Raw genomic sequence first — 230,000 nt, 5'->3', positions numbered from 1 at the left:
AAAAACAAACTGAAAAGTTAGTTATAAGAAAATGTTAAACCACCATTTGAAATGTTTTTACGACTTCATTAATTTGAGTAGATAATAATTGCTGTTTGAATTAGCTCAAAAAGTAAGTGGTTCATGTTTTTATCCTCTTTTCGTTTATTACTGCTCAATGTGACGTAGTGCCAGCCTGTCCTTCAAATGCTACTAATTAGTAAATAGAACATACTCCTAATACCTTTCTATTCTAATTTCTTGCAATAAATATTTTTTCCCTTTCTCTTCCTATCAGTTTGTGAACAGACAGACCCACCAGATGTTCTCGCCAACAACATCTATCAACAGCTTATAGGCAGGTTTCATAGTGGGCTGGATTAGAAGAAAAACAATGGCAGGGCTATGTTGGTTGTGTACACAGGAGATTACCAATACTCCAAACACCTTTACACATCAATATGAACATGCTGCAATCTTATTAAACAGTCTATTTGTTGAGTATTCAGACACACCTGGAGAGTTTCATTGCACAAACCCATATGTTGTGAACAGAACAGCATCTTAAAGTGCGCTCAGACCAGAAAGGACAGGGTGAACTTTACTTGCAACTCCTTTGTGTCATTTTTGACCTTTTTATTTTAATAAGACATTTCTCCTGAGATCAAACCTTTTTTCCCCAAAGAAACTCATTATTATGGTTTGTGATTATTAACCAGCTCTAATATTAGCATTTCACAAATTCGCAGTTTAGACAAAACTCAAAATATCACCATCTATGGGACCATTCTCTGTCCATGTTCCGATTGAACAACATGTCAGAACAGAGAGAGAGAGAGGGAAAGAAATGTGACATGAAATCACACAGACATATTAAGTACATACAAATACAAATGAGCGATCTTTAGTTTATGTTTGACGCCCCTCACAGTTTAATACTAACTCAAACACATAAACACAAATATGTTTGACAGCCCTCACTGACGAGGTGAGTGGAAGCAGACTGTGGAGTCATCCAAAGGTCAGTGGAGAGATTGATTGTCTACTGGACAGAGGATTACAGTTTCCCGTGTTCAGCCTACCACAGTCCAACTGGGTCTGTTCTGCCATGGCTTGATTAAGGAGCTAAGTCTGAATCCATCATGTATCAAGACCTTGTGTTAAGAACAGCCAAATGACACCTCAGCACAAGATGTGAGTGGGTAAGCAGCATTTCATGCAACAACACCACATGTACACACACACACACACACACACACACACACACACACACACACACACACACACACACACATATGGCACAAAATCATAAGCAAGCACATCAACACTTTTTGTATGCACACATTCACAGAGCCTGTAAGCGGCTTAAGAAAAGGTGCATTGACAAAAGATTCTGTTTTACACATGCACACTTGCACAAACCCCAAGACTTTATTTCACACAGTAAAAGACATGTGAACATCCACATGTGAAAGCGCATCAAAACGATGGAGTGCATTTAATTTCCATATGCAAACGTTTTTGTTTTCTTTGGTAGCATTCCTGAAAATTAGTTAAAGTTATAACTAGTAAGTTTTAATTTGTCATTTTATATAACAACCATTCAGTTCACTGTTATGGCCAATCCATATTATAATAATAATACACCTGATTGGTATTTATTCCATTATATTGTATAACATGTGCATTTATTTATGAGTGATAAAAGCTATGTACAGAAGTTGTAGGGAAGTTAAAAAAACAACAACTAAAAAAACACATATATCATCAGATTGGTAAATATGGTAAAAATCTAAAAGCAGATTAAAAAAAACAGTGCCAGTATTTCATGTATGATTCTCTGGAGCTTCTCTGGCCTATAGGACGTATGAGCCGTGCTCCAAATTAGCAAATCTCCACAGAGCAGACCACACTTCAAAACAGCTGGGCACTTCTAAAACATGCTCTTAATTGCTCTGTCACATCAGATACAATGTCCCCCATGTACTTTATTGTCTGCTATTAAATGCTAATATCATTCCAAGAACTTTGCTATAATGTATTTCTCATTAGAGCTAAAACAGGCAAGAATAACAGAAACAATTAACTGAAATACACAATTGCCCTATAGATTTGAGGCCCCATGCCAAATGGTCTTATAGAGAGAAAAAAAGGGAAGTGTCATCAACCAATGTGTTTAAAAATACTATGTCCATTAATGGCTCAGAGACTAATTTGCATAATTTAATACTCCTTTCCCATTAGAAAGCATTATTTTCCCAGGATTTCTTTACCCCTCTGGGTTTTAATCAGGGCAAACTTTCTACATCTATGATAACTTTGACATCACTTTACAGACACTTAATAGCAAAAGGACTTTTAGCTTGGCAGCAGAAACAATTGTGTCTATTCACTTATGTTATTTATCATGTTTTTTTTTTTTTGCATTATATCCATTTATGACTTAAAGAAGCGTATGAAAACCACCCCAAAGGCCAAAGGAGAGGAGAGGAGAGTGGTTCTTCTGAAAAGTAACGTGGATCAATAACATTGTGTGATTGTTTCCACTGTTTGACTCCCCTTATTTACAACATCACTGACAGTTTCTCATCCCTCAGCTACAAGGAAACGTAGCATCTGATGAAAAACCAAACAGCAATTTAGTCGCTTTCTCACAATGAAAACTAATCGGCAATACATTTTTTATTTTTTTACTTTAATGCTGGCTGCAGATTTGATTTGATTATTGACTTAATTACTTTTCTACTAATTTGAATACACAGCACTGTCCTTGTGATGCGGTTTGATCTACCGATTAATACATTAGCTGAATCTCTAAATTGTACTCAATTTAGTAACTTAAGGGTTATTATATCTGGTGTCACATACAGTCATTCGTCAAAGAATCACCCCAGATGACACTAAATGCTAGTGCTAAAATGCTGCGTTCAAAACTTGTTGGAAATGTGCTGAGTCAATACTTCGAGAGTAAGAAAACACAGAAACAAAGCTTGTGTTCTTCAAGAGGCGGCTTAATATGGCTGCGTTAGATATTAAATGTGTGAGATAATCTCTTTTGAATCCCCAGATATCCTGATTTATAATCATATATTGCATTTCACAGCTGCTGTGAAGTGAAATTCTGTGAGGCGGATATAGTTTCAAAACCTGCTGATGAAGATACAAAAAAAATTAAAGTACCTTTTGAGCGCCAACAGCTATGGCACCACTACCCTCTGCCAAGTCTGCCTTCAGTATGTTAGAACTTTGCAGCTACCGTTATGCAGCGTCAAAGGGGGGTGAGGGAGTTGATTCCCTGGAGCATGAAACACAGGTTCTGATCTTTTTTTTTGTTTTATCTCTCCTGTAATTCTGTCTGCAGTAACTTACTATAATATGCCCCAGGGAGAATTACCATAGCATCCTAACAGACAGATTATTTAATAACAGCATCTATCTCTAGTCATTGGCCATGACATCATAGTGGCAATGAGGCCAGACAATGGACTGACTCATAACTCCACATGTGTGTTATTTGTCTGACTGCCTGAGGGGGGCAGACAAGACCTGTGGAAGCAAGCATAGTATAAAAGAATCAATTCAATATCAGAAGTTGAATTTATGGCACACTCTCATAATGTGTCATTTTATAGAACATGCAAATATTAGATGTTTAAAAGAATATTTTCATTGGCATGGCATAGCTTATTGATCTCTCTCTCTCTCTCTCTCTCTCCCTCTCACACACACACACATCACTCTGGCTCAATGTGGGATTTGTGCTCATTTGTCTGTCAGCACACACTAACGGCTCTCACTAATGCCCTGTAGTACAGTATATATTATTTTTCTCTTCTATTATTTAAAATGGAAGCCGTCTCCACTTTGTCAGCCATTGTGTCCCGATGACCTCATTCATCACCACACAAACACACATTTTTTTTCGTAGTACAGTATTTCTCTGCGGTCGTTGTGGACCTGCAAATCTTCTGATTTCAGTGTTTGTGCCACGTTGGATCATATACAAAATGTACACAGAAGCTGTGGTTTGTGCGCACACACACGTGTGTATGTGTATGTATGCACTTGGTCACACTGGGGGCAATGACATGCTTGTGTGTGTGTGTCACATGGCATCTATAGAGCACCCTCCTACTGAGTTGCAGAGCCTCAGCCTTAATTAAAGTTATCCGTATAACACAACATACAGGGAGACCCGCATGAGAACAACTTCAGGCCCTACGGTGATATAACTGTGTTATGCACAGAATATGCTGATAAAGTAAAGTTAAACTCTGATGTCTGTCTAGACATTAAATGCCAAATGCTGTATAGAAATATGGCATGTGGGATTCATGAAGTTTGCATGCACTGTGTGTGTTGATCATGGCATGTTCTATGTTTACTCTACATATAGGGATGTCTTGCACTGACAGAACCTGAAATTGTGCTTTTAGATAATCATTTAGACGATGATTGATGTTCATAATGCAGAACATTCATGCCTGAAGAGAATGGCATGAATCACAGCTTTGCATATTCTTGTCCATGGCTGCAGCAGAATTACACGCCTGCGTTCTGGACAGATTCTTCCATTTTTCAAAGATTTCCCTCTCGAGCCGTGTCGGATCATATGTTGAGAATTTGTCGACTGTTATCTTAAAGTCTCTTTTGTCGAGATCACCCGGCTACAAATTCAGGCACTCTCAGGATTTACTGAGTATTGTGCTTGAGTCACTATAGCATTGCCTGAGCCCTGTACTTTCCCTTTGTTGTTGTTATTTGTTTTTTTCAGCCTGATCTCTGGAGAAGCTCCCTGAAGATGATAATAGTGTTGGCTTTATTCATCATCCAGTCCGTCATTGACCAACCTCTCTGTCCTTGGTTCTACGTTGTACTCCCTTTACCATGATTTGCTCGCAGGTGACTGTAAACAGATTATGAGCAGTATATGTGAGCACAGCTTGGCATTAAGTCTAAATACTTGGGCACCAGGTTTAACAGGTTTAATGGGCCACTTCCCAAACTTTAGGAGCTGCTATGTGCCAATAATGTGCCACTACTACACATACATAACACATAACAACACACTATCCATGCCTATTGTGTTAACGGATACTTACATTATGCTTTTAAAGTCCCCTTCTGATGTAATGACACACTTTCAGTATCAAGAGCGGTCATCAGAGATAAAGCTTCAGGCAATTTGGGTTTTTTTCTGACACCTTTACATCGCTGATGGTACGCCATCTTTCCAACTGCACTTAAGCCACACATACACTAGTTAGGTTAGGCATTGCTACGTCGTAGGTGTGAGCAGTGTGGAGAAGATGAGCAGAGATGTCATAGTCAGGAGAAGGAAAGAAGAAAAAAAATGGAAGAGTTGCAAGTAACAAGGCCAGGCAGGTTGGAAGCTCCCAGGGAGAAGAGATTGAGTGAGAGGCTGTGATGAGCAGAATGTAGAAATGGAGCAGCTGTTGTGCACTCGCTTGTTTACGCACGAGTGCGTGTGAGGAACAGAACATATATGAGCGTCAAATGTAGATTGAAGTGCATACATTTGTGTGTTTAGGTAGTGTGTGTATATGTGTTTGTTTATTTGCAAGCAACAAATGCATTTTGATATTCCTATGTCTGTGTCTTCTGGCGCTAAATCAGTTGGGGGTTCAGACCAGTCTCGGACAGGGTCCCTCCAAGGCTCTTAAGCATTCATTTGCCTCTCCTCTCTTCTCCTCTCCTCTCCTCTTCTCTTCCCTTCTCTTCTCTTCTCTTCTCTTCTCTCCTCTCCTCTCTCTCCTCCTCTCCTCTCCTCTCTCTCTCCTCTCCTCTCCTCTCCTCTCTATTGCCAGTCCTGTCTCTTACTATCAACCCTCTTATGCTATGTCTGCCTGTCTGTTAACAAACCCCTCTCTCTCTCTCTCTCTCTCTCTCTCTCTCTCTCTCTCTCTCTCTCTCTCTCTCTGTATGTGTGCATGTGTCTATCTCCCCCTGCTCTCTATCACACTCTGCTCTACTCACCACATCCTTTCTTTTCATGTGTAGATGGTGGATACTCATGAATTTATGGATTTCTGCATGGGGGGCTGTCTTCCGAGGAAGACCAAAAATGATTTCACAGCCCGCTGTGTGGAATATGGGCTTGTGGGGGGATCAGGGTGGGAGCTCAAAGCACCAGACAACTGTTTTGTTCTGGTCCATTCTTTGCCACAGAGGGAGTGGCCCACCTGAAATGGAGCATAAAGTGGCATTTCTCATAGTAGAGGTGTGACGATGATAACAACAACCTCATTTTGAATTATGATTTCTGGGGCTGCATGCGGTACTTTTAATTGATTACATTTAGACTGTGTTATTTTTAAATTAACTACTGTTAATTATTATTGTATCACAGTTCATTTATATAACAGTGAGGCAGTTCAGTAAATACACATGATTAATATCAAAATGATGAAAAATGAGGCACAAATGAAATGTAAGACAAATATTGGTAATGTAATGTAAACACCCAAACAAACATACTTATTAAATTAATATACAGAGCTATACCATGAACACTGGCCACTTGGTGGCAGCAAAACAAGCTCTAAATACAACATTGAAAAAATACTTGAATTAATTTGGCAAACTTAAGCAGATGCATTTTAACTTTAACCAATTTCCGGTGAAAACATCTAGTTTCATGGTTTTGCTAGTTGAGCCAAACCTACCACCTGCTTTGTCCGGGACATAAATAAATGAATAATAATAATAATTATAATAATTATTATAATAATAATAATAATAATAATGCTTAAGGCTCCACAGATCTAAGAGCAGATATTGTCATTTGACGTATCACTACTAATAAAAACATGTTGAACAGGGCAGCACTAAGTCAAGAGATTCATAATTTCATGTTCGTTTTGACAACATCCAATGCATGGATGCTACTCTCATTTAATTTTCCTGTTTGTTTGACTGCTCGGAGCCCAATACACTTACAGGCATATTTGAAAGAAAATACACTTGAAGCATAAAAATGCACCCAGTCAAGTGTTATTCAGTCATGGTAAAGGATTGTGTTGTTATATGTGAAGCATATCTGATCCTTGAGACGAATGACTGAAAAAAAAAAAAAAAACCTAAGTGGAATATGCCCTGTGTTCGGGTCCAGTGGTGACGCCCATTTGACATCACTCTGCTGGGCCCTCGAGCAATACGCCCATAAATGCAACTTTCAATATATACACCTCATGTAGGGTGTTTTTGGAGATGGCCACAGATTATTACATGGATATTTTCACAAGGGCTAGAAAAAAAATTGAAACAAATTGACTCCATGTTTTCATCTAACAGTTTAATGAATAGAGAAACAGGGTGGGAGGGGAAAAAAAAGCCTGCAGCAAAGTTTCTTATTTTTAATCATGTAGCTATATAAAGATGGACCTACCAATGTAGCTACAAACCTACATTATAAAAACAATTACAGCAATGTCTATTATTTTTGCAGGTACAGTTATAACTGTGATGTATTATGTGATCATCCTTCCAAAGATAATGACATTAACAGCATGGAAGAACATGTAATTTGATTTGTTCTTGAAGCAACAGGGACTGAGAGCTGGAGGGAACGAGGGAACGAGAGAGAAAAGTGGAAAATAACATAAACAAGAAAGACATGGAAGTCTATACATTATTCAGTACTAATGTTACACTGTACTTTTCTGTAGTCATCGTTCGGAAATCGTGACTTGCATCTGCCTCACAAGTAGAGACAAACACATTGAGGTTAAGATAAAACAACTTTAGTATTTCACACATTGGAGTATGACTGAAAACAAACAGCAGCACCCGTAAAAAAAACTTTCAAAAGTGAATCATGCTGCTCAAAAAAACCCAGATTTTCAGCAGTTTGACAGGATAAATGCTTCTTGCTCCCATCTGCCCCTGTGCTGCAGCTGTTTGCACACATTTCTCCCTCAGTCAGGTCTGATAGTTATTCTTGGCAGAGCCCATTTGAAAGACGCAACATCATCAACAACAAAACCACCGAAAGTTACACACTGCACCTTTAAACATTCAGGATGTTTAGAGAAGATATTATCCACTGGACATAGTATCTGGTGAAACCTCCTTTTACATAGATAATACTATATAATAACAATATAATACTACTGTGTACTTGCTAGTATGGCCAATGGAAATTTGCATTTGATTTAAAAAAACTTGCCCAAACTGTATTATTAGCCTGATGATTTGAATTGAAAAAAAAAATATTATAATAAATATTATAAAAAAATAATATAATTTAATATTTTCTGAGACTCGTGCTCAAATACACATAAGATATACCATTCCTTGTTGGATTTGTCTTAATCCCTGCTTTAAGAGTCAGTACTTATCCACATTTTCCATGTCTCCTGTCCTCATTTTGTATCTTGTTACAACAGCATTGTGTAATTGATACACACTAAACCTGAACCCCATACCTTCACCACAAAACCACAAAATATATCATACAGCCAGGATTCTCATCTCTGCTATATTCCTAGTGATATATATATAGCTTGGATTGGCTGTTGGACTTGGACAGCGTTGTATAATAAAACCATTATGGCTGAGTTGACATATAGCCCTGCAATGCCTCCATGAATCCTATGTACCATCAGCGCTATGAGGATGTCAACTTGAGTGTCAGATTAGGACAAATTCTGGAAAAGAAACCATCGACTCAGCATTAAAGATAGAGAGCTGGACAGATCGGGGTTAAAGGTGAAGGGTGTGCGAGGAATAAAAACAAATCTCTGGCACATACAGATACTCACACTCATTAATATAAGCAAGTTCTAGTGTCAGAAACATGTATATGATAATTAACACTCTCAAAAAAACACAAACGTTTCAATACAGATTATGTAACAGTCAGTTGCATAATGCACATAATGTACAAGAGGAGTGCTGATATACAGCGGCCTGTGAAGCAGTGTGATACTACAGTTAACATTCCCAGTGCTATCAACCTGCACTGTTATGCTTGGTTCAAGGCAGATTTACTCTCACACACACACAGATGTGTGAACAGCAGCAGTCACAGTGTGATCCAGGCATTACAAACTATACTGCAAAGACATTTTTTTTTCCAGAAATAACATTTGAATTAAGCTATGACTGGTTGTCAGGACAGAACGAGGGGAAGAAGCAGGATACATCCGTATAAACCTCCCGGTGTGTTAATGTGACATCAGCATCATGGTGCCAGTGAGTGTGTACAGGTGGGATCAGGGGTGTCGAACTCTGTTTCAGAGGGGGCCAAAATAATTTCTGTATCCAAGTTGAGGACCACACCAGGTCCACTTGGTAGATGTCACAATGGTTCATATCCATATAATGTTATCTATAATTGCACTGCAGTGCAGACATAAAATGCAGATTGGAGAGGCAGACAATTGAGCTGTTCAGTAAACTAAAGTTAAGATTTTTTTTGTATTATTTGTTGTAATTAAACAGTTATATTTTTGGAGATGAAGGGGAAAAAAGGAAATTTGCTAAACATATTGACCAAAAAAAAAAATCTGCATCAATTATGGACCATTGACTTCCCAGATTTAAAAAAAATCATTATTGGCATCAGCCATACAAAAACCCTCTTACATGTATCCTCTGGGCTTGTGTTCCGTCAGTGTTCCATTTGTGTTGCCATTTTTCCATTTTCTGCTCTGGCTCAGATTTGCTGCCCACAAAGTGAATATTGGGCCGAAACAGTTACTGGATTAGTCGTTTATTAATTGATTACTCAATTAATCGTCAACTATTTTTCAGCTTCCTAAATGTGAATACTTTCTGGTTTCTAAAACTATGCATGTGAGAAACACTTATCAACATTTTGATCGATTACTTGATTAATCTAGAAAATAATCGATGGATTAATCGATTATGAAAATAATTGTAACAGCCGTAAAAGTGTCCATAACCTTGACGAACTCCAGGCTGCGTGCATGACATAGTGTGACCATAACAACAATTCTTAGATTTTTTTTTCATTATACACCCAGATTTGTATTTACCAAATAATCCATAATTTCTCCAATCCATGAATATTGAATAAGGTGTGCTATTTTTATTCCGACATGGTGATTCATGCATTTGAACATTCAGAAGCTGTCCACACTAGTCAGTTCTTCAGCTCTTTCATTATATCAAAAGCGTCAAAAGTGACTGAGAAAAGGAACGGATCAGTTACAGCTGAATAAATTCCTCCAAGATATACTTTTCTTATGTAACATTTTACTCTTGGCTGATGGACACAAATCCCTGTCAAGGATAAATAATCCATATATACCCTAAAGAGTCAAAAAGTTTCCTCTCTTTAACATAATCCTTCATTTCTTTCTGTCAGACACAAAGGAAAGTTTTCCTAAATTATTTGTCAAGGAAAATAAAGGAGAGGACCTCTTCAGAACCAAACCTCACGTCAGAAACACATTTTGTTGTGCATTGAAATCAGCTTTTTGTTTGATTTTATGAGCATAACTTGTACAATGAAGCTTGCGTGATCAAGTTAAAGGGCATCGTAAGCTCAGGCATGGTCACCATCATGAAGTGTCTTTCAACAATGCGCAAAAGTTTTGGTCAACATTCACCTCACAAAACGTTATTTTTAAAAGTCAAGAATACAAATGTGCCTCGTTCAATTCCTTCTTAGTCTTCATCACATGGATGTTTATCTAACTGGTTAGAGGAGAACAGGTTTTCATGTATTTCATGTCTTCCACGCTGACTCCTTACCTATCAACATGAAATAACATTTTATGACACTGCTTCATTTGCAAGACTAACTGGTGGGAAATGTCATCTATTTCAGGAGGAGTGTCTCTTCAATGCACGGCACCGGATTTACTGAAACTGCAGGACCTAATGCCAGTTTGAAGGTAAGACGGCTCACACTGTCGCTGTGTGCTCAAGGCTCACGTGTGGATATTCTGTGTTTGACACGTCTTTACTTTGCCAATCTGGCACAGCTGTTTTGTGCAGACTTTGGACACTGTGTCACGCCGCGGTGTGGAGGCGCACAGCTTATCTTTTTATGATCTGTTGTGGCTGGTCAATAACGCACTGTCGATTTGCGTATCTCCGGTAGGAGGTTTAGCATTGATTTAACATAGCTGACATGGTAAAAAAAAAAAAAATATTTGTATGCATGCAAATGAATGCAGTAAACACAGTGAGTGCACCGATGCTTTTGTGCAGAAGGATCATTTGGTTCATCAAGTGACATTGAATAGTCAGAAAGTTTGGTTGAAATATACATTTTTTTATTATTATTATCATTTGTGTTTTGTGCTAACCCAACACTGTAAACTTCTGATGAAAATTAAGATAAACAAAGTACCAACTTGACATAATTCAGCGTATCAAGTGTATACTACCTCTCTGTCTCAGACCTGGTTTGTAGCAGGGACTATAATCTGTAAAAATTGCACTGATAATCTATTTATTCTATTCCTTTTACCTTTAGCATAACTGTGCTGTTAGTGTAATTTCAGACTTTAAGATAGAACCTGCAACATTTTCTGGAAAACACAACTTCATGTTGGAAATCTGCAGGGATTATTGAGTAAATTAGCTGTATCTTCAAGTGATAGCTGACAAAGTGAAGTGCGGCACTTTGGATGCAGAGTCTGGTTGATTTAACAAGGCGATCCACAGTTCTGTCAATACTGCTCTTTCAATACGCATGATAAGCCCTCCTCTATGAAGGATCTAGAAATCTAATATACAGTGCTGGAAAAATATGAGAACATACAAGAGACAAACACACACATATAAAAAAGCTGGTTTGCAAGGGATTTGAGGAGCTGCTCTTAGACCTGATGCACCTCATCATGACCTTATTGGTAAATAGGCCCTTCCAGGACCATGAGCAAACTCAATAAAACTCGACTTCAACTCCAAACCCACTGCACTTGTGAGGTCCCTGAGGAGTGCCGAGACAGAAAAAAGTGGTGAAAGGCAGAGATGGAGGGAAAAGAGCAAGACACAGGCACTGAGAAACAAATGGCGAATCAGATGGGGGTATAACAAGATATTGAGATTGAGCGAGACAGGGAGGGAGAGAGTAAGACAAGAGAGAGAGAGAGATCAAAGACAAACAGCGAAGCAGCTGAGACAAGGAGAGAAACATTGAACGGGGGAGAGGGGAACCCGGTGGTGGAAATGTAATTCAGTGCTGCAGGGAGAACTTGGTTTCCGTTTCTGCTCTTGGCCTCACCAGCTGTAATGAGCTTCAGATTACAACTAGGCCCCGACCCTGACATGTGCAAAAGGCATCACTGCTTGAGCTGGCAAAGCTGAAGACTGTGCTCAGAAAATCAGCTCATCATTAAAACATATTGCCCTCAGCCAGAATAATTGAAAGTAGGAATAAATACTGTAATTCCTGATGAATGTTTTTTTTTTTCTTCATCATTATTATACACAAACATACAAAACAAAACAGTCAGATAGAGTTGGACAGTGAGGCAAGGGAGCCTGTGGAGATCTGTTTATATTTTTGGAATATCGACCGCTATTCACGGAAGATCAGTGGGCTAAAGGAAAACAAGGGAGAAAAAGAGCAATTTGTTTCTCACACTGACACAAAAGCAAGTGATATTTGACAATTTGTGCTAATTGGGTAATGTCATTAGAATAAACAAAAGGATGAGACCCAGGTGCAGAAGCAAACTGGTGGGAGGAGAGGAAGTTGAGGTCATTAAACGGCAATGAAACACAAAGTGGGGTCGAGGCAACACACAAACAACCTCAAACCGGGAAGAAACCAAGCACAACAAATAAGCCCACTGCCTTATATCTTGTACTGCTTTTACGGTGTTCCTGGGGAATTTGCCATGGTAAGACAGTGATCATCAAAACAAGACCATTCGAGACTGTCGTGACTGTTGTGACTGGTTAAAGGAAGTACAAAGAGATCAGTGTGTTTTCATCCACTGCAGGAGAATGGTAGGGTGGAGTCAGAGCATCAATGCCAAGAAGAGAAGGATCTGGAAAGTAAAGGCATCGAGACTTATTAAAATTGGTCGCCTGTGTACTTCTCGGGCCTTACTGAATTGAATTTGGTTGCGTTGTGTGTATTTGTTGCACACCTGCACACCTTTGTGGATATTATCTCTTAACACGGACCCACTAGCTTTAATACTTGGTGGTGGACAGTCTTGTCTGAGAGGTCAGTTTGGATTATGTAGTGTTTGAATTTAAAAACACTGATGGGATGTGATTGGCTATAGTGGCTTTTGTTGGAATATTTGCATAATGTGATGTGATGCATGCAGGGTGGCCTTTAATAGGAGGCCCAACAGCTGCATATTTTGGGTACAAAGTACAGCCAATGTCAGTTTGCCCATGCTCTCTGTCTATATTTCCTACCTGTGTCAAACAGAGACACAAACTGCCGCCAAAAACATTTAAAAACACCCATTCATAATATATGTGTGCAATATCACATTTAAAAGATCAAAACAATATCTCAGATCCAAGGAATTGATCATTGAAAGTACAGCGTCACACACACACACACACACACACACACACACACACACACACACACACCTACCTGCAATAGATGGTGAGAGTGCGTCAGCAGATGCACGTTCTCACCCAACAACTTGCATCCAGGCTGTCATTTGGCTCTGCTATTTCACTGTGCAATGAACCACCGATGCTATGCCATCAGGCCATCACACCACACTTCACCACCAGCGAGGATTTTCCTTCATACACACACACCAAGTAGAATTCTCAAACAAAAATGTGAAATGGAGCCGATACACAGGGGAAATATAACACAATCTCAACAAGCACTGTAGCAAGACATTTGTGGAGCAGACAGAATACCTAAAAATGCGGTCCTCTTTTTCTGTGAATGTAGAAATCACTTCATGCAAGTCAAATGATACAGTATGTTTATACTTCCTTGCAAAGGTGGTGAGAGTTTGCCTGTCAAATGAAGGGTGAATACAACCTGGGCACTGGTTCTGCACTGGTTCTCCACTGTCCCACTGCTGCCCTCCCTCCCCCGACATCATTTCATCCATCCACATTGTATTTTGCTGCTTCAGTGAACATCACTGAGTTGTATTTGTGCTCCGACTCTCATGCAAATTCACCGCAGAAGCCAAAATTGGCCAAACTTCATGTGGAAGTATTATCGCGCTGTGCAGTTCCATTTGAAAACACTAGATAAACGGCTGTTTTTCTTTAATTGGTGTGCATCTGAATATATGTTAGCTTATCACATGTTTTAGGACAAATAAATCATTATGTCAACCGGTTAGGGTTGTCCCTTTATTTGCCAAAAACACAAGTCTGTCACAAACCCAGGTCTTCTTGATTGATTTATATTATTGCCTGTTTGAGACTCACCACGTTTCCCTGAACTCAAATTACTCAAATTACTGTCCTTTCTCCATTTATTAATACAAAAAAACCAAAAAAAAATATTTATCTAGTATAAACCGGTCACAGTTTGAGACATGCCTCCATGGTGTTGTCCCTCCTTTGAAGTATACACTTGGACACTGCACAGCTGATGCTAGAGTGCTGAGTGGAAGGAGATAACAAAGTGGATTACTTTTTCCTACAATATGATTTCAATGACGTTTAAATAAGGTGGAGGCTGAGGGCATAGTCGTTGAAGCTATATGATGCTTGGCACAAACGAACAGAGTGCATCATACACATTATTTATTTATTGTGTAATTTGGGGTCACACAGGCTGTGCTCTGTACTTTTGCCACAAACGTGAAAATGAGCCTCTGTGATGTGCGCCAAAATCTCGCCTGGTAAATATTTGATCGAAGAGCTTCCTCAGCACACCACCAGCTATGCCACAAGTCAGAAAATCAAGGGAATCGCCCATGTGGTTTGATAAAAAACAAAAGTCTGAAAAATGTTGTAGCCAGAGGACACACGAACACACACACGCGCACACACACACACGCACACTCACTCTCTTCCATTCTGCTCTCATGCTTGTTAAGATCCTATCTGTCTTTTGAGAGCGAGTGAGAGCCCTTTAGCCATACTCCGAGGGCACATTTCCATTCCAGCACACATAAACACAAACACTCAAAACATACTCGCGTCTTGCTGCATGCAGCAACAAACAATGCATGCACACACACACGCACACACACACACACACACACACACACACTCACACTAGCACTAGAATTGGACAAGCACCTGTAGATTGTAATGAGATACTGAGTTCTCTTTGACCTTGGAAGCACCGAAAGTGCCGCTCGTCAACCTCCAGGAAATTCTTGCTTGAGAGACAAGTGTGTTTGTGTGTGTGTGTGTGTGTCCTGAGGTAATATGCTCGGCTTTATCCCCATGTTCCATTGTGTGTGTGTGTGTGTGTTTGTCTGCGACCAAGGCTGCATACTACATTGACCGAACACCTGCTGCTGTGGTAACTAGGATGTCGGTGTGCTGAGGAGAGCTTCATAAATATATATTAGAATCAGAGCTGATATTAAACCAGGAAATAAGCCAGGGAATGATCTCACTTGGTCAGTTTGATCTGCTTTCGACTGTCACCCCCCCCTTACTTTTCTTCCCTTTCCCCTCTCCTCGTCTTTTTGCTCTCATCTGCTTATCAGTCCCTCCATCTGTCCATCATCTGCCTCCTTTCCTCGTTCCTGTCTTTCTCCTTTCTACCCTCCCCTCATCGCGCTGAAGGAAGAGAAGTGTACGGGTGTTTGAACAAAATGTAATCCAGGATAGAGAGTTAACTTAAATGTAGATCAGGGTATGAAAAGCTTACTGAAGCGCACACCCCATGTCTATTTTGTGCTGCATTTTAGTCGCATGGAGATGAGCAGTGGAGTCGTAGGAAGTGACTCTACAGTGACGCTGTGTAATGTATTGTGCCGTTTTCAAAAATGCCACTGAATTGCATTCCGTATTCATTTCAGGAAAGACTTTTAATGTTTTGAAACTAAGTCATTGTCAGTGAACCTTTGCTTCATGAACTTTAATGGCTCCCTTTTCTTCTCCTGGCTTACAGTACCTTGAAATTACAGTATATCTCTCCTCAATTTCAAAAGATGTATTCCGGTGAAAGACATCCCACTTAAATGGTCTTTCACTCTCTGACATTTTATGGTACACTTCACACCTCTCAGCATTAATCTCTCTTATTTGATTTGTGACAGATTTTATTTGAGCGCACATTTGCTTCCTTAACTCATTCATTCAGGGTCTTTAAATCCCTCTGCTAAGCAGCGCCAGGATATTGTCAAATCACGACGCTGTGAAAAGAAGTATGTAAGCATGAAATGCACATGTGGTGGAACTCAAAAAAAAAAAAAGGTATTTTCACAGGCTTGCAACACTGAAATTGGAAAAAAATGCATTTCCTGCCTATAATTTCTACTTTACGCTGTGCGCTCTGTTGTCTAATCCTGCCCAATTAAACGGTTGTTTACATCACGTGTTATAAAAAAAAAGAAAAAAGAATCTTGCTGTCTGAATTGAAGGTGGTCGTATCAATAACATAAAATTATACTGTGCTATGTAATATATGTCATTAAAGTAAAAGTCAGCTTTTTTTTTTTAACCCTGAACCTTCATTTACAAGAAAACAACATAAAATGCTGAGTGCACTACGAGGCCAATAAACAAGAAATGCCTTGTTGAAATTCCTGAATGGCCTATAAATGAACAAAGTGATATTACAGAGTATCTGGGATGGATCAGTGCTACATTACCTCATGCTCAGGACACTATATGGACATGCAAAGCTGATATACTGTTGAACCCAGTGGGAATTCATCTTGCCTGACAGACAATAGAGCCGGTGGAAGACATAAAATCCTATCAGCCTCCACCATTCGCCTGTAATTAGAAAAAAATAATGTAAGAGGCAAATGTGCATAATATTGAGGGCAGGCAATGTGGATGGGGATCTAATTGATGTGAGTTCAATGCATTTAACATTGAAAAGGTGTATGTTTAAGAAAATAGTAATAATATGAGCTGGATCTTTGCAACTAGAAATGAATTGTTTTCACTTTAGCACGAGCAAAGAAAAAAGCAAGCAAATGTTTTTAATATAAATATAGATGCAGTTTTGACTAATACATACCACATATCAAATATGTGTACATATGTACATACTCCTGTAAAACTATATTATTTTGTTTGTGTACAAGAAAACTGTGTCTGTCCTTCTCTGTAATCGCATAATTTTCCTGCCTGGGAGATGAAAAGGTCAAGCTCAACAACGTGTATATCAGCTAAAGAGGATTTTTCAATCTTATTGCAAAATGTCTCAATTTTCAAAGGCCAGACCTTGAACTTGCAAGGTGACAAACAGTTCCAGGCTTCAACCCATCACCTTAATTCGACTGCTGTGTTAAATTTGACAATTTATCAGATGTATGTGTTATCAGAAATAACTTGCTCTTGGCAACTGTTGTGGAAAATTGAAGACTTCCTCAAAATTGGGTGGTCAGTTTATTGCTTCAGGTGAATAATTTCTTAATAAAGACTTCCTGGGGGACACCAGAAATATCAGATGTTGAGACCAAGTGGAAGCTGGCGCAAAAGCACCTCTTATCCGCTGATCTAGTGACTTTTATTTGGTAATAATTGTTGCCGTTCACTTACACTTTGACACATGCAACAGTGACAACTTTATGACGACGGTATTGTGCATATTTATTAGCGCTGCAACTGACGATTATTTTCATAATTGATTAACCTGTCGATTATGTTCCCGATTAATCGTTTGCTCCATAAAATATCAGAAAACCCCCAAAACATGTTCATCGGTGTTCGTCAAACCTGGAAAGGTCGTCTTGTTTTGTCTACAAACCAAAATGATTGACTTTTAATGATTTCTTTGTTATCCAGAGCAAAGAAATGAAGAAAATACTCAAGAAGCTTAAGAATCGATTATCAAAATAGTCGTCGATTTAGTTAGTAATGGATTAATAATCGATTAATCGATGAATTGTTTCAGCTCTAATACTAATCCGTTGTATTTGTGAGGGACAAAACACTGATTAAATGCAACAAAATAAGAGAAAAAGACGAGATGAGTAGTACAGAAATTTTTATTTGGTTCCACTGAAATCTGTCACATTTATGATGTGGTGGCACTTTGAAAAAACAAAACAAAAACAAAACAGGATTCTACTCCCATTTAGTGGATACAGCATAGGAAGATATTACAACGTCTCAATATTTCAACCCTAACACCTTGTGACATCAACACCCATACTGACCTCCAGCACAATCTCCAACAGTCCACATGACGTATGCCAAACTATTTTTTCACTTTGCTGTTTGAGGACATCTCAAAGTCAAACCTATAGTTCATTCCATGTGTGTGTGTCTACATCCATTTTCTCTCGACTTCCAATTTAGAGAGGTACAAAAAAAAGAAAAAAAAAAAAAGAAGGTAAACCCCATCGCAGTGACCTCTGCTGTAGGGGCCATGAATAATGGGGACTATTAGTTACTAGTGCATTTTCAGTCAGAGAAGTAGTCATTTTAGCTGCAGGGCTGTTTAATTCAGACCTGGAAAAAAAAAAGGAACATAAAGTAGTAACATGATGGCAAAGTGACCAGTAACTGGTTTCAAAGATGACTGATGTGACTTTACAGCTGTGACTGGATGAATAACAGTTGTGATCCATTGTTGAAGCCGGCAAACCATGACTTCACAAGGTCATTTCAAATATTCAAGATTCAAAGATGCGAATGTACAGGAAGAGCAGCAGTGAAATTGAAACTGTGACTGCATTGTTTTTACCAGGTTGTTATAGAACTGCAAACACTGTCTTAGGGGGGCGCGACGGTAGCTCAGTGGCAGAGCGAGTTGTCTTTCAGCTGGAAGGTTGTGGGTTTGACTCCTGGCTCTGTTAGTCTACTGCTGGCAGTTTGTGAATGGGTATGAGAGATGTGTGATGGAAAAATGCGCTGCACACCGATGCACTGTATGAAAGTGTGCGTTAATGGGCGAATGGCAAAACTTAACAAAAAACAACACTAAAAGCACAATATAACTACAGACCATTTGTGAGCTTGCTATTATATGTATCTTTAATATTTTTTTTATACCTTGTGTTCCTGGGGCGAGATGTAGATAAAGATGAGGAGCTGCAATGAATTGAGTTCAGAAGTCTTAACTTTTAAGCAAAATGTTTCTAGTTAGTAAGTATACATGTTTTAATATTTAATTGATTTCTTATGAAAAAATGACTCAAACTAATCATTTTGTTGCAAAGACAACTTGTTATTCTAATATAGATTCAATTGCATCCACTTGAAATGATGTCGGGTGCATTGAAAAAGAATAAAAGCTCAATTTGAAGCAAAACACAAATTAAGTGATATTTAAAATGCTCCAAAGTTGCTGATATGGAATCATTAGGAGTCACCTCAGCCATGTCTCTGTTTTTTTCCCCCCCTCCTCTGTGTCATTCTCTCTTCATCAGTGGGCTCTCACTCAGGGCAAACTTCACACTTCATTAATGAATTCATCACCTAAGAGCCAAGTATTGATTTTCAGTAATGGCTTTAAAAATCTGTCGGACACCTAGCTGCAGAAATAATTAAAAAGAATGCCTATTTGCAATAAATCATCTTTAAAAGGGTTAAAAGTCCCTTCGGATCATCAGGAAGGGAGGTTACAATATCAACAAACAGACTGCAATGAGGACACCAAAAGGACGGCTTTTATGATTGTTATTTTTGTTTATCATATAGTAAACACCATGTGAGCTTACAGGATGTCAAGTCATACAAAGAATGAAATGGAATCATCACACAATAGAAAAATAATATATATATATATATATTTTTTTGAGATTTAGTAATTAATTCAGTGCATAAAGCAAGTGACCAAAGGTTGAGGAGATAACATTTTAGTTAATGAAAGTGGGCGGTATTGATGCAAAGCATTTCTTTTCTAATTTATTAGACATTTGTTCTGTGGAAAACACCTGCAGTTTAACTCTATACTCGTATAAATAATGGCACTACTGGATAAAAAAAACAAAAATAAAACGTCTTACGTCAGATGCAGGGCCATAAACAATCCAGACAGTGCCATGGAATATGTACTGTATGGACATAGAGTCGGGAGGATGTTTGCCATTCCCTCAGATCGTCACCCAGCATGAAGAGAACAAGAGACAGTGTGCCAGCTTCGATGCCTCATACCTGGAGATGGAGCGTGTTAGCTGTAGCTTAGCGGAGACCTGGAAATTGCTGCTCCTGGTGTTAGGGCAAGGGTGAGTGAAGAGACACCTTCACAGGTCACTGAATGAGTCTGACCCTGAAACTCGAGTCACGTGACATCATATAGGGAGTTCAGCTGCATTAGTGTAGGTTACGACCGAAAGAGAGTGCCATGTTTTCACTGTTGTGCATGTGCTATGTGCTTTTTTTTTTCTCCCATAATTATCTTTTCATAACTGTTACCTTTTCCATTTGTTTAATAGAAATAAGCCAATAACACAATTGTGAATCCGCAGATTTTTCTTCAATAAGGAACATATATACAGTCAAAGCCGCTGTTCAACTAATATATCATATTTATATAGAAAATCAATACAGCTAAATGCCATTAGCAAAGTGACGTTACAGACCTGAGATCCCATGTGGTTTTCAAACGATTGCTGATGGGATTCGAAGTTAAAAAAAAGTGGTAATTTTTCCTATATTTGAAGGTGTTCATAAAAGGACTAAGATGAACAGTCTGATATAACTTGTTAAGGTCTGTAAGTCATCATATAGACGTGTCATTATGTCCAACGTTCTCCACCGTAAAAGCCAAAAGCTTTTGTTTCAGGGGAGGACAAAATGACAACAATGAAAACAGATGTAGTGTGTACAGTTCCTCGTAATACTTGAACTGCGACGGCTTTAGCCTCAACAAGGTGAATTTGTCATTGAGAACATGCAAATGAATTCAGCCAAGGCCTTATATCATAGTAATCACAGCCTAACTCCACTGGGGCAAGGGCTGTGATTTAAGACAGGAGACTGTTTTATAACACTCTTTAAATTTCTTGCTCTTGCTCACTCAGTGCCCCACTCCTTCCTCTCCATTCTCTGCGCTCTGTCTTGCTTTACCACCACACACACACACACACACACACATAGCAAAGGAGAACATAAATCTGGCTGGTGTGCCAGACTAGGCCATGGACACCATAATTACGGAACATCAAATGAAAGAATTAGTGTCCCTTTTATCATTGCCATGCAAGATTTGCAAGTCCTCTGCAATTTCTCAGCTTACCTATGCTTTCCATCTACCTACACTCCCTCTACACCCCTCCCCTCACAGAAAAAGTCTTCACCTCACATGCAATCGTTGTGTACTCCTTATAGTCTTTAAGAAATGATTTTGATGAAAAACATTGCACAGTGTGTGTTACTCAAACGGCTATGTCAAGACTTCGGCTCATTATGTCACAGAATGAGAAACAGTGCAAACATTATTTAGCGTTCACGAGCTGACCTGTAATTTGGTGAAAGCTCCATATGGACGTGGCATCGTCTCTTCCAGGTAAAACAAAGGTTAGTTTGACATTGAAACAACAAATAATGGCGTTCCATTGTCTTTTTGACATCCAAGTATTACGTAATGTCTTTTTGTGTGTCTTTAATTCCTAATAAATAAGACGACTGCTTTATCTTGTTTTCATAGTTGTGTGAAAATAAGTGGATCTCACTTATTCTTGCACCTAGTCCAATAAGTCTACAGCGGAGTAGATTTAAATCTTGGCGTTATTGTTCTTATATGAATTGTTAAGTTGGTAGCCTTATCCATTTTATTACATTCATTTTCCCTCGGCTGCTATTTCACAGAAATGAAAAGAGAAGCAGGAGAAGACAGTTTCTGGAAACTAAATATGCAGTGTCAACAAGTATAGTTTTAGTATAATCAGGGGTTGGCGTGCACTCACTACAAAACTAAATCTCTAACAAATTCTCCTGGATTATCTGCCTAAATAATTCAATAAGAGCAGTAATTGCTCTGCCTGTGCATTAAAATGTTGTTCTGTGAGGTAATTTGGCTGCACAATTAAATTCTTACGGCTGCATTGATCCTTGTTCAAGGAAGGTCAAGCATTAAAACATTGTGAAGCTAAAGTTTGGTCTTCACAGTCACATGCAGAAGCTTTTTCCATCCGTTGAAGCTCCAGTGTTCAGTCAGTGCCGTCATACAGAAGAGGAAAAATGTATACTGCACACAAAAAGCGACGCACGTGAAGCCGCTTCTGTGTCACTTGATATATTGTCCTTGTTAAACCAGTTTACATCCTTTTGTGTTTTCTGAACTGCTCGACTCAAAGCTCCACTATATACAGTAAAGATGCCGTGACAGACAGGCAATCCGTCCACGTGGCCTAAAATCTCCAATTCCTGGAACTGAGTTGCTCCAATCACAGACCCACTATGCAGACTCAGCAACAGGCGTGCAATCCCACACCTGTGACAGTAATAAAAGGCTCCCTCCCTTCCACTTTCCTCTCACCTACCTTTTCTGTCAATTACTGCTCCACAGATAGATGTAAAACTGCACATGTCAGCAGCTCCAGTGCCACCGCGACTCGAGCGCTTCCCAAGGTTTTGATTGCAAAATCATAGGAAAGGCTTGAGGTAGCGGCTTTTGAGGATGGTTCCCTGTGGGATGTAAGGGCATACAAACCGCTGCCTTTAAGTCCTAACTGAACATAACAAGGCCCTGAAGTTAGAAAAGCCCTGGGAGAGCTAGAGACAAGAAAAGGAAGGAAGGAAACACATTTATATTGGGGGGAAAAAACGAGGGCTTCAAATTGTATTTCACCAGCACAGTTTTTTTTTTTAATAAAAAGAGTATTTCACAATAACTGTGCCCAATGAAATCTGTTTTGTTTTTCTAAATTACATTTTTGTTTTTTACATTTCTTAAATTCTCTTTCACCAGCGAAGAGATAAATGTATTTATGCTACACAACATTGCACTATTTTATCGTGTTCTTTAAGTCTGAAATGCATCACTTCAGACAATTAACTAGCACTTAACAAACATGACACGCTTTTAACCCTTTAACACCGAGCGTATCATGACGACGTGTTTGCGTGAACGCACTTTGCAGTACCGTAATCGTGTGACGGTTTGTGCTTTCGGGAACATTTCAACGGTTATGGTAATTTCACTCGTGCTGTTGCAGGGAGTGGGTGTATCAGTGTCTTTTGCACTAGAGGAGAGAGATGGAATATGTTTTTATACCTGTATCTGACATAATAATATGATAATATGGCCATTTTCCCTCAACAAAGTTCACTGTGCTCTACTGTATATTATTGTAAGGAACCACAATTTCATTGAAAACATAACAATACATAACAATGCAGCATTGTTACAATGACTGTCAAAAAGGCTAACTTAATCTGAGTATTAATTAATGACTTTGCTTTTTTTTTTGAAAGAGGTTGGAGCCACTCCCACAATGCAGTCTCAGAATTCCCTCTGTATTTGACAATCAATTACAGCTTTATGAATAGACCTGTGTGGTGGGCATCCATCAGCACAATCCTCGATAACCACCAACCTCTGCCTCAATCCCATGAAATTCACTTCTGATTTAAAAATCCATGCGTAGCTAACCATGAAATCTCCACTTTGGTCATAACGACAATTCAGTTTAGCAGCTTATTTACACATTATGACTGCTTGTAGTGCACCGCTCTGGTTGGTTGGGGTTATGGATATCAAAGGAGCCATTGGGCCCAGTTTGAGAACATGTAAATGAATGTGAAGGGGTACGATTCTTTGAAGGAACGTTGTCATCCTTGTTTCCACGACTCTTATTTGTCAATAAATGCCGTTTTAGGTCAGATGATGTGTTTCCCCATGTGTTGCTGAAATGTCTTTCTCCATTCCGCCTTCGCTGTGTTGGTTTATGCGGGGAAGACGGCTGCAACTTTCACCTTGTGCATCACAAACCTCATCCATCAAATACAATGGGACATCCCATTATATCATTGATTATTCAAACACAGAATCCCACCTGGCAGATCCTTTGCCTTTTGTGGCAGAAGGGGTTGGAGCCGGACACAAATGAACTGTGGTGTGAGTGTACGAGTATCGCTTCACATATTTTTCTCACTAAGGGGATGACTGATGACTGTTTTTTCTGCCCGACTGCCACCGTGGGTTAGGACAAGGGGCTTTATGATGCATGGACATCCTCCGTTACTAATTAACCTTCATACCACACTAATTAATTAGATTCCAGCAAGGTCAAGCTTTCTAAATGGGACAATTAAGTGACTTCCTCATACAGTATTGCACAATAAAGAGCCTGACAAAGGAACTGGATAGATGTCTACACATCCCAGAGACAAAAAGTTTAATATTTTAAGTACAATACAAATACCTGTAACGTCAACACGTGAGAAACCCCGGCATATGTCTGCATTATAACATGTACTACGCTTTAGAGGGAACAAAATATTTAGTGAGCCAAATCCAAAGTGATAGCTTAGGTGAGTTGTAAAATAAAAACGTATTATTAATTCATGGTATCACTAAAACGTTCTATTCGTTGTTGACAGTGACCAGGGATGAATAGGGGTGAGAAGTTCAAAGAATGGCTAATGCAAGAACAGAAAAGACAACACAAAAGATGCTCTGTGCATAGTAGCAAAATATTCAAATGAAGCAAGGTAATAATGTGGTGATGTGAACAGGCTGTGGGCCCAAGAATGTTTTAACAACACATTAGAGAATTCACTAATGATAGTGGTAGTTGCAATGCAGTGAACATTAACACACATTTTCATTTTCCCTGAAATGCCGAACAGATCTATTACCAAAAAAAAAAGATGTCGAGAAAGAGGATGCGAAATTCAGGAAATTAAGTCTGCATGAGTACACACACACGCGTTCTCACTAGCAGGCGTAATGGACCAGTTGGACAGGACAGCTTGCTTATGTTCAGGAAAAACTTGTCACATAATGACACAGGCAAACGCAAGTATATGCACGCAAACACATGTCCACACACACAAACGGTCACACAATCCTTTACATACGTGTGCTTATTTCTGAATATGTACAGCGTATATACTGTAAGAGCTCTTACACATTAAACATCCACCGGAGCCCACAGACACAGGCAATGAGGTAGGCATCATTTAAAAGACTATTCCCACTGTACACTTGAGCCCATATCTGACTAACAGTCTGGAACCAGCCAAATGTAGCAGCCAACTGTTCTCTGTCCTCAGGCTATCTGTGGACTTGGCTTTAGTACAGCAAATTGTATCCTTGTAATGTGTGTGTGTGTGTGTGTGTGTGTGCGTGTGCGCCAGCTTCCTGTGTGTATATTGTGGACGCGGCTGCAGAAAAGACAGCATGGAAGAGTATAGAGTAATACTGCTGACTTGAGGTTGTGCAAGTAAGGTTCCTTCTCACTTTATGGGTTTACATCTGTGCTTTCCTGGATCAATGTATCCAGCACATGTCAAAGAGACTTTTCATCAGGTTTTACATTACATTATAGACACATGTGTTCTGCTACTTTAAATTGACCGTAGGTGTGAATGTGGTCTCGTTGCGGTGTACCCAGGCCTTTGCCGTGTCAGCCGGGGTTGGCTCCAGCAGCCCCGCGACCCTCGTATGGGAGATAAAGCAGTAGACTATGAATGTTTCCTGCAGGCCTATAGGGTCTAATATGTCATTCGATATAGCAAAACACATTCTTTTATCTGTTCAAATCGCATTTGGTCGTTAGTCAGGTTCGCGTCGGAAATGAATTTATGTCTCTGCAAACTTCTTTGTCAGTACAACACAGACGCAGTAAGAAATTGTGTCTGACCGAAGAGTTTGAATTAAAGATGATGCATAAACTCTTCTTGTACGCTCTTTGTTCTGAAGACCTGAAGCCCAACAATACACAGTGTAACACAGGTGTGTGTGTGTGTGTGTGTGTGTGCGCACGCTTCAGATGTCTAACTGTGCATTTGACAGTGATTAATAGGTGGTAACCCCATGTTGGTGCTACCGGGGGAATGTAGACCCTATATTTTGCTAAGTCTCACATAAATAAAGCCACATGGTGCCATTGGGTGACAGTAATCACCAATCAGAATTTATGAAGAAAGAAAGAGAGAGAAAGAAAGAAAGTAAGAAAGAGAGAGGTTTTTTTTTGAAAGAATGAAAGAGGGATAAATATTTTTTTGGAAAGAAAGAGAAAGAGAAGTTGTTTTTCCTCATTGCACTGGGGTCACTTTGAGAACCAAAATCTTCCAGATGGTGTTTGATGATTTTTTATTTATTTCTAGGGAGCGATGTGGTTAGATGACACGGCTGATGAGAATATTTCTGTGATGCGCCCTGGGACAAATGAAATGCTGTAAAGACTGCAAGGTTAAAGAGCCTATTACACAATCTGTTTAGATCACGGTTAGTACTGTGGGTTTTAACATAATGCCCTCCTCCGTGCCTGTTAAAGGGATTCTCATTTTGGGAAATAGAGTCGCTGTCTTACCGAGAGTTAGATGAGATCAATATCAATTTCTATCTTCACTGTGTTCAGTTGAGAGTCAGGTCCTCTAAGGCGGGTTTAGCCAGCTTATTGTAAAGACTGCAAATAGTGTCAAACCGTTTTATCATCCACCAAAGGTGCCTTTCAGCAACCTTAACAATCACTGTGTACTCGCCGACAATGACTAGAGCCAGTGGAGCAATACAAAAACTGGTTCTTGAAAGTTTTCTTTGCTTGTAAAAGGCAATAGTTTACATTTTGAACTTGGTTAAAGTGTTTTAAACCATAGACAATGTTACCTGTTATATAAATGTATAGTAACATTGAATAAAGAGAACTTTATTACAACTGAAAAAATGACAACAACTCCATTGTATACATTCTACGTCCAAAAGAGAATAAATAAGTGAGCGAGTCGTCTTACAACCTGAAGGTTGTGGATTCGATTCCCGGCTCTGCTGCATGCTACTTGCCAACGTGTCCTTGGGCAAGACACTTAACCCCATGTTGCTCCTGACAGCTGTGCCGGCAGCGTGTACATGTGCTGTACATAAATGTGCTCTATGAAAGTGTGAGTGAATGGCAAAACTGTAGTGTAAAGCAGCTTTGAGTGGTCATCAAGACGAGAAAAGTGATATTTAAATACAAACCATTTAACCCTTAACCTTTAAGCTGAATATTAATCAAAAATGTCAAGCGCCGCTTTGGTTACCATGTTAATATATATTCATATGCACTATTCATCTCCTACTCCTTTGAGTGATATTTGATGGTTTTATTTTTTCCCATTGTATATATCATATTATGTTATATTACGTTATATTATATTATAAATATATATATCTATATATCTACCGTATGAGACGTTTGCTCAACTGTACCTTTTTAACATTTTAGAGCCGCACTTTAATTATTATTTCCTGTAATATTTAGGTCATTTTATTCTCTTTCACATGGGTAACCAGGAGAAAACCTAGGAGAGGGACTAAGAGTGTGTGGGTGTTACCAATAGGGATGAAAAGGTAATTAGAAAACACACTTGTATTATATTCACTCATCCACTGGGGAAGTCCAGCAACACAATGCCCTGGCACATAGAGACAAAATGCCACATCTCCAGGTGTAATTTATTAGAGAGTGATGGTAGATAATATGGATGTACTGGTTCACACCGGAAACAATGTGTTATTCAGTTACCATTACACACAGCGAGCACCATAAAGGGCTGAGATTAATGATGCACCTGTTTGGTCTATATGGAGTACATGCTAAAAGCCAATTGCTTGCATGAATTAGAGCTTATTAAAACACAAGAGATGGTGAGACGGAAAGGTGGTTAGTGGGAAATAGAAATAAAAAGAGAGTATAAATTATGAGAAAGGAGAGACAATGAGAAAGTATAAAAAAAAAGAAAGTACTGGCAAGTAAGGTAAGAAGGCAGTATGGGGAGGAAGAAATAGATGGAAGACATTAAAAGGAAAGGACAGGGGAATACACTACGGTGCTCCCAGGAAGCACACTTACATGATCAGATACATGAACAGTACTGTTATTATCACAAAGACCATTGTGTTGGCTTTACTATAAATTAAAATCCATTACTGTGCAGAGTTCACAATAAAGACAATAAAGAAGCATAACCAGGGGACACATTCATCTCCCATAATGACAAAAGGACATTACAGCCGTAGAGCAAAAAAAGCAAAATGTTCCCTTTTAACAAGCTGCCATATTTATATTACATAAGAGGATACAAGGTGAGAGAAACACGGCGCTTCTTTGCAGCTTTTGGAATTAGGAGCTAGTTTAAAATGTGCAACACATACCCTTTGAAATGCAACAGCTGAAAAAATTCAATTATGCTGGAAATAAATAGAATTTGCCTATTTAATCACCAGTCGTTTACTCCTCACCTTTAGCCACAATTCATTAATTATTATGTATTTGTTTATTTAAAAAAAAAAAACCGAAGAATATTCAATATCAAATAATACAGATTAAAGTTCTCCTACCTCCTCCATGAAAAAACACACACACACAAACAAAAAAACAGATTTACTCCCACACTATTAGGACATGACTGATAGGAAGGAGTGACACTGATCCAGCCACTGTGACAACCTGCTATCATTACAGTATCAAATGACCCCCTGGGCTATATTAAAACCACCCAGTGTCACCAATTACTAAACAAAGATAAGTTGTAATATCACAAATGTGCATTTATACTGTCTGTTGTCAAATGTTAATGTTGCATAGAGGTCATTTGGGCACACTCCCGGTCTGTATTACAGCATGTGATGGACGGAAATACAGCAAATTGCACGCTGAATGAATGGCAGAGAGGTGCTGAAGCAAGACAAGTGGGACCATCATTATTAGTCATAAAACAGAAGTAAGAAGCTGAGATGAATCCTTTTGGGCCACGGCAACCACACGGCAATATGTCACCTTAAAGTGTGCTCTGTTACAAAACACAGTACAGCTCAGAGAAGACTGTGTGTGCAAGATGTGCACACAATTCATGATAAGAAAATTAATATTAAACTAATATATATATGTATGTATATATATATATATATATATATATTTTTTTTTAAGCTCCAATATATATATGTATAAATATATATTTTTTAAACTTCTTCAAATTTTCCACAATTTAATCATTCATTATTTTAATTTTGTTGACTTGTGCATTTTGCGTTTAACATTTCATGATGGAAGTCAATGAATGAGTGAACCTATGTCCCTCCGTAGTCCCCGGCGTCCCTTGTGGACCTGAAATGACAAATATACACTCTGGCTAATCGTCAGATATATACACACTGCACAGCCCCACAGGGACGATCGCAGAGAAAAGAATTGATAATTTGCTGATCTGGACATATTCTTTCTCTCCTTCTCTCTTGCTGTGTGTGTCTGTGCCTCAGTCTGTATGTGCGTGTGCGTGTGTGTGTGTGTGTGTGTGTGTGTAAGAGAGAGAGAGAGAGTGTACTCTGGTCTGGAAGTGAATATGTGCACATGTGCAGCAGAGGGAAAAAAAGAGAAAGAATAAATGAGTGTAATAAATGAAGATGAACATTGCAGTACCTTTGCTCTCTTCCTCTGTTTTTCTCAATTTTTCTTTCCCCCTCTGCCAAATGTGTATTGATTCCCACGCATATTTATAATCCGCACTGAACCGCTAGGTCTCCGGTGTTTTCAGAGGTGATGGGCCTACTCCGTGGAGCAGAATCAACAATATTGAACACACACTGAATCTCCAATCCCTCCTCTAAGCTCTGATGATAAAAAAGGATTCATTTCCAAACTCTGGTTTGTTCTGACATTGGTGCGGTAGACGGTTGGTTTAGGGTTGAATGTTGATGTTTTATCCTCCCAGGTTTATTCTTTAACTTTGTACCTAGTGGTGGTTGTACTTCCATACAATTCATATCACAATCATATTGCTTAATAGCTTATTGGATTATCTATTGGGCAGACATTAATTTTTTTATGCTTTCTTTACTAAATATGTCTTCATTTTTGCATTACTCTTAATGGCCAGTTTATATAGCACTTTGAAAGACACCTAATGTGATTCATCTCCACTAGTTCTTTGATTAATTGTTACTTTACACCATTATGTTCTACTTTTCTATGCTACCTTAACGCTTATTCCATTCATTTCTCTTCCATCTGACATTGTGAGTAAGTATGACTTCATCGTTTATTCCCTTATAAATAGGCTCTTTGAGCATAGCGCTCTCAAAGGGGGGGACACGGGATAAAGACAAGAGGCAGGTCTCCTAAGTGGCTCTTCATCTGCTTGCTGTCAGGCTTGACCTTGCTCTGATGGCTTTGTGGATGTATGTGTGTGCATTTCCCTGTGTATGTTCAAGGGAGAAAGTGCATTTTGTTTGGAGAGAAAATGCATTTGGAAGTTTGAATGCATGTCAGCTTAAACAAAAGTCTGTGTATTTACACAGAAAGGATGGAGACTGAATGTGTTAGGGGGGACGGATATGTGCAATGTCTACATTTAAGCTTTAGAGGCCATTTATCTCTGCTATATCCCTGCATCAACTTTTTTCTCTACCTTTCTCTAACCGTGTTTTTTTGACTCCCGGTTGGTTTTGCTTTTTCAAATTATGGCCCCAATAGTTAATGAATCCCAAACACACATAGTACACAAAGTCTGATTCCATATTTGCTGTCTTGCATGAGGTAAACAAGAGTCTTATGTTCAAACCTGATCAGCATTAATTTCACATGTGAGTGCTTTAACAAGTTGCTAGTAATTCTGTGTCTTATAAAGTAATGTTGCGGCATCCTCCCCCGTGTCTGATTGTGATACACGTTCGTGAAGCACGTCTTTTTTCTTCTCGTCCCTTTCTCGCTGATTGAAATGGCAGCATGGCTCGCTTAATCAGACGTGATGAATGCATCTCAGTTACAATCAATTTTGCAGGTATGTTGTAGTGTTATATAGACTGTTTCCACCTGTACAATTACACACTAGTGCTAATCGGCGAGTCTCAGTGTTCGGGTCCGGGTCTTCTCGGGTCTGCTTGGTTATTGCACATCATTTCAAACACATGAAAGACTTACAAGAAGGCAATTCAACCCAAAGTGGACCTATTGTATCTGACCCTGTATGCTGTGTGGTCATAGGTTTGCATATGGACTTTATCAGTGAACGCACCACAGCCGAGCAGAAATAAAGGGGGGGTACAGTGTCCCCACCAAACCAAACCAGACCAAACCAAGTGAAACCAAGCCAAACTTACTACTTTATGGGTCACAGGTTTGGTTCTTGGTTCTTAAAGTATTAAAATACTGAATACATGCCCTAAAAAAAAAATTTATTCTGTAGCCTATTCCACATTGTCTTGCATAGTCAGTTCATTGTTCAGTGGAAGCACTGCCATTACTTTAGACTATCCTGAATCCATCTATTATAATAATAATAATAATAATAATAATAATAAAAATAATTTTGTGTTCATTATTCATTCATTGTCTACCACTTTATCCTCCACATGAGGGTCAGAAACTGGAGCCAATCCAAGCTGGCATGGGGCAAAAAGTTGGGGTGACACTCTGGAAAGATGACATTGTGTCCAAAACATACAAGGAATTTTTTTTGAGTCAGAATCGTAATCTTAGATTACGTGAGCACAGGTGTGTATCAGTGGTGTAGTGTAGTCAGACATACGCACAAACATACGCGTTCACGGCCCACTGAAGACCTCTTATGTGGATATAAAGCAACTGATATCCAGCGGGGAATGTGCAATGTTGGATATAATTATGTCAGCACAAACAAACACAATATATACAGTAAAGTATCATTTTAAATGTCGCAGACGGCCATTCATCAGCATGCACAGCCAGAGATACGTACAAAATGAACATGTACTTTGTTGGTGTCCAATCTACCAAAGAGTGATTGAATGCTAGATGGAGCACAAAGCAGTAATGGTTAGACGGGAGATTTCCCCTGGTACCCCATCCTCTCACGCAATGGATCAAAAAAGAGACACGTGATGGAACGTTACATCAGCCCCAATGCTGTGTAACATGTCCTGAATACAGTAAAAGTCAGCCCACCACCTATGCACCACCTTGCACCAGGAGACACAGCCTTTATGTGGACGTGTTCCCCGACAAAGTACATGAAAGTTTTTTTCCATCTTGAAAGGGATTTAATTAAAATACAGTTTAATTAAAATACGGTAAAAAATGTTGAAGGTCCTCAAATGCAATAAACGAAAGAAAGCAGCTGACGGCATTTGTATAGAAAGTGTAAAAGATGTCTCAGAGAGCATCGTTGCGATGACAAAAAAATGCCTTAATACAACGTTTTTTTACGTTTAATTAAAATTCATGTTTGTGTATTTTGGCATACTCATTTGCACTGTAGTGTCAGTGAGGGCTCAGGTAAGCCCGTGCTTGCTCCTGGTTAACTAGATTGGCAGCGTAGGACAGGTTGAATTTGGAAAAGGGAAGCAGCGTCAAGAAAACAGGCATTGGCAGCAGAGGACACGAGAGCTGGTGTAACTGGTAAGTAAGGATGGCTGTAATTACTTAATGGACTTGTAATGACTTAATGTCCTAGGTGGACGTCGTGTATGCATGCTGCAATTGTGGTGATTTTTAACATTGAAGACGTTAAGGGAGGCACAGTAGTTCAGTGATTGGCTTTGATGTTCACAGGGAAAAAAAAATATATTGGAGGCAAGCGTGTTCTTTCTGTCTGGAGTCCCACAGTCCACAAACACCTGTAGGTGTGAATGCTGTGTGTTTTTTGCATAGTTTTCTGTGCTTTAATGAATGGCTCAGTCGGCATTTACTGCACTACTCTCCCAGTAACGAGTTCTGCAAATTGTGGTGGTTGTGAAAAGTGATGTGCGTTTATGCTGTGTGCAGGGAAGTAACATGGTATAAATGACTTTTTATTGATTTTCAATATGGTAAATGACTTGTCCACATGCTAAAGCTCTGAAGAAAAACAAGAACTTAAAGAACTTGCCTATCTTATTTGAGTTGTAACTAATAATAATACTACTACTAATAATAATAATAATGGTTTATTTTACATATGAATGTAGATGTTAAGTCGCTGTGTGTTTGAAGTTCATTGTCATTTCATTTTCATGACACATACACACGCTTGGAAATTCAAATCAAGTTCAGCACTGACACTTTAATGAGGTTATGACTGCCATTTTCTTTATTATTGAATTCTGACAACCATATTGAACCTGTGATCAATATCTTGAGGAAAATGAAAAAAAAAAAATGCAACAAAGAGGATGGGGAAGGCGGCGCGTATGTAATATAAATTACAACATTGGCCCATTTATACACTGTTGACAAATAACATGTTTAAAGACGAGGATCATTGGAAATACATTTTCAAAATGATCTATTATCCCTCATTAGAACAAAATACAACAGTTATGTAGTATACAAGGCCAATAAAAGTTATTCTTGACAACCGGATATATCGAAATGGATCATCCCAATTTGTTGTTGAATGAAAATACTTCGCAATGTAGCACAATGGACATGTACAGTGTTTGCTGTAACTTTTTATTAAGAAGTATTTCCACAGAGAAAAACATGGGTTGTGTGTGTGTAAGTTCTTGCATGTGGGCGTGTGTGCAAGAAAAGGGGTTGGAGACGCACACTCTACTGACCCCCCTCCGACTGTGTCCTAGTGATAGAGGGTCCATCTGTAAGGTATTGCCGCCTGTGCAACTGATGGATGAAGTGCTACATTTGATGGTAGAAATACCCAGAGAATAGATCAGAAAAATAGATGTGCTACAGCAATATAGCGGTTAAATTGGGCACTGAGAGGCAGTGACAGACAAACGACAGCACATCTAGAAAAACTCATGAGGGGGAGGAAAAAAAAGAAAAAGTGAACCTTGATGGTTGATTGATATTATGAGAACAAAAATTGGGACAAAAGTCTCTATGAGGCAAGTGAGTTACAAGATTTTTTTTGACAGTAGGTCCACTGTGGGTTAAGGTCTGCTGAAGTCAGGAGACGGGGAAATGAGGGGCTTTGCCAAGCAGTTTTTGACAGCTACTCTCCCAGTAAAGAGTTCTGCAAATTGTTGTGATCAGTCTTATGTTACGGACGAGGTAAAGGAAAGGGGTGATGTGTTTTTATGCTGTGTGCAGGGAAATAAAATGCAAGGCCTAAATGGCTTTGTATTGATTACATTTTCAATATGGTAAATAATTTGTTCACACGTAAAGGCTCGGAGGGAAAAAACAAGTGAAAACAAGAAAGAAAGAAACTGCCTCTCTTATTTGCTATGACAGCATCATAGCTTTAGGGAAGGTGTTACAACCTTGACTGGCCAATATCTGTTGTTGTTGTGTTGTAAACAAAATAAAAAAAATAAGTTTATGTTACATATGAATGTAAAATGTAAAGTCAAGAGTGGACTTTTCCTTATAGGCTTGGGTGTTATAAGTTTATAAATACAGAACAAGAACAACACCTACTAAATGTGACTATAAAATAGGAACTTGCTGCGTTCTTGGCCAGGAAGACAAGCATGTCAACGATGTCCTGCCACGAAAAAAGGAGCAGCGCGCATATCCTCCGTGAGAAGGCGTTCCATTGCTGGAACTTGCTCAATAATCCGATCAATCATCTTTTGTTTTCGAGCCCCAACGCGTGGGACAATGTTGTAAAACTGTATTAACAAGATAAATGTTTGGCTGTGAGACAATCAGCACCACTGTTTGTTGAAATATTTTAAAGCAAAACATTACATTAAAGACGTGGGTGCTGGATGTGTGGCCGCTTACGGTCACTGGAAAAACTTGTTTAAATATGTTGGCTCTCAAGTTTCACCAGCTTTAGAGCCAAAATACTGCCAAATTGCCGATTGTCCTTCTCACCACCGAAGTCTGGCATGTCTCGGCATGAAGAGTGCTTCAATTTCTTTCAAAACAAAAGTCTGTTCGATAATGAAATATCTCAAATTACGGCAAATATCGCAATATGCATAAGCATAATAATAAGTCTATAGTGCCCCCATCGAGCCAGTTTTCAAATTGTCTTTTCCTTGGCTACATACATTACCACAAAATTTGCTACAGACATTGATGGACCTCTTATAAATAAGACTATATTGCTGAAGTACTTACACTTAGAAGATTTCATATACCCTGAGAGAATCTGGGATCTGCATGTGTACAGAGAGAACATTATGTATGGTTTGTATTAGCCACAACTCAAATACTAGCTGTATGAAAAGAACTACTGTTCCTGTCAGTAACAGTTCTTTCATGAAATAAAATAAAATCCCCGCTTGCTCTCACCGTCACTATTCCAGAAATATACTACCTTCTGTAACTTGCAAAGAGTCAGACTGCTTGCTGTCGACACCAGAGCAGGTTGTCGTCTAACCACATGGTCGGGGGGTTCGATCCTCCAGCTCCTTGACTCTACCTGCTGATGTGTCCCTCACACCAAATTGCTCCTGGCGGCTGAGTTGGCAGCTTGTGTGATAGCCAAAGTGCTGCATCTCCCGAAAATGCTGTACAAAAGTGTGTGTGAATGGCAAAACTGTAGTGTTTGAGTGGTCATCAAGACTGGGGAAGCACTTTAAAAAAAGCACATTTGCCATGTGCATTCCCAGTGCTTGGTCACGTGACATGCATTTTCAGATTGCGCCTGTATGGACACATATTGCCTCAGATGAGGAGCTTAAGTTGCCCGTCTGAACAGAAATCATTTTATTTGGTGACATATATAACAGTTAACACTGTTTCAAACCACTACCACCTATGGATACAGCCCCAGTCTATATGAATTGGCCTATAAATTGTTTGCACTGGAACCAGCCATGCTATATTCCAACAGCTGCTGCTCAACCAGTATTAGCTGCCTGTTCACTGAATATTTGGGATGCTGTTTTTTTTTTCTATTTTCCCGCCCCCCCTCTTAGAGACATTAGTCCTCCTCTCTCTCTCTCTCGTTGCTTTTAAAGACGATGAGAGGGGCTCATGTGATTAGTCATTACTGAAGCTGGCCCCAAGTCCACCTGCTCATTCTCTATTCCTCCTAATAATAATGTATTTGGCCACTCTTTCACACTGCACCCAGCTGAGCCTGATTGCACCTGGACTTTAACAGCACATGTGGTCGGCGAAAATTCAAAACAATTGCTGGTCATGTATGATTGATGATTGCATGTGGACATTTAGTTTGGATTTGTGTCTGCAACCCGGATCGGGGGAAATAAGAATCTAATAATAACCCTCCTCCTGGTTTTACGTTGTCAATAATCTGTGTGTTCTTGTGTGTGTGTGTGTGTGTCTACTGGTATGTTCGCATGGGACAGACACATCCTCACTCTAACTGGAATTCAAAGTAGGTCAGACAGGCATTTCTACTAATGCGATGGTCTGCTGACCTGGCTTGCCTGTCTGTCTGATGAGTATGTGTTCATGCTTGTGCTGGTCTTTTTGTTTGCTCTGTGTTTAATTGTACTTTCCTGCCATTGAATATCTTTGTGAATCCCATCCTTTGCATACAGTAGGCCGCACGCATTCCTGTTCATATCATGAGCTTCTCCCCATGCTTTAGAAGAATAATAATGATAACCCCAGTACTTTAATGACACTTACCTTGCCGGAGAGCAGTCACATCAGCCCGACATATGCCACAAGGGACACACACACATCAGACCACTCTCTAATAGTTAACCTCTTGTTAGAGGAGGGGATGGTAATCGGCAAAAAAAGCTGTGTGATATGGTTAATGTATACACCATCTGGTTCCTGGTCAATAGTATTATTTGGAAACATTAAGAAACTAGCATGGATGTTTATATTTGGACATGTATTTATTAAAGGATAATGATTGTTGACCCGTCCGGAACACGGGCCTTCCTGCATGGAGTTTGCATGTTCTCCCTGTGTGTGTGGGTGGGTTTTCTTTGGGTTCTCGGGTTTCCTCCCACAGTCCAAAAACATGCCGATTTGGGGATGAGGCAAATTGGACACTCTAAATTGACCATAGGTGTGAGTGAATAGTTGTTTGTCTCTATGTGGCCCCGTGATGGACTGGCAACCTGGCCAGGGTGTACACCGCCATTTCGCCCTAGGTCAGCTGGGATCGGCTCCAGCAGCCCCCTGTGACCCTCATGTGGAGGATAAAGCAGTAGAAGATGGATGGATGTTGTATTTAATGTTGAGTAAGGCAAAACGTACGCAAAATGCAAAGTTTCATGGCGAGTTACAGAACAGATCAGTTGACTAAACAGGATTCTTATGACATAGTTAATAGCAATAAATTGTGACACAAAGAGCTGAGGTCATCTTTTTCATTCACTCTGTTCCACATTGCCATTCATGTGCAAAGCAGAGACGCGAGGTTCACACTCTTTCACCATGTTTCAACTCTGACTCAGCTGCTCAGCGTTGTTTACACACACACACACACACACACAAGGGAAATGTAATGATTTAATTTGTTGTGTTTATTCGCCGAGTTTACTTCACAGAACTTTTATTGTCAGATGAGATACAGTCTCCGCCTATTGAAACCATATTGCCGCTAAAATGCATTTATTAAATGGGAAGACGTCACATGTCTAACAGAAATAAGCGAACAAGAAAGAAATAAGGATAAAGAGAGGTGTTCGAGAGAATCACAGTGAAAGAGCAGAGTCCTCCGTCTCTCCAGGGAAGCACTCTCTGCTCAATCGCTTGCTCTTAGGTGCCGTCTAATGACATCTCCAGCATCATATTGCGTCCCCCGCTAGAGTACTTGTTTCAGTCTATTGTCCCAGTGAGATGTTCCTTAAATGGGGTGCTGAGCATGTGTAGGTGGGGGGTGGTCGTCTGTCAGACAATCAAATGATAGGATTTTCTCTTCCAATCATTTTTGATAGCATGTCTCTTTCCTCTCAGCTGGCTTTCCGTGTGACTACAAGAATCAAAAAGATAGAGATTAAAAAAATCTGATCATTTGTTGTCTTTTTGAAAAGTAATGTCCAAGTTGTTTTTTGACTTTTCCCCAGATCTACATACAACTGATTTTTGTTTCCTTTTATCTGTGACTGAAATCCTTCAGATTAGATTAGAGATCAGATTAGATTTGACTTTATTGATCCCACACTGAGAAAGTTCCACCTGTCTTTTACTGATAGGTGGTAGTTCAAATGTTACACACCTTAATTAACTCCTTAATTGCATGCTCACCTCACTGTGGAAGTGAGCAGAACAGGAGAAAATGCAGTGGCACACAATTATTAGCTGGGCTAGTTGTCCAAAAAACTGAATTGTGTGCAAATTAAAAGAGACTATTTTCAAAAATAATGTATGTTTCCCACTCCTGAGCATAGTTTCTTCCCCCTTGTTTCTAAGGACACAGTAAAATTGATGTTGCTGCAAAAACATGTAGCAGTGTGGATTAATATATCATTAATTATGAGTTGCTGTTTCAGGGGACGCAGCTGGACTCACAAAACACTGAATGGAGTTTAATTTCCTGTCTGGAATGCTTTCTTTAGAATATGTGAAAAGATTTAAACGATGGGAGAGGATAGGAGAGTGTGGTGAACTCAACTCTCCAGCTGTAACATTATTTATCAATGTATTTATGTATGTGTTTTATTTTATTTCCTGTGTAGCTTTCAAATAAAGCTGCGCATCTCGGTCGGTAAAGAGTCCCAGTTGATTCTGTATGTCAGGATTCATTTCCTTCATTTCCACTTGGTTGTGTCGCTCCATCATCCCAGCTGCTGTTCCACCTACACTAGCCTGGTGGCAGCAATCAGTCGTATAGGATTCGCTGCCATGAATTCCTCTGTGTTACTGTGTTGTTCCATTGACACGGGACAATAAATAATGCAAACAAACAAACAAACAAACAAACAAACAAACATCCTGAATACATCCCAATGTGTCCATTCTCTATCTGGAGGTGTCGAGCATCTACCAGGGACAAAATAATGAAACGGTTTTGACTGACTTACAACAACCGTATTTTCTGCAGCTGGTGTGTGCATGCTCACTGTGTTAATTGGACATCACATGCTAAATATTGCACCAGGCACTCATCTCACCACAAAAAACAAAAACAAACTCAGAACAATGACCTTTCCTTAATCCGTGCACTAGTTCAATCTGATCTACACAAGCTGTCTGTCCCTGATCTTTTGCTCTATTTCCTGTTTTCTTTCTGTCTATCCACTGCCAGTTCTGTTTTACCCCTTTATCCCTCACCTTTTCTCACCATCAGCTCGCCTCCAACACCCCCCCCTCCCACACACACACACACACACACACACACACACGCACACGCACACACTCTTTCTCCTCTATGTGTTTGTCTCCCTCTTCATCCCTCTCTTCAGGCCCCTTGATCCTTTTAGTCCTCCTGCAGTCTGCAGTTTGTCACCTTCACTCCTCTTGATGCTTACACCCATCCCTCCCTTCCCTCTGCTCACAGGAGGGTCAAGTGCACAGGCTTTTGTCTCAAAACATGTAGAGGGAATTAATTGGCTCCAGCATTTGGCTCTTTCCATCTGACTGCTTTTGTGTGGCTGTCACCTGGCTCTTGCCTCTCTCTCTCCCTCTCCCTGTCCCTCTTTCTGTTACCCCACCTCTCTTCATTTTTGCTCACTCCCCGTGCCCTGGCCCCCTTGTAAGATCAAGCCCTGTGCTGCAGCTGGAGGACTCTCACGTTGTGTCTAATGAGGAAAGAGGAAAGATAATGTGTGCTGTTGTCAGTGATGGATAGGAGACAGTATAGATGGACAGAAAATCAAAGAAAAAGAATGACAAAAAAAATGAGGTATGTGTGTGTTGTGTAGTCTGCACACAAACAGTGACTTGTTTCCAGGTTTAATTACCTACAAAATGTTGTGGATGGTGCAAGTCATATATTGAGAGATGCATTCTGATTTTCTCTCTCTTTCCTCCTGATCAACCGATTTTTGACTGAAGTGCTTTGTCCATTTGAGTCCAACCATTTCCGTGGCTCTACGTGTACTATTTTAACATGTGATTAAAAAGTCACATTTCATAGAAAGCTAACAGGATGGATGACAACACATCCCTCCTCTGTCAGTTGCAGTCGTTTCACCATCCGTACACCCATCCATCGACCCACCCTCCCTTGCATTGTCACAGCTGTCACAATTCCAAAATGAAAGGGAAAAAAAAAAACGTGTCGCGAGGAGCTAAGGATTGATTCACAGTCATCTCATTCCACTCCCTTATCCTATTTTATCCCAACCCATCAATCCATGGAACATCAGCCTCACATCCTGACACGATCACACCCCAAAATTTAGATGCATTAACACAACTGCTAATTTCATTTCCCCTACTGCTCCTCTTTTTCTTCGCCTAATTACCACCCCCACCACCACCACCAACAGCCCTCCAATCTACCCTCCCCACATCCCAGCCTAAGAAAGAGGGATAAATCAGGCCGCATATTAATTGTATTCAGGGAGGGGGGTCCATGTGTCTGGCGTACTACTTGTTTCCATGACAACTAGATCAGGAGCCATAAAGATTTCAGGGGTAAAGGGGGCTAAGAGGGTGGGGTCTGTAAGCAACTGTCCCAGTCAGAAAGCTGACTGTGTGCTTTGAATTTTTTGGTACCTTGTGAAACCTTACTATGCTGTGGTATGACATTAATGTACTATCTCTCTCTCTCTCTCTCTCTCTCTCTCTCTCCATATATTATATATATATGCTTTATACCTCCAAACAAAAATCCTTTTTTTCTTTTAATGGAATAGTTTTGCATATCACGTGCAACGCATGGCCCCCTGCCCTGCTTGCAATCATGAGAATCAGTTCGATAGTTAACTACATGAATGCATATGATGTATCCTCTCAATCCAAACCACAAACAAGAGTTGGAAGAGATGGTTTTGTATATATATATATATATATATATATATATATATATGTATTATTACCGATTAAACAGAGCATATGGTTTGTTGTGAGCACCCAGATACTTTTTTTTTTTTAAATATATGCATATTAAACAATTATTCATTCATTTGAAGACACGTCTGGCTGAGCCAGTGTCAACAGTTCCATATGAAATTTACAGTACAGAGCACAGACTGCAGACATGCTACACCCGTGGCTAAAAGCACCTTAACCCACTTTTTAATTCACTTTAAACTCAAGCTTAGCAGGTTATGTAACATTGCTGTTAATTAAAAATATGTCATTAGAAATTATTTTTTTTTATTCTATCAGCTAAGCTAAGGCACAAAGTCCACACACACACACACAACTGACACTCAGAAAACTGACATCTATTTATATTTCCTCACATTTCTTCTCTCTGTTTAATACTCCTGACAAAAGCTTTAGTTAATTCTTTTATTTTACTTTGACTTCAGCAGACAATCCTGGCTCCTTTTTTCCCCCATTGTTTTGCCTGGTTTCCTTTGTGCATGGCAAGTAAACCAAACATACTTGAATATGTCTGTGACTGATCTTGATCAGAAGATCTTGACAGTGACTACAGTGCATGTTTAGCATGCCCCATTTACACATTTTTGTTGATGCATGTCAGAGGTTATTCTCTGGGTACATTGACTTGGCTTGAAATTTGTTTCCCAATAATTTATCTGTTGATGTTCCTCTTGGAGAATTGTAAAATAGACATACCACCTTTTGTCTCAAGGATATAAAGCTGCAGACAGGCAGATATTACACACACACACACACACACACACATGGGCAGAGCAGGCCAGAGGCTTGATGTATTATGCATGAATTTGGTTTAATTGCAGGAATCCTATTTGCATAACCTCTCTAGTTTGATCTAATATGCTCATCTATATTGCAGCCCCCTGACCTTGGATGTGGGCAGGTTAGTTCTTGTGTATATGCATATACACACATATATATGTGTATATATATATATATCTGTAAATATCTATCATGGCAGTAACCCAATGCTTGTAAATAGACATGGCCATGATGACCTGCTGAAGTTCAAACGGTGCATCAGAAAAAAGAAAAGAAAAGGTGATTTATTGACTTTGAAATGGCATGGTTGTTGGTTGCCAGACAGGCTGTGTTTCAGAACACTGCTGATCTACTGGGATTTTCATGCACAACCATGGTTAGTTGAAAAAAAATAAATAAATACTAGACGCCAGAGTAGAATGGCCAGAGTGGTTTGAGATGATAGAATGACAACATTAACTTTAATAACCACTCATTACAACCATAGTATGCAGAATTTCTGAAGATGCACCGATGCATCAAACCTTAAGTCACACACTACAGCAGACAAAAAACCTGACTGCTGACTTGTTCATAATACCAAGAGAAGTGGCCAGTGAGTGTAGTATGTCGAGTCTTTATTGTCATTATATGTTTAAATACACATCCACATACAACACATGGGCAGTGTGTTTAAATCATAAAATAGGTACCTGTGTCTTTGTGTACACTTGGTTGTGGTTTTGCAACACTTACCTTGTCAGGGCCAGTTGTTGTACTCCCAGCCCCCCAACCAAGTTAAGTGTTTCAAACTGTCAACACACTGTCACATGTTCAAAAACGTTTGATTATTGGAACAATTTCAATTAAGAACAACACTAGAGCACATTGGTTGTCATGGGGACTGAGTGGAATATATTGGGTTCTGTTAAACACAATGTTAAATGAAGAGGTTCATCTTTCTCTGATCTAAGTGTCGGAAAAAGCAGATGTCTGCCCGAGAGAAAAAAAAGTAAGTAAAACTTGCTTTGTTTTAAGTTTTATGACAACATACATGAGTCTGGATTAAGGGGAAATGCAAGAAACTTTTGATTGAAGTCTGTCCGTCCGGGATCTACTTACTTCTTATTATTATTATGTCCAACCCTCACTTGGAGAACTCATCCATTGAACGCCAAAAAATACAGATTGCAGAAGTAACTCCAATGAGCCAGACATTTACTTCACAATGAATCTGAACACAGTTTACTCAGTGGGACACTCATATGGTGACACACAACCTTCACTAATGGGTTAATCAAGTACTTACAGTAATGTTGTTCTTATGTCCTGTATTAAAAAAAAAAACTAAACATGGAGCAAAGGAAAATGGTCAATATTTTTGTGCTGGATTCTTTCATGAACCCTCTGTATTATGCCGGTCTCCAGGTTGGAGCTGCTATCTCAGACCCTAATTCAAAAGTTTGATGGATGGATGAGCAGACAGATGGATGGGGGGGATTGATGGACCGATAAACGAATTGGCAGACAGATGGACGGATGAACAAATGGATGGTTGGATAAGTGGATGGGTGAATGGATGGATGGATAGGCATTTTTACACATGGCTGTCTGTCTGCATTCCTGTCATGTCCAAGGCTGATTTTTTTCACCCTGGATCTGTTTGTGTGTGTGTGTGTGTCTGCAAGTCTGCATGAATATATATAGGCAACAACTTTTGTTTTTAATGTGTGCGCTTGTGTGTATGTGTGTCAAGCAGCTGTGTTTAGCGGACAGGTTATCTTGGAGGGATGTGCCTCAGACAGCAAGATGAAATTTATTCAGTGGGGCAGATGTGATTTATTTTTTTTTTTCCCTTCTACTACCATTTCCTACCTGTAGGCTCCATGTTGGTCCACTGCATTCTGCAAATATGCGAGACAGCAGTGGCCTTTGGCCCCGGCCAGTTGGTACTGTGTGTGCAACTGCATATTTGAGGAGGGGAAATACAATATGAAAGCTTGTGTCAAATATGGTGAGTCTGTAACAGCATGTCGCCATTTTAGTGTCGGATTCAAATGATTTTACCAATATGTCAACCAATCTGTGGGTGTGAACGGAAAAGTCTGTGCTGGCACGCTGGTCAAGTTGTATCACAATAATAAAGAAAAAAAAAAGGAAAATCCTAAACGCTTGATGCATTCATCATTTAAAGAGTCATACATGTGTTTGAATGGATGAATACAAAGTGATACAAATATACTGCCACTGTAATGGCGACATGTCAATAGCAGTGGAAGCTGTCCCCGGAGCCTGTAAACCACAGAAACCACAGATGGTATAATTTTGTCTGCTTGGACACATCATTTCAGGAACGGTTTCAATTCATTTGTGTTGATTTAAAACGGGGTTTATTACACTGGATTGTCATTTGCAGTTGATATGCGACATTATGACAAGGGTAATTGCTGTGACAATCTGTAAATTGTGTGGTACATCTTTCATCGTGTCCATTTCATAAATATTTACGTTTAAAAGTTTGAATTCCTTCCAGAATGCATTATTGATCTTGTAAATCCAATTTACGGTTGTACTCACTAATTTTCCCCTTAGATTTTCATGCTGTAAATACCAATAATGTTAGCAGAAGAACAACCCTAGGAAGAGTCATCAATTATGAGACAATGGTTTGGCGAGGGGCCACTAAGTGCAATCTATGAATTAGGAGCTGGCCAGCAGTTCCATTTGCATAATACTGGGGGACTAAATTGCGATTCCAGTGATCTCTTGAGAAACAGTTGTGGGGCAAAGCTAATGCATCTAAGTCAAAGGAAGCTAGGCCCACATTCATAATAAATTATCCCTCATCTATGCAATCACTTGAAGAAATGATTGCTCTCTTCTCTCTCATTAGTGTTTCCTCTCTATTTCTTTCATTTCTGTCCTCTCTTTATTCTTTCGCTACTTCACTCTCACTGTCTGTATTCACATGCAACTGTGCAACGGCACAAAATGCATACAATTATCCAAGTGCACTCCATTGTCTAGTTCCACCTCTGAGCATGACTCATCCTCCCTGCCATTTAGGTAAATCTCTGTCCCTGTGCATTTAGCAAGGCTATGACAGGTGAGGCACGGTAATGACATCGATTACTGAAAGCTTTTTTTCCATAGAACACCTTAAAAGCACAACAAGAAGTAAAAGCACAACTGATGTTTGTATGAATAAGATGTTTTCGGGAGCGTTAATTGCTATTGTATTAACACAAGAATAGGGAAAATGCAATACATCTTGTTGCCTTGTGCTCACTTATGACAGATATGATTTTCAAACTCGTTCAAACTCAATTTCTAAGAACTGTTAGTGCTATTTTTTGTGCCAATAGAAACATAAAACATTGTAAATGAGAGCAACTTTATTGGGAACGCAACTGTATTGAGATGCATTCAAGAGACTAGTAGAGAAGCAAACATAAAGGCTCAAGACTTGAAAACTAGCCGAGTGGGCAGAAGGTAAAATATGACCTGATGACATCATAGATCTGCTGATTAGCATATAACACGTCTCATGTCTCAGCAGTCACACAAAAGCTTCCAGATACACTCTTAAACACACTGACCGTACAGTCACACATATGTTTGACCCATTATAAAATCACACCCTACATCTCATAATTGCTAATGCAGTAAGTAGGGTCAAGCCTTATATAATATACAGTGGGGGTATCGTATGATATAATGTACAATACAAGGAAGATCGTTTAATAATTTAAAATGAGCAAATTAAATAATACATTTTTATCATCATACAAACATTTTTCAACATACATTTCTCAAAATCAATGACTGGGCTGAAGCTCGAGGTTTATTTTTGCCTAACCTGTACAATTCATTGAACAACCCAGAATATCAGCCACACTTACAACACACTGTGTCAGATAACCAAGATTTCCTAGAGGTCGAAGTGTCAAAACAAAAGAAACAAACAAATACAGACAGAATGAGACACACAGAGGGAAAAGATAGCAGTAGAGTCACATGGTGTGTGCTATCCTGTTTCTGTAATTCCACTTCAGCTGGACCATCTGCAACAGTGTCAAGGTGGCTGTAATTAAAGGTTACGACAGCCAAGGCCACCCAGCAGGGGGTCTGCCTGCCTCGAACCGTGATGCACGTCAAACGCACCCCTTCACCCTCCGCTGTACCTCTGCATTGCCCCTAATCTCGCTTGACATTCGCTGGGAAACAATGCAGAAAAGGAGCTTTCCTTAGGAAACAATGTGCCAACAATGTTCCCATCCAATAACCGCCATTGGAGAGCATGGCAAGTGGGAAAGTCGGCGGCATATATATAGTAAAATTGGAATGCTCTGACCAATATTAGTTTAATGTGTGTCTATTTTTAGATTCATATTCTGGCATTTTAAATAATCATCTAGGGAAGACAAGATAAAGACAAGATTGCTTACCTCGCCAGATCTGAGGATACATGGTAACATGAGAGGTTAGCTTGGATGGATGGACTGTGTGTAGTAGCAAATCTGGGGGAAAACCAGGGTGGCGAGACGTAATTGCAAGTGATGAGGGACTTTCATGTCTCTCCTCGGGCAATGCATATGGGCTACTGCTGGTCTGTTTAGATTGAGGTGCCTTAGATGCCGAGAAGGTCTGGAGGATGCTAGACATCTATTTGATCTGACTTAGTGGTCCTGCATACATCACCATCTCTCCGCCACACAAGCACACAAATCACCCCCACCGCAGACAATCGCACACACGCACTCGTGCACTTTACGTAACGTTTATTAGATATCTGGGCTCACACTAGCAGGAGAAATACTGCTCTCCTGCTGAGCTGCCACAACAGTATATCCCTCTATCTACTATAGGATATCTATATTCTCGATCAGCATTTCATCCGGCACTGTTTGTAGCGGCCTCGTTTACGTTAACATGAAACAATTTGATTCTAGATTCACCATTTAAATATACGATATTACAAATTCCATGCACCTTTGTTCGTCAGCTTGTATTCATTCCGACCAAGCCAGCGCCTCTTTGACAAACGGAAACAAATAAATCTGACAAAAAGAACACGCGGCAAATGCAATGTTATGTTTAAAAGATGCAACTAATCCAACACACATTAAATATTAAACTGCATGCTGGAGGTGATGAACGGCGCGGTGCCAGATTCTCTTATTAGATCGGCAACAAGTACAGATATTAGTACTCCACTTGGACCATGTCCAGCCCCACACACACACACACACACACACACACACACACACACACACATCGCACCTACACACACGCTCGCACAGACGGAGTGTCTGCCCTTTGCAGGTGCTTGGCTTGCTAACAAGCATCCCCTCATTATTCTTTTGGAGAGCCAATTAACTACTGCGATCGTAACAGTCATGATCACTAATCAGCCAATGAATTCCACAACATCATAATTCAGGAACTTGTAAGCCTTGTTTGTCTTGATGGCATTTTGATGATAAAACTTTAATAGCTCATGTACTACTTGCTTTGGGTAATAAAACTTGTTTATTTCTCAGGCTAATGTTCACACTCACACACACACACACACACACTGCGCTTTCTAACTTAGTTTTATCCTGATAACGGCCAACAGAATAAAACTCAACGATGCTGTCGTCAGGACAGCTAAGACGTTTCAAAGTCACTGAAACAAAGATTTGAAATTCTGGGATGGAAAAAAAAAAAAAATGTTGGAAGTCCTGCAACAGTGAAGTGTGGACTTCTGTCTGTGTAGTACCCTGGGATTTACCCTTGGCTTATTGCTATGAACTAAGTAGGCAAGAGGAAATCAATATCTGGTGACAGCAAGTCAATCTTACACTCAATCCTGAAACTCCAGTCTGCTTAAAAGGACAGATCGTCCCCATACAAATTCAATCTCAACAAGGAAGCTGCGTAGCTCAAGTCGGCGAAAGCTCCATGTAAATTGAACCAAGTAGGAATAAATCGCCTGACAGCAGCACTAAATAACTTTAAGTCCAGCTGTCCCTGGCTGAATATGGGTTTATGTGGACTTGTACTGAGAGCATTTACATGTGGGTGAGTCTGTGGTGTTTTTACATGCCTGGACTCCAAATGAATAGAAATCCTGACACATCGAAAATCTGGCTGAAGCTTATAGGTCTTAAAAGAAGCCCTTCGGCATGTAACAGGAGTGTTGTCACACAGGAAAAAAAAAAAAAAAAGCAATTTCAGTCTTTCACGGTGCTTGGATAAATCAGATGATGTATTTCTGTGTGCATGCAGGAGTTGATTTATCAGGCAATATCAGTGGTGTTGCAAAAAATCCCCTATTAAGCTTAGGTGTCGGTTATCCTTTCGTCTGCTGCTTAGAAAAAAGAGAAAAAAAAAAAACTCTCAGTTTGTTTATATTCTTCTAAAACATTTCATATGTTGGAACTTTATGCAGATTTCATGCAAAACAATGTTTTAAAGGTGTTATGTATGTATATGTATGTATATTCAATTCAACAAATGTTTTTATTTCCCACTGCTCATATAACATGCAATGACATTTTTTTGTCCCCCTTTTAATGAGGTTTTGCTTTTATTGTACTGTAGTAAATAGTAATGTGACCTAGCCTTATTGATTTTAGTTTTGAACACTGGGCCATTAGAAGTAAGCAAAAGTCAGCAGCCAATGTCAAGTCAATACCTGCGTTCTTTTCTTAGTTACTTTAAACAGGCGTTTGGTCGGATATGTTCGTTATTTTTAAAGGTCTGTGTCAAAACATGCAACTCTTTGCCACCTATGTCACAGGATTGCGTCCACAAACTCCACTGGTTTTAGCCAGTGGTGTTAAAAAGTATATTATACACATTATTTACAGTGTTTTGTATGCAGGTACTTAAATCTCCGTGTTGAAAATAGAGTTAAAAAAAATCAGTGACCTTGAGAGAACAGTCTTGAGAACGTTCAGCTTCTCCTCCTCCTGCTGTTTTGACAAGTACAGCCCAATCAGACATGTTGGTTCAGGCTCCGTTTTCTTACTCTCTTGTGACTGTGAGGGGGTCAGAGGGTTTGTGCTTCTGTGTGTCTGTGTTTGTGTGTATGTGTGAGAGTGAGAACTAAAAAAAAAAAAAGAAAAGGGGGAGATGGGGGTGGGAAAGTGTGCATATTATGGTTATATGCTTATATAGTCGATGCGATTCATTTTCATCTTGATGTCTGTGGGCTTGTTTGCAGACACTCTGTTGGTGCGTCGCTGTATCTGAATGAGTTACTGTTGGTTGAGGACACCCCATTCACAGCTGATGAGAGTGGCAGGATGAGAGACAGCCAAGGGCCTGAGGACCCGAGGATACAAAGACTCCTGACACGTCTGCCTCCAGGTGAATGTGCCAGAGAGACACCAGCTCGTGCACACACACACACACACTCATGATGTCAGGTTAGTAGACTGCAATAGTAACTAGCACCAGAGGGAGACATTGGGCACCTTTTCCATCAGACTTCCATCAGCCTGTTGAAAGAAAGAGAGAGAGAAAGAAAGAGAGAAAGAAAGAAAGAAAGAGAGAAGAGGCTAGTTGAGCTGACAGATCACAGGAGCCTTGGAGCAGGGCCCAGTTGTCCTCTGCGTAAGGTTGGCTTGGGGGTAGGTGATGTCAACCCCTGACAGGTAATTTGGTCTGAGCTGGCTCCCTGGAGCCAATAACACATATGCGCTGGACCAACACACACTCATATATGAACTCACATGCTCATGTATTGTCTCCAATCTGGCTAAAGTCTCCTATACATTACTGTTAGGCTCATTACCCTAAATTAATAACAACAGATGTAGCTATATATACAGTATATAGAGATAGAAGATAGTTTTATGGAAAACCAATGAAGCACCTGTTGAGATTGTTCAGTTTGGACTAAATGGGTTGATTGACTGACTGTATAGCATTGCACACCCAACTTTTCAATTAATTTCTCTTTTGCATTTGTATAATTTACATTTGTTTAATTTATTTGCTATTGCTATCTAATCTCTATACATAAATCACTGACCCCCTTCATATTTCTCACTCACATTCATGTCACATGTCCTGGTGGAACATCTCTCTTTACAGCCTGTGGTTAAATTAAGAATAAGTCCATTATTGTTTAAGTTTTTTTTCTTCCCTATAATTAATCCAGTAATTTGACCAGCATTAGACCAATAACACTTCAAACACTGTATTGGCTATTCATCCTCTAAATGAACAGCTGGATTTTTTTTTCCCACTGCTCACTTCAGCTCGTATTCAGAGGATTCCGTGTATCTTCAAAGTTGACCGCGGTTCACAGAAATGCTGTATGATGAGGGACTTCTTCAACAATAGCAGTAGGCTACTCGGGTTGAAACTATGTTGGGCCGGTTCTGCCGTCTGTCTCTGCCTGTCGGCCAATTACTGTGTCTCTTTTTGAGCACTAGGCACAGAGGTTCCTACCCTGTCTGCCCCAGCTGTCCCAATGGAGCAACCAGTGTGTTGTGGATAGGAAGGCACGGTGAGGGTATGTCATCTGGCAAGCTGGCTTGGTCAGTTAGTGTTGCTTCAGCCAGGATGTTTGCTCAGTGGCTTTGGGCCACATAATCTAAATAAAGATATACTTAATGACTTTCATTAATCCTCTAGGTCACTGACTTTTTCAGTGTTGTTCTGTACTTGTTCAGTACTTTAACACACCGTATATTTCTCCTTTTTTGCTAAAACAGCAGTAAAAGATATTTTAGTGCACAGCACAGGAAATAAATTATTGCTGCCTTAGCAGAGCATTATTTTTTCTACTTTTTTCTTGCTATTTGCCTATGCTATATGCATTTATTTCCATGTTAGTGAGTGGTGTCTTTATTCTGGACCGTGTCTTAAACAATGTGGGCACATGTTGGTATAAATTGGTTTAAGTGGCCGACATAAATATAAATCTCTGTTTACAGCAGATGCTGTAAATCTCCTCGTGTGTTTTGGGTGTAAAAAACAAGTTAACAACACTGGTTGGCCTGGTCAGTGCTGGACTCACTAAATGCCTAATTTATCTGTATGATCAGCAACAGAAGAGAGTCACAGTGTTTTGTGCAATTTGGTCTAGTTCACTGTTTTCTGCTATATGGACCGTCTTAAAATTGCAAACAGCTTAGGGATGCACAATATTATTGGCATGATATTGGCTTTAAAATGTTTTATCAGATATCAGAAAACACACTAAGATCTGCCGATATGAGTAATGACTACAACATTAGGCTAAATAGGCTGCTACCTTCTTGACTTCTATATACTATGATGACCTCTGCACTTGGGCACGTGGAAAAATGGTATATATATGTGTATATATGTATATATATGGTTTTATGTATATATATATATATATATATATATATATACATACATACATACATATATAAATGGGTATTTGTATGGGTTATCTGCTGATATATCAGAAAATGACAAAATCATGGATCCCTAAAACAGGATCATCACTACCATATTTGCAATATTTGGCATTTTCTTCATGGTCTGAAATGAATTAACAGAGGATTAAATGCATCCATGGTTTTAAGTTTGGTTTTAAGGTTTTATATACCAGGTGTGTGTGATTTTACCCTTGTGAGCAATGATGAACAACTACTCCCAAGGCATTTCTGTCTTTGCCTGCCTGTGTTATGGCTCCCAATTATCCTCCTCCGTCAGGGATCCCCAGACCCTCTGCAGAAGAGATATGGAGGAGTGGTCCTGGGGAGGGTCATGGTCTCTGCAAGATCTACGAGAAATGGCAAAATAAATGTACTCACAGAGCAACACACACACACACACACATACAAAATGTCATTCCCATTCCTCAAATATGGTATCTCCTCATCATTTGGCAGAGTTATGTCTGCATGTGGAAAGCCCATAGGTAGTTGTAAGTTCACACACACACACACACACACAAATGCATGCACAAACACAGGCATACTATACAGGCATTTGCAAACTAATGAGTTCACAAGGGGTTCAAATTCAAACCTCAAGAGATCATTGCAGGTATGCTGAGGTGAAATAGTGTGTGTGTGTACGGGCATCATGTGTTTTTGCGCATACATTTTTGGACAGTGTAGTTTAGGAGGGTATATGCATTGGTTAAACAAGTGTGATATGCAAACTGTTTTTCATCACAGGCATTGCATAAAGCGCATCTTAAGCAAACCTGTTTTGTACAAACAGTCGCTCTCTGACAGCTCTGGTTTGCTGATAGAACATATCAGAAGGCTCGAGCTTGAGCTGAGCTGAACTGAAATGTGAGATTATCTGCCGTGTCAGTAAATAAGGAAAGTTGTCAAGCAGGCGAGGGTAAAAACAAGAGAAACAACAACTCCTGGCAGGCAATTTATCAAATAACGCTTCCTATACAGAGACAAATACATATTCAATACAGTTGTCATGTGAACTCAGGGCAGTTGGGTGAAGCACAGTATATCAGACACCTACTCACTTTGTCCTGCAGCCTGAGCAAGGGCAGTGATGCTTCAAAACCAGAGGGAAGGCTATTAATAATGAGACTGATGGGCCAAAGGGCCAGTGACAGGGTAATTTGTGACTCAAGTAAAAGTGTAACTTGGGCCTTCAAATAAGTGCACTTGACAAAATCTCATGAATTTCAGCCTTTTTACGAGGCCACAATCTGACAGGGACAATGTTATTCTGGCACTTTTTGTGGTGAGCTGCTGGAAAGTGAAATTGTTCAGAATTGTCAGTTTGTCTCTGTGGAGAGCTTGTCATTGATTTGGCACATTTTTTTGGGAGACGTTTGTTCAGGAAAACAGTGATTTGTAGACAGTAAGGACTGAAAACATTACTGTTTTTCAAAGACATTTTAAGTACATTAATGGCAGTTAGGTGGTATTAGGGGGTACTAAAATGTAATTGATGTAGAAAAGGTGGTATTGGTGCATCCCTATTGATACATCCATCCATCTTCTACCGCTTTATCCTCCACAGGAGGGTCGCCGGGGGAGCTGTGCCAATCTCAGCTGACGTAGGGCGATAGGTGGGGTACACCCTGGACAAACCACCACTCACTATCACACCTATGGTCTTAATTTAGAGCGTACAATTTGCCTAATCCCCATATTGCATGTTTTGGACTGTGGGAGGAAGATAATTCTTTACAGATGATAATTATTTTAGAACTGAAATTGTCTAAGGTTACCTATCCTAGGGTTACCCTACCTAAACTATGTTAGAATACATTTGCATTGCAAAAAATATAAAATTAAAAGAAAAAAGTACTTTCTTTCTTTAATACACTAATATGGTGTATTAACAGTGGATTCCTTCAGGATTGGCAAAATGGCAGTTATTCTTTAACTTATGATGGGGAGGAATTTGCACATTTTAGCTTTATGTTTCAGTCGTGTCATCACAAAGAGAAGACAAACATTATTACATTACCTCATTATTCAACCCACCCGTGACTCGCTCTCTCCATCTTGCGCTCCCTTTCTCTTCATCTCACTTTCTGTGTCTGTTACCCTTCCTCCACTCCTCAACACACTCTCTCTATCCCTCAATTCCCTTGGTGGCAGCCGAGGCTCGAACTAAGAAGCTTCAAGGGAGACAGAGAGATAAAGAGATGGCATGAGAGAGAGAAGGGGGTAGAGAGAGGCAGTGTTATATAAAAAAGAAAAAGAAAAGAATCTGGCACCAGAGTACATTGTTTTCACTCTTTGCCATGTTTCCTATTTTTGCTTCCCTTACCCCCTCCTCCTCCTCTCTCCCGACTTCCTCCCTCTTCCCTTCGTCTGCCTTGCTTTTTAGTCTGTGCCGCTCCAGGCAGATCAAAATTTAACTCACTGATGTGTGACTAACGTCGGGACACACAATGCGCAGCCACAAAACACTTTGATCATAATTCCATTTAACAGTGAAAATGTACTCAGGAAATAAAGAACAAGGAGCAAAGAAGAAGGAGGGAGAGAGGGAAGATGGGGAGGAAAAACTGGAAAACGATTGTGCTTGTTTCGCTGTCTTCATGCCCCATCAAGCTTGAGATGGCTGTCTAAATGTCAAGAAAATGAAAGACACACATTGTACACAATTAAGGAGTGGTTATTAAAATATGCCCACAGCAAAGCCAACAGGAACAAACATTTAACAGTTATTGTGCGTTAGGTTACAATAGAATAGAAGCTGTACTTAACAATATGAAAAAAATAAATCAGATCAGTCAGTATTAATCATTTTCTTGACGATGTCACATAATTATAGCCTGAGCACCAAGTGATGCAAAGGCCCTCATCTTTTTAGTGAGTGTAGTAATTATTCTTCCAAGGAAATCCAACAAATAATTTGTGAATGTAAGCTGAAATGAGTGAAATGGCTTTGTGATATCGTTTTTTTTTGAAGGCATGGTTCAGTCCGATACTCCCTGTGTGATCTATTTAACATGTTCAAAGGGGATGAAGGATTAAATACCTTCAAAACATTAGCTACTCTGCGTTCTGTTGCAAGGATGCATTTAAATGATGGGGTCGTTTCAAATGATATGATTTTTATTTGAAAATGATGCGTTGTTCCGCTCTAGACTTCATTCAAAGTACGCCACTGTTACAAGAGAAGTCCATTTTTTTGATATGTTTGCATTTTCCCCTCAACCCGCCCACAGTGTCAGCATAATTATGCAAAGAAAGGGTCGAAAGAATCACGGGGTTTTGTCATTAGAATAATCCTAACATGATGACAGTCACTTTTTTATTCTGTGTAAACCAGATTCCCTCTGGAGAGACGGCCACCTCCCATGTTCAATGTCCCCAATGCAAATGATAACCGCTCCAAAGTTACACGCTGTGCTCCAGTCTTTGTGACATAGCGTAGCTGTGTCTACCTCCCTGAGGGGTGGTTTTATGTCAAAGTGCTCTGCTGTCAATCATTTCTAACATTACATAATGATTTGAAAAGAGATAATAATAATTATAGAAAAAAGAAAAACAGCAACAGCCTTTTTCCCCGTGCACTTGAGGTTGAAGACTCCATCACTTACCTCCAGTTGCTTTGCATTCCGACTGGAGTAGATGGACATGACCATAGAGTTCTGCCAACAGGCAGAACAACAGGGATCTAATGCGTCTCATAGCCATGAAAAGTTGTCAAGATGAGCTCCCCATGTAGCCTGCAGGTACCTCTCTGGTTATTGGGTTGAGAGAACTGCAATGTAGGCAACTGTCAGCTGTCAGCTTGCTGCAATGTGTCAGGTTAAGATGGCCTTGATGGACGTATGACACAAGCTAGTGCAGTGAAAACCCCAAGATACCCTCTGGCAGAAGGGCTATGTTGCACATGTGTTATTTTGTTTGTTTATTTCTTTCACAGTATTATGGAAATATGTTGATGGAAGTATTGATTGGCATCAAAAGTAGTGGATGTGTGGTTGAACTTGGTGTAGATCTCCCTGGAAGATAGATTTTTCTACAGTTTCTCGGGAAATTGATCTCGACTTTATTATGTATTTCTATTTTTGAAGAGCCAGAAAGTCAAGTATAGGTTAGGCCTTGATAAAGTTCTATACAGTGTGAGCTCCACAACTGCATACAGAGTATGTCCTGCAACAGAATCTTCCTCTATTCGATGATTTCAACATCGTCCATTGTGCGATGACAGAGTTAAAAGCACAGTATGTAATATCTGCCTCTGGGGGTCGGTGGGGAGCAGTGTGGAATCATGGGAATTGTTGTCTTCATCACCATTGCCGGTGAAATTCTATCACCGTGACTCGCGGGGTTTGCCCTGGACGTTATAAAGCAGGTGACGTCATTAAAAGGTGACAAAAATCAAACAGTCTGCGATCTTGATAAAAAAAAAAAAGGATTTCTGTGGACTTGAAAGTGTTTTGGATTATGTAACAACACTACTCGGAGTGTTGTGTTTTCTTTATATGAAGCCTGATGGGTCCATTTCCAACCAGCAACGGCGAAGACACTGTTGTTTTGGACGTGCTTTGGCAACTCTCCGAAACACCGCTGCTACGCCTTATTTTTATTTCTTTTTTTAGACCGGCTCCGCACAGAACAGAATGACGGTGCTCACTATGCCTGGAACGCTCTCCAGCAGCCATGCACGCCAACCACACACACTGACTCAGACACTGATAGATGAGACACCGCTAATACACTGACAAAGCGTTTGTTTTTGTCCGAGTTGCCGGAGCTTGTGACATCTAGTGGCAATGAACGCCGTACATACTTAACGGAACACAAGTGAAATTTCGAAATCATGAAGTAGGTTACATTTTTTTTCCCCCTCATAGTTTTAGTAAGTGATGTTTCAAACAAATTTAATCAAAGACTGAACTTGTAAAGTCTTCCAAATACCCATGAGAGCACAGAGGACTGAAATAAACATCTGAAGCAGTTTTGATTTTCTCAAAATGTCCTGGATTTTGCTTCCTTTTTGAAAGAGAAGTGAAAAGCAGGAGGCGGCTGCAACCTATCTGTCCTGCATTAACATTTATATAAAATGCATTTCCTTGACAAGGAGGGATAAAGGTTACATTAGAGATATTCTAAGGTGTGCGCGTAGCTGTCGGCAGCAGCTCTCTCTCTGCAGGTGGTCTTGATTACTCATGAATGCCCACAATGCTGACACTTTCTGTCAATGATCACAACCAGCAAGAAAAAAAAAAACACTGTTCAAAGTTTCTCAAAACTGCAAGAGTGCAAGAGGCGCTGGGTTTACGTAAATAACACATTTATTATTGAGGTGATCCGTACTCACTATAAAACACACAGTACAGTTGGCCCTCCTGCTGCGAGGAGATTTATTACCACATACACTATGGCGGGCGCTTCTGCTGGTGCATATGGTGTGTTTCTGAAGTGTGTTTACGGGAGGAAGACAGAAGAGGAGGATGGGAATGTGAATGCAGAGGGAGATGGATGAGGAGAGGTGTGGATGATGAGGAAGATTAATAGTGAGAACAAGACCAACAGTGCTCTTTTTCTTTTTTTTTTTGAACACATCAAACAATGACACCAGGTGGAGACACGCCGTAAACGCCACGTTACTGCAACAAGCCGCGGCACTATTTAGGTTTTCCACCGCTTTCATTTTAAACCAAATATGCTTCACTACATGTGGTTATTTATTGTCTGGAATTGTTTTCTGCTCACTGCAGAAGAAAGGTCATCTCCTCATTCTTCTGTGGCCTTTCTCATCAAGGAGATGTTTGTGTCTGCTCACTGGATTTTTTTTTTTACTCTTTCCCTGTTTGTGAAAAATCCCAGGGGTTCAGCAGTTTCAGAAATATTAAACCAGCTCATCTGCCATCAGCAATCATGTTATGGTCAAAGATAACAGGATCGCATTTTCCCTGCAATCTAATTTTTGATGTAAGCTTTAACCTGCATCTGTGGTGTTTTGTGCTCCACTGCTGATGCATTTCTAGTTTTGGAGTGTTTTCCTTTATGTTTTATTATATCACTGTTATTTTTAGTGTTGTTGTTTTGGTGAGCGTGGTCCCCGTGAATGTTTGGGCTTCCTCTCTTGTATATTCTTTGTCCTCAGGGCTCACCATTATCATAACATCGTATTTTACAAGACACCATGTCACTGCCTCGCTGTTAGGGGGCTCTCATACCTGAGCACAAGGTTAGATGGCTTCACAATGTTCCACCCACATGGTACAGAGCAGCAGTGACAGGTTAAGTAGCCACAGAGGATTCAATTATATGGAGCTCGTCCCCAGTGGATCGACGTCTGTCTTTGTATTACCCAATCTGGAGACTAAGGGATGTAGACAAGAAGACAATTCATCATGTTGTTGGTGATACATAGGATAAGTGACAAATGTAGCATGCGTGTGTATGATCAGCTAATCTGGTTTCACCAAAGTGGGCTCTATGCTCCACTTTTAACTGGATTAAACCCAACTGAGCACATGAAGATGAGCTGAAGCTATTCATAATGTCCTTTTACCGGCCATCATTCAAGTCAATCCTCAGCTCTTCTTCCCATTTAGACTTAACTTTGTGCGTTTTGCCGTGAATAAAAGTAGTAGTATCTGAATAGATACTTATATTGAAATCATTCTCACTCAGAGACAGTGAAATTAAAAAGCAATTTGCCCTCGTTTAGATCCTTTAATCGAGTGAGGCGGCATTGGGGGATCGTGCTAATTCAGTTTGCTCTGGTGACTTGGGAAGGTTCCACATCTGATTCTATTACCTTTATAAAAAGTGGGAAAGGTTAGCAGCTCTCATGCAAGTGTTGATAATGCAGCATGGACTGAAGGCACTGAAGGCTTACTGCTTTTCAGCAGCCTGCATTAAAAAAAAATGGATTCATAATGAAGTTGAAGCCAATAAAATAATACCTATACCCATACCGCTGTATATTCTTCACTTGCTGTAAAGAATTGTAAATTATAAATCCCAGACTCATTAAATAACATGCAGCAATTGCTTAATACACACTATACATACACCTACACTGGAACTTTCCCCTCTGACCTACAATTGATTCATTAAATTAACAGCTAATCGTTGCGCACACATTCGTAGCATCTATGAATAATAAACATTTATTTAGAAAATATGGCTAGGTTGTATATCCTGGGGCATATGTTAGCTATTGGAGCACAAATTAGTCACACAGTGAGGCAAATTAATTCTGAAATGACCATGCATATTCAAATTATGGCTGCATTTAGGCTTACATGTCCATGCACAAGCACATAGAGACACATTTAGAGAGCGTGTTTGTTATAGCTTGGGGATATTTAATTGGAATTCCTAATTTAGTGTTTTAACTCCAGGGTAAGAGGTTGCCTTACTGTAAAATTATGTTAAAAGGATGATCTAGGGAACAAATATCCACATCTCACAATTAAAGCGTAATGATTTGCTAATTAAAAATGTACTGTACATATGAGAGCGATGGAATAACACATTTATGGGTATACAAATATTCCAGCATGTAACATATGGTATTAATGTAAAATTAAATATTGATTCATGACGACATTGAACACATTTGTAATCGACAAATCTGATTTTATGTTGTTATCGGAAATCTGTACAAAGCTAAACCATCGTTTAATACTTTTTCGTATTAGTGGGTGCACAAATTGTTTTACCCCAATTGCCCAGCTAATGATAAAATAACAAGAATTTGACTTGCTAATTCCTAATTGAACTTAGCAATATCATTGTTTGCCTTATTACGTTACTCTGGGGAAAATAAATCTCTTTCTATTTTCCTCCTTTAACATTTCAATACTTAACAAAGTATTAACACGTCCGTGTTACTGTAGAAATTTGTATTGTGTGACGAAAATGACACGGTTCTCTCTGGTGCTGAAACATCCCGCTCAGTTGTTACGACGACGCCTTTCTGTCATTTTAGAATAATAATTGCCTCAGATAATTTCACCTCACATTAGTCAGTGTTACAGGTTCCATGTTCCTGTCGTACGCCTCGTACGAAACTCCAAGGAAGTTAATAGCACAGCAGCAAACGCAAAGTAATGGGGTTTGTACACGAACGGTTAAATATTGCAATTTGTTATGCAAAACACCAAGTTAAAGTAAAGACTAACTACATGGACAAATATAATACAGTTTATTAAATGCACACTGCAGTTTTTTGTGTTTGTTTGCATTATCAAAATGTGTGTACTTGTGTTTGTTACCTCTTAAGGACATTTTCTGCCATAAACACTGACCTTGTCAGGACCAGTAGTCCTCATGGAGACCAAAACCCTGTTCTGACAAGAGAAGACTTAAGACTGGTTAAGATTAAAGCCACGATTTCAATTGTGGTTATAGGTTAAGTTTAGGGTTAAGGCATTAACTGGTTTATGGTAAGGGTGAGGGATAAGGTTGTTTTTTTTTTAAAAAAAGGAAAGCTTCTGCCTCAGCATCAGTTGAGCGCTGAAAACTCTTGTCTGGGATCTTGTGGCTGTTGCTGTATTTACTTGTCGGTCTTGCTGGAGCTCTTTTATTTACTCTACCCCTCACTGTCTTCGTTACTGTCTTAGAAAGAAAGATTCATTTGTTTTCTCGTACACCATGTGACCCTTTTTATGGTTATTCATTAGTTTGGGGGCGCAAACTCGTTCATGAGCATATTTTAAACCTAATAATCTCTCTTATCTTTATCAAGTTGCTTTACTGTCAATCTTCCACTTTCTCCAACTCTCTCTCTCTCTCACACACACACACACACACACACACACACACACACACACACACACACACACACATCTTGCCCTTACTCTGTCTTTAGATTATTGCCAGTTCTTGGTGGTTCCCTCTCTCCAGATGGCCCACTCTGATCATTTATTGATGACAGGAGAACAGAGAAAGGCCTTCCCAGCTGCTGCCTGGCACCCCACTCAGTATGTACACACACACACACACACACACACACACACACACAGATATAATGACTCAAACACATGGACGTGACACCCTGTCATACGTATGGACATGCTGACGATTTTTTCTTTTTTCTTTTCGGTCATTGTCTCCTTTCTGCGGCGTCACGCGCTTCTGCATCGCTCTGTTCTATTGTCAAGTGTGATTCGGTGCTGCACTTTTGCACCTTCTCCCTCCCTTCACCTCCCTCCTCCTGCTTCCAGTTCTTCTTTCACCTCCTGCTGTGGTGTTACTGACTCTGTCACAAAAGAACAGACAGAAGGAGAGGCGGGGCGGGAGGGGGGGAGAGAATGTGCGAGCCTGACAGTAGTGTGTAAGATTTTAGAGTTTGCACATGTTATAATAATGTGCTGCACTTTATGAGAAACGTGTCTTTGATGGTTAAAAAAAAGAAAAAAAAAAGAAAGCCGTAGACGTAAATATTTTTAACGAAGAATGTGACCCTGTGTCTGCTTTTGATTGAGGAGGAGAGTCCCTATGTTACAAATAATTTCTTTAATTTGCTTTAAATAAGGGAGTGGCCCAACTTTAAACATTCCGTAAAACCCTCTCAAGGCATCAAAAGCACTTAAGTTTATTTTCAGTTTCCCCAAATTCCTCCAGTTCCACATCACACTGGACCTCTCAGGCAGTTCTGTATGTGTTAAGGTTGAGGTATTTGGAACTTTAGTGAAACTAGATTTTTATTACCTATTGAATAAGTAAACACCCTTTTTGCTTAGTTTTTTTTTTTTTGTCCGTGTTTTAGCAAAACCACCAACTTTTCCAAGCTGAATTTGTAGTTTTGGTCACATTTAGGTGAGATTTAAGGTTTGGGTTTTAAGTAATGCCTTCGTTAAGTGCCATGGCTTTGATAATAAACATGTGGTTGAGGTTGTTCACCAGTTGGAAATGTTGAAAGGATTGATCTTCAACAATCTGAAATGTTTCCTTATTTTTATAAGTTCACTATGTTGAGGCTTTGTATTTTGCTTAACGTGTATTTGCTTTTCCTGCACTGAGCTGCCTCTGCTTTCCTCACGGCCACAGAACACCAGCGTGTTTCAGATGGATCCCCGGTCGATACATGTTTAGCTCTGGCAGGCGTCTATCCTGTATATCTGACATTAATTACTGCATGTTCAAAAGAATGTCAGGAGTATGTCTAAACTAACACGATAATGTATTTTTATTGATACATGTCTGGAGGCCACGCCTCAGTGCTCGTGATCGGCTGCCACAACTCTATTTGTTACACACAGGAGTATGGAAGAAACCCACTGCGACCAATGTACATAACACACACACAGTGACAGAATAAGCCGAAGAGGTCCTGCGTGGGGGACTGAACCGTTGCCATGCACTTGTGGAAATCGAGTCTGTCGAGAGGCGAAACACTTGGCTTTATGTTTATTTACAGAATTTCTCCTTCTCTTTTTCCCCCCATATGTTTTTTATTTGGTCTTCATTGTCCTGCCTTTTGTTTACCTCATCTTTCCCCAAGTCACGGCAGTCCAGAGGTTTTCAGACCGAGCTGCAAAAAACAGAACGCTCTGTGAACTCTCTGTGGTGAGGCAGTTTTCAGCGCATGTTTATTTTAGTTTCAAGTTGTGTGAAGGACACATGCACGCAGGTATGCCTCTGCCGTGCAGGGCCAGAGAGATTTTCTCAGCAGTCCACTTACAGTAGATGCAAAAGTCACAGTGAAAACTCACTGACATGATATCCTTGAAGGGAGAACATGGAGACAGTGAGAGGGTGAGCGGTATTTTTTTTTTTATATATATATGTCCAGGTTTTGTTACACAAAGCCCAGCATAAACATGTATGTCCTTCCTGTGACGGAGTCATAAATAGCCTGAACTGAGCAAGCTGCGACTTTGAAGTTACACATGGGAGACTGCTGTGATATACAGCTGGCTTCAGCTGGGGTACCCCAAGAGATGCATGAAAAGACACACACACACACACACACAGCAGCTACCTCTCCATTACCCCGGAGGGGCTGTTAGTGGCATCATTCATTGTTGCACACTAGGATGGTCATCCTCTGGAGCTCAGAGACATGGTGGAAAAAAAGAGACGAGAGGGGGGGGTTTAGAATTGCTGGCAAGAGTGGATTTTATCCATTCAATAAAAATAGAAAAATTAGGTTTTAAAAACAACAATAATGCCGCTGTTTTCTGGTTCCCTCGATTCCACATGATGTAATGAGTGTCCAGTCATACTGCAATGTAGAAACTATGCTGTAACCAGCACAGGCTCATTGATCAAGAGCATGCATATGCTCCTCTAGGTGGCACCCTCATCTTGTGAGAAGTTGACTGACTGTGATACACAGTTACAGCAGCACAGGCAGCAGCAGTCGTTTGAGCACAATGTAAAGAGGATGACACGCAACCAATGTCTCTTGTTTCAAATCAAACGTCCGACTTGCTGTTTTATACATTTTCACGAGAGGAGGACACTGGACGACTTCATTAACAAAAAAAAAGAAAAAAGAAAAAAGAGAAACGCAGTATACGAGACAAGGAAAAGGACATTACAATTTCTGACACCAAGGTGCAAATCTTTGGATGGTTTACTCTCAGGTCTTTAGTTCCCACAGACTCTGACCTCAGGAAACATCTGCAAGGCTGTGGAAGAGGTTACAATGATGGAGGACAGGATGGCAACCACTGTGCCTGTGTGTGTGTGTGTGTGTGCATGCATATGCACTAGTAAGCACATATACATATTAGGGGCTGAGAACTGAGGACAGGTTGACAGCCACAGAAGCCTGCTGTGGTCTAATCCTTTCACAGGGCACTAAGGGTCATGTCTGCATTTGTGCATACGTGAAAGGGAGGGTGTGTGTGTGTGTGTCTGTGTGTGTTCATGTGTGCAATCCCGTACACTTACACACACACACACACTTGGACATAGACAGTTCCATCCACACATCACAGAGTTGAGCAGCACAGAGGCCCCACTGTATGTCCAAAGCCAACTGTACATTCCTTTCTGTCCCATTAGACCTTCTTTTGCACACAGCACCACATCTGGATAAGTGAAACTCCCTTGAACATACCTCCGTCTATATATAGAAGGTTTGTGTGAGAGGATATTTATACTTTTAATCCTGACGTTTTCTTCAAAATGTCAGAGAGGTCCGGGTTCACAATTCTCTATAAACTCCTTAGACTTCCTCTTTGGCTCTCAAATTCACTTGCCTCTGATTTGACTGATCTCTCCATGTGTCAAATTTGAGCAATATCCTTTCCGTCTTTTCAAACTCTATTTAATGTTTGCAATATCAGTAAAAATGTTACAGATCCATATGAATGCCTCACAGGCATATGTAGTGTGTCACATTGACATTTGCAAAAGCTAATTATCTTTGAGATGAAGTTTGAAATACTACAGCTTAGAACAATAAGAGCCTTTTTTTATTTCTTTTATTTGTCAAGACAGATAAAGACGAAAGTTACTGAGCAAGCAATAAAGAAAAGTCCCGGCGAGTGAGCGTGAGACACACAGACATGCAGAGTGATCTATACAATTGAATGAGTTACAGCAGGCTGCTGACCCTGCCATGTCTTGCTGAGAGCTGCGGGCTTGGAGCTGAATTCGAAAGAGTTTTCGAAAGAGCCTTTAAGACTTTGAATACAAGGTTATGAAACCCTGCAGTGGATTGAAAAAAAAAAGGACTGGACTTAGCTGACTGACTTAGCTTTAGGACAAGTGAAGTACAGACTATCCAGGACTTAGTGGAGTGGAAGACATAGATTTTACAAGTGTATTGAACTCTGTGGTAAGTCCACCACTTTTATCAGGCAACTTTAGCATCGCCATTTTAAACATTAATAGCAGCTATTAAGTGAAGGGAGCGCTTACAACTGCCGCTGCACAATTGTGTGGTGTTTGTTTCAGTTAATGATCCAGGTGTGTGATCATAGTAGTGCATCTGCAGCTGATGATTCTTCTGACTTTTAAAGGGGAAATTCTTCAGCTCCAACCATCAGCGATTTTAACTTAAATCCACGGTGGACATGTTACTTTCAGTCCCTGCGTTAATGGTGTCTTTCAAAGCAAAGGCTGTAAACACATAGCTGGGTATAAGCTACCCAAGTTGTTTTTATCTGTGTCTTCAACTTTATTCAGTGGTTTGCAAGATTATTAAGGCAACATTTTTTTGAGAAAGGAGATAATAAAAAACAAACTAAAAGGACAAAGGTGTGCCGCTATGCCAAGTGGCAATGATGATTGTCCTATTGACAAAACATGTTTTATATTTGTGTTCGTTGAACAGCCTTAAAAACATAAGCAGCATGGTGGAGCAGTGAAGTATTGTTGCCTGACAGCAGGAAGGTTCAGACCTGTGTTTGTTTGAATGTTCTCCCCATGTCTGTGTTATGTCATGTTGGTGTTTCTCCACCTTCTTCCCACACTCGCAAGCCATTGGCCACAAGTGTGACCCATAAGGATTGTTGTGGTTTAGTTTCTGTACATCATCCCTGTGGTAGAGTACAAAGAATGGGCAGCACAGATAATGGATATATATACGGTTGGTGCTTTTAAATGTTTACAAGACTGTCAGTCATCATGTTGTTGTTCGTGCTTCCTTCTTAACATATCGCAACATATCCCACAACAAAACAGCGCAAAACAGCTAAAGGTTTATGGCTCCGTTTAAAAGTCTGTGCCCTCCACTGTGACTCTTTATGTTCAACATATAATAGGGACCTAATTAGTCAGCAGGGCAAGATGGGAGTTGTGGAAGTAACTGCCCTTTACTTCTTTGGGTCAATCATGGAAATACAGTATATCTATGTATGTCGTGAAAGATTAAGCATCCATCTCTGTTTACCGTTACACCATGGAATATATAATAATCAAATATACGAGAATTTCAACAACAAACCTTTGATAATTAGTGTTAAAAAAAATGTGACGTCGTGCCAGTGCAAGTAGCTGAAAAGCATTTTATTAGACTCGTCTGTGAGTATTTAACGTTAACAAAGCGGCACGTCTAATGAGACAGTAAAACAGCTGAGCTCTTTGCACATGCTGGATTTCAGTACGCACCCACTTGTCTGGGAGGTCCTTGTTATAAAGAGTGCTCTCAAAGATCATAAGGTTTATTGGTGACATTATGCAGGTTTTCAAGGTTGATTCTTGGTAGCAAGGTGTTCTCACCAAGCCATTTAGACATACATCACCAGCATTACGTTCCGTTTTTTTTTCTTTCTCCTCCCTGTACCTGTATAGTGCATTCAAATGGAGAAAAAGAAAAAACAATATCACTGATGATATGCTGAGAAAAAGATCATGTCTACTCAAGGATGTATCACCTCATTATTTTCAGCCAGTGGGGTTCACAGCCTTAGAACACTGTAGCAGAAAATCTGACATCAACACCTGCCAGAGCGTGTCATGATGTCATGCGCTGAGTTATTGTAACGGCTTCAAAGTTCATCTCTCATAATCTTGATAGAAAACTGTCACAGGCACATATGGTTCTTTCTATTTTGTGGCAGCTCTAAATCATCATATTGTCTCACTTCAGGGGAACCAGTTGTGAGAAAGAATGAAGGTTGAGAAGACAATTAGAGCACTTAAGCTGAGGTTTTGTTTTTTATTTATTTAGACCATTGGCTCTCCTTATAACCATTTAAACACAAGGTTCTGTGTCTGGGATATTACGACAGAAAGTATAACAACGTGATGATCCCTCGTCATTAATACAGACTGATTTACAAAAACAATGTAAACAGGACAAACTTTTCAGAAATTCTGGAAAGTTCTGAAACTTACGATTCACAATACATTTAACAAATCCATAGCAGTTTAAGAGCTCTTACCTCTTTAGAAGGATTAGGCGATCTGTGTCCTTCTAATGTTCTGATATGTGTGTGCCGTTACATAATCAGACTAAGAAATCAGGTCCTTAATGATTGATAATCTACAGTTTAAATTATATTTTTTTCTCACACTTACATCATGGCTGGGACAGACTTACAGTGTATGTCTAACAACAAACTGTTGTAGCTATGCTGTCATCCGTCAACAGGTGGAGCTATTCCACTCATGATAGACCATAGGCAGTTAACCAAGCATGACCTACTGTGAGGTCTTGACTGCAGTCTGTTAATGTGAGTCTGGGATCACTTACAAGACAGGTGGCCAAGACACTGTGGCTTATGCGTTACATGCCATGCTTGGGTATTGCACAGTTTTCCATACATTTGTTTACAGCTGCAGTTTAGAATAGCACGGAGGGTTTAGTACACAGCTTTTGAGAGGTGCCATATCACTTTTGCAATGAATGCGCAACCTGGTGGAGCCAGTTCTTTTTGAAGACCATGATTTGAGTGACAGGTCTGTGGAGGGATTTAGGCTGAGGGCATGAATTATGCTCGAGTTCGATGGGAAGACAGAAGCTTGCGGTCTCATACAAAAAAAAAAGAAAAGTATCAGTAACACCAAGAAATATTTTTACTAGTGTAGGCACTCAAATATAGTGTAAACATACCATCAAGAACAAAAAGCTATCAGTAATCAATAGACATGTGGAAAAGTATAGGTGTGAGCAGGTTAACAACACACAAATGCCCCTTTAATACTAACTCTACATTGAAAGAGTAAGGTATGACAACATGACAAAAGTTCCCCTCTAAATTGTAAAAGAATAAATGTCAAATGTGTCCTTTCAAAGCCACATTTGATTTGAATTCACAGATGCTGTTTAAGCTTGGACTCGTCCCAAGTGTTCGTCTCTGACAATGGCACATGGGAAAGGTCATGTGTGCATGCACTGTATGTACGCGTGTGTGCATGAGAAACTACACGTGGGAATCCGCTCATTATCATGTTTATGCATATTTTCTCTCTTCCCTCATGTCTGCAAACACTTTTTCATCAAAAATTCTTTGAGCAACAAACTCTTTGAAGGACATTGCCTTTAGGTACATCTGCCTTCAAAGCACTGCCTCTCTTCTTCTCTTCTTCTGACTCTGTATATCGCTTTAATGCTAAGCCTACACTTGTGTAGCAGGAGAACAAAACTCCTAATTTCACATCCCCTTTGTTCAAAGCACCGTACACACGGAGATAAAGTGTGTGCGCGTGCGCGTGCATGTGTGTGCGCGTCTGTCTGAGTCTTTAAGTTGCCGTTTTGGCTACAGCAGGGTGAAGTTGAACCGAAATCCTACAAAGAAGTTTGAAATCTGGCTTGGCTCCTCTGTTCAGCTGTGGTGGGTGCTATCATGCACACATACACTCAGAGATGCGGTGGGAACACTATCAAAGAAAAAGATGCCTGCAAGGCACAGCAGCCTCAAGCCCAAAATTGATTTATATTGTGGGAGAGGCAGAGGAAGTAGGGGAAGGGATAGGATAGAGAAGGAGAAAAAGATACTAGGAGAGCTCAATAGATTTGAGGATAATGCATGTAAAACTGGTTAAACTGAAAGCTTGTTAAAAAATAAAAATCTTTTTTTTAAGGGTTTAATCATTCAACTTTTAAACTGATGTGTTGTATAACGTCATCGCAATGCTTCACGTGTCTTACGTTCAACCTTAAGTTGCGAAACTTATTTCTGCAGCTTTATTGATTTGTGGCAAATCACCTCAACAAGACAGCAGAGGTCCAAATTAATTCAAAATGACATATGCGTGTATTTTTGAACGACCGATACAGATCTGGAAGGTTCTCTGCAGGCAAAAACTTTAAAACCTGAGCTTCAGGGCGAGAGAACACATTTCTTGCTTGAGTGAGTGTAAAGTGTTCAGAGTGAAGTGACCTGGCTTAGCCACCCTGATTTAGAGCTTAAATAAGTGCTGCACAGAGGTACTTCAGTGTGTCAAGATATACTTTTTCCTTGACTACCAGCTACTGTTTTACAGACTTTAGACAGATAAGTAGTTTGTTAGCTTGGTACACAGGTAGGTAGGTAGATTGATATTGGCTTCAAGGAAAGCAATGATTATTATGGCGTTCTGTATTATGTGTGCCGGTCTAAGATCTCGTCTGAGAGAAACAATTCTTTAAAAAATCGGCCCAGTGGGGCAAGACACATGGGCTGTCAAGCAATCATAAACAAGCTGACAGCCGAGGCAGTTCAACTACTGCTGAGGTCAAAGTTTAGCCATGGGTCTGTGTACAGTAACATTTAGGTTAATTTACAATGTGTGTGCCTGTGTTATGTGTCTTGTTCCGTTCCTGTGTTCAGCTGTTGTCAGGTCAGAGATGGTATAGTTGAGTTTCTTGCAGAGGTAAGTTAGATAAAGACACAGGGCTGTTCTATTCTATTTATGATCTGAGCTGTAAAAACAGAGTTTGAGCATGAGCAAGTCACTTTGATCTCTCGGTCCAGTAAACAAAGTCCATGGTGTTGGAGAACTGCCTCTGGTTTGGTGATGAGACAAATATTGAGACAAGTGTTGTATTGTATCTATATTCTAAAGCAATCTCTGATAATGAAATCTGAATAAGTGCTGGCAATGAAGAGCAGAGTTGGTGCTGCTTCTATGACCAACCTTTGTCTCATAGGCTCGGACAGTAACCTGTCTCTTCTGTATAACGGTCAGGTGGTGAAAAGGGGCAAATTCCATTTGGTCAGACGACACACACACCCTCTTCATCACTCTGGTGTCAGTTATATATGCTGTAAGGGTTTGTCGATGTGTTAAGGGTAATTTTAAGTTTTGCCCGTCATTAAGGTGGTGCTGTTAAGTTTCTTATTTCTTTGTGTCCCTGTTTTACGCTATGCTGCAATGCAAAATCGGCCCGCTTGGGTACAAACAAAGTCTAACTTGAACTTGAACTCATTCTGATGTAAAGTCGAACGGTACAGTTCATTTATGTGTTACATCAAAGCAATATTGGAGAGCGAGGGATTAAATGTCTGCTTCATCAAAACTGTCAGTCCATATTGCCTCAAAACACAACACAATACTGGGCAAAAACAAATCACAGTGATGAACTGTACACTGACTCAGCTGCATGCCTCCAGCTCTCAGACTGACACAGAGACACTATCACTTTCCTGGTAACTCAATCATTGTCTGTCTCTCTGTTTTTCCCCCAGCCTAATGCTCGTGAGATTCCAGCTGGAATAAAAAAAAAAAAGACACCTAAGATAGATTTACCTGTACTTTTCTCTCTCTCCCGCTCTCTCTCCGCACCTCACTCACCTCCACATTTCTCCGAACAGAAGCAAGGACAAGTCTCTCACAGCTCTGAAAGACACATTTGTAAGATTTAGTGGCATCTACAGGGGAATCGTCACATGGTGGCGAACTGATCTCACCCCACCATTTCTAAGCATGTAAAGACTTTAGGTCACATAAAAACACAGGTATTGAGTTGCCCCCTTTGAAAACATCACGTCTCTAATATTGTAACAAATACCACTGTTTAACCATTGCACTATTGTCATCAGTGAAGCCAATACATGTTCTTTCGGCTGTTCTCTCTCGAGGGGGTGCTACAGCAGATGATCTGCATATTTGATTTGGCAGAGGTGTTTACACCACGTGCTCTTCCTCACCCAGCCCATCCATTTATCTTGGCTTGGGACAGGGCAATAGGAGTACACTGGATGTGGTCCCCTCGCGTAGCTGGGGGTAGAAAAAGTTTGTTTAATTTGATTTGTGGGTCACAAGCTCTGTTATGTTCTGGTTTAGTGTTTTGGTCAGTTGTGCCAACCACAGCTGCCCACCCAATAATTAACACTCGTGATGCCAGAAGAGCTATCTATGTGAGAAGTGTTTGGAATTTTGAATACCGATACCATGCTTAAAAAGCCTCAGTCCCCCTCTCAAAAACATTTGGACCAGAGTAAAACAAAACGATAGTCTGCAGTAGACAGCTGAAAACAGAGAGGGAGTTGTTGAGGGACCATGACAGACATGTCAGTGTTGTTACTTTTCTATCTGATGTTGTTTACCATCTGTTCTTGTTGCCTTGTTGTCTCCTCTCATCATGTGATAATGCGCCACAGATGCTCAAAAGCAGACACACTTTCATTTTTGCACAAAAAATAACCAAATACATTCAGTGTTAAAAAATAAAACAGATGGTGCAACAGTTAAATATATATATATGGATATGTACAGTATGTTAATGGTCACCGTTTTAGGCCACTTATATTTAAGTACAGCATCAACCTACGTAAATCATGCTTTTGCATTGTTTTGAATTGAGATTGCAGTAATCACTAAAGGCTACTGTTATAATACATATCACCTTTAAATAAGGGATTGAACCTTGACAACCAAGTGCAAGGGCCTGATATTCCTCTACCTGATTATCTTCTATAGCATCTAAGACTAATTCAAATGAGACAAATGTCTAAAAGAGCGACAGATACAAATCACCTTTGACAAACAGCTTTTGGTCTTAAATCTGCAGCTGGAAAGGTTTTATCCTCTTCACTCTCACAGCATGTGTATCCTTAGGAATGACTCAGTATTTGATGCTGTGCTCATTGTAGAAAAGCAGTTCTCCCCAAAATTTAGAATACTAAACAACTGGTATCTCAAATAATTTATGATTTCATTATGGAGGTGCTTTTCAAACCTTTCATCACATATTCTGCATAGTACTCTTGAAAACAAAATCTGGATTTAAAGTGCCACTGAAGCAACTTGATGTGGCAGGCTAATGACATCAAAATGCAGATTGGGAGCTTTGGCTTTGACACAAAAACACCTCTCACTTCTCTCTAACAAGCTGTATGCTGTATGACATACGCACTCGTGCACGCACACATAACAGCACACATGCATGTGAGCTCACTCATAGAGAAACACAACCACTACTGTGTTAGCCCACACTCCTTACAAATGCTACACACACACACACACACACACACACACACACTCACGGTCCTCTGCTCTCCCAGTTTGCACAGTTAAATCAAACTGATTTGCTACCATTGTGAGGGGAAATTAGCATAACAATGATCGGATCAAATGAGGTAGTTACAGCTTGAATCATAAATTGCAGACTGAGTGAACGTGCGGCTGCAAATGGATTTCAGTTCAAATCAGTATTCATGAAAGGAAAAGTAAGCTTCAGAGTGGGTTGTGGTATTTTTCTTTTTCTTTTTTCATTGTCAGTTTTATATGTAAAAACTCAACATCTCAATTTTTTTTTCCATTAATCTTTTTTTTTTTTTTTAACCAATACTTCGATTAATCAAGTTTTATGACCACTGTTTTTCCATTGTAAAATGGTAAGGGTTGATGTAATATGGATTTTCATTTCATTTTGAATCCATATGGCAATTTTACCATGAGGGGAGATGTATTCATCAGAGTCCCTATAAGATGAAGGCTTTAAATGTTACAATATGCAAAACATTGAGGCTGTGATCACCCAACGGCATTGTTCTTGTGGTAAAACAATTGTACAGTAATATACTCCTGTCTTTGACTTGATGTCTATAAAACCCATATTGTAGCAAACAATCAGGGGAAAATTAACTACTTGATGAACTAATTAACTGCTATGAAATGTTTTCATACACTAAGTTCCGCAGTTGGTGAGAGCGCGCCGTTGAAAGTGAGTCCACGTTCCACCCTTGCTGTAACTGAAAGTACTGTATATGACAACACTTGCACAAAAGTAACAGACTGATCCTCACTTTTGTTTTATTTGCGGTTTATGTTTTATTTAAGGAAAAGACTTTTAATGAGTTGCAATGATGGACATTAAGGAAGGAGAGAAGGACTCGTATCGATTGGCGACAGAGCTGGAAAGGATGTGCGTCAGGTTAGAGTGATTGAGGACAGAGATAGAAACGACCTAACAAGTGCACAGAGTGTGTTGAGAAGATGGAAGGAGTACTTTGAGGAGCTGATGAATGAGGAAAATGAGAGATAGAAGAGGAGAGATGGAGGGGAGATAGTGCCTCAGGAAGTGCAGAGAGGATTAGTGACTGCAGCTATGAAGAGGACGAAGAGTGGGAAGGCAGTGGTTCCAGTTGGCGTACTGTACCTGTGAAGGTATGGAGATGTCTTGGAGAGACAGCAGTAAACTTTTTGACCAGATTGTTTAAAACACAATCTTGGAGAGCGAGAAGTGCCTGAGGAATGACATCTTAAATTTTACCACTCTGAGATCTCGAGCTTCATCTGTAGAAATGCTGTGACGATATTAAAGTATGTATTGCCGAATAAAAACCCTGCTGTCCTTTGAAACTGCAACCATAACTACCCTAACATATAAGCGCTGTTTAATTATGGACTGAAGGCTTGCTGGGAGTTATTAGTTGTCATGCGTAACTGATTGAGTTCTTCGTTGGATTGCTCATCTCGGTTTGTATCTTGATTAATTAAAAGTGACAAATAATCCAGATGACAGGTGCAAACTTTACACCAGCCCATATCTATTTTATTTTGGACTCGAGCTTTGATTTATCATGTCAATCCCAGAGACCTGAGTGGTGTTATTTTGCTGCGTGGGCTTGCATCTATTGAGAAAGGTGATGATTAGACATACTGACCCTCCTCAGGAGAATGCACATACAGAGAGGAAAAAAAAAAGAAGTTGAGATGATGTTGATAACTTGCATAATGAGTACTTCAATATGAATAGGTTAATGCCATATTCGTATGTGACATTTTGCTTGCCAAATATTCACCATCCTGGATTTGGAGAGCTTAACCTTGCATATGAATATGAGGTTATTGAGAAATACGTTTCAGCTCGCAGTCATTGAGGATATCGCAGAGAATCCAGATATTAGCTAATAAAAAATTGGAACCCAAAACAGAAACTTTGGTCTTAATCAAAAAAGCCTTCTTTACTTATTCTGCTCCATGGCTGCCAGTGATGTTTCCCTGAATGTAATTAAGCTTGAGCCTGTAAGGATAAAAAGTAAGCTTGTTAATACGTTCTGGGAGTAATGAAAAAAATAAAGACGAAGAATAAAATACACACAAGTACTGTCTCCCCGTTTATTGCTTTAGAAATGATATTGGATCTAATAACCCAGAGCTGTGAGACCACACAGCAGGATATCAGCCCACCATAAAAAAAAAACACCTGGCAACTGAGAAGAGAAGAGAAGAGAAGAGAAGAGAAGAGAAGAGAAGAGAAGAGAAGAAAGAGAAGAGAATGCACACAGAGTGTGTACATGAAGAGGAAGCAGGACTAGTTGGTGATTAGCTGAAACACTTGAAAGAACAGACAAGACAATGGAATCAATATTTCACGAGAGATCTTTGTATTTCCCTACAACTAAGAAATCTCCACTAAACGATCGAGAGAAAAAAACTGGAAGCTCAGTATCCTTCGTGCACATTGCTGATTTTAGAGAGGTGCTATGCTAAATGCATATGGCGAGGTATGCGAGTTTATAAACTGCGGGGCCCTCAGCTACAGTATATGCATTTATTTGGCCAGTTGCACGTTTTCTATGAAAATACTTGTTTTCCTCTGCACACTGTTACGTTTCATTAAGAGTCATTAAATTTTTAATCACGTTTTAATTTGTCTAATTGTTATTCTGATTTGTGAGTATTTAGACACCCACTCAAAAACTCGTTTGTGTTTGCAGTGAGCAGGGAGGGAGAGAGAGAGATAGAGAGAGAGAGAGAGAGAGAAAAAAAAAGCCATTGTACTGGTTCATGACCTCTGTTTTCAAAACTGCCACACTTTAACTCCGGGTTCAGGCAGTTCATTGAAATGATAATACTCACTTCAAACAAACAAGCCACGGTGTCTTGAAAAACATCCCTTCACCAGCATCTCCTTTCTCCTTATTATGACATAAACTCTCATAACAATGTGTATTCATTCAGACATGCACATATACAGTATCCCTGCTGCCACCCAGAAATTTAATTTACTCGACACGTGCGACTGCAAATCTCCATATGAGTCGTGCACAGAGACTGACACACACACACACACACACTTTTGCCTTTCATGGTCTTTCAAAAGAGGAGTGCCCGTGTGTCGTATGTGCTAAGATGCACAAATGTGTGTGTGTGTGGGTGTGTGTGGGGTAGAGGGGGGGGCATAGGAGCGATCTCTTGAACAGCCCAGGGTTTTTACAGTGAATCATGGAGACTGCTGGTGAGAGATGGGATATCCAACCAAGCCTGGGTCATGGTAATTGCCTCTGTGTCTGTGTACAGCATAGGAAGACACCCCCAACCCCACCCCAACGTGTGTGCGTGTGCACGCTGATGAGCTCATTATTTTGCTCGCAGAACCCCCTCCAGTCTGTGGAAAAAGAAAAAAAACCCTGCGTGTGTGTGTGTGCAGGACTATGGCCTTACCCCCGATGAGTTCTGCCCCTGCACTCCTTAATGTATGAGTGACAGCGATTGGCAGCGGCTGACGTTTAAAGGGAGGGAGCAAGGAGTGCGAAAAAAAGAGACCAGCTGTGAGGGGGAAAAAGTGAGACACATTCGGTGAGAGCCGCGAACACCAGCAGTGAGAGGTGAAAGATATTAGTCGATGCTGCGTGAACATGATTAAAGAAATTTTAATAGGCACACACTAATCAACATGCCATATTCCAGACACCTCGTGTTAATCTTATATTGGATTGTGACAAAGAGAACAATAAGATGTGAAGATTAAAAATGTCACTGCACATATGAGATAGTGTCAGATCCTCATCCACTCACCTGATCTGCTCCCGTTCTTCCAGAGATGACATGACCACAACCAAAAAGTACAAGGCGAGTAGAAGTTGGATCATATCAGCGGTGACAAAGTCAATTGCCCCCTCGGTTTTCTGATTTTAACATTATATTCAGTTTGGATAACTGGATAACAACCATCATTAGGATTAAGCAATATCATCTTTTTACGAAGACCTGTCCTCCTCACTCTCTTTTTCCTCATAGAACCCAAGCTTGTGAAAGCAGGAAGGGCCCTGCCAGAAGATCTCACACAGCATGCAGGCTGATAAACGTATAAAACTAATCCCAGGATGACTGCAGAGTCACTGTATAATTAGCATTGCAGACGTCTTACTAAGCAAGATTAGGGAAGTACATATGCAGACATACACACACACACACAGAAGAGATCAGATCCCTATCATTTTGATAATTAATGCCAATATAATAAAAGGCAGTACTTCTAAATTTGAGACTTTGGGCAAGACAGACATCATATAGCAAAATTGAGCTGTGTGATACAAAACAGTCACACACACCCAACTGCCCTTTCATGTGGTATATGTTCGGAAAAGGCGGCGTGTGAGTGTGTGTGTGTGTGCGTGACGCAGCCGGTTACTTCAGTCTAGTTTTGTCCTTTTCATCATGTTCTAGCTTGATTTTGACACAAACTAGTTTAACCTCAACACGTTTAGCCCAGGTCAGATCAGGTCAGGAACAAGGGCAACGGCGAAGAGAGCTCTCGTCTTCGTTTGCCTGCGCGTGCGCGTGCACATGTGTCCGTGCGTGCGACGCAGCCCCAGACAGCATATGTATAATTAACAACACGATGAACCCTGCTGTGTTAAAATGCAATTAACACCACCAGTCATCTCTCATATCAGAAAATCACACAGAGGCGTGAGCAGGGTGGACATGTGCTTCATCATATAAACTGAATATTCTCTGTAATCATATTTAGAAAGAACCTATTTGCATCTGAGCATCTGTCCTCCCATTCAAAAGCCCATCTATCAAATGTCTTTGCCACAGTGCTCCCCCTTTATCTTTCTTATCCTCTCTTTTTCCCTTGTCTTTCAGTAAGGTGACATCGAGGTCAACTGTTGGCACAGTTCTAGCCCGGCTCGGATCGACACGGCTTGCTTGTCCATTAGGGATAGTACCAGGTACCTGACACCTTTAGGTACCTGCTCTGGCGAGGTTCTAAGAGAGCTGAGCCGATACTGACATGTGACGTTGACAGACTGCCGTCCACTGATGTGTGAGTGTCAGGATTGTAAGACATCCGACACAGGAATCAAACCGAACAATGCCGAACTGTAGGTCAGTTCAAAAGACTCACAAATCCTGAAAACATGCGTTAATCTCCCACATTAAGTCAGGAAATTTATAAAATCTCAGTATTGAACAGAGGATGGTATCAAATCATGTAGAGTCGAGCTGTGCCGAGCCGAGTAGAGCTTGAACTGTGAAGTGGAAAAGTGCCACTTGGTGCCTTTACTTGCCGTATGCAATGCTGCCCTTTTTAAAAAAAAAAAAAAGTGCCCAATGTCCGAGTTGAACAACTTAGATAATCTCGTATGTTAATGTGTCTCCAAACATCTCTTCCCCAGATCCTGTTTTCCAGGTGAATTTCATTGTGTTGAGGAATTTTTGGGTTTGTTTATTACAGAGGAGGACAGTGCTAATCTCAGATTATGAGTGTTATCACTCATCGTCTAGAGTCTGCTATATTCTGCGGGCTTGTGATTGCAGCAGATGTGAGAAGCAAAGCTGATGTTGAGGAGGCGCGAGGAATTCCTACCGAACATCCCTCCTGTCATTTGGCTCATGCACTCAAGATTTTGATAATGCCATCAGAGATATGGGTGATGCTGTTCAATAAATGAATGCAACTTAACATGACGTGGCTCCGCACTTGTGCGTCACACAATTTGTTTTTAAAAGTAGAAAGACGACATTGCACTGCAGCTGCAAGAGAAGAGATTGTCATGGGACATTAGGAAAAACCTAATCTCTTGTGACTCGAATGATTTGTCATCAGCTTATCATGGCTCGATGGAAAAAAAACGGTGAGACCTGACATGTTGCACTCTCAACATGTGCCATCCATGACATCACTGCTACTTTGCGTTTCTGCAAAAGGTCTAATAATCTGGAGGAATCATTATTTAACATCAGTGTATCGATGTCACGCTATGTGTCATGGACCTGGATCTGTGCTTCAGTGATGATATGATGTCCAGTTCTTGTTTTCCTGGTGCTCAGCACAAGACCTCACTGTACGTGTCTGGCCCCGTCAGCAGCTGGAGCTGCAAGCCTCATTTACCAGATTCAGATCAGTTATGTTGCGCCACAGTTTAACTGCTGAAAAGTACAGGAAAATAAAGAAAGATAACATCTGAACCAAAAACAAACCCGTAAAAGTGTCCTCTAGCAGAGGCTATTACTGTGTTGTATAAGGCTTTGAAACAATGCCAGGGGTTTTAAGAATTAACTGTTATTGCCAGGTCATAAAGTTGCTAGCAATGCATTTTTCTGAGATAAAAACTGCCTTTTTTTTAAAGGAGTTTAATGTAAAGTAAGAATAGATAACAAGGAGGTGATGTGCAGCATGAATGGAGATAATGAAGTCAAAGATACATGAGCTACATTTGAAGCACTCCGAGATATTGTTGTTGTTGTTGTTGTGAAGTGGAACGAAAAAGCGGACATTTGGAAAGAAGTTACCTTTACTGTGCATGCTATGTGACACAAGAGAAAACTCGACACAATGGAGAGTAAATTCTGACTCACTCAGAGAGAGAGTGAGGATAAGAGTTCCCAGGTCCACTGCAGCTGCGGACGTGACGGCATGGGAAAAGAGCAGGAGGGGGAGGTGGATGGTGCAAGGAAGAAAGAAATAAAGAATCAAAAAGAAAAGGAAAGGAATCCGCTGCACTGTGGGAAAAGAGGAGTTGAGCTGCTGTATCCGAAAACTGAAGGTAATGTCCTGTCACAGTGAATACATACTAGCTGTGTCCATGAAGGGGCAGGATCAGTTGGCTCCAACAATGTCACGAGTACTACTCCTATTCTTACTTCTACTACTATTAATAACAATAATGTTGTTATGTGCAGAACATGAACACAGATAACCTTTCTCAGACTAGTTTTCCCTGCAGACAATTGTTTTTGTGTGCAGTTCCAGTTACTTGCATGTAACCATTTACCTGCCACTGATCTATGTTTGCTTTTATTCTGGACAGACAGCAACATGTGCAACACGTGACTGTCGGTGTTTGAGATGTGCTAAACACGATCCCAGTATACCGGAGAATAAGTCTCTTTTTTTGTTTTTTTTTCTTTGTTAAAAGACTCACACCATTTCAGACACGCATTACCTGAGATCCTGCTTCTTCTTTTTTTCCATGTGGTTTGTGCATGACAAAACCATAATATACTGAAGGGGTAAAGGGAGAAAACAGCAGTGGATAATTCAGAAATTCTGCAGAGGTGAGGAAAGAAATCACACAGAGGGAGATCAAGAGTGAAATATAAAGACAGTGGGAGACGCTGAGGAAAAACAAACAGGGGAAATAATAATAGGTTGAGGCAGCAGAGAGAGATAAGAATGAAATGTGAAATGCGGGGCTTGATTGGGATAAAAATGAGATGACACAAATGAGACAGAGAAGAGGAGAATTGATATGCCATTCACTGACAACACAAAGGACTCCACACACATTCCTTCATAAACAATTTAACTGTATTTCCCATATATGCTCCTCAGTTATTCCACACCATATGCTTGTCCCATTTACTACGGTTTCACACGCAAGCAGTGCCGTGACTATAATTTAAGAATAATTTGTTCCTGCTGTTTCATATGCCTGTATCTTATTGGTACCCATATGGCAAAGTATTGTGGCATTCAGTTTACATATATGCTTCCGACATCTCCATCAGATAGCATTCGGCACAATCACACTCGATATTGGACTGGCTATTCTTCCTCTCACAGTGTGATGTTTTTCTGATTACCATCAGAGGCGATATGGGGCACCGCAATTCACTTGCAAATGCAGCATGTATAAGAACACATTATGCCTTTATTGGCAACTGAAAACATTTCTAATATAAGGACACAGACACAGGGGGAGGAATAAGAAGGCACTGTGCTGGGTGCAGCCCTCAGTAATACAATTTTCTATTCAGCAGCAATAGAAGACTCCCTCCTGTGCTGCACATATACTGTGCTGGCCTGTCAAACAGGCTTTTATTATGAGAAACAGAGAAGGAGAGACTATCTGAGGCAGCGGCGACGATTACAGTATTATTTAGGGTTCAATTATTTCCTGGCCCCTTTTTTCGTATGTTCGTGGCAACATACATGCAAGTGTCTGTGGTGAGATTTGTCTTGTGTCTTGTCACATGCAGTATTCCTCTTGTTTCACTAAGATAACCGAAAATGCCTGTGACAGAGAGGCAGCACATACAATAACAATTAGATGGGCTACAGTTCCGTATGCTATCCATATTGTATTAAATTCATCCACTGTATACCACCTCTTTACCTCTTCCTGACAATGATGCTGATGATGGTCATGACTTTGTGGACGTTGGTGATGATGATGATGATGATGATGACTTTACTGATTCCTTCAATAATCAGATATATGAGTTAATGGGCCCTTTGCACAGCAGCCATTTACACATGTTGTAGCAGGAAAAGCATGTGACTGGCTTTCAGTTGATGTAACTCATCTAATTTATTAGTCCTTTGTGATTTTCCTACTGTGACATTCGTGGTTAATTTTTTTTACTGCTCCTACTATATGCAGTATACTACACAGCATGTGCACATGGCACATCAACACAGACAAGGGAGCATTCACATGCAGACACCTGTTGTTTTGTTGGACCGACCGTGAAAGAAGTCAAGAGTAGTGATCTTCGGTCCCTCATGGCAGTTGTATATAGGGCCATAGAAATCATGACCTCTTGATTTCACTTGATTTCAGCTAATGGACTATAATGACCCAACACTGACGTGAAGCCCAGAATGTTTGTTTGTTCTTAAATAGAAGGAGCAGTTTCATTGAAGCGTATTTTTTGATTTTCAAATTGACCTTTAACTTAAATTGGGGAGGAAATTCTAGCCAGATTGCCTGCTGGCTGTGGATCAACCAGGTCCTTTCAGGTCCAGCTGGTCTGGTCAGTGGATAATTTTTATTGGCTGCCATCAGAGACACGTTCCAAGAAGCAGGATTTACTGAGTTGTCTGAGAGTTTATTGAGTAAATCTAGGAAGAGGACTTTGCACATCTGTTCGGCTTCCAGGGTTGTGGGGGTTCAGAATTTTGCTTCGGAAAGTTTTAGGGATATTTCAGTACACTCGGTTGTTGTTGTTGTTGTTGTTGTTGATGATGATGGCCTCAGTTTTGTCACATCCAGTGACAGGAGGCTACAAAAACACTTGATGATTTTATTCCAACTATAACAAGCTCAGCAATGACCACACAGTCACATAATGTCAGGACAATTCTTTAAACCACCAGACTGGATGGATCATACAGTGTAATATAATACAGCACAATGTGCAACTCTATACAAAATTAGATTGCCTATTATTTGGCACCATATTCTAACGCATCACCATGCTGACAAGGTATTCACAGCCCAGCCTCTTTTAACAGTTTTGTTAAAGGCTGTGTGCAATTTGGCTGTTGACTGTGAGGTAGTGGTGAAGTGGAGCTAATAAAAATAATGAGCTGATTCTCATTGCTCATGGCTACGCCTTCGAGATCGTTGCATCGAGCTAAAGATGACGCTAAACCAGATCTATTTATTAAAAAAAATAATAACTACATCCTCTGCACACAAAATATCTCACTGAAGTTAGAGATTCTAGGTAATAAACAGCTGCCCTGTAATACGCTGGTGACACTGCCTCTCTACTGCCCCAGTGTCAGCGGGGGTTTGCTTTAGCTCAACCCTCGTATAGGATACGTGCTCTAACCAACCTAAAGGCTGATTAGTTCAAATGAAAATTGTTTAAATAGTGTGAATGCATTGTTCCAGTTCAGCAGCAACACTGGCTGAAACGGTCTGTTTTGAACATCATCATTCATCATTTTAGTAATGCAAAACACAGCTTCAAGTATGAACGTTCTTTAATACCAATGTTTGACAATTGGTGCCATATATGTATATATATGTATGCTATATACATTTGCATCTTTCAGTTGAGGAGTGGCCGTATTCTGTCAGTCTCTCATTTTACTTACTCCCAAATGGTTTCCTATTTCTGCTGACGCAAAGTTTTTCCCGAACTTCTGAAAGAAGCGCGAGCCTTTATAAATATCCAATGATCACCTGGAGTGAAATAACTGTCAAGCACATTAATGAAACTGAAGAGTTCATTACCACAGATGTAAGTCAATGGAAAGTAATTTGCAGGGCTCCAGACTGTTTTAGGCTCTGACACAATGTTTGATATTTTGACTCCCAACTGTTATTACTTTACTCAATATGAAATGACACAGTAATTATGAGGTGAGAGACTGGCAGCTTTAATTAAAGGTTATATTCAGCCATATGGAGTACTCGGTTAAATAACTACTAGTCATTTCATACCCAGGGCAATTAAAACACAGAACAATGCGGCAATCTTCCAATACTTGGAATACAAAGAATCAGAGTATGCACACATTGACTGGGATGCAATTGTAAAGTGCGCTGTCGCAAGTGCACAAAGGAGTCAAACGTATGTTTCTGTGAAATTCAGACTGACATTATCATGATCATAGAGCTTTCAAGACGCAAGTCTCTATTTTGAATGAAGAATGACTGCTTTCATCAGTTTCTACTGCAACACTCCTTACACAATTTTCTTTCTGTAAACCAAGGTTTACTCTTTCAATGTCAGGTCGGCGACAGGAACCAAACAACAACTCCGCTTTTAGAAATAGATTAAAAATGATTGCTGCATTTAAGGCGATTTTTAATACGAATGTGAGTCAATCATTAAAACTCTGTGCAACAATCATTACTGCAATACTGTAGCGAGTACCAGCTGGTCGTGGCGCAAACTAAACACACTATTCAACTGCTTCAATCTTGGCCCCAAGCTTCTTCTCCACTCTTTGCAAGAGCTATCCTGTCATTACTCACTTTTCGCTGGTGTATTTATAACACCACGTTCTAGCAGATGGGAAGCACACGTATGAAGAGGGCCAAGCTGAGTGAGAGGCAGCCCAGACGGAGGCTGGATCTGTGAGCAATGAGCTCTCCAAAGTGAGAAACTCTTGTCTAGAGACTGAAGCCTGAAATGTACATATTTTTGCACTTACAACACACTTAAACTCAAATTACACTCTAAGCGCACATGACATAAGAAGTTGTAAAAACCCATCAACCATGAGATCAGTATACCGCAAAAGGGAATAGAAGCTATTGGTCTCTCTACCCAGTAGAATTATGGGATCGTATTTGAGACGAAAAAAAAAAATCAAATATTCACATTTGTTTGAGTTTGGCAGCTGTAATATTGCAGGACAGCATGGAAAAAAAGGGTCATCTAACAAATCGGTAACCAAAATATTAAAGTTTTCGATCCATTATTTGGATAGCAACCGTCCATGAGTGAATACAAATAAAAGGGATCCTTTTACAAAATAAAATTTACAATCTGATAGTTCAGTTCATGTGTTAGAGCCAAACACATTGTCAGGGGGAAACACTTCATCAAAAATACAGCAACATCTTTTGAGTTATACTTCAAGTGTGCTCTATTGCTGTTATAAGCTTGAATGTTTTGTTTTTTTTGTCTTTTTTCGCAAGTGAAAATCTCTGACTACACATGCTGGTTAAAATGGTGAGATAAGCACGAAGCTTAAGAGGCTAAAAGAGCAAAAGTGTTCCAAGAAGTCAAAAGTGTCATGAAAGTTGCACTGTAAACACACAACTATAAGAATTATTTATATTAAAATGTATAAACCATTTGAACTACATTTAAACAACAGCGTCTCCCGAAAGCATTTCACGGCATTGATTTATTAAATTAGACAGTGATATTTTTTTTTTTCAAGAGTTGATACCCGTGAGGATGAGGAGTCCCAAAATGTTGCTTCAGCTCAAACTGAACATGGTGGTCAACTGACAGGAAGTTGGCAGAGAAGGATAGGGAGATGGAACACATCGAGAAGAATTGCCAGCGGGTGCTTGACTCCATGCAGAGCATGCTGAACTCTGCGGTATAAGAATAGGACAGGAGGAGATATGAATAGAACGAAGCCAATCGCCACGCTGTGGAGAAACAGCTCAGCGATGTCCAGGAGCGGCTCGCAAGAGTTCAGTAGAGCTCCAACTGCAGCAGGTCAGGACATGCTTACTCTATTGAACCAAAAGAAAGATCACTGTATGTTATTACTCGACTGGTTGAATGTGGCTGTTTATTGACTTAAAGGTAGGGTTGGAGGTCCTGCAAACTACATTTTGACTTAAAAGTTCAAGCCCATTTCTTCAGAGTTCCCTCCAAAACTCCGCCTCCAGAGCACAGTGACGCACAAACCAGACAGTGATGCCTGCGGTGAGGATGCTGATAGAGAGCATCCTCACCGCAGGCATCACTGTCTGGTACGGGAACACCACACAGGCAGAGAGGAAGGCCCTGCAGAGAGTCATAAAGACTGGGGAAAGGATTATTGGGACAAAACTTCCTACCATGGACTCCATGTATACGCAGCGTTGTAGGAAAAGAGCAGAGGGAATCATTAGAGACTCACTCCACCCCGCTCACACTCTGCTCAAACACAAACGCTGCAAGTACAACCTGAGGCACAGCAGAGCGGACAGCATCAAAACACACAGAACTCGCTTTTTTAACAGTTTTTTCCCGGCCACAGTCAGACTGATGGCAAATCAAAACCACTGAACTCTCTGTAAATTACCAGACACTACCTCACCTAACCATGTGTAACACTATGTGCAATATTCCCTCCCTGATAAATGTGCAATGTCAGAAATGTGCAATACACCCCATAATCTGCTGTATAACTGTATATTTCTTTATTTTTATTTCCCCACATCTTCAACATTTTTTTTATTATTACTTTTATACTTATATTTATATTTATCCTTAAGTGTGTTTATGTTTCGTACTACTGACTCGTAGAACCCGCACAAGATTTCCAATGTGCCTGGACTTTCTGTTTAAGCACAAATGGCAAATAAAAACCTTGAACCTTGAACCTTGAACCTTGAACAATGCTTATTCACGACGATTCACCGGTGACTTTCTCTACTTTTCTGTGACGCAAACCTTTTGGATACTTGTTCGAATGACGACGCGCTGGCGAAAAACAAATCAGTCTGCATCAGCCTTTTTGCAGGCATTTGTTTACTGCACTTCTAACTTTTAGGAGGTTTGGCAGTTAGCAGAATCCAAGGTCAATATGTTGATGACTTATATACAGTACCTCTTGTTCTAGTAATATTAATCATGTGCCAGTGTTTACCCATTTTACCCTCGTTACCACTACACTTAATTGGTTCAGCAGTTCTGTGGCTATTCTTTGAGTCTTGGGTGAAGCGAAGTACTTTTATGTTATGCCTCGGCCTCCCCTAGATGGGGCAGTAAAAACAACCTTTTACTGGCCGTGCACCTTCAGCCAAGACGTTGAGCCTAATGAATACAGAGAAAGCACCCAAACGGGCATTTGAACACTGCTGGTAAAATTGCCATTTCATCCATTGTTCTTATTATTGTGCTCAGAGGACAAAGACCTCTCCTGGAGACAGAGGGACAATTTTGATGCCAATCTTCATGAAACACACTGGGTCACCAGTTGGCCAAGAATTCTCAAGAAGCAGTGCAATCATCCCTTTTCTCTCTTAGCAGTAAAAAAAAAAAAACACAGGCATTGGGTGATTTTCAGGCTTATCTTTGAATTTCACCTCAGCTAAGTGGAGTGATTTAAAGGATCTTAACTCTCCGAGCCAAAATGTCAGCCTCACGACAAGAACGAGGCACAATGGATTGGTGCAACAACACAGAGGTAGTGATGAAAATTGCCTTCAGGCTGCGCTGTAGGAGTAAACAACAGACGAAGAATCTTTTTGTATGTACGTCAGTGGCAGGTACACAGGCACCCACACATGTACAGTACACAAAAAAAACCTGACATTGATTTGTACACATACTCAGATTCACATGCAGGCAAGTACGCATGCACACACTCTCACACACACACACACACAGCTCAATAGGTGGTCTGACAGAAGTGGTTTCTTGTGCATGAATGCTCCTCAAATTTCACTGTGTTGCATCAGCCAGCCCACTGTGTTTGTGCTAAATTAGTTGCCCTTGTTTCTTAGAACAAATGAAATACCAGAGTATGCACTATAAATCACACTCAGATCATACATTTAAATGCAACATAGCTGTGCAGTATTGATGGTATAGATACTCTATATGTTGTGTGCGGTTTTTATTCCTTTCCTTTGTGTTTGTCTTAGTGGGACATTTGCTATGGTATATTTGGGGTAAATGCGTACAAACCCTTTGTGGTAAAATATGAGGAATACATCATTTTGGTAGTACTTGAGAGCATGTTTAGCATGGCGTGTAAAATAGGACCGTTAATGTCATTTATGCGTATACAAGTCAATCGAAGTGGTCATCTTGGTCTTGGTTTGTTGATTGAGTTAAATATTGAAATTCAATATTAGCACAATATTAGTACTCCAACCGTTTTAATGGAACCATTGGCAGATATTTTATACGATTATTTTTTATACATGCTCTCAATATTTGCTTTTCAACCAAATTTAATCTCTTTTGTTGGTTAAGTGATGATTTGATGATGAGATATACACATGTAAAACGTGTACAAGTCGAGTGACATTGTCAGAAACCTCTGATTATACAGATATGGTGATGAGGCTGCCGAGCACTTGTCAGTCTCTGACATCCGCTTGGTTTATTTAACTAATTAGGTGATTAATCACATCATTACTTATTCATTTAATTCTTCAAAAATTCGCTCATTTCATCAGTCATTCACTGAGTCATACAATGTGATACAAACACTTTAACACCACTATACATTAGTTATATTTCCCAGGCCTAATAACTCAACCGTTCACACTTTTCTTTTTGCTATATTATTTGTCTTTACACGTCTCCATGGATTTGTTTGTCAGTCTTGAACTGACAGTTCACCCAACATTATCCGTTTATTATTATACATTTGACTTAGTGACTTTAATGGTGGTGAGCAGTCATTCCATGTGTCTCAAGTAAAGGCGTCCATCGCCGTCCTTTATTCACGTGTGTAAAGGCATCAGAGTCGCTCCACGTGCGTGTCAAACAGCCACATCATGATTGAGCTGTTCGAGTGAGTCAATGCAGCAGAATAAATGAGAATGTGAGTGACAACTGCAATATTCATGATATATACTTTCTGGAGCAGTGTCAGTGCACTGCAGCACTCAGTGCAAGTTGATTTGAATCTCTAAAGTCTAAGAAGGCATAGCAAATATACCCAACATTAAGCCTACTGCATGGTGTGTTATATGTTGCATTCATGTGATTTAACACATTCCTTTTCTTGGGTATGGGTTATAGCTGGTACTGTAAATGTTTCATCACTCCTCCTCCTGTGCCCCGTCTCATTATATGAAAAGAAATATCTCCTATTTTTCCAAATATCAAAAAAGCAAAAACTGAGAGAGTCTTGTGCATGCTGAGACATACAGACCTGCACTGCACATATAAACACACGTGTCTATCCAACACTGGTATGGTTTCCTTGAGTGAAGTTTTGACTTTGTCTTTAATAATGGTAAAAATAGGTGTGTGTGCACACACAGTTTCACACACACACACACACACACACACACAGCCACTGAAAGAGACTTTTCAGAGTTTGGATAATGCTGCTTTAATGTTGTTGTTTTGTTGGTTTGTTTCTAATCTTGTTTTACATTGCGTGTTGTTCTGAGTGCTCCTCCTTGGCAGATTTGGTTGGAAACCATGTTTCAGTTCAAGGGCTGCTTCCTTCATAAGGTTGCACTTTGAGGCCGATTGCAACACTTCACCGCAACTTGGCTGTACTATTTTGAGGGCTCCTCCAAATGCTGCTGACAAAATGTGCTCTTCCATCTGACGGGTGGATCGTTCCCCTTGCACTTTGAATGTTCTGAGACGTTTCAACGCAGCTGAAATCGGTAATTGTATTGTACAAATGTCGAAAAAAAAACAAAACAACTATTGGCGTCTTATGCCCTTAGTGATCTGTGCCACCACTAGCTGCTGCTCTTTTGCAAGGCGGCAAAAGTGATGCATAGCAATATCCATCATTCACCAGACCACATTTTAGTTCAGTTCTTTTTGGTTTATGTGCTAATGAGAGCCAGCCGCTTCATCGGCTTGTATTGAGAAACAGCTCTAGTGGCCTTTGCTCCTTATTCTATTCTATTCTACCCCAGTTTTTTAAACATATTTTACAACTTAAAATGGAGTGATGCGAAGTTCAGGCTGTGATTTTTGTCTTTTTTCTTGTGTCACTTCTCTCATTGACTGTGTTAGAGGCCTGCGTTGCCTATTTTTAGCCTGTTTTTCTTTTCTTTTTGGATTCTATTCCGTGCGGATTTTCAAAGCTTTTCTCGTTTGTGTGTCTGTTGCACCGCATTTTTGTCTGTTGAGTCGTGACCTTCGTGCTATCGCCTGCATTTTTAGTACCTCAATATCAGGTGCACTGAGTGGCAGTTATTGGTCTGGTGTCAGTGGCTGAGGCTCAGGCGTTACCTCTCTTTAAGACTGATCTCATTTCCTGCACACTTCCTCTATGGGGTTAACGGCTGGCAGGCTCACACACAACTCTGGCTGAGGCAAACACAGCAGGAAAAACAAAATAAGAACCAGTGCTGTCATTGAACTTGACAAGAAGAATATGATATGGGCCCACTGTCATTTTTGCCATGTATCTGTTTCAAATATCTAGTAAGTGATAAGTGTCTAGTGCTAATGATGGATGCAAAAGAGAAAAAGAGGTTTTATGTGGGTCTTTTGAAATTGATATTTAAGTTGTTATTTAACCACGCAGTCAAACATGTTACACATCTCATTAAGATGACTTGGGTTGCAAAGAAACTAATCAAAACAATTGCTAAAGGTAAATTATAAGTCAAAAAATGAAGGTTATTATGACAAACTAGGGCCTACCAATCCTTATTTTGCTAATGGCTTGAGATGGCCCAGCCTATCTTCCCAGCATGCATGTGTCAAGTACGACTATTTTCGTGTGTTGTTTGGCACAGCAAAGAGCCTGTAGTGCTGAAGTAGCTGAAGTGGGAAAGCAGAGGAGAATTTGACACTGAAGAGCGTAAGGATGATGTTTTACTGAAGAATGAACAGAATGCACGAGTGGAGGTTCTTCATAACTCCTTCAAAAAAAACAATCGGGTCATACATTTAGTAAGATGTAAGAAGAAAAAAAAAAACCTTATGTGAAGCCTTTTTGGTTTGTAGGGAACATATAATTGAATTCACAATCGTGTAACTTACTGTTTGCCCTACTTTTAAGTGAAGTATTCTGAATGTGACACTGCAAATCAGGAATAAAATCGAAACAAGGGGATTTCTTACTTTATTGAAGTCATTCATATTACAGCTTGTTTGGTAAATATTGTGTTAGGTTTTCAGAAATATGGCCTGTTGTTGGGTAGCATTGAATATCTTCTCTTCAGCATGTAGAATAAGACATGTACAAGTCAATATTATATTATACTAAATTATATTTCACACATTTTTAGCTTTAACAAATATTGTACCACACGATTAATTGTTCCGCCCTACCTTGAAGCCATAGAAAAGAACAGACTGTTCACGATAACTTTTAAATGACCTTACACATGATTAAGAGTGACCTACCTTTGAAAAAAGAACATTGTGTGACACAGAGTTTGACAAACTGGTTAAGAAATGATTTTAATGACACTTCAGTCCCATACAATTTCAGTAAATGATTTTATTTATCTCCATTAAGTTCAAGTAAAAAAAACAACAAAAAAAAACACTCACATACACTTAAGTAAATTCAATTTGCCTTCCATTCCATTCCATACCATTCAGTATAAGTCATTGTGACACACTTCAATCAATCAGTGTATGAGGCAAACGTTTATGTTCAGTTGCGGTGGCCGTTAAAGGAAAGCTCAGCTCAGCTTATAGTTCCTTGGGAGACCTTCGGTTATATATCATCAGCGGTGCAATGCAGCCATCCATTATGCACCATAATGTTATATACCAATGTCTTTGATTTGACTGTCTGGTAGACTGAGTGGAGGCCCAGAGAAGAGGAAAAGGAAGTGTGATAAAATGTCAATGGAAAACCTAGTGGGGGCCTCTATCTGCCCACTTTAACTGGGGTTAGTAACCACAGACGAATATGGAAGGAGGCAGATAGGGAGACCTCAAACTGATCCCAGCATGGCTGTGATAGGACTAACCTCGCTGTGGTATTTCTGATGCCTGACCCTCGCAGAAAACGTGTTACACTGTGGTCTTTCAGTACAAATCATATATATATGTATATACATAAGTACATAATGTACATGAACTTTTAAAACCTCTTCATAATACACCTTTAACATAACTAAGCAAACATACAAACATCAAGTAAATATTCACATTATTACACACTGCCTTTAATAGAATGTCTAATGTTCAGCATAACTGTTGTTATGTTATGTTAAGTATTCATGAATAATCTATGTTTTAATGTTGAAAGTGAAATGCTGTACACATTCTTTCACATTCTGGGCATGTTTCTCAGCAGAGCTTTGCATATTGTATGAGTACATGTCCTTAATGTTGTCTTTGCTCCCCTGCGACCAAATTGTGAATATTATTTCATAGCGGATGTCATATACATACATTTGTACCGGAATGTCCTCAGATGCACACATTGTGTTTTTTGTTTTTTTTTCAAATCTACATAACGTAGATGAGAAATATTAGAACATTAGAGCATCTTGTATAGTGAATGGCATTCATAGTATATATTTCTTCCAAACAAAAAAGAAAGAACTTTCAAACAACTTTTTCAAACAACAATTAACATAATTCTCACCATATAATACATAAGAACCACCAGACATTACTAAACTGAAATGAAAACCCTTGAAATGCAGTTGATGGACGTGACAGTGGGGATGACAACAATTAAATGTTTTAAGTGACAAACAACTGTTTGACATGTACTCACAGAACATTCCTTTTTACTTTGTTTATCTTTTTACCACTCTGTTCTCCTCCTCCTTGTCTTCATTCCCCCGTGTTTTGTAGGTCACTTTCCACACCTGCACAGATGTAAAGAAAACACATGTCTAAACATATCAATAAAACAGATAATGCACTTAGCAATGAAATGGAGGAGATGGTCACACTGGGTGACATAAAAGGGGACTAATGGATACTTTAAGCTCTTCGCTAAAATGTATTGCCCGTTATCTAAGTTACTTTTCATTTGCAGTCACTATTATGTAACTGGAACAGGTCTTGCCAAAAGTAGACCTTAAAAAAACCTTCCGCAGTTTTGAAACCTAAACAAGAGAACGACGTGGCCTGCAGGGGACGTGCATACAGAGCATCTGTCTGAGGGGCCCGCATGTCATCATCTGAATAAGAATTTGGACACACTGACGTGCATTGTGCCACACAAAAACTTTGACCTGTTATCTCAAGTCACCTCGCTTTTATTTACGTTGCGCCAGAACCTAAAACAAGTTATCTCAGAGACAGAAAATCTGCACGACATAGCCATGATGTGATCTCCACTCAGCATTTTGGAGAGTGCAGTCTGACGAGTTACTCCTCTATGCAAAACAAAAAGGGCCTCACAAATCACCACTCTTTAATACTATATTATTAAACAGGAACTGACACATAAATCACTTGAAGTCTACATTATGCCCAGAGGGTATATGTCTTTTGCACCGTCTGGCTGTCTGTCTCCCATCATGTCAGTCTGGCACCCTGCACATCCGGATCACTATTATTACGACAAACATAACATTTAACAGAGTATAATATTTTAGGCACAATTATACAATATCCAAGATTGAAAGTCGGATACCTTATTTAAAGATGTCTTTTTAGACGCAGGCACACACACACGTGTACACGTCTGACTGAGAAGAAATTTGAGTCGGAAAACACAACTACAACTTAGCCTGCGACACATCTAACATGAGCTCGCGAAAGAGGATGTTTGTGTGGAAATCAAACTAACGAAAACAGAGAGAGAGATTATAATGGTGAGCGATTATGCTTAGAGCAGCAGTGAGATAAAATTACCCACCAGACTGTGTTTCTCGTACTGTACGTCAAACACTCAGACAGTTCAACTCTATCAGTGTGTGTCATCTGTCAACATTGCAGTCATGACTCACTATGACAAATCTGAGCATGCACACAGACACACGCACACACAGACACACAAAGAACAATTGTCTCATCTGCTCAAATGTATCAATACTCTGTTTATTCTCCTACAGTTAGAAACAAATACAATAGTCCACAGTTCTTTGTAATAACCTCATCTTATAAAACACAGCGCCTGGCTTTCCCTGAGACGTTAATGTGGCACAACAACATGGTGGAGGAAATTCTATTGTCCAGTGTGTGCGTGCGCAATCGTCTCTGTAAAGTCCTCGACACCAACTCCCTGCTCACACGAGACCAGAACCAGAAATAGCCTTTTCTTTATGTTGGATATGTGAACCTGTGGCTTCCGTACCCACATAATTCATATAAGCAAAAACAAAAGCACCCAGTCAAGACAACATCAAGTTCAGCTCATACAAAGATGGTGTTGAAGGAGAGAAGAAAAGAAGTAGGGGTGTGAATGGAAAAGAATATATTGTAACAGGAGAAAAGAAAGGAAAAAAAAAAGAAACCCCAAACAAATTAAATCACATCCCTTTCCTGCCTCTCCCCACACTCCTGTCTTCCTCTACCTCCTCCTATTTTTCCACTCTATGGTTCTGCTCATTCTTTTCAACTCGTTTTGCTGCTTCAACACCCCACCACCACCCTTTCTGTCAGTCCCTGTCTGTCTCTCCCTCCCCATAAGCAGACAGGCAGAGACAGGGAGGCTGTTGTTGTGCTTGCAGTTTGACACTATCAGCTCATAAATCCGTGTCAACAGCTTGTATGTCTCCTCTCCTTTCCTCTCCTCTCCTCTCCTCTCCTCTCGTCTGTATCCCTCACTCCCTCCCTCCAGTGGTGAAAGAGTGGAGGAACCCATTGACCTACCAGTGAGTATTTGATTGGCATAGCCACACAGTTACAGACATAAACACACCGTGAAAGCAGATGGACACAGATAGACAGACATACAGTTCATTAATGAAAGAATGATTGATTGATTGATTGATTGATTGATTCACTGATTCACTCACATGTATTTCTGTGACTTTCCCTTCCTCTGTCTCACTCCTCTCTCTCGTCCTCGCTCCTGTCTCTCTTCCCCTCAGGCGACTTTTGTCGGCAGACAGTCGTCACTGACAAGTGCTTCCTGTGGTTGGGGGTAAACACCTGGGTAATGAGGCCACAGTGCACAACAACCACCAAAAAAAAAAGAAAGAAAGAAAGAAAGAAAACTTCCCTCCAAGGTTCACAGCCTCACTCTCTGCACATGCAGGTGTATACTATTGACTCACAACCAGGTCATGCCATCACATAGAGGCACATGCGGTCTATGCACACAAGCCTGGGGAAAGACATGTACAGACATGCCTGCACATAAACACACACAGCCACACATGAGAAGTGTGCGCTTGGCTCGGAGTCCCAAACAAGCGGTGAACCAACCCAGCTACAGTGTGTCAGCCAAGACTCAATACCCAGACTGACTGCAGTGTTAAAGGCACGCTGTAATGGGTTGAGGTGAGGGGGAACGAACCGAAGTGGAGCGTCTTCTGCTCCTTCACCGTCACTAATAGTTGATTCTCTCAAACTTAGAAACAAGTCCCATACCCCAAGGTTTGAGCGATTTGCCGCGTGTCTGAAGATCCTGACTGACTGCGCTGCAAAGTTGTGCTGTGGTGTGTAGTGTGAGAGCTGCTGCACGCAGTCAAGTGTAGAGTTGTAACTCTGGCTGCAGTGGTACTTATACACTACATGTCACTCCAAGAGGTTTTCTCAGGCAAACTGATGACCCATTACACGGGCGTCTCAGGTCATTGAAACGCCCGTATCTGAACATCATGCACGTTTCCCATGACGTGAAATAATCTGTGAGTCATGGGTGTAATGATCTCGTCAAACCCATTCGCACAATATTCAGACATTTGTTCTGAGCTGTTTCTAAGTGAAGTCTTCGGACTTGGCAACCATGAAGGCATTGGCTCAAGGATGTTGAAACATTATTATTTGATTTATTTATTTATTTATTTATTTTAAATATGCAGGTAAAAAAATAATATGTAACTACTTCTGAACGAGCTGGTGCAAACTGTAGGTACAGCAGAAGGTCAGGGTTTCATTCTCCAGCTTCTGTGTGTCCCTGGGCAAAATACTTGCAAATTGCAAATTGCTGCTGGCAGCTGTGCCAGCAGCATGGAAATGGGTCTGAATGGTGTGTGGTAAAAAAAAAGCACTGCATATAGAACAGTGCATGAATTAGTATTTATAGGCATGAAGACTGTTGATAGTAGTTTGTGCAGTCATCAAGGCTAGAAGACCTTTACCAATTGAACACATGCACTGGACGCAGATAAAAGTCTCTCATAAATCTCTCTCTCTCTCTATATATATGTATATATTCTTTATTTAATTTGAAATACACTAACTCTTGAGGTGCCTGAAAGTCGTAGGTTTAAGAGAATCACTGAGGCAAATAAGGTGGGCCAACATACACAACAATTGCAACTAATAGTGCATTTCCATGCCACTCTCGTTATGTTACTGATAACCAAATTGTTTTGTGTCGCGGCAAAATTACACATTTCTGCTTTTACTGCTTTAAAGTCCCAGAGATGCTCCATGTCAAAAGCAAGCAAGGGTACGAGTGATTCACTCTCGACTCATCTTATTGTGTTATCGCAGGACAATACATCACTGCCTGCATCTCGTGTGTCACGGGAACAACAGGGAAGCCCGTGGTGAATCATCAGCCCTGCCAGACGAGCAGAGCTGGAAAAGCCTTTTAACTGTTTTAGTTGTGCAGGGGTTGTGTTGTCTGAAGGGCATCACACAGAGCAATTGTGTTAAGTGTAACTAACTGGCAAAAACACCACCGTGCATATCTATACTGTATTTATGATATCTGGAGAGTGTATGTGTTCATGGCAGTGTCTGACTCTTCGTGTGTGTGTGTGTGTGTGTGTGTTTATATCGGTGTGGCCACACGTGTCTTTGTGTGCAAAGGAAATGGCTGACAGTGAAAAATGTGACCAATTCTAATTTTAATTGCCAATGAAAAAGGGGCCTCCATATTTATGGATTCTGTCCAGATGAACAGAGGAGCCAGGTTTAAGCATGGAAGCATATCCCTTATCACAATTAAAAAGAGCTTTAACATGACTGCAACCCCTTGAAGTTAGATTAGTACTAATATTGGAGAGATCAACTCTGGCTTCGAACAAAAAAAAATCCCTGAATGGGGAAAAAAGAAATTATTTAACAGCGCCAAAGGTAATGTATTTCTCTCTCTCTCTCTCTTTTGAATTAGCCTTGTGCTATTTCTTGATAGATGTTCTTCACATTCTTATTCTGTCTTTTGAACATGAAATTACTTGACGGGTACATGAAAAAATATGCTTGGAGTCTGACCTAGGGACTTGATTGAAAGAAGAAAAGAAAGAAGATGGAAAAAAAACGAATTTGACAGCACAGTTTGAGATGCTTTTTAAATCAGTGAGCCTTGGACTGACAGTGAAATGAAATCTTCCCAGTTGACTATACAATACATGAAATCCCAGTTAACATAAGTGACTTTATTGTGAGAATGTGAAAGCGTATTGTAACTGTATTGCCACTTTGTACGCCGAGACAAACGCATGTCTGTGGACTTGAGTGAAATTCCCCGTTATGACAGACGAAAATGTGATTCGGCCGGTTCTAGCGTAAAGAAAGACAAACCTATGGGTTGCAAGTGAGACCCGTGTAATTAGAGAGAAAGAGAGTATGAGAGCGCTTGACCTCAGGCACCGAAACAAGAGGCAAGAGAGGGGGGGACAAGGTGGAGAAAATCATCTCATGTTAACCTGATGGAGGGAAAAAAGTGAGCAGCACCGAGAGCAACCCAGCAAACAGAGAGCAGCTGCTGAGGATTTACATCCTGTAAATTATTCATGTAATCAGCTGTAGGACCAAAGAGACAAGAGAGATGGAGACACAGACAACAAGAGAGAGAGAGAGAAAAAACCGGGCTACAGAAGTAAGAGATGGAAAGAGAGAGAAGTGCAAATACAGACAGGTATTGTGTACTGTATTAGAGTACAAAGAGAAAATGTAACACTTACCCTGACAGTCCTGTCTAGACGAGACTAGATCTTTCCCTCTGCCACACCTGGAAGATAAAGTAACTGTGTTGAGATTGTGCGCTTTAATCTTTCCTTACATGCACAGTTTCAGCTGCTTCCAGCTTATGAATGATAACTGAACTTAATGACTTGTACTATAAATCCTGCTGCAGTGCACAGTGTGAAGAGGAAGTAAAGGGAAACACATTAAATAATTGACTGTATGTACTGTAGCTTTATATGATGATTACAAACACCCCTGCAGGCACTATTCTGAATATTAACACCAAGACCTGCATTCAAACACAATGCAAAACCCAACAGCAAGCAATCACATATGAGGGGAGCTCATCCCTATGAAGTACTTGTGTTTTATTTTTATTTTTTGACTGTTTTTTTTGGTTTTCAATTGCTAACAAGCATTGTTCAAAACTCAGTCAGCAAAACAGAAGTGCATGTGGAGCAAACTGTGAATCCTTTTTTTTTTTCCATTGCTTTCACACAAAATGTATTCAGTGACCACAGTTACCGAAATTCATGAACTCCTCTCTCAGTCACAGAGTCCACCACCTGCAAAACAATGCACTTTTGTGTGGCACATTTCACCAACGCTTACTCACTTTGTTCCCAAAAGAACGATGGGAAACCATTTAAATCATTTTAAAAATCGCCTCCTTCTTCTTCTGCCTATTGACAATAAAAGTAAATGATAATAATCATTTTCAGAGGAGGTGGAGTGAATATGAAATTGTGTCTTCTTTTAATTTGTATTCTAGCCCTACGTTTTTGTGATTCAGCATTTTTTGTTTACAGTAAACTGTTTATTTTTACTGGAAATCACTATGGAAATGCACTACAAATGTAACTGAATAGCTGCATTGTTGATTCATTCTTGCTGCAATAATCAAGTACAGCCACTGAATGTCTGTATATATATACATATATATATATATATATATATACATATATTATAATAAAATACAGATTCCTCATGAAAACATTCAAACTTTTTTTTATATAATGCTCTCTGCTGTTAGTATTTCATAGTTCAGTGTGCTCAAAGTGACAGTGTTTACTTCCTGAGTGAGACGGGTTGCCAGTGTTGTGTGTATGATGTGTTTTGGAGGTGAGACTAACTGTTGAGATGTGAGATGCACATTGAGACTGCAGACTGTGTGAAGAGTTTTGCAAAAGCATAGCTCCAGTATCGACCCATTCTATAATGTTATGAGTATGGTAGGAGGGTAAATTTGGACATATGGTCAAAATCACAACATAGAGATTCGCAAATTGACACGGGATAGATTCCACAGAGGAAAGCTGAGGACAATCTCATCTGGTTATTCAGACTGCCTCTCCAATGATGTCACCATGCACAATTAACTGGATAATACAGAACACATCAGAAAATGCCAAGAAGAAATAATGACCTATAACTGCACCCTCTGCACTCTCTCTCTCCCTGTGCTCAGTCATACACTTTGACGCCCAAGAGCTTTTTGAGAAGATGCTGATCCACAAATTCCCATGGGTTTGGTGGAGTGGACTGGAGCCAGTGGAAATTGCAAACAAACACTGGAGCTGCTGTGTCTGATGCGAGCACAAACAACCTCAAAGCCCTCGTTCTCACATATCACATCTGCGTGAGCAACAGTGCATGTGTTTGGTGTACGTGAGAGAAAGTGTGTCAGTATGTGTTACCTCATCTGGACCAGTAGTAGACCAAAACCTGGTCCTAACGAGGCAGAACCTAATTTCTTACAGTGGTGTTTAAGTTTAGGTTTAGGGATTAACTGGTCATGAGGATTTTTTAAAAATTGCTGCGCAACCATGTGTGTGTGTGTATGTGTGTGTATGTGTGTGTGTATTTTGGGTTGCAAGGCCTAGAAGGGGATTCAAAGGCATTACAGCATTAGATTTATGAGGACATTCGCAGTAACAGTGGCAATAAAACAAAGATCCCAGCTCCTGTCAAAAGTTCATATTAGGTCTTACTAAGAGCATGGGAGGGTGAGCGAGAAAGAGATGGGATGTGGGTAGAGGGTAAAGAACAACGTGAGACTAGGGGACAAGTGGAAAAGAGCCAAAGAGCTGAAGAAAAACAAAGAATAAACTATTTCAAAACAGGGAGAGAGAAACATCTCATGACAGGCTGAAGGGGAGAAAGGCCACAAACAACAATTCAAAGAGCAACTGAGAGGAACAGTTCACAGTCTCCCCCCCACACACTCCACCCCTCCTGTCTCTCCACCCCATGGCTCTGGTGGCCAAACCCACACCACATTATGTGTCCCTGGGTTTTTTATAATGGCTGGGTGTGTTCGGGTCCCGCACTTAAGTCATCTGCAGTTAAATCCCCATTCCTAATTAGTGGTGGGAACCAGAATGAAAAGTGGAACAAACAGATTGGTTGGGGAACAATTAAACATCACTGAGGGAAAACAATATTTTCAAACAATATTTCGCATCATGGGGGTGTTTCGGATGCCACATAAGGCATATAACGTGTAATCATGATGCTGTGGATTTCAACTAATGACTGACAATATGTCTCTCACACATACATATGGCTGACAGAGGAACAGCTGTGTGCGCAGTGACTGACTCAACAACATTTTGACACACTTTGAAGGAGCTAAATGGATGTCTTTGAAGGAGGGTTTAAAGCAACACTGCACAACCTTTTTTTAAACTTTAAATAACAGATTCAGTAAATAATACATTTTGGTACTTTTTGTGTAGTCCCACTCCGCACCTGATAATTGGAAAATTGTGTAGCTTAAAGGACCAATATGCAATGTTCTGCCACAGGAATATGTGTGCAGTAAATATACTGTAAGTACTAATGTCTAATACTCTTGCAGACAGGCCGATGTGTGTTATTATTAGACTTACTTTTATTTGCACACACACACCAATTAGTAATAGTACATTTAAATTCAACCCATCCTTTTTTACACACCATAAGTGAATACACTATATTCACTGACTACTGGTGGAGCAATTGGAGGTTGGGTACCTCGCTCAGGGACACTCTGGCCTGGGATTTGAACCGGCAACCCACCTTGCAAGCCCAGTTCCCTTCTACTTAGCCATAGGCTTCCCAGGCCCGTTTTGGAAGCTGGTCCAACAGTTACTTTTGAGAAGACAATGTATGTAAACTCCTTTCAAATGGTGTCCTTTGCCTGTTCATCTGGACAAATGCATTTGAACATCCATCCTCCACATGAGGGTCACTCGGGCGATGTGTCACTCTCAGCTGGCAAAGGCGGGGTACGCCCTGGACATATTGCCAGTCTATCACAAGGCTACATAGAGACAAACAACCATCCACTCTCACACTCACACCTCAATTTAGAGGCAACTCTCATGCCGAGGCAATTATGATGTCTGCCTGGATGCAGCAATAGGCACAGCAAGGTGACTCTCCGAATGTACTTTCAAAGCTTTTTCTTTTTTAGAAATAAGAGAGTTAAGAACAACTAACTTGGAGAAAGTCTTTCCCCTCTTGGACATAATACATTATTTCACGCATGCATTATGTTACATGTCTGTTTTCACTGGTGAGTGGCTATAATAGGCATGATTGCTTACTGACATTATATCAGAATCAGAATCAGAATCAGAATCAGAAGAGCTTTATTGCCAAGTACGATTTGCACATACAAGGAATTTGTTCTGGTGTCATTGGCGCATAACAAGCATACAAAATTTTTAAAAGTGAACAGTAAACGTATATATACACAGTATATAAATGTTTTTAAAGATGAAAAAGAGCACTACAGAAAGAGCAGTAAAGAGCAGTAAAGAGCAGTACGACTGGGCAGAAGTGAGTAACAGTGCAAAGTGTAATAAGTAATAGTAATGACGTTAATATAACGCATAAAAGGATGTAATGATAATGTGACATGTAGAGGCAGAGGAGGAGTGTGAGGAGTCAGAGTGTCAGGGGGGGTCTCCGGGCCTTGTTGATAAGGCTAGTAGCAGACGGGAAAAAACTGTTCTTGTGGCGTGAGGTTCTGGTCCTGATGGACCGCAGCCTCCTGCCAGAGGGGAGTGACTCAAAGAGTTTCTGTCCGGGGTGGGAGGGATCAGCCATAATCTTTCCTGCACGCCTCAGAGTTCTGGAGGCGAACAGGTCCTGGAGAGATGGAAGATTGCAGCCGATCACCTTCTCTGCAGACCGAATGACACGCTGCAGTCTGCCCTTGTCCTTGGCCGTGGCAGCAGCGTACCAGATGGTGATGGAGGAGGTGAGGATGGACTCAATGATGGAGGAGTAGAAGTGCACCATCATTGTCTTTGGCAGGTTGAATTTCTTCAGCTGCCGCAGGAAGTACATCCTCTGCTGGGCTTTTTTGATGAGAGAGCTGATGTTCAGCTCCCACTTGAGGTCCTGGGTGATGATAGTTCCCAGGAAGCGAAAGGAATCCACAGTGTCAACTGTGGAGTCACAGAGGTTGATGGGTGCAGGTGAGGCTGAGTTCTTCCTGAAGTCCACGATCATCTCCACTGTCTTTAGAGCGTTGAGCTCTAGGTTGTTTTGGTTGCACCAAGTGACCAGCTGGTCAACCTCCCACCTGTAGGCGGACTCGTCACCATCAGAGATGAGTCCGATGAGGGTGGTGTCGTCCGCGAACTTCAGGAGCTTGACGGACTGGTGACTGGAGGTGCAGCTGTTTGTGTACAGGGAGAAGAGCAGAGGAGAAAGAACGCAGCCCTGGGGGGATCCGGTGCTGATGACCTGTGAGTCGGAGACATGTTTTCCCAGCTTCACATGCTGCTTCCTGTCAGACAGGAAGTCAGTGATCCACCTGCAGATGGAGTCAGGCACGCTCAGCTGGGAGAGCTTCTCCTGGAGCAGAGCCGGGATGATGGTGTTGAAGGCAGAGCTGAAATCCACAAACAGGATCCTGGCGTAGGTTCCTGCAGAGTCCAGGTGCTGGAGGATGTGGTGGAGGGCCAGATTAATTGCATCGTCTACAGACCTGTTGGCTCTGTAGGCAAACTGCAGTGGGTCCAGGAGGGGGTTGGTGATGGCTTTCAGGTGTGAAAGCACAAGACGCTCAAAGGACTTCATAACAACAGAGGTCAGGGCGACGGGTCTGTAGTCATTGAGTCCTGTGGTCCTTGGCTTTTTGGGAACAGGGATTATCACAATCGCCTTGGTTTTGATCTGACATGCTTGCTCAACTGCAATGACGAGTGGCACTCACGTATTGCCTATAGGTCTTTTCCTCATAGTCACTGACTCAAACTGCTACAATCAGGCCCAGCGACTTCAAGAGCAATGCAAGAGTAGTAATTACTTGCCACTTTAACTTGAATTAATTGCAGTGTTAAGAACGTCTGTAAGTAAATGTTGTTATTTATGCTCTAAACAAATCTCATGTGAATGAGACCCTTGGTCTCAATGAGATTACCTGTTTAAAGGTAATCTCATTGGCGGGGTTTGCCAGAGTAAATGTAACATACAGTTGCTTTGGAAGACAAACAAATGTGTGGGGATTTGTAAACTATGGGCTCATTTTCATTAGGAACTGGATTTTTTTTCTTTCTTTTTTTTTTATTGCATTGCTTTGTCAGAGGAACTGACTGCGGTGGACCACTTTATAAAGAGTGGACCATTCAAAACACATTGTTTAATGAGTAAATAAAGATATTTATCTGAATTACTGTAACAACTGGGGATAGATTGCTAACACATGTATGTGGTGAGCATTGCTATGTAAGAAATCTTAAAGTCAATGTGCTAAAAACATTTTTTTTTTTTCCCCTTTCGGCTTCTCCCTCTCTCGGGGTCACCACAGCGGATGATCCGCATATTTGATTTGGCAGAGATTTTTACAGCAGATGCTCTTCCAGAAGCAACCCTACCATTTATCCGGGCTCGGGACCGGCACCGGCTGTGCCCCCCCATTGCTGGGGTCAATTTAAATTATCCAATTAACAGTGAGCCATGGGGATTGGGTACCTTGCTCAAGGGTTACCCCAGCCCTTGATCTGGCAGGAACTCGAACCGGCAACCCTCTGATTACGAGCAAAGTTCCCTTTCCGCTTGGCCACGGGCTGCCCCAGAGAATGAGAATGAAATAATAATATGGTGTCATTCTGTGTCAGACTTTTGCTAAGAGGCGTCGTGAAAATGGTTATGAGCCCAGCAGTCAGACTTTTAAATGACAACATTAAGGAGAATTGATGCGTCCTGTTTTCTTCCTGTACCCAAGGAAGTCACTCCACCGCACTTTTAAGTTTAGCACGCATTCAAGCTTTTGAAAGACGGGCCTTTCCGTTTTATCCTGCAAAATCTGCCCCGGAGGTACAACACTGCAATGTGTTGACTACAGAGGCAAGGCAGACAGAGCACCAGAGGGTGGTGGACATTTTTGTGGACTGGTGTGACCTAAACCACCTGCAACAAAACATCTTGAAAAATGAAAGCCAAAAAATAAGGAACACATTCTGCTGGCTGCACTTAATAGTCTGGACTTCTCAACCTCAAAGACTATAATTTGGGAAACCCTTGTGACATTTTGTCTGTGTTCCATCTGTAATACCCTGCTTTCTCCGAGTGCTGAGAAGCTCCTGCTACTTTCAGACACAACCCAGGCCTCACATATTTCTTTGCTGGTTATTCTGATCTATGGTGCTCGTTGAAAGTCTCCGTACTGTCAATTGTAGGCTGCATCTCTATGACAAAGGACACTCAGGGGCTCATGACACTTGGCACATGTCATCTATGAAGCACTTTTAAGTAAGGGAAACAGATTCCATCACTGCTTTATCAGATCATACGACATGATTTATATTTTTTATTTTTGGGATTAATACTAGATTGATATAATCTATAATTATTTATTTTACTACCTCACTCCTATGTGTGTTTTCACTACATACGAACAAGGAGCAGAAAGTTGCACATAAAGTAATCTCTATATCATAATAACATTACACATAATGATAATGTGTAGCACATGGATCCAACAATCCATTATTACTCTACAGTACAGCATAGTCTACATACTTTTTTTTAAAGGTTCTCACTAACTTGTGGGATTTTCTTTGCCGCTCCCTCCGTGCTTCTCTGTCTATCTCTCTTGCTCTGTCCGTTTCGTCTCAACAAGGGTTTGTTTTTTTTCTTCTCAGTGATATGTTAGGAGCCAAATGTGCTGACTCGCAGCGTGGACATGATGTCAACACACTGGTATGCACCTGCACCTCTCCAGGGGTGGAATGGTGAGTTCATATTTGATTGACAGGTGGTGAGTCAGGCCCGCTGAATGCTGAATGCGAGCTGAGAGCGAGAAAAGAAGAGGAAAAAACACACACACACACACACACACACACACAGAGAATGAGGTTATGAGTGATTGACTGTACCTGCTGAGCAATTAAGAGTGAGATTAATTGGTTGGTTGTCCCTTCGTTGGACTGTTATTAGCCAAGGTGGTTCTCTCTGGAAACCATTTAAATGTGAGCTAATTGATGTAATTGCTCTGAAGACTACAGAACTCCTGTGGCATTACAGAAACATGGTAGGCTTTTCCTCTGTGGGTTGACAATGAAGCACATGGTAATTGACAAAATGCTGCAGCTGAGAGAGCGGGAGGAAAAATGATTGTGCGTGTGCGTGTGTGTGTGTGTGTGTGTGTTTAAACAGCATGGAGTTTAGGTCATGGAAACTTAACCGTGTGTCTGCTTTGGCCTGAGGATTAGCTTGGACATGCCTTCACTCTGGCAGGAATGTGTCTTTATCACACAAACACACACACGCACACATAAGGTCAAGCTTGGGAAAAAGAGCAGTGCAAATTTAGTTTGAATTGACAAAACAGTTAAAACATTGACAGTATTATGTATAGTGATCCATCTAAAGCACTAACACATATCACATAACCTATTATGAACACTCTAACACATTGCATATTTATGATTTTTGCTCACTCGTACACTTCAAGTACACTGTAAAACTTTTTTTAATATTTAAACCTACGATAAATGATTCATTATTTGTTTATAATTAAAGCAATATGTAGTGCGTACTCGTCAAAAAAATGTCAGCGTTCATATTTGATATAGTTTACAACGTTGTGTATTTTTAAATCGACAGAACATTTGTGCTGTGTAACATGCAAATCACTGCGGAAGATATGGAGGAGACAGCCGGCAAAAAAGGAGCCGTCACTGAGATTAGATCGCATCCAACTTTGCTTGAGTTTGGAATACGGTTCATTAAATATACATCAAATCATGTGACAAAGTGACAGGAGACTATATGTTTCTCAGAGATACGATATAAACCAATTAGGAATAGTGTCTTTTCTCGCGCCTTCTCGAAGGTGATCTGTCTGATAAGCAAGTATTCACTTACATCTAACCGTTGAGGAACGATTCAGCCTGCTTTCTGGTCTTGAGGATCTGAAGACGTCGCTGGATGAGTGCAGATATAGCAAGGATCGCATCTATATGATCAGCGTGTCTGTATTCAGCGTGAATGTAAAGAAAGAAAGAAAGAAATTAAAAGGATGGAGTCCAGCCGGGTGTCACCTGTCCATAATCACCTCGCCCCCTTAGTGGGAGTTATGTTCATGAAGGTTTTACTTGTAAGTACCAAATCCCCGATTTCATCCTGACCCATTTGGAAACATCTCGTAAAGAGTTTGCGTTTTCAATTCATTAAGCCAACAAACTCAAGTGTTTCACTCTAACTTCATAAATATGCCGTTCCTACACATTCTCCGGCAACATCCACCCACCACCTGGAATGTATTACAGTAGGTTACAGTGGAGCATATCGTTCCTTCAGTGAACAGGAAACGGCTTATTTCTCCTGAGTAGACCCTGTCCCAGGCAGGGAAGTGGCTTACCACATGAAATGAGTGACCCGGGCTGTTTACACACACCGTCATTTGCACAGGTGAGAGGATGGGCCGCCGGGATGAACACAGCACATCCCTGTTTCGCTCTCACCGCGAGGGACTGAAGGTCATTTGGAAAAAGTCATGAATTCATTTCATTCATCAATCCCGGAGTAAGATTTGCCGAGGCATTAAATCACACGTGTCAGGCAGATATTTTCAAATCCTTCCAGAAACTGTTAAATACTGTAATTCGAAAGCGGGTGTATTACTGCGACATTAGGAGAAATGGTTAAAAAGAGTGTGAAACCTGAATTACTGAACACATGTGTTGTATAAAAACATAACATGCTGTGGGGATCTGAGCAGCTAAAAATGACTTAACGATAACAAGCTTGAGCCACACCTGTAGCAAACTTAACACCGCCTTCTTCTGTGAGGGAAATGTTTGATGTGGCTCGGAGGTTCGCACCGTCATGACATTTTTTTTTACACCGTATATATTTTCATTGCCATGCCTTTTCCTTATGTTTGTGTAGCTCTATACCGGGCCTTGTCCCTCTAGTTTGAAAACATATCAGGTGAATTACACCAGAAAGGAACTTCCACATAGCAGGCGGTGATGAACTCCAGATATATTCAAGTGAATAAATCAGTCCGATTGGAGTGAAAAACACGCTGGTTTTGCAAATATTTTCGTTTCTTTTTTTTTTTTTTCTTTTTCTGTTAAATGAAGCAGTCTAAGCGAGGCCGCTGTTAAACACAACCTTACATCTGCGCTAGTCTGGTTTCTTTTCGTGGCTTTCCTCTCTGGACAAGTGGTCAACTGTGTTCGTAGGTCCGTTGTGAGCAAGTCTTGTGATGATGTGGTGGAGCTGTCACTGGCGGACACACACACACACACACAAACACACAAAAGTGTCAATACAAGGCTCATGTGACCCCATCACATGATCGCTGTAGTGACAAACACACACATCATTCCTTCTGAACCATCACTGTACAAGATCTGAGTGGATTTCATCATTATCACTGTTTTTATTTCGCGTCTGTGACCTCCATGGCTCTTTCCATTGTCTTGATTTTCATTATTTATCTTAATCATTCCTCCCTCAGTCATTCAGATTTGGACTCCCCCTCTGTCCCTTGTGAAGGTTACTAAAGTAGGTTAGTGTTTCTGGCTTTCGTTTTATCTTTTGCATCACAATCATCCATCCTTACCGCCCGCAGCTTTCGCCACTCTTCTGAGGTTATTCAGACGTGTTTACAAGTCTCTCCCTCCCTCTCTGCTCCTCCAATCACTCACTCATCCGTCATCAATGTTCATCATCCATCACTTATACAGCCATTCGTTCATCTCCATCATCCATCTCGAGCAGCGGTTGTTTATCTGCGCTTGACTTCGGCGCCGTGCTATTTCCTGACCGCCCTTTGTTTTTTTGGGACAATTCTCCTTCAACTCTTTAGCCCTTCCTATGTATTATGATTTCATTCATCATTTTTTTTTTTTCAACCGTCCATCATCTATCACTTCAGAACGGACGTTTTGAAGCTTGCTCTAAAATCACCAGTTTCTCTTTTCTTTCCATCCCTCCGTCCACCCCTGTCACCTTCAACAAAAGTTGGCTCTTTATTTTGTACCTCTTTCATCCCCCTCTCACTTTTAGAAGTTATTTGAAGTTGTTTGAAGTTTGATTATGAAACATTTCAGATCTCCCCTCTTTGCCCCCATGGTACAGAAGTTGTTTTTCTTTTGTAGATATGTTTCCAAGATCACATGGCAGACAAATGTTGTGGTCAGTGCTTATTTCTCTCCTCGGATGGAAGGTGGTTTTGAAAAATAAATACAAACGGCAAAATAAACTAAACTACACATGAGTGTGTATGGGAGAGAGAAACAAAGCATATGCACACAAGCCCTGTCAGATGTCGATCTCACACATTGCAGAATTTATTTTTTTCCTCGTTTTCCGCTTTCACAACAAACACACACCTGTTCTTCTGACTGACCAGCTGCCCTGTGTTTCTTTTCAAAGAGTTGAATTTCATAGACCTTGAATGAAAGAATGGGTGAGAGGCATACACAAAAAAAGAAACCCAGCTAAGGTAATAACCTGATTTCGCCTCAGTTGGTTTGGATTTAAGAAAGGAAGAGTGTGTCAGAAAAAAACAGCAGGCGCTCTCCTGTCTCGATTTCATGCCAGACTTTTTTTTTTTTTGAAGAGAGAGTGAGCGAGAGAGAGAGGAAAGGAGGCACACAATGAAAGGAGAGACAAACTGAACAAAGAGAGATAGAGACAGTGAATCACACCCCATGCCAATGAAATGAAGTGAACTGACACAAAGAGACACAGATACCATTGAGAAAATGAGTGTGCTACTAAGGGAGAAAGGGTAAGAAAGATGGAGAAGGACGAGTGGGAGGGTATTACCAATGAATGCATTTTTAATAGCTCTGAGATCAGGCAGACCAGGAGCACAAAAAGAAATAAATGCATCGTCTCCATAATTTAAACCTCTGTGGCAAACCTTTTTTTTTTCTACCAGCATGATTCCTAATAAGTCAGCAAACATGACAGTGTACCTGACACTGGATAGCAAGGGAGACACCCTGACAACCAGACAAGCAGGGACAGAGAGGCTTATGGGTAAACACAGCCTTGGATGCCACTCACACCTCGTACACACACACACACACACACAGCCAGTTGATTACCCCAGGTGTCTGTATTCACACATGAGGAACATTTGAATTTTAAACTCATCCAAAAACATGTGTCAGCCCTCTCCCATCTGTCTGTCACCCTGCTACGCCCTGACAATAGCGCGAGCACAATTCATGTAAAGCTGGGAGAATGTGCCAATTTACTCCAATTTCCTGCTTATAGCATCAGCATTCACTTTCACTTTTCTTTTTTTTTTTTAGCATAATACATGAGCCATGCCATTTTCCTTGCCAAAACCATCTCCATAACAACAAGGATGTCCCAATTTGCCCATCTTGACGCCGCACATCCCAATTTAGTGCTTAAAGAGCTATATTCAAATGTACATTTATGTGGTTTATGGCCACTTTTTCTTTTCTGGTGCTTTTTATTTTTTTGCATGTATAACAATATATACTGTTTGCAAGAAAATGGCCCGAAAGAATTTTCTGTCACTTGATTTGACTAATGAGTAGTTATTGAAACCCCATTCTTTATCATATAACGAGAGTTTTCTCTCTTGCCTGGTCATTTCTGTTATCCTCACTGCCTCAGTCATGTTGTAAGACTTTGCACGACATCATCGTAGCACAGGAAGTTTGGCTTTTACAAACAAAAACTCGGTAACAGTTCTTTCACTGTTGGTGCTAATTGCTTTCTGTGAAGGTGACGGTAGCTGTCAACGAGAACAACTGCAAGCGTATTATAAAAACACAATGGTAAAATAAATAATCGAGGCCATCCAAGTCGGTAAGATGTCATTAAAAGAAAATGTTAAATTACCATTAAAATTTCTCAAAGTTAGATTTACCTTTGGTTCCCTGTGATTGTGATTGTGATTGTGTTGCAGAGTAATTGAATTTGCAGAATTACAGAGGGTGTTATTGACGTCTCGACCTTTGCAACTTAGTGACTTGTTAATGAGCAAACTTTGTTGTTTCTTTGTTTGTTTGAGGTGCTGAACTGCTAACTTGAATCGGATGTTCCCGTCTTTCTTTCTTTCTTTCTCTATAACTCTAATCTCATCTGATCTGAAGTAATGTGTGGTATAAGTCGGGACAAATCGACTACGCCTTTTCATAATCTGGCTGTGTTTGATTAGGATCCAGAGAATGAATATAAGCTTTACATGCCATTTACATGCTTCATTGGTTTTCTGTATTGTATTTTTGTTGCAAGGGATTGATTAAAATTCCAACCAGCAGTTTCAGAATGCCATTCCAGTTTTGAAGGGGAAGATTTAATAAGATTTTATTGGGTAAAGTAGATCAACAACCGCTTAGATTTCACAGTTCCTTTGTTGTCTTCTCTTTCCCAGTGAGATGAAATCATAACACAAGAGTCTGGCAAAATGTGATTATTCCAACTTGATTTAATTAACATTTTTCTTTTATGTTCTTCTTTATTTTTCACAGCTCCGGCTTTACTCTCTAACACAAAGAAGCACATGCAAAGAAATCAGCTGACGGTGTTCTGGATCGATGTACCATGAGAAGAATAAGAGAAGACTCAAAGACAAATAACGTAAGCTTGCCTCTATACACTTGTTGATGGTTAAATGTGCTTGTCTGTTGGCCTCTTCCCATTTCAATCTTCTCTTTTTGCCCTGTTCACAATCAAATGACATTGTTTGCCATTTTGGTTCCATGTGTGATGGGTTTAACTTAAGTCCTCGTTTTGATGACAACTTAGAAAATAAATGGGGTGATTATGGTGGAAAGAATTATAGCAGTAGCAGCAGTAATATTTTCCGAACAGGGTGTGGGAATGAACATGGTGACGTACTTGATGATTGGTGTTTGGGGGCTGATCTGCCATATTTGTTTACTTGAAAACAGAATGTTGATTGATCCTCTGTAATATATTACATCTGAGGCTTGGTAATAACTAACATGTGTTTCCTGTAAAGTACAAAACAGTTAACTGGCAACCAGCGATAGGCTGATCAGTGACTTTATGTGAATTACCATTCACCTACTACAGTGCACCACGTGATAGCATTATCACAGTTCAATATTACTTTAAAGGGATAGTTCAAGTATGGTTTGCATGTCCTCCTCATATGTGTGTGGGTTTTCTCCGGGTTCTCTGGCTCGTTTTCACACCTAATAGTCTGCTAGACTCAGGTTGCAACATTCAGCCGGTCCGACTTTGCCTTCACACTGAACTTTAGTGAAACAAACCAAACCTTTTAAATAACGTGTTCCCCTCCTCGCCTGAGGGTGGCGCTGCATCAAGAATTACTGAAGGAGAGGACGAGACAAACAAAAGAATGAACAAGAAAACTCACTCATCCACTGGTTAATGCAGAGCAACTTCTGTTTCCTCCACATACGAGCAAAACATGGAGCCGTCCTGTTTTTTTTTTTTATTTAGTTTTATGCAAACATACTACACATGTTACTACACATGTTACTACACATGTTACTACACATGTACGCTGCAACAATATCCCTAACCCATTTCTCCGTCGTTCTACACACGTGCATGTTTTGGTTGTGTTTACCCACAATGCCCTGCGTTGTAGTCCGATTCCTGCATTTGGTTCACTTGAAGCGAACCGCGACCTAGCAGAGTTTGCCTCTGTGATGCGCATCAGAGTTCGGTTGCGCATTCACACCTCCCCAAACGAACCAGACTTTCCAAGCAAACAAACTAGCCTTTGATTAAGAAGGGCTGGTGTGAATGCACCCTAAGATATTAATACATTATCAGCAATGACTTTGACAAGCATGCCACCGTTTACACAGCCAGCAGGGACATAAAGCGATTTTAACCAATAATCAAAAGCCCTAATAAACCTACTCCTGCTTAAATCTGTGATACCTTGAGAATATGCTGACCACGTATATAAAATAATCAATGATTTTTTTACATCATGACACAAAGGAGTTGTTAATCCACTGCTGTCTCAGTCAGTGAATTCAAATGAGTTATTTTATGACTTTGGTGTTTGAAATCCTTTGTTTGGATTCAGAAGCGTGACAAGTGGCAAACTTACCAAACAAGGCAGCAATAGACATGCAGCTCTGTTGTCCCCGTGAAATAAAAATGCTGATTATCTCTTGGGACTTTGGTGTGGAACAAATTTCAGTCTCCCCAAAAATAAAAAAGAAGCTGCCTAACAGTGAAATAAGGAGTCAGGCATAGTCTTAAGATATCATAGATTTTATTTAGCGAAACCTTTTGGTGTTAAATCTGATTTTCCTTCTGTCTCTGCTGGCAGTCATGAGTGTGAATGTCTTAAGTTGGTTCAAGGACATAGCTGTGCACTATTATTTCAAGTCAGTTTTGACAATGAGCCAATAGCCCATACAACCGAACCTTACAAATGTCAAACTGACCCTTTTTAAAGGAATTACTGTGTTGTGATAATGCACTGCAGTAATTTACTTGTAACGCACATTCATCTTTAGTCACGAAATAAATGGTACCTATACGTCACAATGCAGTTGAATCGCGTTTAACACTATCATATAGAAGCTGTGGTATTCTTTCCTGCACCTATTCTTATTATCACAACTCATACAATGACTCAAATTAAAACTCCTATTAATCCAACAGTGTAATCCCTACATTGCATGGAGCAGTCCTTTCAGCTTGAGTGTGGATTAGAGAACAGTGAGACCCTGTGTTGGTGGTCACTGGTGTATAACACCTCATAAAGATAATATGCTGTGTGTGTGTGTGTGAGTGTGTGTGTGTGTGTTTCCTGCTGTGCTGGTGGTCAGTATTGTATCTGAACGCGCGGCGCGCATGCATGCATGTGTGTGTGTGTGTTCGGGGATATGCTGTACATGTGGATAATGTGCTTCTTTTCTTCCTTTGTGGTTACCTGGTGAAGGGGAAAATCCCTGTGAGGTGGTCCTCTTGCAATGTAGACTACAAAGAAGGGGGCCAGTAACAGGAAACAGTGAATTAATAAAACAAGTCTCCTGAGTCCAATGATCTCTTGTCCAAGATTTGGATTCGGTAACCTAAATAAACTTCTTCACAACATGCTGTCCGTCCCCATCCAAATCCAATTCTCATCACCCTTTTGCTTTGAAAGAAATTCAGTTTCAGGATATTTGTCGTAAATGCCCATCCCTCCTTACCATCTCCTCAGCAACGCAGTGTTGCTCATACTGCGTCCCGTATTTGAATGTACATTATTTCTAAGCACTTTTAAAATCCTAATTCCTAACCTTGTTGTGAAAGAGAATGAAATGCACTGCCTTGACCCGACTGTATCTCATTTGCTCAATGCAAAATTGGAACTAGTGGGCAAAAATGCAGATGGTAAATGGGAAATTGAAACAGCTATAATAAATATATATGGGCTTTTTTTTTTTATCCCTCTGCAACTGTATGGGAAAATCTATACTGTATAGTCTTCATACAATCATGAAACGATATTGGTCAGAGAGATGCACGGCTGCACAGCTCTCACTGGAGCTCGGAATGAATGTATTCATCACGCACTGTTGTTGCATCTCAAATGGGGACAATCTTAAAAGGTGGTCCTAAACATAAAAACAGTTTATCTTCATTTGAAGCAATGATGCATGGTGGTTGGATTGTTTGTGTGTGTTGTGTGTGTGTGTGTGTGTGTGAGAGAGAGAGAGAGAGAATGATGCAGAGGGAGAGAGACATTGTGTGTAGGCATGCATCTATAAAGAGATACACAGCATGTATATATTCATGCCTGACTTTTATAGCCATGAAAACAAGGCCCACTGGTCTACAGTGGCACCCAAGCAGATTTTATTACATTTTAGCATCACCATGAACATATAGTATAGTAAAATGCTAAATAATGTGCCAACTCAAGTCTGTGTTTTACTGTTTTTACATCTTAATTGGTAGAAGCATTCTGGTGAGGGGTTGTTTTGTGTTAATACGTCATAAATGAGCAAAGCTACTGTTATTCAAGTCCTACACTTGAGTTACGAAGGGCAACATTGAATTATGTTTAACAATATGCTGTTATTAAAGTGTCATTTGCTTATGAAGTTGTCTCTGCATGTCTAAGATGCATTGCTTATGGAATGGCACTGACTTCATTTTATATTATTATCAGCAGCGGAAAGAGCACTGAGAGTAAAAGTTACTCAGTTGCTTTTTTGACAAGGTTGGGGTTCTTTCTTGGGGACACAAATCTCTCATGAATTGTTTTGAATGAAAGGCAAACCTTTGCCAAATGAAATATGTCAACACATAATGTAACAAAACGGGTCAAAGGTTTGAAGTTTTTTATATTACTTAGTAACGGATGTGATTTAAAACATAGCAAAGTACAGTTCTTCTAAAAAAACACAAATTATAAGAGATGACTTTAAAAAGTACAACTACACAAATAACTTACTCAATTACAGTAACACAAGTAAATCATTACTTTGCACCTCTGGTTATTATGTTATATTATACTGTTGTCATTGTCTACTGCAGCCATTTCTCCAGACCACAGACCAATGATTTTCTTGTATTGTCAGTACTGTTGTATTAATGCAGGATAGACTGCTTTGGGTGTTATGTAAAAAAAGACATGTGGGCAAGCACACCCAACGTGTCAAGTACAGTGTAGAACAAAAATCTCCTAATCCCCTAACTCTTTGCTATACTCATTATTATTTCACAGGGCAGCTGTCCCAAATACAGGGCCTAACCCCGCGCAGCCCAGTCTGCCAAGCTCCAGCTCTGGTTTTGATGTTCCTCCAACATCCACAAGAATATGATTATTTCATTCCTCTTTTAACATAAATCATCAATTATTCAACCTCTGCTAGACTAAATTTGATTTTTTTTTTTTTTAATTTAACAAAAATAAGTATGTGCATGTGTGTGTCCACCCATTTAAAGGGGGAGGCTGAATATAAAAGCTAATACTGTACCTCAAGCCTTTAGATGAGTGATGAATGAAGGGGTGCTGTAGAAGCGGAAGGGGGAGAAAAAGCATCTACTCCACAATAAATGATAACTGCATTAGCATAGGACAAAAAAAAATGCTCCCTTCCCTTGACAATAAATTGCCTCCCATTCGCACAGCAAGCTGTCCACACAACAATTGCAACTGTGACAGTCAATTGTGTGTGTGTGTGTGTGTGTGTGTGTGTTGGAGAGAGACATGAAGCACTGTAGCAGTAACACACATAAAAAAATAATTGAATAATATACATTGACATAAACCCATTACCTCCAGGATTTGAAATGCAATTAAGCAATTTTAAATACCCATTGGGCTGTGATAGTAAACTTTTACTGTATCATTGTGAAGAAGTCCTAAAAGTTACAACTTGTTCCTGAAGCATTCAATCATTGTTAAATTAATTAGCTGGTGACGTACAAGCCCCTCCTTAATTCATACCTTTACACAAAAATGCTTCCTTTATCATTTGGCCTCATTTCCTCCTTCTCGCTCTCCCTCTCGTTCCCTTGTGTCTGTCTTCCTCTCTCTCCCCCCTGTCATTCCTCTCCTCTTCTTATATCTCATCTCTACTAATGAGCCCACTTACATCCATGCCAAAACACAAGCAGCAAGAGAAAAAGGAATAGGTGCAGTGCTTACTGGAAGCTCTGTTTGTTAAAGGATTCATCATGTGAACTGTTTTCAGTAAATAATAAATGCAAACGCTGACTTTTGTCTGTAGACGAGACTTCAGAGCATGAATTATGCATTGTTATTCCTGGATAGGGCAACGCAGGGACAGAGTGGCAGTGTGTATGAGTGTGTGTATGTGCACTAGATCCCTGATACACACTGGATACAGCTTTGGAGGCTGCAATCAAGGCCCTCATGTGGCCACAGCTCAGTGTGATGACAACTCCTAATTCATTGTTTTGTGTGCAGATACAGCTGTGGTCCAAACTGAAAGCACCTGGAACTTCATTCTGAGTCTCTGTGCAAAGCGAGCATAAAGGGAACAATAATGGCACTGGTCGATTACTGTTATTAGCTTATCAAGTCTCGTGATTGGTCTAATGATGAAAAGCGGGACGCGTGAGTGTTGTCACTCTCCTGTGTTGTGTGTGCAGGAGGTGTGCCCTCCCAGCACATTTGTTTTTACAGACATTTTCCATTTGGTCTCTCCTCTCCCTTGTCTCTGCTCACTTTTCCTGCGTTTTCTAATCTCAAATCATCAACAACAAAGGAAGCTGCATTCCCGCCAGACAGTGCAAAGGTTCCACAAGCAATGAGCTAAAATGAGTGTGTGTGCGTGTGCGTGCGTGTGTGTGTGTGTTTTTTTCTTTTTCTTTTCTCATCTCTTGTCACCGGAGAACATGAGTAAAAAAAAAACTTGATTGAAAATCATGAAAACTGGGAATAATTACTAAGACAAGAATGGCAACCATCCACCTGCCACAGCAATCATCAGTGATCTCCGCTGTCATTGCACTTGTAGTAAATAATGTATCAAAAGAAACAAAGGGGAAACAAATATGCAAATAAACCTCAGAAAGGCCAGTAACATTGGCCTACTGCCACATGGGAAGAAGTGGATTATTATCATGGCAGGTTATGACTGTGATGAATCTGAATTCCTCTTGTTTCATCTTGACAGTACTGAAGTCACACATGCACAGAGAAAGAAAAAAAAAATGCGAAGGGATTTGAGGGTTTGATTGAGGAGGAAAAGGAGAGCAAGAGAGAGGGATTAAGGACAAGGGGAATGGAAGGATTGAGGGAGGGGGAAGGAAAGGCGCAGGGGAAGACATCGGAGGGGAGAAGAAAGAGATTTGGGTGGGGTAGGGAGGAAAGGAGGGAGGGAAGCTTTTGAGGGTGTATTCGACATACTGTGAAAGGTAGCCATCAAGAGCTTTGATGAAAAGTGCAGGCCTTCTAAAGCTTAGAAGTGACAGCATATGATTTGGTCAAAGCATGAAGCGTTTCAAAGGTAGACATTCTCACTCCCATTCATCTCTCTCGGGTTGAGTATAACTTTTGGGCTGAGCTCTAGCAAAATTCTGGATTGCTTTGACAGATCGGCTGCATGTGGTATTGTCCCTGTGACTTACAGACAGTGGGAAGGCTGGAAATGTAGACAACCTGAAATGAAGGGGGATTACATGCATTTTTTTTTTTGTTTTAAGTAAATGTCCTGGATAAGCAGCTACGTAGGGCCTAAAATGATCCCTCCTATCTTTGCCCTCATCTCTTTAATAGTAACTACAAAAGTGCTTGATATCGTAATAGCTATGAAATCAGTTGTTTGTGTTTTATTGACTCTTTTGGCTGCCCATGCCAAGTCCATCTTCACTCAATTTTGACCATGACAAACATTTAAGACAAAACTTTTACACACAGTATCCCCCATTCCTACATTCTACAAACGCCTCTTATGGCGATTACATGGGTTTTGTACATATTGTAACACCTTAACACGCGGCTACTGCAGAGCAATTGGCCACTTAGTTTTCTTGGAGTGGTGCTTGAGGCTTATTAGCAGTTTGGCTTGGGAACAGCAATATGGACAGGCTTTCGGAGCCAATGGTCGTTAAAACTGAGGGTTGAGGTTTACAGGCCGAGGTCAGTGGTAACAGGCAGCAAACCTGTCAGGTGTCTGGTGTGTCACTTTTTTATACGCGCACATACACAATACACAATACACAAAACACATTGTGCTGGAAATAGCATGCAATTTTACACCTATGCACACCCAGGGAGACCAAACACTCATGATACTGTGCTTTACATATGAAAGAATGCTTGAGCACAGAAATTGAGTGTGCATGCCTATTTTCTGTCTCTCGCCGACTATATACACACACACACACACACACACACACACACACACACAGAGAGAGAGATAATAGTGTCTAATTTAGACCCTCATATCTGTAGAGTTCTCCAGAGGACTAGTCCTCATCAGGAATATATTGGTGACCTACATACTAGGAACACACCCACATGCACACCAGCACAAGTACACATGCTTTGGCACTGGCACACACATCTATACTGCTAACAGGCATCAGCAATACATGTCTGTGCCACACAGACACAGACACAAAAAAACATGCCTGTACACCACCTGGTTGTAACTCTGCCCACACAATCAGGAACAGAATCCCCGGAGTGACGCCACCATTGCAGGCGTGTACACATCATTTCTACAGTACCCATGATATTTTAAAATTGTGGTCAGAGGCCGAAGATAGGTTTATGTTGATTGGTTTTATGGTGAAAAGCAACAACATGGACACTCATTTAAACGTGTTTAAAACGTTACAGGTAAGCAGTAATATATCAGTTTAGATATGAAATTCACTTTTGCTATAATTATTAATAGAATATTAATGACAAGAACAACTTAAGTCTGCTCCCCACCATAACATTAGTTCCTGTTTTTTGGGGGAGTTACTTTGACCTGATTCTTCCCTTTACAGTGTAATCAAAGCCCCACCAGCCCAGTCTTTCTAAAGCTGCCTCGCTGGAAGACTTGACACACGCTGTGATACCTGGAGTGATGCATGGTTTAGGATTCTAGGCTGGAACAACATACCTGAAAGCAGTGTTCCATGGATTTCCACTTTAAGTAGGAGCACTTTTCTTCTGACAGCAGATCTGCCGATGATGCAGCAACCGTGCTGTGTTTCTGATGGGCAGAAGTGGAATCACTGTATCCATGCTGTATTATGCATTCTCTTGGCACCAGACAGACCTCCAGTCATCATCCAACATTCATGGGCACCGTCTGTCAACTTCACAGTCTACTAAATGGCCGAGAGGCCCTGACAGAGAGTAAGAGAGAGAGAGAGAAAAAAATAAATTCAACTTAACATACAAGGAGGCCTGACTCATGCATGGTTTTACCGTTTAAAATGCAACAGATAGTAAATCAGACGCACTGACCGAATAAGAGCAATGAGGAGACAACGAGTCAGATGTGGAATGGCATTATGAAGAGGTAATACAGGGGAAAGGGTTATCATTACAATTCTCATATAGCTCCTAATAACTTTTAATGGCATGGTGTAATGAGCAGTGCAGGTCAAAGAGAGGTTTGGAGCCCCCGCTGTAAGATATTTGCCAATGCGTGGAGACATGAGCAGACATTTGTGGGTGACTGTCTGCTCGGCACCATGATTATTAAAGAACCTGACTCATACACTGTGAAGACCATGGGGCTGAGGTTAGGACCACAAGTGCTGCAGAAATAGGCACTTTGTGGGAACACATTAACTATTTTCACATCATGACTGAGGAGAAGGACTTGTATTATTCATAGTGGTGCCTTTAGTTAGCATTGCGGCTACAATGTATTGGCATACATGCAGATACAGCCCTAGTCTTTACATTACAGCTGCTATCAGTGATATACCTACATTAAATAAGTCTCTCTCTATATATATGTATATATATATATATATATATATATATATATATATATATATATATATATATATATATATATATATATATATATATATATATATATATATATATATATACACATATATATCAGTTGCAATGATTTGTCAGTAAATCTACAATAAACCATTCAAACATTGCACAACAATTTATCCAATCAGGAGCAAGATGTCCAGAAAAAAAGTGGGCCTCTCTCCTCATGCGGGGAGGGGAGCCGTCATGGCACGGACAGGAAGTCAACCAAAAGATGACATCACTGAGAGCAGCTTTGTGACAGGTTGTGTCTTCATTTGTTCTTTAGTTGGAGATGACCAGATACTCCTTCACTGAAGAAATGAACCAGTTCCCGTCACTGATTGTCTAGTTATCTGTTGCTCCAGTAAATCAGACCCTAATTACCGGCATATTGTGTGAGCAAATTGACTGGAATTTGGGCTGTGTATTTTTATGTAAATCTGGTGAAAAGGCAAAAGACAACGGTAGTTTATTTCATTATATGCAAAGCATGTCATTTTTTTCTCCTGCTCGGCGTCTCTCGATCAAAACAAAAGCGTAAGAGATTGTTTGATGACAGCAGGAAGCAGCGTGGCATCATGCGAAGAGTTGTCTTGTTGTCTCATTTGGTTCTCCTGTGCATATTTTGCGCTTTATAGGGAGAGGCAGTGAGTAGTCATGACGAATTAGTGAGAAATACACACAGTACAGTGAAAAAAACAAAAGACAGCACACTGGTGAAGTTTGCCCAGGAAGTTGGAGACACGGGTAAAACGGATGATGTCATTAAAATGCAACTAATGTGAAGTGGTCGTTACTTTAAATAGAAATAGGTATATCTATGGATTTAAAGATTTTTTTTTGGCTAATGTAAGTGCATTACACAAAAGAAATGTATCACAGTCTTGTTGTTTTAGATATCTTGAAACATAAATGTTACATCTGTAAAGCAATGACTTGTTAGAGGCGAGAGAGTTGAAACTTGGATCGAGATGTTAATTAAATGTCAGACAAGCTGACACCAGAGAGCTACTGCAGCTGCCCCCGGGGGAGAACAAAATTAATTTCTGGTTTGGTAATTGTAGAGAAAAACATGAAGGACTGATGATAAAATGATAAAATCTCACTGTGTCTACTGTAACCCTACAGTGCAACAGCAGGATTACAACTGTTGACATAAGTCTACAAACTCTGTCTATAACAAGTGTAAAAAAAACATATACACTCTATCTCCTACAGTGTCTGCATACCAAAACAATAGAAATAAAATATGAAGTTCTGAAAAAGTTACTCCAGGCCCCACGACCTTGCCAGAAAATAGTGTTGTAGAAAATCTTCCCTTTTTTTGTTTGTTTTTAGGGAACACAGAAGTATGACAAGGCAGTTTGTCTCCCACTGCCTTCGGGCCAGACAGGTAGAAGACAAAATATCTGTGCACTTGCACTTAGCTGTCTCACTGCTGTATGTGTTATAGATTGATACTAAGGTGATTTAGACGGTATTTTTGTGTAGTGATTTAAGCAGTCGTTCAGTATACGTTTGTACCGATGCTGTTTCATTGTTAGGATACCATAAGATAGTGCTTCCCTTTCAGAGTGGTGAAATGAGTCGAGCTCTGTATTTTTGTTTTATTGCATGTGTGCAGTTAAAGTTGTACAACATAAGTCTGGAAATCGCAGCCGGCAGGCTACACTTTACTTTTGAAAAATGTGACCGATAGATCTTACCCCTCTCCTATCAGCTCTACTGTCAAAGCCACAGCCTCAAAACACTAGAAGTCCTTTTCTGTAGCGGAAATGGGAATTTATTTTTTCCTCCTCCTCATTTTTCTTCCCATGAAACAAAATGGTTTAGCCTCTGTGACTTGTGAAGACTTTGGTCATGTGCTGTGAGAGCACAATTTATCGATGGCAATCAGGATGAGGGAATTTCATCAAGTAAGATGACTCAAAAAACGAATTATGGACCCGTAATAATTATAATCATTTTAATTTGCCTACTGTCTAGTCTTTTATCTAGCTATGAAATTGAGATTGGGGAAAACGCAGACGCTTCAGATTGACTCAGATACGTCTGGACTGCGCGATGTTATTTTCATGAAATGAGACAGAAGACATGAAGTTGAGGCAAATTTGAAGGGACAGAAGATGTAAGAGAGACTAAGGAAGACTAACACAGACACAGCGAGAAGGGGTGGAGCGGAACAGACAGCATTTTGTAGTCACCTACCAAAGAGCCGTGCTTCTGTTATGTAAACCTGAATGAAACGTTCATTAATAACCCATGGTCTCAATCTCAGCCTATCAGGGTGGTGCATGAATGACCCACATGGTGAGTTATATCTATAGCGAAACGGGAGAAGATGAAGGAAACACCGGTTCATAACATGGAAGGGACGAGTGAGAGGAGAGACAGGGATTAGGCAATGAAAAGAGTGATGAGATCAAGAGATAGTCCCAACACGCTCAGGCAGCATATGCCTTATGTGAGCCTGAGAGCAACACACACACATATGCACGTAAACTGTGATGTGGTTAGCTGTGGCTTTGTCCCTGACTGGGTGTATAGAAGGGATGTTTAGAGAGAGGCTGTTCTGTACAAAGTTGTGCCAAATCCCCACCACACTGCACCCCACCATCATGGAGAATGGGACTTAGTGGGCTTTGGGCTTCTGTTGTGGTTCTCTTTAATTCTCTCCCTCTCTTTTTCTTCCCCGTATGACTCTAACTCTATCTCTTTTCTTGCTGTCTGTATGTCTGTCTGTTCCTCAGTCCAATGCTGTGGTTCCCTTCAGCTGTTTCTCTGCATTCTCTTCCCTCTACTCCATAGAGTACATGGATCTTGCTCTCCTGCTTAAGCCGTCATCTTCTCACTTTTCAAACAGGCGATACACAGCCATGAATAACATTTGCAGGGGGAACAACCGCACGTCTACATGGAACTATTCAAACAGGCAGTGTAAATGTCTCTATAACTTCAGACAAGGAAACAGGTAATATGAGAGGGTGATTGAAAGCACCGTGTCAGTTTGCAAACCGAGCCACAGGGAGACGAGGTGTGTTGTTCAGGAAAACATTCAGATCGTTCCCACAAGTGGTTGCAGGACCTGATCTGTGAGGCATGTGCAGACCTAAGTGCTGTAACATGAAGACAGGAGGAGTTTAGATTATGATTGTAATAAGCATAGGAGCCTTCTGTCAGATAAACCGCACCGTTCTGTGATCATACGGTGGTGGGCTTTGTTGAGGTTTAGAGTTTCTGTTGTGGTTGCTTTGTACTTCAGTGCTCGCCCTTTTCCCCCAGGATTATCATGACATTCACTCAGCATTTCTCCATCAGTCTCCCATGTCTCTCTCTCTCACCCCAAACGCTTTTTTTTTTCCTACAGAGTGTAAAATCAATATCCTTTCATGACCATAATACAATATGTACATTAACTGGCGCTGCTTTTTATCCTTTGATTTTTCTCTCACTTACTTTTTTTTTTGCTTTTGTAGTTTCTTTTTCTGGTCTTATATCAGCCTTACTTTGTCGGGGGGGTTATATCAAAGGAGTTATATATCTCGCATTTCTTTTGGAATAAGGTAGAATTGGCCATCTGTTTTACCAGTCACAGTCTGGATGAAGATATTAGAGGTCTTAGTAATCTCAAACTCAAAACCCACATATGCATGCTACACACATGCTCACACACACACACACTCAAGAAACACACGCCTCACCATCCACCCATGCGTCTTCTTCCCTGGGTTCCTAAAGCTCAAACACCCACACACTGCGTCTTGATTCAATTAATCCACAGTCAAGTCTGGATTGTGACATAGACCACATGGAAGGGAATGGAGGGAAGAGAGAGGGAGAGAGAGAGAGAGAGAGAGAGCATCTGTCATTTGTGGGTGTGAATCAGAAACTTCATGACCTCCTTTGGCATGGCCCTTCCTGCTCATTGTGGTAATGGATGAGTGAACTTTGACCCCTTAATTCATTCTATGCCTCCCTTCCTCAGCTGCTCTCTGCCTTTCTTTCTCCCTATCTTCTGTTTGTGTGTGTGTGTGTGTGTGTGTGTGTTCTTTCTCTCCCTTCCTGTCTGCCTGTCTTACTCTCAATCTCTCTTACCTAATGAGACAGGGACTGTCCTCCCGGTGGGGAAAGAGGTCAGTACCCCTGAAGCTCATGCACACACAAACACACACTCGCACATGGATATATACATACAGACATAGACTCCACACATGCATGCAGATAAAAGGATCAACCCCCACTTCTACAGCCAACCACCCACCTCCATGCGCGCACGCACACACACACACACACACACATGCACGCACACACATACAATGACCCAGAAATCCCATCTCTATTATGCAGAACATCAGTTAGCTGATGGTGGAGCTGATTATGCAGCTACCCTCAGCGAGCCCACAACTCCCTGGTGGATATCTGCCTTTAAAACCTCAATCCCAAATGTCTTCTTAGCATATCAATAGAGAATTATATATTCCTAAACAGTAGGACTTGCATACAGCTTTTCACAACTTCCCCGTCTCATCATGTTACAGGACGACCCTGCTTGAAAGGAGACAAGTTTAGGCGAACATTGCACACTAAAAGCCTCCAAAAACAACATTTGTCAGTCACACTGATATAATTATTATAAATGTTTCCCAACATTCATTAATGGTGTCTAAAAATGTCATCATCTATTCTAGATTAACACTACAAGTTTGCCAAATGTCTGGCATTTGAAACATTATTATTCACTGACCATGCAACTGAGTTGGTGTTGCAACAATTATATGTTATATTATACTTGAATGGACATCACTGTGTTGATGTTTCTGTTGTGCATGAGGTGACCATGGCTCATGTGCATCAGGCGCTCATCAGATGGCCGACAGTTTGTTTCAGTGGTGTCGTGAGTGTGCTTTAATCCCAGTGCTAGTAAGGTACTACTTTCAAGTGTGTCAAATATCACAAAAAAACACATCGGACACTAATTTTATTATATTGAACTAGTTTTCTGATGAAAATGACCAACGTCCCCACTTTTTATTTCCAAAAACAAATTGCTTAAGTGCAAGTCCTGTTAAAGAACTGTGTTGACATGTATCAACGTACATTTTTAAGTGGTTATATGGAAATCCTGGCCCTTTTGTTCTGGGTATATACTTATGTATCAAGCAGACTACACCACTGCTAAACAATGCACACACTGAGCTGATTGCCACTCTCGCACCCAAAGTAGCTTGTTGTGTTTACAAAGTGACACACACAAAGTGGAAATGAAACCACTTTGGGTGAAACTGATAGTTTAGGATTCTGGATACACAGTTGATCAGTTGATGTTGTAACTGTGGTGGTTTATTTATTTATGTTGATGGTTGCAGTGACAAAGTGATGGTCGTTTGCATTATATAATAAAAAAAAAACATTTAGCATGAAATGGAAATCCTTTTACTTTAGGTTTTCCATTTATTTAAAAATGAATAAACATTAAAGTCTTCTTGCATTAGCTTGTTTGCTTTGCCCCTCCCTGTGTTTAAGGTGTTACGACAGAATCATCAAAGAAACGGCCCCATGCATGACTTTCAGAATCTAAAACCTGACTGGCCCTTTTTTTTTTTCCTTGCTGCACACTGTATCCATCTCAAATCTGAAATGGCCAGTCGAGTGTGAGCGACTCAGCAGACGCAGAGAAACAAACTTCAGATTGCTCTACAAATACCTTGGCTTGACTCAGTCCCAGAGGACTGGCTTTATAGATTGGTGCAGTGCAGGGGTGAGCAGTGGTGACCCCAACAAAGATTGCTTGCTAAGCAAATAAGCAAAGTAATCAGCCTCCGTGTGTATGTGCACACATATGTGTACCCATACCTGTGTGCAAGAGTGTGCACTCATGCCGCATGTCTGTGTGTTTGTGGGCATGTCTGCAAATGTGTATGTGTGTACTTTGTTACCTCTTTAGGACCTTGTTGGTAGTCCTCATGGAGACCAAAACCTGGTCCCGATGGACCGGAGGAATAGCTGCACAAAGCCGTGTGTTTGTGTGTGTTTTACTTGCCTGCATGCTGAAGAGCTGAGAATGCGGTGGTCCCACTTGCATGTTCATTGATAATGCTATGCATTGCCATTCGGCATGTTTTAGCTTGGTAATTGAAAGGCCATCTGTGGTCTACTGGGGCGGTTTAGGAAAGGGTAAACTACGAGCCTCATTATTTTAAGAGAAGTAAGCCATAAGAGGCCAAAACCAATTAGTTTGTGTCCAGTTTAACCTTCAGAAATCTCAATTACTGCATGCAGGGTGTATGCAATATGCAGTACTCATGCATGCTCATCAGGACATTTGTGCAGACTTGCATACATGTTTTCAAACTGGAGTAATAAAACAAAGTCATGTTGACCTGTAATTCTGGGCCGATGAAACCAGCCACCACTTTGTCAAACAGAAGATGTTGTCATAGCCAAAACTTTGTCCAACAGAGTATACAAAGAGAAAATTGGTTACACATCGTGAGTGTGTCTGCTTCTCTGCCTTTGTAAGTCTGCTGGGTCCATAAAACATGGAAACAGACATGACCTGCATGTCTCAGCAGTTTCCTGTGTAAGCTGAGCCCCTTCTCTTTCTTTCTCTCTCTCTGTGTGTGTGTGTGTGTGTGTGTTTGTGTGTAAGTTTCCATGGACCTCCTGTCACTCCTCAGGCCTGCAGAACAACACTTTCCACTCTATTAGTGTGTCTCGATGTCTGTGCACCAGCACACGCATGTGTGTCAGCCTTTACATGTATGCGTTTTCATCTGTCACCTGTCACCGCCAGTGCTCCCTGCACCATTAAGACCTGTTAAGATCAAGGGTCATTACTCTAAGGGTCAAAGTTCATTCTCCCAAAGGTGAAAAGTCAGCCGGGTCAGGTTTGCTGTGAGGTGACATTGAACAAGAGCACAACCTGGACAACTAACACCTTTGGGAACTTGGGGAACATCTCGTGTGGGCAGCATTCAGTGTATTCATTACAAAGCTTTTAAACAGAGTAAACTGACATGGTAAACTGTTTCGAGGGAGTGCTTACTCAATAAAAGAGAGTAATATGAAAACTACAGATTAAATTCATGATTTATTTTGTTTCTATTTCCATCAGAACAGCTGGAAAGATGCTTTTATGAAACATCACTGTATTCTTCAACTAGGCTGCTTAATATAGACACATGTTTTAAGACCAATAAACATCTCAGATGGAGGGAACTCGTAAGAGGTGACTAATTTAACTAGTTTGTATCAGTCGGGGCAGTAAAAAATACTTGAAAAAGGAGGAAGTCTAAGTTCCTCCTGGGATAAAGGATAGGAGTTTGTGAACACAGACATCCGTTAACATCCACATACAAACACAGCTTCACACTTACCCACACTTGCATACACACTATACACAAACAAACGTCGAACCAAAGCTTCAAGTCAACCCATTCACCCAGCCCCGGCAGTTAAAAGTTTTCCCCTGCAGCTAAACTCAGGCCTGCCCATAATTGAGTCTGCTCTTTCAAGTGATTTTATTGAATTCCACTTCACTGCTGCATTGTTTTTATTTTGTTTTCTGTGCTGCTGCATTCTCGTCCTATTGTGTGTGTTTTAATATTCGATAACTTCTGAAAATCGGGGAAATAAATGTCACCATGTGCCAATACTTTCATAATTTGAAGCTTCTTTTGATGACATTTGCTACTATCACTGCTGGCACCATGGCAATGCAAAAACAAAACCACGGCTTAAACCTGAACTGTTTATATTTGTTCAGAGCTTTAAAGATGATAAGGTGCCATGCATTGTGTTCCACAAACTAAACCATCATCAGTGGCTTTAGCTGCACAGCTGAGGGTCATGGAGTGGGTAATCACTTTGGAAAGAATGTAAACTAAGAGATGAGATTAGAGGTAATACACAGTCATTAATGTGCTATAAAAAAACGTAAACTGACAGGAGCTCTCCTTTTACTCTAAAATGTATTTGCGGACATTGCAGTACATGGCAAACTGTATACACCTCATATTAATGACTACACAAAAACAAACAAACGCACACATGAATGCACAAAGGCTAGACAGACATAATGAAGGCTAATGCAAGGTTTTTAGGAGATTTTATCACAAGAACAAAGTAATGTTATCCAGCAGGAAAAAAGCCCATGGCTACTTCTTGTGCTGCTTTTCTGTTGCTTTATTTTACTGGCAGGAAAGAAACAGTGGGTTCCAGGGTTTGGAGTCATTTCATGGAGTTAAGATGGAGAAATTGATAAATACTAATATTGCTTGTTTTATTCTAATCACCACTTTCTTCCCTGTAAAATATGTATGTTTTTCCTACTTGTCCGTTTTACCTTTAGGGTAAATCATTTGTTATAGGTAAAAATGTATAAATTATAACATTTTTTGATAGTCCACTCATGTAGTGCTGCCGTTAACTCCTCTTGTGAGTGAAAATCACTAAACCTCCATATTTACTTCCAGACCACACAAATGCAAAATCCCCAAACCCGGTGAATGTGTCTCTGCAAGAGAGTGGGTGGGTGTGTGCATATGTATGAATGTGGGTTCATCTTCTCCCAGGTTGGACAGGATGTGGGAGGTCAGGGGAGGGGGTCAGAGGTCAAAGCCTGACTAAATAATTACCAGATACCCTTTCAGATGACACACACACACACAGAAAAACGAACACACGGCTTCGCGACTATATGGGTTGTTATTTTTGAGATGTCTGGACTCTGTCTTCCTCTGTGACCCCCTTAAGCTTGTGCACACACCTTTACAAATACACACTTAGACACACTCCCATTCCCTGCCTGTCTCAGTTGTACACACTCACTCACCCATTCTCTCTCTCTCTCTCACGCACACACACACACGCATGCACACACATTGCCTGCCTGAAAATGTGTCCCAATGACAGGCTATCAGTCAGGAAACAGAGAGGAGAAAAGGAGACGAGAGAGAGAGAGAGGGTGGCTAGATTTAGCTTGTCAGTCACAAAGGGTCAAGGGTCACACTGAAAGCCCCCCGACATGCATGCACACACACACACACACACACACACACACACACACACACACATACAACGGTATTCATCAAAACAAGGTCAAAAGTAGAGGGCAGACAGCTGGCTAAGTTTACAGAGAGAAAGAGGGAGAGCAGACAGCTGGGTAGTTTTACTAGTGTCTGCCCTTTAAATAGAGACTGGAAGAAAGTTTACTGAGGGCACAAGTGAATGTTTACTACAGGGCAAAGAGGTGCAAGCACTTATTTCAATTGTTCTAGAAATGAACCTCATCAGTATATGGTTCCTAATGAGCATAATCCGCATCATGCTCCCAAGAATCCACTGGCACACATTCAAGGGAATAAAAATAATTCCGTCATGCGAAGGAAACTGTTATTAAGATGTCATTATTTTAACTGGCAGCACTGTCACTTTATCCAAAAAAGAAATTTCTGAGGAATAATACATTGACACGCTATTCGGATATTTCCCCTGCCAGCAAACACACACACAATGTGATGACACTATTTAATATCAGTATGAGTCACTTGAGCTTGAACTTTCCTTGTGATTCCTCTATCCGGATGCCTCCGCCACCTCTCTCAGGTGGAGCTAACAGCTGAGCTGAGTCTGAAGATTTGTTTGTTACACTGCCACCTAGGTTGTTGAACCTGAAATGCTCCCATACACCATTTTCCACATTCTTTGATGTCATAATTAGCTCAGCATTAGCTCAGCAGGAAGGTTTGTCTTGCTCGTGTCCACACATTTGCACAGCAAAACAACTAAATATAACAATCTTATTTTCCTGATGAATTTAAAGTGGATTTAAAGCCAAGCTGTGATCACAGCACCCTCTCTGCTGCACCACATGGCAATTACTTCAGATCTGATCTGATGGTCTGATGCACTTCAAGGCTGTATATTTTGAAAAACTCAATTGATTTACTCTTTAGGGTTCAAACGGATATCCAAATTCTCGGATAATAAATGACAGTCTTAGTTACTTAGACATTTTGCCACAAGTGTAGCCTTCTTTTTCTGGCACCCATTGTAATCTGTTACAACAGGAAGGAAGTGAGTTTAAAAAAAACTCGGTCCAAAATAGTCTGTTTTTCACTCCATGTCACTCTGGCACACCTTCTAATCATCCACATCAGTCTAGACCTGGACATGTCAGTTCACCTCCTGTCTCTGGACTCAAAAAACTCCCATCCTTTTAAGTCCACACACAGGTAATTAGTGCGCCTTTGGATGAGAAGACCTTTTGGCAAAAAGACCTGGAGAGAAATACACACACATGCTCCAAGACAAATGGATATAAGTGCACACTCAATCACACAAACTGCTCATGTTCACAAACACAAACAATGTCATATTGTCAGACAGGTAAGGTTATACACAGAGACAGACACTTCCCCCAGACTCTCAGCAGGCATATGGCCAACAGGTCAGGTATTTGCACTCACAAGCTGCAGCCAAAACAAATCAGATGTTTATTGTCGTTGACTACTGGAGAACCGTGACCATGAAACGAGGGAAAACAAAGTTGAAAACAGGAGGAGAGTGAGGAGGAGCTCTGTAGTACTTTCTGCTGGGAATGGGGATGCAAGTGGTCCAAATGTCTGATAACACGTAGGATTTAATTGTCATGCTTGTTGTCAAACATTCAGTTTACTAGTACACAGCACAACTCAGTATTTAGTTTATAGTTATTGCCTTAAACTTCTAAGAAAATAGTTTGAAGATATAATTCGAACACTTCTGTGTCTTGAACTTTGAATGAATCACTGGTGCGGAAGATAAGCTACCCCGAAAGCCACTTTACATTTGTTTTGTTTTACAAGTAGGATTAAATCTCATAAAGTACTGCTCTCACCTGCAAGGACCCCTTATGGCGCTCCAAAGCCCATGGAGGAGCATAAATAATGTGAGCATTCAGATACAAAAGGCCAGGCCAGACATAACAACATGGGTGGTCAAGGTAGAGCAGCCAGGTGGGGTTAAAAGGAGGACCCGAGGAAAAGAGAATGAAGCAGAGCATGTGGTCAACACAGTGGGAAGCCCACTGGTCATTTCACCCATGGACACACACACCAACTGATAAATTTACTGATAAAGGGATAGATGCATGGTTAGCCAAACATGGAAACAAACACTGAGACAGTCCAGAAGCCAGATGAACAGATAAGGGATATATACAAAGATTTACACACACACACACACACACACACACGCGCGCATACACACAAACTAGTAAACCTGGCAAGACAAGCTGAGTTAGCTTTGCCTGTAGGGATGACCAAGGATAAGCTGAGGTACACAGTGATCTGTCTCATTAATGTTGTGCTGTCTGGCTCATAGAACCAACTGTGTTTTCCACAACTCATGTAAGAATAATGGTTTCCTTGCAATTTTATATTATCTCCTCGCCGCCCATTGATCTTTCGTGTGTCCAGGAAGGATGAATAATAAGTGAAGGTTTGTGGGTTTTAACATTCAGGAAAACACACACTGTATAAAAGTCGAGGTGTTTGATGTAATATAGGGCAAGCATAGGTATAATGTGAACGCGGAGGCAATGGTTGGGTTAATATTTCATTTGCGAGATCATTTATATTTTTTATAAGGCTGTGTCAAATACACTGCAAAAACCATCCATCTTAACAAGTAATTTCATCTCACATTCTGCGTTTGTGAGAGGTCTGTGTGGGACTCTTTCTACTGCTGAGCCTGCCTGCCTGCAAGTCAGTATCTAATAAAATTCAGCAGCATCCCAAAGGACAAATAAGACACATATTGCCCTTATGGATCTTTTTAATCTAAAAAAAAAAAAAAAATGCAATTACAAGTTTTATCAGCTGTTTACTTACCAATGTTTGGAGCCACTATCATGTGCCTTTAAAAGTTAAAGAAATCCTATAGCTGGAGCCATTTGGATGATACATAATTTCCTTATCAATCCAATATTGTGTGTTTTTGTACTGGCAATGAAATCAAACCAGATGTTAGAATATGAGATTTCAGAGCATAGTTGCTGTAACGTTACCACAATTTCACCACCTTTACAATTGTAGGTGCATAGGAAAATGATAGTCATGCTGCATGTAACACACACCCTGTAAGTTAATACAACCAGTATAACAGACAGATGCACACACAGGATCAATACTTACAGTCAGCAGCTAATGTCTCTGTAGACAGTGGACACAAATTCCAGTTTGCTTTGTGTGTGGGTAAAAAAACAAGCTCCAACAACAACTGCTATTTTTTACATTATCCAGTATAACTACGTATGTACAAATCATCTATTCAAAACACTTCACTTTAGCTGGTCTTGAATAAGTGTCTTGATCCATCACCTTGTTTATTTATGGCTCTGCGTCTGTAAATGCAACAAAAATAAAAAAAAAAAATACTTTGTACATGTTTACTAGTTTGTATTTGCACTAAATGCGGGCATTAGCTGTCAGAGTACTTGTTGTTTATCAACCCTCAAGGTCTCTCTTATTCTGCATCTTAACTGGAGTTAGTTGTAATCCAACAGACGTCGCCCTGATGAAATGTTTTTCCCCGCATTTCTCATATTTAATGCTGCTATTTAATGCTGCCACCTTAAAAAGTAAAGAATGAAAGAAAATAACTACACCACCAACAGATTCAGGCCATGGAGAACAGTAGATTGGCTACTGTTGTGTTATCTGTGAATTCATGTTCCTCTGAGACAGACAACAATAGTTCTTTATTACAAAGTGGCATTACAGTCTAATCTGATGGCAGTAAAAACTTCACCCAACCACACTGGGAGTGGAAAGATTGCATGCATCGTCTGCTAAATCAAGCGACGGGAAACGCCATATTGCACAATGGCCATGTTGTATTATTAGGCCCTCAGAGGAAGCTTAGATTGTAGGATCAGACCCCTCCCCCTTAAAAAAAAAAAAGAGTGAAGTAAGTCTGGGAAAATATCAGCTTCCTGTCGATGACTTCAGGGTTTTGCAAAGTGTTTGCTTCTGCCTCTCTCACTGCTGCTGCTTCATACACCCCTCACCTCTCCCATCTCTGACTTCACAGTTATTTGCCTGGATCCTTGTTTACCCAGATCAAGCTTGTCGGCGGGAAAGCGACGCAAATTTAAAACCACACACGCACAGACACGCATCCATCAACATCACCAAACGAATTTGTGTGTGTTATTCTCAGCACAGATTATTGCTGGCATAAATAATCATTCCAACCTGTGTGCGTGTGCATGTGTCCACATGGGGGATGAGAGGCAGGAGGCGAGGAATGCCAAGAAGGAGTGATAGTGAAATGAAAGCGAGGGAATATTTCATGTATTATTACTGTCATTAGCTGTAATGACCAGATTTAGTTTCTGAAGCTCGTTCCTCTCGACACTCAGTGGGAGCAGCAATCCTTGAAAAATGAGAGGGAGACAGAACATCTTCTTCCAGCTTATCTGGTTGATAGTCAGCGTGTATCTCCCCTGGGCAGCACACACTCTCTGTCTGACCTCAACTGAACTCAACTCAGCTGTTGCAACAGTAGTCTCACTGCTGCTGATGTGGAACTGGGAGAAACATAGGGCTTGGGGAAAGCTGAAGAGAGCAGAAGGAGGAGAAAGGGACCAGAGAGAGAGAGAGAGAGAGAGAAATGTCTTTACATTTTTCTAAGAGGCAAAACAACAAATCCCCTCCATTAAACTGCTGCTCTCTGAAATAAATAAATAAATAGAAAAACAAGTATAAACCATGTTATTGTTACATTACCAGACACCACATGAAGCAAACACATTATTGTTTTTGGTAACTCTTTAACTGTAACACAGCAATCACCTGCTCACTGGAATGCAATAAAAAGAAAAACGTTCGTAGTAATGGGAGTAATTGACATTATGGGAATCTGATTATTTGCCTTCCTGTTGAGAGTTAGATGAGAATATCAACACCACTCAAAATGTAACTATGCTGCTCTCTATTTCCTTAAAAAAGGATTCAAATATTCAAATCACATCCGAGTAAATTTGTTAAGTACCAGCAGTAGCACAAATTAGACTAACCCTACTAAAAAAAAACCTGCTCGGGGCCAAGCCATGTAATAACGCCTTGTCATTGTGACGTGTTAGCCTAATAACATGGCATATATATAACATAGCATTTTAATGTTGCGTTATGTCCATGTGGTGCATGGTTTGTGGCTTTCCCCCCCCCCACTGATTATGCTCCTGCATGGCTTCTCTCCTGATGAGACTTAAGCAGCTCAGCAGCAGAAATGGGTGCAAACGTTAACCCGCGTTCTTCTGTCGTCATGTCTTCTTTCCACTCTGGCACTGATGATTTGAGTGATCGGGAATGAAAATATACAGCGGGGATATTCCATTCGGTTTAGATGATTCCATTTGCGATGCTGCATGTTGATATGGGTCATCTCTCAGTTCTGCTAATATGATGCTCCGAGTTGTCCAAGGTTGAAACAAGGTTGCCGCTCACAGGGGATCGGGCCTGTGCAGTTGTGGCTCCCAAAATATGGAATGAGTTACCTCTTACCTGCCTGTGTTTAAATCACTTCTTTTAATGTAACTATTTTCTTTGTATTTTAACACAATCTGAGTTTTTGCTTGCTTATCTCATTTGTGTCATTGCTTTTCATGCTTTTATTTGTCTTCATTGTCTTACTGTATATGGATTATAATGTTAATGTATAGCACTTTGGCCACCGGTGCTTTTTTTCTACTAAAACTGGATTGGATTGGGTTGTCACAGTATTTGTTAAATGTCATGTTATCTTAGTTACAGAAAAAAAAAAAAAGCTTGATGACAAACATAGGAAAACATCATTTCTTCTAAGAAGTAAAAGTCTTAATTTGAAAGAGACAAAGATCTGCCGTGGCAGTGATGGAGTAGGAAATGAAAGGGGGAAAGACAGAGTGATGGAGAGTGTGGAGAGAGTGATTGTGGAACAGGAGGAAAGACGTGAGGTGAAATGATAAGAAAGGAGAGTGGGTGTTCACAAGTCAAAGATGTAGAGAAGAAAGTGATGGAGCTGGCACCGGGGAGCAAAGGTAGAAAACAGGAGTGATGGGTTTGGAGGAAGAGTTCAGCAAAGGCCTTGAATCCAATCAAAAGACTGTTTTCTTCCCAAAATTCTCCCAAAATTTTACAAAATGCTGTTAGAGGGTTGGGTTCGAGGTTAGAGGGTTAGTGGGTTATCGTCATATATGCTCCAACCTTGGTCTTTGAATGTGTCCTCTTTCTTGAGTGAAACCCTTCTATGTGTCCTCAGACGAACCGCTAAAACTCACAGCTGTAGTTTTGGGAACCAAGTACTCTGGGATTAGTTATAACCTTGTTTCGCTCTTGCAAGCCGTGAAGAATTATTCAGTCTTTTCCAGATGTAGCTTAGAGCAGAAAACCTGATGAGTTACCTGATTTAACCCCAGTTCTGGTTCAATGTATGAAATAATCACGCTACATCGATGATGGATCAATTCTAATCATTTAATAGATTGTAGTGCCAGTATTCTTATGCCATACATATAAGATGACCTTTACAAATCATGTACTACATTGTGAATGAGTGATGTGTTAGTGAAATAGATACACAACATGTGCCATTAGTGTTCTCCAGAGTTATGTATTATGGACGGGTGGAAACAGCACGTTTCTTTCTTCCTATCACTTGTTTCCTCGTGAGACATATTCTTACCCTAAGAATGTTCATAAAACTTTATTTTACAGAAGAAAACAACATACTTAGCTTTAAGGATAAGGATGATAAACAGGACATAACTGAAGCCCAGTATCACGAATTTATGATACATTACTAAAACATATTATAACTGAAATTTTGGCTTGCTGCACACAAATTCTCCGACGAAATAAAATATTGATTACAATCAACATGGAAGAGTGTGGTACAAACACACATTGAAAAAAAAAAGAAGTGAGTTTACGAAGTGCATAAGCTCTCGGTGGTGGTGGTGTTTACAAGAACCGGGCACCAAGCACTCGCGAAAACAAACTGCACAAACATACAGAAGTGTCTCACGAGCACAGATGGTCACATCAAATGCAAACAACAAGCATATGTGTGAAGCTCCTCGGAGACAAACTTATTTTTTGTTTTTGTCCCCGAGACAAAGTGGAAGTGCGCAACAGTACATTTGTGAGTAGAAACATTTCCTGTGAGGACGCTAAACACAAAAAAAAAAAACAAATGCGACGAGGGGGTTTCTCAAAAAACCTGCGTGTGTCAAGTCCTTCACAAGCTCATGCATGTATGCATAAAGGTTCTCACATGTACACACGTGCAGTGCTGCTGTCTGCTGCCGCGTGCACTGTTAGTGTGACGCATAGGAAAAAAAAAAAAATCATTAGACCCACACTTCCTCTCCACAGAAGAAAAGACTGCCTACATGAAACACACAGGAAATGTGTGGGTGACTGCCTGTATGTAAACGTGACAGTGGGCTTCAGCGTGTACATTTGTCTGCGCACATGAGCGCGCGTTTCCCAGTCTCAATACATGCCGGGCTGGTGACCAAGATCTTATAATTGCTTGCTTTTGATTGCTTTTATTGAGCCGACCACAGACACAATTACAGCTAATTAAAACACGGAGCCCGGGCTTGACTTGCTTCCACGCATGCCATGGTCCAGTGGGTTCAGCATTTCAGATCTAGATTTAGACTCAAACTGGACCACGTCTACTAATTTACAGCATCTCTGCTTTGTAAACACACCAAAAAACATTTCCAGCGACCATGTGGCTTCAACTGTGGAAGTTTCGCTTCTCCCTAAACAAAGCTACACACAGTTGGAGCTTCTGCTTTTTAATGGTTATTTATAATTGTGTAATTAATCCCTTGACATGTAACGCCTGGTAAAAATAATATGCGGTGTGTGTGTGTGCATGCCTTTCATCAATGTATGTGTGTGTGGTATGTATTATTATTTTCATTATTGTTATTTTCTCTTGTGAGAAGGTTATTTTTGGATGAGGGGGAGAGGATTCTCTATATGTGGCTGTTCTTAGTCACGATGGTTATTTTATGTTTGTGATGTGTTGTTTTATTTGTGCTACTGTCTGTCTTGGCCAGGTCTCTAACCTTAACTCCAGGTGTCTTGAAAAAGACACTCTTAATTTCAATTTTATCGACTTTTTCCTTGGGAAAGTTGGAAAAAAAGAACAGGAAAAGAAAAAGGGAAATACATGCTGATTGGGGATAGGTTAATTAGAGACAGTAAATTGCCCGTTGGCCCTGCGATAGGCTGACAACATGTCCATGGTGAACACTGCCTCCTACCCAATGTCAGTTATGATTGGCTTCAGCTCCCCCATGACTCAAGTGGCAGGAAATTGGCACATTGGCACAAAGTTGGATGATATTAATGAACCACGTCAGCGGTGAGAAATACGCGAGACAAGAGGAACGGGGAGAATAGAACAGTGAAATAGCAGCTCCTTCACATGCTGCACAACAACGACGGGAAGGCAAGACGATGGGTGAATCCTGGGGTTTGGACGTCTACTGGAAATTCAGGAAAGTCACATCACTTCAAGGATGATGGTGGTGGAGTCTTACCTGTTTGCAGTAAATCATGTCAGCATTCAAACACACACACACACACACACGCACCAGTGGATTAATTTGGACATTGTGCCTATTTCTGCCATGAACATCTGTCACCTCAGCAGGTTCCAAGCTGCTGATAAACACACACACACACACACACACACACAAACCCTTCACTCAAAGTGGACGGCCAAATTTGGCTTTGTTTCCGCGTGTTACTGTTTCAGTAGCTCATCCCCATCTGTCTTCACATACCGGAACTCGCAGGCAAACAGCATCTCTGCCTCCACTCCTTCCCATGGTTCTTATATTAATTTGCTTTTCTACACATTTGTGTTCAAATGACTCAAGTACACTTAAGTCACACTTATCCTTCTCTGGGAATAACGCGTTGCTCACTTCAGGTGTAAGAGAGCAGGGTTCACCTTTCCATTATTCATGCACAGTTGGCGAAAACACACACACACACACACAAACAAACACACACACACACAAAGAAAGAAAGAGCGAGCGCTTCGGCTTTTGAGCTTTGGGGTAAATATGCTCTATACGGAAGGATGGAGGCTTTTCCTGTTTTTAATTTGTGTGTTTGTGCGTGTGTGCGTGTGTTTGCATAATTTGAAAAATAACATGTGTGACATGTTCCCCAAACCCCTGAGATATATTTTTAAACCATGTCACATCTTCATGCTGACATACTTTCTCTTTGAATAAGTGAAGGTTGGTGTAATCTAATGAAGTGACACGAAAACAGCGCGGCGCTTCACCAGTCAAAATGTCAAAAACCGATGCTAGATGCTAGTTTTTGCTCACTAGCCGCATGAGAGTGATCTTAAATATGTACTCCTCTTTACTTTCATTGAAACTTTTGTAGGTTTGTGAACTCAGTACATCAAGATTTCCATTTTAACAAAAACCATGTTAAACAAACTGTCTTGCATCTAAAATATGGGCGTGAACTGCACACGACACATAGTTGGATGCATATTTTTTATTTACATTTATTCCTCCAACTTTGAATACATGTATTTCCCTTCACTCCTGCTCAGGTCTGGTATAAAGACAAGAAAAATAAAGATAACGAATACACTAACATTTAATCAAACCAGTTTTTCTCCATAACACTGCTAAATTACACAATTACTTTCTGTATGTTTTTATGCATCCAATATTACAGTCTGATTACATCATAAATACGGGGGGACTCTGAGGGTGTAATTTAACAGGTTATTAGTGTATATTGCCAGTAAAAAAAAACACCTTAGCTTAGTGTCTTACCTTGGCAATCCAATTCCCCTGAACATTCCATTGTAGCAGTCTGGAGCCAGTGAGGATTCCTCCAGTGTTAATTAAACTGTCTGTCTTGGAGAGAATTAAGGTCATGATCTCCCAGACCTCATCGCTCCCACACTCCCTGAGAAGAAAGGAGAGAAGAACAGAGACTTAATGAAGGAATAAAAGGATGAAATGACTTAATGAACCGCCTAACGAGGCCTGCAGCCGTTTAATAAGGGCTTATTAAAGCTTAATTAGAGCAATAATCCTGCTTGTTTGGAGTCACTCAGTGTTGACTGGTGGCTGATTGTGTTTTTTTATGGTAACGAGATAAACAAAGATGCACTATCACACTACAAGAAGAAAGACGAAGACTGACAGGTGAAGGCAGTGTGTGTGTGTGTGTGTCTGTGTGTGTGCAACAACATAGAAATATTACAGTAGTAGTATGCATGTACTGTATGTAATGTCATACCTATGACAGAGCAGGGGCTCAGAGAGCCAGGCCTACTACAACATACTGTATACTGCATGCACTCAGATAGATCCTTTACTTATTCACTTCACTTATTATTCACAGACTATTCATTAACTGTGTGTAAAAAAATAAAAAATCTGCTTTCAGCTTTTCTCCCACTATGAAGCCTCAAGATTTGTGACCAGTGCTGTCAGTTTTTGAAAGTGAATATTGACATCAGTCACACTGAGCTCTGGTTTATCATCTATTTTCCTTTTGAATGATATGTTTTGTGATATTGTAAATCAACTCCTCAGCTGAGTCAGCTCATTTTCCCAAAAATTCCTGTTCAAATGCAGTTCTTTTTGCAACCAGTGGAGTCGCCCCCTGCCACTTTCACTCCTTCACATCTACATCTACATGTCCTAATACAGTCTATTGGACTAACTAAGCCAAGACTTTAAACTTAAAGGATCAAACAGACAGACAGACAGACATTTCTTTATGGGATTTGAGTCACGTGATTAGTATAAACCTCATGATTCATATGGCAAACTGCTTTCCTCACTGATGTGAGCACAATACACAATGTAAGACATCAGCGTGACTCATGTGAGTCAGACCGGGCTGCATTGTGCCCGTGGGACACATCTAAAGGCTGTGCATGCTATACAAAGCACTTGAGGCTTCAGATTTTCATTTGTCAGACAATGATGCCATCACCCCTCAGAGGACTGACTCAACCACTGAGTCTGCTTTATCCTTTTGGTGCATGAATGCCATTCTCTGCTGTCATTGCTCAGGTTCACAGCTCAGTAATTAATTTTATATCAGTGATTCAGGTTGGTAATGCCCACAGGCCCTTATATGGGGCTTTGTCTCGGGCCCTTATATGGAGTTACCTAAATCCTGACATCTTGACAATAAGTTAGTCACCCCTCTTCCCGACGGTGTGAGAGCCCCACATGGCCTCCACACTGAAATATACTGTGTGTTTGTGGCATGTTGTTTAGAATGATTAACTCTGTGTGTGTGTGTGTGTGTGTGTGTGTGTGCGACTTAGACACACTCAAACTGAGTTTTTTATCTAATACTTGCCAGGAAAAAAATGTGTTTGAACTGTGGAAATCCCAAATTATGAACAACACACATGCTGAAACGTCTTGTCAATCAAGCTTAATAACCATAAGTATCTCTCTTTTTCTCTCCTTAAGGCTCACCATGTGAATCTTCAGCGTCTTATGGTCATTAGAGAAACTGCAGAAGAGTGAAATGACCAATTAGCCTGATACTGTGTGGGTGAGTAAAAACGTCTCAAACACGGATGTATGAAAAAAACAAAACACTATGATGTGCTATATACTGCACACTATATAGTTTTACATTTGCAGATTATAAAGATAAGCATCAGGTGGGCAACATATGGCTTGATCATTGGCTTTGTTGCCATATATTGCCAATGACAACATCATGACATCATTTACTGTATATGATGAGTTTTTTTTTTTTGTGTGTCCTCTACATAAACTGAAGATTGTGCCTCTAATGTTACCAGTGGCAGACGGTCATACATTATTAGACTATATAACTATTTCTGACTTCATAGTGTCACATTCATTATGTTCACATGTGCAAAAGGTCTTCATTCATTCATTCATTCTGTCCGTTTTGTGTTTGTTCGTGACTCTTTTTTTGGAGTGGAAATACACACTGATCAATTTGTTTTTCCGAATGGGCTTTATCAGATCGCAGTTTTCTTGTTTAAGTGCCCTATTTTTTTTTTTCCCAATTACTTGTGTCCATATAAACAAAGCTAGTGATGACATCATTATTTGGTCATTCTGTATGAGCTTAGGGTCCTTTCTCTTGTCCTACAGGTTGCAGAGATCAAAACCATCTGTTAAAACTTTTTCTTTGTAACTTCTAATAATAAATTGGGAATTAAAATTATCTCTTGAAATAAACTGTAAATAAATAAACCAATTAATTCCCAAACAAAGTGGAGGTACAATCCCATGTCATTTTCCCACTATTTTTTGAAGAAAATCAAATCATCAGTTATTTAGTCCACTCAGTCCACTGGTGTTTTTCTACGACTACTGAAGTCTCGGTATGTGTCATCACACACAGCCTGCACACTTAATGCATTAATGCATATTGCAAAAGCTCAATTTGGACACGATGACATTACCTAGCTGTCAGCTCTCTGTGAACACACACACACACACACACACACACACACACACACTCCGATGCTGCTGTGCTTATGTGTAAGAGCGTGTAAAAGTGTGTCTCTGGTATTTACGGCGTTTGGCATTTTCCCTGTGGTGAATCATCGAGCACAAATACACACTCGCACGCACATTCTCCCTTTTCTCCTGAGAAAACAGACAACAGCAAACAGTGAGGTCATCACTTGCCACCTCGCTGTCACTTTTCAGGATGCTGCTTTAGGATTTAGTTTATTTAGTAGCGTGTTTGGTTTTAGTCACTCCTTTCAGGCCCATAGCTACAGCAGATGAACCCACAGTCCCAGCTTCACTGAGTTTAGATCCAAACGTGACACGTTATAGGTTTAAACATGAGCTCTCCAATGTGGTCATGATTTCCAAAATGTTTCCACTGTCTCGTTTCCTCACTTTTATATCAGTTTTTTAAGTTCTACACTGTGCTGCCAGCATCTTGGAATTATGTCATTTAGGCCGAGAGCAAACTGGTCTATCTCTCTTACACACACACACACAGAGGGTTATTAAACAGTTTTAGACGTTACAGTGTAGATAGACTTGGAACATTGCACAGACATGTGACAGCATCCTGTGAGGAGTTTTGAACCCTTATATTCACAGTTCATGGACCCTGTCTCTGGCAAGTGTGCTGCTCTGCTGAAACACTTCAGTCAGGCCCCCACCCCTCATTTTCCAGAATGCCAAACAGCTGACAATTCCTGCAGAACGGCCAGTGATTTATCCTATATATATATATATATATATATATATATATATATATTCTCCCCCTTCCACACATATGTCAATTTTATGTCATTGGATTAGGAATGCCAATTATTGTTCTGCAGGATGGGAGTGATGTCAACTTTCCTACAGGGCATTTTCTCTTAGATGTAGAAAGCAAAGCAGCTGACAATTCCAGCAAAGATGCCAACACATCACATCATTTGCAAAAACTACTTCTCTGGTCTTCAGCTCTGTCAGCCGTTCACTGGAGAGTTATAGAAAGGGGGAAAAAAAAATTATGTCATGTTTACTACTGGGCTTAAAAGATTTTTATGGCACTGCACTGAGCTGTGGGAGATGATGACGATGATAGCGCTGGTCAGCGCTTTGGTCATAGTGATGATGGTATTAATGGTGTTATCTCCCCTAAAGCAGTTTCCCTTTAAGCTTAACAACAGGGATGGTTTACCGCTTCTCTCTTGTTAGTGCCTGAGGGGAAACCAGTGCTGACTGACAGCGATGACTTTGGCTGATTTTCCTCTTTTAATCCAAAAATTAAATGACCTGGCAAAGGTACGACAGCCCTTAACTCTTCTTCTTGTGTCGACCCTTGAGCGGATCATCTGCCTCCATCTTGCCCTGCCCCTTGTGTCCTCTTCTGTGACACCAAATGTCCTCCTTCACAACATTCCTGATCCTTCTCTGTGGTCTTCCAGTTCTGTCTTCACCATCCGATCAAATAACGGTCCCTCCCACTGACCAAAACATCTCAACCTTGCTTCATCTCCAAGCTGTTCAACTGTTCACTCACTCACTCATCTTCTACCGCTTTATCCTCCACATGAGTGTCGCGGGGGTCGCTGGTGCCAATCTCAGCTGACACAGAGTGAAAGGCAGGGTACAGATCGCCAGTCCATCACGGGGCCACATATAGAGATAAATATCCATTCTCACACTTGCGGTCAATTTAGAGTGTCCAATTTGCCCGATCCCCAAATCTGCATGTTTTTGGACTGTGATAGGAAACTAAGAGAACCCAGAGGGAACACACACACACACACACATGGGGAGAACTTGCAAACTCCATGCAGAAAGACCCTTGTTCCAACCGGGATGGGATCAAGGCCAGAGTGCTAACCACTACACCACCTGTGTTGTCCTTCAATCCCTCGAATACGCTCATTTCTAATCCTGACAGCAAACAATCTCGGCATCTTCGGCTTAATTGAATTAATATTAAAAGAAAAGAAATTCATTTGCAAATGTAGTTAACTTTATTTTATAACATAATGTCATGGTGTTCCAAAGTTCACCAGAAAGTCAACCATATATAAGTATTAACTTAAACATTTGAAGACCCACTTAAAGATGGACGTCAAACTACATTTTGGAAAGTTGTTGTTTTTTTCATGGCAGTTTGTACGCCATTAGCTGGAACATGCTTCTCACTACAGGGTGTTAAGATCATTATTAGGAGTTTTATTTTTAATTTTCTGATTAGAGACCATCTTCATGCACAGTCTCAAGTGTAAGGGCTTCACTTCTGAAGATCCTCTCTTGCCCTACTCAGCAATGCTGTTTGTGTTCTTGTCAAAGGCAATCACTTCAGCGTGCTTAAATTCCTAATGTGAGCCGATGAGAGTATATCATCGTCCATCATTATGTCCATTGTTTTCAATCTTTCTCAATTCACCCTCATTTCTACAGATTCCCGTTTATTTTCCAGTCCCGCCCCTACAGTATGTTCTCGCTGTTAACCATAAATTATGTCACTCTGCCACTGGGCTCCTTGCTCATTATGACTAAACTGATAACACATGCAGAGGAGCTTTAGCTGTTAAAACATATCAGCAATAAACTGCTGACTATACCAGAGATTTTAAAGGGCTAGTACATGTAAAATCAATTTGAAGCGAAAAAATCAATTTCTTTAGCCATGCTGCAGTAAAACACATCAATAAAGGCCAGAATGTCAACATTGTTTTCATACGGCAAAGGTTGCTACTGTTGCTAGAGTGAGAAGTTCAAAGAGTACAAGACTTCACATCTACACCCTCACTCTGGTTCAGATCTTTGAGTAATCACCCCACCTTTGGTATAGAACAGCTCAAATGTCATCCATGTTTGACCCTTTCTGAAAGGCCACAGCTTTTGCTCACACTTTAACAGTTAATGCGAGGCCTTCCTTTATCATGTGTTTGTTTCCACTGGTTTCAGTCAGTTGTTTTCATCAATCTCTCCCGTTTCCTACAGTTTTCCCAGTTACACCCCTCTGGCTGAAAACTGCATCTACTTTTACACTGGGCATGATGTCATTCCGCCTGTGGGGCTTTCCCACATTCATGGCTCAGCTGATAACACATGTGGTGAACTGTTAAAACACATGGGTGTGTAGGAGTTTCAACCCTTAACCCATATCAGCCATCACTGAGAAACTGAGTGAGAAGGGGGCTTGGCAAAGAAAACAGGGCCCCCTTTCCCCCAGCATGCAGCAACCAGCAGCTTTAAAGCTCATTTAGATTGTGATTACCTTGGCTGGATATAGTGACCCAGCCTGTGTTGATGTAGAGGCTGATACACTTGTGCTTCACTCTGTAAAATTCCCTCCATAAAAGTCCATATTCCCTTCACCGCACTGATTTAGCAGGACTACAAGCTCCACTTGAATACATGTGCAAGGTCCTTCGAATGGTCAAACAGAGAAGCAGTTAAATTCCACATAGTGCGGCGACTGAGATTTTCTTTCTTTCTTTTTTCATAACCTAAACCCGATCCACTTCTGAACACTTCACTAAAAATCCAGATGAGAAGTCAAAGACTTTGTTGACCTGTGCTGTGAGTCAGAGTCAAGTAGACAATGCAGGGATGTTCATGGGATGACAAGCGCCACACATGTCCGTGTTGTTCGCCATTAACCTGTTCCTATTAATGTTTAAACTAATCATGATCAAAGGGAAAGAAGATAGTGAATATAGTCTTATTCAGGTATAAGAAGTGACTTAAAAATAATAGTTTGAGGTGGGGCTGAAATGAACTGAATTCCCTCTGGAATACTCCCTGGATAAGCTCAGCTGATATAGACCCCGGAGAGGAAGTCTGACTTGTTTATGAAGGAAATGACATCACTGGCCTTGGATCAGACAATGAGCTCATGCTGACAAGATAATGGCAGAGTGAGAAAGAGAGAGGGAAACAGAGAGAGCACTGTTCGGCTTCTGCTGCTGGAGTCAGGAGGTGAAGATAAAAGGTGAACAATTACACTGTGGTTATTTTAAACTTCAAAGTCCAAGGCTTAATAGATTTCGTAAAAGGCTGCTGAGCAATATTGACAGAGTTGTGTGTGTGTGTGTGTGTGTGTGTGTGTTGCAATAATGGTTTAAATGCTCTTAATTTATGGGCTAATATTCAGTACAATAATGTCGGGCACGCGGGAAGAATGTGAGAATATTCTGCACCAGTGTCTTTGTGGTTTCCTGACAATGTTCACATTGTTAGAATCTGTTTTGTAACACAAGGAAACAAACAGTGTCTTTACTGCAGGCATAAATCAGTATTTGATAAAGTTTTACACCATCTTCAATGTGTCAGAGCCTAAGATCTCTAATCTTACTTGCGGATTGACTTGTCATAATGAACGTGAGCAATGGAAATATGGATAGAGCATATAGTTTCTATTCACATTTCAAAGTTTGACAGTTAAATCTGGTGAGGACTTGCAATGAATGCCTATGCAAACCATTACTTTTTTTTTGTTCCATCTCAACTCCTGGGGGTTTTGAATAAACACGCTTAATAAACGCTAAGTAAAATTATTAAAAGATAAGCTACACACTTCTGTTTCTGCATTGTACAAATCGTCTCTCTACCCGTATTTACCCACACAAGGGACCATTACAACTTTCCAAAACAGCATTCTGTTGCTGTGCACTTTCTATAAACTGTTCTGTGATGACCTCTAATTGTCCTGGGGATTGGGACAGCATGATTGAAAATAAAAACCCTCTATAGCAAAAAAATGACTAGAGGGGGATTGGAGGAGCTGTTGGACCTCCCAAGAGCAGAGCTGGACTGAAGCCCAAAAACAAAGCTTGTTGCTGGGTTAAGGATCTTTGAATATGTCCCGGATTATGGGACCAGGGAGCCAGAACATGCCCGGGGACAGTGGTGGAAAACTAATACTGATTTTGGCTAAAGAGGGATACTGGGTTTTTTTTTTGAGAGACCGATTATTTGGTGTTAGGATAATGACAGCAGTCAGGGGATACAAATAATGGATTTTCAGAGGAAGGACTGCTCCTTATTTTATGGTGCAAACAGCTGTTTTCGTTTTTTTTATACCCATTTTATTGCCATTATTTAAATATTTAACCCCCATAACGAGGCAGTCTTTATAATTATAAAGGTATAACTTTTACACACAGTGTTGCTTAAGGTAATATGTTTAACAGGGGATGGCAGGAAATATCAAGTGAGCTTTTGGGCATTAGGGTTATAAGATTTCATTACAGTAATGGCCACTATGGGGACTGGCAGTAAACAGTGCATTCTTGAGGCCACGCACAAGCAAGCAAGGTTCAGGGAAGTGAATCCACTGAAAAATTAATTACGGCACTTAATCATGTAATAACCCCTGCAATGTGCTGCACATCACAGGCCACTGCTCAAAGCACAAGCATAATCTAAAGGGGGGTATTTTCTTTGTCAAAGTGACGTACTTCAGCGTAAGCGTTTTCGCCAACATATTTCACAAAAATCTGGTCGCAATTCTAATGCAAGCATATTCGCATCCCGTCAAGGATTATCTTTGCAGGTCTCACTGCAAAGAAAGAGAGGGAGTTGATTTACACAAACAGAATGGTCCCATCTGGTCTGATTAGCATACTACACTGCTAATGCTAACTTTTAATGGTGTGATCATCTCACACACTCATTTTCACTGAATCTTTAATACGGAATTAGCATATTAGAACAACATATTGTCTCTCACTAGCTCAGGGCCTGATGCAGGGTGGTGTCAGGATCCATTTTTGTCAAGACGACTGTTGATTCAGGCATAATGAAATAAAAAAAAAAAGAGCCATATAGAGTGTAAAAAACATGTGTCCATGATGTGCTGTTTGTTTTTACAAGATGGCAAATAGAATTGTCATGCAGGTTGGTGATGCACTGCAGATGTTCTTTTGAGGAAACACTGAATAAACAAAGTGCCTTCACACTCTAAAGAGCAGAGAACTTTCCAGGAAAAGTAAGATTTAAGTGGAATCATTAAAATGCATGTCGCACAGATTGCAGTCTCACTGATCCGCCCCTACACACCCACCTGCCCCTCCACGCACATCAAAACACTGTCCTCTGCAGAATCTGTCGCACTAATAAGTCACAGAGTCTCTTCATGCATGGAAGAGGAAACATAAAATAAAAATGCAAACGCCGGCAACAGCCTTTTAATGTTGCCATAAATCAAGAAGGACCATCAAAGGTAGCTGTTAGCTGCGGTGGAATAACTCCCTCTGTTACCACACACACACATAAAAGGCAGGATGGATGGATGGATGGATGGATGGATGGATGGATGGATGGATGGATGGATGGATGGATGGATATAGATAGATAGATAGATAGATAGATAGATAGATAGATAGATAGATAGATAGATAGATAGATAGATAGATAGATAGATAGATAGATATCACTTTCACATTTCTAAACTTGAGGTGGAAGAGTTGTCGTATCAACAAATGGTAAATGCATAAACGTGCAAGCGAAATGGATTCTGCAAATAAAAAAAGATCCAGAACTGTTACTGAACTGGTAAAACAGCTGATACAACGGGAGAGAGGAGGATTGTGTGGCCTGATAAGGAAACCATAACATTCCTCCACTTAGTGCAAGAAGCAAATTTTACTAAAATAATAGACGCAAACAGCTACATAATGCCACCATTTATCAGCAGCTGGGGCTCGTTATTTACATCATTTCAGCCAGGAACACTCTCATCATAATTAAACCATTTATTGCAACAAATGGAAATGCAATTAGACTTTAAGCTGCTGGCTCCACTCTTTAGATGCACCCAGGATCGGGCAAGCAACGAGCTAAGCCAAACATTGAGTGCAATGCACGAAACCCCCCGTCGTAGTGAGCCCAAGCAAGATCATTTCAAACCTTTGAACCTGTTACACTCTGATCTAGAAAGGTCGAGGCTGTGGTGGCAAAGAAGAATGTAGTGAGGAAGGAGCGTTACTTACGTAAATGGAACGCTTTGGGATGAGTGTGACTGTTTTCAGCTGGGTCTATGACTGCATGAACTAAAGTGAGGCTTCATCAAAGTTGGCCTCTCTTATCCTTCTTTCACAGAGTTTTTGAAAGTTTGGTTAAAATTTGCAATATTTTAAATTGAACCTTGTGATGATGGATGGATGGATGGATGGATGGATGGATGCACCGGTGGGCAGGCCAGGCTTCATATCACCATTGGAGCCTGGAACAACTAGTTATCGAAGCAGGAGACAGGAAAACATAACACAGGTGGAGAGGGGAGAGAGAGAGGAGGAGGGAGCCGACATATTTCACCTCCATTCACCTGCTGACACGGCCTCTCAAAGAAACCTTTCATAGGGCCTTCAGGGGAGTCGGCTTAGTCTGCCCAACGCCGTCAATTTAGTTGTCATATTACACCGGCTCAGTTTCTGCGCCTTCATCTGAGGGATTTTTTTTCATCTCTTCATTTTTCTGCAGGAGAATTAGCAAAGAGTTGCACACACATGGGGAAAAACCCCAGCAGTCAATCCATCTGATTTATCAGTTAAGTGATTTAAGGTTTCCATGTTTAACCTGCAAACACCTGCATCCATCCATGCAGACAGAAATGAAGGGCTTCAGGAAATAACATCTTGAAAGAGAGTCTTCCAGCGATATATAAATATGTCTTCTTTTTTTTTTTATTACCCCAGCTTTTATCATTCATTCATATTTGATCTAATATAATCTGTTAGTCTTGGCAAAACACTGCTGATTGCAGGGTTCGACAGCTTGAAAAGGGCCATGACCCATATTTTATTCAGGGTTTTTATTTTATTCCAATTTGTGCCTTTGAACTGACAAAGAGCTAAATAACCGGGGGTTCATTACCGTTTTGAAGAGACTTTGGTTTCGATTTGGGTGGAGGAGGCTCAGTCTTTCTTGGCTGTTCAGCGTTGTTGCAGATATGTGCGGTTTCACATGCGCAATCTCAATGGGTCCTTTCAGAGGGTGACAATTTAGTCTGCCAACACCTCCTCTAAATCATTAACTTTTGGGAGAGTGAGCCAAGCCAGCTTATTTTTTCACACAGTTGTGCAGAGAGAGGAATGCTCAAAGCATACATGGAGAGAGAGAGTGTAAGAGCAGAAGTAGATACATTAAGAGTCTGCATCTCACCTTAAAAATAGAGCACATCAATAACATTCTGACACTGATTTAAGACTTGAGAGGATTGGCTGATTTAACTTTCCACAGATCAACCGCAAACTACCCTCCCTTCTCTTTCAAAAAGTGTTGTAGGCCACCCACAGATTATATAGTGGCTCTCTATATTCTCTGCAGCTAAAGAGTGGTGTCAGCGGCTTCTCATACTTGTACCATCCTGCTCCTCTCTTTCTCTTCACATGAACTCACTCGTGCACGTATGGGCCTCGGATTAAACACTAAATGATATACTTTTCTGAGAATATAGTACAGTTATTATTGAAGACAGTGAAAACCAGCCGTTTACAAATATTTCTATTGAAGTTGTCCTCTCCGTCCTGACGTCATTTTACAAAGAGCTTCCACCTGAGACCAATTTCAACCTAGAATTCCCAGCCAAAGTGGGCATGGCATAAAACAAAATGAGAGAAAAGAGTAAGGGGACCGGGCACTCGCGCTATTTGCGTGCACAAAACCGCATGCACACACTAACACCCAAACACCTGAACTGTTTATATTCAAACTGAGCCAAATTGACAACCCGGAGACACCGTACGACTCCACAGTCCCTCCGATTTGCACAATTATCAAAGCTTCTGAACATCTTTGCTTGCAGTAGCTGCACGGGAAACGGCTAAGTAGAGTAACTGTCATTCAATAGCAAAAACCAAGTGTGTGTTTCACAACCACAGAGCTGCAGTACCTTGGATGACCACAGAGCAGGACACAGAAATAAAAAATACTTAGAACTAAACGACTTTGCCTGACTCCATGTCTGAGGCATCAACATTCCTGGAAATGGGGCAGGGATGCAGTATCTCAATTATGGCGTGTTGGATTTAATCACAGGCTTGAATAAATAACACCATACTTGTGGTCAGCGAAATCAAAACTCAATCCTAATTCTTTATTAGCCGTGCACAGATAATGGCAATGACAGGTCATATTGTGTCATCCTCTTTGAGGATGTCCTCAAAACATGTTTACTGTTACTGTTTTTCTTGATCACACGGACACATTTCTCCGCTCATGTTTTATTCTGCGTCATTTCCCTTCCTGCATTAGCGTTGTCGTTGTAGTTTCCTCTCGTGTTACTTTACTCTCACAGGAACAATGTTGACGAAAACCTGCTGCATCAGCGCTGTATACACTACATCTGCCAAAGACACCTAAACCACTTGGCAGCGCTGAGGGACCGGCCAGTGACATTACGGCAAATATATATATATCGAGCAGTGATGTCATTTATTTCTCTTCTGACAAACATGCTCAAATCCCGACTCCCATGAGCTTAAAAAGGAGCACAGTCTTGGTCGGGATGGGTCACAGCGAAGCCGCAAAACTGCACCGTCATCCACAGAGACGCAAATAGACAAACAAGAACCATCACACAGGCAAACACACACACATGCAGACAGACACGCACATATGCACACAGCTTGGCCACCCAAGACGGGTGAGCGAGAGAGAGCACGAGGGAGAGAGAGAGAGAGAGAGATGGAAACTTTAACTGTGTTTATAACCTAACTCTGGATTATAGGGTAGACTGAGAGAGTGGGGGTTGCTCAGCTGTAAATAATTAAACTTGAGCCCTCCCCTTCTCTCTCTCTCCCTCTCTCTCTCTGAACACACACACACACACACACAGTGACCTCTATGATCTTCATTGTAACTTCCCTTCCTGATATATATATTATTAGTTGATTTTACAGAGAACTAGCGCAGCAGGTCTATCTTGTTAAAAACACTAGGTGTGTGTGTGTGTGTGTGTGTGTGTGGTTAGTAAACTGTCAAGTAGAGAGGATTTTTCTCCCACAGCAGGTTCCACCACTACTGGTAAACACACACACACACGCACATACAAACCGTAAACAGTCATTTGAAAGTATTTCTTTGCGCTTGTCTTTCAGAAGCCACTGCTCCTCCATAGACCCCTGCTCCAGGTTTAAACATGGATACAAAATTCATTTTAGAAAACCTTCCATCCTTCCAAAGTTACATGCAGTGTCACTAGTAAACCTTGCCTGACCTCCAAATGACAGACACGGGGCAGGCTGACTCACCCACTGTGGGATTACAGGTCGCTGACCTTTCGCCACAAAATGACTTTTGGCTGCAACAAAAATCATTTTTGAAAGATTTGAAAGCCACTGTGCATAAAAGTCAGCTGCAAACTATTTACTGTGGAGGTTGCAGACGAGCTGCCAAGTCTTAAACAGCGTGTCTCACTGGCAGCGCTAACACAGCTTAAAGCCTTGTAGATGAAAGACTTATACTGAACAATGTCTGGGGCCCATAAATGCATTTATAGTGTGAACGAGATTTGGACATTACTTTTGAGATTTAATTTATTACAGGTAACAGATTACCTGCTGAAAAGCCTCACGGGTTGGGATTTCTTTAAAAGCACCTCTGAGATGATAAACCGAGAGTTTTTAAACTGCGAGTGGACCAAAAAAAAAAAGAAAAAAGAAATGAACCCACTCATTGGCTTGAATGATTCTCCACATGAAAGATACTGACATGTTTAAATGAGCCTAAGGGCAGAGCGGGGGAAACAGAAGTGATGTGCACACGGTGCAGTGATTGCATCAGTTTTTTTTATTTTTATTAGATAGCTCAAAAACAATAGAGCATTCAATCAATGACACCGTCTCTTTCCTCGCTGTAAAAACATTCAAAATAAGATACTGAATAGATTAAGTGGTGATCTTTTCATGATTTAATATTAATATTTCAATGTGCAGGGCCTCGCTCGACTTGGGCTGCAGGATTTTAAAATTTTTAAAAAAGGCAAGAAATTCAACTCAGACCAAAAACACACACACACACACACACCTCTCCCACACGCCTAGCAATTACACACAGAGAGACACACACTTGATTTTTCCTGAGTAGCCTGCCAAGCAACGCAGATCCAGAGCCAAGGATTTGCACGGCGAGGGGTTAAGGGTTCAGTGTGTGTTAGATCTGCTACATTTATGCACACGCACACGCACACACACACACATGTAAGTATAGTGATTCTTCCTAGGACATTTTATTGATTTCCATTCATTTGGACAGACAAAACAAAGCATTATCCCTAACCTTAACCATAACCAGTTAATGCCTCACCCTAACCTTAACCTAACCACAATTCACATCTTAGCCCTAAACCTAACCAGAAATGAGGTTTTGCTCATTATGGTGCAGGTTTTGGTCTTCATGATGACTACTGGTCCTGACAAGGTTTATGCCAAAAAAAGGTCCTAAATAAGTAACAAATAAAAGCCTTACATGTTGTAAACTTGTTCGCTCTGACATTTGTCCTTATTTCCATCAAGCAAATTTAAAAACACTGTTTGTAAATGTCAGATTATTCTACCATCTACCATGTGACACCGACCTTTCAGTATTTCATTGAACTATTGTATAATATACCAATATCCATGTGCTATTTTCCTCACTTTTTCTTGTTTTTTTTTAGTCCATACTTAAGAGCCTTTTCTCCAATAGACACGTTCTTCTTCACTGGGTGAATATACATATAAAAACTGAATGTAAACTTCCAGTTTGCATATTGACTCTAAAGGCCCTCCACAGACCCAATGCGCACCGTGCTGAATCTCCGCCCCACCGGTAGCAAAGGGAGCTGTAGTATTGTTCTCTTCTTCTGTGGTAGGAATACGTCCTATCTCCTGCGTCCAGACTTGTACCGCCCCCTGATGGTGAAGTGGGACCCTGACACGCGAGTACACCGCGGTCCGCGATATGTGCATGGAAGTATACCAGGGCCTTTAAAGTAGGAGGCCGCAATTTTGTGACGAGTCACCAGGGGGCGATACCACATAGCAAAAAGGTATCAGTTTGAATGGAAGATTATGATCCATAAAATACGGCATATATGAGCGGACACTGGTGTGACGGACAGCTTGTATCGTGCAATAGGCGCCTGGTTTAAAGGTGAAGTCTGTTTGCAAAAGCGACGTGGCGCTGGTCAAATTGCAAACCTCGAGGCTTAAAATCAGTAGTGTGTTTCGCAACTAGAATCAAATCAAATTGTATCTGTACAGCGCCAAGTCACAACATGTATTATCACAAGGCACTTTACATAGCACGGAAGAGAGCAGAGAAGAGAAACCCGACAGTTTGCACCATGAGCAAGCACTTGGCATCAGTGGAGAGAGAAAAAACTCCCTTTGAATGGCATGAAATCTCTGGCAGAACCAGACTCAAAGATGTGCAGCCATCTGCCGCGGCTGGTCGAGGTGACAGATAAATGGGGGACAGACGAGAGGCGGGGGACGACGTCCACTTTTTCTATATAATCAATGTAAGAGACCCACAAAGGGAAGGATTTGGTGAGAGGCTAGGATGGGAGGAGGGTGAGGAGACAACAGGAGAAAGGTTAAGGGAACATGCTTGAGGAAGGGTTTTAGAAGAAGACCATGGAGCAGGGCATCTTAGCAGAGCTTTATTTTGAGAGACTACTCACTAAAGCACTAGCTTATTTCCCATCCTCCCCTCTATTTCCCTTTCCAGCTCCCCAACATCTCATCCCCTTCCACCTTCATGTATCCCATCCATCTATCTCTATCCACAGCCCTTTTTTTTCTTTCCTTGCCTCACTAATGCCTCACTAATGCCATAACTCTCACCTTTGCAATGTCAAGTCCTTACTTTTTCATTTAGGCCCAACAATAGACCCCCCATGGTCCATTTTACTCTTTGTCAGCCACAACCTTAATGATTACAATCTCAATCTCCTAAATGTCCTCATACAGGAAATACTCAATTTCATTTATAACCTTTATTTTCTCTCGCCACCACCATAACCTTTCATTTTGTCCACAACAAAATGGACTGTTATGTTCATAGTGGCCTGACAAGGATTTATAATGGGACTTATCATTACAAATAATGGAATTGTCCCACCATGTCCCTATAATGCACTTTACTCCAAGTGATAATAATTATGATTAAAAACATCTCCGATCGCCGGGTAATTCACCGTTTTTGTTAAACCACATAGACAAAGGGTAGATTTCATTTTGGATTTCAGGATGGGGTGTACTTTTGCTTTCATTTAGCATCCCCACAAATCCACCTTAAAACACCAGCTCACTAAAATGTAACTTTAACTGTACTTGCTCAATCCAAGGTGAAAAGGTTTGGGATTTGCAGGGACGCCCAGATCCATGAGCTGTGAAGCATCTCAAAGTGTCACTGTATAAATACACAAGCACAGCACAACTGTAATTTATCACATCAAATGTAAGAAAACCTCTTCTTCTTATTATTATTATGAATGCGATGTGATCACATTCTCCACGGCGTTCCTGTTTGTGCTGTGGATAATTGGTCTCAGTTCAGTGTGTGTTTCAGGGTGTACTCTCACAATAAGAGGTGTATAAAGTGAGACCTAATGAATCATTATAACCGTCTGTGGCACTTCTTACGGCATCTGGCAATATCAAAGCCTCTTTCTGTGCTGCCCTTATCTCCGCTCTAGCTGTTCCTATCTCATAGAATTGGTCTCATGCAGACACACAATCATCATATACATCAATGGCACCAAGGTGGACAAACACACACTCACACACACACACGCACAAAGCACCCATATCACACACATTAATGGCATTGGATTTGATCTTTTTACTGCCGTCCATTTGTGGTGAAAGACACAACGCATTAAAAATAAAGGGGTTGGATGGGGGTCCTTCTTTGTGCAGATGAAAGGAAAACCTTGTGTTGCAGCAATCTGTCAAGCAAGCAAAAGTTCAACTGTGGGTCAGACTACTGGGGGATTTTTTTTATTTTTCTTGTTCCCTCTCGAATTACGTGGTAGAAGAGAGGGCTATACAGAGTGGAAGGGGGCTCAACGTGTCTGGCTGATCTATTGAGGGAGAAAGAGACTGACAGACACAACAGAATGATGATTTAAAAAGTTACATATTTACAGAACTTAATGTGCACTGTTTCGCTGCGAAATGTGTGGCCTTCTGTGACATCCCGAGGGGCCGCTAAGCGACGGTATTAAATGAAGCACAGCACAGTAAAAGACTAATTGGTCCTTGTTGTTTCGCAGCATTCAGAGAGGAAGTGAGTGAGACAGAAAAGAGAGAACATGGGGGTAAAAAAAAGAAGAGAAATACCAGGTGGATGGAAGGTCAGTGGGGCTGTATCGAGATCAAGGCTGTATCTGCCGTATCCACAGTCCTCCCTCTCTTGCCTCCATCACATCTTTCTCACTCTTTGTGAGTCTCTCATTCAACTCTCTCATCCTGTTACTCTCTATGGCCTTGTCCCCACCACTGGATCTCGCTGTTGTTCCCATCAAACGCACACATGCACACAGCCATGCACACAACAAAGCCAGTTCAATCACAAACTGAATGACCGCAGGCACTAGATTGTGTGTGTGTGTGTGTGTGTGTGTGTGAGGGGCTGGTGGGAAGGAAAGGTAATGAGACAGAGAAGGAGAGGTGAGGAGGGTTTTGCTGTGTGACTGATACAGAAGAGGACAAATCAGATAAGCAGACGGACAGAGAAGGAGGACTCCTACGTCCAATGACCGCTGGGGTTAAAAAGTCGAAGACATCATAAGTGTCAAAGGCGGAAACAATAGAGGCCATTCTTTCCGCCGTCCCTTCAGCTGTTTATTCCTTCAAATGCAGGCCTGTCGTGTTGAACTGGAACGTGTCTTGTCTCTTCAAAGTGAGGCTGTAGAAAAATGGACGACCGTATTTCTAAAAGGAAAATCCAAATGTGAAAAATCCTTTTAATATTCATCCATGCAATAATGGGCTTCCAACTCATGTTCCTGTGCTGTTAAGCTTGCCTCATATTACCCCTATTCCTATATACACCACTATGGAAATAATTACGGTTATGAATCAGCTTATCACCTGACATATGCAGGTTTGTAATGTACACATGCACAGATATAACCACATTAATGTGCTTTTACAATGAACATGCCCGCCCAAACATCTCCAATCATATGTTGCTTAGCAACTAAGGCTTATTTAGCTACTAGTCAAGGACTTTGCGGAGAGAGGAAAATAACATCTTAATCTTATTTTTAAAATATAATATGAGAATTTAATTGAAGGAATGAGCTGTGCAAGGTTGAGATTTATGTTTTGTTTTTGTACGGTAGCTAAGCGCTATCACAGGGAGCTTGCATAGGTTAACTTAACTAAGATCATATACCAATTAAATTTACTTAGTCGAAAAAGTATTTTCTTTGAATATGAAATATCTTCCTTCTTGCAAATCAAAGTAAGAAAAAAGATGAATTGGATGAAACCAATAAAATAATACAGGGTTAAATACAATAGTTTTCGGCGATCATGAACATTAGTACAGTTGTCCTTGTACTGTTACTCACTCGCACATTTATAGTTATAAACAAGTCACATATGAGATCACAGAGATTTCACAGACAACAGCTGAGGGACGAAATCACAGAAACCAACTATGGAAAAAAAAAAAGAGGAGATGCAGAGAAAAACAAAGTAAAGGGGAAAATAACAGGATCCAGTTTAAAAACAGACAAGAGGGCGGAGGCAAAAAAACACGAGTCAGGATAAGTGACAAGGAGGGAAGACGCAAACAACACATGGGGAGTCAAAATAAATGAGAGAAACAGCGCATGCAAGGGGGAGAGCAAGAGAAATGAGGTGTGACGAACTGAGAATGAGGACTGCTTCTTCATGTGCACATCCTCGCTGCTGTGAAATTACAGTTGTTTCTCTCCCTGATCTGTCCTGTACAGCCAAGACTAACCCTTTTTATCAGCGTCAGTCCAACAAAAATATGCTTGTACACAATTAGTTTGCAAGTCCATGAGCCGCCGTTGCCACGCAGGACAAGAAATCTCCATCATAGTGACCCAAAGTATGTCGTTGAAGCTGCTCATGTACCTGTGGACCTGCGTCATTTTCACTCGCTGTGGTCATTAAGATGTGATCCCAGGCTCGGGGGGAGCACACAGGTGGAGATGCACAAACAGAGATCTAAATCATCTAAGATTAAAATTAAACGAGTGTGTTACGGCGACCTGTCTCTGCTCCAAATGTTGCATGGAGAAGGTTTGTGTGGCACATCAAAAGACATCATGTGGAGCACAGAATCGCCTGTGCAGCAGAGGCTAGAACAATATCAGATGAATGCTTACTGATAGCGGCAGCGGGCCAATTGTGACTTGCATATGTGAACTGAATGGTTGGAACCCCAGGAGTCAGGTTGAAGAAATACATCTTTGAGTGACTGGGCTGTATGGATGTATAGAAAATATGTGGACAAGATCTGGAAATTTAGCAAAATCAGTGAGACTTAACGCAGATTATTGCCAGGTTAATACGCAGATTATCTATGTGTTAAGTCATATTTGTGACAATAACCTTTCAGTTAAGTCTGGGCAACCTATAGCCATGAGGAAAGAAATTGCTTGTAACTGGAGGGTTGCTGGTTCAATCAATGGTGTGTAATAAGGATGAGTTAAATCAGGGGTGTCAAAGGCAAGGCTCGTGGGCCAGAACCGGCCCACCCAATCCGGCCCGCAGGATGAATTTGTTATAATGTGAAAAACTATATTGCCAGTTTGCACATACCTGTGGCTAAATGTTTAGTTCCTTTGTAGATCCACTGTGATCTGTAAGTTGTTATGCAGACGTGTAAATGGTCAACGTTTGCATAATATTGTAAAGTAATATTGAAATTCCAGTTTTGTAAAAAGATACTTCATTAAATGTAAAACAAAGGGAACACATTTGGAGATCTTGTTGTTTATAGGTTATGATGCTATTATTTGACTGGACCGGCCTCACTAATTGGTGTGTGTGCAAAAATCACAAATTCTAAATCACTAAACATTGCGTTTTTATATTCTACACAATCAGGTGCCGCCTGTGCGGAAACTTTATGGCAGGTTACTCACTGTGCTGAAACATAAGGAAACGTTTATCATCACCACCGTTTCCACTCAAAGCGCCACAGGCGCTTGAAACACAGTAATGTCGTATTGCTTTGGAAACATAAGCTCAAACCTATCCGTGGTTTGCGGAAACATAACGGCAACATATTGTGTTTCTGTGCTTTGCAGGAAGCATAATGGCAACATGTTATCCAGGCGGCTGGGATGACGAGAACTACCTTTTGCACTCCTCTCTTCACACCTCTTCTCACCATTTAAGGGTTTCGAGCAACACGTCACACCGGCACTGCATGTAACTCATGCCCACACACACAGACATGTGGCAATTTTTTTCTGTTAATTAAAAATAAAAACACTTCCACTGTCACCTACCGCGAGCACCTCCCTCCGGGTAAAAGCAGTAAAAAGCAGAAATGAAGAGAGGTGAGAGAGAAAACATCCCATGTGAGATTTGCAGACTGTTATTTTTCGCTGAGATTTGTTCTGTTGTGTTTCTCCAATAGGCTGTTGAGTGCTGTGGCAGGGGGATAGTCACGCTACAGCTGCTTTGTATGAATAACATTTCATGAGCAATAATCTGTGGCTTTCTTGTCACCAAAACACACACACACACACACACACACACACACACACACACACACACACACACACAGAGATGAGAAATGAGACTCAACCATAGCTACAATTGCACATTTGTTAAGCCCTGCTCGCATACACACACGCACACGCACGCACGCACGCACACTAGAGGCTGGCAAAGGAGACAGGAGTAGACAGAGTGGCAAAGAGCGACAGATGTAAATTAAAGAACATTTGGGTTCACCATAGGAACTGGTTGACCGACCCAGAACACATGCTCCAAGTAATTATCTGTGGAACTTCCTATAAATAAAAGTCTGTTTTAATAGTCTGTGCGTTTCTATTTTCTCCTCTCTGCTCATGGGAGTTTTGTTCCGTCAAGAAATCAAATCTTCTGACGTTTATTGAAATCAAATTGAGTTTGATGACTTTTGTCTGTAGATTTTCCTCCTTCTGCCGTCACACACTCCCCTGTCCTTCTGTCACAGTCTGCAATGTGCCATGAGCAGATGAACGTTCATTAAGTGTCAAGTTTTATATGAAAGTGAGTGCTCGTGACACTTTTGAGATAAAGAAATCTCATGCAAACGTCGCTGTGCCGCTGATGGATTGCTGGTACGTCCCCTCCGCGAGTTTGTGTGTGTGTGTACATTAAATTCTGGAGTGTTTGGTATTTATTTAAAATTATAAACTTATGTGAACGAGAGAGGAAAAGTAAACACAAAGAGAAAAGTGAGGAAAAAGAAGATTTAGATTCACAGTAGGTTCTCTTTCTCTCTCTGTACTAAATCCCTTTGTTTTTGCATAGTGTCCTCTACATCTACACTACAACACAGAATACATTTTAAGTTGTATCTAATTAGTATTCACATTCACAGCTTTTAAATACAATTATGCAGATGGCAACATTTCCATCTTGACTTATTCTTTTTCTTTTAATCCTCCTCTGTTATTCTCCAAATGATAATCCCAAATTAGTGAACGTGACATATAGGCATGCATTTGTGTGCTGCAGTGATTTTCTTTTTTTTTCCCCCCACTAACTCAGTTAATCATAGCTGGAAAAAGGTAATTACAAAGCTAAGTGGGAGACTTAAACTCATGCTGAGGCAAGTAGCATACACACACACACACACACTAACTCAAAATGATACAAGAACACCGAGGCCTCTGTCATCCATCAAAGAATACGAGGGGTCAAATTAAAGACCCACTGTGACAGTTAAAAGTCATTTAATCTCCGGAATCTTGCAAATTCTATAAATATTGTTTGGTCGTCAGTGAACGGAGTCATATAAGGAGCATGACTGTTTATAATCTTGATAATTAAAAAAGTAAACTTCTTATTTATCGGCTTGCTTATGGAGATTGTGGAGGTAAAGTGAGGGGAGTGAAACAGCTAATGAAAGGTGTAATGAATTGTAAAATGCAGTCAAGTGATTTTTACTTCCTAACCAGGACTAGGCACGCACATCCTGCTAGTTTGTCAACACATATCATCATAACATCAGCTGACACATGCCAAGACCAGCAACAACACACGCACACACAAACACATGTCCAGTGATACTATCACGGTTGTGAAAGTGTTTCACACCTTGTCAAAATCCACCTGATTAACAGGTTGCACAAGTTTTTATCACGTCAGCTCGCACAGATGAGCACTGACAGAATGTTACACCACTGTTTTAACCGTTATTAAAGATGCACAATCCGTGTCAACTGGTGTCACATGTGTATGCGGTTACGCACGTTTGCACACATGAGCACAATGCTGACGAAGCATTACAGGGTGCATGTCCCGACTAACCCATTGGATCAGCTGTGGTTTGTAACTTTTACATGCAAATGAAAAATGTCTGTTGCATTCAAACCAAATCAGTTCACACAATGCTCATAAAGCACATCAGCACAATAGCAGGGTTTCGTTTTCTTGTCTGTGGCAACTTTTCCACCCTGCACAACGACTGAGCATGCAAGGCAGAAGAAGTAATGCCCGAGTAAAGCTGGACGGCTTCATGCAGTTAGACTATGGCAATGAAAAGTTTCAGAAGTTGATTCCACTACTAAAAATAAACCTTGACACTCAGTAGAATTTCACAATTGTATTTAGTGGCGCTTTTCCAATATACAGTTCCAGCACGGCATGAGTCGGCTCTACTCAATTTGATATCGAGTCATCACTGCACGGCTGCGTGAAACTGCCATTGTGTTGTTTTATACGCGACACACACAAACTAGTGACTTGTAAAGCAGTTGTTTTTGGTGTATTGAGTCATTAGACTCAGTTATTTAAAAGTATGACTCGAGCACAGACTCCGTATGACACAGTCACTTAACTGAAATGCGGTGGAAGGGGTTCACCACTTTCGCCAGTGCTGTCGCTAAATAATCCAGACTCCTCTGTTAAATATTGGCATTTTAGAACTGTCCTTGTCAAATGTTGGAGATTAAAGCTTGTTTTCGGGAATTTTCAAGTCTTTTTAACTGATCTACAGTTCGGCATTGTTCAGTTTGATTTCTGTGTACGATTGTCATGCTCATGACTTCAGTGGCCAGCAGTCTGTTGACGTCACATTTAGTATTGGCTCTGCTCGCCTGGTACCAGGAACTATCCCTAATGGAAAAGCAAAAAAAAAAAGTCATGCTGAAACTGTGTAGTGGAAAAGCACAAATAGTCACAATCACAATTGAGTCTGCTTGCGAACACGATTGTGCGATATTGAAAAGTTTGCTCTGCCAAAAGCAATCCAGCAGTACCTGAACAGATGCCTGACTACATCACAAATGCTGCTGTTTCCTTCAACATGCAGCTCCAATTAAATTTCCTGGATGCAGTCTGGACAAGTAACACTAGTGAAGTGAAGTTTAAACAAGAACTATCTCTCTCTGTATGTGTGTGTGTGTGTGTGTGTGTGTGAAAACTAGGTCATACACAAGGTCTTAGAGACTGCAGAATGTTTTGGTAATTACTCAGAAATCAACAGGGGGTGATAGAGGTTCCACTCTGAACCTTTTTTTTAAAAAAAAACTCCTTTGTTTCTAGAAGTGATGTCATTTGTTATACTGATGACTTATGAGAGGATAAGGTTGTTCCCAATGTCACCCTTGAGCCTCATAGAGCTTTTCACCCACACACACGTGGAGCTATTTACATGGCACAGGTGGCAGGTCAGTGAAGACTGTAGAGTCTGACAAACACACACACACACACACACACACATATGCACGCTGTCTCATTATCTCTGCTTCAGTTAATTCATGGTCGCAGATCAAACACTTCACAATGATATAGCCTACACTCCGCCACATATCATAGAACGAAAGAACGAAATGGATGAGGACTGACTAACAGCTGTCTTGTAATTTACAGTTCTGTCATCACTGCAGATTATACAAAACAAAAAAGACACAAGAAACGGCGATGGCCAGATACCGCATGATGTTACCACACAGTGCAGATGCAGTCATGAAAAAAGACGGAAGACATGGTTTCAAGCAGCTGTTGGTTTATGACTTATAATTATTGTCATAACCATAACTGTCAGTCAGCACCACATAGTCTCCTTGGTGTGCATGGGCTCACCACACCATCAGAGAACTCCTCTGTTTTGTACTTTGTTTTGTTGAATTTATTTGTTTATTTCCTCTGCACATTTGGTGAGTCACGGTCCTCCTCCTGTCACCCTGGAAAAGAAATGAGGAGGCAAAAAAACAAAACAAACGCTTTCTAAATGGAATAAATGAATACATTTTGGTTTGTCCACAAAAACACAGAAGAGTAAAAGTAGTTTTTTTTGTTTTGTTTTACTTCCTCCTGTTTGTAGTATTCCCGCTCCTGCTCACTTTCTCCCTCCCTGTCTCCTTTTCATTTGTGCACCTTCAAATCAATACAAATCCAACCAAATGTAAAATCAGCCGTGCCATGAATGCATATTTCAACAATGTCATTCTTCTCTTATTTACACCACTCTGAAGCTGCCGCCACCACCACAGGAATGACAGCCCTTATTGGGATTCTGTCGCATGAAGCCCGCAGATTTGAATGCTAAACCCATTAGTCAAGTATCACTCACAGTCAGAGCTGGCGATGATAAATAACCCAAGCAGAGAAATCTGATTAGGAAAGACGGAGGCAGGGGATCTGAGGGAATGAGTAACAGCAATGTCGGCTTTATCGGGCCCCGAGTCAGATTGGAAATCACACACCGAGAAAACATGAAATGTTCATCTGCAATGGGTTGTATCGGCTGTTTTCCTGGTTGGGACCTAAAAAAAGTGTGTCTCTGGTGGCTTGCAATTACATGAAAGCTGAAATCTGCAAGTGTGTTGCTAAGCTCTGACACGCCAAAGAGACACTGAGCCGAACTGCCGCCTGGTTAAACAGTATATTTTGACCGGCGGGAAAGAGGCAGTTTCAGGGTGGAACTGTTGCCTTGAGGGTGAGGTAGTGGTTGAGTGAATCATTCACATTCACCTGGCAGGCGAGCGAACACAGACAGGCTGACACGAATACACAGTTTGTCTCTTTAACACAACCTCTGTTTACTCTTTTCATCTCAGACGCGGGGATCTTACATTTTGTCTGCTCCCCCAAAAACACAAAAGGTGTTCACACTGCATTTGACCTTTCCGTGGTTTACTCATTTCGGTGCATCTGTGCGAGTGTGAATATTTCATACTGCGAGCTGTATTTCTCGCTGACACTTACGCATGATGCTATTTGTTATCACGCAACTAACTGTGCTCTTTGTTGTATGCCCTCTGGGGGTTTTCGCAGCAGACAGTCATGCTTCACTGGTTTTACAAGGACTGGCATCAGGTGTGTTTCGTCTCCTCACGCTGCCAATCTCTCACCAGAGAGGACAGGTTACCAAAAACAACCCACTCGTGAGTTTACGTCATGATTACTCGTCTAGCTCTAGACAGTGTGAACCCAGATCTTAAAGTTAAACAACTTTAACAGTGAAGACAGGCTCAACACATGCTCATATATGCGATATAAGCCACACGATGCGTCGCTCTTCCTATCATGACATTGCATTGAGTGCTGTTTTAAAGTAAATCATTTGTGAGTGTATGACACACAGTACACGTGGGGTTAAAATCAAGCAGTTTATTGTTAAAAACCTCTACAGCTCACTGTCGTGACTTTTTTTTTGTGTTTAATCCTGGCGACCTCTCTGAATGTGGATTAGCCTCAGAGTAGGTCACTGCACTCAGCCAATGTTCATCACGACACACATGACGCATGTCACTCCACATGTGCCACAGCTTGTCTCTCTCACGTTTGTTTTGTCAGTAAAATAACGGAACATGGACAAAAAATGAACATGTCCTGCATGCTGCCTTTGATTAGAGACACATTTTCGTTTTTTTTTTTTTTACAATTTATCGTATCACATTTTCCAATATTTGTTCCTGTGATTTTAGCCAGTGTCAGACCGATACCAATACCAATAGTATCAGGCAGAGATGGGCACTCAAGTCTGAGTCGAGTTTTTCTTGCTAAATAACAAGAAATATTGATCCTCACTTGTTTGTAGTTGTGTCACGTTTTGGTTTGTTTTCAATAGATGTTTTGCAAAATACATTCATGAAGTTGAAGGGTGTATTGCGTGTTTCTTCAAATTGCACTGCGGTAGACCTTTCAGAGTAAACGTACAAATGATCCATTTCAATCCTGGACTGTACGGATCGTACCACTACAGTACATGCTTTGAATTCATACGATTCAACAATGCAGTGTTAGGGACAGAGCCAAACAGAGACTTGAGACTTGGACTTGTAAAAAGTATATCAGGTCATCCTTAAACGTTATGAACCATGAAGCCTCTGCAAAGACCATAATTGACACGTTGTGTCCATCACCTCTCTGTGCTCTTTTTTTTTCCCCCCGCATAGAAAATGTGTTTGTTTTTTTAAACAGCTGCATTTCTGAGCACGAGCCCACTAAAAAGGTCAGTGTGGACTCAGCAGTCAACATCTCAATGAGACAATCAATTCAGACCCCCTAACCTGGTCACTCAGGTCAGGTATATACATTTACAATGATTATAATAACCCTTAAGGTCAAGCTGAATTCAATTACATCATTTATCTCTGTACAGCAATTATATCCATGACCGTGGTGATTCTGTGCAAATGAAGGTGCTGTAAATCTTGTGATCAGAAATTAATTTTAGGGTAAAATAAAATAAATAAATAAAATGAAGTCACAAACTGTGCTGGCAGCCCGAGACAAACAAATGCACTGTAACATCAAACCATTAGTCGTGGTTAATTATTAAGAGCAAATTCAATTTAGTTCCCTGACATGCTCATATACCCTCTATACTGGACCACTTATAGGTTGTATAAGTATTCCCTGTGACAAACAATTACACAAACACACACACACACACACACACTCATGCTCGCATACATCGATTGACCTTTCCCATGGAGCATTATTAATACATGCAGGTCGTATTAGGAAAGGTTAACGAGCAGGAGGGCCACCATTGCTCACGCTGAATGCAAACAAGAACAGTGGAGGCCCGCGCCGTCACAGGTGAGAGAGGTGGTCACGTGACTCTCAGAAAGCTATTTATTTTATATCATATCATGTAAATACAGTCATCACACAATACACACACACACACAGAACAGGAGTTTTTATGTGACATGGGTTGACGGACGTCTGCGCTCTGATTCCCTGTCTCTTTCAAAATTGTCGACTATAAAAGTGTAAAAAAAACAAAAAAAAAAACTTGTTTACACATTTTCATGACATGTTCGCTCTTGTGGCCATTCCAAAACAGAGTGTGATGTCATTACAGAGCAAAGCTTATCGTGAGATTTTCACTCTTAATCGGTGCGTCTCACCACCCTCAGGTCTAAGGTTTCGAGCCAGTGTCTTCACTCACCACACCCGGCGTCACTGATGGCCGCGGCTGGATGTGGTCGCGCATGTGCTTTGTTGCTTCAGGTGACCACACCCTACAGTGATGTCACGGGTTCCTGGAGGTCAGCAAAGACAAGACTTTGCGGAGGTGTTAAGTTACTCTCTTTGAAACGCCGCAAGAGCCATTAGGGTGGAAAACCTCGCTGTCACACTTTGGCACAAAAGAGTGCGCAGAGTTCATTCCGTAGTTTTCTTTCCCCACAATCGACAAAAAAAACAAAACATGGCCGTTTAGAAAACGTGCATGTTTTCTCTAAGAGGGTTGTTTTGGAAAACAATGACAGTCTTCTCCTGATAATAGGAAAAATCTGATAAGATAATGGAAATCACAACCATTTCCAAAAGCCAACAGTTGCTTTGATGTCAAAAAGACAGCGGCACAGAAATCAGATCTGACTACAGTATGTGTCATCCGGGAAAGTGAGGCACAGGGGAAAAGTACATATATAACGAATGTACATCACAAATCATCTGAAGCTGTTTCTTTTTTTTCTTTTATATCCAGAAAATGTCCCAGTCAAACGGAACATATGTCCTAAATGACCTGGAATATATCTTTCCTTCCCACATCACAGTGTAGCTTCGCACGGATCAAAGCTTTATGGCCCTGGACACTATTTAAAATGTGTGGAGTCACAAAAATAAATGTATGTCGGAAATGACTTATGTTGCTCTCTCCCTCTCTCTCTCTCTTTCTCTAACTAGGTCAGTGTGATGATGGTGTCAGTGTCTGGACTCAGCAGCAGCATATTTGCATCAGTCATCCCAACTAGACCGTGAAGAGAAGGATTTCCCTGCTCCGTTGTACCAGTGAGTCAGTGAAATATACCCTCATAAAACCCTGAAAAGAGGCCTGAGGATAACTTAGATCCATTTAATGGGCTGAACTTCACTTTGCACTCCGCTGTCGGCAATGCAGATATATCATACGTGCAAAGTCACATCGCATGAGACCGTTGTTTCACGTAATGGAGGTTAAAAGGCACGTAGACATCACTTATGGGTTAATTACTGAGGACTTGTCTCAGTAGTTGCAGTTAAATAAAGCAATGATTAAAAAAACACACATTTTGATAAAACTACACACAGGTGTAACTTCTACTATTTTTATCTCGCCTCGGAATTACAGGAGGCAGGTGCATGATCAAACGTTCAAAGCACGCGATGAGGAGTAGCAGGACAAAAAAAAAATCATTCAGGGCTGTGAGCGGCATCAACACTTTGCGATGCAATGTGCTTAATTCTGCTGAGACACCGAAACAGCCCTCTGGTGTGCTTTAAGGTTGGATAAAAACTCAGTGGTGCTGCCAAAGCTCTGCAACCAAATGCAGCTTCTAATTAACCCTGCCCATCCAAATTTAGAAGGCTGTGGTAAAAAAAAAATTTCCATGATATAAGCAGCCTCGGGATGTCCCTATACTTTTGGGCATAATTAATTGAACAGACAGGCTTGTTGGGTCCTATCAAAAATAGCACAGGACAAAATTGCAAGGAGGCTAAAAGGTGGTTAATTAAAGTCACGGTGAGAGCTGAGCGCAACTCACATAGCGCACGTTACAGGCACTGATCTCGGTTCCTTGTGTCAAGCCATGAACACAAGCCAGGTCTTGTTGTTCTTTCAGGTTTTCATGAAGGAAACGTTTGACAGAATACGACCAAGGCTCCTTCTCTCGAAAATGGACAATATGTCAGACTGACGGGAAAGAAACAGGAGGCCGGGGATGGGTACAGGCGTTAAGGAAGATAAAAGTCTCTTTTAACTCATCAGCTCACTCACATTTCCTCCCATCTTCCTTCTCTCTCTCTCTCTCTCACACTCCAGTCTTTCTCTCAGGTAAATTTGAAACAAGAAAGGGCCCCATTGCCACTTTCATCACTTTGTCTTTCTGCTCTTTCCCTCTCTGGCACATAAGAGCTTTGTTGATAAACCCACTTTAAGGTGTCCGTCAGAAGTTTTCGCTGAACCTCTTCACCCTATCTGAGCGGTACACGCCGTGGTGCGTTTCGCGTCGCGCGTGAATGCAGAATGCCAGATGAGTTTAGATGGCACGCTGCTACCAGATCTCAGACGAAGACACGGAAAACACATTTGATCAGTGGTACCACTAGCTGTGCAAAATGGACAGTTTCTCTGCCAAGGCAGCGTGCTGTTGGCGGGCGCTGCAGTGGGACAGAGAGAGAGAGAGAGACTGTCGCAGAGTCTCCTGCTCACTTAGCACTTCACACACAGTCTGTCGCACTGTGTTACACACTCAGCAAAAGCATTAAACGAAGTGCTGTGTGTTTTCTGAGATGCACCAACAAAATCAGTCCTGGGGAAACGGGGTGGGGAGCTATAACAGAAAATCAACAGAAGACAAGTTTTGAGGATTTGTTTGTTGAGAGCTGAGAGTTTTTAACGAGCAGTGACCCCCGCATTGACGTGACATTTACAAATTGATAAAAGTGAAACCACAAGGGGGCCACTGGTGCAATGTGAGCACCTTTTTATCACCTGCACTGTTGCACGCAGTTAGCTTTTTTTGCCCATGTGGAAAAGACAGCAAACGCGCTCACATTCCTTCCTCTCTGCTCTGCCTCCATGTAGATTGTGCTGACACGAACGCACCCCTCACCCACCGTCACCCTCTCATATGCACACACACATCAAACATCACCTCTTCATGGCAAGCACACAACGAGACACAAATACTCCTTCCTTCTAAGTCGCCTGCATCCTCCCCTCCCCGACAACACACACACACAGAACTTTCCATAGGAGAAACACCTGATGTTAGCTAATTAGAGTCGACTCACGAGAGATGTCGCGTTGGCACTTGCAGTACAACTGACATCATGCACCAAGTGAGCATGAGAGTCAGTAAATAGTATGAGCAAGAGTGTGCAAATATTATAACTTCTTCCTCGCGCTCGCTATCTAGGGTTGTATGAAACTTTGGCCGGATTTTCCAAACATTTGGTAAAAGCACACATCAGGAGTTAGTAAATAAGGAGGCGCAACTTGTTAAGCGGCAGTAGCTGTTGACGCAGGGTCGTGTTCATTGCATCCCTCATTTCGTCCTCTTTTCCAGCACAGAGAAATGCAAAGGCGGGAGGGGGCGTGTTGGTCACGTGATTTCTGAACATCCTCTTTTAGTCGCTGAATCTGTTTCCACTGAACTCATTTGCATTCCGTTGTTATCGACATGCAAACTTTTTGCACCTCCCTCAAACGTGAACACTGTAATGCGATATTTTCAAAGTTGTTTTTTTTTTTTATCCTGAGCTCTTGCGTCTGTATTCACACATGCATGTGCCGTATACGATGATGAGTCAAACTCATTGACAGCTTGCGAATACACGAGACCGACTTTCAGTCGCATCATTCCAATCGAAATGCCAACGATCACAGCATTTGACACGCGTAAAAAAAACAACAACAACAACAACGCAGGTGGCGCCGTGAGACTTTTTCACAGCACTATATAATTTTCAGCAAACAGTGAAAAGTGACTGAAAACACAAATCCTCGCGAGGGCAGCTTAGAGTGGAGATTAAGTACTTATGGGCTTTCATGGAAGTGTGCGTGCTGAAAAGTCAAAATATTCCACCAAAAAGAATCGCTCTTTTGAGTATCTCTCGAGCTCTATCTGCTGTCCTGTTTTTATTTTTTTCCACTCAGCGACCGACGAGCATGACACACACACACACACACACACACACACAGATGGACTGATTGCTGACACTTTCTGCCTCCAGCTCTGTCTCACACACACTGTGACAAAAAGAACCAACGCTTCTCATCATAAGTGTCACATCTACAATTGACTGCAGCGTTTGCCATCTATCGTTTTTAACTGCTCTGGGGATGAACGTGTGTTTATGAGTTAAAGTTTAAGCTTAAACACTCTGTGTGTGCTTACTCTCATGCGTCTGTTTATGCTGCTGCATATGATTACTCTTGATAACGCCCATTCACAGTGAAGAGTCAGTAATTGTAAGGGCGGCTTAACCCTTAGAACTTTTTCCATTACTATGTTTAAACGTACACGATATACAGAGGGCATAAGAATGTGCAAAATAGAGTGTCTTATATGCTTTTTTCAGCACAACCTCGACAACCTGATGATTCCTTTTGACCAACTGTATAAACACACCTGAGCAAAGTAGTCAAACTCCTTTTCATGAACAAAAATAATCTATTTTGTGTCTAATGCACAATCTTTGCAACTTTATATCACTCCTAATCATAAATGAATCATAAATTAGACTCAACAATAAAAGCAAAACACCTTTTTTTAAAGCCTGAATAATGTGACCTATAAACACACACGCCCCCAAGATGTCCATATAAGGAGTGGTGTGTTATTACCATGGGTGCACCTGTGGCACAGATCTGTGGGGGTTAACTAAGGGTTAAGGAAAGCTTGTTGGTTAATTGCTTGCAAGGAAACAAATAAAATAAACAATATATCTACAAATATGCTTGATTTTGAGAGAAATATCATGTAAATACAACACTATGTCTTACTGGTAAAGTCACGTTTCAGACAAGTGCACCACTCTCTCAACTGGATTACAACGTGATCAAATGAATTAATTAAATGACAGCTAGTCAAAGTTGAATAAAGGGTAAATACATATGGAAAATATACATAAAAAGGCTGCTCGATTCCCAGCTGTGATTAATGAAGCGAGAGTCTCGGCCGACCCCCCTGACCTGCACCGAGGCCATATAGGAGTAGAGATATGGAGCCCTGAGGCACTGTGGGTGTGCGTGTGTGTGTGTGTGTTAATGTGTGAATGACAGACAGACAGAGTGTGTGTGTGTGTGACATGCTTGTGTTTTTATATGTGTCGGCATACTTAAATACACGTGCACATCTGTATGAACGTACGTGTGTGTGTGTGTGTGTGTGCACTTACCCTGAGGCTGTGACAGATGCATTCTAAACTGTGTTACCCACACAACTCACTGCCTCACTTAATAGTGCATGAGATAAGAACATTTAGACTTCAAAATGTCCTCCCACCCTCAGCCACCCTCCATGGGAAATTGAGTTTTATGGCTCCCCAGCTCAAAATAATACTGCCAGTGGTCAGGACAGTTGGAAATGAATTCAGTTTGAGCGCCTGGACATGTCCTGTTGGGGTTGACATATACAGACACACTAGGAAGTACAGTAGACCATATGGGTGAACGTGTACACACTATGTGATGACCTCATACTTCTAGCTGTCATAACACTTTATCACTTTTCCTCTTCTGAGATTTACCATAACCAAAATATGAGGTCCATCCCTTGTTTCCATAATAGTGACTGATCATTTGCAGTCAGTCTGAAACGCTGACCATATAAAAAAACAAAGATGTTTAGACAACGCAAGAAAATATATTTACACGATGATTAGTAAGCATATCTAGTTTCACAAATTGTTGAAATAGGGGGCAGGACCATTACTTTTGCTCAGAGCAAGGTCTGCAAACTGAGTATTTGCAAATGATGTGTTCAAAATTACAATGCGCTAAGGACTACATTGCAATTTACATACCAATCCCACCTCTGGAATCCTGGTTTTATCACCCTGTGGCGTTACTGGTGCAGTTAAACAAGTGTGGCGACCCGAGGAATGAGCAACGCAATCCAAAACCCCCTCAAAAAGTAATAATTTATCATCCTCCCTGTGCAAGTGAGAGGTAATCTGAGGAGTGAAACCTTCTGAAGTAGCAAACTCTCACAGAGATCGGATGAACAAACCACTATATGTAAGACAGTGACTTAGTGAACATGACACAGAAGCAAAACAAGCTGATCAACTATGGAAAACTAAAGTGGATCATTTAGTGAAGTTAAAGTAAAAAGAAAAAAAAAGTGTTTTAAGACATTTAAGAAAATCCATCAACGGTAAGATACATTAATGCAGTAATGTAGTCAGAGAGAGGTGGAGAGTAGGAGGAAGAGGCAGACAAAGAGAAACTGGCAGACACATACAGAGGGAGAGAAATAGAAACGGACAGGCAGGCAGCCAGAAAGGCCGCCAAGGATCAAGAGAAATAGTGAGGAAGAGAGAAAAAGACAGACAGGAATCCCAACTGTGACAGCAGACCACATTGGGGAAAGGAAACTTCAAGTGTAAATACTGAGAGACAGAAATGCATACAAACATGAAACAGAGAGAGGAATACAAAGGAAAAGGGGGAGCGTCAAAGTGTAACTAGAGGGCAAAGAAAAGGTGGCAGAGAAGGTATAGCAAAAGTGTGTGTGTGTGTGTGTGTGTGTGTGTGTGAGTGTGTGTGGGAGCTTGAGATGAGGAGATAGACATACACAGAGACAGAGTACAGTGCTCAGCAGGGAATCTTACATCTCTGTCTAAGGGCACAGTCCAAAAAAAAAGATACTCCACATGACAAGGACAACTTGTCTTTCCACCCTCTCTTTAGCTTGGCCTCTCAGACTGTGAATCGGGCTGTAAACCAGTCTGTCAGTTATGCACCTTGTGCAAGATTACTCCACAACACATTGCAATATTTGCTTTACAAGAATATTATAATTATTGCTCTCGCACCTGCTGAGAAAGGATGTCCCCGGATGCACTTGCTCTAGTTTGGTGTTGACGTTGAATCAAATACAGAGTTTTATACATTTACAAGGTATGACAGATTATTTTTAGATCGCCTGGAAGCTCCTGGGGTACATGAATCGTCACGGAATGACAGCATATTATCAGTCTGAACATGCTGACTGCCTCTGTGACAAGACTTTGTTTAAAAGTCTGGAGATACCGTTTCAAGTGAATGCAAATTGGTACCTGAAGTTTTGAGTGGTAAAGGTAACATTTGTGGCTGGTGCCATCGCACTGTCACTATCAAATTTACATTTCTGTCCAGCGTGATTTATGTCAGTGTTGAGTGAACTCGCGGTGAACTGGAGCAGGGGCTGGCGTGGTGCTTTTGCGGTCTACAGAGGCCCAGCAGCGTCTCTATGTGAGGGAGAAATTTTAAGTCAGAGAACGAGATAAAGAGACATAGAGGACGGGAAGACGGGGAGGGTAAAGAATGATGGAATAAATTAGAAGGAAGAGCAAAAATAGAATGAGAATAATAAAGGGAGAGGGCAAATGCATACTGGATATTTGCATGTCTGGGTGGCCACAGTTCACTGTGTCAGTTGCTCTCATTACCACACACAGCAGAGAACACCGAAGAGCTTAGTGAGTCGCTGGTACGGGCTAAAGCTTCCACTGTCTGTCCGTATACAACACCAGCAGCACATGCAAACACAAACTGTGGGGGGAAAAGGGTCTAAAAACTCAACCGAGAATCACATTTACCACTCACACATACTGTCGAGGATGGAAGTGGATTATCCCCAGCCCGACTGAAACGCAGCCTGATTGGTGCACAGGGATTAACTTAATGTGTGCAAACATATTCAAATTCCTCCGAATTTAATTTTAGGCAGAAACGAGGCCAGTCAGGTTCCTCTAGGCTGCCTGAGGTGGTGATATGAAGGTAAGGTAATTTGGAATATAAAGTGAGGATGAGTCATATTAATGAACAATTAAGTTGCATGCGAACATTCTTAATTCCCTTTAGGCCAATTAAGGTGTTTACATGGGACCACTTTAATTTGGAAAGAGAGCTAATTAGTCGTGTTAGCAAGATATTAGCCTGAAAGCAGCCTATACTGGTGCAGCAGTCACAGCAGACAGACAGACAAAGTTGATTAAATGTACAAATACAGGGTTTTTTGATTAGATATAATTAATTTAGATTATTTATCATCATTTTTATTGTTTATTCATAAGGGACCGTTCAATTTGGAAATAGCTGATTCATCCTCTGTTTGGTTTCCGAGCAACAGATTACAGGGTCACCGTTAAGCCTAGCCTCTGACAAGCTATCTGAAAGCTAACAGACAGTGTGCATGCTAAAAAGGCTGATGCATAATTGAAAGCATGACTCACTCTTACTCAGCTCATTTCTCAACCACCGACGGAGCCTTGACCTTGACTGAAAATAAATGTGCCTCCACTCTCATTCAGTGCGGAATTGTTAGTCAGTGGCTTAACGATGAGGTGTTGTGAACACCGCTACAGGCTGCACACCAAACGTGTGTGTGTGTGTGTGTGTGTGTGTGTGTGTGTGTTTGGGAGGGGACATGCATGTGTGTGATCATTTCTGTCAGCAATTTACACACACATACAGTAGATGCACAGTTTGAGTCACATTTTAATTTTATTCAGTGAGGACATTAACAAGTACCATGAATTTGACCTTGTGAACTGGTGCTGGCTACACAGCACAGTACAGAATAGCTAACGGCTGACGCATGGTAATTAGATGCATAATAATAAGAGTAGGGCATGACTTGGCCTTATTCAGCCACATTTCCTCCAGAGATTACACATTGACCTCATGTGAAAGCACCTGAAAAGAAATATGTCAGCCTTTATTCTTCACTGCAGCTTTTATATTGTCTATAAAAGCCCAAGATTTAAGTTACAATCTGTATATTAAAAAAAGCACATTACAAGAATCACAGCAGGTGGAAATAAATTCAGTTGGCTATAGTATACATGTTTAAGTGTGCCCAATATTAAGAGGCTTTATATTAAATGTAAATTCCTGCTTAACTCTTGCATGCAGTAAAGAAAAAAGAAAAGAAACCGGGTTCGTCTCCAGCAAAGGCTGCATTTTACATGGCACTACTGCATAATTTAGAGCAGGGCATTTAGTTGGGCTTATTCATCCCATTTCCAGGCACTCAGATTATGCTTCGCACTGGACTGGAAAATGGTGTCAGTGCAGATACTCTTACAGGAAGGCTATCATGCTCTGAGGCATAATCTGCCTCCAGGAAACCCAACTTTTTACGGTCACCATCACTCTACTCCCATGCAGGCAGTTTCCCGGACACAAATTATCTGTGATTTGAATCATAAAGATGAGCTCAATCACAGATAAGGTTTGAGTCATCTCGCATTATGTTATACAACACCATCTTCCAGCACTGTGTCAGCAATGTGGGCATCAGTAATTTGAATTTGGAGCGATACAGTAGATTACACAAATAGAACTGATTGAGTAGGTCTATGTGGACATATTCTTCCAAAAGTCTTACAATTCTTAATGCAACTGGCATTTAGTTCTTCTAAAACTGCTTTATGAATTCAGGCATTTTTCTAAAATATGACAATGCAAATATGATATTTTCCTGTACCTTTTCAAAGAAATGTCCCTACCAGTGTTCTGAATATGTCCAAAATCCACTTGTATGGACATTTTCCAGAGTTCATGTCCAGAAAATAGTTCTATAGCAATGTCTTAAAGGTTCCTCGGACTTAATTTTCAACAAAACGAATGGTCTATCCTATCGTATTAGCTATGCCACAGTATGCACTTATTTTGTTACTAGAATAATAACAGACACATAAAAAGTATATTGATGATTTCAGTTTTTAAACAACACACATGAATATTTCCCAAATAAAGTCTGGTCCAGCTGCCATATTGCTGGGTAAGGCTTTGCTGCTATACTTGTTAACAAGCGATCTGTTATCACTCCAAGGGATTAGTGCAGAAATCTTCATCTCACGTTGTCATCTTGATAAAAGAAGAAAAAAAAAAAAATTGTTGTGAGTCGTGAACACCAAGAAAGAAAGAGGTGCGCTCCATTCACAAAGGCAGACTGAGGGCAATTTAAAGTTTGATACTGTATCTCAGCTAGCGTTAGAGGAGATTATCAGAACACATCGAGCTGAGCGCAGAGATATCTCCATCAAAACAGATCTGGTTCACTCATAACTCCAGTCAAGACAACATGTCTCAGAGCAAAGAAAAGACACAATACAAAATATGTTTTTTGGATAAGTCGTATTGACTATAACAGATAACACATAAAGCACACAATATCATTTAAACACCTGATATTATTTTAGGTATTCCTTGTTTTTCAGTTGTTCCTCACTGTTCAATGTACCACCCACCTCTAATCTGACAGCTACTGTTAATCTAAGCAAGATTACAGCTCTGTACGATATGACAGCTTTTATGGCAACATTACTGTGGATTCACATTATACATGCAGATCAAGACAAGTAAAAAAAATAATAATAATTTAGACCCGCATTTTTTATTTAATTTGACATTTTAAGGCTCCAAGAACAACAGAAGCTGTATTGTGAAACTGTTGAATTGATAAACAATGAAATGTTATGACTGTTGAAAGTTGTGTGTCTGATACACAGGGTTTCTTTGTGGTGGTGTGTGTGTGTGTGGGGAATGGTGTTGAATAAAGATGGAAAGCTCAAGCAGCAGACCCTTTCAAATGAACCAACGCTTCATTCAAAACTGCACCACAAAATAGTCTGTTTGTGGTAAAATATGTGCGAGTCAAATTCAAAGTTGCTGCCTCGCACACACAAAAGACTTTCCTTCTCAGTTTAGATCATGTTGTAGAAAAAAACTGGATCTGTAAAGTCTGAATTTAGTGAGCAGTTACGCTGCAATAAATGGCATTACATTTCAAATAACAGTTATATTTTAATATTCAATAACACTCAAGACTGAAATTACCTGACTCAACCATGAAGGCAAATCATTAAATAGGTAAAGTCAAAAATGAAAAGAAAACACTTCCAGGGCAGCAAGATTTGTATCTCGTTTGGGGCGAGACATTAGATATTCTCATGTGCTTTTAGAACGTCATAACATGTTCATATTTGGAAAGTAAACATTTTTAAATAATTACTGTCAACAACATCACAGTTTCTCTGAATATGAGAAGACGCCAGTTCGAAAACAACACTGGAGAGTTTCATTGTCCTTTGAGTTTGAACCATAGGTTACTGTATGTTGTGGAGCTACATATTCCATATGTGTGAGGATATTCCCTCTACATGTAAATATGTAGCTGGATGAGAGACAGAGGACATTGCATCATCTATGAAGTCTAAACTTCCTCCAGGTTTGGGATGCATTGTAGGCTCAGCCCTGTTTGTTCCTGGTCTAAAAGAGGGCATCATCAGGTTCACGTATGCTCTGTGATAGATACATATGTACAGAAGCCCAAAGAAAAAACATGCCAACGTATAAAGGCCACGTGGAAGTTTGTGGGCAGTGACACACACAAATCAGTTTTTCCTGTTTTGTGAAGACAACGTAAAAACCTTCACTCTCTTCCATTACTGGCAACATTGACGTCTGTCATAGTGCAGACGACTTGCTTCTCTTCCCTCACTTTGGTCTGACACTGCTAGAGCTCAATTAGCCTGTGACAGAGTTCTCTCCTTCGCTCAGGCACAACGTGAGCCTTTCAAACACAACTGGATCAGTGCTCCATTATCTGGGTCACTGTCCGTTTGCTTTTGACCATCAAAGTGGTAAATATGGAGAAGTCAGGAGAAGCTGCAAGACTGTTCACTACACACTGAAAAACAGGCCTTGCACATACTGAACTGGCTGAATCAATTCTCAAATGGATACGTTTAGACTTGTGGTAACTCTCATGAAAACTGCATGCATCTGCAGGGTCAGCAAACGACAGTAAGTATGATCATTTTCTTAACTGCTGTTATGAAACATTTACACACATTAACCAAACTGCTATTTTGCCAGAATCATTCTTGAAAATAGATGGTTGAATACTCACTCACTCACTCATTGTCTACTACTTTTTCCTCCACACGATTACAAAGTAGATCCCCGTATAGAAGGTTTGGGAAACACTGCTGTAAAGGAAATTACTGTTGAGGCACTTTCTAGAATAAGAGTAGCTAAATGAAGCTACAGTGCTTCAGCTATTGGAAGAGCAGTGTTTGTCACGGCCATCTTTGTACCAAGAGTTACAAATGCTGCTAAAATGATTGCGACATGATATCCGCCGTTGTTGGGTGCACACTGTCGGACAAGAAAAGTGTTAGTTTGGACTGTGTACTGTTCTGTTGAAATGCATACACCTGATATGATTGGCTAAAGGCGCTGCTATACTTCCGTGCACATATATCGCAGACCCTCGCGCATCGGGGTCCTGTAGTATCTGACTTCACCATCGGGTGGCGGTACAAGTCTGGACCGTCGGGCAGGGGAGTCGGGGTGTCAGCCGTTCGAGGTTCGAGGTTCGAGGGTCGCCAGGTCGAGGCACGGGTGACTATCCTTGGCGACTACTTCTTCTGTTGGCAAAATGTTTTTTCTGCTTGTTGAACGGGGCTTAATTCTCCACCTACTGGTGGGGCAGAAATTACTATACCGGGGCATTTACACTGCCACTTGGACAGTTGAGCCTTTCTCGAACCCCCCTCCATGACCCACAATACACTTCAGCAATGCTTGACGTTGCCTCATTCAAAATGAATGAGAGGTGTTTGTATATTTGACGCCGCTGCTGCATATGTGTGAGTCTGCCTCCAGGTTCACTATGTCTGCTTACACCTCATTAACATTAAAGATGCATGATAGAATTATGTCTGAGCGTACAAACAGCAGTGCATACAATCAACGCTGTCTTTGAAATGAATGACTGAGTCTTTAAACCGCAGTCAGTCACAGTACTTAAGCTCACCAGCACTGATATCATTTAACTGCACTCTCCTTTCAATATTGAAGCCATTGTAGATCCTTTAATGACGCATCTGTGAGTGTGTGTGTGTGTGGGTGTGTGTGTGTAAAATCACACATCTCACAGCTTTATAATCTCCTATCTACCAGACAATAACAGATTTGTCTGTGATAAAGTCCGAGTCTTCACACATGTGTCTGTCTGGGGAAGTGTCTTAATATGTGTGTGTCCCCGTGTCCATGTGTGGTTCGTGTGTGAATGTGTGTTCCCATGTGGGTATTGCTGATGCAGGCCTGTTCCCTGTGTGCGTTTGTGTGAGGAGCAGATTTAGCTTTGACAAAACCTCAGTCTTTAGACGGATTATCAGTCCGTCCCCAGACAACAACAAGCTGTGCATTTATGGAGGTAATACGTTGGCCTATAATAGACAGACGGACAACTGGCTAAAGCTGTTATTGGAAATTGTGTCCCTATATCTATGCCAGAGCCAGGACGAAGGACAATTAGACCTGCTGCGCACCCCATGCAGGCTCTCATCCAATGAATTTTGATTCAACGCTTATAGTTCTGTGTTTTCTGATTGATTTGTCATGCTATTATTATTCCTGTACGTTTCTGGCTCTTCATATCTTTCTCAGTCTGTTTCTCTCTTTTTCCTTCTTTTTTTCCTGCCCATCATTTGTCTCTTCTCCCTGCTTCATCTCCCTGTGTTCCCTCTCTATCTATCCCTCCCCTCTTTCCTAACACTTTTCCTGATGCGCAGTCATAAAGATAATAATTTATTCCTTTCCCCCGGTTTTTCTGGTATGTATTAGCATGCCAGTAGAACATGTTAACTTATCTCACGGCTGCAGGCGCTGAGTGCTAAAACTAAGCTCTGAAAGTGTGCAACAGGATGACCACACCATGCCTGTAGCTTGGAGAAATAGGACTGTCTTCATGATTAGTAATGGTGGGCCTAATGTTTTACTGCACTGTATTTTTTACTATACTGTAGACACAATACAGTATTGTGTGTGACTCCCTGTGCCTGGGAAAATGGAACATTATTATAATACTGTTTTCATCTGCAGCAGTGTTCCCTTTCTTTGTCACACCACATACTACTGGGTATGTGCAAAAGCATTTGAGTGACCTTTTTGCCCATGATGAACCAACAAACATTTCAGAATAAGGCAAAGCATAAACATGCATGGTCGTGGGCAGGCACGGGACGAGAGTAAAAGTTTATGTTACGATTATCCTGACAAAAAAAATTGCAATGTACCATATTGTTTTAGATTATTTAACAGGTACAGCCTTCTGCACTTACAGTGGTCAGAAAAACAGGAACGATGTCGTTCCCCAAAGGCACATTGAGAAACAGATCACAAGCATTGTATGCTGGTGAGTCACTCCTGTGAAATATTGATTGTTTGTCTTCATTCACGATTAACACGATCACAGAAATTCATCACGATTAACTTATTGTAAGTGCTTTCAATCCCAATAATATTGTATATGCCATCATTAATAATGGGTCAACAGACTTCCACATATAAACTACAACACCAATTTGGACCGCAACTGGTATAGGCCTACATGTAAATGTATAACAATGAACTGGAAGCTGCATTGCCCTCAAACTACATTAAATGAGTAGTAAAACTAAACCTGATAGACTCCCTGAGGCTGACCATGGTATGTCAGAAAGATTTAAGCTCATGCCAGTGATTAGTTATTCAGTGTTCAGTGTTCTACTCTAATGCAGTTTGCATAACATCAGCCCAGCTCACGGACATGTACATAACAGTAATAAAACATGGTTACGTCTGTAGAATTGGTTTCATTGAGCCTAAGGTAAATTACTTTGCTCCAACATGCTTTGTGAGCCCCATCTGTCTTCATCAGAAACAGAATAAAGTACCGTTGTATTAGTGTAATAGCAGATTCACATCAATGAAAGATTGTGGTGACACAGATTTAGTTGCACATATGCTGCAGAGAAAGACGTGGCATGAGACTATTGCCCATTTTAATGAGTTTTCCAGCTTTGAGGGAAACTGAGACTTCTGAGCTGGAAGATACTACGGATTGCTGTGGTAATGTTGTCCTCCTGTAACTCAGTGGATTAGCCTTAAAAGCTCCACTCCCACTGGAGCATTTAAACAAAACGTACCTCATAGGGCGTCCACCAATTGGCAAATGCTATGAAAACTGCTCTACTTGATAATGGTAATACAGACAACCGCTGTAATAAGGCTGCACACAGCGAGGCATACTGTGTCGTAGCAGGCATGCGCTGCGAATGTCACAGTGATTCGCTATACTAAACCTGATGTTTCTGTTTTACTCGTAAGTTCAATAACGGGGTCGGGGGTTGAATCTACACACTTGTAATCCACAGTATCATTGATGGATAGAGAAGAATAGGTTAAGAACTCCACGAGTTATAAACCTTTTTTTAGACATTCAATTCCATATTACATGTTATATTTATATATATGATGAAAACTAACTAAGTCTCTTTCACAAATAGCTGGGATTTATAATCTGCTAAAAATAAGGTGATTAACACCATTCTCAGTGGTTGTTTGGCCCTGTGGTGTTTTTTCACCCCCACGTGATGTCACTGACGTGCCAGAAAACAACTGCTCGGTGATAACGTTACAGCGGTTACCATTTTCATCAGTGTTTAGATGATCCCATTGACGAAGTAGATCACATTGATCACATACTGTCCCGAGTTTCAAAAGTAAGGATCGCGACAAATAAAAGAAAATTAGAGCAAATTAAGGAGAAGCCCACGTGCAGTGCAGAGCCATTTTACCTGGGAGTGAATGCAGATTAAACACATGTCCCACAGGTAAAGAAAACAACTTGTTGAAGTAAACTAAAGTATAAGGTAAACTTTTTTTTTTGTGTAAGATTTAGGATGATATAAATATGTCAAGTGTATAATTGCTTTAAAATAAAAATCTTTTTGGTATCCTAGCCATACAGTATACATTATGCAAGTTCCTCACTTCATGGAGGCCAAAGGACAAACCAGCCATCACATGCTTTCGGTGTTTAGAAGCAGAAGCTTTCGATGTAAATAGAGAAGAACAACATTCTCCATGCGGTGTGAAGTCCACAGTAGTTCCCTGACGTGCTTGGGAAAGGGAGGGGTGAGCAGAGGAGTCCTGTATTTGTTACACTCTGCACTCTCGCCATTAGATGTCACCAATTCTTACACATCAACAGATGCTCCAGCCGAAATGAAGGTTACAGTCCCTCTGTGTGCAGGCGGTGGGTCGGGATGCTATTTGCTACACTTAAGACACTCTCCAGCTATGTTTCAAGAACAGCTCCTCTCATCCTTGCATCCTCTGTGCATGCTTATGACTCATGACGCATGACTCATTTGGCACCCACACATTTACCACTGACCTACATCTGTTCCACCTGTATGTCACACTGCCCACTCCCACTCTGGAAATCCAGTGATTTCCAGGCTGTGAACTGGGCCACAGGAAGTGCAGGTTTTTAAATGGTTTTTATTAACATGGATACTAAGACACTTTTCTTTGTTTTTCATTGTTACTGTGTGGTGTGTGTTATGGTGACTGACCATGTGATATTTATCATTTATATGCTATAATTTATGACAATATATACTGTATATATACGTATATCTTCACTCCTCGTGTTGTTCCGTGCATATGCACACAATGATTAGACGTGGTGGATCAACATCACATCACACGGCCCAGACCAACATTTCTGTCTTCCTGCCTCTTCCTCTGCAGCAGAGTACCGCATGGCGAAAATGTGATGCTGCAGGACCATGTGCGATGCCATGCACAAAGAGGCTGGAGGCGGAGCTTGGATGCTGACAAGTCTACTACTGCATGCGCTCATTGGCTCTCAATGACATCACTGCAAGGAGAGTGAAAGGAGTGAGTCTACCGTTCGATCGCTCTCACACATTCACAGACAGAATAAAGAGCACAAGTGAAGGAGGCCACTGACATTTCCGATGACATTTTCTTGCAAAGTTTTGCAAGCTTGTCCAAATTAGCGGCAGCATGATAATAGGCAAAATACTAAAGTGCCATCTTAATTCTCAGGCCCACTCCCACCTGCCCTCTCTCCTCAGTGCACACAGAGGTTTGAGGGATTAAAGTCACAAAGCAGTTAGAAGTGGTTTCACAGCTCAGAAGGCAATTCACACAACTGTAGTCCATCTATCCATTAAGCACTGACATCACAGAGCATCTCAAAGTAAATATGATTGATCGATTACTTGTTGATATTGTGCCAAGCATAGAGGATATTCCCTGTCAAAATGGGCTTACAAGGCACCGTTATTTACAAATAACATTAAACCAATAAACTGTACTGTTGTCCGGGCTTTACACACATAACTAGCCAACTTATATACATTTGACTCAAACATCCACTCCATTCCAGTCACCACCGGTGTCCATTTCTGGATTTTAAATAAATAAATGTGTGTTTAGTTCATTATCATGAGCACAACACAGTAGAAAATGTGACTCGTTCTTAATTTCCCCTACATCACATAATTCACACAATTTATTCTCCTTATAAAATGCTTTAATCTGCCAAATTAGAGGGTGAGGGTAAGGCTTCCTGTTCTTAACTGAGCAACTGAAGGCCGCTGTCTTCTTGATAAATTTGCTTTATCATTTTGTTCAGCATAATAGTTATGCTTTGAATTTGAATGTATGTTCTTAATTTCTCTTTGCATCTTTGCACACAACGGGGGTGTCAAACATACGGCCCGAGGGCCAGAATCGGCCCACCAGAGGGTCCAATTTTGGCCCGCATGATGCATTTGTGAAAATTCTGGAACGGAAACACTATATTTACAACATGAAAAGTTGGATTTCTGATGAGTCAGGGAAATGCATCCAACTTTGTCATTAATTAAAAAGAAAGTTAATATAACTGTGTCTACGTACCAGTTTGGCTTATTAAGAAATATGGGACATTTTCATTGTCAATATTAACTCATTATGTTCAGTGAATAGTGGGAAGTGCCACAAACGTTAACAATGCATGCTCATGAGGCGCTTTTGGTACATTTACTGGTCAAGTGCATAGACTGCAAGTACACAGCAAGTGTGAGAAGACAACATTACATAGAGTTTATGAGAATAAAGAAATCCAGGTTACTCTCCGGTCTGCTTTTATTGACTTAAATTGAAGGTTTAGAGAATTTAACAAACTGGATGCACTTTATTTCATTCAAATAAACATTAGTAAAGTTTCTCTTGACTTCAGCTTGAACGTATGTGGTGTTTGTACAGTGTGTACAGACAAGTGGCTGAACAAGTGCCACATCCCAAGAAAAAAGTGATATTACCTACCCAAGTTGAGTCAAGGAGGATCAGAAATTAAGTATCCTGCTTCTGCTTCTGCTGTGACTTTGGCCTGGGACATGTCTAGGAGAGGGACAAGCCGCTCGTTCTCATTATAATCCTCAAAATGTCTCCATGAGATTTCGATTTCCAAGTGTGCCTAAAATGAATCCCTCCTGGCACTGATGCTGCTGGAGTTTAATTCCTCATGGGATGACTTGTCACCTTCTCCAAAGGAAAACAGCACAGTCTCTTAATCCTGCTCGCAGTCTTGAAAACTCCATGCATCCTTCATTTGATTTCCACATTTTATTTTTTTTTTACTTCCATAACCTCCCACAGGAGAAATCGCTTTGCTGGTAAATCTGGAGTTAAATCCACCTATGGACAAATCCAAAAGAAAACAAGAAAAAAATGTGCAGTTAAAACTTTTTGAATGAACAAACCTGGAAAAAAAAGTACAAAACGCTCAATTGAAATATTTGCATAAAAGTTGAAACATCAACAGTCTGAATGTAAAATTTGTTAAAATGTTAAAAGAAGACAACCTATTTTTGTTTGTTTTTTTGTTTTTTTTTACATTAAATAAATATACAGAAATATGTTCTATAAAGTTTAGGGCAGGGCCACTGTTCAATGGAATGCAGCAAATTCAAACAAGTTGTTAGGACACACCTTCATATGATAAGAAAGTTTTTTTGTTTTTTTTTAACAAAATGTCTTTGTTTTAAGTTTGTTTAAAAATCAAAAAACTGTCTAATAAACCGCATAACTGTCTGGGGGATGTAACGGCGGGTTTTGTTTGAATTTTAAAAATGAATTCAAATGTAAACCACTACTTTGAAGAGGAAACAAATGTGAGCAAAACATTTTTTTTAACATGTACATATAATTGTAAGCGTTCACAAAAAGTTATTTCCTTGTGGATTTGCGCTCCTTCTACTTTTCTTTGTATGGACTGAGAACAAAGGAGCCTTTACTGTAACAAAGAAGCTGCAGCGACTTATACCTGTTGCTCTGTTTCCAATAAACTAAGGAGATGTCTCTTTATGATTTTCACAACAAAACAACAATTCTTATTCCACTCATGGCATCTTTTAGTTTCCAGACATTTCTGCTTATTCGTGCAACAACTGTAATTCTTTGGGAGTGTTTTCTTTCTCACAGACTTTACACCTGATTGCATTGTTCTGAACACCCACAGTGCACTGGTAACTTCGCAGGACAACGGACGTCCCTGTGAATAAACTGCACTACAATGAAAAGTACTTTAAAACTATTTATGAACTAATAATTGCCTGTTGTTGTTTTTTATCCGGCGTGCGTAAAAAGGTCGTTTTCTCCGCAAACTTCTGACAGGCAGCTTGCTTTGTCTGGTGCGTCGCAACATCCCCAAGAGACAAAAACACGGCAGCAGTACAACAAACTCCATCTCACCTCCATTGCAGCTCACTCTCAATCAGTTCTGTAAGTCTCATATGTTGCGTATTAATGCGCGTTATGAAGATGCGTGTTTGAGCATCCCCTCAAGTTCTCTCCTCAAAGCGCCCCGCATCAGACAAAGGAAAGGGGGACCGCTCCTCTCTCTCTCTTTCTCTCTCTCTCTCCCCTCGCTGACTGTTTCTCTAAGTCTCTCACCCTTTCTCTCCTGCTTTGTGCTCAAGTTTGAGCGCTGACGCACCAACTACAGCAGCAACTTCAAACTGGAAATACATTCCAAATTCGCTCCAAGGGCGCAGGCAAAGGTAGTATCCCGTTCGGAGACAACTCACCTGGGGGTGGTTGGCTCTGTGCGCGTCGCCGCGGGTCGTGGAAAAAGTTTGAGAGGGCACATCTAGCTTTGTGTTGTGGAGTCCCCCTTTGTCTACACGTGTGATAGATGGATGGGGCTCCTTTTGGCCGCGCCTAGTTCATTTCGCTCTCCAAAGAGTCCCGCCCTCTCAAAGTCAAACAAGTATGCATACAACAATATAGACGGGCCGAGTTGATGTTGTCCGAATACACGTCTCGATGTCTGTCTATCTGTTTTACAACTAGTTGACACTTGTCTAACTCAACACATCATTTCTTATCCTTTCTTCCCCCTCTCCACATAATTTGGCTGATATAAACTTTCCTGGATGCACTGTCTGCAGACAACCATTATGTCTGGACAGCAGCAGGAGTAGAAGAACAAAGGAGACAAATGATGAAGAGTCTCATTTTTATTTTTTTATTTTTTTTTAATGCATAGAATATCATCATAAATATATACAATGGCATTGAAGAGCATTGCTTCTATTGTGAAACAAAACACATCTTTAAATCTATATCAGTTTAATTGTATTACATCTACATGTACATTATTATTGTTTTCATCATCAGTCAAACCTAAACCCGACAAAATCCTTAAACTTTGGTCAAACTGTGTTGTTTTTGGGTTGTTTTGTTTTGTTAACAAAGCACCACATATTACCTGTCACAAACAAAAGAAAATGCTCCCCCCATTATCTAAGTGTGCCTTTATATCCAGACTAGGTAAAACAGACAGATATCAGATATAGACAAACACACAATGACAGTTATTAGACACACACACCTTCATACTGGGAGATTTAGATAAATATTGGTTGTGCGCTTCCACCAGGTTGACGAGACAGGAACACACAGGAAGTGCCAACCTCACCCAGTCCCGGGCACAAAATCAGAGCTACAGTAGGCATCTAACAAACTACAAACCTGCGGATAACAGACAATGCATCGTCCTTTCATGGTCTAGACAGATAGAGATGAATCATGGGAAAAGGAAAAAACAAGATAAACATTTGATGTAAGGACAAAGGGATATATTGAATTGGATTATATACATATATATATATATAAGAGGGGAGAAATTGTCCCTGCATCCCCCCTTGCACACACACACACACACACACACACACAGATGAGAGTCTTACCTCTCTCGCCCCCCTCCAGCAGAGCTCTCATACTCCCCTGCTGTGGTTTTACTGGGCCACTGACTCCAGCAGTCAGTCTGTTCTGCTCCACTCTCCACTGCTGGCCACTGCCTGTGTGTCTCCAGCTGAGGAGTCAGCTGAGCAATGCATGAGGCTGCACACTGAACAGGCTACATACAGCTCAGAGGAGCTTAACACAATCACACAGAGAGATAAAGTGCAGGTGTTGTTAGGAAATTCTTATATATACAATTATACCATGTGATATTACCTCCTTGTGTGGCATATATTAATCGCTGTGAAGTTTAAAATGAATCTTGTAATGTTGTGAAATAGGTGCTATGATATGCACGCGAGCCATCTGACTGTGTTCATATCACACACAGTCAATGATGCTGTGATAAAATGTATATATGCATTTTATGTGTGATGCTGCGAGGGCTTAGTTACCATAAAATGGCTTCATAAAACAGTTTATAGGTTAATGCACTGCCGCACGTTCAAAGAACACAAGTGAATATGATTTCCTTTAAACATGCAAACATAACAAAGAACAAATTGGCCGCCATAAACTATAACACACACACACATTATGTTTGTTGTAGGTTTGGTGCCATTCAATTGGTTTTATCTCCACATTGAAATCCATTACACCAAGACTTATCCCTGCAGAGACTGTTGTATGTAACACACACCTGACTTTCTTTTATTTAAATATCAAGTGTCTTGCTACTCCTACACACACACACTGGTTTGTGTTTGTGTGTTCCCTTAAAGGATTCTGCATTGTCTTCCATTTGTTTGGACAGCCTAACCAACCGAACCATAGCCATAACAGTTAATGTCTATCCCTAATCACAATTAAAACCTTAGCCCTAAACTTAACCAGTTCCTCAGTAATTATGTTCTGCCTCATCAGGACCAGGTTTTGGTCTCCATAGGGAAAAGGGGTTCTGAAGAGTTAAAAAAAAAAAGAAGACAAATACACACATATAGACAGAAAGACATGCTTGACAGCTATTCTGGAGAGCCCTTGGCTGACTGCTGCTAAACCAGCCCTTCCCCCACAATAAGGGTCTGTCTGGGAGAGGGGGAGGGGAAACGGTGACTGTCTGAACACCAGACAGTCGCATATGGCATCATATTTTAGATAGAATAGAATGGAATAGGATAGAGAATTGGTTTAAATATAGCATCACTCGCACTACACTCATATGCACATCTTGTATTAGTGATGTTAAGGGAGGTAACATTAGATTCTACAGCAGGAATTAATTTAAGGCAACTCCCTAAATCTATGTAGGCAACATAATTAGTACATTAAAAAAACACAATAGTAGTGCAACGGTCCTGGTATATTGTATGTCAAGTCAAGTTTATTATTTGTCCCAAAATGAACAATTAAATAATGCAGTGAGAATAAAAAAAATAAAAAAAACATGTATCAAAAATGTAAAAACATGCTTAAGTCATGGTTTGGTGGTAAAACTGTTCACCATCATGACTTCATAGGGTGAGTGAAGAGGTTATTAATGTATGAACATGTAAGAAAAAAAAAATCATCCTCATCTGATGTAACAGTTATGTAATTGCTGACCTGATGACGGTGGTTCAGACCTGGTATTAGCATCCATCCTGAGTGATCTGATCACAAGTAGGCATCATCAGTATGACTATATACACCTGGGATTAAATGGGTTTGAATAACAGTCCATGGGTTTAATGAGTATGGATTATCCGGGTGATTACATGGGATGTAGATGCAGTGCACATCTTTCATAAAAGTGGATATAACTGAGAGCCTTATTGTTAATTGTTATTATGGTTCATACATTTACAGATTCAAATGCTGAGAATGTATCATGTGTTGGTATTTTTGAGGATCGACGTGATCAGTTAATGGTGGGACTGCAACCAGCGTCACTCCTGTTGAGAAAAATAGAGCAACTCGGACTAAATAATCAGACTGCTCTGGCTCTGTGGTCTAGGATGTTTCTGAGCTATAGGTTACGTCATAAGGTAATTTAATCATCAGGGTACGGTACATTTTGTGTTGAAACCATCTTATTGAATCTCTCGAATCTTATAGAGTGTAGACTGTACATAAATGCATCAATTTCTTAGCACCACACTGGTGATGTAAGATTCCCTCTTACATAGTCAGCTCTGCCCTTTGTACTACAACTGGGGCAAATTGTGCTTTTTGGAGACGTTGCTTTGCTTTTTAAAAGCCTGGTGGGTCTTCTTACTCTTTGTTGATTAACATAACATTGTGTGTGTGTGTGTGAAGCACGGAAATGTCTGGATTTAATCATTTGTTTGTAACTATAGAAGACAATACTTTCAGGCCACATTTTAATTCCCTCCACAGAAGGTGATTATTTGTTCGGATTCCCTTTGTTGCTCCACTATCAGAGGATTTACCCAAAAAACATTATGTCTATTCATATTGATCAGTTTATCTATGTTAATACTTTCACAAAGTTTTGGCATCAGCTGTTCTTTCTATAGCCACCTCTACGTGTCAAATTAGTGACTCCACTAAAAGCTGTTTTTTTTGCTCTAATTGTGTAGATTTATCCAAATAATTTCAATTGATAACTTGCATGAATATCGTCAACACAAACATCCCTTTTTGTTGCTGACAGTCAAAGAGTGATTGAAAACATAGAGTTTCAGTTCCAGCTGATATTTATTATCCTTCCTTGAAAAAGTTCTGTACACAAGTTTATATCAACAATCTGACAGGCAGTGAATGGACACAATTTAGCTGGCATGAGTCACCCCCCCTTTCTCTGAGTCTCAAAAAAAGGGCGGGTCCTTTGTTTATGGCATGATTAGAGACAATAAATGATAAATCTACACAGCATATTGCACAGGATGGATGAAAAATAAAGTTAATATATTTAAAAATGCTTTTATATATATATAAAAAAAGAGTCCTGAACTGACCACCTTAAATGTAAGTAAGGATGTGTAAAAGATAGCAGTTCTAGACAGTGCCTGTCCTCAAGAGCAACAACATACATAAACACACAATCTTTTTGCTTTATGATACAGTCAAATATACAAAGATCGAGTTCACGTTTCATACTTTTTTCCCTATTTTTCATTTTTTTTCTGAAAAACACAACAGCTAATAACCTGAATCTGAAATACAAATGCTATTCACCATGCCATAAAGATACTAAAACAATTATTAGCTAATGTTAGCTGACAAGTAGAAAAGATTATATATATTCAAATACAATGAGAAACGCAGTACAAGAAGGTGTTTGCGGAACTCAAGTCAGAAATTTGAATATGCTTGATGTTATCATCCTTGTTTGCTTGCTATATTGATAGCCTGTTCAATCCAGTGGTTGATTGGCAAAATTTGACATCAGTTAATGAAAACATCAAGAAATAAGTCAAATGTAAAGCTACAATCTCCTCATCTGTTGTCATAGGCAAGATATCTCGCAGGAAATGAAAAGAAAAGAAAAGAATGAACAAGTGGCTGCTCAAGATAAGTGACCTGTTAAACCCACAGGGTCCACAGGAATAGCCTCTAGAAATAACGTGTTCCTGTGTCTTTAAGGATCCTGCAGAACAGCACTGTAAACGTAGAAAGTAGGCTGAGACAAAGACTGGTGCTGCCTTCAAGTGCTATTGGAAATCAGAGAAGCATTTTGTATAACTGCGTTTCATGCGCATTCTAATCAGGGACGTTCAGGGATGGACATCCCATCAGCTTTTGCTGGTTAAAGTCAATCTCACTGAGTGCCAAATTGCTGACCTAAAACACCAATTGCATACCTGATCTCTAATGATCTGCTGTGATAGGTCACTTGAGTTGGTTGGTGCCTTTACTTTTTTTTAAGTCAAACAAAAGGCAACAATGTGATGTAAGTTTTTTTTTCTTTTTTTGCTGGCTCTGCTCGCAAAAGCATCACAACAGGCAACGAAATTCACATGTACAAGCTTGTTATGAGAACTTGAAGGCAGCATGAAAACCAGCCTGCCGGGGTATAAAAAATGAGGAAATCCAATACAGCTGTATTAATAGGCTACACACACCGATTGTTGACTCCCCCATTTTTCTATATAGATTTGTACAAAAATACACTGAGAAAATAATCAAACTGTTTCCTCTCTTTTTTTAAGTGTCCAAAAGTGTGTACATTTAAATATAAAAAAGAAATCAAAACTTGTGTTTTTAAAACTCTAGCCCTTCGCCTGAGAAGGAAATGTGACAGACACAGACATACAGACAACTGTGTAAGAAACAAAAACAAGATTAGATCATGTATACAAGAAATAAAAAAATGATCAAGTCAAAAACACTTGGCCCATTATATAAATACAACATCCCATATAAAATGGCATCTGAATACATGTACAAAACAAAGCTCAGAGGATGACAAAAAAAATCAGTGAGGATTTCTCTGTAAAATCATCTGAAATCAACATTAAAGAAATTTGGTCCTGAATCATAAAGAACTCGTTTATAAAGTTCAGCACAGATTTGAAGTTGCGTTTGAGTCCTGAAGTTTGAAAAATTACAACAGCTGGTGATTATTTCAATGTCCTCTTCCCCCAAAAAAAGAGAAGATCTGAAGCGAGCGCCACCTATCCACTTAAATAACCCTAATACTAGTTTGTTTTTTTTATTATAAAAAAAAGCTCGACAGTCTTACGGAAAATCTCAGCACAAGATAGGAACAAAGTAGGCTATCATGCTTTACACGTTTTTTGCTTTTGAGAAAATATCAGACTTTGAAGGAAAACATCAACCCACCTCGGTTTTTCATCTAAAAAAATGTCCTTTTGTTGACACATCACAAAAGAAATTGTTGCACGAAAGTCCTGTTTCGGTACCTTTTTAGTGGTGAAGTTCACTTGGCGATTGGTTTGAAACTTTTTTTTGAAATGTCCCTTTAAAACAACATTGATTATTAAGTGAACGGCGGACCGCGTTACGTGCAAATCAATCACAGTTAAAGTTCAGTTCATCATAAACAGTCCGGAACAGAGCGTCTCACAGACGGGGGGGAAAGCCTCTCTCTCTCTGTGTGTGTGTGTGTGTGTAAGTGAGTCTTGTTTTGCTGTCCCTCCACTTTGACGCGTGTACTCAGAAGTCCCACAGTCCACGCAAAAACACGTTGTTCACATTAAAGATAAACTTTCCCAGGACTTGTAGCGCTTTGACAAGGGACGGTGGCTGGTTTGAGTGGGGTTTTTACTAGTCTGGTGTAGTTAACACACTTAACTATTACACCCACGTTACCTGGCTCCGTGTTTCCGTTTGTGGTCATATCTTTTTTATTTATTTTTTGCTTACAGGACACGATGAGGTCTGACTCAATAAGTGAACACCAGGTTAGAGATGGTGGACTCCAGCCAGTCACCGGAGATCATCTCGCTGACTTCGGGCGTGCAGTAGTCGGGGAACTCGAAGTGGGAGCCCCCGGAGCCAGACTCAAAGTTTAAATCCAAGTCCCTGTCCAGCACCGAGGAGCCGAAGCTCCCCAGCGACATGCTGTCGAAGCTGGGGCTCGGGTTGATGTCGAGCAAGTCGTCTTCAAACTCTTCATCCTCCGAGGAAGAAGAAGAGGAGGAGTGGGACGAGGCGCAGGAAGAGTGAGAACCGGAGGGAGTCGGTGAGGAAGCCCGCCGACTGTTGTATGTGTGCCCGCCGCGGCGCTCCGAAGAACCGCCCAGGCCGCTGCTGCTGCTGCCGCCGCTGCTGCTGCTGCTGCTGCTGCTATGGGAGTCTGTCGCCTCCTCCCTGCCGCTGCCCGCGTCCTCATACAGGCTGAGCGGGTCGCTGGACTCCGCCGAGTTGCTGAGCGTGGGACTGGCGGGGACCACCACGGAGGACGGGGGGCTGACGCTCAGGCTGGCCGCGCTGCTGCCGAACACATACACCCGCTTCGGCTTCTTGGCATCCGGTATGTGCTTGGCTGCTGAGGAGACAGATTTGGACTTGTAGAGTGAGTTGTGGTGGTGCTCTGACTGCTGTTCAGAGGCAAACGGTGATGCTTTGGTGCTGCTACTGCTGCTGCTGCTCCCGAAAAGTGATTTGTGGGTTTTGCTGCTGCTGCTGGGTGATTTGGATCCATTCTTTCTTGAAGATGAGGATGTCTTAGTGCTGGTGTTGCTAGAGCTACTGCTGAGTTTCTCCCCCTTGTCTCCGTTGCTTCCCGGCTTAGAGGCGCTCGATTTCACCTTCTTCCTTGGCCGGTACTTGTAGTCGGGATAGTCCGCCATGTGCTTGAGCCTGAGCCGCTCCGCCTCTCTGATGAAGGGGATCTTGTCGCTGTCTCTGAGCAGCTTCCACCGCTTCCCCAGCCGCTTGGAGATCTCGGCGTTGTGCATGTCTGGAGACTGCTCCATGATCTTTCTCCTCTCGATTTGAGACCACACCATAAACGCGTTCATGGGTCTCTTGATGTGGCCGCTTGGAGTTTTACACCACGCCGGGTTTTCTCCCAGTTTGTCCCCGCCGGTGGACGAGGCTGTGGAGCCCGGTGAGAGGGGAGACGCGGCGGCGTCCAGATCCATGCACGCCCCGGAGTCGGAGCTCGAGTCCCCGGCGAAAAAGTGCAGCGCCTCAGCGGTGCTCTCTGTGTGGCTCATTTTCTGCACCATTGCAGCCCAGTTACACAGAGGGAGAGCGGGTGAACTTGTTCCTTCTCTCCCTCTCTCTCCCCGTGGTCGTCGGGTTCACTTTAAAGCAAACTCAGCTATTTTGTCCCTCTCTCTCTCTCTCTCTCTCTTCACAGTTTGAGCTGAGAGAATGAAAAAAGGCGCAGAAATAATTCACTCCTGAGATGTGCTGTACACTCGAACAGTCCAGAGTAGCCTTTAAAAGGCTGGATGTGTAATAAAAAAAAGTTTATTTCCAGGTTCTGTAGGTGCGGGCCACTCTTCTCTGTGTAACCCCGTTATCAGTCTCTTCCCGTCTGTGTTATAAAATCACTTCAGCCGTGTGGTGACTGAACACAGTCTGTGTTGGCTGCAGAGTGCAGACTGAGCGGCACGCTGTGCGCTCACTCTTACAAATGGCTCCAAGTACAGTGTGTAAAGTAAGTGCTTTTCTCTGCTTCAACTCTGTCCCCTCTGCTAGAAAGAAAAGCCATGCATGCTGGGGAGGACGAGCAAAAAAAGGGAAAAACGAGAGCGAGTTCTACTGTCTGCCCTCCATCTGAAAACCTGCAGCCGAGTTATAAGCAGCCCTCCAGACTCGGCCCCCCTCGCTAGCATTTATCCCTTCCCGAGATACAACGGCGATAAAAATCAACCAATGGGACGCTGTCGCTACCCTGCCTCTGCGCCAAACACACGCCCCCTGTAGTTCTGATTGGCCCAAAATGGAATCTAATAATAATCAGCGCGTGCAATGAGGAGCCTCGTGTCTGACCTCATTCCAGAATACAACAAGAAACTTCAATTTTTTTTAAAGAGACACTGGCTTATGTTATGGGACCCCCTTTTTTTCCTCTGGCACCACCAGCCCATGTGTACACCATTAACATATAGAAGCTATATGGGAACCCAAGTATACTTTACCATATGGAAACTTTAACACAGAGTTTGTAGCACTGCCTTACCTTGTTAATACTAAATGTAGAAACTATTACACTGTGATTTCTTGTCTGCCTTTTACTACAATACAATAGTACTACAATACAGTATATATATATATATACATTAATATTTGAGTTGAGCGAGTCACGAACAGAGAGACGTCCCTTGAACACATCATGATCGTTGGGATGATGGTGTGAGAAAAGGCTGCATAAACTCACCTCATCTCTCTCTCTCTCTCTCTCCCTCCCTCTCTCTCTCTCACACACACACACACACACAGGCGGGGTTGGGCGGTCTTTGTCACATACACACATCGAGCGCACCCTTCTCCCTCACACCAGACAGAGGAAGGAGGGAAGCGTGTCCTCTCACCTCCGACAAGGTAACAACAACAGAGTGCACCCAATTGACCATATAATTAGATATATTTTTTCTGTCTAGTTTTATGATCATTTTTAAAACACTAATATATATATATATTTCTTTTTTTTTATTATTATTATTTTTAAGTTGCACCCCCCTCAATGTTACCAAATACAGGTTTCTAATGTGTTACTATTACTTTTTTTTGGAGGGCAAAACAAAACAAAACTGGCCTTTGTAAAATAACATCTGACACTTCGTTTTTACGAGTTACAAAAAAAGAAAAACTGAGGGGGGATGTGACAGAAGTGGAAACAGCATGTGAAGCCTACAGTGATTGGAGTGTCGCTAGATGGCGTCGCTGAGCCGGATAGGACTCAGCTCGGCTGTGATACAGAGAATTTAGGTAGGGTAACACAGATCAGAGCGAGCATCCAGAGTAGTTACCAGGGGTGAATTACATAATGTCTCTGTAAGACAGGGAGCCATGCAAGGGATGCGTGTGTGTGTGTACCTGGTATTCCTTATGTTGTGGGGACCTAAATCTGTTTACACAGTCACATTATGGGGACTTGTCTTCCTTATGGGGACACAAATCAAGTTCCCATATGTATGTATGTACTTGTTTTCATTACCTTTTTAGGACCTTTTCTCATATAAAACCCAAAACCTGGTCCTAATGAGGTAGAACCTGATTCCTGAGGAAATGGTTAAGGAAAGGGCCAAGCTTTTAATTGTTTAAGTTAGGGTTAGGTATTAACTGGTTATGGTAAAAGTTAAAGGCTGTCCAAATGAATGGACTTCTATGTATGTCCTGAAAAAGATATGTGTGTGTGTGTGTGTGTACTTGTTTTTGTAATCTATTTAGGACATTTTCTCACATAAACCCTGACCTTGTCAGGACCAATAGAATGGAGACCCAAAACCTGGTGTTAATGGGGTAGAACCTGATTGATCGAGGAAATGTTAAGTTTAGGACCAATATTTTATGTATTAACTGGTTATGGTTAAAGTTAAAGGCTGTCCAAATGAATGGTTGCCAATGCATGTCCTTAAAAAGATACCCCTTTGTTTGTGTGTGTGTTCTTGTATGTGTGGCTTTGTGAGAACCAAAAACCATATGCACCACACGGAGTGTGGACATTTCGGAAAAGAGAGGACATTTCAGCTGGTCCTCATCATTACATGGCTTTTTGGGGGTTAAGACTTGGTTCTAGGTTTAAGGTTAGAATTAGATTTAGGTAAAGGTTAGGGTTAGGCACTTTGTGATGGTTAAGGTTAGGGTAAGGGGCTAGGGATTGTATTATGTCTATGAGGGTCCTCACTGTGAATGAAGCGCGCACATCTGTGTGTGTGTGTTAGAGTAAATATGAATGCCGCAGCTGGGGTAAGGTAGAGAAGGCAGTGAAACGGAGGAAGAATAAATCACTTCAGAAGTGAAGATTCAGCTCAGTCTGAAATCACTCACCTCTGTAATGATTTCAGCCTCCAACAGAACACGGTTTTGCACATGAAAATGCCATTAAAATATGAACTGAAATGGAAATGTGAGAGAAAAGAGGGAGAGCGAGAGAGATGGTCAGATGCTCTGTATCTAACTGAAGGGAGAGTCAGAGGTGACTTGGATCACCATTGGGAAATTAGTATGAAAGTACAGTCACCAACATTACTGGATGCAATTCACTGGGTGCAATTATATTCAATATGGCCTCATATCTGCAGTGCATCCAAGTAAAGCAAGGGGTAATTGGGCTCCAATTTGTGTGTTCATGGAGCAGAACCGCAACGGAAATAAGAATGTTAACTCATAAACTCACACAGCTCCTCAATGCCTTTTTAATAAGGAAAGTGTCAAAGCATGCGGGTTCTGCTATATGGCTTGAACGAGGACATATATACTTCAGGAAAGAGTTATGTTAAATCCCACTAATGTAGGAAAATGGTCCATTTGCAGATGTAAAGCAAAAGTTGGCAACAACAACAACAACACGAATTAAGATTGGCATAATGGCCGCAAACACGCATCAAATCCCTGCTGTGTCACTCTGAAATTAGCAGGTGTTGTAGGTTACATCTTCTGAGAATCTGAGCGCACCTGGAGTGACAGCTGGCAAACTTTTTAAGATAACACCTTCTTCAGTATGAAGCAGGGCTATTCTGTTCTATTCTATAGAACTATAGAAGATAAATAAGACCTTTCACCCAGTTTAAACTTCAGAGTTCACTTGAACACACATCTTTTTTCATGGCTGCCCACACTTGTCTCTCTTGGTCTCCCCCTCCCTGTCCCTCTCTCATATTAGTATGCCACACACACACACACACACACACACGCACACACGCACGCACGCACACGCATACACACTCTCTCACACATGACCTGAAAGGATAAGTAGTGCATTCAAACTTTCCTCTCGCTTTCTCTGTCTCCCTCTTTTACTGCCATTGTTCCAGTGAGGTGCAGCTGCCACGCGAGTTGGAGTGGGTCGCGTGCCAACCCTAATCTCAACAGGTGTTCTTTTGGGTTCACACCCCTCCCCCTCCCTTTCTTTGTATGTCCACACTCTCTTTCTTTCACGCTCTCTCTCTCTCTCTCTCCCCCTCCACCATTTCTCCTCCCCCCATGTGCTTAAGTTCACAAACTACTTATTCTCCTCGGTCTTAATTACTATCAGAAAAGTTGACTACCTTACCAAATTATATACAAACAAAGTTTGCTCCAAACAAATTAGCAATTGAACGACAAAGTTTGACAATAAACTGTCAAACCTTCAATCTAAAAGAAATGGTGCATATTTGATGTGTTGTTTTGCAACATGTGCTGTCACACGCTGTGACACAGTTAGTATGCTGCAGTTAGTATGTGAGTTTTATTTTTGGTAAAAACTTTTTATATTTATATTTAGTAGGCTGCAGTGTTACAAGGAAGTCTTGTTACTTCTCACATGTATCTCCCCCCCCCCATCTCTGCTCTCTGCCTCTCCCTATCTGTCTCACATGAAGCTCTCGCTCACTCTCTGTTCAGTTTAGCTCAGTTTCTTTTATTGGCATGAATGTGAGATGAACAGTGTTGCCAAAGCACCCCCCCCCATCTTTTTTTTCTTCTTTTCTCTCCCCATCTCCCTCTCAAGATAAATCTGATCTGAGGTCATCTGTTATTCAGAACACTGACACCATATGGTCAGCCACCCACTCAGAGTGCATCTAGTCAGGTTCATGAAAACTTAAAATCTTCCCATATTAAATATTTATGGAGCTGTATATTGACCGTCTGTCACAAAACCTGCTTAGAGTTTAGCCAGCTAAAAGTTTGGATGATAATTGAGCATTACAAAAGATCTTGAACTAAAAAAAAGTCAACGTTTAAAAGATGATGCCAGAGACAGATGCCTATCTAGACCTAAATGAAAAACAAAGAAATAATATTACAAATAAAAGATACTCCACTGTTCATGATAATAAGATGAGAAACTGTGCAGCAGTATAATTGACAGCCTTAAGAAACATCAACTCAATTTGTAAGATATGGAAAAACAGCCACATGCAGCTATTAATATTCTTCACCATTTTAGGTTTGAGGCATTCCAGATACAGAGTGGTGTTGTTAGTCAGTTAGTTAGTTAGTCATAATACATATATATGTATATACTGTATATATATATCTACAGTAAACCTTTTTTCATCACAGATTACTCACTCACTCATTCACTGCTGCACCTTTTTGTTGAATGAGTTTCCCTAACACCTTTCAGCATGCTGACTGAAAGAATCAGGATTTGAACCACCTCCCTTCTGGTTAGTGGTCAACCCACTGAACTGTATGACGTGTTTTGTAATATATTAGACCTCCGGTGGACCACATACCTTCTTTCTTCAGTGACTGAGGAGGGATCTGATCAGCAGGCTGAGAAGGAACTGTGGTATCCTACATAATATCCTAGTGAGAATCAAATGTCTTTAATCGTAGAATGGCTTCTATGCAAAACAAAACGTGATTTTTGAAGGGTTGTGGACAAAAAGAATGAAATCAAAAACTCATCAGGGGCTCTGTGATAGCAAACTGTGCAAAATCATTGGATTACCCCCACTGCTGCCCTTTGCTCACAATAAGCAGACAGGCAAGGGATTGAAACATATGACAAAAGGGCCCACAACAGGTGATACTTCAGTGCAAACTAAGTTTCTTTGATTTATTATTATATCTTTATTGTCATCGAAGTCTGCGTTCACCAGAGTAAGTCTTTTACAACCCCACAACAGGCAGATGGCCAGTTACTGTATATATGAAATGTATTTATTCAGTCTTATTTCTAAAGCTTTGTTTGAACAGGTGTTTTCAGGTACAGATACAGACAAAGATGCGCGCACACACAAACACACATAATCTCAGCAGTCAGTCTTATCTTATCCAGAACGAGCAGCTGCAAAGTATGACCCTACCTTATAGCTGTTAATGATTTGTGGTATGTGTTTTGGAGTAAGTGTGTGTGTGTGTGTGTGTGTATGCGCATGAATGTGCAATTCCTCCTCTTTCTCAACTGACAGGAGCTCATTATTAGTGGTCTAGCTTTGATTTGTGAAGTTCAGCAAGGTGAATTTGAACATCTGTCGCATTTCAAGGTTGTTTCTGTGGGGGAGAGCAAACACAGCCACAGCTAAACTACCATGGTAGTGATTAAGTGAACACACACACACACACACACACACATCAATATGTCTGATATTACTATATTGGAAAACTGTGTTCTCCAGACTCATTATTTAATTTCAGCCCATCGTGTGTATAATGTACACTCAAAGGCACTGCAGAATATTTAATGTCCACATCATTCTAACAGCTATAAAAACAATGTTGTGCCATGAGATAATGTATGCACAAGAGTGTCTAAGAGCATCCTTCCTTCCCCGAAAAGGTATTTGTTGTGTATCATCCCGGTTAACTTCAGTAATGACAAAACCTGAGTGGCAAAGCAATGAAGAGGCAGATACGTACAGTGTGCACACTATTTAACTTTATGCTTCCCTTGCATGTTTGTAATTGAATGCTCATTTTTGTTGTCCAACTTTGATTCAATCTTCAGTCATTTGGTTACAGATTTGGTCTTACCGTAAAAAACGGGCACTGGGTAATGAGCAGGCTGTAGCAGGAGAGAACTCAAGCCATTTGTCATCTGACATTCAGCATAGCCCAGTGCAGACATTATGTTCTCTTTTATTGCAGCTAGTCAGGCTGGTCATGAAATAATTTGTCGATTGGAGCATTTGAATGGATCTGCATGTTTGGTTTTTTTTGCATGTGTTTTACTATCTCTCTCTTTGCGTGTGTGTGTGTGTCCATCCAGTCAGAGGTGGACAGTTGTCATTGAGCTCTAACTGAAACCAGGTATCAGAGAGACATGGTGTCACCTTGTCACTTCCAGCCTTTACTCGTGGGAGGCCAAGTGTGTGTGTGTGTCTGGCTGTGGTTGTGCGGGTGTGTCTCCCTCACGAGACCCCTCCTAACCCTGCCTGCATAGATGACACACATGGAAGGGTCCCAAGAGTGAAGCTCAGGTTAGGAGGCGGCAGCGTGTGTATGTGGTTCACATCTCTTGAGATTCAGTACCTCCATCAGAGCATGGATGACACACGCACACAGTTTAGCATTAACGGAAGGTGAGCTCTGCTTCAATATTGCACTCAGTCAATATCAGGGTTAGGGTCAAAGAAAGGAAAAGAAAGAAAGAAAGAAAGAAAGAAAGATGTGACAGTCTGGTCAGCCATTCATGTCTCTGCAGACACAGTGAGTAAATCCATTCATTGTCTCATAGTTCATTTACGAGTTCTGCGAATGCGTAAATTAATGTTGCGCTCAGTAGCTTTGTGAAAAATGTCTTAACAGGAACCTTTGCTAAGAACCTTTGGTTCCATTTAAGACTCCCAACGGTGCAATAACACACATGAGGAGCTTAGATCTACAGGGTGTGCGAGCTGTCAGGGTGTGACAATCTTTCCTTTTGCTGTGTTTTTACTCATTTACACTACCTGTACTTGTGTTTATCGTACAAATAGTACAAAGTATGAAAAACACCATCAGTCGTGCATATCCTAGATCATTTTGCCAAATTATAAAATAATGTCCTTCAAACAAACAAACAAAAAAAAAAGGATTTGTGACATTAGAGCATCATATTTTATAAAGTGCCAGTCAGACATTTTGTCCCTCAGTTTTGGATTTTCCATAGGATTTCTCTAACGGAGATGAATACAGAAAACGTCTATTTTCTGTTGTTTCCATATCAGAAACATATTGGATGTAGTCTCTCCTTCACCCAGCAATGTGGCAAAGTGCTTTCTCACCAATTACTGACTGTCATCTCCTTCTTTACACCTAGCAGGCAGTAGATGTGGCTAGTGACATGTAAGTGTGACAGCGAGAGAGAGAGAGAGATGGTAAGGAAGAAAATAGGGAAATGACAGCGAGGCAGTTAGATAGAGTCAAGTAGAGAACTTGTAAAGATGGCCATCACTTGTGTTTACATGTCTTTCGTCTTCATTCAATGAATGACACATCTTCAATTTTGTGATATCACACTGTCTTCTGAGGATAGTTTGATGGAGGAAAATGACAAGATCAGTGTTGCCTGGAAGAAAAGGACAGTGATAGTATGTGCGCAACCTTTGAAAAAGACCTCCAACAGGTCAAAGTGGAGGCACCCACCAAGCTGCAGGAAGTGTAAAGCAGGTAGTGAAGTAAGGTGAGATCAAGGTAGAAGCAAGGTAGATAGAGATCATCCAGGGTCACTTCAAAGCGGGAAGCTTGGACAAAGGGTTTTTTCGGACCTTCGGACTACTGCGCATAAAGGAGGTGAATCAGAGCAAGAGCGAAGGGGAAAACACATGTGATGATTTGAGGAGAGAGTATAGTGAAGTCAGCCTGGAAGAGGAAGAAAAAGAAGATGAAGGCTCAAGAAACAGAGGGAATGGATCCAGGAGTTGAGCAAAGATGAGAATGAGCTCCAACTTCATGCAGTAAAATCAGCTTTAGGTTGTGTTGCTGTAGCTAGTTTTTGCAGTAAGTGAAATACAAACACATTGGAACTCTTTGCACTTTAAAAATGAAAAAAAAATGAAACTATTCTGTCAATAATTGAATTTTTATAAATTTATTTTATAAATGTATTTATCTGGATGGTCCAAACACAGCCCAGCAAAATGGTACCAAGCATCTGCAAAGCTAAGTTGAAATAAAAACAGAATCCTGTCATCGCTCGGCGCCTGAGGTACAGAGTGATAGAAGGATAAATAAAGAGACTAGACTCTATGGCAGATGTGTGACCCCTTTGTTTCTGTCCATCTTTGCTGTCCGGACACTTTAGAATCAAGGGCCCAACACTTTCCTCTAATTTCACACATCGACAAGCAGGCAGCAGAGAAACTGCCTCAGAGAGAGTTCTTCAGGTCCACACATACCAAAATCCCACACTGATAACTCATACCAAGTTGATTCATAACATAAAAATGTTCCTATTAGTGATCATTAGTGATTTAAACTTGTCATCTATGGTCCACCTGAGAAAATAAAGCTACAATGTGCTGCTGCTTTATCCTCCACCTGAGGGTCACCGGGGGGCAAGAGTCAATCCCCAGCTGACATTGGGTGAAAGGCAGCTTTCTTTGGACTGTGGGAGGAAGCTGGACATGCAAACTCCATCCAGAAATGTCGGAACTGGTGAGCTTGTTGCGAGGCAACGATGCTAGACAATTGTCCCAGCATTCATTCATTCATTGTCAACTGCTTTATCCTCCACATGAAGGTTGCGGGGCTGCTGGAGCCTATCCGAGCTGACATAGGGCGACCTGTCCACCATGGACAGGGCTGAACCATGGAGACGAACCATTCACTCTCAGCTTCACACCTTCGGTCATTTTAGAGTGTCCAGGTAACATGTGTATGTTTTTGAACTGTGGGAGGAAAATGGAGAACCCGGAGAAAACTCTTTGGTCACATGTTCATCCGTTGAATAAATAATTGCATGCAAGTGCACGTACCTGAGTAAACACACAGGTACGTGCACATCTGTGCATAAACCATTCAATTTGAAGTCAAAGACATGTTAGGGCAAGGCTAGGCTTCAATTATGATACAGTTTGGTCATGTACACGACCGTGTGTGTGTGTGTGTGTGTGTTTATGTGTACGTGTGTGTGCTGTGAGGTCATGTCATCCATGTGCACACCCATTTAAACACCCACTCACCCTCCCACAGATCGACACTGCTATTTGTTCTGACAAAAGACTGTGGTCGACTGATTGACAGTTGATTGATGGCCTCAGCTGATTGCTGCACTACCACACTGCAGCCAGCCAGCTATGCACATACACACACACACACACACACAAACACTTTCTGCCAGTCTGCCACCACAGAGTTAGCAACAGTCTGCGTTTTGCCTCCCTCACTTCTCCAAGCCAGTCGCTTTGCACTGCGGCAGGCAGGGGAAGCAGACACACACTCACACGCTCTCTCCTCTGCTCCGCTCCCATTTTTTTGGGAAGGGAAGAGACGAGGAGCAAGCAAAAGCTGGACAGCTTGGCATTTTTCATATTTTTTAATGGAGAGCTGCTGTAAAAAGAGGAGAATGTTTCAGGGATTGTTGGTTGTTTTTTTTTTTTTTGCCTTGTGCTCAAAGTTTTCCTAAGAGATTTGGAGTATCATCATTACAGAAGGAATATGGAGTCGACCGTCCAGGCAAAAAAAAAAAAGAGACAAACAAAATGTGAAAAAGTGGGAAGAGAAGGAAAGGAAATCTGGACGTATGAGATGAATTTTGGAAGCGAGCGAACATGCAGTGTTCCACTTTTGTGTGTGTGTGTGTGTGTGTGTGTGTGTGTAGAGCGATGCCATAGTGTTCTCCTCGATGTGCTTCGAAACCATTTTGCAGCAGTTGAACCCCTGCTTTTCTAGCTATGCTCAGACTCCACCTGTGAGCTAATGCTGATAAAGCGATGGAAATCTCCCACTCTCAATCCAGGACATAGATACCGCCAGGCCTTATGATTGTGCAAATCGGCATTCTCCATATGCAATATAGATCATATCCAGTTTCAAGGTTTTCAGACCTGTGAGATGTCTGAGAGCCGGCACCGAGCCCGGAGAAATCGCAGCCCAAGTGGAGGAGAAGGAGAGGCAGAAAACTGGGCAATGAATGGATGAATAGCAAGAAAGAGAGGGAGAGAGGAGCTTCCAGACAGGCTGACCTACATTCAACACTGTCTGGAGTCAGAGTGAGAGGGGGCGGAGAGAGAGAGAGAGAGAGAGAGAGAGGGAGAGCAGAAGCAGAAAGCAAGTGGATGGGAGAGCACGAAGGAAAGATGAAATATAAGGCGATATAAAAATAAAAAAGAGAAGAATACAAGCAGAACAAGAAATCAAATTGTTTTTTTTTTTGCTCCACTCCTTTTGTTCCGTTTCTCATTATGCATATTCCCTTCATCTTTTTACCTGCTGTTCTGCTGTTCTCTTTCCCACCGCCTACCATTTCAGCCATCATCTTGTGGAATTCAGCTGCCCATGCTCGTGGCACACAACAGAAAAATCATTCAGGATCATCACTTCTCACATTGCTAGGATTTTGCTTGTGCTCTTTGTCTCTTCATCTCCGACTATTCCCTCTCTCTTTCGCTTGTCCTCCCTTTCTCTCTCTCTCTCTCCACATCCTACTCTTTAACCCTCTTTCCTCCACATCCAGCCAGCCCCCCTAAACCCTCCCACACTTACCTCACTCCCTTGTCGCCCTCTCCTCCTCTGTCAGCATCTATGTATCTCTGGGTTGCTCTAAACAGTATTTTTACGGTGCTATCGTTTGTCTCGCCGCGTGCCGTTATCAAGCGTCACTGGAGGGGAAGAACAGCGCCACAGTGGCAGCGGCTCTGTCTGTCTGTGACTGCGAATGGTGACTTATGCCTCAGATTGACCAGATTCCTCATGGACAAAAAGCTGTCAGGAAGCTGTCACTCACAGCTTTTTTTGTAGCGGAAGTTAGAGCTGGTAAAGTGATCAGTTTAAGTGCATTTACCTGCGTGGCTGTATTGTTTCATATTGTCCCAGCTCAAGGTTTAAGGCATGGCTCATTTATCTCCCTGCCAGCCTCATCCATAGACGCCAATTTTGAGGATATTATTATCTTGTGGTAGTGACAATATTATTGCCCAGTGCCCACTGTAACCATGCCTACCCCCTCTTACCTTGTCTTTTTTATAGATTTCACCACACTTTCTCACAATTTGCTTGTCTCTCTCGCTGCCTCCTCCCACTCCCATCCCTTCCCTACACTTGCATGTCAGTCCTCAGGGATCAGTGTTGAGGGCACAAGAGGCGATTGCAGTTGAAGGAGAGGAAATGACATGGGTAATGGAAAAGGACACACAGGCACCTGTCAGGGAAAATCAAGGGTGGAGAGGGGGAGGAAATGAATTATTCATGAGGCAGAATTACATTGCTTTCACCATCTTGAATAAGCTTGATCAGAATCTCACAGTTTGTCAAACTGCACAACATACCCTGAATTTATGTTTTATCTGCACAACACATATTCCGTTTTTGCTATTCGTGTAAAACCATGCGCACACGGAAGTATTTAACCGAGACTACATTAAACACACTGTTATCTTTTCCACATGAGGCCGATATGAAATTATTAGTATAGTAATAGTTATTAGCTCCGGCTGAAATTGAGTGATTTCCCATTGTTGTGATTGATTTCTAAGGGGTAGTTGTATATTCATCTGGCTTTTACTGTTCCACCAGCATTCATTGTGGCTCTCTGTGGGCAACGCCGCGCACACTTTGCCCCGTCTCCACATCTCTGATCCCACATCTTTGTACAAGAAATGAGGTGAATTCATAAATAGAGTGCTTTCCCCCCGTCTTATAGCACAGAGGCAGCTGAAATCATCATTGACTCTGCCCCCACTTGCTGTAACACTGACAGATACTTGCTTGCCTCGGTTGACAAGCTTGTTTAGGACACTGTGCTCTTTCTATTTCAACATAATAAGGTTGACCTTTACATAAACATGCATCCAATGAACCAGTAGCTTTCCATAGTGCCATCTTCCCACATCATATGGCAGGTCTATTATTTGTAAATGGCAACTACCCAGTGGCTCCTATGCTTTATGGCAGTAACGGAGAATAACATGCATTTGTGTGTGGTGCTTTCCTTATGTTTGAGTGTCAAAATGTCCTGCAATTATATGTCTTTATATTTAATACTTACGTTATCTTGTGTCCTGTTGAGTCCGTAAAGGTCCCTGGCAAACCTAAAGAAGAACTTTGTGATTATGTTTAATTCACATTGCCTGGGGTGCATGGCAGACAAAGCCATCAGTCGATTACAGTCCAAACAGCGATACAAAGTTTGAGTTTCCCTGCAGCATGTTGTAGAAGACACTTGTATAAGTGACCCTGTTGTTCCAGGCTGTTTGTGATTATGACATTTTCTCAACGATGAGCTGATTAAACAGACATCTGTGTTGTGTGATTCAATGTACTGACCAAATTTAAACGTGATCAAAGTGTGTTTTACATAGTGTCATTGCGGATTTGAAGCGTTTCCCTCATAAATTCTTTGGCTTCTCAGATGCAAAAGGTCAAAGAAAAACGCTGACAAGTTGCTAAATTGATTTAAATTCTGCCGTCGGTGACATGAGCCTTGTCGTTCTGATGTGTTTTTCATAATGTCACACTGGCTCATATTTATTGGAATTACTGCTTCCCCAGGAAATGTCTTTGGCACGGCGATGTCCATGAATCACATCTATTTTGAACTGATTGTTGAGCATTATACTAATAAAGCAACAATTTTCTTCCCACCCATAAGTCACGTCTTTCACATTAAGCTGCATTTTCCCCCATGTTGATATGGCTCTATTCTCAGTAGGTGGTCAAGTGCTGCACCATATCCCCATTATATTTTTCTCCATCTCACTCATCTACTTGTAATATACCAAATGTTCCTCTTAATTCACTCTTCCTACTCAGACGTGTGACAGGAGATTGTTTCATTATGTGTTAGACAGCTGTAAGGCTCTTCACACTCTAAGAGGAAGTATTGAACTTAAGTATTTGAACACTTTAGACCCAAAGAGAGGAAAAAGAGGGAGGAAATATCCATGTCACTTTTTTCACAGATCTCCTTCTGCTGTCTTTTCATTCATCTCAGTTCCATTTGTGAAAGACCTACATCTGCTGTGTTAAATGCAGCACTGCCCTGTTATATTGTTGTAATAGAGTATTACTACTGTGCTAACGTTTAGGTATTTAGCAGTAAAGTGACATGCAGACAAGATTAATAAGAAGAAAAACAATGTTTGTTATCACACTCTTGCTCCTTCATCTTTGTTCAATGTCTTCAGATTGGAAAAAAAATTTGATGAAATTCGCAGGTTGGTTAATGTTTACTACACTTCAAAAAGTGAAAGCACTGAATCATAATGTACCAGGTAAGTGGTTCTTTGCTCTATTTTATGGACATTCAAGCATATTCACTTACAATGTTCCTTTTGTCATTTGATGGGTTTTATTATGTTGTAAAGTTTTTGTTCTTTTTGCTAATTACATACGGACTTGTACCAACTATGTGTCTCCAGATTTATTAAAAATTTAATCAGTTGAATAATTATTTGACAATATGCCAATTGTGTCAGTGTGGCCTTTTGTTACACACACACACACACACACACAAAGGTGCAAAGGCAAGATTCAAACATTCCTCTGTTGTTGTTGTGTTCAGCAGGAGGTGAGAAGCAGGTTTCGTGTAACAGACAAGTCAGACCAGCTTTAAAACACTGACTCAACTCAGTGACTCACACATATTATGTTGTGTCAACAGATAAAGAGATAACCCCGGTGAACTCAGAGGGCACACACACACACACACACGCACACACACTAGCTTTGATGGAGTCTCCACAGCGTCAACTGTGTTGAGAGCATAACATTTGTTGACTGAAGTTCAGTTTAACTGATGTAACTGCTGCATATGTGTGTACAGAAACTTTTAAACTTGAAATATAATCTGTGAGTGAGTGTGTGTGTGTGTGTGTGTTTGTGCATGTGTCTGTCAACTTACTTACAACACAAACACAGAATAAGTTTTAAAATAAAAGGAAATAAAAGACAGTGGTGCAGTGTCGTCATTGGGAGTATGCCATTCTGAACAGGTGAGGAGTTTTTAGTTTTGGATTTGAAATGTGGGAGAGAGTCAGAATTCCAGAGCTTGGGGGGGGGGGTTAGAGCAGCTGAATGCTCTGCTCCCCATGGTGACAAGACAGGCAGGAGGGACAGCGAGGTGCATGGAGGAGGAGGAGGATCTGAGTGTGCTGGCAGGCAGTGGAAATGTGCAGGAGATCTGATTGTTATGGAAATGCAAGTTTGTGGATAGCTTTGAAAGTAACAAGCACCTTAGGACCTGTTCTGGCATAAACACTGGCCATTTTAGTTTTTAGATTTATTAAATAATTGACTGTATTTATACTTACTGCTGCACTCGTCAGAGAATGACAGTGACAATGAATGCTCTATTCCTGTCAGGTCCAGGAGACCAGAACCTGGTCTTAATGAGGTAGACATACATTTCTTGAGAACTAAGTTTAGGGCTAAACTGTGGTTAGAGTAAGGCTTGTGTTACATATTAACTGGTTATGGTTAAGAATAGCAATATGGCTTTGTTTAAGGAGTGCCCCAGTGTTTGAACATCATCAAAGTAAATGCTCTGGTTTCAAACCACCTGTCTAACAAACACGAAGAGGAGCAGCATTTTCTCCCTCACTCTCTCTTTCTCTCTCTCTCTCGCTGCCGCTTTCCTTATCAGTGGTACGTGTATCCTCACAGCAGGAGTCTGCTTTTCTTACTGTTCTTCTTCTGTACTGAGTTCTTAATTCACTAGCAGAGCATTTCTGTGTTGTTTGCATTAAGGGAAGACACATTTGCTGGACAAAGACATCTTAGCCAGTTAGCAAATATATCCTAATGTTATATGAGCTGGAGTAATGCTAACCATGGCTACAGTGAGTCATTGCATCATATTTTAAGACAATCCAGAACAAAATACTGGCGACAAACTGTTTTCATTCTGTACTCTACAATTCCTTTGTCACTATTTTCTAACAATGTCTGCATTTACAGTTCTTGCACTTGTGCACAGAGAGAGGGTGGACAGTCTATAGAGATGCAATGAATTCTTGTGAGTACAAAACAAAAAAAATTAAAAAAAATAAATATACGACACAAACAGCTTGAACAACAGGATCACTTACACAAGTGTCTGCCAGGTTCAGTGAGTCCATTCTCTGCGGCGCATTTCCTCCCAACAATCAAAAGAAGCTGGGTTGTTCTTTCTCACATACAGCACAAATTTACCTCCTAAACACACATGCACGCAATTAGCACACCAATATATGGTACACATGGCTCCACACACACACACACACAGACACACAAGTACACATCTCTCCAGACAGTCCCATATGGACTCATTAGGGGCCAGTCTATCGCCACCTGTGCACTGAAAGACCCAATGGACCAGCTCTGACATTGACAATGGACAGGAGCTGAGCAGGGAATACACACACACACACACATACACACACACACTCACTCACAGGCAAACATGGACACACAAGCGTGTGTACACAACTCCAAGACAGATACACACACCCACACAGTTGGAAGCAGACAGGGACACTGTAATGCCCTGGCTCTTTGTAATGATGTAATGATATTGTTAAGACAGCAAAGTCTTGGAAAGTGGATTTTTGTTTGTTCCCAAATGTCAGCCCTGTTATTAACAGGCGATCTGTCCAGAGTTTAATCCGCACTCTCACCCAGTGTCACCTGGGAGGCTCAAATGACGCGTGGCGCTGCTAAAACAGTAGATGTATGGACGGACGTCGAGTATTATAATAACAAGACAAATTCAACTGATTAAGAATATAGTTCAGAGCATCTAAGTAGTAGCAGTAACCATACAATACAGTTATATTGTATCAGGTAAATGTCTAGGTAGCGTTAATCACTGATGTGAACTTGCGTGCTCTATTGTCAGTCTTGGTTATATATAAAGATGTCATTTTTAATTATTTTGTACAGCCTTCTGCGAATTCCAATTTCGAAATTGGACCTTAGACAAAAGTACATATAATTAAAATCCTGTCTATCTCTGTCTGTTACTGTGTCATATCATTTAAGTTAGGACATAAGAACATAAGAGAGGTGACAGATAGTGGGACGACAAAAGGTACAGGACGGCGCGAAAGCAAAGAGAGGTGATAGAGAACGATGTGCAGCAAGATGGATAACGAATTTAACACAGATGAAAAGAGCCGATGCAAACAGAAACTGCATGTGTGTGTGTCCCTGCAAGCTTGTGTGTGTCTTTCTGTGGTTTTAAGGACCAATATTTGTATAACACCATCACTATGAGGACCTTTTATCCAGTTCTCACAGCTTTAAAATATAATTTCGGGGGTGATTAGATGCACATTACTTGCCACACATGTACATTAGATGTAGGTTATAGTGTGAGTTGAAACTGACAGTTGATCTCTGATAGTTACGTTAAACAAAAGGACAGACAGACAAACACACCCTCTGGAAATTGCCTGTGTTGAATTTGGATCTGGAAGTTTGTTAATATTTATTTTTGTCAGTGGCAGTAATTTAGAAATGTGATCATCGTTGCACATACATGTTTTTGACTTTAAACACTGGGGCGTGTCAGTCATTACGCTTAAGATGATCGAGCAAACTTATTAAAGATCCTGTTCTACGTCGCCACAGGGCCTTATTTAATGTGATTAGCAACTGCTGTTAACGTTTCACATCAGAGTGGCTGCTGTGGAAAGGGTATTTATCTTCTCATGGCAGATGTATGTCTTCAATGGGAATAAATGTTTCAAACCACTGGTGCAGATGTGTGTTAACATCAGTCAAGCTAACAGCAAACCAAAGACAGGGACTTTAACAGATATATAGATCGTGTCTGTGAGGCAGATGTTACCCACCTCTCGAGCTTGACCTCAAAATACTGAGACAACTCGTATCAAAGCACTTCACTGCTTACGAGGAAAACAATCAAGAGAGCGATTTGCATTGATCTCATACAGTGTGCAGAATTGTTTTCAGGAATAGTAACTGTTCTAAAGCAGAGAAGACAAGTACACATGTTCAGTTGTAGACAGCAACATGTTCATCCTCTTTCACTATCCCTCATATTGTCACTGCTGCTTTGCGCCTGCCTGTGACACACTGCCGTGCCTGCTGTGTCGATTGATTTCAGCCCGCATCGCCCCAGCTCCCTCACATGTAGTTTATTACCATCATTGACAAGGCAAATTGTGGCTTGTGCATTTTGTGCCGCTCACATCTCAGGGAGATTTTTCTGTTGTCATACCTCCTGCTGACCGTTCAGTGGCAAAAAAAGTGCTTGTTTTGATATGGGAGGATGTTTACTTCACAATAAAAAATTTATTTATCATGCCAAATTAATATCAAAAACAGAGAAATAAATCTAAAGTAACTGTAAAAGTAACAAAAAAACACTATAGTACATGTCATTTAATGTTGAGTGTGATACAATTAATAATGCAACAGTTACAACGCAATGTCTTATTCATGGTTTGAACTACTACTTCCTCGTGTCCAAAACTTAACTTATGCGAACAAGTTCCAGACAGACAGCTACTGCAAACCTGTGACTATGTCCGGTACATTGAGCTGTCACTCCAAAACTCAGTAGCCAATCAGCAGGCAGCTTCCTAAGACCGACCCAAGGTCAGAATCGCAAACAAAAAAACCACACAAGAGCAAATAAAATACAACATTTTTGAATGATTAAATCAATATTTTATTTGCTCCTTAAAAAGTCTTGTTTGCGTCATGAAAAGTGTTGTTTAAAAAATATTAACAAAAAATCTAATTCCATACTATCCACTTGTCCATGTAGAGGAGAGTGACCCTTCAACAAAGTTGCTCACAGCGTGATCTCATAGTTACATGTTGTTAATGACTTGTCAAGGTCGTGCTCCACTTTGAGCTCCTTGTCTTTGTCTTTGTCTTTGTCTTCGTACTTCTCTGGAGGACTTCATACTTCATTTACAGTAGGTCACAGCCACACTGCTCCCCTCTGTATTGCTATGGCTGCCTATGCCTGTCAAGGTAAAAACTTTAACCATTCATGTAGGCATACTGTTATGTGTTCATCCCCACACACACACACACACACACACACACACACACACACAACCTAATAATAGCCTAACCTTTATGCTGGATCAGTTACTGATGTCTTGGGATATTTCATCATGTTGAAGCGAGGTGAAAGATCTCGTTCTCTTGTTTCTGACTTTTTCCCCTCGTTTGCTCTCTCTCTGTCTCCCTCCATCCGCGTCTTCTCTCCCCTCCACCCCCTACCCCCACAAACTGGCCTTTATCTGTGAACTTTGCTTGACCCCATCCTGCTAATCTTTCATTCTCTAGAGAAGCCAGCGTCAAATTGCACAGCTTTAATAGAGTCTGGGAGCTAAGGGCTAAAGTAACACAGAGCGTAAAGGGAATAAGAGATGGTTGCTCATGGCATGGCTAATGCCAGGCTCCGTGAAATGCTCCGGAAGAGCTCTGCCACCTTTCATCAACTTGTCTCAAGGAGACCACATCATTTTTTACCACAAGCACAGAGCACACAGCACTAATCGATTTTGCTCCTCCATTATTTTGTGTTAAAGCTATGTGCTCGCTATAATGTTTAAAGTCAGCGCCACCCATTACTTTGATTTGTTACAGACCTTAGCGAGGACTCCTTTCTTTCTTCTCATGTCTCTCCCCCTCCTCACATCTCTTTAATTAAGTCAGTTTTGTGAGGATATTAAATAGTTTTAATATATGTATTAATAGGTTATATATAATATTAATATATTTAATAATATATATAATGTTTTAAAAAGTAACATTTCCCATGGCGAATTGTTCATACCCTACTGAGAATTGTTGGTCAGCTTGTCATTGCATTCTCGGTCACACTTGTGCCAGTAAAGTCCCTCCTAAACAGAGCCAGAAGACTGGAAGCAATGCAATTCACATGTTTGTACAGTGTTTTCACGCATCAAAATCAGTTTAAACCCAGTGATTTCACACATGGCTTGCCCAGCGCATTTTACAGGTTTTTGGAGTCGCTGTTTTAAATAATCAGCAGGGTTCCAATCAAACTTAACTGAAGGTATCTGCCCACCTCAGAGGGCAAATCACATGAAGATAAACATCTTATGCTTCGTTATCTTCATCACTTCTCTCTAGAATTTGACCCCCAGAGAGTGAGAGTGAGAGGGAGGAATGACTGAGATGGACTTGAAAGAGGGTAGACAAGATAGGAGTGACAGAGGCCAACAAAGGTCTTCGCAGGGACAGAAAATAAATGTACTGCTGCTTCCAGTTTTTCTGTTAAACAATTTTATAAATGCATTTATAAAAACTCAATTTCAACTCTCTACTTTTTGCATTTGAGTGATAAATAGCTGATGTTATTTCAGAGGTATCTTTTAACCTCATCTTTTGGCATACCTTGGATATTTCAGCCAACATATTCATCGTAGAAACAAATTCATTATAAACACTGGAACTTAAACTGGAGGTTTAAATTTCACAAGGACTGGGAAGCTGCCTTCTATTGAGTTCAAATTGTATTTAAAAATATAACAATAAGACTGAAGTCAGTCAATAGAAAAGAAGTGGAACAAATTATAAAGGTCTCTGCTTCATGGCCTGTTCAAAAAAAAACATTCCTTTTTTTTTCACCACGGAGAAAAATGTTTGTATCTGATTTAGTGTAGTTTCACCTTTTGATCTACAGCAAATTGAACTGAAGAAAACAGACTCATGTCTCTTTGAGAGGTGTACACATGTGAAATGTGTGAAAACCCTCATGAAACTCTTTCTTCTTTTCAGTCTTTGAAGAAAGATGCTAAGCTTTTCATTCTATTTCTTTCCATTTTCATCCACTTTAACGTGTTGTTGTTTTGCGCAGCTAGTATGTAGCGCCCTCACAATGTTGCTATCCTTGAACTGACAATCTTTCATGAATGGCAGATAGAAACATAATTTTTCAAACATGCTGTTGGTTTTCAGTATCTCTTTTTTTGGTGCCATCTTTTCACTTTTCACTTAAAGTTCATTTTCATCACGTCTTGTGCGTGTATTGGGCAAAATGTAACAACTTGCTGAGCAGCAACGACTTATAGCAAATAACTGCAAGAGCAGGAAGAGTGAAATAGAGTAAACTCTCATTAAGCACAGTTAGACACTATATTTTCAAGGTTAGTACTTTTATGATGTGCTCCATATCATGGCAGTATAGCATAACATGTGTGAGCGCTGATTCTCAATGATACACCCACAATTCTAGTCTCAATTTGGTATGAATATAAAAAAAGGGGTTGTGAGTTATTTGGCTGACAGACAGGATTGTTCACTTTAAGCCGCTGTCAATTGCATTATTTTCATCCATCAAACAATTTTGAACTTCCAAATAAAAGGAGACCTCAATGAGGAAAGGAAAGAAGACATAACTAATAATAATGTATATATACACACAGTATTCTATACAGACTAAAAGTACAGACCATAAAGATAAGATTACACCACATCATAAATCCTTGGTTGACATGCATTTTCAAGGAGTCGGTGTACAGGAAGTATGTAAGACTGCACCAGTGGATACGAAAACATGCTGAATGTCAGTGTAATTCTGATCCACTCCTTTAAACATTCATGCAAATTCAACCTGGAAAGCTTTCCACAGTCTAATTTGAAGCTGCAAAGCTTTTAATTGTGCATATCAGCAAGGTGCTCGTGTGTCCCCCGGTGTACGAGTGTGTGTACGTCTGTGTAATGTCCTAGTGTATCGCCAGTGACTCAGTCATTAGCGTCCTGCCTACACACACAGACAAACAGCCGATAACAAACACACATACAAATGCAGTCACACACACACACACACACACACACACACACACACACACACACACACACAGATGCGCTACCAGCCAACACCCCAACACACACACACACACCATGCCCCTTCTGCTGAATACACACATTGTTACTGCAATTTACACACATCATGCAAAGGCACACACATGCACATAACGTCCCATTCAATTTCACACATGTCAAGGGAGACTCCCGACCAGGCAGTCATATTAAACCAGCTCATTATTTATGCAAGGGGAGAGATTGCCAGTCCCCGATTCGCCTCATAAAATGTTAATATATTCATCGGGAAATTGTAGTCTTTTAATCTGCCCCACCAGAAAAACACTTATCTGCCACTGCAGCACCATGTTGTCCTCTCTCTCTCTCTCTTTTACCTTTTTCTCTCTCTCTCATTTATCCTTCTCTCTATTATTTTACCCAGTATTGATCATATAAGTCACCCTCTTGTCACCAAAATGTTAAATAAATTGTATTATGTGCTTAGTTACATTATATACTGTACATATATATATATATATATATATATATATATATACATATATATATTTACCCTAACCATAAGATCTACCTTTAAACCAATATGATTTTATAGTAAATCATATGGTTGTGAGATGAGGTAAATGATGTCAGTTTTCAAACATACTTAAAGGAGGGAAAAGGAAAAATAAATGAGTTGAATTGTTTTCAGTGTGGTTTTGTCATGTATGCTATTATACATGATGTGAGTATAATGTACGACAGCAATTATAATGCATTGTATTTTTGTTTTGAATGCATCATTGCGATATGCAAGTAAATCATTTGTATATGTTTGAGCCACACCATAGTATATTCCAACAAAACAAATATACGCTACTTAACATTCTTTCTTTTCCTTCCCCCCATTATTTTTCCTCACAGTTGGTGGACAAAAATATCTACACTTCTTTTTTTTTTCTTTTTTTTTTACATTTCTATCACCTAAAATGAAGTATCGGTAGCCAGCTGAAAATTGCCTCGGTTGCCATGCAACAGCAGCATCTGTGCAGAGCCCTGCTATTTCCCAAGCCAAACTAATATCCCATAATAACCTTAAATAAGCCCTCTATGTGTGTGTGTGTGAGTGTGTTTTCCAGTATTACTCATGTTGTGGGGACCTAAATCTCTTTATACATTATGGGGACTTGTCTTCTTTATGGAGAGAAAAATCAAGTCCCCAGAACGTAAATGAATACATTTTAAGGTGAAGACTTGCTGTATGGTTAGGATGAGGTTAGGGATAGGTTAAGGGAGTGGTTAGGTTTACACCAGTCGTAGTAATGGATAAGGTTAGAGTAAGTCTCCAGGAAATGAAATGTAAGTCGATGTAATGTCCTCTGCAGTGGTGGCGAGGAAAAGAGTGAAGACAGGGATAACTACACCAGTCAGTGACAACAATAACCCTTTGACACAGCAGTGTGTGGGTGGGCCATTGGTGCCTGCAGCCCTGTGTCCTCAATGAGATTTATCAAAGTGTGGAGTGCGGTGACAAGTTGTTGCATGTGTGCCATTTGCAGGATGATCGCTGGTGCTGTGGTTTGTCCATGTGGTGAGATGAACCTGAGATATTAGGGCTCCGAAAAAAGGAAATGAAACATCCTCACCTTTCAACCATCCATAGTTCAAAGTTGAATGTACTCCAAAAAAAGCCACGTGTGGATTCTTATGTATGAAATCACAGCATAGAAGGACAGCTCAATAGTGTATAGTGCATATTTGTGCACACATGTTGCACAGAGTATCTTTAAAAAATGCCTTTTAGGTCTGCAATGTGATGTGAATATGTGAAATTACTTCACAAAGAAAAGTCACAGTCACATAAAGAGAAGAGAAAAAAATAACTAAGACACAGCTGGAAAGAAACGATACAAAACGATCTTTTAACCTTGTTGGTTGCAGCCAAGTTATTCTTCCTTTTTTTGAATAACAAGTGGCCTTTAGAGTAAAATAATATTCTTTTCACATTCTGTATGGAAACTTATTTAATAAAGAGCCAGCAAAGCAGCGTATCGTGACCCATGCTAATATTTTTGTGAGGCAGCCTGTAGCAGTTGTGGTAATCACCGCAAGTGCAAAGGAGTAATTTAGGTGATGTAGTGTACTGTGATTTAGTCTGTGATAGGAGGCTGGAGGTTAATGATGTGTTTAGTCTGTAACAAAGCTTTAAAGGGGATGGTCCTGTTGGTCATATTAGTGCTAAGAATAAATTATGTATGTTAGCTCATGCAGGATACAGTAGTCTCGAGCTGTAATCAATTGATGCACCAGCCACAGCCAATCTCACACCGCGGCGGTCCATTTAAATAAGACATCTTCCTCACTCATTTCTTGCAACACCAATGATGCCTCAAAACACTTCCACTGGCAAAGTTTTTCAAAAGTCTTCATATTTAATGAAAACGCTTGCTGCACGGCCTGTCATCCATTTTCCCCATCACCTACATTCTTGTAAATACATTTAAATTTTACATTCATGTTAAATTTACCTGAGCACAAACAGATACAATTACAACTCTAAATGTTTGAAAATGTCTTGTAATAGGCTCACATTTGATCAGAAAATACTCCTACCTCCTGTTTACTGGCAGGAGGAACACACCTCATGTGTAGAATGTCAAACGTTTCACACAGGAGGATATAAAATCTAATTTAAGGTACAGAACACTTCCTGTTGTGGTTGCTGCACAAATTCTCCCAGCTGAAAGAGATTTGCTGTAAAGACACAAAATGCAACTCTGCAAAAGCAGAACACTCAACACGTTACATACACACATTTGAAACACACGCAGCAAAGAACATTTGATCAACAAAAACATCATGCTAAAGAGATTCATTTCCAGCTGACCTCACCAATAAGTTTCCAATCACAGGAAATGAACTGTACTGTGGTTAAATACAAAACAGGATGTTTCACATACACTCAAGATGCAAACTAGCTCCAAACCTTTAAATGTCATCACCAGACCACAACATCTTACTTTCACTTTCACTAAAACATCTCAAGACTTTAACATCAGTACAAGTAAAACTACATTTAAGTGAGTGCTTTTAAAAGTGTGTTTGTTTGCTCTCAGTAAACACTCTAAAGTTGATTAAATTGGCGTATCGTTGTATTGTAGACATCAGTTGGTGTAAATCAATGAGCAACTTCTATGAAAGAAATCAATGTCTTAACAAAACTTTCCTGCTCTCAAAATTAACGTCTGCCAGCTACTGTGCTACCGAAAGCCTCAAAATGCAACAGGAAAATGTCAGCCTCAGTTTGCCAATTCTTTTGATCCAAGTATTTCCAAGGAAGTAACAACAACATCAAGCCAACAAAAAGGGTCTTATTGTACACGTAAGGGCATTCTCTGTCTTTTCTGTTTGATTCAAGCCATACACAACATCAAAATAAACTTATAAAAACGTTTTGGCATTCGAAACTTTCTGTGATTTGAGTCCAAGTTGCACTTGGAATAAAAACTTCAGTGTGAACTTTCTTCAAAGTAACAACGTTGGCCCTGACAGCATCTAACAGCCTGACCTTCTGTACTTTCCAAATATCAAAAGACTCGTTTCAACACCCATTCATTCTCTTTCACACATTAATATAACACATTCTCTGGTACAATAGGCCAACATACAAACACACGCAGATGGCAGACGCTGGGACCACTCCAGTGTGTGTGTGTGTGTGTGTCTGTGTGTGTAGCTGTGGCTGCACAAGGTTGACAGGCACTGTGTCTATAATTGTATGTCCAGGTTCAATTCCATCTACTCATGCCTGATAGAAGACTTAATGGACAAGTGAATACAAAAGAATATACACTTAGTGTGCCCGTGTGTATTTCTGTCTTTCTGTGTAAGAACGTTTCTGTACAAATGCAGAGACAGGAGCAGCACAGTTACTCCATATTTCTGGGATGCTGATGAAGATCTTGAAGCCATGAGAGTGAATAATATCCAGTAGACGGCAGAGGCCTGCTCCAGCCAGTTCTCTCTGGTTTGATAAGATTGCGTTCGCCGCAAACCACCTCACCGCATCAAGCTCAATTTATTTATAGGACCTCCAGCCAGTCAATCAGGCAATGAGCGAGGATGAAGGAGTGCAGGAGGGACGGCTGGAGTGAAATAAGTGAGCGAGAGATGGAGAGTGAGATGTAGGAATGGAGGAGTGGCTTGAGTCATGAAAGTTCTCAACTCTCCTCCAGTCCTGTAGCTTAACCCTCTGAACACGTGTGCAGACACCAGAAGAGAAAAAAGGTTTCATGTTAATGATTTCATTTATTTATTCTTTCATTTTGGTTTGCATATGAAGCATTGACACCTACATTGTCCCTCATTGCTATGTACCATGTAGCGCAGTTGATTTTTCTTTTTCTTCCTGCTCTCCGTGTAAACTAATGAAGAGCCATGAGTCTTGCAGATGTTCATTCCTCTCAACTCATCTGGCTTCACTGCACAATAGTTTTTCTGGTTTTTTTTTTGTTCGTTTTTTTTTAAAAGGAGAAGCATTTTGGAGAAGTATTACACACATCATGTCTTGTTTATACGTGCTCAGCATTAACCAAACAAACAACCAAACTACTAATAATTACATAAAGTGAAACAGACAGCAGAAAAACACTTTTCCATCCTGGACCTCTTCCGTATATGATCATATACAGTGCTGTGAAAAAGTATGAACACATTTATTCTGTTTTTTGCACTTCATGCACTTTCATGTTTCACATCATCAACCTCATCTTAATATCAAAACAAATTTTTATATAAGATTTTATTTTATTAAGGGAGAAAAGCTGTCCAAACCAACCTGATCCTATATGAAAAAGTAATTGCCCCCTAAACCTAATAACTGGTTGTGCCGCGTTTAGAGGCAACAACTGCAATCAAGTGTTTGCTATAAACTGTCTTTCACATCCCTGTGGAGGAATTTTGGCCCACTCTTCCTTGCAGAATTGTTTTTAATTCATTCATATGTGCATGAAATAAGCAACATCTTTACATTTTTCCCCATTTGCAGTCATAGTCATAGGCCTATTATCAGTGCATATTTCTCTTCATACATTTCGATTTATACAGCTGAAGAACAAGCATCTCATCTCCTCTACTCCCTCCTGTTTTAACAAGGTCACAGTGTCAGCGAGAGAGGAAAGAGGCTTCAATTATGACAGAAGTCACTGACTACATGTCACGCAGCTGTGTGTGTGTGTATGTGTGTGTGTATGTGTGTGTGTGTGTGTGTGTGTGTGTAGGAGTGAGACACCTCATCAGGTGGTTTCATGTAGCTGTGTTGTTCTCACCACACTATGCACTTACGACGCCCCTGTTAACTTCCTGCCTCTTAGGTATTTTTAGTTTCGCTGTCCCCTCTTCTCTGTCTCAGTCATGCACAGACACATCACTGACTTGTGCACTAAACATTACATGTACATCAGTGCTAATGCTGTTTCTCTTCTTCAAAAATTGCCTCTGTTTTTTGAAAATAATCATTATTCTTTCACCTTCAGGCTGATTTTAAGACAGCATGGCATGCCTTGAGTGAGTTATACCGCACGTCTTTTCCAGCTCAGTGAGTTGTGTTTTAAATTTCATAATGCCTCTTTAAGTTCAGAGAAAGATTTATTAAACTGGGACTGTGGGACCAGGTTTATGAAATACAGATGTTTTCCTTTTTTTTTTTTTTATGGACTCCTGAAAAGCAGACAAGTCTCTCTTTAAGATGTCAAGCTTTCATGTCAAGGCGGTAATTGCATTTGTTATGGAATCAACATGTGATTTACACAAAATGTGACAAATTATTGTTTTGATGCCCCAGGAAAGAATGTCCACTCCCACTGCGAGAGAACACCTGATAAACATCAGGAGTCTGAGCGCAGCATCAAGAACAGAGAAGCAACGTCTGACATGAAAAACCTTATTATTTATTGTTTTGATTAACAAATCTGGGGGGGGGATAGTTGCGTAGGAATAGATGTTGTTATCCCTTAACCGAAATAAAAAAATAAATACACACACATACAAGAATAAAAAGGCAGAGAAAGATCACTGACATGCACATGTTGGGCCAACAGCCAGGGTTTACAGCAGACACTGAAGTTCTGCTGAGATGTGTGATCATTTATCCACACCAGCTCTGCAGCGAAGCCACCACTTCCAGCTGCAGAGTCACACGGAGAACGAGGCGAGCGTCGGTGTGTGTGTGTGTCACAACGATAGCGACCATGAAAGACCGTGACAGATATGTCTGCGCATTACAGCTGCAAACTCTCACTTAGGCGATGGCACCTTGACCTTTTCAACGCTGTATGTTCTCACAGCTACACAGGTGACAGCGCAAGACAGGTGACAATTCGGGCAAGCAGCAGTGATCTAATGAAGGAATTAATGAATGCTTTATCAGGGCGAGCTACGGCATTACAGTACTGACACTGAGCGGAAAGACGGACAACGGGCACATGCTGAGAAAAAGTAATGATAGTTCTAATTAATTCTCAACTTTGATAGTGAACTACAGTGCACTGTTAATAGATGTGCGCAGTTGCACCTCATACTGTTGTATGAAGGGTGGATTAATGATGCTGCCCTGTTTGTGTGCCAATGTGTGTCAAAGTCTGTAAGAAGAGACATACAGAGATCACAAATCACCACAATGTATGAGAACTCCTTTTTTTCTTATAATAAAAAAAATCATATTATATCCAAAAACATACAATTTTATGATGTACAGTGGGATTATATATATAGTAGTAGTAATTGCATGTGTCATGTTGCATGTTATTCAAATATGGTAGACCAGCTAATTGGTAAGGCTGATTAACTCGGCCAATTTTTCCCCATTTGCAGTCATAGTCATAGGCCTATTATTATTTAATAAATTGGCTTCCGCGTCCAAGGCAGTTTCAGTTTCGTATTATTGTTTAGTCACTGTTGAAAAGACCCTGCAGCAGCACTGTGGTAAATGCCGGTAAGAACACAGGTGCTTTTCCTCAGAGCTGATGTTATTGTTGTTGTGTCATAAGAAGCACCCCAGCGTAAAGAAATACAGTAAAAACCCAGTAAATGCCATACTAATCTTTGCTTTCCATGTAGAGTAATCGAGCAGTCGTAGTGAAAGCAAGACTAAAAGGGAACAATGTACTGTGAATGTGAACGGTGTTGTGTTCAATATGTTCACCTTGTTTTTTACAGACAAACATGGCTAAGAATATTACAATCATTAATATACCATACTTATGCTTATGTAAATGATAAAAATGTTCATATTGTTTCCAGGTTGCTCACACTTTGTTCACTGCCGATCTTTTTCTCAGCTTTGGTGTCAAGAGCTGTTTTTCACAACCTCTACACTGCTAAGAGATTTAAGTCCTTCACTCTCACATAGTCCAAGATAATCTGTGCATGCCACTCAGTTCAAACCTGCTCTCAACTTCAGTTCATCCCCGGTATTAAGGTATTGTGCCATGCAAACAATCCTGTTTCTTATACCTGTCATCATTGAGTTCCTTTAAGTCAGATACATCCATAGGTGAGCGACAGACTGCATGTGTAAATATTAAAAAGATGGAATCAGGAGGATGTAGTAACAAAGTGTGGGACTGGTGAAGGTGGTGAGAGGGGGTGAGGGAGGCCTGCAGAGATTGTTAATCACTCAATGTCAGCGGGCGATATGGGGGTTGGGAAGTAGGTAATGAGCGCATTTGTGAGATAGCATTAATGTCGTGAGCGTGGATGAGGAGAAAGGCTGATGAAAAGAGACAGCACATAAGTGAACTGCGTGTGCTTATATGTGATGGGGGAGTGTCATCGCTGTCTTCTTTAACCCCTGACCAAAATTGACTTACATTTATACAGCCTTCACAATTATGTTTTTTTTTTCTTTTTTTTCTAAGTGCAGAATGTTTTAAATGGCTTTTACTTAAAGAGGATTATGAGATGAACTTTTCAGACAACTTTAAATCCAGACACCCATTTATCTGAATGCCCTTTGTGGTTGCCAGGTTCCTTTTCCTGTTTTTATCTCTTGTGTATTCACACACTCTACCATCTTCTTACTTTCATGTACCCTTTCGTCATTCCTTCTTATCGGCATTGTCCACTCTTTCCTTCTCATGTATTTCCCCCCTTTCCCACTCATTCCTTTCTTCCTTGATTCTTAGCACAGATTCTCTTCTTTGCACCCTTTCACCTTCACCGTGCCAGAGCCAATCCCACATAACATCGGGCGTAAGGCCGGGTCACACACCCTGTACATGTTGCCAGTCCATCACAGGGCAAACACATGGAGACAAACAACCATTCACTCTTGCATTCACACCTATGGTCAGTTAGAGCGTCCAGTTAACCTCTGTATGTTTTTGGACAGTGGGAGGAAACCGGAAAACCCGGAGAAAACCCACACACACACAGGGAGGACATGCAAACTCCACACAGAAAGGCCAGAACTGGGAAGAACACCGGCAACCTTTTTGTTTGAACCTTTTTTTAAAAAAAAATAACTAATACTTTCAGACATTAGTGTTTGATTGTCGAAGAGAGGAGAGCAGATCAGAACAGAACAGAACAGAACAAAGCAGAACATAATAGAACAGAACAGAAGAGAAATGTGTCCATAATAACCCTTACATTATTAGTAACAGCATCATTATGGCTGCCTAACAACGCAGTGTCCATAAAACGGTCTGAGTCATGACTGTCTGAGCACTGGCTCCTATGAAAAGAACACAGTACATTGTTAATTACCCCACGGTGCAGCTTATAGTATCACAGGGATGCATTTACTTCCTCAGGCAGCTTGTGTGCAACTGTATGTCCACCATGGAACAGAATCCACATGTTATTGTCCCTAGAAATCTATAAAAGTAAACACTGAGAAAGATATTGGCTTTTGTTCCAAAAAAACATACGTAACAACAGCGGTTCAGCGTCACATTTATAAAATTACAGAAAGATGCTTTACATGAGCCCTAAAGCAATAATGGGGAAAGTCAGTGAGGCACAATGGTGTACAAATACTGAAAAATATGAAAGGAGGAAAAAACACTTCAATTACTTCTCATTTCCCCCCTCGCTTTCTCTTTCTGTGTGCCTTTGGAGATGCTTTAGTCACTATAATCCGCTGATCGTCGCTTTAATCACATCTTCGTGAGTCTCCACTTTTTAATTAAGGCCCCGTGTTTCAGCTCATTTCACTGCGCATATTTAGCGAGGCGGTGGGACGCCAGGGCGTTCATCAGATGGATAGTCTGTCAGAAAAAGCATCAGGCCTCTCCTGAGCACAGACTTAAAAGAAGCTGATTTGGTTTTGCTCTAAGGTCAGGTGAAGGGCAACATTGTTAACACAAAAAGATCATTATTGCACCTACTTTTATTTTTGTCTTTAGGATATGTATATCTTGCCATTGTTTGTCACACAGTGAGTGCAAGAGTAAAGGGCACCTCTGACTCTTGGTTTCTTAATACCAAACCAATTAAATGTCCTCTCCAAATAACATTTGTTCTGGAAAACACAGCATGCCGTACCTCTGCTGTTACCATAATTGCTTCTTTGTCCCGAACTTTAAATTGTTTGTTAAGTGTGTCGTAAATAAAGTGTTGCGCTTTAATTAATGCCTGCCTCTCTGTATCGCGTGTGCGTCTGAATTTCAAATGGAAAGCGGTCCGTGTGAGTCTTTTTCACTGAGCAGTTGCATTGAAAGCTCTAACGGGCAAAGGGCAGATTGACACACACACACAGTGAAGCACATGAACGTGTCTCTGCAAGCAAATACTTTCATAAACATGATCTCAGACATATTTTCTCTCCTTAACTTCAGGCCAGAATTCTATATTGCTTTTCCCTACTCACACTTCCCTTTTAGTCTCTTTATTTCTCTCACACACAAAGACATAAGCACACACACACACACACACCTCCACCCAATGCTCCATAGTGATCATCTCACAGCCTTCCATTAACTTCCCAGCAAGCGGTTTTCCATCTCCCTCAGATTGCTCTTGTTTGTCATCCTAAGCTCTGCCTTCGATCATGTTTGCTCACGCCTTTACAGCACATTGCCCGTTTAATTGGACTGAGAACGTCGTTTTTGATATGTAAGAGCGGGAGCTGCATAATAATCGGAAATATTCAAATGAAGGACAGTGCTGTTAATTGACATTTCCGTTTGTGTTTGCGAGCCATTTTTTATGGATGGTTAACAGTGTTGGCTGTGATAGAGGTTCTGGTTCAGAGTAAAAATTAAAGATAAAGAGGATGCTATCGTATGCATCATATGCAGACCTTGTGTCGTCATAAATCACATGATTGTATATACAAAGCACATTTTCCACATTTCAAGAGCGCACTAATGCGTCTAAAACATTTCATCTTAACTTTCAGGGCAACACAGGCATACTGCACCTTATGCTAAGCCAACGTGTGTCCTTATTAACACTTCTTTAACACTTAAAAATGCAACCTGAGATAAGAGGAACACTTATGATCACTGTGAGCCAATCAGACCCCTCACCATGCAGAAAATAACTGAATATAACATAGAGAATGACAATAAATAGAAAAAGAAAGCTGTAAAATAGTGACAATATATAGCCCATAATGTCTTTACAGATACTTACTCTTTGGACGACGACGAAAATGGAAGTTATTACAGTAAGTTTATGGATATTACGTCGACTTTAATCTCAACACAGGCAGCACATTTAAACGTCACAGCAGTCCTTCCCGTCTGCTTTTAAATTGTTCTGTTAATGGTTGCTACGTTGATTATTGAGCGTCTCTGTGAAGGCAGGATATTGACATCCCATAATTCGGCCACATGTTGCAGTCGGTGGGTTTAAGGTCAGGTCCACTGAGTCAGAGTTCACACCTTAGTGACAGGAGACCACGCTTTGCTGAATAATGAAAGAGAACTGTCACCATGATCACTGGAGGAGAACTAAACTCTTCTCACCAGATGCCCAAAGGGTAATGGGGTGTGCCATGGAAAATAGTCCCATTATATGGAGAGTAAGTAGATTGGATGGATGGATGGATGGATGGATGGATGGACGGACGGATAGATGGATGGATGGTTTTGGTAAATTCCCCCAGAGTCACAATCACAAGGAGCTGATGCCTTACAAGTGAAGTGAGCTGCAGTGATACTTGAATCCTTCCCACGTGTTTCCAGATCAAACGCCTTTTAATGGTGATTAGAGTGTCGGGTTATAACAAGACCACATGTGTCGTCCTTAAGGGAGAGATGTATGCCTGGAAGAAGCACCTGCTGCCTGTTGTTCTAATGACAGAATATTGTATGTGCCTTTTGGTGTACTATTGTATTCAGCAGGAATGTATCTGTGGAGAATTATGACGGCTGGCGTGATGAAAAGCAGAGAGATGGATAAAGGGGAAAAATGATAGTCATTAGGAGCATGAGCTCAAACAGAGAGAGCGTACAGGCAGCGCAAAGCAGTGACTTATAACAAAGTGACAGAGTTCAAAGCAAGGCCGGGGCTTCTTGTCTTTTCATTGCTTTTGTCACACACACACACACACACGCGCGCATGCACACACACACAATGGCTGACAGAGAAAAGGGTGATTCCATTTCTTTGAGCTGACATAAAGATCAGTGTTTCATGGCCCGCGTGGCCTACTGAGTGCGCTCACTGTCGACTCTGATACTTCCCAATGCTTCTGCCTCAGGGACAAAAAGACCTTGTCTCTCCTACTCTCTCACGCACGCACACACACACACACACACACACATACATAGCCATAGAAACCACAAAGAGCATGACAAAAAAAAGTCAATTTCTCTCTGCAAGTATGTGTGCTACAGTCCACTTTGTATGCACCTGTGTGTGTGTGTGTGTGTGTGTGTGTGAGCACACCTTCTCACTATAGCTCACACGTGTGTGTTCGTCTATGCTGGGATGCGTGAGTGTGGATGACACTGCCCTTCTGCCTCATCAGCAAATGCCACCGAGGACCAGTGTGTCAGTTCTATGTGCAAATGCCAGTCAAGATGAGGGAGGAGTGCAATTAGCACTAAAGGGCTGTGGAGTTAGACAGCTCAGTGGCTTTTAAAATGATTTGGAAAATACTTTAAAAGAAAAAAGAAAATTGTTTTTATTAATCCCAGGAAAAAGATGATACTTTGTTTTAGTCCCACACCGTTTTAGAGACAGACTTTAAATATGAGCGTCAGTGTGAATAAAACATTTACTCAGACTTAAGTTGAAAAAAGGTTTTTCATTGATTCCAATATTTTTCCAAATTTGAATCAAATGTTTGAAGGTGATTTGCTTCCATCAGCAAATATTTAAGATCTTAATGTCCCAGTGTAAAATGTGAGTGGACCTTTAACCCTTTAACACCAAAATGTCCATCTGGACTTTTTTGCTTATTTTAACCATAAAAGGGCCAGAAAATGTCCTATGAGTAAGTGGTTTAGCCCATTTTTCCAAAATCTGGCAGTTTACTGCATGTATTAATGATTGAACATGAAGGGAAAAAAAGGTTTTATTGAGAAAAAAAACACTGAAGTTGTACAGGAACACCAGATTTTGGGTGTTAAATTTGAAATTTGAATGGCATAAACACATATATTTGGGGTGACGGTAGCTCAGTGGTAGAGTGAGTCGTCTTTCAATTCAAAGGTTGTGGGTTAGATTCCCGGCATCTGAATGGGTATGAAAGACGATTTATATAAATATAGACCATTTATATTAAAAAACAACAACATTTGTCTCAATGTCCAAAAACAGGCCACGAAACGGAAACTATGTGCAGGCGTTTTTCTAACTCTCTCCTCTCTGGTGACAGACACTGATTCGCCGGCTTCCTGCAACAGCGTGAGTGAAATTACCGTAATAACCACATGTTGGCTTCTCAGTTTTCAGAAACCACTGGAAATGTAAGGGTTTGATCTTAAAAAGCTAAACATTTGTTCATGAATGCTGTTTAAGCTTAGAAGGGCTTGTGATAAAATGGATAAAACTTCCCTATTGTTGCAGTGCACTAGCTCTTTGATGTACAAGTGTCGTCCAGGAGGGACCATGCCGTATATGCCGGAAGTCTGTATGTATGTATGGCAGCTTCTTTGCAAAGTTTAGACCTTTTGTTTACCTTTCAACTGCTCTGTTTGTATAGCTAATTCATGAACTTGTGCGCTCCTTCTGGGCTCGTAACAGGAATATATATCATGCTGTTTGAAATACCACAGATTAATAACACATGACTTGCTTTTAGGCTTTTTATGGTGTGCCGTTTATTGTTCATTAATACTTCTTTTTTTTTCTTAACATGAATAACAAAACATTTGCATCGTCTGCTGTTTCTTGTAACGCACTTTCATGGAGCACTATGCGACGTTATGAGTGATATACGGTATTATGTGCATTTTGCTCATACAGCATTACACGTGCACTCATGTTGGTGTATCTCTGACTGTGCCCATGCATCTCCATTCACCTGCAGCTGTGTTTGTGTGCGTTTGTGTGCACGTGTCTTTGGACGCCCATAAAATGTGGCTACACATATCAAATAGTATTGGGGTCACCGGTTTAATGAGTTTTGTTGTTGTCCCCACATGGTCACTGGGTATCCTATCAGTAGAGGGTTGAACAGACAGGAACACACACACGCACACGCACGCACACACACATATACACACACAGGTCCCCCTGGAGCAGTGTACATATAGGCGACATGTTGGCACTGATGAGGGCAGACAGCTCACCCCCTACACAGACAGGCTCAGACAGGATGGCATGGTGCCAGCAGCAGCTCCGAGGTCTGTTTGTGTTTGTGTGTGTGCGTGTGTGCGTGTGTGTCACTGGCCCCCCTCAAGTGTCCTGCTGGGAGTTAGGCTCCATGTTATAAACAAACATGCAAAAGCAAAGAGACAGAGAAAAAAAAGAAAGTGAGAAATAAAATAACGAAAAATGACTGTATGAACGTATGAAATAGCACTCTCTCTCTCCATAAACAAAATAACAGGATGTGAAATAATCAAGGAGGATCGTTTTTGCTGAATTCATGTCAGATAAAGTCTCAAGTCAAGCACCTTTTTCAAGCCATATGCTTTGTGTGTGTGTGTGCGTGCGTGCGTGCGTGTGTGTGTGTGTGTGTCCCAGATCACCTCTGAAGGTGTAAATGAGACACAGGCAGCACAGACAGAACGCTTCTCCTAACTACGACAGAGCGAAAGAGCAAACGAGGGAGAGGACTGACAGTCTGTCTCTTTAAAACTCTTTTCTCTCACATACACACTAAACAGAACAACCCACTTGCACACACACACACACACACCTACCTACTGTATATGAAGCGCACAGACCCCCTGTTGTTCATGGCACTAGCTAGTTATGCAAATGTCTCTCCTCACTAAGACTGTCAAGGCGTAGAACAGGATTAGCATAAAGTTGATTTCAAAGCATGCACACACACACACACACGCATCTGGACTATTTAAATAATCACTATTGAGACTGTATGAGTAATAAGAGTAGGGTGTTAGGGCGTAAAAGAAAGAACATACAGCATGTGATGCGTATGTGCAAGCTCTGTCTGCAATCATTCCGTTTTGAGCCTAACCTGATCTGCACAGCTGCCACTTTTAAAGTCATTTGGAATTCTCCTCAAAATAGAGATCTGAGGCCAAGCCTCAGCTGACAGAAAAATCATATTTAGTCGAATGTTAGGAGCATCTAAATAGACGATAAAAAATATCTAACAAGCCAATAATGCAGTGTGGTCTTCGTAAAATATACGCTCGTCTAACGTTCTTTAAGTCAACAGACCATTAACATGTGAAATATGTTTGAGTTTAATATATAAAAAGAACGTAAACTTTATTCATCGTGCTCTACGCAGCTTCCTGTCAATGACTGCTGGCCCTTTGATTAATGAAATACTTATTACAATACATAGTTTAAACATTATGCTCATTTTCTCCACAAACAGTCCTTTCACTCTCAATTAAGGTGTTTATTGGACTCAATGAAAACCACAACCTAAACTAATTACTACTTATACCATTTATTAATACACACACATACTGTATATGATATGATAACATAAAAATCTTCCATATTTTCTTTTCCTTGACATGAAGCGTATATGTTGCATAATTACATTGTTTACTGAAATTATTCACAAAATGTGCAGTGGAAAAAAACAGCACATGGAAGTGAACAGCTAATTACATCCAGAAATAATCAGCCTCTCTTTCAATACTAACACTAATGCTAAGAAATATGTATACATAAACTGAAAACCTGTATTCTGTTACAACATATAAGCAGTTTTTGTTTTCAGTAAAGGATTTTATTACATTATTGAGCTGTTAATATTAGTACACTTCATTATTATCAGTAATGCCTCAACACAAGGGTCCGTGGAGAAGAATGGGCCATCACATATTTTACTAAACGCTCAAAGAAATGGAGTCCATTATTTACAAACACAAAGAATCATGTGTGCATGATTGCAGACTCACACACACACAAAGTGGCCACACTGAGGGGCTATCAGCTGCAACACACCATCGTGGGATTCATCAGATGTTTCACTTATTTTTTTTTTCTCTCTCCTTCTGTTTTCACATTCAGAGCATCTATGGGAAATGACAGATGGCTGGAGAGGAAGGGAGAGTCTGTGCGTGTGTGTGTGGGGGGGGATTTTCTTTCTTCAGATATCGGTCTCCTTATTTTTTTTGTTTTTTTTTATAATAAACTAAATCTAAATTCTGTGCCGTGCATATGCTGACCTGCATAGGAATGCACAATATGCATATGTGAATTCACCCCAAACAAGACTAGAGGCAAACACTGAATGAGATTCCATACGAAGTAAATTCAAAGAGACTTCTGTATGTGCTGCACCTGCAGTGACTGGTGAGCACAGCTGTAAAATAGAAGAGCTGCAACAGACACAAGATAATTATTGGGTCTGATTAAACTATGGCCTTGTATATACTGTAACTGCCAAGGCCGCCAGATTATTCACAATGAGGTGAAATTCCAGGTAGTATTTTTACCAGCAGGTACACACACCAGGACACCCTGAGGACACATCTGAGATCCTATCACTGATGGCTTGCAAACCTCAAACTCACTTTAAAAAACAACAACAAAAAAAAACATTTTAAGTCTCCTGTGCACATAACCACAACGTCAACACTGACAGTTATGGCCTTCTGTTTTTATGTTCTACTTTATTATTTCAAATGATTGAAATCATATTTCATTGATGAGCTGCAAACACAGCACTGATTCTCTCAGTCCTTCTTTCTCTCACACACAAACACACACACACACCATCTGTCATGGTCAGACTTGATAGAGAAAAAATATATATAATTTGGTCTTTTTGAGAGGAAAATATGTACATGTTTATTTTCATAGCGAGTTGGATATGTGGTCTGCTCATAAGTGGTCACTGGAGACGTGCAGTCTTTCTTGTGAATTTTGGGATGGATGTTAAAGACTGAAGAAGTCAAGTGAAAGCAGTGTTATTTAGATGTCATGGAAATTACATCATAAATATTAATACAATTTTGATTTTTTTCAATTTTGCTGAAAATATCTGAACTCAAACTCATTTAAGTTCAGGGGTCACATACAAGGAAATTTGATCTCAAGTGGGCCAGACCATACGTTATAAAGATCTCCAATTTTTCCCTTTGTTTTACATTTAATGAATGACGTATTGTGAGCAACTGAAATTTCTTGAGAAAAACAAGTGCAATTAGCAATAAGCGCAGCATCTGTCCACCACTTATCCATTGTCTATTTTTTTAGATATCAGGAATCTATATTGCAGATGTCACTCTAAATAGAGTAAAAAACAGTGCTTGAATTGAGTACTCTGTTTAGGTTGTCTGTCCAATTCATTATTATGTCCCAAAATAATCTTTTGTCAGGGTGCACCATGTGACCCATTTACCCAATCTCACAAGAGTCTAGTATTTCTTTAAAGTGTCCAGAGTTTTTATTTATACTGTTAATCAATAACAATATCTATCAGGCAGATGTTCTTTGTGTTTTGAGGACAGTATAATAACAGGACACCAAATAAAATGGACTGTGTGCTTGAAGTTTAAATCATTGTTGTAAATGTCCCAGATAATCTAAACATACAACTTTAGTACAGTTTTTTTAGTAATTTTAACAGACTAAATATTTAAATAAATAGATGTTGTGAGCGTCACTAACATGATTTGAGATTTTCACAGAAGATTTTCATAATTTAGTGTTGAGAGCTTAGACTTTTGCAGATTCCAAACTTTTTTTTTAATGATGGTCAGATTTGATAATATGAAGTTGTTCGGGGGCCAATGGTCACTTCACACCTTCTTTTTAACAATAACTTTTACATAAAAATGCACTGCTAATTAAAATTAATCATCTGACTGTGACATTTTTATAACATTTTGGACAACACTCTAAACTATGACTTTTTTGTCAAAATTTGGACGACATGCTAACCTATATCTTTTTTGTCAAAATTTGGACGACATACTAACCTATGACTTTTTTTTCAAATTTTAGACGACATACAATAGTATGACTTTTTTTTCAAATTTTAGACGACATACAATAGTATGACTTTTTTGTCAAATTTTGGGCGATGACAAATACTAAACTATGACTTTTTTGGTCAAAATCTGGACAACATACTAAACAATGACTTTTTTGTCAAAATTTTGAACGACATAGTAACCTATGACTTTTTTGTCAAAACGACATAATATAGTAGGACATTTTTGTCAACATTTTAGACAACATGCTATAGTATGACTTTTTTGTCAAATTTTGGACGACATACTAACCTATGACTCTTTTGTCAAATTTTGGATGACATACTAACCTAT

General features: G+C 40.6%; 1 protein-coding gene and 2 long non-coding RNA genes across 4 annotated transcripts; 1 reads left to right on the top strand and 2 right to left on the bottom strand.

Annotated features, from left to right (window-relative positions):
• Positions 1 to 10,823: 10,823 nt before the first annotated feature.
• LOC122774951 lies at positions 10,824 to 181,257 on the top strand. The gene is made up of 6 exons (XR_006361037.1): positions 10,824 to 10,865; positions 48,940 to 49,085; positions 108,238 to 108,346; positions 137,713 to 137,797; positions 164,055 to 164,159; positions 179,659 to 181,257. It is a non-coding gene; the product is annotated as an uncharacterized LOC122774951 (long non-coding RNA).
• Positions 88,369 to 183,120, bottom strand: LOC122774950. Of its 2 annotated transcripts, none has more exons than XR_006361035.1 (7): positions 183,009 to 183,120; positions 181,246 to 181,617; positions 136,045 to 136,180; positions 116,305 to 116,533; positions 95,260 to 95,306; positions 92,194 to 92,309; positions 88,369 to 90,090 (listed from the first exon to the last, which is right to left on the bottom strand). It is a non-coding gene; the product is annotated as an uncharacterized LOC122774950 (long non-coding RNA). The 2 variants fall into 2 exon arrangements; XR_006361036.1 differs by lacking the exon at positions 183,009 to 183,120 and adding an exon at positions 182,674 to 182,990.
• A 3,725-nt stretch (positions 183,121 to 186,845) lies between these two features.
• sox4b (SRY-box transcription factor 4b) lies at positions 186,846 to 191,606 on the bottom strand. Its single transcript, XM_044034364.1, has one exon. It carries the CDS (start codon positions 190,803 to 190,805, stop codon positions 189,516 to 189,518), a length of 1,290 nt encoding a protein of 429 aa, XP_043890299.1. The 5' UTR covers positions 190,806 to 191,606; the 3' UTR covers positions 186,846 to 189,515.
• Positions 191,607 to 230,000: the final 38,394 nt, after the last annotated feature.

Source organism: Solea senegalensis, linkage group LG9 (genome assembly GCF_019176455.1).
Source record: "Solea senegalensis isolate Sse05_10M linkage group LG9, IFAPA_SoseM_1, whole genome shotgun sequence".
NCBI classification, from domain to species: Eukaryota; Metazoa; Chordata; class Actinopteri; order Pleuronectiformes; family Soleidae; genus Solea; species Solea senegalensis.
The sequence above is the reverse complement of the archived record's forward strand: the minus strand, read 5'-3'. Positions and strand labels throughout refer to the sequence as shown.

Coding starts and splice junctions, on each gene's coding strand:
- sox4b (XM_044034364.1), bottom strand. CDS start 190,805: ATGGTGCAGAAAATGAGCCACACAGAGAGCACCGCTGAGGCGCTGCAC.